The sequence below is a fragment of the Lepisosteus oculatus genome, chromosome 6 (genome assembly GCF_040954835.1).
Source record: "Lepisosteus oculatus isolate fLepOcu1 chromosome 6, fLepOcu1.hap2, whole genome shotgun sequence".
Lineage (NCBI taxonomy): Eukaryota > Metazoa > Chordata > Actinopteri > Semionotiformes > Lepisosteidae > Lepisosteus > Lepisosteus oculatus.
In genome coordinates, this window is record NC_090701.1 from 52,877,964 (window position 1) to 53,138,024 (window position 260,061).

Genomic DNA, 260,061 nt, shown 5'->3' on the forward strand with positions numbered 1-260,061 from the left:
CATGTGTGCAGATGTATGGCGATCCAGAACATTTTTTATTACATGTTGGTTTTGGTCCCTGGTGACACCACGCTCCTGAGAAAGATACAAGCTGCATTTCTCTAAAATACAGAAGGTACTGCACCAAATACACTAATCCATTTCATGGCAGTCCATTCTCTACCGTGAAATTAATGGAGATGATACTGTACTGATGATAATGTCAAAATCTAAACACATTATGGCCATTGCATGAATTGAACAGCTGGTTCAAAATAATCATTTATCGTTTCACATATTAATTAATAGACATTACATGACAGGAAACAAAAATTGAGTTACCAGTGCTTTATAGTATTGTTTATTGATACCCAGTACATTAAAATAACTTTTACTGAATTTATAATGCATGCAAATAAGAGTACATTTCTTCCACAATCTAAGATGAACATCACACTTTGAATTTCTAACTATTAACAGCCAATTTACACAATGGTAAAGGATGGTGGACTCTACAAGAAAAATCAGTATGAACGGAATTTGCTTTTTTATACACAGACAAGGCAAGGCATATTTCATGAGCAAAAGGCATCATTCATGAAGCTGAAATTAATATTAATTGCTACTGTATATATTTGTACATTTCTGGGTTTGGTGTTTTTTTATACTTTATGTCTAACAGCTACTATTAGATATATGTAAGAAGCCAATCTTCCTAATATGATTTTCTAAAAGAAAGAGGAAATGGCTAAAATGGTTTTAAAAGCCCTCCTGATGTTTTAACAACTGCAGACCACAAAATGTGATTCTACTGCATTTTACTATGCACAGCTTTTAGCAGGGGGAACCATTTGCTCTTCTTTTGAAGCTGCTTCCTTTCATTTCCGTGCTGGAACAGGTCGGGACCATCATTTTCATCAGCTTCTGTTGTTATTTCCATTTTCTGAATTATCAGCTTCAAAAGATTGTGCTGCTTTTCCAGGACATTAGAAATGTCCTTCAACCTGAAAAAAGAAAAGTTCAAAGTATACTGTTTGAAATACAGTACATTTCAAAATACATGTACATTAATGGTATCTATACTTTTTAAACACACGTCACTGTAAATGAATGCATGATTTATCAATCACATTACAGATATTGCAGCTATTATGCAATTATTAATTAAGTGATTTGTGTAAAACTTTAGGTTTAGATGTGTAACTGCATTTTAAATATTGCTTGTATTATGGTGTAGGTACTCTTTTTAAAACACATAATAATCATACAACTGTACCAATAATACCATTACAGTATGGTGCGCTGCATCATTTCAAATCCATGTATTCTCTGACAAACGAACGTTTGAACATGATGGTTGCATTTTGAACAGAGCAGTTTTGCTATAATTTCGAAGCTTGAATTACTCCTAAGAAATGAAAAATTGTTCTTCTTATTTTCATTTTTGGAATATTACATTTGTCCCTGTACAGATGTCATATTCCAAAATAAATATGGTAAATAGTGAAGTAACAAACTTTACTATTTAGAAGGGATCCAATGGGCTTAAGACATATTGCATGTAGAAAGTTTGGTGGTTTTGCAAAATTACATTCCTGCTTTTTTCTAACAGCATCCTAGAAAATAAAGCCTTACAATACTGCTCCAAATAGCTCTTTCATTTCATTTCAACAGGCAACAAAAACCAATAGGAGGATTCTCTGGAAAGACATACCCAGAGAGAGACGAACTCAAGCTTCCAAACAAGGTGCTGGCTCAGGCAGTTCAAGTAACAGATGTTTCTGGATAGCTTCCCATATATATATTTTTTGGCCAACAAATTTAATTTCAAAGAGCATCGCCGTACGTTTTTAAAATCTCCCATGCCAAGGCTGACACATAGATAGAAATGCAGACACATACTCGCACCAGGGCCAATTTTCCCAGTAGCCTTAACTTACCTGTAAGTGATTGGACTGTAGGAGCAAACAAATGCAAGCACAGGGAGAATATACAAACTCCACACTGATAACACCCGAGGCCCCAGCACAGTGAGTGCTGAAACTGTAAATTATATGTACTGTATGTATGATAAAATACCTATTATTAAATAATGAATCTAAAGAAGACGATGACTACTATAATAATTAATTGCATTCAATTTATATGGCAATTTTCATTCCAAAGCATCCCAAAGCAGCACCCATCTGGCTGATGGCTGAGACAGAAGTGAAAAAAACATATTGAATTAAAAGAGAAATATAGGGAGGTACGATTATGCAAGTCCTCAGTGGAATTTAGCCAGGACATTGCGGTTAACACCCCTTCTCTTACAAACAGTGAAATGGAACTTGAATGATCAATTTGTCAGCCAGTTTGGACCTTGGTTAAACATCTTATCTGGTGAAAACTGCCCAGTCCATCACTGGGGCTGCTCTCCCATCCATCCAGGACATTTATGACAGACGGTGATTGAGGAAAGCTCTAAGCATCAGCAAAGACCCCACACACCCCAGCTACAGACTGTTTGACCCTCTAACATCTGGAAAATGGTATCAGAGCATTCGGGCCCAGACTACCAGACTCAGAGACAGTTTTTACCCCCGTTTTACCTTCTCTCTTTTTCAAAACTCAAACACACATTGAAATCTACCTCTACCTCACATGTCAAGATGTTCACTCCCCATCATTTTGTATCCTTTATTCATTCTATTGACATATGATTTTGCACAACTGTTGTTGTTTTGCACATTGCCTGTTGTCTCTTTCTTTTCTTACACAATTGCATTGGTGTTTTTTTGTACTTCTTACTGTTTGAGAGCTAAATAGCATTTCGTTATACCATTTACCTGAGTATAAGTATAATGAGTATAACCTGTTTATCTAAAAAGGATGTGTTTCCATCAAAGTCAATGTAAATAGTTGAGACATTTTCTGGCAAAAGGTACTGTTGATCTGGGTATGAATGTAGAGAAAAGCTGTTTGTTTTAACATCCAATACAGTCAATTTTAATAGCTTTCTCCAGTAAGCCTGTGTATATTCCTTACACATCATGAAAATAATCCTGGGATATTACCGAATACAAAATCCTTTTCTTTAATGTGATACAGTCACATTGATTATTTGGTCAGAAAAATATCACTAAAGGAAACTTCAATTATAATTATTATAATGATATTAAAGAAAATCAATTCCACGGAATTACAAATATTTGTTTAAGTAAGCAGGAAATTAAGGAGTGGAGAGTAAAAATGACTGTATAATGAGATCATGAAGGAAGAGTCAAATACTTTATCATAGGTTTACAGCCTCACTGTATTCTGGACAGCAGAGGTCAGTCACGTACAGAATAAGAAACACAAGTACACTCCAAACGAGTCCCCTGTTCCTGTTGCAACTCCGAAAGGAATGACATTTAAATGAAAAATGGGAAAACTGGACAAAATTTAAATTGGATTAAATGAAGTTGAAATTATTATGACAGGTCAGATTCGGTAATCAAATACACATAGTAAAAAAAGCAAATGTGATATTTTATGTAAATCTACAAGATTTTTTGTATCTTTAGGATATGCGCATATGAACATATGCAGGTATACTTCATCCTATTTAATCTCTCATTTTGAGAGACAGTTTATTTTATGAACATATATTATTTATATTTACAATATTATTTATTACTATTTATATTGCCATAACTTATTTTGAACAGTAAAAAACTAATGTACTTAATGAAAAATACAGCTTCAGTCTCTGAAGCCTGACCTGTACATTTTTGTGATGCTGGGAAAGTATTTTGCAAACCCTCCTGGTACAAGACTCTGGTAAGTGTCTTGTGGTAAGTGACTTTAAACCTGTGGCTCTCACCTGTACTTCTGTCTCTGCAGCTCGTTTTCCAGGGGTGTCAGGTGACAAGTGTTGGCACTAAGCCGAGAACGAGACTCAGCCTGGTCACTCCAGTTCAGAAGGGATTGAACCTGTCAAGAAGAGACATTTAGCTTTTCACTTTTTCTTTCCCTGAACATGCAGGAATTGTAACTTTGTATATTGTACAATAAGTGGGGAAGTAAAATTCAGTACAAGTCAATTCTCTTTTTTTTTTTCATTTGAAATGCACTCATCAATGTGAATTCTTTCTAATATAAAAATGGCTTTGTAGTTACCCTTTAATTTATATTTCCCTTGAAGCCTATACAGTCCCTTTCGCTTTGGTTTGAGCTAGAATGGTTGGTTTTTAATCAATTTAATTAATAGCAGGGAGATACGGAGATGCAGTATTGAGCTGGCCTATACACAATTTGAGATTAAATGGGGTAAACATGATGCAATCTTTGACATTCCAATAATAATATTTTGTTTTTACAATGCGGACATCAAAACCTTATAATGTAAAATACACTGCATGCATATTGAGAACATGTGAAACGTATCAATATCTAAGCATTGCTAAATAAAATTATATCTGCAGAAATAGCTTAATTTTAATTAATCAATTTCTAATTAATTTACTTTGGAGAGGCATGAACTGGCTTAGATACCTTGGATGGCAGTAGGCTGGACAGCAGAGGCTGAGAAAGTATTTCACAAACCTTTTCTGCACAGGTTCTGTTTGGATAGACTGTAATGGTCTCCTGATCCACCCGTTTCATAAACCAGTATGGCAACTTCTCTTCCAAACTGGTATGAAGATCAATCTGTAGACATGTACAGTACATTGGGTGTTGTGATCTTTCAACGAAAGTTCAATTCATTTTTGCAGTGACTATCACATTTGTAAAGGAATGCAATCGATTCATGATGCTGAAACAGTCCTGACACAAAGATTTTGAAATGACAGTTATGCTTTTCTACCCCTGATATGGAAAACATTTCAGTGGTATAAGCAGTGGATTATTTAAGAGACTGCTACGCTGTTATTGATATTTCTTGTCATTAACATTGCAGTATGATAATGCAAATATGCTTGCTTTGGAATAATACTTTTAATACAGCTATTACAAACGACGGTGATTGGACACAATGTAATTTTAGGCTGTTAATTTGATTGTGCGTGTACAAAATATTGCTAATTACATACCTGCATTGCAATTCTTTTTAAACTTGCATTCCTCTGTACCTCTGCAATATCTCCAACAGCTAAACCAATCTGTGGCAAATAAAGGCACATTTATGTTTCTGTAGTACAGTCATGAATCAACTGGCATTGTTAATCTAAGGACATTGTTTCAGTGAAAATGGATAACTTACCAATAGGTTCATGAGGAGAATGGGCATGAGCAAAGTAAACCAGATGAAGATCACAAAAGTGATGTGAGGAAAGGGAAGTTTATTTTGCAGGGAGGGTATGAGGAAATTATCCTGATAGCTCAACTCTCCTACCATCATGACAAAGGTCTGCATTAATGAGGCGTCAATAGTTCCAAAATTTCTCTGGGAACAGGGAAAAGTATAAGTTATGCATATTTTCGAATTTTTGCCCTGACCATGAACAACTCTTGTTATAGTTCTAGGCAAACATTATTTTCTCAGATTTCTTAGATGAAAACAATTATCATTTTGTTTTGTTTATTTGATTTAAAATCAGGGCGTAAAAATGACCATTTCCACAATAGTAAGTGGAAAAATACCTAGAAGTTCATACCTGCCCAAGCATGAGGGCATAAAAGGACAAGGCAAAAGCCAGCATCAGGAAGAAGAACAGCAGCACGATACAGATGAGGGTGCGGAGGATCTCCCCAAACATCACCACATAGATCCCAATCCACTCAAACCTGACCAGAGAAACAAACAAGCCATTTTAATTCTCCGACACCAGAACACAGGAAAAAATGTAAACAAGATTCACCCCATCTGGCTTATTTGGTAGGAAGCTAATATCTTATTGATCCAAGGATCTAATCCAGCCATTCTGTGAAGGAAGCCAAGCTGTCAGCTTCAAACACATGAGTGGGTAGCTAGTTCCACACTCCCACAACCCTCTGTGTAAAGAAGCACCTCCTCTTCTCAGTTTGAAATGCACTCCCGCATAATGTTTACTTTTAACCTGTGGCAATGTATAGATTCCTCTAGTTTAGATCTATTGAGCATTTCCATAACCTTTTAATGTTAAGACTTAGTGGTCCGTATTTACTTGGTCCTGTTTTTGTCAACCTTGTTATTATTGTAAAGATCTCCCAGTAAATGAGTAATAAGGATGTCTTGAGCTAACCATAAAATGCTCCTGCCTAACATATCATGGGGATAAAACGTCACAATTCTGGTATTTTCTGTGAGATGGGAATAAAAAGGAATTATTTGTCATGTTCCTTTAATTCCTTTAATGTACTTGTATTGGAGCATACATGCAAATAAGCATTTCATTGCACTTGTGCATACAGTATGACAAATAAACTGAACTGAACTGATGGCTGCCAAAATCCTGCTTGGTCGTTCTGTATGTCAGTACTGACTATGTGATTATCCTGTACCTGCAGAAATGGACATTACCTTTGAAGATAAAGAAGGAAGTTGACCCAGGACAGGAGGACTGCTATTGCCCCACATTGCCAGTGCCAGTTACCCTTAAAATCATTCATTAAGGGAACCACAAATAATATCGAAAACAAAGCTGCTGACCAGTCCAAAAAATTTGAGAAGTCTCTGAAGTACCTCCTACGCTGTGAAAAACAAAAAGAAAGTAATACAATAAAATAGGTTTTGATGTGAAATGATGTAAATTATCTACATTTTGCATGTGACTTTGTCTTTCCTTCTGCTTCAGAGTAAGGTAATAAACCAGACAGTAAATTATAGTATATTGTCAGAAACAACTGGTATTTTGTCAGACACAGTGCAAGATACTGTATGTGTTTTGTCACTGACCCATTTAGTGAGGCTTGTTAAGAAATAAGTAAAATAAAATGTTGGTTGGAATCCTTATCCTTTAAGTCTTAGCCTAACAAGGTGTAAAACAGGCACCAGATATAATATTTGATATGTGACAAAATGTATACCAGACAAATACTTAAAACATGATGTAATTTTTGGATCAACTAGTTTTTCTTATTGTTCAATAAGTAATTAGGAACATAAACATCCATTACCTGTTGGAAAATCTGGACCAGCTCCTTACCAACGGTATATACATTCATAACAAAAACCAGCATCATACAGGTTGTCAGAAAAAAATGTTGCTGTAGTAAAACACAACACAAAGAATTTGTGCATTGGAAATGTACATGATGACAACTTGTACAAATATACAAGAAAACAACTTGAATGGCCTGGGGAAGATCACTTCACTTCTAAAATATTCAAGACTATATAAATCTGGTATTTTCATTAATGATTTTTCTTAAAAAAGAAAGACACTTTTGCAGATAACACCTACTGTATGTCTTAGAAATTACACAAGGATAAATAATGACTTAAGTGCGCTCAGTGCTAGTCATCTATAACATTATGTTACATCAGCAAATAATACTTTTTACATAGTACAGTAGCATTACTTCTGATGCAAAGCCAACATAGTGCATATCCCTACTGTCAAGCAATGTGGTGGCAGCATCATGTTACAGTTCTGCTAATCATCAGGAGAGACTGGGAAGCTTGTCAAGACTGATGGGGACATACAGTAGATGAGATGGAGCAAAGTACTGGTGAATCTTAGAGAAAAACCTGCTTCAGACAAAAAAATCATCCTTCAGCAGGAGAATGATTCAAAGCACAAAGCCAAATTTAGGCTTGGGAGGTTTAAGAATATGTATGTCCTTCAGTGACTAGGTTTAAGTCCTGACTTGAATACGTTTGCGAATCTGTAAAAGGCTTGCAAACTGCAGACTACAAGAGATCCATAAGCAACTTGAGCTAATCTGCCAAGAAGAATGGGAAAATATTGCACCAAGCTGGTGTGCAAAGCTGATAGAAACCTACTGTAGCTACTGTAATTGCTGTCCAAGATGCTTCCACCAAATTTTGATCTTGCAAATCTGAATACTGTACATATGCAATCAATATATTTAATTGTTTGCCATTTCGTTTTTGCTGACTTTTACTCTACCTTACCTTTCTTTCCCATAGAAGTCTTCAGCTTGAGCATTCAGGATTTGGATAAAATATTAGGTTTAAAAATGTGTATGCATCATTTTGTATCGACACAGAATAGGACACCATCGGAAGGGTTAGAATACTTTTGCAAGGCACTGTAAACAGTTCAGAATCTTTCTAATGTTTGAACTTCACAAAGAAGTAAAAGAAGCACAATATGTTAATCTCTTTGCATTTAAAACTACCGTACCTTCAGATAAATATCTCTTAAAAAGCCAAATAGTGTAAAAATAGAAAATGTGACAAATTCACAAACACACAATCACAATTAAACAGTCATATTACTGTACCTTGTTCAGAGGTTTTGATGCTACGGTTATATTTCCGTAAGTCTCATTAATTGATGGTCTCATACTCACAATGAGGTGTGACAAAGGCAGCAAGCCCAATGTATAGATAGCTAGATTAAGACCATGGACTTTGACTCCATAAGCAAGCCTGTGGGGGGAAACAGACAGATTCCAGATTGTGACTCATATTCTAGGTTATCTGCTTCTCTATGCTGTGTGTTTTTCACAATGTGCCACCTGCTTTTACAGCAAACCTGACATAACATCATACAGTAGCACATATTCAAAAACCTGAACTGATACTTTTTAATAAAAAAAGAAGAAAACGTCTCTTTAAAAAGGAAAAGGGAAAGCAGTATATATCGTATCAATACAATGCAACCAAGAAGAGGTTTTGTACAGTACAGATTTATGACCATTGTAAATTATTAGCTCCAGTTAAAAATAGATCTGTATAAAATAATCGTTTCTTTCATCTGACAACACAAAGATTTCTCCAATGAGCAAAATTAGAAAATAATAATAAGATATATATACCGATATAATAGCAAAAGATACAGCATGCTCAAATCTATCATCTTTGTATTATCTTTAACTGTGTAATACAAGACTTGAGGATTTTAAAGATTGATCAGCCTGAGAAGACAAGGATGTGACCTTTAAATGGTAATGATCATGAATTCCATTTAAACCTGGTTGTAACAGCACTGCATTGTAAGTCATTGTGAGTGGTCATGCAAAACAACATTTTCACTCTATTAAATTGCTTTTCCAGATCACATTTCATCTTAATGGTCTGTGTGATGAACTTGCACAAGCCTTGAAAGCTTGAGGTTACGTAGGGCAGCTTATGATGATGATGTTTATTCAATTCTGTGAGCATTATTCTTGTTCATTTTCAGAGAAGGGGAAGAGACTATGTTTATCTCCCTTTTTTAAAGCCCCCTACCATCCATTAATTTTACATAACATGCTGTATGAGGCCCTGCCATGTCTACAGTGAACATGATCCAGGAAAATACTAATATTATAAAAGACACATATACTGTACTCAGTTTCACAATCCATTCAACATTTCTATGTTCCTATTGGAATTCATATACTGTAAGAATTTCTACATTCACATTCTTGAAGACATTAACCTTTTTTGAAAGACTGCAAACAGAACAGTTTAAATATTTAAAAGCTTAATAGTCGTTGTTTTTTGTAGTGAATTCTAAAAAACTGCTAGACTTTTCTGCATTCCAGAAAAGTTAAATATGTCCTTCTCTTTAGACATAACAGACTGAGGAACATGGTTTAAGAGTGATGGCTGTTTAATCCAGGCTGTGTGGTGACTGATAAATCATCTTCTTACATTTAAATGTGGGTCTGAACACTCTTTGTCTGCTTTTATTTAATGTAACGGGTAGCTAATAATGGTAAAGGAAGCAGGCATATACAATACAGAGAAATTAAGTGCAATATTAGAAGTTCTTCTTTGTTTTGATTATAGATTACAATATATATTTCCACCTACAGTACATTAAAAAAGGACATGATTAAGTAAATTGTCTCATTAATTATAGTGTGTCTTAGGAAGGCTGTGCAGCTGGGAAGAGTATGCATGCTACCTGCTAAAATGTAAACATTTACTAAAAATGTGTGTTCAAAGAATCCCCCACATTTAATAACGAGTTCGAGTTTCAGGCAACACACAAATCATGTCCAGCTATCCAGATGTTTTTGGAAAACTGACTGTAATCTCAATGTCCAAAGTATATTATTATAAGGAAATCCCCCAAATCATACAAAGATTTTGTTGAATCTAGGCATCACAGTTTAGAAGATTGAGCAATTCTTCTGTTGCCCAATACACTTTCCATGCGTAAATCTATTTACATATACTTACTGTAATTCTTTACATTTTATTTTCTTGCATTACAGTATTATGTACTGATACACAAACAAAATGCAGCACCCAGTCCTATCAGATTTCCTCAAGTATTTTAAAATTAGACACAATATGTGAACAGATGATATTATTGTGATCAATTTTTCATTAGGACATATGATACAGGTGGCACAGTGACGCAGTGGTCAACATTACTGCCTCACGGTGCTGGGGTCCTGGGTTCAATTCCTAGGGTGTTATCTGCATGGAGTTTGTACAGTACGTTCTCCCTGTGTTTGAGTGGGTTTCCTCCCACAGTCCAAAGTCATATTGGCGGGTTAATGGCTTCTGGGAAAATTGGCCCTGGTGTGAGTGTTAGTGTCTGTGATGTGTGCTCTGTGATGGACTGCCGCCCAGTACAGGGTGAGCAGTTTCCTGCCTTGCACCCGTGACTTGCTGGGATAGCACCAGCTCCCCCATGACCCTGCATTAGATAAAGTGGTTCTGACACACTGTCAAAATGAAAACATTAATTAGTTTCAAGCACGGTCACCCTTAGCATTAACATTGTCCTTGCCAGTGCTGACCCATGGATCTGTGAGTTTGAGTGCTGTGTGATGTTTTATCAGTCTTCCTTTTCAGCAGATGTCTGCTGGGCAAGGCTGGTCGATCTCCTTTGCCTCCTGCTGATGGCATTGGGAGATAAATGAGACCCAACACTGGGTTTCCTGATTTAATGATACTGTAATCCCAGCAAAAGTCATTCTGTTTTATTTCTTCTCAGAATTTGTTATCCAGTCTTATGCAGTTTAAAAATGATCAAGTAAGGGTTTATTCCATGCTGAAAAGAGAAGAAAAGAAACGACGTTTCGGGTGTGGAGCCTTCTTCCAGTGTGTGATACCCGAAATGTTGTTTCTTTTCTTCTCTTTTCAGCATGGAATAAAGTTTTTCTTGCTCCTTTGCAGCCTACACATGCTGTCTCAGATCCTTACTTGAACTGTTTAAAAATGATTACACACATGGATGAGAGAGATGTGAAGGTCTTTGGACTGTGTGTTGACTGTCTGTCTTCCACGATGAGCTCAGTCCTTCACACATTTGGTTTCCTTATTTCTCTGGCAATTTCTTTTGCTGTACAGTATGTTTGAAGCTGTTGATGCATAATAACTCTTTCCCACTCCTCTCAAAAACCTGCTACCTTCAATCATGCAATCTTCATTAGTCGACCGGGGTATAGTTGAAATTTTTGCCATTCTTGTTTTATTTTTTTTTCAAATTGCTAATTATTCAGATTCTTAATCAGCTTATTTTGACAATTCTAACTGAGCTCAAATGCCAAACTGAGCTGCACGCATTTTTTTAAATCACAACACTTACGCTCAGATTGTTATATTAAGCAATAATACTGCTCAAAACACTACCTGCACATTTAATTTAAAATGCACATAACATCACATACATTTCTAATGAGCAACTGATGTAAAACTGAAGTCTGTCATGTTTTTAATTTGCACCCATTTATATTGAATTTAACTGAAATAAACAAAGTCAATAAAGTGTATATTACAGTATGTGAGTAACTGAGTTACCAAAAATGTTTTGACAAATTTATTAAAGCAAGCACTCTGCTCTTACTTTTGACAGCAGTTAAAGAATTAAAAATATAATTGTGAATTCTTGGCACAGCTAAACGTATTTTCTGCTTAATCTGGAAAGTTTAAGGATGGCACATACAGAATGTGTACCTAATCTGTAGGGATTTCAAACACAAATACTGCACCTCTACTAATTAGCAAGAGACGACTAAAAAATATGGTATGATCATGACGTGAGTGAAGGATTGTCTGGAGGAATCAGAATAATTAGGAAAATATGTACAGTAATTTAAAGATACTGAAATGATGACGATGATGTAAGGAAGGGATTGACAGAGGAGTGTCCATGAGACACAGGAGTGTTTTATTTGCTTTTACACGAGCTTTAGCCTCTCGTCCACATCATTGTTTTAAAAGAGTGCTGGCTGGCTCTCAATGGACACATTTACTCTGAGTACATAAAGGTTTTGATACTAACCATTTCATTTCCAAATACTTCTTGCACACTGGGTGGGTCAAGAGTTCTATGCGGTTAAATCGTACCATTGCCTGAAAAAAAAGCCAAGACAAGATTGTTACCATAAACTGTACTCACACCTTCTTCCATACTTACCCCAACACCTCTCAGGGCCTGATGAAAATATGTTGCAGACTGAAACACATTGTGCAGATAGTGTATGTCATTTACCTGCAGACTACTAAGTCTACCAAGTATATCTTGGTACTTTATAATTTATTGAACCTTAATTGGTATTGTTGCTCAAATTATTCTGGGTGCACGGATCACCCTTGAATAAATAATTGCAGTGATTTTGGCTAGTCTATTCTCTCAACGGATTTCTTTTTGTATCCACATGTGTCTTTGGAGAAGTGTTTTTCTTTTACAGTATGTTATTGTTGTAAAATATCCCCTGTAATCTACTTTGCTAGAATATTATCACATTCACATTAAGAGATAAAACATGCCTACATTTTATCTGTATTAACCTAGCACTGCATTACATGAAAATTACTTTTCGAAATGGAAGTTTTCGGTCTGGTACCAGTATATTTTCCAGTACGAATGGTTATACTGTAGCTAAAACGTTCTTCCAGCTACAGTATAACACACTAGCTCTGTGGCACAACTATTATTCTTCACCATACATTTTTTTAAAATTTCACATGGATTAATTAAAAGTATATTGACATTTGGAAAATCACTAAATATTTGCAGTTAAAATCACCTTTTTTATTTTGCCTCACCATTTGAAAAACTCATCTTCTTTTAAAGCAGTCAGTTAAATTCAGAGGGATTTGAGGTTTAAATGAATGTTTCCTAAAGGTATAGAATCGAGTATACTGTACATTTTTCTTCCTGCTGTAACTGATTAAAACAGTATTCATACTGAGTAATGCAATATTAAAAATCTCTTAAACGCTGCCATTCTTGGCTGAGAATATACAGCTACAGTACTTGCAGAATGTGACAGCCCGGCCAGTACTAGATGTTCCCAAACAATATGACGGGAAACTGGTTGTGTGCAACATACCGCACATTTAGCACAATGCGTTAGACCAAACACATATCCATTAAGGCACAGTTTGCCTTTTCAGAACTTGGTCTTCATGGTCCGAATAGCTTACCTATAGCTATATAATAGCTTATCAGATTAGCTGATCATAGCAAAGGTAAAAAACCTTCACAAACCTACTTCCTCTCTGGAGCTGGGCCTGTCCCACTTCCTATAGCTTTCCGTACCTTAGACTGCAGCACCCTCTCCCCACCCCCCTCCTAGATGGAAAGCTTGTCTAATCGCAGGCCGACAGTCCGACAATGCTGTACCCACTGAAGCAGCTAGGGGGGCAGTCATGGTAAAACACCATCAGGGACACAACAGCAGCGTCCGTATTTGTGGTCTGAGCCTACGATCATCTGGTTATGGACCCCTTTTCGGCTTCAGGATTTTAGTCAGTGGCAGAAAAGTGGCCGTAGGAATAGATTCAGGGCAAACGAGGCTCTGGGGGACCTGAGCAGCAAGTGGAACAGTCAGAGGCAATGGTCACTTCCCTAGACCAGATGGCTTATAGTATGTGAGAGCATGTGCTTTAGTCTATCAGGACTTCATGTTCCAACCTATAATACAGGAGAGGTTATAGGATGTGGAACAAAATAAATTAACAGCCAGGAAATTCACAAGCTGACCTGAAAAACGTCTGAAATCCTCAGTGTCTGCTTTAGTGAATTCTATCCGTGTTATTGCAATTATGTTGTTTTTTCATCACAAACAGGATGTTCTCATCTCACACACTACGTGTGGCTGTTTAAAAATACATAGTTGTTTTTGTTTCTTTGGGGATCACAGTATAATCAGCACTTTGTCTGCTTTCTAGACGCAAAGAGAAGGTTACGTAGTCTACATCTGTTAGAGGAGCAGCTGAGGAGGGGGAGGAATTGCAAGAATGAGCGTGGCACATCGGCAATGTGTTGTTCTTCATTTACATAGGAAGATTAGCAATCACACTGCTTACACTCGGATCTGAGTACATCTGACACTGCTGGCACAGCAGTATCTTAATTATGGCAAAAGCATACCAATCACAATTCCCCCTAGCTCGTTAGCAATTTACAGAGGGAATCTCGTTTTTAGAAGAAAAGCATATATCCTGTATAGTGAGAGATTATATCTGTGTGTATTTATCATTATTGTCTTCCGCAGTCTTTACCAATACAGTGGTGAAAGACCATCTCCACGGTGTTATTCAGCTGTTCTTGTCCATCTGTATGTCTAATTTTCTTTCATATGTAATATTTTTCATAAGTTGTGAGAGTACAGTAAAAAATGTAATGATGGCGCAATTTGACAAATATTAGTCAATGTGATGTTCTGTCACTATACTGATAATATTGTTGTGTTCTCTTAAACAATCGGACTTACATTTAGTGCTCCAAGAGGCTTGAAGTAGTATCTTTTATCCGTTTTTGCTAGTTTTGCATAGTGCATAGGGGCTTGCAACCATTGGAAGTTGTATTGAATCTATAGGAAAAAAAACAGATGAGATCGTGTAAACATGAATATAAAACAGACATTTTCCATCACTGATGGGCGGATTGCAAAAAATAACCAAAAGGACTGTTTACCAATTCTTCAGAAAATGATATTTCTTTAAAAATATAAATTAAAAAAAAATTAAACAGCCTGTGTGTTTGGTCTTTGTTCAAGTATTTTGTAAATAAGATTCTACTTAATCTTTTTTATTCTGCTACAGTAATAGAATTAGAATAGGGTCATAACTCCAAAAATGCTTCCAAATGGTTAGTTGTACCTAAATAATTGTTTAAAAACATCTGATATAAATGGCAATGAAGAAAGTTTATAAACTAAAATTGGTGTTTAAAAAATACTTACGCAGTAGTCATAGCTGTTGACATCATCCTCTGATTCATTCACACTCTTGTCTAGAAGAAACTGTTGAAAATAAACAATAGGCTGTTACTGACGATGCTGTCAGACTGCCTCTAGCTGCACAAAATATACTTATGTTTCTAATGTACAGTACTTTGAGAAGTAATTGTAGTTTTGTTAACTACAGTGTCCAGAAAAAAAGTTGTAAACCCTCAAAAGATACAAATGGAAATTTCATAGTTTTTCCACGACAGGCTTTTTGAACCTCTCTGTAAATATCCAAAAGAGTTTATAGCACCCAGATTCATGATTCTCGAAGAAAAACATTGTATCAATTACTGTAAATAATGCGTAATTAATGTACAGGGGACGTGTGAAAGTAAAGTAAAAAAAAGAAAACAACCCCTAACTGAATTAAGCTCATTTAAGGGAGTATTGAAATAATTAGGTAGAAATGGGGGGGCTGGGTTTGGAGGGCTCCACCTTAAATAAAGATCTGCAACATTGTGAGTTTGTTCTTCACCATTCAGGTGTGTGGAAGGTAGTCCTGCCATGATCTAAGGAAATCTCAGAGGAACTCAGAAAAGAGTTGTGTCAAGGGTTGCAAGGGTATCAGGCAATTGGAGAAAGTTCAAGAGCACAGCCACTCTACCAAGGAGTGGTTGTCCAGCCCAAGCTTTGAGAGAACAAATTGGAAAATCATCAAGAAAGTTACAAAGAACCCCCGAGCAACATCCAAGGACCTGGAGGCCGCTCTCGCCTTGGCTAACGTGTCTGGTCATAACTCGACTGTCAGTAAACTACTGAACGAGAATAGCGGTCTTGGAAGAATAAAAAAGAGAAAGGCACTGCCATCCAAAAAATAAAACATTGCTGCCCATCGGAAGTTCACCAAAGAACACAAACATGACCCACAAACTTTCTGGAACAATGTTCTCTGGACAGATGAGTCAAAAAGAGAACTCTTTGGCCTCAGTGAGAAATGTTACTATACAGTATGTTCGGCAAAAACCAAACCAAACTGCATTTGGAAAGCGGAACCTTTGTGATGTGTGATTTGCTTTGCTGACCCAGAAACAGGATGGCTTGTTATCATCAACACAACCATGACTTTTGCATTGTATGAAACGATCTTAGAGGAAATTGTCAGGCCTCTGTCCGTGACTTGAAGATGAACCAAAAGTTGGCCATTCAAGACATTGATCCTAAAGATATCAGAAGTTCTACAGAAGAATGGCTGCAGGAGACGAAATTCTGCATTTTTACAATAGTCTAGTCAGTTCTAGACCTAAACCCCATTGAAATGTTGTGGCAGGACCTGAACTGAGCTGTCCGTGCAAGAAAGCCCTCGAATGTCAAAGAGGTGAAGTTGAAGGGACTAAGTCCTAAAAAACGATCAATGGTCCGGGAAATGTTTAGTTGCAGTCTTTGCTTCTCGAGTGGGCACCATAAGTTACGAATCTAAAAGTTTGCATACTGTACTTTGTCAAACACAGATAGATATTAAATAATTTGAGGACAAATAAGGAGTATTATGTTTTGTGTCATTTGTTTAGTTAGATTTAGAATATTTAAATTTAATAACATTTAGGTACAGTATTAAATTCTTTGGGACATTTTGTTTCGGTACAATACCAAGCAAACAAATGGAGTCTACATAGTATATACAGTACATGATCATTGTAATTCAAGTTTCAGATATCACTTGAGCACATGTCCCAGACTGACAGACATCTGATATTTTAAAAACACTTAAAACAAAGGGGTGTAGTTGACAACGGCAAGACAAGTCATTTGTGATTAATGCAAAGTATGTAAAGAAAGTCTGGAACATGGTAAAGCTCTTATACATAATTTGCCTATGCTAATATTTTGGTGGAAAAATATTTTGATAACCTGTGAGCTTTCACCCCTATTAACAAATGCAATAAATGTTAGAGCAGGTGGGCAATTTCCTTAGCATGTCAAATGAGAAGAGAATTTGTCCCAAACTGCTGAAACACAGTGTATTTGTAGTTACTGACGAGTCTACAGATGAAAAAGATCAGGATGCTTTACACAGTACTTTTTTTTTAACGAGATTCGACAGGGACTATGGAGTACTTCTGAAGTGAAAACTTTTATTAACAAATAGTTTCATAAAAGGGCAATGTGAAATTATGAAATGTTAAAAGACTCCGAGGTGGATTTTAACAGTGTCACTAGACTTGTTTCTGATTAAACCAATTTCATGGTCAAATTATACAATGACATTTCGCAGTCTTATTGTGAAATTCGATGTAAGTTGTAATAATACCCAGTAACTGGCCAACTCTTCTTTAATAGAGCTTGGACGCGTGTTCCTTGTAAACAACCTGTTTGTCACAACCTCTGCAGCCAGAGGGCGCTCCTTCTCTGTCCTGTCTCTCATTTCCGGTTCCCTGCTGTCCTTCCGTTGTCTCTCTCTCTCTGGGGCTATATATTTCCGGGTCTTTCATTCTGGCTTCGCTCAGCATTGACGTTCGGATGTCCTGAGACCCGCCTAGCACCAGGTCGCCCCACGTCCGCTACCTGAGGGCACAGGTTTCTATACGGCATTTCCTGAACAGCTGAGCCCTGGCTAACCCCCATCTCGCCGCTACGCATACGTTTTTTCACTCTCCTGCCATTCCACAGTTCGTCCTTTCCGACATCCGTGACACTATTATTATTAGTTATTCACCGTTTGATTATTCCATTACTTTCTTCTATTATTCTCTACATAGTTTATGCACATAATTTACAGTTTGAAAATGTTACAGCATTAATTTTAGGATTACAGCATTATATGTATTAAGTATATGAATTTTTTGTAGATCAGTGATGGAAAGCATAAATCTAAAATAATTATAACAATGGTTCTATTGATTAATACACACTGTAAAGTACAGTATGTGTTTGTGGTAAAGCATTTTATTAATTTCACATTTAATAAAATACAGTATTTTACCAACAGAAAGTTGCACGATTTAATATTTGTAGTACTGAGATTATTAAAGTAATGGAATGAGATGATTGCTAAAGACTGCTCAACTGGGGGTTAAATAAGGAGTCTATATCTCCATCTTTGGGTTGAAAATAACACAAGCCTCAGTCATTGTAACTACTGAATTTTTGACATTGCTGGACATATGAAAAAATGTAATTTGGTAACCTGAGAGGTAATTTAAGGACATTCATATTTATTCATATTGATCTCTTTTGGTGGACATGCAGCCAATTTCACTAAACACAAACATTTTAGATAAGCAAATCAACATTTTGTAGCAGCAGAGGGAATTATGAGAAAAATATCACAGAGTTGTTTGGTTTACTGCACATTTATTTCAAGAAATGAGCACTGAGGAAAATGCGAAAAAAAACACCAAGGATTCAAGTACAACTTACTTTGAAAGCTTCTGGAAGAAATTCTATCATATCTAACACAGGGCAGGCTTTAGCAGAGCCAAGTTTGAATGTAATGAGAGCCTGGGTACATCTGAAACAGGAGCAATTAAAGTTTATGAGAAATTCATATTACTGCATGGGTGGAGGTAACAAAGTATTAGAAATTCCCACCAAAAGCACCTTGGTCTATAAGTTTAGAGCAATAGTTAACTTAATGTTAAACTTTTATCCGATTGTCTTATTTCGGGCAGTCACAATGGCCAGTGGTCCAGGTGATCAAACCAGTGTTATCAATCTAATCCTTAACTGTAAAGTTCAAACTAAACTAAATCATATGCTGCAAAATCATTAAGTCATCCCCCTTTAAACTTCAATATTTAACAGAAACCACTTAATTCCTAGTGTGATCATTAAGCAAACTGCAAGGTTTTACTATGATATTGTACAATGTATGCATTACATACATACTGTATTACCAAGCAATAGGTTTATTCAATGCTGAAAAGAGAAGAAAGAAAACACAACGTGGAGCCTTAGAAAGACACACCTGAAGAAGGCTCCACAGCCGAAACGTTATGTTTTCTTTCTTCTCTTTCCAGCAGGGAATAAACCTATTACTTGTTCCTTCGCAGCCTACGCATGCTGACGCAGCTCCCCACCTGAACTTCATACGTATACTGTATAAAGTGTACGTACACATGTTAATGATTAAATGATTGTTTTACCAATTACTTTGAAGGTGTTGTAAGGAAAATCTGAAAGCATCTGCACTTCGGTACCTTTCACTCTCAATAACAGCATAGGCCACCTCCTTTCTCCCATGGTAGATGGCTTCGTGCATGAAGGATGCTTCACTCTTGTTCAGGGTGATTTCCGCACCTTTACTCAAGAGCAGCTTTACGGCTCCTGTGTGCCCTTCTCTGGCAGCCAGGTGCAGGGCAGTATTCTTTCACACAAAGACAGAGAAGTGAAATTCTAGTACGTACTGTATACCGCACAATGTCCTTCCATTGTCTCCCAGTCGCACATCGCAAATGACATATCATGTCCTGTTCAGTTTAGCAGCTGTAAAACTACCAGTGTTTGCTTATGGAGACAGGGAGTAAATATTATGGAGCACAATACTGTAGAATAATCAATTAAACATTACCCATGTGTTTCCTGAGGTACGAGGGGTAGATATCTGGCTCTGGGCTGGGGTAATTGACCTTGTCTCCTGACCTGGCTTTAGTGAATTTTGGCACCTGCTGTTGTACATGACACCACAGAAATAGCTGAAAGGCGGGACAACATCTTTAAGAATAGCCACTGGACCTTCAGTAGAATGCAGACCCCCGTTCATGGTAATAACATTGTTGGACTTAAACAACATTGTTGGACTGTAACACTGCTGCAATTCAGGGCACTGTGTGAAATACACCTCGTGTGCGTCTCTTTCACTGTTCTCCAGAAGTGGCCATTTTCGTTACAATTAAACTCATCTCAAACCCTCACTGGGCTGTGCTGTGACTCCTTGCATCCCCACAGAGGGAATTAGAGAACTTGGAGAACTTAGCACGAACATGGGGGAGAATACAGTATGCAAACTGCATATTGACTTATATACTAGTCACCACACAGCCCTATTGCACAATAAAGTGTACACTAGTACAGTAGAACAATATTTCTGAAGTTACTCATCATGTGCTCTTCAATGAAGAACATGATAATAAAATAACCCTAAAATCATAACATTCCTAAATATTTATTTACATGACTCTGTTTTAAAAAAAAGTCTTCAATGCAGATGCATTTTTTGTAATCTGTGAAGGCCATCTGGAGTGCCTTTGTCTCAGGGTCCCAGAAGGGAAGCCTGTGGGTCCACACTCCAGGTGTCACACAGCTGGTGTGCCCTTCAGCGAGATACCCCGTCCTTTCATTTCCCCTGCACATGCCCAGCTGCAAAAATGGATCTCCAGGCTGTCATAGCAAATGTTAATGTGTTCTCAATGGACTGAACTGGTTCAATAAAGGAATAAGAACACTGTACGTGCTCATGATATATATTCATTCAAGACCTATCTCTGACGCTCGGGACATTGAGTGCACAGACCATTACCAAGATTGCCCTGTGGTAATAAAAAGGTTTCTGTCACCTTCATATCTAATTTGCTCCGTACTTCCTCAGCTTCAGAGTATCCTTGACTCTTTCTGGCCCATCAGTGTCGCTGATCATAACACAATTCCATCCAGTTTAACTGTTTCACTGCTTTTGTTCCAAACATCCCACGACGTTTTCAACTGCTAACTGATCTAGTCTTCATATGCAAACACTGGGATTTGTGCTGAATGTGACTAAAACATTCTACTTGATATCTGAGTGATAAATGTATAAGTGCAAATTAGGACTAACGTGAGGAATAATCAGTTGTTTGACATTGATTGGAAATGAACACCAAGTGGGCTTGTTTTATGCAAGTTTGTTATTAGAAAATGTGTCCTGTACATGTGCTGCTTACAGTACTTGGTAGTGACGGGTGAATTCATTTCTTAATATAAAGAGACTGCCATATGTTAACAGTTTTTAAGTCTTAAAAAATTAAAAAAACAATCTTCCATTGTTACCTAACGTTGCTATGCCTGCAAAGGAGAGGAGAGTTTGTAGAAAAATAAGATTTTTAAGTTTTCCTTTGTGCATTACATTGCACAGCATTACCATACTAGTGTAGAGACCGAATACTGGAACAGCCCATGCAATCATACCCCATCTTCATCGACCTTATCCATAAGTTTAATATTTGTTCCCAAAAGTATCTTCATGGTCTGTGTATAACCTTCTGCGGCCGCATGATGTAAGCATGTCCAGCCCTTGTGGTCACTAATGGAACAGGAAACACAGGCAAAGGAAAGCAGAACTCATTAAAACAGTGGGGAGGCATCAGGGGGAGTACTTCACCAGACAGATATTCTGGTAAGGATTTCAAATTTTTTTACATTTAAAGAAACAGAGAGAGCCACTAAACGGCAGGACATTTTGCATGCTATGGATATGAAGTTCTTGTTGTTTTAGTTTGAAATAGGATTTCTAATAATTTGGGCTTCTGCTGTGATTGGGATTAACACAGTCATAACATTATTTTGTCAAATAAACTGCTACTAGTTAGCTAAAAGATGTTTGTTCAATATAGTAAACGATTGTGTATAAAGTGGTAAAAAATCCCGGTCTCTAACAATCAATATGTTTACAATGATCAGTTTCATTCCTATGCTTATTTGTAAAAGATTTTTCTTTTCCAGGCTTGATTATTTTAAAGCAGTGCTTGATGATGTATCCAGACATGTTCTTATTAATTAACAATATGCCCATGTTATCTAAAACTAAATCTCTTCCACCTGTTTTTGCATCATTCCACTGGCTTCCTGTGAATTTCACAATTAATTTTCAAATACCGTACTTCTGATCACATTTAAGGGCTTAAATGTTTTGTCTCCGTATGACATCACTGCAGTGTTACCTCCCTGAACATCAACACAGTGAACTTTCTGAACTCCAGCAGTCTTTCAGTTACTAGTAGGGTCTGAATGCTGAGAGACAGTGGTTTCTGTTCTGATGTTCCACAGAGGGGAAATGCTTTCTTAGCCCTTATTATATATGCAAGTCAGTCAACGCTTTGAAATCCTTAAGGCCTCAAACTTACTTTCACACAATGCCTTTTAAATCATTTATAATTGTTTTGGTATTTTTTACATTATATGTATTAATTCGTATGGTATAAATGTTTTTGCTTTTGTTTTGCTGTACGTAAGCTTGAGATGCTCTGTATTGAAAGGAGCTATACTACTACTACTACTATTAGTAGTATTGAACTGCATTAGAGAATGTTTACCCCTGCGTACCTGAGGAACAAAGCTCCTTTCCGGAGAAGCAGGTCCACTACCTTGGTGTGTCCTCCCACAGAGGCCAGGTGGAGAGGGGTCAACCCTTTCTCATCCCCCTCATTCAGAAGACGGGTGTCTACCATGGTCTCCAGCAGCCTGCGGCATGTGTTGATCCGCCCATATCTTAACAAGCAATGAAAAACATTGGATTTTAAGCGGAGCTGGATGGAACAGAGTAACCATTGTACTGTACATTGTTTCAGGATTCAGACCCAGACCTGCTTTCCAGATTTCAGTCTTATTTTAAGTATGTACAGCATGGTAGTAATCACGGCGGACATCTAAAATGCAATCACAGCCGATCGACAGCAAGGTGGGGAATAACAGTCTACGTTTTGCTCTGATCAGAGCTGGTGTGATTTGACCCAGAATGTGATCTACCAACCCTCAGGCACCAATCCAGCACCACCCACAGAAATATTGGCCAAGCTCACTGCGCCCAAAGAGAAACGTCACACTTAACAGTCTCCCATTACACCAACAAGCCTGTTACATACGTGCATAACAGTCTCAGGATCTTTACCACTCCCCAGAGTTTTTCAACTAATAACACAGTCATTTAAACATTGTCATGTGTAAGAAGAGGCCATATAGTCCAATTGATTCACTCTGACATTGCTTAAGGCTAATTTTAATCTTACCTTGAGACAGCTGCCAATCTGATTCAGTATTAAGTCGGAGACAAAGGTACAGAGTTCCAGTACTGTGATTGTCATTTACAGTACTACTATGACAATACTGCTAGACCCATGTAATTGTTCCTCATTTCATGAGGGCAATCCCACTATAAAAGATGGTAACGTTGTGGGTGTTATTTAATTAACTCTGACAAATACTTACTCGGCTGCAAAATGCAGAGCTGACTTTTTGGCCTTGGATTTAAGATTCAGTGATACTTTCATACCCAACATGTTATTTACTGAATCTGAGACACCCAAGCGACAGGCATAGTGTAGGGGTGTGCATCCTTCGTTATCTTCACTGTTCAGAAGTCCCTTTACATCTTTGTGCTGTAGCAAAGAAGACTGAATAAGACCAAGGAGCAAATCTGGAGAACTCATAGTTAATTGTAAGGGAGAGGAGTAATCTCCAGAAAACACCTTTCAGTTATAAAATACAAATTATATGCCCACACTTCAATCTTACTATTGCTTTAAGAGAGATATTGAAGAAATTATCTGTCCATGTACATGTTTTATTTATTATTATCATTTTAAATTGTTTTTTAAACACTCAATTAACGTTGTTAACATGTTGCAAAGGGTCATCTGTGAATTAGGACCATAAATCGAATGAAATTGTGCTTCTGCAAAGTGTGTGGTTGTAGCACTTTACTTCAATTACTTTATTTCTGGAACTTTCCACAGCCTGTATTTACAGTAAGTTGCTGATATATGGACAATTATATCACAGAAGTCAGGAAGTGTTCTAATCTTCAACTTAGTTTATATATTTGATAAAGCTTTAAGTGACTAGGTAGTGTCTCTAAGAGTCTAGATAAAGTGTAACAACTGGCAGCTTCAAAGTAAAGGGAAAGTTTGCTGTGTTGTAAGGCATCCAGATCCTGTGAACAAAGCAATCATAGAGTTTTCTTTGGGTTACCTTAGTTAACTAAGTTCTGGGTAAATGATTAACTGTTAATCAACAGAACAGGAAGACAGAAAAAGGAAAAAGGAAGGACAGGCCACAAGAGAGAGGGAGACAGGAGGACAGAACTTAAAGTGTGCGCCAGGCGAGAGGTTCTTGTTCGAAATCACGCGAAAAGACCCAACTGGACCTACAGTATTTGAACCTTACTGTGAGACTTTGCTATTCTGTAGTTTTCTAGTGAACCTGAAGTTCCTGAGAGAAGAATCCCTCCATTAACACAGCCTCTCCTTCTGAGTGGGTGCATTTTAGAAGAGGGAGGTACACTAGATTCCTATTTGTTTTGTGGCACTTGGGTTTGCAGAGAGAGATTTAATTGTAGATTGTTTTCTATTTAGTTCAGAAGATATCTTATCTGTTATTCTGGCCTTTGCATGCACTAAGAGTTGAATACTTGGAAAGAGATTGGGATTTTTTGTGGGTGGTGAGGGCGTTAGGCCTCTTGGACACCTTGTTTGTACATACTGTTTATGTTAGTGTTGTGTGTAGTGTTTGTATTGTCACTGTAAATAAAAATTTGTTTAACCATATGTGCCTGATTTAGTACTCTTTTCACCAAAGCCAGAGGATAAAGATTTCACGTGCCTCTAATTATACCAAATCCTTACAAGTTGGGGTTAGGATCATCTATTTTATTTATTGATTTTTCTGCTCGGTCATTTCCTGATTTTCTCTTATTTCATAACCTCACTTTTTTTAACAATGTATTTTCTATTCCTTTCATAGGCTTTTTGATTTTTTTATGAAGTCTTTTGCTCTTTTTTTCCTCTTTAGGAGTGGGTTGCTGTGGAGATGCTAGGGAGAGGGCCAGAGAATAGGAGGGCTGTTTTGTTCTGGTTTTTGATTCCTGTTTGTTTTCTTGTTGGCAAAAAAAAAAAGATTTTAATAAAAGAAGACCTTCTCTTTTGATGTATTAAAAAAATCCATGTATAAAACATATATGTATAAATGCTCCCACTTTGATATGTGATCCTGCTTTGCATCTTGTTAGATAGACTCTGGCTCATCACAGCCTTCAAGGGCTAAAGTGATTACTGCCAATAAATGGATGGACATGTACTTCCTCACATGTTATGCAGATTGGTTTTGCTCAACTTCCCTAAAATGGATTATTGGTAATATTCACCATCTCTCCTTTCAATACAAAAACGAGGCAGCCGAGTTTAAACTGTCTAATCCCTAGAAGGGTTACTAGGGATTACTAGACAACGAAGAAACAGAAAATATAAATGTGCAATACCTGCAGAAATTTTTCAGGGAGGTTTTTCAGTCCCTTTGGCTGCAAAACAGCCAAATGCACAAAATTGCAACCCTGTTTGTCTCTTATCTTCACATTCGCTCCTAAATTAAAACAAAGAGAACATCTTTGACATGTGGAACCATTATCATTGTGGACATAAAAGACAATACACTAAACACATTTGCACTCAACACATATTTTAGTCCTGGAACAATGTGCACGCAGACCGACCAAGGCGAAATTAAATTAATAAGGCATTGCTATGTAAACACAAGCAAAGAAAACACCTTAGATTTGCAGAAAAGGCGTCTTCATTTGTTTGCGGAGTAATACTGTACCTTTATTTAGCAGAAGTTCCACAGTTCTCCAGGCTCCGCAACGCGTAGCCAGAAGTAGTGGAGTGTGGCCCTTGCAATCAATGCTTTCAATTTTTGCACCCTATATATACATGAAAAAAAACACAATCGAAAAGTCTATGTGGGCAGAGAAAATAATTAATATTTTATTAGTAATTAATGTTATTTTGGTTAATAATATACCCCTTCCAGCACTTTGTAGTCTTTAAAATGAAAGTTCATGAAGAAGTCAAACCCTAATCTCATCCACCCAATATTAATTAGTATAAATATCATGTTAATAGCTTATTCGCTAGTGCATTTCTTTTCACATTACGTGTTCTACCCCCTATTCACCCTTGCAGCAGCTCCCTGGCTTCTCCCTCATTAAAGGTGAAGGGGTTCCATCAGCCTCAGCCCTCTGCACAGGCAGTAAAGCTTACTAATCTGAATCAAGCCTCTTCTCCTTCTTAATCAGGTTTTGTCCAAACTACAACTACATGATTTTAAAATCATACAAGCAAAATTGTCAGTTAAGAAAAATTGGTGGTCCAAATTTTAGACACAAACAATGCTTCTAGAACTGCCAATGTTATTCATATACTGTACGTTAAACCTTTTGTGATAAATCTGCAAGAATCAGAGATATGGATCCTTCGAAATGCTTCAGTTAATATGCTGTCAGATTTAACTGCAATACTGTAATTGACTTGCATGTTGCTTAGCTTGTGTGGAAGTTGAATGGACACAAATATTTTCCCCTAATTTGGCGTACATTTTATGGAAACAGAACACAAAACCCTATCGAATAAATGTTTGCACTTGCCATTCTGTTTTAGTAAACAATGGAGTTTGTGTGCACAGTCAGCATCTGGCCTGTTTTCAGATGTATAAATACAGCCCAGCATGAAGGCTGTCATCTCAGTGATATACATTACACAAATTTTACTTTGAATTACTAGTGTGTTTACCTTTAGGAGGAGGTATTCTACCAGGTCGACGTGATCAAATATTGAAGCCCTGCATGCAATAGAAATATAATTATTCTATGAATTAACCAGCAATATTTTATACAAAAAACTATGTAAAAAGGTGAAACTGCAAAATTACAGTACCGCCACATGACAGTTCAAATTATATTAATGATCATTAATATTAAGTCTTAATATTGAGTGTTATTAATTTAATTATGAACCACTCTCTGCTATGCTCTTATAACAGCAATAATAAATTATAATAATACAAGGAATTCATGTGTGTATAAAAGTCCTAGGATTTGGGGGAATGCTAAAGATCTTAAAATCACACTCTTGGGCTAAAATCAATTCAATCAACATCTTGTTTGATCTGGAGGTTTTGGTAAGTGCTTTCAGTCGTAAGTGCACAATTACATTTAATTCCAATTTGCTTTCCTGGTCCATTTTAAGTTCCCCTCTCTGTGTTGTCAGCAAACTAGACTTGAGGTCCACATCCCCACTGCTTCACAATTGAATCCCTTGTGGTGTTCGACACTGTTCAGCTCTGGCCCAGAGTAGTATTTGAATGCCACTCTCAACAAATCCCAGCTTCACGCAATGAAATTTCATGACCACAAACTTGAATGTAGGTGGAACAACACTTGCTTTCAAGCAATGCTTATAATTCTAAAGTACTTCACTGTTCGTCAGCAGGTTAATGTTTCTTTTGGAAGTTTATTGAAGTAAAGAAGAGGGTTCTTATTAGCAGCAGATGTGACAGACAGTGGAACCCAGATACAGTAGGTGGAAAATGTAATAAAGAAAAATAATGTAAATGTACTGGCATCTCAACATCCACAATGAAGAGATGCAAATACCAAATGGCTTTACTGTAAGTTAGGTGTCACAGAATCTCACAAAGTCAGAAAATAAGAAGAACTGAGTTTATCCTATAATCCTGAAGCTTGAACTAAAAAAAAAGCAAACTGACTTTATGTCACGCTCGTAAACCCCTCCTCTTAAGGACGCTCCAGCCCTTCCTTGTTTTTTACTCATCTCCCGCACCTGCCTCCAGTTCCAGCCCCCCATGCTATAAAAGCCAGACGTTCCTGCCAATCTGGGCTCTGCATTGGAACACGGACACCTGGAGGCTCACCTGTTACCGAGTCGCCCTACGTCCGCAGCTCGGGTGGCATTCGCCTCCTAGGTGTCCTGAACCAGCCTCTGAACCAGTGTCTGGTCCCATGACCCCCCTTTTATTCCCCCGTCCCTCCGCCGGATCCTACTCCGGCTTTTAACTCTGTGTGTCTGTCAGGATGGATCACCCGGTCTTGGAGTTTTGCTACACCCATGGATTTGCCTCGGACTCCCTTGGACTGTTTGCCTCGGCCACACCTCCCCTGAACACCAGCACACAATGGACACGCCACCTGTTTTCCTTCCAGCCCCTAGCATGCCTTTTTCCCTGTGTTTTCCTCACTCCTCCCCGGATTGTGTTGTCTGCATAGGGTCCTGAAAGAACGCTTTGTGATGCTTTAGCTATGTTAAGCAATCACAATCCATAAAGTGCACAGGGAAGCTTCACAATCAAAACATTAGACAATAGAAAGGAAGAAAACAATATATGTAAAGTATAAATTAATAAATCAGATGGAATATATATGTTTTAAAGAAAGCTCACTTATGCAAGGGAGTCTGATGAGCTCCATCAATGATGTTTACCACCTCTTCCACACGGTCATGAGACGACAGCATTAGTTTGACAGCTTCAGTGGCACCTTGTGTACAAGCAAAGTGTAGAGCTGTGGATTTGTCACACTGTTGAAAAGGAATGAAAACAAGAATCCAGAGGTTTCATGCACAAGGCAAAGCCAAACAGATGCAACAGACATTCAATTTGAAGTAATTCAGACTAACTGCCCTGCTTCTCTAGAAAAGTAAATTGGAATGTTAATTTAATAAGAGCTTTTAGGACAACTGGCCTATTAGAACTGTAGTCTGTCTTCCATTCTGTGGAAGCAGGGTCTCAGGGCACAGATGTTTTTTTCACTCATCTCAATTTAGCTTTCAGTAAGTTTTCCTTCACATGCTGGTCCTCCTCGATGTGAGAGATGGAGGTGTTACTTCAGGAAAATAACATTTCACTGAGAATACTGTGTATTGGATTGCCCTCAGTTCAGATTAGCAACATTCACATACTTGTATAATTGTTCATGGTTTAAATGTGTACCTTATTAGGGACAAAATGTGATAAAGAAAAGGGCACTACTGGATAGTTTCTCTGAGGCGCGTACTGTTTTTTGTTACCTGTTGCAGGTCTATTTTTGCTCCGTTATCAATGCACAACTTAATCACTTCAATGTTTCCTCCATGAACAGCAAGATGAAGAGGGCTGCTCGAGGATTTATCCAGATAATTAATATGAGTGAAAACAGAGTGGCCCATTTCTTCTCCTTCATGAGGGGAAAAACAAAAACATTTTTTTTTCTTCCAGAAAAAAGCTGACATCTTTGTCACCTACAGAATGCACAGCTTTCAAAAGATCTGGAAGCAATATTGATTCGTACAGCATGTGTTTATAATACACAGTAGAATAATTTCTGCTGTATTGTACATGTCTGATCACACTCTGTGATATTAACACTAAGTGCTTCTCTTCTGTTGCTGCCTTTTTAAGATGTTGTAAGTTAAAACGTTTTAAATGCAAGATTACATGGCGTACTCCTAAGTACTGTATATTGAGAGCGGGTTGGAGGGTTTTTAACAAGTTTTAGTTTCTATCATTTTGGATGATTCAATTAAAGGATGTGGGACAAGTTTATAAACATCACAATGTTTTTTTCTTTCCGATTGAAGTATAGTCTCTGAAAAAAAGGGCTCACAATTAAAACCAAAGGAAGGCTGGATAAATATTTGTTCTAAACCAAAAGCCAGACTTTGCAGCTGTAGGCCCTCTTTGAGTGGAGTTTTGTACAGGAGTAATGTAAACCGAAAAGGAATAGTCCATGTGTTTGTATGATGTCAGACCTACCCTTTTTCAGAATGATTTCCATGGACTTCTTTGCACCTGCAAAAGCAGCTGCATGAACAGCAAAGTGCCCCAACTTGTTCTGTCGACACAGCTTGGCACCGTGCTTCAGCTAGGAAGGACAAAAGAAAATATCATATGTGCAATTAATAAAATTCAGTGGATGTCCTTTTTTTACTTGATCATCTCATTCTTCTGTTTGCCAATCCATTTATGCATACTAAATCTGAAAACAGTCACACGTGACACATCATTTTGTCCTTTTCTCTGATTGAGATTGTCCGTTTATGATCGGCTCTTATGTTGTGCCTGGCTAGCATGCATCTGACATTTCCCTTCAAATAAAATGCCACAACCTACTTATAAAACAGTGATATACAGAGCTCTTGTATATACTACAGACCTGCATAAAAAAGTGGCGGGGGTAGAAATGTACAACAGCACATGATATAGCAGAAAAGCACAAAGGCTATTGTTACCAGACATCTTAAGGCTACACTTGAGACAGGGAGTAAACATTACAGACTTCAAAGTTGTAAGAAGTGGAAAGTGCCAGGCCATAATGAAAATTTAAAGAATGCCATTCCATCTCACAGCATACAAAGAAAGGGTATCAGACATAGGTGAAACCCTGCCATGTGTTTTCACAGACTCTGGAATGCAGCTTTGAAGGTTTTTGAACACGGGTCACAGGCCAAGAGGAAAACAAGGGAGCAGATCAGAATGTATAAAATGTATCAGCTCTGGACAGTGGACTATAGCATCCAGAAACACCATTTGGGACTAATCTCTGAAAATGACTAGAGAGTGTTGGACAGAGACAAGTCTTTGCTCACCCCTAAAATCAAAGGACAGGGAACAAATGGCTTAATGCAATAACATTAACACCAGTAAATCGTTGAAAGTGAACTGATGCTTGGATTTTCTTCGATTAAAAGTCAGGTTTTCCTTCTAAAACATTTCAGATTTTACTTCAAACCTTTGTCAGCTGGGGGAATCTATGCCTGAAATGGGTACAGTCTCATTCGGTGTTTCAAATGGCTTCTTATGATTGGTCTGTTCTTCATATGGCAGGCAGACACCTGCTCTGTTGTTTGATTTTCCAGTTTTGTTGTTGGAAGTGGAAATGGCCAGGCTGCCTGATGATAATCACACAGCAAACACTTCCAAGTGTGAACTGGTGTATTTACAATGCCTTTCAGACTGCAGAAAGTTAGGTTACTGAACCAGGCTTACACTAAGCCACTGAGCCCAGTTACAGATGCATAGTTTTCCAGGTAATGAGGAACAGAAGAGAACATCTGAAATGTCTAAGAACTTCCAAAAGTAAGTCTTGAAAGCAAATATATATATACAGTATACCTGTCTTTGCCTATATGTACTGTAGCAACATTTCAGTCATACATCAAAATGAATGTTTTTGCAATTCCCTTACCAGAATACCAAGTGCTTCATGGTTGTCAATAGAACAGGCTAACATGGATGGTGTGTTTCCCAAGTCGCCTTCCAAGTTGGAATTGGTACTGCTGTGGCACAGCAACAGCTGTTGACATAGAAGACATGCTGTTTTCACCTCAGGTAGTTACAAACACTTCACAATTACCTCATACTGTAGTTTAAAACTGAAAAACTAGTAAAATTACAGTACATTATGTTCAGCTTCTAGCATTTACTCCACTGCCTAAGTGAAGAAACATACTTCACCAAGTATGTTGTAAATCAACATCACCAAATCCATATCTGATCAAATTACTATGTTAGTATATTCTTATTGGTGTCGGGTGCTGTTTCTGGACCTTTCTGGTATCGGTTTTTTTTACTCCATTCATATTTTGTATTTGCCGTGCATCATAGTTCAATAACTACGACACAGAATTCCGCAATGTGTTAGGGAACCGCATTGTTGTTTCATACTATTATGCAAAATCGTCTCAATGCAAAAATACTTCATGTGGCTTTCACAGGTACAGTAGCTATGCATGAAAAGCAGAGGTACATAGGCAAAGCAACATTAAGAAAAGGGGGAACAAGCCCTGTAATTCAGCTTCTGTAAAACTCTGCCATGAGGTAGTTTGTGCTAACAGGTTATACAAAGTAACAGATTTAATTTTCTTACATCAACCAGGTTATTGTGCCAAAGGTTAACAGCCAGATGAAGAGGAGACAGCAAGGAATTGTTTAAGATATTAGGGTCTGCTCCCAACTGTAGCAGCGCGTTACAGCTTTCCATCTGTTTTTTTTCCACAGCCCAGTGCAATGGAGTGTTGCCCAGGTCATCAACAGCATTTAGACCTCGGAAAGAGAAGATCTTATGTCAAAGGTCATGTGAAGTTGAGGTTAAACACTGTAATTAAACTCAAATGGTAAGTGTTGTTATAGCAAGTGTTCAAGCATATTCTTTAAGAAAATAATTTTCAAAAGGCTGATCTCATGAAAAGTGAAGTGAAATGTTACTGGATCTGTTTTTTTGTATGACAACTTTATGCTAATTTCATTTGATTCAATATCAAGTCAAATACCCTGTATAGTTATACTGTTTTACATGTTGCTGTTATGCAATTATTAATCAGTGATGATGTTTGGACCTGTGGACCTGTAGCCATGTGTTATCCTTGAAGACTGGAGAGACAAGACACTTTCTTTCTTTGGGCTGACTCTTTAACATAAATGCAGGAGCTACCATTAGCCTAGACATATCTACATCACGGACAAGATTAACAGGACATATATAGTACAGTATATAGACTCCCATATTTTACATTTCATCAACCATTTATTCCTCATATTCATTCATCCATTTTCTAACTGCTCTATCCAATTCGGGTTCGCAGGAGAGCAGTAGCCTATCCTGGCAAGCAATGGGTGCAAGGCAGGATACATCCTGGATGGGACACAAGTCCACAGTCGGGCAGACAGACACGAACGCAGGCGTACACATATGTGCACCAGGGCCAACTTTTCCAACAAGTAAATTATCCTACCAGTATGTTGATGGACTGTTAGAGGAAACTGGAGCACCTAGAGGAAACCCACAGGAATGGAGACCATGCAGAACATACAAACTCCATGCAGATAGCACCCCAGGAATTGAACCCAGGGCCCCAGCACTGTTAGGCAGCAATACTAAGCACTGTGCCACCATGCCAACTAACTCAGACACATTACTTTTTTAAATATTGAACATAAATTTCAAACACAGTTAAATAGTTACTTTATGTGACAAACAGAATTATTGGTGTTTTTTATTGTATTGTAATTATTTCAAAGGTGTGATTAAAGCATTCTACTAGGGTCTACTTTAAAGTTGTACTGTACTGTTTACTACAATGATACCCTACTTAAGTCACATATATAACATTAGGCTGAAGCTACTGTACTTGCAAGAATAAGCTATTGTGATTCTTTCAACAGACTGAACATACTGGTATTGGCCAATAGTCTCTTTCAGTCTCCTTCAATCCCTGAGTCTTTGTGTTGCTCTTCCATGACACATCTTGCACTTGATAATGGCACCTGTCCTCATGTCCCAGCATGCTCCAGCCCAGGGTACCTGCCAGGTGCACTGCTCCCTGCACACTTTCACATCCTAGTAAACCTTAGGGAAGGGGAAGCCAACTCCCAGCGCTAAGAGCTCTAGAAAGAATTTCAACGCAATGCACGACCTTCAGTATGTAGAGGCAGAGAAGTTGAAGGTTTCGGGGTTACTGAAGCATGCAGAAAGAATTTTTTTTCTTTCTTTCTGCTCTTTCTTATGTACAATACAGTACCTGAAATTAGCGCCACATTTTTGCAGCCCTTAAGTTACAAGATGTTTTGTGTCTTTCAGTGGAGCCACAGGAATTGAAAATCAGCTCACCTTCTGGCCCAGCCATGTTGACAATGAAGTGAATGATCCCATGATGTCCACCAGCAGCAGCAAAATGAAGAGGGGTTGCTCTGGCTTCATTGCTGGTGAGCAGACAATCTGGGTTCTTGTTTATAAGGTCCTCAAGGCCGGACTTACTACCTTCCAAAGCCAACTGATGTAATAGCGAGAGTTAAAAAGCTTTAGAACTAAAACATGCTTGACAATAACCCCCAAGAATATTAGTACACATCTGAATGGAAAAAATATTATTTCTGTTGTTTCTGCCATCTAGAAGTTTCTTCTTTTGGAATACTGTCTACAAAGCTATAATGATGACTATGTAAAATGTGCCAAAAAAACACAATTATAATGCAATTTCTTCACACATTCTAAACAAAATAATTAAACATACAGTAAGGGAAAACCATGTACTGTAGTACTATAAATATACATGTACATAACATAGCAGCAAATCCTTGCAGATTCATAAGGATAGATATGCTCCTTGGCATAAAATCACTAGTGTCTTTTTAGTCAATAGAACTATATTGGCTCCGTTTCATTTAAAAACTACTGATGTCATTCAAGAAATGAAGAATCGGTGCCAAGTAAATCATTGTGGATTCAGGACTCATTCAGGAAAATCATGGGCAGAAATACAGTACATATTTTTATTAAATCAAATACAAATATCAGGAGAAAAGTTCCATTGGAAACTCCAGCAATCACAGTGTTGGAGTTCAGGTATTGTACCATTGTTCCAGTGCTCACTGAACATTGCTACTTAGATGCATTGTTGATTTTTGTCTCCAGATTTACAGAAGGTTTCATTATAAGATTCGGTAGATCCAGTGTGATTACCACATACAGTATGAACGTAAAAAGAAATTATACTGAAAGTTTATTAACTCAGATTCAAAATTAATTTATGCATTTAAATTCTATGAATTGATTTGGAATTTGTCAACAATAAGCCACAAAGCTGAATTCAGAAAGACCCAGTTTAAAACTCCCAAAGGAAAATCACCAATGGCCATTTTTTTACTGGGTTACCAATGTTTCTGTGTGATTCCCTGGTTTATTTTTCCTTGTCCAAGAAAAAAACATAACATGGTTTTAGAGCAACTTCATATTCTTTTGGGGCTTGTTGTAGAGGTAAGACTGGCTATTGAATTGATAAGAAATCAAGAAAAATTCTCATTTTTTAGACTTTGTGGTTACTAATGCTCTTTTCACATTCCATTAAATTGAAATCACGTATTGATCAACTAGGATGTACCACTAGGACCATCATACCAGTGCAGGAGGAGTAAGGACAGCACATACTGTCGTCTGAAATCTTCCCCCCTCTCGACTCTCACAGTGCCTACACCAGTCGCAAGAGTGAAGCAGCTCTCTCCAGCAGTGCATGGAGAGGACAGTGGCTTCTGCTAGACAAAACCCCTTCATGCTGAGCAAAAAACAAACTGAGCACCGAACCAGACACCTTCTGTGTCATCTATGCCAGCAACTTTACCTCTTGGGAGGCACCTTCTTCAAGTCTTTCTTACAGTAAATATACACTGTATTATTTTTAAACTTCACAAAGCAAAACTGTGCCTTTATGCAAACCAACCAATCTATTGGTATAACCTTTTAAATACATGTAAGTTTTGGAAATATAATTATGATTTAATAATAATAACAACCGCCTACAGTATATGTGGCCCCCACCTGGATGATGTGACAGCAGCCATAGTGCACCAGTACCCTCACCCCACTCCAGCTATCATGAGGAGGAGAACAGAGCAATGAAGCTAATTCACAGATGGGAATTATTAGGTGGCCATGATTCCTAAAGGCCAGTAGGACACTGGGGTAACACCCCTACTCTTTTTGAGAAACGCCCTGGGATTTTTAATTACCACAGAGAGTCAGGATTTTGGTTTTACCTCTCATCCAAAGGACAGCACCTTTTTACAGTATAGTGTCCCTGTCACTATACTGGGGCATTAGAACCCATACAGACCACAGGGTGAGCGCCCCCTGCTGGCCCCACTAACACCTCTTCCAGCAGCAACCTGAGCTTTCCCAGGAGTCTCCCATCCAGGTACTGACCAGGCTCACACCTGCTGAGCTTCATTGGGTTGTCAGTTTTGAGTTGCAGGGCGATATTATCACTGGATTTCTTGTTTTTTTCTGCTTCATACTGTACAAAGCAGTTCTGGTATGCTAAAATGTCAAGGATAATTAGCTTGTGATCTTGTTTTTTTTATTTTCTTGTCCTAAAGACATTATACTGTAGAGTATAATTTTTCTCCGTATCGGAAAAAATCCAAGTTTACAACTGGTGGACATACCTGAAACACATCCACAGAGAGCTGGGATGGGTCATCATCGACAACACATTCATACAAACTGTCCTCCTTTTTCATTGCCTTGTGGAAGGTGATTAGCCTGTTTCTTGATCCTCTGTTTTGCAAAATGCCTAAAATAAGAGAAAGATATCCTCATGCTCATTTATTCACAATTGTTTTGATGAAGACAAGTTTGTCTTGCTTTAACACAAAAAGAATCCTCATGCTAATTATATTTTGCCCAAGTCATTTTCTTTAAGCTACACTTAAAAAAAGAATTTGAATTCCTTTTTATATTAGTAACCATCAATGCATAAGATCATAAAGGAAACCTAGATGACTTTATTAACACTAAACACTGAAGAGATTAGTGTTTTTCTTTCACTTATGTTAAATTGATTAGGATTATGTTGAAAATGTGTTTGAGATCTGTTTTGTATCCCATTTTCACAGAACCAAGATTTTCAAAAATAAGTGGAAAACAGGAAGAAAAAACTTTCTGCTGGTTAATAGTTCTTTAGTCATTCCTGCTGTGATCTGATGTATTAATCTGTTCAGATTTCTTGTTTTTAGTGATGTATACTGTAGGTCAAATGAACTGTAGAAAATAATCTAACAAATTGTAGGATATTAGAGGTTAAAATGACCCCCATGAATTGATATAATTTACATTTTGTTCTCCAAATACACCAGAAGAAGTCTCCATAGCTGATCTGTTTTTCTTGTTTCTTTTTACTTTTCAATGTGATATTTATCTTACTTGTTCCTACTTTATGTTTGTTTGTGTGTGTATACTGTATGTGAGGTACAGCCAGCTTAATGAAGATCATTTTTAGATAGTGTATACAAATGAGGTAATCTGTATAAATGAGTCTAATTCTAGAATTATTTTAAGCCTAAGTGCAAATGTCAAGGAACGTGATAGATACTGTATACTGTACAGCACGTGATACATACTTTGATCTAAATCTAGGATTGTAATTAATTAAAGTTGTTCTTTGTAATAACATTTTCTATAATAATAATAATAATAATAATAATAATAATAATAATAATAATAGCTTACACTTATATAGCCCTTTTCTGGACACTACACTCAAAGCGCTTTACAGGTAATGGGGACTCCCCTCCACCACCACCAGTGTGCAGCCCCACCTGGATGATGCGACAGCAGCCATAGTGCGCCAGTACACTCACCACACAACAGCTCTCAGTAGGGAGGAGAGCAGAGTGATGAAGCCAATTCATAGGTTTGATAAAAGGTTTGATGCCTAATGTATAAATACTATTGTCAATATATTTTATATAATAAGAAAATATTTAATATTTTTATAGTTTCTGAAAAAAAACATGTTTCTTTTGCCTAGATCAGCTTGTATATCTCAGAGTTTTCGATTCCACATACTGATGTGCAAGAAATCTAAAACTGTGTGCAAGAGCTTAAAGTAATATGCAAAGAAATTCGGAAAGATCGCAATCGAAGCTGATAAACGATTTGCATAGTCAACAATCGTTATTGTCAAACAGTGCAAGCGTAAGTAGTAATCAGTAGATTAGTCTGGATATAAAAGTAATGGGCAAGACAAAGTGAACAGCGTTGACATTGCAAGAGAAGGAATGTTAACAAGACAGCGATTCAATTCATATTTGCCGGCCACAAAAGCGACGTCAAGATGGAGCAGGGACACATCAGGAGAAAGAAAAAAAAACTTGTCAGCAATTACATTTGATCGCTGACTAGGACCTGGATTTCACTTTATTTTGAGTAAATATGGAAGTTCCTTTTCACGGATTTGAAAAGTAAAAGTCTACTTACAGTATACTGTATATTTCTCAGTGGATTGTGGTACATTTTAATACTAGTAGGTTTCAGCGTTTTACTCGCATTTAAATCATTTGTAGGGATAATGGAATATACAGAATAGTATACAGTATAGTGAAATTGTTGTGCAAGCCCAATGTACTGTACATGTACCTGCCTGTTCAATACAAAACAGTCAACATACTGTATTTAGCAACTAGAAACTTGTTTTCTTCTAAAATGTGTACTGTGTAGTCATGTCTATACTGAGGTCTTGTGGCGGTTTTACAGTCCACTAAATTGGCAGTTGCTATCATTGCGAAGGATAAAGAATAAAGATCGACATTGGGCATCAGGTAAGACCACATTTTGAGCTTGTGATCCACCTTAACGCATCGATTACATTGTTTTTTTTAATGCGAAATACGGTAAACCTTGACTTTAAAGAACTTCAGATTTAACGTACAGAATCTGCTAAAGGAGAATTTTGTCTATAAAATCAGAATCCTAAGTAACAGGTAGATGTACTGTATATACTACCTACCTGTACCTGTAGGTTTATATTAAACGTCAGGAATACCAATGGTGCCGTATAGCCAGGTACAGTATACTGTAGGCGAATCGCTTGGTGAAACGGGAGTTGTTTGCAAAACATTAAATATGGACAGTATATACTTTTGATGAAAAGGTCAAAAGAACCAGCAAGTATGTGTTTAAAGTATGGATTTTCCTCATGTAATAGTGTGTTTTAGGGCTGAAAAAAATCATTTGCGATTTAACGGACGTTAATAACGGACACGTAAATCATTCATGAAAACAGATTGGAGCAAACAAGTTAGTGCTTTATTTATGAGCTAGATAAATAAATTTACTGCACATATACAGAAACATACCGTATTAAGAATTCATTTTATTTACTCAAAAAATCAGTTTAGCAGCTGTCAAAGCAGGCCCATTGGAAGTGGCAACGTGTATGATTAAGAAGCCGGAAAAATAGCCATTAGCTACTACAGTATATGCAGCCGTACGACGGAAAACATAGTAAAGCAACAGCGGCGTAGTGTGAGCGTGTTGCATTCCTTTTCTCTTACCTTTCCACCCAGTCCTTTTTTTGTCTGTTGCTAAGCCTCTGCAGAGCTCTGCCATTATTATTTTAACTGGTTGTAATAAGGGTGTGTACACCCGCAGCTGACATGTGGCGATTATCTCTGCTGTTGGGGTACGCTGGAGTATGGGATGATAATAACGGCACCGTTAATGTGTTTAAACACACTCTTCTATAAAGGATTGAAGCTTGCCGCCTTTTTCATAGGTGGGAAAATAAAATCATGAGATCTGTGGTTAGAGCTTTATTCATTGGTATAAATCATTTTGCCCATCATTAGAAAGCTTAATAAAGGCTTTTGAAGACTGCAGGGCACAAACAGTACATACTGTACACACAGGGACACTTCAAAGACACTGGTTAACTTAGCCAGTGTAACGAATACGCCCCTGCGTATAACAGGGATCTCAGCCGCCTGGGCTGGAGGAAGTCTCCTTTAGCTCAGCCGCCAAGCCAGCCCTGTTGCATGACACCGCAGACCAGGGTTCGCACCCAGGCAGTGAAGGACAAACTGGCAGGGCAGGAGCAGCAAGGGAGGAAACTGTTACACCTGCATGTCTTTAGAAGGTGGGAGGAAATACTGTAGGAACACCTGTCATGAGCACCACAAACGTGCGCACAAGGAGAACATGTAATCTTCACACAGAAGGTGCCCCAGTCCAGAATAAAATCTCAGATGGGTCTACAATAAATAATAGATATCTGGATACTGTATATTTATATTTTCTATATGGTTGCATTATTAAATGAACACTTTTCATTTATTTTCCATTCTGACAGTTTATCAGAGGTACAGAGAGGAATAATATGACAGTTTCAAGCACCACAGCTCACAATATTCCTGAAGCAGCTGGGAAACTAATGTTTGCTTCCCACTAAAGACAACATTACAGGATGCAATTTGATTCAGACAGATGGACAAGAGCATTTACATGAGCATGAGGTGTGATTCCCAAAGCTTCACCTCAGGAGGCTTGTAAAACCAATCATGTACTCCATTTTAATCTCATTTACAATACACATATATTATTATTATACTGTGCAATCGACATCTCATATAGATATTGCAAGGAAAAAACGATCTAGAAGCTCAGCAGTTTATCTTATCTTAGGTTAAAATTTTATTTTTTATAAATATGAGGCCATACAAGGTACTGTACAGTACCTTGCTAAATATTCATTTTGCAATGATCTTCCACTACAGTTTCACAGTACACTTATCAATCTGTACATCATTCGTTTATGGAAATTATTATAAATATAATATTAAAATGTAGCCATCCTTTACCCTGAAGCTGTAAAAGAATCAGTATGTGTGCAGGAAAAATACTGGCTTAATCTTAAATGACTCTTAAAAAATCATTTTGTTCCTACACTCTGTAGAAGTGACAGACTTGTGGAGAAATCAATTTTTTTCTCAAAACACTTTTTTAGAAAATAACACAATGTTTACAATTAAATGGCATCTGCCTTCCCCCCCTTGTTATCAGGCCTTACTGTAATTTATTGGAACAGATGTATCTGCAATTTACTGCAATAAGAAGTTATGAAGATGTGATAAGGTAGGACAACACACATATTGTAAAACTGTCAATTTATTAAATGTTTCTACATAAATCTTTAAAAGTTCATGAATCCATAGGCTTTTAATCTTTCTACATCTCACTATTCCTAAACAGGATATTTACATACTGTAACTGCAAATATTTAATAAAGCCTCAACTTGTGTCCAAATGTAGAATATTGGATACACATTTGTCTAGAAGACAATAAAATGGCTAGGCATAATCATTTTAATCATTTCAATTTCATAATAATAAGAAATATCTGTTAAGACCTTCTTATTTTTGAGTTATCGCCAGGACCCTTCAAGTATGATACTTGACAATTTCTAGTCTACTTTCCATCACATTGCCTCTTGATATTATGTCCCCGATCAAGAGAAACCATATGAATAGAATAACCTGTTGCACTGAAAATAATCTGCTGTCAAGATATTTGAATTTGACAAGTTTACCAATTGTAACAAGGAAGACAACCCTTTGAGGAGCGTCTGTATCCAAGCCTGCTTATCTTCGGCTAATTCCCTGTTTCTTTTCCAGTTTTTAAATATAGTCAAGATGCACTGTATTTTGGGCTGTGTTTTTCATGTATTTTTCACACAAATACAGCATGCCATAAACATATATCAACATACTCCGCTTTCACAAATCACAACACTACAATCACAGTATGGAATTGCTTATTGATAATATGCACAAAGGGTTTCAGCAATAAATAATCCTCTAAATGAATACTCCTCTAAATATAGCATTAAATCTTAGATATAAATATACATCATGTGTAATTAAGACCACCTTATAACGTTTCTATTGATTTTAGTTTCACCAAATACAAAACCAGTTGAGTTGAATTATTTAGGCCATGTATTTTCTGTACATACAGATACAGAGACGTGAAGAATGATAGAAGAGCTACACTTGTTGCACTCCAATGGCAAGCTATCTCTGACTCTGTCTGAATGTCCGACTATTACCGTTTCAGTTTCCATTCCTTATTGTGCATGCTTCTCTATCTGCTGGTTCTTTTTGTCGGTTTTCCCCTTGAGACATGTGGTTCATGTTGTGTACGGGTACAGTCTACATCAGGTTCTGCTTATATCCTTCAAACACTTCTAGGAGCAGATAATCTTAGTATAAGAACATTGCTTGGTGACTATTTCTTCTAATATCAATTAGTGTTGCCTCTTACATTTGCTCAGTACCTTTTGCATTTTATTACATGTGTCCTGGCTATAGTCTACAGCGACATATTCAACCAGAATACAGCACCAGAGATGCGGCCAGTATATGGCAGGCAGCAGTGAGGGTGGGGTGGGGCTGTAGTGATAGTTTACAACTAGAGAGATGGGGGGGGGGCAGATGTCACTTCAGAGCCAGTGCTACCATTAAGAACTGTTGCCTAGTTACCACAAAAAATATGTAGCAAACGGCAACCTTCTGTAAGCAGTTGTAAATTGGTACCTTTCTTGTAAACAGCGTTTGTACAGGATGCACAGTCAACAAAACAAAACTCAGAAAAGCTGGACACTGAAGTCTGCCAAGTGTACACAATAGTTAGCCGTTACTGTTAATCAGAAAATAGATTTGTGACATTTTAGCTCTTCTGGAACTAGGATGAAAAGTACGATTAAATAAGGCAGCATCTCTCAAGTCCAGAAACGGCATCTAAGTTATCAGAATATTTTTCTCCGTAGTTAGTCATCAGTCACGCCAAAGTAAATTAACTCAAGCATGATAATATTGGAACTGTCGAGTACTGTAAACATCCTTATTAGATGTGGACAGTTGACAAAAGTGATGTGATTGAATTTGTTCCATACAGTATATTGTACAAATTACGTGCATTCTACTTGAGAGAAAATCAGAAAATACAAATTAAAAACATGTGCAAGTCCACAATACCCATACATTGTCATATACAGAAAACTATTGTCTTCCTTGTCTGGTTAGAAATATTATGTTTCCATTATAGTGTAACAATTTATTAACCCAAATTGCACAATAATAAAATTAAGTTTGCATTTTTTTAATTTTTTGTAATCAACAGATGTATCACTGCTCAGCATATTGAGGAAAAAAGATTTTGTACACACATCCAGTAATTAGCATGAATTGATGTATATTCAGTTAAAACCATACATTTTACAACATATTACTACAGTAGGTCACAAACATTTGTAGGAGACTTAAATAAAACTATCCCCTTCCTCACAAAGCTTGCTTTAATAAAGGGTTAATTAATGTTGGTTATCATTAATAAAAATAGCTCCTACTTACAGGATTTCAGTGCTGTATGCTTCGTGTTGCAGCTTGAAACTGCCTTCTCATTGAATGTGAGAGTTTATATAGAGGCAGTGGTCAGAAGTATCCAATTACAATGGGCATTGGGCTGAAGCATTAATAATAATGACACATTATTCCTTATAATGAAAGAATGGAGAGGAATGACATTACCTGTGATGTCTAACTAAAGATCATTCCCATCAATATAGCTCTTTAAAGTGTTACATTACTTATTTTAAAGAGTCTTGAGGTTTTTTATTGTCAAAATTAATTATTAACCGGCTTTCCAGTGCTTTGCTGTCTGAAGTAAAATATTTATGGCAGTTGACTGTCAAATGTTTTGCAAATAAGTATATATATATAAAAGTTTATGCAGATGTTTTTTGAGGTTTTTGTGACTGTGACTTTTCTGCAGATCAATTGCTTTCAGCTAAATATTGTGAGATATTGCACTTTTCTGGTAGAAGTTGTAAAATAATGCAACTACAGTATATACTGTACAGTATAAGTTATCAAGGCTGAGATAATTATTCTTTTTTGTGTACAATTGTCTTTATTTTCAAATATAAACTCCTTCCTTGAAAATTCAGAACAAATAAACAATATTTGTGTTGGTTTGTTTCTGAAAATATTCATTTGTAATAAGAATAAGAATACACACATAGTTAATTGAAAACGTACAGGAGAAAGGATTTCAGACTTGCCTTCCCAGTGTTCTTTGATCAAGTGTCTTTCTGGCCCACTGCCTCCAGAAGTTAGAAATCCTGCGGCTCATTTTGTAAAACAGATTCAATTGCCTAAGCCAGGCAAGTATAAACCAGAACATGTTGATTACGTCTTCATTTCATTTGACCTCAAATGGGAGAATATCTCCTAAATGATCATTATTAACGTTTGTTGTTATTTTTGCAGCTATGACAGGAACAACAGTCAGTAAAACATTTTGCTGCATTTTACACACTGTATGTCGTTTTGGGGTCTTTTTAATGTGGCAGCACAACTCTGCTTTTCAGAAGGCTGCTGCCACACAACTGAATCATGAATTAGTTTTTGAAAATAAAGTATCCATGGACGTAAACACTGTACCCACTAGCTATAGAGTAATAGCTATATTTCGGAAAGCTTTTCCATGGCCAGTGGAAGAAATGAAGAGTTATCAGGTTTGAGAGAATGACTCAGCAGCTTGGTACTGTGGCACTACGCAGGGGCGTGCCCAGTGTGGAGGCGGAGCTCTGGAGGAAGGGTGACACCTCGCTTTTGTGGTCCCAGCAGTCCCGGCTCCTAGACGATGAGCCACAGCTGGGCGGGTCCTATAAAGGCACACTGGACACGCCCGGAAGGGGGAGTTTCACACTGACAGAACTGGGAGGGCTTGCACCCGCGTAAGGTGGTCTTTTTCTTTTCCCGCCTGACCCACTGTGCAGTACCACTGGGGCAGGCTGTTCCCTTTTCCACAAGTTTTTATTTTATTTTTGGCCTTTACGCGCCCCGCTCTACCAGACTGGACCCCGCTAACCAGGGTCAGTCCATGATACAGAGTTCAGTAGGTTTTTTTCCCCCCGGGCTAGGCTGGATCCCGCTTTTAGCGGTTTCTCTTTTTCCCCCTCCCTGTTTTGGGCGGTTTCAAGAGGGCCCCCGCCGGCCTTAACGGTTTCAGGTCCCCCTGCTGGCCCGGGCGGTCGTAAGTGGCACTGGTCCTGCCGCTTTCAAAGAGGTGCCCCTTTTTTTTCCCCATCTAGTCCAGACACGGACTTAAAAAAAAGGTGTGGTGCCTTTTTTTCCCCTCTGAACCCTGCAGTCAGGCGGTTTTGAGGGGGTTTTCTTCCCCTCTTGTTCCACCTACTCTCCTCTAGTCGTTGCCGTTTGGATGGGGGGTGGGGGAGTGGCCTTTGGAATTGGCTGGTCTTTAGTCAGCCGATGGCCTCCCTCATGAGGGGAGGGCGCATGTGCCCAGTGTGGGGGCCTCGCCTTTGTAGTCCCAGCTGTCCCGGCTAACAGATGAGCCCCAGCTGGGCGGGTCCTATAAAGGCACGCTGGACACCCCCCGAAGGGACGAGCAGGGACACCCCCGGAAGGCTGTGTCCCATTGAGTTAATCCAATTCTTCGTCTCATAATTGAAGATGTTTTGGTGCAGCCACTTTGAGTTTTGTCATATTCTTGAGGTGTTGTGACTTCAGTATGTCAAATAAAGTACATCCCGTTACACCCATTGGCATTTGTTTTTGTGTGGGTGGGCTTTTACGGTGTCTGTCCAGGCTGTTGAGAATCCAATCAGCAGGGATTGGCTGCATAGGCTGATACAGCGTGATCGTTGTTGAAAGGATGAAACCAATTTAAAGGAGAGTCAGCCGTGCTGAAAACCGACCCCAAGAGACCAGAGCCAACTTGACTCAGATGTTGCTGATTATTGTGCTTTGCTCAGTTTTGAAGTGTTTTCTATTTGCTGTAAGCAGAAAGGTTGTGGTGTGTTGTTTTTAACTATTTGGTCTAAGTGTTAAAACATTGACTCCAATAAGGTGAGACACATTATGTTGGGATTATTTTTTACCTTCTTGTACAGTATGTATAGTAGACAAGATTGGAGGATAAATCTTTGTTAGTCACATATCGCTATTTAAGGAGAATGTACAGTATCCTGAAGATCGCAACACATACTCTACCCAGAGTGTTCAGCAATTCTAGTGACATGTTTAGGTATCAAACATTAGATACCACTTCACGCTAAGATTTACAGGAGTTGTGAAATATTAAGATCTCAAGAAAATTTAATGAGTTGTCTCTGTAGATCAGCAGCCACCTTTATAAGGGTTGTGTTCCACTGTAGGGCAATGAGGGATTTAAACAGTCCGTCATGGGAATAAGAGAAAACAGGATATCACCTTTTATAAGGAACTAAAGAAAGTAAAAAGGAGGAGGATTTTAAAATTCAGTAAAGAGAAGACAGTGTTTTGCAGCCGATAGATTGCCATTGTGTCAAGTTTCTGCTAAACTCTTTTTGCCAGGTTTTGTGATTTTTATATCTATAAATAAAGGGTATACCAGAAGAGAGATTTGTTGTGCTTCCTAAATTGTCCTACTTTTAAAATTTTCCTATACAATTTTGGATAATTCTAATTTTTGGGCTGTCTCACCTCCAGCATGATGAAGGGCTAAAACTTTTCCTTTAGTGGGACTGTCCCCCTACCTTTGGTTGAGATTAGCACCCTCACACAAATGGTGTTAGTAGTGGGATCGTGCACAGCCAGGTGGGCTGTGAAGCCTGCATATCCGTTTTCACTTATTTGGCTTAAGCATGACGTTGGAGCAAACTAAGAAGCAGGAGGTGATGTGATGGGTAAGCTTAAGCTTTGGCCAAGGCCTCCTCTGGAGTGAAAACTGGACACACATGGCTTGACTGCCTAATTAGTGTCCCGTGTGGCCAGGTGTGCGTAGGCTGGGGACTGCATCTAAACTCCTACATGTCAGGAGAGCTAGGAGTAGAATGAACAGCAGGGTGTTTAGATAGCACAGGTGCAGATAGTTTACTCCAGTGCTTTGAACAGCAGCAGCCAGCAGCCCAAAGTCCGGATGAACTCTGACGTATTTAAGAGAAAGAAGAAACTTGCAAGTTTTTGTTTGGTTTGGAGTGGAAATAATTGGTGACTGATTATATTTAGTATATTCTGTATCTACATACTGTAGTCCTGGATATAATTTGAATCTTCCGTAGTCTCTGTACATTTTAAGAGTAAGAGAGATCACTTTATTAGCCATATACAGTTTCTTGCATTAGAAATTTGTCTTTTCACATACCACAGCTTGCTCTCCATGAGACACATAGACAGGTAGAGAAGCTGGGGGTCAGAGCGCAGGGTCAGTCATTTATACAGTGCCCCTGGAGCAGTTGGGGTTAAGGGCCTCGCTCAGGGGCCCAACAGAGTAGGAATCCTCTCCTGGTCTCAGGATTCAAACCAGCAACGTTCCAGCCAGAGGGGCAGATCCTTAGCCACAGTGCCACTGCCCCGCCCATCACACCCCAGTAGTTCTGATTATAGTTGGAAACTGGGCTCCAAAAGGATTAAGCCAAGTGTGACGCACCAGTAGGTCTCAAAGGAGACAAGGGACATATACCTTCCTATTAAAGCGAAAGACTGGCCACTATTTTCTTTATGAAGAGAAAGGAGTGTCAGGGATTGAGGTGCTTCAGATCCTCCAGTGGATTATGGAAGAGCAGAAGAGTTGGTGCGCAGGAGAAGAAGAGGAATGGAAGTTACAGTATGTGCAGTTAGCCTCTGTGAAGGACTGGTTTTTGGGACTGAGCAGGCTTCTCCACAAGGGGACCATCAGTCGTTGATAGGACCCTGGAAAGGTTCTGCAAGCCATTAGTAGTGAGAGAGCACTGAAATGCATGCTCTTAAAATGGTAGGAGACTGTCTACTGTCTCAGGGTTACTGGTTGTGGCTCAGGGGAAGGCAATCGCCACAAAATAAACTCTAAATCAAATAATGGATATGTACAGTGCTCAGCGCACGATAAAAGTAAACCACAGAGGCTGGGATTTAGATTCAGCAATATGTTCTGAGAATTTCATGGCGGTGTTGTCATCTGTACTCTTCATTGGAGTGGATTATTACATTTTATACATAATGTTTTAAGGCATCAGACAATACGATTAAAAACGACAGCTCATTTCTTCTTCAGGCACATACAGAAGAAATTTTCACACAGATTGAATAATTAAAGATGTGCGTTTTTTGGCAAAAAAACAAATGTCCAATAAGTAAAAAAAATGTAATCTTCTGAACTATGTCAACAAACACTTCTTGTTTATGACCACGCTTCCTATAATGCACCAATAGACTGAGAAATGGTGAATCTCACTTTACATATTTAAGAGACAAAACAGTTGTTTGTATCTAATTTATTTATTAAATAAAAATATATTTTATGTAGCATCATTCAAGTTGCATAATCACAAAGCATTATAAAAATAATACAACACTCAAACAGACAAGAGACAAGAATGCACAAACTGAAATATACTGTAGCTAACACCACTATCAATATAACTGGGAGGAATTTAGAGAGAATTATTATGAGATAACCATGCAATGATCTCAGATAGACAATTGAGTTGTTCTTCACATGAAATATCTGTTTATTAGCAAAAATATAAGTTGAATGCAATTACAGTGAGAGTCTGAAGTTTTTCTTCTTATTGAGAAAGGACTGAAGACCCCATTCCAAAGGTTAATCATTCCATGGCCATAATTGAGGTAAAATGGCAGTATTATGTTCCTACTCTCATAATCTTCTGTCAAATGGATTTCCGTAAGCTAATGGTTTCAGACTTGGCTTTCCTTCTTAGACAGGATTTGCAGTGGCCACAAAACTTTTTAGTCGGTAAATATATGGAAAACAGCAATCCATTTTTTTTTACAACAGTATGCACCAAGCACAGCCCTGTGAAAGCCAAGCCCCTGTGCCCATCTTCCCATCATCAGACCCCACAAAAATACAAAAGACCCAAGCAGGAAATATTCACCCTCTTTGATTAAGATTTTTTTTCTTATTGGAAACACTTTTTTTTACAGTCACACCTTCGTTAACGTGTGTTCTGAAGGCACTGCCAGTCCATCACATCTCTGTCTTGTGTTGGGTTTTCTTTATCCTTGTGACAAGGAAAAGCAGGTGCAGCACACGGCTATCAAAAGATGAGTTACTGAATTAAACAAGGATGGAGAGGAAAGCATCCATTTAATCACTGGACATGTTAATGAAATTATGATGCAATGAATTCCTTAATTAAATTCATGACGGGGAAATCATGGCTTGCCAAGCTAGTCCCTAGTGATGTTGGTCACTGGTGTAAATACAGGCTGATGAACACTCGAAAGATTCAGAAATACTGTGTATTGTATACACATGTTCATAGTTTTCAATGACAGACCATTAACTCTGAAAACGAGGGGGGAATCAGATTGAGTATTTTCCCATTTCTTAACCTACAGTTCTAAATATGTGCCAAAAGGGAACTGTATTTCTATTTTATGTAATTATAACAGGTCTTGTAGTCTCTCTTATGTAAAAATATGGTGTATTGGTATCAGTATTTTGCTCACTGAAAAGAGTTTACCTAATTGTTGCTTGCAAAGACCTTGGAAACAAATTTTCTTGCTCAAACATGAGGTGATATTAACAGATATTAAGCAGGTAATTAAGTAATAGGTTTATTCAAAGCTGTAAAAAAGAAGAAAGAAAACACAACGTTTCGGCCGTGGAGCCTTCTTCAGGTCACACCTGAAGAAGGCTCCACGGCCGAAACGTTGTGTTTTCTTTCTTCTTCTTTTTTCACCATGGAATAAACCTATTAGTTGATCCTTTGCAGCCTACGCATGCTGACACAGCTACCCACCAGGTAATTAAGTATACACATGGGAGACAAACATCAGTGACAGAAGAAGATATTTTTAAAACAGACATGAAAATATATATATATATAATTAAGTAGTGATAGGAGAGGTCATAATTAAAAGTATTATACCACTTTCATGTCAGCATTTATAAAAATTAATATTGCTATTTTATCTATACATCTATACAAATCACCAGATAATCTCTTAAACACTGGCTTCTCAGAAACAGCTAACCCTTTGATTTGTGTCACCTCAAAGTAACGTAATAACATGAAAAACGTAATAATATGTAAAGTAACAATAATCAAATGTCATAAAACTATTAGGACTATGTCTTTAATTATTTGCATGTGATCCAGAAACAAATAATTCCTCAAGGTAAATCATTAGATTTAATTACATGTTATACTTGTGTTTTGATTTGGGATGAACTCAAGATTTAGTCACATTGTTATGCAAGGCAGAGATTAAAAAAAATGTTCAGCAGGAAGCTGGAATTAAATTGGACATACTATTAATCAAGAAGGATTACCTTCTTGTTAAAATGGTTAAAATCATTAATGATGAACTAATTAGGATTACTTGGATACAAGCACAAAACACAACTGCAAATAATTGCATGTGATTAATTTTACAAGAGTGGCTCATCTTCTGTATGTTGTCTGTTTCACATTGAATACTCCAGTTTATTTGTGCTATTGTAGAGGGTCATGGAATAAAATGGGACATGCTTTTATATGTTTTAGCTTTTAAATATTTAGAAAAAATGTGTGTTAATGTTCTTTTATTGATTTATGAGATAATATACTTGTTTCTAAAAAAATTGAATGCTTCTGTGGATACATAAAAAGCTATTTTGCAACCCAAAAAGACTTGGCACAGATAACCTTTACAATAAATGATATTACATGGAATTAGTTATTTCCCAGACTTGCCGGTGTTTTATAGGCATCTTAAATTAATTAGAATATTGCAGATTACTGTGTGACAATAGCTTAAAAAGAGTTACAGTTCTTATGTTCTTTTATATTCTGATTGTTATGTTCTTTGATGAATTTCACTATATTTTTCATTATGTAGATCTAATTAAGATGAAGGTGGCTTGTATCACCATGCCTTGAAACATCACAGCCTTGCCTGTTTCAAGGCCGTTCATACATCAGTTTCCCAAGTGCTTTATCCAGGAGAGGTTCGCATGGGAGCCGGAGACTGTCCTGGCAAGCAACAGGCTCAAGGCAGGATAAATTCTTGTCATCGGTCCATCACAGGGCACACACAGACAGAAACCAGGGCCAGTTTTCCCAGAAGCCAGTTAACCTACCAGTATGTCTTTAGCCCGTGGGAGGAAAGCAGAGCACTCAGAGGAAACCCACGTGAACATAGGGAGAACATACAAACGGCAAATAGCACTCCAGGTCCGAAATTGAACCCAGGACCCCTGTGCTGTGAGGCAGCAAAGCCAACCACTGTTCCACCAAGCTTCCCCCTTGCCAGGAAAACCTTTTCCATTAATACTAGCAAATACGGGTTAAGAGTTACTTACAACTACTTAAGAGTTGATCAATAGCTTCTTCCTACCACAAGACATTAGCCAATTTGCTAGTGATGCCCAAGATAAACAATGCATATATATTTTATATACTGTAGGGTCATAATCAACTCTAAATTAATAAGTCATTATTTTTATGTCGAAAGAAGCCTAGAGGCCCCATTCTCACAAGGATAATTTAATAAGACATCATTAAAATGTGTTAAAGGATACCTCTTCTTCAGAGACCTCCTGCCAGCTTTCTTAGAATAGGTTATAGTCTTGGCTCATCCAGGACAGCGCTGCCACTGGTGATACCCATACAGATGGAACTCTGCACCCAGCAATGTGAGGGCCAGCTGAGTGGTGTCTGTTCCACTCGGTGAGGTGAAATCCACAGCACATTCCTATCCCATTATTCAAACCAGAGCTCGAAATGGGATGCTACTCCTCAGAACATGGTAGTCAGAACCGAAAAGCAACACTAGTCCATCTCTATCCTGACATCTGTTAAAAAAATCTTTTTACCTAATGTACAGTAAACACAGCAACACTACTACGTAATACAAGTCAAATGGACGTACAGTAGCTTCTATTTTCAACAGTTTGGATGCCACACGTACAGTATTGGTGAAAGTCAGAATCTGCGTCTATAATTCCAAAAACTTTGGTCCTAATCCCTGGAGAAGCTTAGTCTTAAGTATGAGATCACTTTATTGGCCATATACAGTTTCTTGCACTAGGAATTTGTCTTTTCACATACCCCAGCTTACTCTCCATGAGACACACAGACAGGAAGAGAAGCTGGGGGTCAGAGCACAGGGTCAGCCATTTACTGTATAAAGTACCCCTGGAGCAGTTGGGGTTAAGGGCCTTGCTCAGGGGCCCAACAGAGTAGGATTCCTCTGCGGGCTGCAGGATTTGAACCGGCAACCTTCTAGCCACAGGCACAGATCCTGAGCCACAGTACCACCGCTCTATTTGTGAGTGGTTAGGGAAGAGAAATGAATCATTGTTCAAGTGCTACTGCATTTCCTCCTGGTTTCATGAGCTGAATCGAGATCTGGCCGGGAAAAGTGCTGAAAACCACATCCCTGCAACTCATTTTAACCACAGTCTGCCTGCCACTGACACTCTGCTCAGTGTCGTAATATTTTGACCACTTATCTGCATTGGTAGGACTGAGATAGAATAATCATTGAATTTATGTAGCGCTTTTTATTCTAAAGAATCTCAAAAGGCTTTAAGTTTAGGATGGAATCCATTTCATCCACCCCTGAAGTGCAAAACGCACCTGACATTGTGATGAAGCTATGCATTACGAAATTAAAACAAGAAAGTGAAATTCAAAAATCGATTTTGTGAAACATGAGTAAAAATGCAAATATTTGTGGTGCTCATTGTTTGTTACAACAATAATGATGGAAGTATTAGCCTAGTTGATTGTCCACTTTCAGTCATTGCTGAAATCAGATCCACCAGATCAGTTTCTCCACAATTGAAAAATTTAATTAACAATCACAATATGTTCCCAACATTTAGCCTAGGGCAGTGTGGCTGTTATTGCAAGACTTCTGGTTGGGGATTTTTTAATTTTAAAGTCATTATGGGTAACAATGCATTAACACAATTCAATCTTAATAATGGCTCTGTGGCTAAGAATCTGTGCATGTGGCTGGAAGGTTGCTGGTTCAAATCCTGTGGCCAGCAGTGGAATCCTACTCCGTTGGGCCCCTGAGCAAGGCCCTTAACCCTAACTGCTCCAGGGGCGCTGTACAATGGCTGACCCTGTGCTCTGACCCCAAGCTTCTCTCCCTGTCTGTGTCTCCATGGAGAAAAGCTGGGGTATGCAAAAAGATGAATTCCTAATGCAAGAAATTGTATAGGGCTAATAAAGAAACATTATTATTATTATTAATGAAGCTAATTAAAGTCACACTATCCTTAACTAATTTCAGCACAAAGCAGTGTTACAATGCATCTTTTACAACTATATACACAGTATACAGTGTTTCAAAATGAGATGCTTATTTTCTCTTCCAGTTTAAGTGTTTCATCTTCTGAGCACACTGCTCACACTATGACTACTAGAGCAATATACTGTACAGTATGTATATAAATATTGTTTCCGCATGTACTCTTTAAAATGGAAAGATAGAAATCTAGTAAATATACATTTTAATTCTTTCTTGCTGAATAAAAAGCTTTGTTCTGAATTTTACCCTTAGAATATGACAATGTATATAAATTTGGTATTGACGTCCAATTCTATTAAGGACCATTTAATAAAAGGCAGTTTCCTGTAATTGTGGCGTTTGATGTTTTGAAAATAATTTAATAGACCTCCATCTATAATATAGGGACTGTATAATCTGAATATAATCTAGGAGATACATCTATAATATTAATTTTGAGTTCTAGCTTTATCTAAAGCCCTGAAGACCTTCAGGCTCCATTATTTATTTAAATTAATTTTTGTGTTATGATTTTTTCCAGATGCATATACTTACTGCTCTCTGGAAATAAATAAAAAATATGCAACATTCAACGAAATTGTTAGAAGAGGAATGTAATTTGTTAGGCATTTTTTGCCTCATGATTTGTCTGCTATCATCAATAGCTGGGAAATTGCCATACTGTAGTTTGGGAAGCATGTTTTTGTTTCTTCTACCACAAAACAGAGAATTCCCCTGGGTCACAAGTCTTGATAGTAAGTCAATATGAATGACCCTTACTTTCAGTCCTGATAAATCCTGTCAATGCATGGTTACTTCACTGCTGTATCAATAATCTGCTTAATTATCCTCCTCTGCCTCTTATGCCATGTAGTGTTACTGTTTCCTGTGATTTGGTGCTAATGACTTTTTAACGTAGCCCCTGCTTTGATTATGAAGCAACAATAATATGGTTCTACTGTACGTCCAGCTCTTTATTGAAGATTTATTAAAGATTATTTGAGTCTGTGAAAGTAAATACGAAGTGTTACAGATATTGGTGTCAAGCCTTTTTTCTCACAGTTAGAGCAATTTAAAAAAACGAATTTGATTAAAACCGAAAGCTTGATGGGGTTTGAAAAGACATTATTTCACCTGGAAGACTTCTCTTCCTAATAAAAAAATGTTTATCTTCCTAATAAAAAGAAAACAAACAAGTCTCTCCCCACAGAACTTCCTGGATGTCTAATTTTGATAATATCTGAATAAATATATATATTTCTAACTTTTGTGCACGAAATTACAGTAAAATTGAATATATATTTTATTTTCTTATAAGTTATAAAGCAGTCCAGTTAGCATAGCAAAGTATGGTAATTAAAACACTTCATGAATTAAACAGGAAACACTATTACATTTACCTGCTAGATTAAGAATCTGCTGCTTTTGGAAAAAGAAGCTCCATTTGTTAAATGATGATTTTTCCATTTAGACATCTATCTTTGGAAAACACACATCTTTTTAATAAGCTGCCATCTGTGGTAACAAGGTGGTAGTTATGCTGTTTGATTATGTGATGCAAATTTAGATTTCGCCTTGTACACCTGCTTTCCCTGGTGTTGTTGTATTGGTCTCTAAGCAGTAAGTTTAAGCACTAATTTTAATAACAAATATTTGCTAACCTACTGCGACCAATTGATTTAGCATACAGTAAAAGTGGGTTACACAGTCACTATGACAACATGGTATAATTTTTTTTTAAATTGAAGATGAAGATTAGAAGGCTGAGGAATTGAAGACACTGAACACCCATTTTTATCAGAAAATTAACTCAGGCCATGAAGTGAACAAAGACACTCTATATAGCAGAAAAAAGCTATTGTTTATCTTTTCATATCGATCTACAAATCAAACCTAATCTATAGGACATCCAATAGAAATAACATTTTAATTTACTTTCCACTCACAATTCAATATTGGAAGCCTAATGCTTTCCACCTTATTTTATTGAGGTCATGTCATATTTTATTTTAATGGCAATTTGATTGCTTTCTGTTATTGAATATAACACTGAGTCTTGTTGCTCTTTTAGATACTGTTTGTATTATTAAAATTAACAAGTTTAAGATCGTATAAAATCCACGTTCCTCTCTCTTTGTGATGTTTGTTGAAGTCTTCCACAGAACTCTAAACAATTTTCTCCTCTTTTATTATTGAGACGTAAGAGTCCTTCCTTAGTGCATTTTTTGAAAACATTCTCTTTTTTCTTGCTTTGATATTGATTTTCCATCACCTTTGCTTTTTCTGAAGGCGATGTCTGGGAGTCAGTTAGGTATAAAAACTGTAATTGAACAGATAAGACAGCAGTTGTGAGCTCCGGTACTTGTTCCTGTAATTGGACATCTTCAGGATTCGGGGCACAGGCAAACAGAATCCATCAGGTCCATCAGCGTTTTATGTTTGTTGGTGAAACTGACGTTGGTGATATTGAACCCATGCTCTGTGCAATGGATAAGAAGAAGAACATCACTGGAGTTGAGCTTTCCATCCCCTTTCTTGCCAGGCGGTGCATTCCAGACACTGACATTTCTCTAACGCTGGCATTGCAGTCACCAAGTAGAATAAATTTGGCCTGCTTTGGAATTCCCCCCAAAATTTGGTTGAGCAAGAGTCACAGCATAAAAGGGGATCTTGCAGGCTTATTGGTTTGTGCTTCAGTTACAAAGTGAATTCTGTTTTTCTGTTTCTGTAGAAGGCAGGGCCCTAATACCCACAGTTTTGCAAATATACAGTGTCACGGCTGACCAACACATTCCCACGCACACAGATCTCCGCAAACACCAACACACAACCTAATTATCCAACCACATCCCTTGTCCTGCACCACACCTCCCGGCTACTCACTACTTAAACTACTTAAGGACTCCTCACCCATACTTCAATGCTCAGTATTGGTCTAACCAGTGGAGCTCCCAGTTCTTGTCCTTGAGATCATCCTGATTGCGTTCTGAATCATACAGTACTTCTGAATACTCCCGGCTTCCCGGTCGTGCACTCTGAACCTGACTACGACTCCTAATCTTTCAACTCAGCTATGTAAACCCGCCTCTCTCTCTGAAACCCAGCGCTTGAAACTAGTGAGTTATCGCATAGGGTCCAAAAAAACACAAACAATTCAGCCTCAGTGCTTTGACATACAATATGTACAGAATCATTGTAAACATTTTGTGGTTGTGTTTTTGCAAATAAATACGTTTTCTTTTAAAGCTGACTGCTGGTTTATTAATTTATTACCAACTGTAGTAGAGAACAAACGAAACATCATCCCATCATGCCAATAAATGTTCCATTTCGTTTCCAACAACTGGGAGGGTGTAAACAGTAGGTGTTAAATATTAGAATTTGCATATGCAAAGTTTTAGCCTCCTGTACTCAATTTCTCACAACCCCAAGTTTATTAAAATACATATTCTGAGATGCATAAAAACAGTTTTTAAAGAGTTTTTAATGGAAAGCACTAACTTGTAATAATATGAATTATTACAATATGAGTATCAGTTAGCTTTGGTTAACAGTAAGTTTCACAGTGAACTATTTTCTCACTCTGAAACCATGACCCAGAAGATATCTACAGAGCTGGTTTGATTAGACAATCAAAAGTCACAATATATGTACATTAGGAGCATGAACATATTCATTCAAAGCTTCTTCTATTGTAGCAATTTTAACATATTTGTTATATTCATGCAACTAAAATTAGGTTAGATAAAATCAAGTTTGTGTTATCTGATAATCCACAATTCTTATTGACTGGAATTTTCTAAAATGTTATCACAATCTATGGTAAACAGGAAAAAACAAATACTATAGTACAACACAATTTTATTTTGGCATCCAAAATTACAAGTTCAAGGGATACAGTATTTTGCTTTTTTTCAGTTTTTCACCTAGCAGGCTAAAACTGCATTGATTGCAATTTAAAGACTTTACAGTACATTGTGGCTTCCCTTCCAGAAAGCCAACATTATATTGTTTTCAGAGCCCATTATACACTCAAGTTGGTGTTCTCTAAGTGCCTGATCATTAGTGTGATTGGTAACAATGTAATTCTGAATAGTCCCAGAGAGACTATGTTTGGTCAGTTATTCAGGTAAACACAATTTATTTTTCATTTCCTTATCCAGCTTTCTTTCCTACATTTCAGCTAGCTCTCATAGTTTCATTTGTTATTTTAAATTTGAATGCCTACTTGTCCTGCCTCAGAGTGTCCCCATAATCACTGTGGTTTGCAGAAACTGCACATACTGCAGTTTAGTTACACATTTAACCCCTTTTTAGGGCATACATTTTATAAATACTTTATACATGTAAGGCCTTCATCCTTCACATTAACTTTTATTAACTCATTTCCTCATCACTTACATGGTTCTCTACACATCCATAAAATTGTCCTTTTGCACTACAAAATACAGATCTGTCAGGGTTAAAATAAAATCTTAAAATAAAATGATTAAAACTGTTGTAGTAGTTTACTATACTGTAGGGTTGTTTCTGGAACATTTGTGAAAAAAAAAACAGAAGAATGTAAATTGTACTGTACATGTACTTTAATGTGCTGTAATGTTTAAATTGTTTAAAGAAATCTAAAGTTTCGGATGTTTTAGACCAGGCTCCTTTTTTTAGAGGAACAGAAAGAAATGAAATCAGAATAAGATGACAATACTTTGCATTTCTTTTCACGAAACAGAAGAAAGATAATTGTGTGAGAAATCTTGAAACAAATGGTACCTGTACGTTGTTGGTATTTAAACCATGTGTGCAACATCAAAAATTACTTTCTTTTTGTTTTGTTGTTTTTGTTTCTTTCTGTGTTATGGTGTTTTAAAAGCAGTATATGAATATTAATTAACTCAGGGTGTTTATGAACGCTAACAGCAGATGAGCCATGGGGTCTCCTCTTGTTTGTAACCTGGCAACGGTGTTACAATTATCTACCCTTCTCATCAGACCTCAGAAGCTCAGCAAGCGTTCAGCTGGTAAGTATTTGTTGGAATACCTCTCCTCTATGTGGTAATGATGTAGTAGAAAGTGGCTCTTCCCTCTTAACCCACATTTCCAAAATCATTTCCCCAAAATGTTGATGGCAATTTCTAATTCTTCAGAGGAGGTGTAAAACCGACGTCTTGATTATTTGATTATTCCTCCCGTGTGACATTGGCGTCACTGCTTGCAACGTGGCATCCTGCAGAGAAGCAGGTACCACCAGCTACCACTGGACCTTGCCACCTGAGGTCGTCTGGCAGCCCCGATGCAACACCACCCCTCCCTCACAGCCAAGGAATCCCAGAGCGCTTAACCGCCTTGGAGTGGGGAGCGATGTCTTCCCGAGATAGCCGGCTCCCCTCTGTCTTTCCGCAGAGCCCTGGACCAACATCAGGATCCCTCGCCTGGTGAAATGCCAGGTCCACCCCCCAGCGGACTGACCACAGCAGCAGCACTTACCTCAGTCACGGGGACCGGCTGTGGCCTTTCTTCTAGGCAAGTGCAGTATCTGCATGCTGCTTCTTCCCATGGGTGATGAGACGGGGCATCTGCATTGGAGTGGTGCCGACCGGCCCTGTGCTCCTGTGAAGTCCCTGCAGGATCTCAAGCGAGCCATTTGTCCCTCCGGTTCAGCAACCGGAACTGTGTACCATACAGGTAGGGACAGAAGTGATGGATGGCCCTGACCACAGCCAGCAGCCCTCAGAGTGTCGCCCAGTAATTGTGTTCTTCCCGGCTGAGAGCTTGACTGAAGTAAGCTTCCACCCACTCTCCCTCTGGTCCCTCCTTTGACAACACGGCCCTGATTCCCGTGTTCAGCGTGAAGGGGCGACGAGGGTACCACCTGCAGTAAGAAGTCTGCCCCAGGAAACTGCGCATTTGAAGCCATGGGCCAGTCCCGGACAGGGGCAACCTGGAAAGGGTCCATAACCACGCCGTGCCTCCTCAGTCCCTCTGGGGTCAGAGCCTTCAAAAAGGCTTGAAGGGCCAGCTCTTCCTGTACTGATGCAGGAAAATTCGCACGAATACCAAGTGTTCGATAGCTGCTGACACTGGTCCCAGTTTCTAGCCCGGGAGGCACCATCGGGAAGCCAGCTCCTCCCTGCTAGCTTCAGCCCAAACCACAGCTGCAAATCATCATCAGAATGTCTCTGTCTGAGCCTTGAAATCAAAGGGCCTGGCTTCTCGTACATCCAGGGGTGCTTGGCAGGCACGGCCCTCCAGGGATGTGGCCAAAATGGCAGCCATGTCATGTGGTGACCAGTGGTTGGCCTAGGGCGCAACCTGAAACTGGGCCTCAAATAGCGTCCATGGTGTTTCTGCATTGTAACATCTCAGATGGATAGGAGAGGGGTGGCTGGGATTGCCAGGACCACGTGGGCTTGGGCAAAACCTCCAGCTGCCATGACATCCCTGGAGAAGCGGAACCACCTTTCACGTGGGTCACATGGGAGTTTCTCAGGCTCCCAGGCACTTGTTCCTTCCTCATGTTGTTCATCATGGACCTCATCAAGTCTTTTGGTAGAACCTGCTGCATTTCTCCACATGATCTACATACTCTCACTCGTGATACTAAGGAAACATGAGTGAGAAATATGCATACAGAACAGTGGAAGGGGAAATGTTCTGCAATCAATCAGGAAAGCACAGCCTCACTATCCTTAAAGGAACTACCTTCACCAACCGCTAAAGACTAAAACTTGCCTACTGCCAGTGAAGTCTGGTGTCCCTACTAACAGAGGCCAGAAAGGTCAGGGTGGGACCCTGAGACCACAGCCCAGGATGGGGAAACATGGGACAGCCACACACTTGACAATCACATGACATGTACACACTCCTCTGTCTTCTCCCGAGTCCAAGGGGGAACTGTGTCCCTGATAATTCCCAACTATCCCAGACAAGTGCCCATCTATCCCAGCATGCTCTCCTGGGGCTGACATCACTTGCCTCGTTGCTCGTCTGCTCGGTGGTCCATCACTTCCTGCTGAGGGTGCTACAATACTTAACCGGACTTCATAAATCACAGAAGAGCGGGAGTGATGATGAGATGAGAGCGGATTACGTTCATATCGGCACAGAGGGTGTCTTGACGACTCGTTGCTTTCCCGCTGCAGTTCTGTAGCATGGTCAATAAATGGCTGACGTGTGCTAAATGTACTCATATAGTCATTGGAGGCTTTGCGATATAACAGTGATATTTTGGCGCAAATGAGAAATGTACCTCTCTCAGATAGAAATCTGCATTTGTGTATATGCGACCTTGTTGATGACGTACTGTAGATAGGCACTTTAAAGTCTTAAACTGAATGTTAAAGGTGTGTTTGTGATCTACTTGGTAATTAAATACGTTTTTAAAATACATTTCAAATATATTTTTAATAAAATGATTCACTGTTGAAACCAGCTAATAATACGCACGCATTACGTAAGTTTTTTTCCAATTTAACAGCAGAAAAAGAGTTAAATGTTATACAAAAAAGGTTGCCGCCCTCCTGGTCTAGAGTGGGTGTGCTTGTATTCACTGTTTGTATTTGCGGATTACAAAGTTCAAGAATCAGTTGTTGATGCTGTACATTTGGCTACACATCACTTTACAATCCCTCCTACAGTACTGCATGTGGCAGAATGTTTACCCTCGAAGCACACTAGATCAGACCACACTTGTAGCCCTTGGGTCTATTGCAGATTTATTAACTATGTTACTCCTGCTTTTCCATTTCACGTAAGCACTTTCCAAACACAGCTGTTAAAACCATAATAATTAATGCACTTCAATACATTAAACAGGAAACAGAATGTTGCTTTTATATAATGTGTCAGGAATTAACAACTTCTGTTAACTGTACAGTACAGAGCATTTATTCTGCAGATATTTTCCATTTAGGTTTCTCCCCTTAAAAACACAAAGTGCATGCTGACATTTAATGTGAATGTTTTTTTTTTAACTAAAGCTGGATTTCTAGGTACTGTATATACAGTATGCACATGCACATATTTGTATGCTGATTTTAATAACAAATGTTTCATATCCTGTTGCTTTAATGATGTCGTGTTAATGACACTCACTTAAAGAAAACAAGAGTTGTATACTGTAATTTACCTTAAGTGATGTTAAGTTTGCATAACGCACTATAGGAAGAACTCTTTTTCGAATATTGCGTACAGTTTTGTTCACAGTTCCACAAACAAGATGCTGCTACGCTGTAATCCACCCGATGAAGATTAACAATATGCATCCACATGCTTAAAAGAATGTCTTACATCAACAGACTGAAAAAAACGTTTTTTCTCTCTTACAAGGAAGACCAGAAAGTGAACTGATCCAAACGTATAAAATACACAATAGCATGGGCTAGTGGACTACTTCAGAGTCAGCACTGAAATGTATATCCACAGACACCAGAGGAAACTATGTAGAACTGAATTTTTGGCACATATCGTTACTCCGTGGCTTGTTGCATCTGACATATAAAAATATGTTTAATATCTTGTCACCTCTCCTACAGTATGTGCATGTCATGTTCGTAGCATGTGAAATGGATTAAGATGAAAGAATGGTGTCCGTGGAATCTAGAAAACTACATGCAGGAATGTTTATTTTAATTACTGTATCTAATTGCAGGCTTCATACTGTACCACTCAGAATGTGTGCACTAGAGCCCTTAAACCTCCTTAAGGGAAGCTTTGTATTGTCTTTCATGTCTTCCAGATGCCTGTGTGACATATGGATACCATTGTCAAAATAATCCAAATATTTCCTCTATTTACTGTAAATAAATTATTTGGCCTCAGAAAGGCGAAATATTTAATGTTGTACTTTTTAAAATTTCCAGAAGTACCTTCAAGTTGGCTGATTACTGATTATACAGTATGTTAAGAGTGTAAGATAAATAAAGCAGATGTGCAGTAACACACTAAATACAACAGAAAATACAGTAGGTCACAGCCTTGCGTTATGTTGGTACAATAATACAGTAATCCATAAACACTTAAAAGGAGAAATCAAGGAGTGGGGTAATTATAATGAGCATCTAGAGATCACAATACTACAACAGAGTAAAACACAATGCATTATTCAGTATGTAGTCACGTCCATCTCCTGTATCTGTCTACGCCTGACAGTCAAGTGTTATAGCACACTGTCTTCTGTCTTCGTGCACATCTGGCCTCTGCTCGAGACCAATCCAGCCTCCAGGGGATGAGGGCTGGAGTTCTGTTTGTGGTTGAGGCTCGAGAGATTTGGCAATGGCTCATCAACCCGACCAGAAGCATGAGGAAATTATGCCATAATGCCTTCCATTTCATCCTGCCCCTTGCACAAGCTCTCACAAGAACGGAGGAACCTGCGTGGAACCGAGGCTTGTCTGCTTAAACAGCGGAAATTTAAGCACTTCCTAGCAAATGTAATCTATCAACAACAACAATAATAATTTTTAAATAGCATCTTAAAAAGCTTCTCAAAGCACTTTACAAGTATGCACAGTGATGTTTGTGTTACAGTATGCAGAATTACATAATTACAATACGGATTGGGGAAAACAGTAGAACCTGTTAAAAGCCCCTCTGAAGACATTTTTGTGCCTTCATTTGAAAGTACTGAAAGTGCTCTGATAGCCTTAGGTGCTCTTTATTGTCATTGGACTTGTTTTTGGTGTTAACAGACACTGAATGTGTTATTTCAATTTGTTCTTACCAGGGGGTTGGAGCTTCTGTGCCTCACTCCTCATACTTGGTATATCTAGCATGTCGGCTCTCTACCACTTTGCTTTCAAGGGTGTAGGGACTTGAAATAACATGAACCTTTAAAGTCAGAGTTAAGTCAATTTGTTTCTACACAAATAGTCATGAGTGAGTGATTTTGTGAGATGTTTATTATCTTTACATAGACAAATTGTGACTACTGCATAATTAACTTAACATTAATTATTTCAAAATAATTATTTAAATTATTCAAAGCTCTAGTTAGATTACCAGTTGTTTCTTAGCATTTTCATAGAAAGGAATGATTTGTTTTACTTATGAATGTTTTATTGATTAAAATATGCACTAAACATACAGTTAACATCTCATACATTGATAAACATCTTTAAAATTGCTTTTACTTTTTATATAAATTTTAGTAATCAACAGATTATCATTTCAACAAGTTGCACACTACGATCTTCTTTTAAACTGGTGATAACTTAATTAAGGTATATTCTATTGTTTGGAATACCAGTCACTAAACATTAAATAAGGATGGATTATTCATTTTATAACAGACCTTTATTTTACTTTATAATGTTTGGAAAGTTTTCAGAAGACCAGCAACAACTGCCCGTTTGTAATCCTTTTAAGTTTGAGACAGGTTTCCTTTTTGTGTCTGTGAGATGTTTGCTCCTGTCTTTGTTATTACGGCTCTGCTCTGTGTTCTTGGACATGCAGTATATTTGGATGTACTCTAGGTATATACCTGTACAGTAGTAAGTGTAGTTGAATTGAAAATCCATTGATTACCTCATAGAGTAAAACCTTTGTACCTTGATTTCAGAACCCATTGTACCTTGATTACCTTATAAAGTAACTAAATATCTAATATCTTTGATTCCTTTGCTTTTGAATATTTGCACTGTCATGTAGTTTCCACACAGTATCCAGCAGGTATTCAGTAAACTGTATAGAATATATATACTGTATGTGGTGTTAAAGTAGCCACTGAGTCATCATAGAATAAAACAGAGGGACCTGTTTGACCATTCCTATAGAAATATCATCTACTCCCATGTGTACTGCACTAATGCAAGTCTGTGTTGCACTTATCATCTAAGCATTTAATTCAATGTCTTATTTTTTATGACTAACAGTATGAACTGTGATCTGATATAAACAGGAATACTTCTGCTGTCAATGACAATGCCTCCCAATTACATTAAGCCATTGCCTGTGCAGGTACACAAGTTTCAAGTGCTGAAGTTAAGGAGAGTGAAATCAAAGTTCTGAAGAAGGCTCCACGGCCGAAACGTTTGTGTTTTCTTTCTTCTCTTTTCAGCATGCAATAAACCTATTACTTGTTCCTTTGCTGACGCAGCTCCCCACCTAAAGTTCTGATTATATGTAAAATGTTCTTTTACTGGTGTTTAGAGCAGGTGCTCTTGTATTAGCTTGTTGATTTTACAACAGAGCCCTTAATCTAGCTCTTAACCTACATTCAAATGCAATAGAGTCAAGTTATTTTATTCACAGGGCTATTAACCTGCTTAATTTGGACAATTGATTGCTTTTTCTTTTGCTTTATTTATATATTGATTGATTTTTTTTTCTTCCTCATCACACATGTATGTCTCTTATTTGTTAATGGGTTCATGTTGTGTTAAAATATTGTGTATTGTGTTGTGTTTTCCCTGCAAAGAACATTTCCCATCTGGGACATAAAAGTAATTAATCACCAGTGCTGAATGATGTCTTTAATTGATCTGCTGGCTTGTTTTTGACTTTTTGTCTAGTCGTTCCTGCCTTTGGTCTTTGGGTTTAAAAAATAATGTACCCTCCTTCAGGTGTATAATTTCCAAAGTTTTCCACACACAGAATTTCAAGCACTCTCTCCTCTACTTGCTAATGAAGAGTTTGCTCCCATTTCTGGCTAAACAGCTCTTAACAGGTGCTTAATTTATGAAGACAACATAAATTAAAAGAGTCAGTCTTTTTCACAGCCCAGTACTTCACAATAGCATTCTAATGACATGACATTTAGAAGGATATCACTGGTGCCACTGTTATAGGGTAAGCTGGAACTATATTAATATATCTAATACCTCCAGCCTCAGCGTCTATAATACATAACAATAGTATGGAATGAAATGTACTGTATATACTGTACTGTAGTGCAATTGCGTTTCTACGATGCTTTTAAAGAATATTTTATAACCACAAGGTGGCGACAAACAACCTGCATATAAATGAACTAAAATGCTAAGTCTCTGATTTCTCAGTATTGCACTATTATCGCTAAAGCATTGAAAATTATTAGCATAAAGCATGATATCGCTTTTCCCACTCGGGTTTAACTTATGTGTGGTTTATTACCATTTATGTCTTACATTAAAATTCAAATTCTGAATGTAGGCACATTATAACTACAGTTTATACAACATAATTCCTATTTTAGTTTTTGATTTAGTCTCTAATCGTCCAAAAACAGTAAATACCAGATGTCTTCTGCATGAATACAATTTCCAGAACATCTTAAATGTCTTAGAAATGTGTCTCATTTGCCTAAGGATGCAGAAAGCTCAACTGTACTGAAAATCTGAAAATTCAAATGCTATCATAGTGGTAGTTATAAGGTAACTATACTAACTATATTAGGAATTCTGGAACCCAATGTTTTTTGTTGTGAAAAAATGGACAGAGTTGGGTTGTGTTTAGCAGAAAGGCTGCAGCCAGAAGAGTCTAATCAGCATTATTATGTAATCTCATCAAAAATGATGTGTGAATATACAGCACACTGCAGGGACACTTCCTTTATGCTGGATTTATAAAGTATAGTTTGTACAAGTATGTATTTAGTTGTCTATGTTAATGTCAATTAATGTTAATGCAGTCTGACCTGGGGATCAAATCCAGAGGTCAAGAATTAAAGCAGGTTTGTCACAGAGGACACACACACACACTCACACCAGGGCCAACATTACAGAAGCCAACTAACCTACCAGCAGGTCTTTGGACTGTGGGAGGAAACCAGATCATGCAAAGGAAACCCACGTGATCATGAGGTGAACATACAAACTCCACACAGATAGCACCCAAGGAACTGATACTGAACCCAGGGCCCCAGCTCTGTAAGGTACTGTAGCAAATTATTTTAAAATACTTTGACATTACTAATGATTTTTGGTGGGATGTAACTGTGAACTACAGTATAGATAATTTCTTCCAATATATAAGCATTTCATCAGCATCGCCTTTTACAAAACATAGGCAATCGTTTACAAGATTACCACATTTTGCATATAACAGAAGTGCACTAGAATGGGATTTGAGGTGTCATTCATTTACTGCGTTCATATTGTAGCAGTTGTGTGCTGAGGACTGCCTTTCTGGCATGCAGAGACTCTGGGTTATATGGTACAAGAGGCACAAGAGGACTTTTTTATGGATATAAAGACACCTTTTCTAGTGGAAGGAGTTTCTGTTTTACATTTCCACCAGAAGATACCTGTTATAAAGCGTCTTTCAGGACCCTATGCAGACGACACAATCCGGAAGGGAGTGAACACACACTGGGGGGAGACGAGGAACAGGGCTGGTAGAGGACCCGGGAACAGAGTGAGTGTCTGGCTTTTAAAGGTGGGCTGGAACAGGGAGCAGGTGCACAAAATCAACTAAAAAGTGAACGAGCCGGCGCGCCCTTAAGGGGGAGGGACTACAATCATGACAATACCCCTCATGTCACCTGTTACCCTGCCCTCAAAAAGTCTATAGAAGGTACAGTGTAGCAGCCTTCTTTCAAGCAATCATATATACAGGTATAGGATATAAAAGTAACTTCCATAGCCGTCTACCACTATTCAATCCCTCTTTGTACCATTAAGGTTGTGTTAAATGGAAGAATATAAGAAAGGTTATAAGAACAAGACCACTCCTCAAACTTGTCTGGTCGCAAGTAGCTTATTGATTTTACTACTTATTTAAGTCACACTATGTCTTCAGCCAGGAAAACAGCTCTAGCATTTCTCACCCAAAACAGCCTAAGAACCCACTGAAAGTACGAGTCTCATCACAGCATGCTAAAAGAATAAAGTACAGAGTAAACTGAAAGGAGGACGGGTACAGTGCTCTTCCCAGTGTAACTCCATTCTCTTCTTGCACTGCTCTGCCACTCTTATTTGCAGAAAACACCCTCTTCCACCCTGTGATGAATGTGATTCTCTCCTACATTGCTTGAAGGCCCTTTTTTTACACAGATGCAGCCAGCTTTGTGAGAACTGCACAGAGACTTCATTAAGTGTGACAGTACCACTGAGGGGTAAAATGAAGTCCCAGCTCCTTTTACATCAGCTTCCTAACATTGAAAGTGAACTGAAGGGGAAACATTTCACAAGGTTTCTCCTCAAGTCAGAAGTTCTTTTGTAGTATCGATATTTTAAAAAATATCTTTATGGTTGCTATGCCAGCCAGATAGATTTACTTTTCATATGCCCATTACAGTACATTTCCACTTTACTTTTGCAGGGTAAACTCATGCACCTTATGGTTCTTATTGTATACACTAAATAAATTATTTTTGAGAAACTTGTTTAACACCTTTTTTTTTTAAGGTGCAAGCAATAAAGTTGCTGAAACCTTACCGATACTGTCAAATATCTATCAAATCCAAACCCCAGATGAAAGGTCTTCTGACTTCTGGAAGGGTTGTAAAAGCCTGTGGGAAGCTGTGTTAGAGTGAATTGTCACATGGTTTGTCCACCAATTTTGGATTTTGGATTTTTGGATTTAGTACAAAGGTATTTTGAAAATTGTTCTCTAAAAAATATCTTTTTAGAGGTTCAGAAATGGTGGGCCAGTTTAAGTTGTGTCCACTCTTTACATGACAAGGTACTTTAATTAACTACATTGGAATCGGTGACAAACACTTGAATGACTTCCTCTGGCTGTCACAGCCTGACAAATTCAAGGTCTGACTAATTTTCACATACAGCATCACACTGTACTGTGCCTTGATGCTACAGTGTGCCTGACCCATGAGCATGTACAGAATTCCTGCTACAGTACAGCCAATGTGGAAATGAAGCCGATTAAGGAGTTTCTTACAAATTTCTAGAAGCCTGTTCTTTGAAACCAATCAAATTGGAGATGTGAAACTTGATGCATTTTTCCTTATGTCCACAGTTTAAGACTTGCTCAGTGTAAGTGGATTAGCTGCTATGTTGGATATCAAAAGCCATTCAAATGACAGTTTCCCTGAATGCACTTTGCCATACACTAGACATTGGAACACAATTTAGAGGGTAAATTCTCTATAAAGACATTATTTACATTTGCAGCCATCTGCTTCTTTTTTAGGGCTAAACACAGATATCACAATCCAGGAACAATAAAAGAAACATGTAGTACAGAGACAGATGAGCGATTGTTAAATGATTCCCAAAGTGGTATGAAAATTAAAACTTTAGTTTCCAGAGGTGACTGAAGTGAATTTCAAAATACGGGTATGTGTCACAGCGGAATTGAAGATGTTAACAAAGAGCAGCGCTAATCATACTGGCAGTCAGGATTCCACTGCAGTTTGTGAGAATATTTCTTTGCTTGCCATGATTTTGTAAAATATAAACATGCTGTTTTAGTATATGTGGTATTATCTGAAGTTACTTTTTATTTTTTCTGCTGCTACTGTATCTACAGTATGTGTCTGTACAGCACTGGAGACTGAGCTGAACATTGATCTTTTTTTATACAATACCTCCTTTAAAATGACTGTCAAGTGTGAATCTCAGCCAGAAGGTGGGTCTTGCTGTATGTCATGTCTTTAGCTTGCTCAGTGCTTTGAGCCTTGGTACACGAATAATATAATCTTTTAGTTCAGAGGTCTTCACCCCTGGTCTAAAAGAATGTCAATCCAGCTAGTTTTATTGAGGATGAAGAATTAAGCAATTAGTTCAATTGAAGGAATTCTGGTCCTTGAGGGCTGGAGAATACTCATAGCATAGTCCAAACTGCTATCTACTTTCTTAGCAAATCTCCAGGTCAATTAATCACAATGAAAATGTTCAAGCCTTTAGAATCTGGTGATTTAATTCTGGCGTATTATACCTGCTGGACTAAAGCTCTCCAGAACTGAGAATGGAGACCTCTGCTCTAGCAGAACACGTGTTGCATATCACAAGATACTGTATTTTCATGGGTTAAGATGATGTTGCAAATCTCATGTTTTCTCAATCTTTCTTTCCTTTCACCCTTTTATTTGCCTTTGACTGCATATTGTCCTGTCTAGTCCAAACTGCTCTTAAAAGGTGCTTATGTAAGGCAATATACCCTCTCAATGATGCCATTGTATCAGCTTTTAGTGTAAAAACTTGCAATTCGGTTAACATTATGACTTTTTTTCTGATTCCAGGGGATGAACAGGCTTTTATTTATTTTCTGACAAATAAATAAAAGCCTAGATTTAACATAGCAATGCCTGGTGTTCCTATTTCTATACAGTATAATGCAAATCGCATATTAATGCTATTCTAAAAACTATATTGGAGCTTAGTAAGTTTTACAATTCAATAGATTGTTATGTAATTTAAAATTAGTCATGTGAATATAAACTTTATTCCAGTCTTTTTTTTATTTGTATTGTTTTCTCATATTTTGCAATTGCTGTTCGCCTTACATTAATTAATATATTGGCCTACTTTCCATGAATTCCCTCACCAAATGCTTATTCTGTCTGATGAGCTGAAGGAGTGGATGATTAATTTATCTAATTGTTAAGGGAGAGTCTGTTCAATTTAGGGAAAGTTTTAATTAACACAGCACAATTAGCCAATCTAATTTCGAGTGCTTAAAACAAAACACCAACAAAGACATGAAAAATGAAAAATGAAATGCTTATTCAGTGATGCAATGCAACCAACATTGAAGAACTTCATTGCATTCTATTGCATATTGTTAACAAAACTCCAATACTAGACTCGATGCTCAATTGAAGTATTCATTTACAATATTTCACCGTTAAGACAAACTTTTAAAACTTGTTTGAGTCAAAGTCTCCTAGCAGGAAGGGCTTATCTGACCCTCTTAGGTATAAATAATTTTAGTTTAGGCTTCTAAAAGCCCCATAGGAGAAGAAAGTGTGACCAACTATTAGTACGTCACGAAATAAAAGCTTTACTGCTCTACTGTGTTGTTCAAGACAGACAATCAAACACAGCAGAGCTCTGATACAGGGTAGCTAATTCAATCCCATGTCATGTCACTGTTCATCTGTGACCAGGATTCCTTTGAGCAATGGCAAACTCACTGCCATTGCTCTGCCAGACTGGGGTTCTGAATTAGTCAGGAAGTGTCCTCTCATCTTTCTGGCAAACAGGGTGTCCTGACACTGACTCCCTGCAGATCTGGAGTATCGAAGATGTGAGAGAAGAGCTGGTTCCCTGATTGGCACCGTCTCTCCCATCAAATGCTTGTCAAGTGCCAAACCATTCTGCAGGTGGGCGTGTTGAAGGAGGACATTGACTATTCTCATTTGTGTCTGAGAGGTACAGCACAAGAACGGTTGTTGGCTAACCGGGTCTTAAAACTACTGACCACCACAAATTTGATGGCCACATAATAAAGAATAAGGCTTCACTAATGAGTAAGATGAAAGATATGTGGCAGACTGAGCTCCCCTGCAGTACACATAGTAAGCGACTGTATAAAAGTCTTTTCACAATCAAGTTCCAAGTTAAATAAAGGCATTTGACCTTTGTACTTTCGGTGATATTTGTTATGTTAAGAAACATTTCGAGCATCTTATTTCTAACATACTTACTGTACTGTATAACCAAGGAATGTCTGTCTGATGTGTATATAATAGAAAGTAAGTTTTCTAACCTCAAAAATGTCTGTTTAGTCAAATGATTGTTAGGCTACCTTTTCAGCCGCCATGTGTATCTACATCTGTTGTGCTGGTTAATGGTAATGATTCCAGCAGTGATGTGGAATGTAGATAATCTGAAGTTTAGAAAGGGCCCACTGTAAACAGCCACAGTATGAGTCTCATTTTAGATTATAGCAGAGGCAAAATCAACTTCACTGTTGCTTGTGCTAGCGAATGAAAATGGAATTTTGCATTTTGTTGATTCTGATTGTAAAAAAAATATTTATCATTTTTTTTATGTAATAGCAATTGCATAATGTCATTAAATATCAGAGATGTATTTTATTTTAACCTTGGAAGCCCTGTATGGGACAAATAATTTAATTTTGTAATCACCAGCATTAACCCAATATTCTGAAAATTTTTCCAGGCTTGTTTTCTGAAAAACAGATCCATAAGAAACTGAAACATTGTCTCATCATCATATTCTTATGAGGACTGATGACACTTCTAATTTATATATCATCGTGATCATCACCTGATTCAGCAACAGATGCAGCTCTGGGTTAATCAACATGAAAACGTGAAATGTGACAGTCATGCCATTGATGCCCAGCTCGCATGGACAAGGGAGTCAGTTTGTGAGATGAGCTGGGACAACAGTCACAACATCCAAGGCTCCAAAACCAGTGAAAAAGCACATGCTTGTCCATAAGGGTTTTGAACTTATAACTGGAAAGTTTGAGGGTCCTAATGCCAGAAGAGCTAACCTTGAGCAAGAACTTCTGCACCTTTCCAGTAAAATACACAGCTTTTTTAAAATAAAGGAGTTGGCCAAAAATATATTGAGCTAACAAAATACTGGTATGAATAGTACATGGTTAAAACGCAAATTGTGATTCCGCATTCATTTTCTTTCAAGGCTCTTTAACTGTGCCTGCTTTCTATTGTAGCTCTTCCTCTTCTGTACTCTATCTTTGTCGTTCTGCGACTGAGACAGGTCACCCTCTGCGCCTGGGCTGTTCATTTTAGAGTTTTCCGTGCAGGTATTAAAAATATAAACTATAAATGGGACGTGGGATACATCGAGATTGAAGAGCATACTGATGAAAACAATTTGAGTGTTTATCATTTACATATTCTAGATAATGGGGGGAAGCAATTATAGCAAAAGGTAAACAAAATTTTAGGCTATTTAGGATAAAAGAGATTAATGTAAATCAAGGGATCTAATGTTAAAGTTCAATTACACACCAGTAAAGCTCCATTTAAGAAACTCTGTACAATTGTGGTCACATTATATAATAGATACTGCTGCTCTGGAATCAGTCAATTGCAGGTCTTAAGGTGTTGACAGGGTGAAGGAACTGAACCTTTAACTCAGGGGACCTGATATTTCTGCTCAAAATCCCCAAAGACGCTATCAAAATCAACCCAGCGGATTTCTTCACAATGAACAGCAAAACACAAACCAGAAGACACAAGAGGAACGTCTTCACCGAGAGGGTTTCAGGTGTACGGAACAAGCTCCACATGTTGTTGAAGCCGATACCCTGGCTACTTTCAAGCAGCCTGATGAGATTCTGGGACCAATCAACTACGAACTACTTAATGTCACGACTATAGTCCCCCCTCCTTAAGGGTGCTCCAGCCCTTTCACTAAAGACTTCATTCTCTGCACCTGTTTCCCATTCCCAGCCCACCTTAAAAGCCAGGCGCTGATGCTCATCCGGGCTCTGCATCTGATTTTCATATCGTGCAAGTCCGGGACCTGGAAGCGCCTGGTCCCGTTAAGGTTTTAATCTCGGTTCCCGTTCCTGTTCCCCGTCTGCCAGTTCCGACCCGGCCTTCGTGGTTTTATAATTCTTGCTCTGATGGATCTCCTGGTTTTGGACTTACCCTTGCATTTTGGATATTCCCTAAGGACTAATCTCGGACTGTTCGCCTCGGCCACACCTTCCCCGTGCACCAGCGCACCTTGGACACGCCCCCCTGTCTTCAGCCCCGTTTTCCTGCATGACGTTTCCCTAGTGTTTCCCCCACTCCGTCGGACTGTGTCGTCCGCATAGGGTCCGGAAAGAACTGTTCGTTACACTTAACAGGCTAGGTGAGCTGGAAGGCTTTGTCTTGTCTGTAACCTTTCTGATGATCTCATCTTCTTGTTTACAACAAAATAGAATAATTAACCCTCAAATACTGAAAAATGTCAATTAAGCAATTAAACGCAGATGTTGCATTATTTCCAGTGGTGGCCACACACACCTGTTGATGACAATCAGCATAACAAAATTACCCATGCCATGTCTGTTTGAGAACCTGTCAGTGTATCTGCTGCACAATACAATAATTTATTATCTGTTTTACATGTCTTTTCAAAACTGTGTTAATGTGTATGTTAGAATTTTCTTCAGCACTTGAAATAAATGTTTCAACCCATAACCCTCTGATTCATTGCTAACAGCTGAAAGGGAAACTCCAAAAATGAGCTTTTGTATGACATCAATAATGTATTTATTGAGGTACAGTAGAAATGACCACATAGCCAAACAGAAGAGAGGGGAGAGGTGGCAAATAAGTTAGCAAATATAGGCGTCTTGGTCAGACACCACACAAATAAAATACTTGAGAAAATTGCTTTTCATAAAATGCTGGATAGTACTAACCAATCCACAGAAACACAATTCCAAATATAAACCTCAGTTCCGCAGCTCCTCATAAACTATTTACAAGAGGGTGGATAAGACAAAGTTTAAGCCCATGAGCATCCAAAGGTGATTCATTTTTCTGCAAACACAGCTCAGCCAGACACAGGAATGGGGCCATCTGCCTGATTCACCACACTGCTGCTTAAAATAAAATATCTGTTTTTCTGCTCGCTGTGTACTGTATGTATTAAATTCTGCTGTTCTTCTTGTGTGGTTTTTCAAAGAAATATATGGGGTCACTACACCTTTCTTTAAAAGGTACCACACATTGTGAAATCAAATGAACTTGGAAATAGAGTATAATACCGTACACATGTACGCGTGTAAGAAAAATATAAGAGGAAGACAGGAAATCACCATTATTGTGGAGAAATAATTCTCTGGTCCTTAGTTTTTTTCTTTTTCATTTAAGTCTCCTAGGGCTTTTACAGTAAATTCATCTTCCCAGAGGATTCCATTTTTGGTTTCCACAAAAAGGGCACTGTGCTCGTTTTTTTCCCCTCTACAGCTCTATAATGGTCACTTCCCACAGAGTGCTACGATTATGAAGGAATGTATTAGATTCAGTAAGTGCTTTTATTTTTAAAGGATTTCTATTTGTAACTCAATATAAAAGTTGAATAAGTCGTAACATATCCAGTATGTGGTTACCTAAAAAGCCACCTACTGTATATTTCTATTGGACGTTACTCTTCTCTTAGGGAAACTCAAGGAAGAATGCTGACCTGTGTGGGGGTGTGAGTGTCACACTTCATGGATTCACAAACAGCTGATATGGCAGTGCCTTTTATGTTTAGTTCACAAAGGAATTTTCCTCTATAAAGGTCACACACTTAAAGCCAAATAAAAAAAACTTAATGCAAATAAAGAATTGTCTAGAATGCTGTGTGTCATGATAATTAATTTTCCTAATCTTCTGCATCTTCTGAACAATTTAAAATTGGTAACCTTGCTCATTTGAAGATTATGCACAGAAACACACAAATATGTTTGCATTACTACCTTCACATCTGCTCTTATCAGGTTTCAGAAGCTAAGCAAGTGTGGGCCTGGTCAGTTCTGAGAAGGGAGACCAGTAGGTGACCTTATTTTATTCCTATTGAGGTTTCATTAAGGATGGTCTGTTATTTTAATATGATTTCCCTTGATTTCATGTCTAGACTCTCATTACTACATTAAAGAAGTTTGTTGGCCTCTTTATTGCTTCTGCATGCTGTCTTGTTGAAGAAATTGATGAATCGGAAATACCCTCCTGATAATTAAAACTCACATTTTTTTTCTCTGCATATATTGTCTTTGTCATATTAAATTTCAGTTGAAAGATAAGATTACTTTATTAGCCATATACAATTTCTTGTATTAGGAATTCATCATTTCACATACCCCAGCTTGCTCTCCATGAGACACACAGACAGGGAGAAAAGCTGGGGGACAGAGCGCAGGGTCAGCCATTTTTACGGCGCCCCTGGAGCAGTTGGGGTTAAGGGCCTTGCTCAGGGACCCACAGGAGTAGGATTCCTCTGTCAGCCACAGGATTTGAACCTGCAACCTTCCAGCTATTACTATTTGTGATTAACTATCGGGAAAATCAACATTTTTCAATCAGCTGTGAATTTGTCAGGGGTGCTCACTGCACCGGAGTATAGATCAGGGGTGGGCAATCCTAATCTCTTTAAAACAGCAGCCTCTAGAATGCTGGGAGAAGCTGTTCAATTGGTCTCATTAAGCCAACAATGAGCTGATTGAAGGAGAGAAGGAGAGATTGAAAATGTGCAGACACTGAGGCCCTCCAGCACCATGACTGCACACCATTGGTCTAGACCAGGGGTTCCCAACTGGGGGTTCATGACCCCCTAGGGGTTCGTGACGGTACTGCAGGGGATTCGCAGGATTGTGATGGAAACGTCAATGTCAAATTAAATAGTCCTATTAATAAATAACAATGTCATCATAAGAATAAGAAAAACAACAGTAGTAATATTTATATTTTACCAAGTGAAAAGAAGCAATTAAGAGGGTTGCTGTAGCATTTATCCACATTTATTGAAAAGTTTGATTTAGTTAAAATCTCAAGGGGCTGCTTGAGGCAAATAATTTAGGTTGAAGGGGTTCAGCTGACAAATTAGGAAACCCCTGATCTAGATAATTAATACAGATTAGAAAAAGCAGCAGTCTTAGAACTGACCCTTGCAGTACACCACTAACAACTTCACTCCTGCCTGAGGAAAATCTCCTGATGAGTGCTCCCTGGTATCCATTTTGTAACGTTGGAAGCCACACACTGTTCTACAGATGTGCTGCTCAAACCTCTAGCTGTTTCTAGAAACAAGAAACACGACTATCCTACATCTGTGCAAGTGATTTGTGATTGATACTTTATCGTTCCACATCAGATATCAAAGGTTGCTTCACAGCTCCTCTATTCTTACGAACAGCCTCATTTTAACTGCTTTAACTGGAATTTCCAGCTCCTGGTTTAAAAATATTCTTTTCTTCCCGTACCCTTCTCTGCCCGTTCCAGGTTGTGGTCCTCGTGAGACAGAATGGCACATTGCCCCAAGACACCTTTGGTTCTGCTTGACAACACACAGACCAGAAGAATGTATCAGACTACACATGCTACGCAAAGTCACATACATTTATTCAAAAGGGCATTCCCTACTGACATATAGGAGAGGAAATTGCATTGTCATAACTGACATACTTTATTGCATTCTAGTACATTTTCTGTAGGTTGCAATGATGACTTTCCAAACTTTGAGAAAATAAAGATAAACTGCACTGTACGACACTGTGCACTGTGGCTGGCCTTTCTTAGTGCATATAGCCTTATTCCCAGATTGTGTCCTTTATTTAAAAGGAGAGTTTCATTGCAGTATGTTCAATATACACACCTACGTTCTCCATGGTTTGCTTCAGATAATGTCAACTCAATAGTAATTTGAGGTACTACACCATCACCTTTGACCATTTTACAATTTTATTTTTTGTGTTGGTCAATTAATCATCCTCTCCTCCACCTGCCCTCTCTGAATATTTAATACATCGGCAATATCTGAACTCTCCAACCCTGTGTAACAGTGTATTTTAAACTGCAGAGCAGCATCTTTGTGTAAAAATAAAATCTCTCTTATCTGAGCTGCTCCAGCTGGCAACGTTAAATATCTGTGTGCCTTTGAAATCGTTTTCCACTTAATAAATACAATAAAAAAATCAAGGAATGGCTCCACTAGAGAGACAATGCTGGCGTCATAACAGGTCTGTGTGCCGACAAGGCTAACAAGATTTTTACATTTAGGACATTATTGAAAAACATTTTAGAAGTACAGATGTCAGATGAAATGTAGTGCAAAAGTTTCTTTTACAATATGGGAATAGTGCAAACCTTTTTAGTCATTCGAAATATAGTATACGATTAAAATATAATTGTGCTCTAAACCATTCAGGCATATTTGTTCTGTGCCACCCGATCAGGCATACAGTGCCTCTAAGGATCTAAGGAGCTATTTACTTATTAGGCAAAAAAATGGAGCAGTCAACATCTCGTATTGCATCTGTACTGTATATTCTAGAGAGCACTGCGATGTGAGATTTCCATTACAGACTTTTTGCATGCTAGATCTGCTCACACTGGGTCCAAGATGAATTCAACTCTACTTCATAAATCCCTTGCATAATGTGAGGCTTTGGATGATTAATTTACATAAATTAGTACTAAGTGAAATAGGGTGCAAAAGCTCAAATCAATAAAGACAAATATTGTTCCATTTCCACTGTGCATTACAATGTGGTATTCCCATTCCAATCACTGGAAGACTTGTTATATTAATGGCTACATAGACACAATGTCTGTTTGCCAAGCAAATGAGACTGGCCAAGATGGTTCTGGAAATATACTGTATAGGACAATAAACTGAGAATGGTGATCACCGAACTCTTACGATGGCAATTGCACAGCACACGAAGTTCACATCACTTTTTGACTAGGAGGCAATGTCTTAAAAAATAATTATCAGTGTAGACCGACAAAAGTAGCTCCTTTCTGCACAAAGTCTGTAAAATAAGCAAATCATAGTGTAACATTATGAAATATTATATTATAACATATACATATAAGTGTAAGAGTTACTGTACATGCTGGTGGCTGTGATGGGCCACTTGTAGTACTTTGATGGGGCCATGCTGACACAGATTTATTTCTGTGCACTTTACAGGGTGAGGCAAAACAAACAGAAAATCTCAATAACAATAGAACAGAAATAGGTCAATAAAAATTGTTTTAAAAAAGAAAAAAGAGAAAAGGCAACCCCTAATTAAAAGACTGGCTAAAAAAACAAGCCTTCAGTCTTCTGACAGATTTAAAAACTGAAAGCATGTACTGAAGGTTCGGTACTGTAGCACTCTCAGGCTCACATGGGTATGCACCCTCGCTGCTGCTGCCTCAGGTCAGCCCCGCACCGCTGGGGACTCAAACCCGGGCCTCCGGTGTCACGCAACAGGAACCCAGAGGCCGAGGTCCCTGCTGTTCACAGGGAAGGGCGGTGACATCACTGCGCTGGCAAACCGGCTTGTACAGCCTGTAATGTCACACATACAGTATGTGTTACAGTACTATTAAAACATGTGCCTCAGCAGAGCATTAAAACCCTGCTTGGTACATAGGGAGGAATGAGAGATGCTGAGTATTGTGGGTATTGACCTGCATGGCTTTAAAAAATAAGAGCACAGTAAAAGTTTGAACTGAATGTGCTGGGTTATATGGAGCCAGTGACAATGTGTCAGAAATTAGGTAATATAGTCGCAGAGCCTTACTCAAATATCCTATGTACTGTACATACTACAATATATATACAGTATAATAGTTTTTTAAAAGTACAGTAACTAGATAATAGAGTGGCAGGCTTCAGATAGAGATATTACAGCTTCTATCTCAATACAGCTTTGGTGGGCATGATTTGGGTGGAGCCAAATTGAAACCAGGCATTTGCTTGCGCCTGTGGAGGGTATTCAGTAGACTGAGACCCTAAAGATCTATTGCCTGTGCTGTCCTTAAAGCTTAGACATTAAGAATAATCACTCCATTTTGTATTTAAATTTAAAGATGAGAGACAGGAGGGACTTGCAGAAAGATGATGGGGGGGAAAAACAGATGTGTCGTTGCTAGGCTGAAAACTGACTCAGTTTTTAGAAGCTTTTTGAAGCAGCCTTCTTAAAACAGTCTCCTCCAGGCAACACCTGTGAAGAGGAGAGCTCTCCCTTTTAATTACGTTGGGGGCAACAGGGAAAGAAGGTGAAAACACGACGGTGGTTGAAAGTGAAAGTGTGATCTCTCTAGTCTAAGATTCACAGCACTGTTAAACCGTGTTGGAGGATCCCTGGTAATTGAATGCAACTGTACAGCCACCCAGAACTACTGCAGTACAGCAGGTGGTAGATTTGACAAGCAATCTGAACATTACTATGCATATCAGTTCTTATCTGAATGGATATCTGTAGCTCTGATGGCAGACAAATAGTATTTACTTCTGTAAACGCATCCTGTGCTTTAAAAGCACTATGATGCAATTACTTGAAGTGTTGTCTGACACCACATTTTTGTCTGCAGAGAACTTGATATGAATAGAATTGTAACAATTGTGGACAATGGTATGAAACAATAAAGCACTTCAAAACCCTATGCTACCCAAAGGTGATTTTGTTAGTTTAATTTTTTTTTTCCATTTGCAAATTAATGCTCAGTTAATTATGGTTATTGTTAATAACAATATTGTAAATCAATAGCAAATCAATCAGACATTCTGATGAGACAGGTTCATAGAGAAACAGAACTAGAGGAGCCATTTGGCCTTCCTTTATTTGTACATTCTCAGATGCTTGGAACAGTTTTGCTTCTGCTCACAATAATGCCAAATTGTAAGACTGAAATCAATTTTAAACTATCGGAGAAATAAAAGCTGATAATCATGAAGACATTTTGCTTAGTTAGTGTGCTAAAATTAATCTTCACACATCAACCTATCCAATACATATTATATTCATTTTTTCTGTCCCTCTGTTTTCATGTGGGGAAATCTGAAAAACTGATAATGTCCTTCCAAGCTTAGACACTTCTCAGTGGTTTGCTTTGATGATGAAATATATATTCCAAAATACAGCCTCATACATTCTGTTGTCGAACAGTCTGCAGACATTTCCAGTCTTTTTATTAGTTCCAAAGAATCATACTCCAAGCACGAGGATATATAAATTTCTTCAGATGTTTCTCGTTTTATCTGACTTCCAGATAATTTTCTTAAATTATTAATTTGCTTAAATATACTAAAACCTGCGTCAACCTTGTTATTATCTGCGTTTTAGACACAGTGGAATCAAATGCTGTCATAATGCAAAGACAGATTTGATATACGCAGAAGTTGGACACGGGTAAACCAAATCGTCGGCAGATCTGTGAGTTTGGATTTTTCCTTAAATTCTGGGAAAACAGATTTAAAAAAAAAACAAAAAAAAAATCCAAACTTTGAAACCAAAGTGCCAGGTGAATTTCAATTACTCCTGTATCCCGATAATTATTCATGGGCAATCTGCATCTTTCCGAGAGGTGAATTCAGAGAAAGAGAGTCACCCAGTGAGTCATTAATGAGATTTATGTGGCTTATGAGATTTATGGAAGTGATGAGAGATTAGAGCTGATTGGCATTCACTCTAGTGTGTCTGCCATTCTTGTAATACCTCTCTGTAGAATCTGAGCATAAATTAATCTTAAATTTTATGTGCAAGGAGATATTTGCAATACCGGGTAACTAAAGCATTCCAGCATGACAGATTGTGTATATTTGCGCAATTGTTACTTGAGCCCAAGAAAAAAGACTGCCTAAAATATTCAACATACAAAGGATACTTATGACACTGTGCTGATGAGTTCATTAAGCGAAGCTTATTGGAGGTATTGTTACTCCACAAAAAATACCTCTTGACTCTCATTTGATTCTTTCAGATTAAGTGTTTAAATTCTTTACGCACAAACACAATAACAATACAAAGGCCAGTGCATGGCCTTCGTGAGGAACTCATAATTCAGAGGTTGATCAATTCATAATAACTTTTGTCGGCTAGCTTCAACACCAAAATCTACACCCGTTGCTTTTGCTCTGGAAATGATTAAATAGAATCTTCCGCACTGCTCTCCCGACAGCCTCACCCTCACACTGCACCTGGACTGCTTCAAGGAAGGTTCTCATTTCCTGTGCTACAATGGGGTGGGTATACTGTACAATCTCAACAGGTCCTTAATTAACCCCTGATTCCATTAAGAGAAGGCAGCTGCAGATGTGAGCAACCAGACTAGATAGCAGCCACTTAGCAAACATTCAGAATGATTAAAGGTTGTCTTAAATGATTAACCTTAGAGAAAAGCAGTTCTAGTTCCCATATGCGCAATGCAGGGACATACAGTAGCTGGGGGACCTGGGTTCAATTCCTGCATAGTTTGTGTCTTCTCCTCATGCCCCTATGATCTCTTTGGTCCTGTCATGCTGTTCTGGTTAATTGTTTGGCAGACACACGTGCTTTACATCTGTTTTCAGAAATCAAAATATTTTTTTGTTCAGATCTTTGTTTCCTCACTGTCTTTATGATGTGTATACACCTGACCCCTGGGCCAAATCAGTTTACTGGGTACATCTGAGGTTAGCCAATAGTCTGGGGAGTCTGGCTGATGACCTTTATTTGGCACATGTTCACTGATTCTTAATACAGATAATTAGTACCGTATACAATTAACCTACATCTAGACAATCTGAACAACAAGGTAAGATATTGTAAGTTTTATGTTCAATATAGTCCTTAACTGGCTTTTAAGGTGTACAACAAAGCCAAGCAGACAAAAGTGACCAAGGTTCATAAGGTATTTTTTACATACGTCTAACTCTTGCTACTGTACAGTATGTTACGTACTGTACATAAGGTCTTAAACCCAATGAGTAATGCAGTGTGGAGCAGACTAGTTAAATTGATCAAAATGTACCAATTCAATATGATTGAAGAGGTTCACAGAGTTAAATGTATTTTAGGGAGAGGGAAACAAGAAGGCAAAACACCAAAAACCAAAAACTTCATATACAGATAGGGTCTAGTTCTCTAGATTTTTGGATACTTATTCATGATCATTTTTATTAAAAATGTACTTTTATTTATTGATACTTTTTTTTTACAAATTATCAGTACCATACATGCATATCAATGGCCTTTTACAGCCATTCACCATAGCTCGACCTGCTACAGTTTAATTAAATTTACATTAAACACAATTAACACGGGTTTATTGTTGTTCCATATGATTTCACAGTCATTTTGAGAGTTACCATCTTCAGGGTCTAAAAACATAAAAGTGCATTAGGCATACTGTAATACATCAATTATGCATTTAGAGGCAATTATCCATTTCAAATACAATGTTGGAAGAGAAAATGATTACAAATATGCTCAGAAAAATAAAACAGGCTTATTGTACCTTTGGCTGCAATGAATTTTTAAGAGTCAAAATATATGATCTGCTTTTGAAGGAATAGTCTAAATTAATCAGAAATGTCGGAGATTTTCACAAATACTGTATTGTTTCTCAGTAGTGATAACAATTACAGTAATCTTTCCTTGCAGCTGTATAATATAACTGGATGATACAAAATTTGCAACATGACTTGTAATATTGACTCATGGAGGGTTTTGTTTGTTCTTTGGGTTTTTAAATATACAATTTCTTTCATTTTAAAGCTTGAGAGCAAGTCAGTCCTATCCTACTTTGTTCTCCTTTGTATACTCCTCACACAGCACTTATTGTTTAAATTACTTATGAAGCCCATAACTGACCAGCAAGGATAATGGCCTCAAGTTCCCACTTGTAAGTGTCCCTGCATTTGTGAGTGTTTGTTTCTGTGTTTATGCATTTCTTAAAGGGATACTCTTTGTTTCCAAAGACAACCTTAATTCCTTTTCAGCAAAACTAACCTTGGAAATTCAAGAATATACAGTGTGTAATATGTCAAGAACATTCAATTTTAAAGACAAATCCAGAAACATAGAAATGAAGATGGAACAGGATGTGAAATGATTTAATAATTGTACATCACAGAACACATTTTATGCAAAGACAAACTGATTTTTCACGTAAAAGCCATGATCCACCTTAAAGCATGATTTCTTTACGACAGCCATAGGGTGAAAGGAATATCTGAAACTACAAGATGTACTGTACCTGTAAACCTTTTCTGTTGAACTTTAAGCATTTTCATAACCCGTAGAAATTCATGCAGATTGTGTGTATAATAATTACTAAAAAACACTCATATTTCAACTTGAACTCATATAAATAGTGAGAACCTGCGACAGTTTAAATCAAAGCAAAGGATATGATGTGAATAATGATGAATAATCATTAATGTGAATAATGATGCTTACTTGCATAACAGGTAGGACTAAAGAGTTCAACACACATTTGCGTTATGCCAATACGAAGATGCAAGCTACAGCTAGCTTGCAGACACGTTTTGCAACCTCAGTAGAACTGCAATATCAATTACCCAGAAGTACAAACAGAGCAAGTGTTCTGTGAGATGTACAGTATGTCTCTTGAATTTGGTTTCCAAGATAAAATAAAAACTGTTTAAATGGCAAAGGAACTGTAAAACCTGGAACAATAGTTTATAAATATATACAGTATACTCCAAATAGTAGCTGAAAACAGTGAATCTATAAGCATTAACAAAAGAGAAAGTACAAAAAAACTGTGCAACTCACACAAAACTAAGCACTTTTAATGCCGAAAGGGTTCAGTCAAGCCTGATAAATCCCCTGCCACAAAGGTATGAGGAACACCCAGTCTAATTAATGAACTCTCTCTGTTACAGGCAATGTGTGGTTGACCTCAGGTGGGTGAAACAGACTTTCATCACCTTTCCACACCTTTACTGTCCCTATTTCTCATACCTACAATATATAAAACAGACGGACCAAACAAACATCCATTTCAGCCGCACGCGCCATTACCCCGATTATAACCTCAGTGGAAGGTGTTGCAGTAATGGGACTGGGCTGTAAATATTTCAGCATATTGAGTAATTTGCTGCTCACAAAGGGCCAGCTTGCTATTCAACAGAGGCAAGCAATGCTGTAGCGTCACCACAAATGATAGCAAAGCAGCAAAATAGATAGCCAAAACATAGCAAATGATGAGAGTGATTGAATTACATGGTGCAGCATCTATGTAGTGATGAAAAGGATAGGACTTCAATGAAAAAAGTTTATTTCTACTGGCATAATGCCAATATTTTGGTGGGTAGTAGTGCTTCTTCACAGTTCTGGAGTCATAGGTTTTATTCTGAACTAAGGCACTTTTTGTGTGGAATTTGTTTTGCTTATTCTTTCTGTGTTCTTGAGGGCTTTCTCAAGGTATTAATGCTTTCCCAAGACATTCTGAAGAGGTTAAATGGGATTGGAAATTGTCCTTGGCGGATTGTCTGTGTGTGTGTGTGTGTGTGCCTATAGCTTCACATCCAGGTGGTAGCCCCTTGTGTCCTATGCAGTATTTCCAAAATGGGCTATGGATTGCTACAGCCCTCACACAGGATCAAGGGGCTTTCTGATATTGGTAATGATAAAGATAGAACCTGATTTGTTCTTTGTTCGGAGGTGGACTGTTTGGAGGCCCATATCCGGAACCCAGCTCCTATTACCGGTCATAAAATCAACAGCCAATCCTCTACAAAGCCCTTCCTCGCCTACTGCTGCTAAAGCTGATATTGCTGTCCTGCTCACGTGAGCACCTGCCAGACTCGACTCTACAAGGCCAGCGGACTGACCGACCTGGACGTACTCTCTCCTGCCCCCACCCCCGAACTCAACTTCCCAGTGAAAATCACAACCGAAGGAAATTAACTGAACATTCTGGACACTGTTGGACATTACCATACATGACTGAGCTAAAATACTAGTCTGCTTTTCCCAACATGTATAATACATAATAGACGATTTTCATAGTGGTACATTTTAATGCACCCAGTGCCTGCCAGAGGAGGATAGACTCCCCTTTCAAGCCTTGGTTCCTCTCAAGGTTTCTTCCTACTTTAGTCTGAGGGAGTTTTTCCTTGCCACTGTCACCTTACGCTTGCTCACTGGGGGTTCAGGCCCGGAAATCTGTAAAGCTGCTTTGCGATAATGTCCATTGTAAAAAGTGCTAGACAAATCAAACTGAATTGAATTGAATTGATGCAGAGACAGCCATATTATAATTGGCAGCCACAAAATGTCAGCTCTGTAAATGTGTACTGTGATAACATACAGTATAAACATAGGAAATGCTCATACATAGAGAAATCATGCGCTTTAGATGTTTTTCAATAGTCGATAATACCTTATTGAAGTCGTTGAAATGGAACTGCAGAATTAATTTCTCAGACTGGTTATTAAATCTCGGTAACAAAATAAATTTTATCAGTTCCGAATTAAGCACAAAATTGTGCTGTTTGTTCGTTATTGTAGGTGCAAACCTCTGGTCTCACCACGGGTGAGAGTGAGAGTTCACTCAAATTAGTGAGAGCAATATTTCAAAATATTCCTTTTGTGTACAATGTAATAGGGCACTTCTCCTTGCCAGACGTTCTGAATCACAGAATATGGCGCTGTGCATATCTGAAAATGTTGTCTATTTTGTGATGTACTGTAAATTGGAGGTTTTATACATTACTGTGGACATTTTAATCTTATTGTGGTTTGAAATGCACTCATCAATGCTGACTCTTTCGAACCCTGAAATATAAAATAGCGTTGCAGTTCTCCTTTAATAAAGATGTAATAAAGGTTAAAGAGAAGAAGATTCCATTCTGCCCACCATACTTGTTCACTTGGCTTCTAGTAAGCGATTAAACTAAACATCTCATACAGCCTTTTCTTGAAGGACACCAGGGTATCCTAGGTAAGAATTTCAGACTCCTGCAGCTCTTCATGTAACGTGCCCTGGGATCCCAGTCCTAAACACACTTAACATCAGTTTCCTCTTGTATTCCCTGGTTTGTTCATCTTGAAGAAGGCCATTGCTCATCAAAGTCAGTGTCTTTGAGCGTTCGAAGTAGATGAATAGTGTCCATAGTGTCACTCTGAGAATTTGTCAGGTTTATTTTTTTTCAACCGACTTTGTAAACAAACCCATTTCCCTCCTGTACAAATTCACCAAATACACATTATTAAAATCCTGCAGTAATGTATCTGTATTGAAAAGAAAAATACATTTTGAAATAAGGCAACCCAATATAAATGTGGTTTAAAAATTTGTGAATGTTACTAATCAACTGTATTGCAAATGTGCTTATTCTGATTCAGGATGTTAAAATGTGAACAACATTACATATTTCAGTAGCTTTCTTGACACAATTCATCGTCTCTTAAGCATTTAATGTTCCTTCCGGATAATTAAGATTTCATGTCATTCTATAAGCATTATTACTTAATCAGAATTTGTCTTCTCAGCACAGTTACAACACCACTAACAATATCAGACCAATAATGAATCCTGAATGCTTGGAAAATTTTTTCCAAGCAAGTCAGGCTCCGCAGTCAGGCTCAGCAGAAACTAAATAAATGTATACTGTGAGAATGGGAAATAGTTATTACTGAAGTGATCAGTTTACACCCCTAGTTCTGATATTTTGGGTTTAAGACATGTAATAACTTTTAACATTGTAATGACAACTTTTTTTGCCTTTTATTCGCAGTTTTACATGACGAAGATATCAGTCCTTGTTGGGAAAATGGATCCTGACGTTGATACTGCAGATGTTGATATTAACAACTAAATCACCAGAAAGAAAGTATAGTCCTGACCTCTGCGTATAAACAGGAAAAGCAAAACATAAACTGAAGATACTGTATCCAAACACAGTCTGCTTCTCATCCCGGCTTTTCCCACTCAAACTGCTACACAGTAGTTTGTTTCGATACATTAATGTTTTGGTGAGGATACCTCTGGTTCTGGACTTTTAACAAAAAAGTGAATGTGTTAATGAAGAACAAAAATAAAGACCACTCATAGCAGATTAGCAAATAGCCCCTAAAATAATTTCCGACAGAGCCCTTATTCTGGCTTTGAACTTTGTTATCAAGAAAGCTGTTTTGCCCACACCAGACTCGCCTCAACTGCTCAATCAAAATCACAATCTACTGCGAATGCAACACTGCATTACGCCTCACAGAGGACAGTTAGATCAGAATCAAACCCAAGACTAACGAGCTCAGTGGCAGGGGCACTAACAGTCATGTTATCGTGCTGTCTTTTATTTTTTGCAGTTGACAAAGGCTTAAATTAAGACAATGTCAAAAAGAATGGGCTTACCTAATACACTATACAGTACATTTGCTGAAGAGTACAATGTTTTTCATTTTGTTGTCAAACATGAGGTTTTTCCACATTTGCTTTCTACTCTACACATATATACAGTAGGCACATATACAGTATGTTCCACTGCACATTTACACAGGTAGGCATTAGCTTTCAAATGGCACCTAACGTGACATACGTGACTGAACCCTAATCTACAGTACGAATGCAGACATGTCAGTATTTATATTCAGAGATCCTACAGTACATACTCTAGAATGAGATGTATGGGATGTTAAACCCTGGAAAATCACTACTGAATTATCCTTGCTCTACCACCATCTGTCTGTGTGAAGTGTGCTGCTACTGTAGCACTGAATGTTTCATTGCTGGGGTAATCGCAAAGCATTAAAAAGTGACATTTATGGGAGAGGCCCCACCTCTCAAGGGTTCACAGGCTTCTATCCTTTCAAACCTTTTCATAATCCTTTTTTTTTGCCATAACAGCTTTCCAAAGCTGTCGAGAAGCTTTGTAATCACCCTGTACTTACTGGGTAGAGTGTGAAATTTAAATATATTCCAAGCTTTGGCATTAAGTCCCCACAAGCTATAAATCCTCCTCTGATTCCCATTAATATTTACTGTAATGCAGAATTATGCAATGGATTTCTGTATCGCACTAGACACAAGGCCACTGGCCATGAGCAAGCAACTGCAGCATGCTGATCAGATCGCAACAGATCTTCTGAGATTCCGTCAACTGGCTGCTGCAGGAGACTAAAACAGGCTTCGACTAGGAGATGGGAAGAGATTCAGGGCCAAAAGTGAATGAATCAGTCTAAGCAGGAATACGTTGTGTCCATTGTATATTTGCAGAAATGGGAACCATCTGCAAGGTGGTAGTTAAATCAATCAAACCGGTTTGCTTCAGTCAAAGCACAAAGAAAACCATATGGTTTACTATATATGAAGCAAAACTTCAAAAAATGCACGTTGCTTACTTCATAAACTATGCAGCAATAACAATCATTACAGTATGCATGTATGCACTATGAATGGCATGTACATTAGCCAAAAACTGTATATGCAGCTGCTTCCAAATTTATTCATACCCTTGACGTAAATTATAAAGTGCATTATTCATCCAGTTTAAAAGCTGTCACTAAAATATTGCACTGTTTCCAGTCTTGTCTAAGCACTGTTTGATTAATCCTGGCTTCTTACATGTGTATGATTTCAAATTGCATGTTATAGCACATGGTGTGTCTATACAGAGGACATTTATTAAATTAGATGGTGCATAAATACACCAGTTTCATTAAATATTCAACACTGAGCAGTAAAAACTTGCTCACACGGGCAAATAGTATTTTGAAGAACACATTCCTGTGGCAGGCAACAGTAAACACCAGAGGATATGACATTAGCAGGTACACTGGTACTCTACTGTATATCCTCTTAAGGACTGTAATGTAGTGTATTCACTGTTCTCTCAATTTAATGTGCACCTATTTCATTGCCCCATTGTACAGTTTGCATAACACAGCCAGCTACGTTCTAAGCACCTGACTACCTGCATCTGTCCTATGATTTTTCATGACAAACTTTAAGTGAATTGCTTGCTGTAAGCAATGACATCCTTCGGATCCAAACAGCAAGGTGTGTAGTCTTGAACAGAGAAGATTAAAAGGAGACCTGATACAAGTATTCAAAAAGGCATCGACAATGTCAGCTGTCTTCAGTATGAATAATGAAACACAAATTCCTATAAGAAGTCACCACCTGACACTACGTGGAAATGCATTTTAAACCGAGAACAGGGGATACTGTTTTACACAAAGGGGTATTTGATTCTGGAGCCCAGGGATGTTGTTGAAGCCGATGTCCTTCAAGAAATATCAGTATGAGATCCTTAAATCAGTTAGCTACTACCTACAAACAGGTGGACTGGTCAAGAGGACTCCTTTCGTTTCTTATGTACTTATAACAGCCATTTCAACAGAGAAAAATAAGCTTTAAAAAGCTTATTACCGGATTGTCATAGCATAAAAGACCACATCACACATTTCCTTTATTTTCTTAATTTTTCCAAATTTCTCACATTTTAAGCTTTTTCCACAACTGCACACCCAATGGAAGCTCTACAACCAAAACCTTTTTTTCTTCTTTGTACTTTTCACATGAAAATGAAAATGGATTTAAGCTCTAACTATCCCTTTACATATGTACAGTGTTTAATGCAAATGTTAAAAGTACTTGTCATTTACAGTCTTTTAAGAAATGTCTCAATTGGACTCTTGAATCAATAAAGTATTAATTACTCTCTATTTCAGCATTCTTTTCTAAACCATATTTCTAAACCAGATTAGTTTAACTATTTTTTTAAATTCAATGAATATATGAACACAAATGAAAATGAGTCATTAATGTTTATACAGTATGCCAATAACCCAAAGCACATGCTAGCAAAATTACTCTTGACTTACTGTACACAACAACTCAAATGTCATTTGCTTCGAGGAAAGTCAAAGCAGATATATTTCTTTTTAGTGTATAAGCTTCAAATTTAAAAAACGATACGTAAAACAATATCCTTTTTTAAAATGAGATTAAACTTCCATTATTTCCATTTCAAAAGCTTGAGAAAGCCATTATAATATGTTTTCAGGGCACACTGTCTTTCAAATACGTCAGAACTGCCAGAAAAATGTAATGAGACCTTTTTTGCTGGTTGAAGGAAGTATCTTTAGTTCTGAAAGGTATTTTGACTAATTGAAAATAGAAGGCAAATTTATGGCAGTCTCAAGAGATGAAATAATTTTCTGTCAGTCCTTATAGTTCTGGGAAATGTTGGTGAATATGACACTGTACATAAAGCAGACAGCATATTCCCCAAAGAAGTTAAATTCAAAATGCAAAATTCATCCATCAGGTAGAGAAGGCAGGGCATGATTTTTTTCTCTTTGGATGTGCCCAGGAGAACTCCATTGGAAAGTTGGGCATTCCCTCACCAGCTGTCTGAAGCAGCACCGCAAGCAATAGCCCAGGCCCAGATCCCAGTACTCCTGTTCCAGGTGAGGTTCCTGTGGTCTTGGTGGGAACCATTCTCATCGGGGACTTGGCACAGTTCAGTTTTCACGTGGGGCCAGATTCAGTAAAGCAAGACGCAATCTTAATTTGAAATGAAACATGCACGAAACTCTTGTGTGTGGCTGAGGTGTGTCAGCACCAGTACCTTTCAAGAGTGCCTTCAGACACTGACTGGTGTGCCGAGGGAACTTGGCAAGAATCACATACGAGAAAAAATTAAGAAATTAAATATTGTTGATATATTCGTTCGGCAGCACCGCGGCACAGGGGTTAACACTGCTGCCATGCAGCACTGAAGCAATGGGTTAAAATCCGGCCATGGGCCATGGGGTCAACTTCACGGAGCTCATTCTTACCCACCTTCAAAGCAGAGCACGTCTAAGCCTTACCTAGGTTAATAATGGCCCCACAGAAAGTGTTTGGACATCCTTTGCAAATGTCTTCAACAGTGTTCACGTCCCGCAGTGGCCAGAGACTTAGGTTTCTAAAAGGATCTCCAGGTGCAGTGGCGTTTTTCGTGTTAAAGACAGGACACGTCATTACCAAGCCAGGCAATGTCTCTAACAGCAGGCTTTGCCCAGCCACCTGTGGATGTATCCATTACTTATGTGAAAAATGACTTGTTAACCCATGTGAACAAATGGTAGTGGATTCATGTTTCACTAAGGAGCAGTTAAAACTAGACCAGGAGTGAATTTGGGCTGGAAATAGTTCTTAGCAAATAACAGTAATTGATTGTTTTGGAATGGGGGTATGGATGTTTTGGCATTTTGGTGTGTGTAAGTGTGTGTCAGCAAACCAGAGTAGCAGCAGTTGCAGTAATAGTAATGTATTTTGTTAGCATCTGAATCTGGTTCTATGGATTGTCTTATAAGAAGAAGACTTTCAGTGGCAGAACAGTTTATGCGCAAAGGTCATCGTCCTGAGGTGAGCTTCTTCTACATAAGGAGTCAGAGGCGGTAATAGCACCTTCTACAGTCCAGCCAAGGAAGTGCAATCCACTAGGAAAGAAAGGAAGTCAGCAACCATGGACCCATGAATGTTAAAAACCTGCTCAAGCTACTGTCGCTTCTTGAAAGAAGCCAGTGTATTGTGTATCCATACTCCTCCAGCCTTTTGGATAAAGGAGTGCCTCCTGTTCTCAGTTTTAAATGCACCTCCATATGGTTTCCTCTTGTGCCCTCTGGTGTGTGGTTCCCTCTGTGTTCTGAAAGAATCCACTGGGTTGACTGGGTTGACAATCAGTGCCCTTGAGGATTTTGAATACGTGTGCCAGGTCCCCTCGCAGTTGTCTCTCTTCAGGAATAAAAGGGGCTCTGTACTTTGGGCAGGTCAGTTTAGGGGGGCCAAGTCAAGGTAAATGATGACTGGTTAGCAAGGGGGTTAAACTCTTAATGCCTACAGAGGCCACACAAGAGATGACCTGCCTTCTAACTAAATACGATTCAACCTACAGTTAAATCTCTCTCTCTCTGCACCCTGGATGCCACAAAATAACTGTGACCCTATATCCCTATCCATTAAAAAGCATCCAAAGCAGGAAAGACATTTCTAACTGAGGTAGATTCTATCCAGGAATCTCAAGTTCCCTAAAAACACAGAAGAGCACACTAGCAAGGGTCAAACTCCGGTCAGGTTTGGTTTGGATGATCGTGAAGTAGGGGCACTTGCCTGGCACAAGTTTCAAGTCCCAACTCCTCTGGACTCTTGTCATGCCTCTCCTTCTTATCTGCTTCTTCTTTCTGCCCCCTCCTCTCTCGCTTTGAAGCCAGAATCGTAGAAGTGTTTACTCTGTCACAGACCTAATCTAAATTCCAAGAGATAGTTCTCAGTCACCTCAAGCTGTAACAATATTAAAAACTTCCAAGAGTGTACAAAAGGACATAGAAGTGTGTGTTTATATTGAATGTAACTACATATTGTTCAGTTGAAAATTGTTCAGTAGAGGTGCTGTATGCAGTATTTATTTCCTATTTGTTAAATTGCTTTAGAAAGGCAGTGGGTTCAGGTATTGTGAGTGCAAATCGCTGTGTGAAGCACTGACAGTTGTTAACAGGTGAGGCAGGTATGAATAATGTGACTACTGAATGGGCGACACTGAGCGTTTACCAAGGACATTGGTGTTTGTTGTGGTGACAGGGGAAATCGGCAAGACCAACAGGACAAGAAAGACAACATGAAATGAGTTACTGGACTGGGTTCCCTCCCTTCCCCCTATTTCCTTGTGAATACTGCTGATTTCCTGTCCTTCTAAGCTGTTCTCCCAGGCCTGTCCGGGAAAGTCCCATAAATCATGTCTTCAGAAAGTACATCAGTTTGTGTTTGTTCCATAATTTATTAGGTGCTCATATAGTGTGCTCCACTGTCACAATGAAACATTGAGTCCATTTAAACGTCTATAGGGTATCTTCTTTCTCTTTCCTTGCTTTCCTTCTCTAATAAGTCCATGTCATTCTTGGTACAGTAGATGTCCTTCACTTCAGAGTAAGATTATGTAACCAGACAATGTGAGTCGTAGACAAAAAAAATCCAAAGGTACAATATGCAAGTTCATCTTATCTGCTGCATCTTTACTCCAATTTTTTTCGAATTTTCTCATTTTCCTTGCTTTCCTTGCTCTATTTTTAGAAAGGCATCAGGCGTGGATGAATGCTTATTATAATAATTTGAATCAGTTGTTCCGCCCACTTTACTTTCGTACAGTGGCTCAGTTAAATTATAGCCCTTTTCTCCCATTTGTCTCCTAGAGACAGATAATGAGCTTGTTTTACTGGACTGAGACATCTTTCATCTAAAAAAAAAAACCATGAAGGGTCCTGATCATTTGTCGCATTGAAAAGAAAAACAAACAAACACGGGAAATCCCCTCTTAATGATCATTTGACTAATATACAGTAGGTACGTGTATTTTACTTGGAGATTCACAAGCACAGCAGCTGTAAGTATGCTATACGTACTGTGCTATTCAGATAGAGCAGGTCTGTAGATACTAGACTCTGGAGACTTGAAGCATCAACTCAGATTTTTCAATTTAATATCCGAATTTGAATCAAAACGATTATAGATAAGCCAACTGGCAAACAGAAGGAGAAATGTCGGAGGGTGCCTGTGGGGGCCGCGCAGGAAATATGGCATGCTTGTGCTCCCAGCGTTATTTTAAAATTTAAAAAAGACTGCAGACAGCTGTGAAAACTGGCTGATGTCTTCAGCGGTTTGTTACAGATCATCGCCAATCAACAGAGGCAACACCCTAAAGGCATGATCATAGGAAAATGTGCAGATTTTCATTCCTCAGCTTCTGACAGTGCTGTGACATAGTAGTGAGGGTTCTAGACTCAGAAACGGAGGTTTCTGGTGTGCAATCTGAGTGATGTGTTCCTGTTGTGCTCTTGAACAAGGTGCTTCTGTAACATGACCCGCTGTGCAAACATAAGTCAGTTTGGATGCAGGCATCGGCCCACTACCTAATAAAAAATATTTTGTTTTACTGACTGGGGGCAAAAGTGGAAAATAATGAAAAGAAAGATGGTTTGCAAATATGCCAATCAGTTACATCGTGTCCAGTCATGGACGGAGATGTGAAAGCATTCAGCTGCACACAGATTACCACAAATGGAAAGGCAGGAGGAGCGGAAGGTATCTGAAAGAGGCGTGTCAGTGAGCGCATGTTAATGTGGCACTGGACTGTACCAAGTGCACTCACGCACAGGAGGATCTTCAAGACCCCTCTCCTGACCAATGTCACCATCATCTATCTCTTTTCAGGGGGGCATGAGGCAGAAGGGAAAATGTGAAAATGTGGGAAAAGTTGGGGAGTTTGAAAAAAGTTGTTTCTGTGCTCTGTTGACAACCTGCTACGTTTAAAACCTGGAGCTGGATTACAAAGTCGATTTTGAAGCAGATTTAGTGAGTTATGGCATACTGTTACTTGTACATGATGCAACCATCAGCGTTTCTATGGCAACAGCCCACACAGACACAAGCCTACATGATGCCTCAGTATAGTGTGCTTTTTCATCCTGGAATATTGTCATGTTGTAGTCTTGGCAACTCATTTCATGGGAATTATTTATAATTAGTTCACATTGCAAATTAAGGAAAAAACATTTAGTAAATAGTTGCACAGTAAATATTTTACGATGATTCAGACAGAAAAAGACTATGCTCTAACATTTGGTTAATTTAAAGAGTTAATTATCCTCACCCCAGTTTGTTGCATGATGACTAACCTTGAAAAAGGGGGTTTGGCAAAACCAACCTGGAACAAATGTTTCAATTATTTTAGAAATATCTGGTTTGCTCTTTTAAATATTGTGTTTTTAAAACTTTTTTTCAGACACGGTTTACCTTGTCTATAAATTAATGTAGTGTGACATTTCTAAAACATATTCAGAAAAGCAAATCATTGGTAATTACATTTTAACACATTTCCAGTACTTAAAAATTATCATTTTACTTCTTCCTTCATACAAAATAGAATGAGGATAAAATGCACAAAATTTATCCAGTTTGTCTTTTTTCTTAGCTTGCTTTTTGAAAGAATGCTATAACAGAATAGCATCTGCTGTCAACAACGAAGTACCTACTGTACACTTCAGTGTACTTCAGTGTACAGTCATTGATTCATCTGGTACATTATTTTGAAGAGCCCTCTCATCCTTCACTATGATGAAAAGCACCATATACTGTATGCAGCTGTTGCTAGCATTGATACACAAGTCTGAGATTACTGCCTGAGTTATAAGCTTTTGTTTTTTATAGGATCAGTGACTTTCGCTGCAAGTTTTGGATTATTTTTTAGCTTTTGAAAATCTTGGTATCAGACAGAGGAAGTTTTGGACCTGTGTTTTTTCTTGTAGCTGTGGTAACGGAATGTCAACCATTGACCTAATGTAACTGAATGAGATTGTTTCAAATGAACAAAAAGCATTACTGCCAGATTTTTATACAGCAGTCAAAATGGATTTCTACTTTTCAAGAGTTAATTAATTACTAACTACAGTACCAAGATGAGCCAATCGGCCTCTTCTAGTTTTTGATTGTGCTTATATAAACTAATTTACCCCATAATTTATGCTGAGATACATGTATACAGAGCAAAAAAAACAAATGATGTTCATAGAAAAAAATAACTTTTGATTACATATCAATTATTTACTTCTAATTCTAAAAGAATTGAAATCTTCTACTTTTAATTCTAAAAGAATTGAAATTTGTATACTATATTATAAAACGTTCTCTCATAAATATATTTAAGAACAGATTTTTTCAACTAATCTGAAAGTGTCTGAGGCAATATCTGAGAAACATTCTCATTAATAATAATAATAATAATAATAATAATAATAATAATTATGTTATTATATAGCATATTTAAAAGTGGCTTCTCAAAGCTCTTTACAGAAAGAAAATCACGATACACAGTGTAGAAAGGTAGCAGAATTAAACAATTACAAGTGGGTTTTGAATACAGAAGGAAAGCAAAGGGGCAGAAAACGAACCTAAAGAATGAGGTTCTGAGTCTATGAAAGAGCTCAGGGAAGGTGACTCCCTCTATCTTTGGGGATAGAGTTCCAGAGCTCTGGGACATAACAGGAGAAGGCCCGGTCACCTGGATTAGTACCCCTGTGAGTAAGGCATTACAGTAATTAATCTGAGTGAAAACAAAAGTGCTCACCACCTTTTTAGCAACAGTTAGTGACAACACAGGATGTAGTCTGGCGATATTTCTGGCGAAGAATTATGCTTTTGCATATGTTGAGCATTTAGGTCAAACATCAAGCCTGAACTAAATATTACCTCCACGTTCTTCAATTTAGATTGAAAATCAAGTACGGTACCACCCACAGATAGCATCGCTGCACTGGCTTTACATACTGTAGTTGATGAGTGATGCCCAAAAGCATGACTTCAGTCTTGTCATGGCTCAAATGAAGGAAATTTTGAGTCATTTATTTTTAACGTCAGAGATACAGTACAATTAGAGAGCAGAGACAGCCACTTCGGTCTCAGGTTTAGTACCCATGTACAGTAGCATTAAAATGATAATTTACTGTAGACTTTGTGATCGTAATAATCTGAGCAAGTGGAAACATGTAAATGCTGAAGAGTAGGGGACCCTGGTATCGAGCCCTTAGGAACACCAGACTTAACAAGGACAATTTCAGAACTGAAACCACCAAGAGAGACAAAGTGACGGCGATCAGCAAATTAACACATGAACCCCTTAAGAACTGTATCGAAACTTCAAACACATCTCAAGACGAGAAAGTAAAATATCGAGGTTAACAGTATCAAAAGCAGGTCTGAGGTCAAGAAGAATAAGGATAGAAAGAGAACCAGAATTAGAAGCCATGATTATAAATGACTTAAACCAGGGTTGTTTCTGTGTTGTGATAAACCTTGTTTCTGGACTGTATTCTAAATATTACACCTTGAAAGAACTTCAGATTTTTTTGTCATGGCTTCTGGTTAATACATGACTGTTTTTGATACTCTTACTGTATAATTAACAAACAAAATTCATGACAATGTGTTTTTGCTGTACAGTATGTGGTTTCATAGCTGCAGTTGTATGATAATCCTGCACTGTTTGTTGGCCTCCGCTATGCATGCATTGAGTAATTATTTTACATATCCGATACTGCTCTTTGTGCATTTTAACAAACTATGGTACTTCTACTCCTATTTCCATACCTATTTTAACTTATTAGAACCCAAGTTAATCACACCCACACAAAGAAATGTATGTTCTTGCTTTTGGGAATTTTTGATTGTCGGCTACTTTTCGAAAATAGAGTATTCATATCAATTATACAGGCGGTGTAAAGAAGTACAAATATGCAAAGTGAAATTAAAAACAAAAAGAAAGAGCTGGAGAGAAATTGGCTTGAGGGAATAACATTAGTAGGTGGGATGTCAGTAAGAAAATCCTCATCTAGAGTTAGTAACAAAATTTGTAAAAACTGATCCATAGCCATGACATTCATTGGATTATTTTTTAAATGTATGTTTTTTTTATAAAGGCATCACTTTGTTAGAATAAAGTAGAAAAGTGCCAACTATAAAATGTTCTGTGCTGAGAAAAAAGAACTGAACTTTGTGAACAGAAACTATGAGACTACTTGATTCAAGCATTGTATTCCAAAACCTCAAAAGTAACCCAATGGGCTTCTTCAGAATTAATAGTAAAACTCAAAATAGATGACACAAGTGCAAATTGTGGTGAACTACCCCTACAGATGAAAAGATGAGAAAAGAAGGCATTTATTTACACAATGGGTTGTAGGAGCGTGGAACAAGCTACCCAGCCTTGCTGTTGAAGCAGATGTCCTGGCATTTTTCAAAGAATATTTAGAAGACATCCTTTGATCAATCAGCCACTAAAAATTAAATTAAAAGGATTTTTGAAGCATTCTTCTGGCATATTTTTCTCTCCTGAAGTGTGTCTAATTTACATCCAGGGCAACATGGGATGCAAATCCTGTCATTTAAGTTATCATTGTGCTGTCTTTTAATCTGGATAGGTTTGGCTACCTCCCAGGGCTATCTAGTTAGCTCTTCCTTTTGCTAGTATTACAAGTTGGGTCGAATGCCTGTGTTTTTGGAAAACCTGTGTTAAATAAATAGGTCCAAAGCATATACAAATATTTTTGTACTCGTTTATATCAGATTGGGTGTTACGGCTGTAATTTTTTCTGCCTGAATGATTATCTGAGAGAAATATGGTCACCCCCATTGTCTTTAACTTAGCAAATTACTGACTAGGTAAGTATGTGGAATGGTAAAGTATTCAAGGTAGGTTAAAATATTCAAACATTAATTTGATTAATTACTTTTGTTTTTGACGTTTTTAAGGCAGATAATAAGGCTTATTATTTAAGCCTTGTGCAGCATTCAAAGCCAAATTAAATGACTGACAAGTTATTCCTATGTTTCTGTAACTAACTTTATAAAATATCATAAAATCATTAGGAGGATAACCCATATGTGTTATGCATGTCTAATTCCATGAGCACCCTTTCCCTGCATTTATAACAGCATTCTGATTCTTTTTGTTGCAAATATCTTGCATCTTGGGCATAACATAAATCAGGACACACAAATGTTTACAACTTCAAGGCCTGACTATGGTGACCTTTAGACAAGGCAGCTACGATACAGCTCTTGTCTGTCCTTTTATTATAATGTGACACTTTAACTGCATGGATGGTTGATTTGCTAATTAATGCTTCCCTTCAGCATTTTCCACAGTGACTGTTAGCTTGGAAAGGTCTTACGCCACAGAAGACAAAGACATTACATTTCTGAGGGTTCCAATTGTAGTTTTTAAGGAAATATTTACTCTGTGTCTTACAGTCTATCGCATTTTTATTACAAGTTGTGTGTTTCCCTCTAATGCTGTGTTACATGTGGAACAGTAATATAGAGGAATATAATTAAAAAGCCATTTCAATTAGATGATACTTAATATTTAAATAAATTGAAAAGTTATATGAAGATAATACGATTTTATTTTCCTTAAAGTGTTATAAGGGGACCCACGAGTCACTTATTACAGTACAGATTTCAGTGCAGGATAATAGTATGTTTGGAATGAATGCTGCGGATTTGTCCTTAACTGACTAATTAAACTGAAAGAGAGTATTAGCATTTCTTCAGGAAAGACTGCAGCCTAAATCTACTGTATCTCCCTGAGGTTGGTTCGATTCGGAGACAGTGATGAATTCCATAGAATTTCAAAAATACCCGAGAAAGAGTTACCCAGAACATGTTTTATGTTATCTGTACTATTACTGATGGAAAGAAAATGCTGAACATTTAGCTTATACAACGTATAGCAGTTCTACCTCATATCAACAACGTGATTTTCACTCTGAAATATCAACACTCCTGTACCATCCCTTGTTAAAATCAAAATCCATTCTGATAACATTTCAGAGAAGATTAAAGAATGTATCTGGTGTTCCATGAGTTTCCCAGAAAATGACAGTGATATTTACTACCCAACACTAATATCACTTTCCTGCCTCAGGGATGCAATCTCTTTCCCCCCCTCCTTGCCTGAGACAAGACAGGCCAAGCAGTAAGGTCACTGAGGAGCCAAGCCGCTCCTGAAGTACTGACTCTTGACTGATGGTAGAAACCTGCCACACTAATGGATTGTTCCGCTCAAGGGAGTTGTGTTTGAAAAAATAACCTTCAGCTCTCTTTGAGTTTGAAGAATACCTACAGTATTACAACTCCCCCCAAAAAATTCCAAAACTGGCACAAGGTGCAGAATTTAAACTGTCGCACAGTTAACATTTTAATAATTTAAGAGTCGCACAGGTTCCAAAAGATTTGATAGGATTGATTTTCTGTTGTACTAGGATCAATCCAAGAATAAGTCAATTAACACAGTAGTGCAAATGATAGTGACAGTGGTCAAGAAAAATGACAGCATCTACCAAGGTGTTGTTAGGATGGGGTTAGATCAGCTTGAGCTCTTCTTCATCGCTAAAAAAGAAGGGGGAATGTATTTAGGAGCAAGCAGGACTTACTGTATCTCTAACTCGACTAAGAAACTCTCTAGACCAGGAGACGGCAACCTGTTTTGTAGCGCATGCCATTTTTTCCGCAATTAATTTTGAAAAACGAAACCCGTGCCACATACTATTTGTGTCACTTTCAGCGAAAAAAAAGTTGTTTTAGAACATTTAGAAACCATAATAACAGAGCCCCCCTCAGAAGCTACAACTCCAGGGCTTACTGAACATTAGAAGAGATTGTGCCCTACTGAAAACCTGTCCACTACAGTATGAAAAGATGAATTTGTTTCTGGATGAGCCTTATTGGTAGTATACGTCTTCTTAAACAAATATCGTCATGATCTTCACCATGACAGGGACGGGGTACAACTCAAGCTACACTCCTACATCTTATATTATCTTATATGATTATTAATATTATCATATCTATAACACATAATCTCATATTAGGTAGACCTGGGACAACCTCAGGTGAACAGAATGGCGTTGACCACATTTAGATCAGTTCAACCTACTCAAGAAGCAAACCCACAGGTGCTCACTTGCAGTGCTCTGATGTCAAAGTCAAAGGGATAGCTGTCATAGCTGAGCATCCAGGCACTTCATGTACCCTCAGCCATCTGGAAGCAATCAGGAACACCTGGGCCTCGTGTAGTTTGAGCTCCCTAAGGCAGCTGTGGAATGAGGCTTTGGAATGAATTGCTGGCCTAGAGCATATATTCAGGGGTCCTGGCACACCGTGCTTTCAGCTTTCCCAAAGAGATTCAGGAATCCCTGCCCATATTTGGTTGGACACTTCTGGATAGAGACAGGCTCAAAGTGGTCACCTCTGGACAGCAGAGTATTGGAACACCTGAGACAGGAACAAGATGACTGAAACGTGGACTTTCTGTAATTGATGATAGCACTATGTTGTCTAATTTTAGTATTCTCTTTATAAAGTTTCTGAGATAGCTGTGGCTAGGTTTTCGCTTCTGACATTCATTTTAGGAATGAAATGCTGGCCAGGATCATCTATTCAAAGAGTTCTTGTGTTGCATGCTTTGTTTTCAAGGATGTGAAACAATAGCCCTCCACTTCCTGGAGGTCTCACACTCGTCTCCTTGCTTCTAGATGAAATCCATTGAGTACAAATCTTCCTGGATTTTGGGAGCCCAGAAAGATAGATTCCAGTAGCTATGAGACACTGATACCAGTCTGTTAGGTTGGGATAGTAGGGAGTCCTTCGGTCATGAAGAAAGTCATGCTTAAATGTGCATGCTCAAAGAATGACATGTTCATGTAAATTGGAAAGCAGCTGAAATCCAGCCAAGCAATACTAAAAAGTAGCTGATTGGTTGTTTGGCACTAAGTTACGGTACAATGCAAGGGTTGTGTCCTAATTATTGTTCTGTGGTCTTTCAGTAGATGACTTGCAGTGAAACCAGTCCACTCTTGGTCCTAGAATGCTGTATGACTTAATATAGTGTAAAAAGACACTTGGGTGTCTCTAGTGTCTGGATCTATGACTTTAATACGCTGCAGCACAGTCTGAATAGCTTGTCTGGCCTGAAGGGGTGAATCTATATGAACCTAGGCACCCCGATAGATGACGATTGCATAGGATGCTAGATCCATCTTCTGCATTTGCAAAAGGTTCACGGGACTTTGAGGCCAAGGACAGCCACTTTGAAGCTGGAACAAAATCCACTGAATCATTTGTGCAAACAAGGCTTCTTCTGTTTCCCCCGAGAGACACCGTCTGGCTGAGTTACAAGGTGTCACAACGAGTCCTTTTTAAAGGTCAGGAACAGCACGGAATGAAGCACCAAAAAAAGGTGGCAACTGAACTCTGATATGAGACTATGTAATTCAGAGAAGCAACTTTTGATCAGGTCAAGTTCATTTTTGTCTAATCACAAAATCTACCTCATTGCCAGTGATACTGGCTGCTGAAAGTGACACAACTTGTTGTATAACAAAGTAAGCAGGAGTCTCCAGCTCCTGTGGTCCTTCTGTACTCTCCCCCTTTCCAGTGCACTTCATATATCTCTTATGGAAGCAAGACCTGTAAACATACAGAAGGGTTAAAGGACTCACACAAGGCTCAATTGGACTAATTCATTTATTATCTAAGCTGAAGGTTTAAAAGTCAAGATTTGTTCTCCCTGACAGAAAACAAAACTAGAGGGATGGTGAAACTGCTTGGTTATCATACAGTAACAGCATAAGGGAAGCAATAAGCTATAAGGGAAGCTATCATGGAATTTGATTAAAGTACAATACAGTTCATAGACGTACAGTATGTGTCTTTGATAACAGAACTTTCCATTGAGGCTCAATATTGTACTTTGCAGATCTTGTGGATTAGAAAGCAGGAAGAAGCTTTGAATTACATTTGATACCATCTCTGATTTCCCTCAAATGCGATCCTGTACGGTATATACAGTACAGTACAGTTACTCCTGCTTTTGTAATTTGCTTAGTGTTCAATCTAGACCTAATTTGTATGTTGTAACAGTGACTGCATAAATTATTTCATGCAACGATACTATCAAGCAATCAAGGCTTGAATGGATGACTTTGGCTTAGGTAGTGAAAATAACTTCATTTTCATGAGATGCAAGAAAACATGGAAGCCGGACAGAGCTGTTGTCACCCCTTTTCCCAGTGACCTTTTGTTTGTTCTTACCTCTGTTTGCACTTCAGTGCACTGTAGTGTATACTGAGCAGGTGCCTCTCTCTGCGGCCCCCACTGTGGGAAAACACCCTGCTTGTGTTCCTGGACCTGAATATGAACAAAATTCAATTGTTGCAATTCCTGTATTTTGCTGTTTGCTACCATCAGACCAAAGAATTGTAGTGTAATCTAATGAAACTTGCACTTCAATTTGCAAACTTGGTTTTGGAACCGTTGTGAGAGCAAACATACAGTGCAATGCGATTACAAATGAATGAAAAGGAAAACAAATCATGTGGAGGTTTTGTTTTCCAAACAACCTGGCATAATTTAATCTCTGTGTCTAATACATTATCCATATTTCAAAGGTTTCTTATTTGTATAGCCCACTGAATTTGAATGTGCGTCTTAGTACATTTTAATGGCCTAAAAAATGGCTCATTAATTCAAACACACAAAAACATAGAGATAGGTCTTCATAACACATTCAAAATGTTCTCTGAAGCAACATGAAAATAATTTAGTAGTAGTAATAATAATAATAATGCTAATAATAATTGCTTATATTTAGTGCTTTTTATCCTTAAGGAAAGCAAAGCAAGAAAAATATACTATACAGTATATGACTGTGTGAGACATTGCAGACATTATGTAGCAAGAGCCCCACTACACAGTCAATCACATAGAGAAGTGAGAAATTGCTTCACCAGTTACATTAATGGGGACTTTTGCTACACATGATTGTGCATACCTACAGTGAGGTTTAACCAGACCACCAGCATTAACTCCTTTATACTGTTAGCTTATCACTGATTATTTTGGACATACTGTAGGTAGCCATTAATAATCAGGTGCTTTTTTAAAACAGGATAAAGTAGGGGGTTGATGTACTGTATATAAGATGATATACAGTAACAGACTTTACAGTACATCACATATTTATTACATGATATAGATTGAAATAATTACATACAATGCTGAAATCTGTTCATGTCATTGTTGTCTGACCTTGGCGTCGTCACTACTCTGTCGGAGACTTCATCCCTGTGGGAAAACATGCACCACATGTCCTTACCTGTCAAAGAAAAGACCGGCTCTGTTGTTCCCATGATCTACAGCATCTGGTCTACCCTGTAACCTGAATTGGATATGAGACTATGCACACTCAATCAGGACACTCCCATCAGTTAAAGCAGCTATGCCGTATTCTTTGCACTTATCTGTCCATTGTGAGAAACCTGCTTAATCAATAAATGGCCGGATGAGATCTTTGGATTAACTGCCTCCCAACTGCCAAACTAGATGGGCTGATGGCCTCCTCTGAAAAACGTTTTTATTCAGAGCACAGAATGCAAGGCAGGACAATCTAGGCTCATGATTTCCATTCCTGGTGCTGGAAGGCCAGCGTCCACAAGGTTTCTATACTGTATATAACTCACAATCCCCAATGAGTAGAAATCTCGCAACAGCTGTAATAAAGACCAGTTAAGTGAACAATTGATTCAAATCAAGTCATTAAGAGTCTGCTTACCCAGCATGTAGAACAGACTGGTGGAAACCAGAGCATACAAACTCCATACAGAAGACACCTACTGTGCTTACAATTGCTTACAATGACAAATACATATATTCTGTGATTACTGTAAACGACTATTGATAAAAATACCTTCATTGTATTTTATTATTGAAGATTTATAGAAATAGTCTAATTCATGGATTAGTGCAAGATTTTCTCAGGTCAGTCTAGCATAGTTTAATGAAATACTACTTTGCTGGAGTACAGTTTATGTACAAAACACTTTTACAACATTCCATCTTACAATATTCTGCATGAACTATAGTATCTGATGTTCTATCTGATTTGTGAATATCCATTTATCCATTTTCTAAAGTCTTCATCCAATACAGGGTCGTGATGGAGCAGGAGCCTATCCCAGCAAGCAACAGGTGCAAGGCAGGATACACCTTGGATAGGATGCCAGTCCATCACAGGGCACACACAGAGACCCCCGCAGGCACTCCCACTACAACCAGAAGCCATTCTCAAAAGCCAATTAACATACCAGTATGTTTCTGGACTGACAAGCTCCACACAGATAGCACCCCAGGAATTGAACCCAGGGCTCCAGCGCTGTAAGGTAGCAATACTAACCACTGCACATTGAGGTACAGTAGCAATCAGGCTTCTTCAGCATATAACACCAGACACAATGCAATGCTAGCTTCAGGGAAAGACAAGCTGAAGATTCATTCAAGCACCCCACGACCTGGGCAATGCATACCTGTACCAACAAGAGCTACACAGGTGCACTGTGTGTTTTGAAAATGCTTTTTCTTTAGCTTATTCATATTTTAATTAAGAGAAGATAAGTTCAAAAATATAAAAAATTAGCAAATAATTCTACTCCAAATTAATAATGACAGAATCAGCATTGTGATGGAGAACAACAACAATTTTCATACAATATTAAAAAAATGTATTTAACAACAGACTAAACTTTGCTATACGATAAATATATCGTATATATAAATATTATATATATATATAAGTATACAACATGGACACTCTATAACGCTCAGGAGTACAGTAATTACAGGAGACTTTAACTGTTGCCCTCACGCACTGTTAGGTACACTACAGTATGTGTGAATTTAACATTACAATTGATGAAACAATTCGGAGAATACCCAGTAGTAAAATTGTGTTTCATTAAAAATATAAAAGGCTCTACAACTGTTGCACCTCCCATTTCCTCTGATCTACAGTTGAAGGATGTCAGTTGCAGAGGAAGCGACACGCACTGTAATTCCTTAAAACGAAATAAAAAAGTTAGTTTTATCGACATATTCATCACGTTAGGTGGGTCAGCCCTTCTCTTAGTTTAAATCCTGACGAAAACAAATTCTCTGAATAATTCGCAAATTACCTGAGTTTATTTTGTTTCAATAAACACCCGGCGCGATTGGGTACAGGGATCGGAGGGGAAAAAGCATTTGCCAACAACAGCAACGACGACTAAAACACACGCTAGAAACAAAAGATAACATCTTTAGCACCACAGTCAGTTAGTGATAATAACGACTGTCTATTTATACAACATAGAAACAACGGTAAAAAAAAAAATGTATAGAATAGACTGGGACGGGGCCACCCCATTCACTGCTGATTTTCGCTTCAACGAAAACTAAGGGGGTCTTCTCGCTCGGCTTGATCTGCTGCTGTCCTTGGTGATGTACAGCCCAATCCAATTAGGTTTCACCTCTAGGCTGTGATGTAGCTTGCGAGGCTTCAGCCCAGCCGTTCCCTCTACTGTCGTGTCTCTCTCTGCAGTTCACTCCTTATCCACCTCAGTCTGCTGTTTTTACACGTTCGACATCTGCAGACACCCAGTCCTAACCACATCAACAACAGATGGGGGTTATGCACTGCCCGAGTGTGCTCTCCGCCCGCCGGAGCGCCGCTTCTGAGCAGTAGCGCATTTCAAGACGTCAATGTGTGTGTGTGTGGTTTTTTTTATCTTATTTCTTAAACAAAATGTGGGACACGCGTTCTCCGGGCGACGCTTCTACTAAAAACCTGGGATCGTAGCTGTCAAGAAAAAGGGTATCCCGACACCCGTCCCTCTCTCGTCATCAGAGAAATTGTCTTTATGCAAAAGGTGGTTTATTTCGCAAAGGTAAGGTGCACGTTGTTTTTTTTTTCCCTTTTCCTTACAGAACCACAACATAGACCATGTTATGGGAGATTCACTCAGCGGCTGTTACTCCAAAAAAGATGCAGAAATGTTGCTACGCTCTTGTAATACTGCTCAGGGATTAGCCTTCTTTAACGACTGTATGAAACAACCCACGAGGAACACAAGGGTAAAACTTGTATTTAGTAAATCATAAAATTCGAAATGAACAAAATACAGTATCCTGGCATTTCATGCGTAAATTGACGAACTACTGACATCCCTGAAAAACAGAGCGAAGTATAACTCCGAAAACGGCAATTCGATGAGACAGATACGGTATATCATCACTAAAACTTAATTAAACAATGTACAGTGCCTTCCGTCTATTGTTATTTTTATGTTATTTTAATATACGTGTTACCGCGCACTTGGAGACATAAGGTACTGTAGTGTTAGGCTAGCCTAATGCATAGGTTCCGCAATCACTACAGCTAATCTTCGATGACTAGAACATGCGACAAGAAAGGCTTTGAAAAACTGTTGCACGCACCCATGGTAACAGCACACTTTCCAGCGTTACAGTCAGCACCAAAGATTTCTCTTGAAATAAATAATTTAGCTTGCCCCAAGTTGAAAGCCCCCACCCCCTTTCATATCATACACTGCAAGACTTCTTGGTATCAACTTTGAACAGTGAGAACTGACTCTAAAAAAAGCTTTCTGCCCTTCAAGGGTGCCTTTTTGAAAACAGACGTACGATGCACGAATGTATTCAGATTTCATAGGTATCATAAAACCACTTTTGATTATATTCAGTAAACTTTGTTTCATATTAGTAGTCTTGCTTTAGCTCTACAGTACTGTATATCCGCTATGACTTTGGCTTACATAATTGCATGGACTGTAACCTTGAGAAGATAAAACGTGTACCTAATGATTTATATTGAATGTGGCAGGGAGTTAACGCGTTTATGAATTATAGGTAAATACGCATGGGGACACATTCATTGTTTTTAATTATAACGTGGCTAAACACTTTGCAAAACGTGACCACTTTCAACGCGTAAATATATTACTGATCTGCCAAACCAAGAGCTTCAGTTCAGGTTGAGTTTTTAAATAGCCAGGGTATTACGGAGTCCTGGAAGTGTGGTAAATAACAGGCTAAATACTGCGTGCTGGGATTTACTTCATAGCTACCGCTAAAAATACAGTCTTATTTTAAGCTTTCTTTCTATGGAGTTTGAAGTAAAGATCGATTTTTCATTAAAACACGAAAACAAATAACCACGTCAATATGTGAAAATTCAACTGAAAATTACCCGTTCATGAATCCGACGAAATGGCTTGACTTAACCCGCATTTAAAACGCATGAAGCCGTATGTCACTGAGGCCTTACAGACCGCCAAGCCAAAAATAAACATCTGCATAATTGAAGAACAGGTGTCTTTTTTGCGATATGATGTACCATGTTCTATTAAACAAGGAATTTAGAGATTTGAGAACATCACATCTCCCAAGTTCTTTTTTTCGTTTTCAAGCTAAGATTTCGTGGAAGGGGTTTACTCACTGCGTGGGACCAGACAATGTCATTGGTATGATTTTATCTCAGGAAGCACAAGTCTTTTTAATGTTACAGTCTGTGAATTTTCCATTTCAGCACTGAGTCAAGACATTCACCATTCAGTTGTGTTTTTTTTTGTCACTGTTGTCTGTTTCTTAACGTGTTGTGTTGGTTTTTTATTTTCCTTTTCATGAGTTGTGATGCAACTTTCTCTCTGGAAAAATATCTTCGATGATGTCTTGAAGGCCTAAGCTAATTTTGTGCTTTTGCCTTTTCAGTTTCAACCATGGAGGGACTTGTCTAAAGGAGATCCTACATAACCGGTTCTTTTTTGAATTGTTTTTTTTTTTCTTCTTTTTTCTTTTCTTCTTCCTGGCGAGCGTCACACCTGTACCCTGTTTGTCATGGCTGAGAAGGCTGGGTCGGGGGTGTCTAGGAGCAACACGCGCTCAACAGCCTCTCTGCCGCCTGAGCCCATAGAGATCATCCGGACGAAAGCCCGTTCTAGAAGGGTCCGTATAAACGTCGGAGGGCTCAACCACGAAGTCCTCTGGAGGACCTTGGACAGGCTCCCCCGAACGAGGCTAGGCAAGCTAAGAGACTGCAATACTCACGAGTCCCTGATGGAGATCTGCGACGATTACAACCTGAACGAAAACGAGTACTTCTTCGACCGGCACCCGGGTGCTTTCACCTCCATTTTGAATTTTTACCGCACGGGGAAGCTGCACATGATGGAAGAGATGTGCGCCCTCTCTTTCGGGCAAGAGCTTGACTACTGGGGTATTGATGAGATCTACCTGGAGTCGTGCTGCCAGGCCCGGTATCACCAAAAGAAGGAGCAGATGAATGAGGAGCTCCGGAGGGAGGCGGAGACCATGAGGGAGAGGGAGGGGGAGGAGTTTGACAATACCTGCTGTCCTGACAAGAGGAAGAAGCTCTGGGACCTGCTAGAAAAGCCCAACTCCTCCGTCGCTGCCAAAGTAAGGTGAAAGGTTAACGCACGTGTCATGTTAAGGTTCTGGGTCATCTCTCTCTCTCTCTGTGTTTTTTTTTTCCCAGCTTGGGTGTGTTTTGGGTTTCAGAGATGTATCTGGAGTGCTTCCCCTTTGGAAAGTTCCTAAAACTGCCTCATCTTTCCCTCACTGACAACAACAACAACAACAACAACAACAACAACAACAACAACAACAACAACAACAAAAAATGATAGGGATTTAATTGAACCAGATTAAGCAAACAGTATCAGAACTATTTTCGGCATATCTTTAATGAGAACAAAGAATACTTGGTTTTGTGGCCTCTGTCATTTGGTATTCTGCCTATATGTGCCCAAATCCAAATTATGATCAAGTCTTTCAGTGCAAAGAATCAAATACATTAAAATAAGAAACAGTGTCTTTGTAAGTGTAAAGACTGGGAATCTGCCAGGATGTTCAAGGCCTAATTGCATTATAACTGCCAGCTTTAACTCTCCTCTTGAAGCTGCAAACAGTACCTTCAGTTAAAAAAAAGGCAGATGGATTCTTAATAGTTCATTATTAATTCACTTTTTGACATTAAGTTTCTGGGTCGGGGAAAATGTAACATTTTTTAAATATGTTAGTGAACCCCAGTGATGTTAAAGAAAATGAACACCAGACAAATCAACAGCATACAATAAGTTCTGTTGCAATAAAAAAGAAAAATGAAGTTCGACGAACACAGGTACAGTACAATACACATTTCGTGAGCTGCAGCAAACCCGTTCTTTTTTTTTAAATACACAGAAATAAATGCACAGACCAAGCAGTGGATGGCAGCAGAAATGCTCTGCTGCCATTTCAGTAAAGAACTGAAGATTGGGTTCTGAGGGGGTGCAGTGGAATGTGGTGAGTGCAGTATTTCCTTGGGCAGTAGTTTGCTGTCCAGATGGGTTAGGCAAAACCCACAGGGGCAGTCTCACAACAGGAGGTCTTTGTTCACTTGCACAACCTGTCCCATCTCAGACTCGAGCCAATGCATCTGATTAACTTCTTGGCATATACTGTAAATGTCACTCTCTCAGCCTTACCCACAGTTTTCAGGGAGAAAGTGATTACAGCCTTCCAATCTAGTAGGGTTTCTGCAGTGGGGACCTTGAAGCACTAGTTTGATTTAGAATGCTCTCTTAGATGCCTGGATATTAACCTTTTTCATGTCTGTATGTGTTGCAATGCTGGTTTATTAGCTTGCTGCAGAGTTCAATGTGCAATTCTAGGGTAATGCTTAGGTAAATTGGGATTTCTTGTAGTAGTGCAGTGCAGTTTTGAACAAATAATGACATCTCACAGGTTTCCCAGCTGGTCTGAGTCAGGTGAAGATGATTTCATTTTTTCTTTTTTTATCTCTATTTTCAATGCAGTCGTGAGTGTTTAATTCAGAGACACCAAACTGCAGGTCTTCGGCAAAAGTTCCCACAATAATCACTCACTCCACCTCCCCATCTCCACCATGAAGCTGAGTCATTTTCAGGCTAGCACACTGCCCATCTGCACGCCATGGCTTCAAATCCAAATTTGCAGTAAACGTCAAGGACATCTGTGTGCAAATAAACTGTTTTTGAAAATGTGTAAAATCCCTCATCATGCATTCTGTATAGCTATTGATAGAGTCTTACTTCTATTCAATTTATTATGTAAAGCTCATGGAAACATTTCTTTCCAGTCAGCAGAAGTCATGTTTATTATTTTAAGGGAATTTGAAGGTTTTCATTCGCTTTCTGATTGCTCATTTTCAGGAGTGACTCACAGTTTTTGGTTGCAGTAAGTTGCGTTTTGTAAGTGTCCAGATGACACTGATGAAAATCTCTTTTAAAAAAATACACTGCTGGTTTTGCTGATCTCATAACTTTTTGGGGCTTCTTATATCTTGATTCCTATTAATTATGTATTATATTTCATTCTGCAGTTTCTGAAACTTTGTTGGTCATACTGTATCATTTTACACAGCACAATGATATTCATATAGCAAATTATTATTGCAGGAATGGGACCAAACTGATTAATTTGTATTCATGCATAATGCACAGAAGAACAGAATCATGCATTTCAGCAATTCAGGTGTTAGTCAGTTTGTGTTATAATGTTTAATTTTTAATAATAACCTCAAATTAAAGGTAATTAATATAAACATTAAGGTAATTCAACCAATGTAAATACAAGCATGGAATTATCTATTGGGTATTCCCTGCCTGATTTACTTTAAGTGCTTAAATTAGATCAGGGAAAATAAGATAATTATATCTGGTTCAGAATGTTTTGTTATAAAATATCAAATTTACCTTGCACTTCACATCAAAATGCCATCTGCATTCTATATTGTGAAAGAAAAAAGAGAAAGAACACGTTAAGATACAAAGATCTGGAATAAACAGTTTTAATTGCTACTGTACTTAAAAACTAAAAAAATCACACCTGGATAAATTTAACCAAACGTGTTTTACAGACACAGGGATTGCAGCAATAGATTTCTAGATTCATCAATTAGGAATTATTTTTTAAAATAAATAGCACTCTATAATAGTACAATAATAAGTTGTAATAAATAGTACAGTTAAATAATGTTAATAGTAGTTAAGTACAGTTAAATTGGTATGTACTGTTACCAATTTAAAAATGTATTATTTAATATAATGTAAATACAGTATGTTGAATATATTGGATGTTTAGATTTTTTCAGATTTTTGTAATACCACATTCCTGTATGAAAGGTAAATATACCCTGTGTTTACATATGTAAACAGACATGTGCATTAGCTCAAAAAAGCACCATTTTACTTGACTGAATTTAGGTTTCCAAGATACAGTAAGTGGTGAAAAGTGAAATGGTGTTGAACCATTTGTATAGTTGTGGTACACAAAGTGAATAGCATTAACTCTGTGACTCATAATCAGGTTAAAAGACTCAAGTAGCTAATTAAAGTAAAAAATCCATTTGTTCACAATCACAGGACAGAAATCTATGTTCTATGTTGTGAGAACTGGTCATTGATTTAGCTTATTTTGTTTGTTTCTTTGAAAAAATAGATTGTAAGCCCTCTGGAGAACAGAAAAGCACCTTCTTAAAGATAATCATTTGATGTTATCTCCTTCTTTTGTCATTTCATGGATTTTCTGCTTTTTTTTAATAGAAAAGTTTCATTATGCAAAGTTGCTGTGTACGAAGGACATTAGAAAATGAAGAACTCTCCAGCATGTGTTGGCTGAAGACAAAAATGAACAGTTGTTAAGCTTTATAAAAGACCAGGCTGTTCTTCACCTGCTGTGAAAAACAAAAACATCCCCTTGCCTGAAGTCAGAGGAGCCCATGAGAACTTGGCAAAGCATTTTGGGACACAGTCCAACTTGACCCACCCAGAGACCAATACGTCTGCCCTTTCAAAGATAGTTGTCCTTACCCTTCACAGCTTAGGAGCTCATTTTGTGATGCACGCTGCACCTACAGTAATTTGAAGCCATTTCGCAAATATAATTTTATTGCAAAGCTTAATGCGATGTGTCCCAAGATAAATGGCTTGTGTGATCAAACTGCTGCTCCTGCAGGATTATGATCCAATCAGGACTGACTCACTTAATTGATCTTTAATGACTTAATTGATCCCACTGATGAGCATTCCTGACATTGTCAGGGGCAGGGATTGTGCATGTCAAACAGCCTGCACCTAGTGCACAGTGTGTGTATCCGTTCGTATTGGGCTCAAAGGGGTTACGTTTTGAAGATGATAGCACAATTCCCAATTAAGGGTGAAAAAGCAGTCAAGGAAAATCCCTGCGATTAGCTCTATCTCATTGGATTTCGGTTTGTAGCCAGATTCATAATAGCACAGGAAGTGAAGTTACATCTGATTTCTGTTTAAGACCAGAATTAATAATTACGCAGGAAGTGAGGGTTACATCTGATTTCTGTTTGGGACCAGAATTAATAATTGCACAGGAAGTGAGGGTTACACCTAATTTCAGTTTGTGGCCAAAATAATGACTGTAAGTTGTGAAATTGAGTTTTGTTTTCTTTTGGCATTATCTTTCCATATTTTTAACATGGAGTGAAATGTGCGAGTCAAGTGGGACATTTGTGTCTTGGCCACCACTTCTCTGTAAATAGTCACCCTGTTAATACCGTGGCAGCCTGGGAACATTGTAATCCGCGATCTCAACAGCGATGATTGTCTTGTTTGAGATGATTTTCTGGCTTCAGTAATTCAATTTCGTTTTATAGGTTTGACAGAGGATCAATGTTTTTTTTTCCTTATTCTAAAATGTAAAGCGGATCATTCGGTGGGGGCGGAAAGAAAACAAGGTTAGTTCTGAAGGGGGAATGATTCTTTTTTGGGAAATGTTAAAAGTCTTATCACGTACGCTCTCCTTCTGTGTGTAGATGATCATGCAGGCTCAGAGGAAGAGAAATATAGAAGAGAGATAACATACAACCAGATTGTATTACATAAAAGTATAGGATATTCAGTTTAGCTTTATTTCAAAATCTGAAGCTGATGAATTTGTGTTTCTGAATAGAAAACAAAACTTGCATTTCTGTACTCGTGGATGAGAAAGATTACCATAATAAGAATTTGCATGGAAGTTCTCATAATGGCTTAGATTAATGTAGGTTGTAGGTAGTGGAGGCTACAGAATATTTCACCGCAGGGTGAATACACAGGTGTTTTGTGTTTAAGAAAGGCTGTGTTTGAAAATCTGTTTTTAATATACAGTACAGTATAGCAACACATATGGGTGGCACGGTGGTACAGTGCTGAGCCTTGCTGGAGCCCTGGGTTCAGTTCCTGGGGTGCTATCTGTGTGGAGTTTGTATGTTCTTCCTGTATTCGTGTGGGTTTCCCCTGAGTGTCCATGCTATTGGTTAACTGGCTTCTTAGAAAACAGCATCTGGCTTGTATCTGTGTCTCTGTGTGGCCTGCAATAGACTGATGTCCCGTCCGGGTATATTCGGCTCTGTGAAACTGTATTTGCCCAACAGTTTGGGGTGTAACATTCTATATGTCTAAGATATACTGTAAGGAAGAACGATTACTTTATTATGTGTTCAGGATAAGGGAGAGTTGCCTGTGTGTGTCACTGAGGCTTAAGGCATGTCAAATCAAGTTTTGTCCAGAACAACATTTTATGTGCATTTTTATATACAGTACATACTTTTCTTTATTCATAGCTTTGAAGGAATGTTGCGGCTGGTACTGTTAATCTTCGGCATTTTGATTTTGTTTCCCTTTAAATTATGATGAGTCCCTTCCCCTTCCAAACACAGAATAAGGAATGATACAGAGTGAGTCGAATATACTGTCAGAATTCACTTTATTTCGTTAAACCTTTGACTACTGTAAATAACTTTGAAATGTAAAGTGATTAAAAATTATTCTGTATCGTTTTTGTCAAAATTAATTTTGCTAAGAGTCCATATAAAGGAAGAAGTGTCTTTCCACTGACCAAGAAATAGAAATATCCTTTGAATAGGAACCTTTGAATAGTTATTTTCTGTCACACGGGTCTTATGTACTGTCCTCAGAGATACTCATCTGCAGAGCATTCAATTTTTTCATTTAATTAATCCAGATGTCTGAAGGCAATGCAGGTATACTAAAACATACTATAGCGATAGCGTTTCTCTAAAAAAATAGCAATAGGTCATCTGTAGAACAAAATATTAAAATAATATTTTTTAAAAAACCTTGTTCTCCATTTACAGTATTTGCTTAATAGCAAAGATATGTAACAAAATATTCCTTAAAATAACAGTGTTGTTTAGAACATTTTAGAAAGTAGCTTAGGTCAGGACTAAATTTGTCATTAATATATTGATGATTATTGAACAGAAAAGAAATACCATCATATATTCAGTACTGATTATACTGTTGAAATGATATTCTTTTATGTTTTTTTGAAAATCAGTAGAAGAAAAACCAAGGCAACTCGGTTCAAAAATATAAACATAAAATTGTTGCAAGCAGCTGTGTATCTCTTGCTTTTCTGTTAAGTGGGTTTGCAAAGCTGTTGTAGAATAACACCCTGTTAATACCGTGGCAGAAAAAACACATTTCCTTCTTTAGTGTTTTAGCTTATGGTATATAATACATACATCCCTTACCAATGTTGAACTAGAACATGATAATGACGATGGCAATAAAAATAATAATGAGAGTGAGTCCATCATTTTACAGTAAATTCCAATAAATTGTCTATTCCAGAGAATTAACATCTACTGTATTGTATAAAAAATGTAGAAGATATAATTTCATATTTACTCCTACCACCCAAAAAGCAAGCATGGAACACGAACTTCAAAAGTTAAGTATGCATTTTCTATTATTTAAAAGTTCGTTTTCTTCCTTCATTAGTTTTGTAACATATAGCAGTATAATTTGCCAATATTTGTTCTGGACTCTGTTGCATCAGCATAGACATTTTAAACTACAAACGCATTGTATATTATAAAGATTATTCATAATTTTATTCTACTGTCAATACACAAATCTGACTAGGTCTTTTCATGCTCGCAATAGTTAGAATTAAAAATGATATTTTGAGTGATCAAAAATATTCACATGCTGTATTTTGTGTGAAGTATTTTTTTAATCATGTGTTTGTTTCGTGTAGCTGCAAATAAGTTGTTGGTTTCTTGTAAAATATTTTCCTATCATTAGATGCTTGCTTCCCTGAATGAGTCCCGATTCATGGATTTCCTTCAGATACACCTGTAACAGCGGTCTTGGATTCATCTCAGGTGTTTGTGGATGCTGTCCAGGTTATTGGTTATTCCTTCCACAGTGACCCACAATTGCCAGGGGGAAATTAATTTCGAGACTCCAGGTCATAATGGGGTATTCATATGACCCCGGCTCTCATCTTCTGGGCCATGGGTCGATGCTTGGGTATCGTTTTGGAGATTTTATCTTTCAACTTTGATCATTTTAAGATTCATTTTCCCTAAATATCCTTAAAATAGGCGTGTGGCATGATAGAACATCTGTGGTATAGAGTTTTCTATTATAGGTCTGTCCCTTTTTGAACTAAAATGAGCTTTGTTCTCTGTGTGCGAACTAATTGTGACTCATTTAAACAGGCTTTTTTCCATATAATGGAGTTGTTACATTGTGAGGTGTTGATAATTTTGTATCTTCTGCCAAGTCTTTCAAGGAAAGAGTTATACCTCTGGATTTTGTCTGTTTACATTCTTCTTATTTTGATACCTCTTTTCTATTCTCTTGTGAACTGATGTTCCAGACTCTGTATAATCATCCTTTAGGTCCATGACCTTGAGTAATGATATCTCTGCACTTCTTTAAATACTTGGATTGCCTTTACAGATATCTGATCTGGTCCCTGATCTTTGGGTGGGTTTGTGGTTGTATGTACTTCTCAATTATAGACCTAGTAGAAGTTGATTTTCTCATTTTCAGCTGCTTTTTCATAACATTTACCTTGTTTGGGCGAGTATTAAACTTCTTTTTTTGAGCTATATTTCATACACTTGTCTTGCCTGTTGTAACAATCCTCGAGTTTGGCTTGGAATTCACATAGACGTCTTGTCCTAGCTAGCTTGATACAGATTTCCAGAACCCTTTGTATAAAGAAGCTCCTTCTCCTTAATTTCTGCTTGGGTCCTCTGGTTCCCGTTTCACATTTGATTCTGAAGAATTCTTTTGGGTTGACTTTGTCAGTGCCTTTGACTTTGAGGGTGTACTGTATGTGCCTCTCTTCACTGGACAGATTTCAGAACAATAATATCTGTTTTACTACTCATCACCCTTGATTTAAGTTCTTTGACTTTAAAATACAGTATATCCAAGCCTTATTTGCTGTTTGTATTATTTATCCATATTGTCTAGAATATGAAAATGATTTCAACATAAGTGCCTAAGACTTTTACACAGATAGCTTTTTCAGGCTCATTTTAAATTTGCAGTGCATGTTGTTGCAGATTTCTGTAGTATTCTGCTCAGTGGACTGTGTGATTACATCCCTGCTATAACTACTGCTTGTAGAAATATTGCCTTTAATTGTGCAAATGTTTTTTTTTTGTCCAGTATAGGTTTCATTCTAGTATTAAATGGGATTATATGGAATGTGTTGTATCATACCATTTCTGCAGTTTACTGTGCTGTATATCTATTGCATCATATACTGTATTTCATTTACATCTACAGTAGGTTACACAGGAGGTTAAAGTTGTAATATGATTAGCATCAGATTTGAAGTGATTTATTTATAATTAATAGCCATTAGGCCAGTTCTTTATAAGAAAATGTCCCAAATTAGAATCCATTTATTAATCCAACAGATTAATCCATTTATTAATAGAATCTGTTGATTATCAGTCTGAAAGTGTGTTTTCTTCAAAGCATCCTGTTGCATTGGAGCTGGAGGATACCAAAACATTCCTGTACATCTATGCACAGGCTATACCCAGTAAAAGACTGGGGTTGACCATTGGTCAAGGGTCGTGTGCCTTCTTCCTCTGCTTCAGAGGGCACCTTCGGGTACCTGAACCAGTCAGACAGGGGTTACATCTTGCCTCTAAAATAGACTGAACATCACCGTTCCGGTTGCTTAAAACTAGTGATCAAAGCTGGGCATTGTTGTAGAAATGCCCCTAAGAAAAGAAGATTAATTAATAAATATGCATTATTAAGATACAGTTAAAAGCAGAATAAGGTTTTTTTTTTAATTCTCATTATACTGTAGGTTGTAACATTGAAAGAGTTTCAAGTGTCGTCTCTCTCTCCTGAGATTTGAAAGACAAGGTGGCACTTAGGTTTCTAAGGTTTTGCATACAGGCCGTTGGATTGTTTCTAAACAAGCGAGTGGGGTGGGGATTTCTTTCATGAAAATATGCCTTTGCATTTCAGTTAGCAGAATTTTAGCATTACAGGTTCAGTTATGCTGTTTGCCTGTTGATGTTGCCTCGATGTTGTACTTTTAAGGAAGAGCTAGAGAGATCAGATAGAATCAAATAGGAGTTGCTTTTATGTACTCGCTGGCATCTACAGCTCATGACCATTAGACTGTAACCTAGGTGACAATTTCTTAATAGAACTGTACTCTGACCCTTGTTTGCTTGGGAAATTGATAGTGTCCATTTAGCAGTGACTAAATCGGAGAGCACTGCCAGGAAAAAACCACTTCCACGCTTCAGCGTATAAATAATAAAATCTGTTGATTTTCCAGGACAAAAAATCATTTGTTAAACAATAAAAATATCGGAAAGGCATGGTAGTGCATTTTTTAGACCCTGCTGTCTCAGTTCCTGCTTCTGTGTGGGGTTTGAACATTTTCCCATGTGGGTTTGGGTCTTTACTGGGTATGTGGGTACTCTGGTTTCCTTCGACAGTCCAAAGACATGCATTCCAGGTTCACTAGCATCTACAGATTATTCAGAGCCTTATAAATCAGTAATAAAATCTTGGATTGAATACCGTACAGTATGTGACTTTACAGGCAATCAATGTAGAGATTTAAGTGTGGGAGTGATATGCTGTCAGGGTCTTGTGTAAGTCAGAAGTCCAGCTGCAGAGTTTCAGACGTATTGCAACTTATTGAGGAGAGTGTTGTGGAGCCCACAGAGCAAAGAGCTGCAGAAATCAAGCCTTGATGTCATAAATGCGGGAATCAAACGCTCAGCATCAGACATTGATAGAAATGTTTCACATGGGGCTTGAATGACAGGAGAGGATCAAGTAAGGCTCCCTACTTCCTGACCAAGGCTGACGCCTGAATGGGGAACCCGTCCACCACAGCTGTGGAGCTCTATAGCTTTGCCAGCTGACATTTACTGCCCACCAGTAACATTTCTCCTTTGTTACTGTTAAGTTTCAAAGAATGAGGTGGAGCTCCAGTTCACTGTGACCCTGTAATGGATTGACGGGCTGTTGACCATGGATAGATAATAATGATATGAATATGAACATGTACGTTACTGTGTTTTACGCTGTACATACAGTACAGCTGTATGTGTATGCTATAGTGTTGGTGAGATCAGAGATTACTTTCAACCTGTGTTCATTTGACAGTAATATAAACAGTTATCGTCTTCCTCAGAAGATAAAGCACACATAAGATGCTAAGCCATGCAGGATATAGTGACACAGCTTATTTGAATATATTCAACATAGAGGATACATACTGTACTGAACCTGCATGGCAAGAATCTATTGTTTTATATAAGGGTCAGAACCTTTTCAAGAAATATTATTACGTACTGCATATGCACTGTATGTACAGTGTAGATCTATATACCATAACAATAATTGTCCATTTAAAGCCCTTAATCTGATCTAATCTGAATTAATATTATATTACTGATAATTCTCAACTATTTTCCATGTAATCTAACAGATCACTTTGAATGTGTGTATTCTGCATGAAGGAAATCATTTCTACACCCGACTCAAAGTGTCAAGAATTCCACTCTTCTGTATTTTTCTACAATGACAAATATTTTGTTCCTTACGAATTGCAGTACATAAATCATCAATTACATAATCATCATCATCATTATCATCATCTTTATACCTTTACTGTAATATCCATCTGTTAATTTGATAGTTTATGAAGGAATTAGACTAATTAGAATTAGAATGTCAGGAGACATAGAAGTTGAAAAGATAAAAAAGGAGTTAACAAAGAATCGATGGCTGTAGTTCAGTTAATAAATATATTCTGCTTGAAGCACAGAACAGATTGGAATGGAAATAAAGGTTTGACTGCAAACCCAAAACATTTATTAGAACAATAAAATAAAATATGAGGAGAAAGAAAACATTGTATAAAATGAGTAAAAAGAATAGGATTCAGTTAAAAATCAATGGCAAGCATAAGTAAATATATTGATGGAATGGGGGTAATGTGGGCAAAAATAAATAAGAAAAGTGTTTTTTTTCCAGTATTAGCAAAAGTAAAGAACAAAGTAAACTGTGTCTGAGGTAAAAATAGAAAAATTTTAGATGATGGCAGGAAAAAACGGCTGTATGAACTTAATATCTCACTCGGGTGTTTACCAAGGAAAACACAACAACATGTCCTAAGTAAAGGAAAAGTTCTGCGTTCAATAGTATTAGCACAGAAGGAGTGGAAGTGCTCGATTCTAGAAGCACTTAGATTAACAAAACTCCGGGGACTCGTAATCTAGTAATTCTACTTAAGGAATAAATATATAATATTGACAGGCCATCAACAAAGCACCTCCAGCAGTCACACACCACATGGTTAATGGACATTAACTGTAAAAGTGCACAATCTAATTTCCTTGTGGACTCGAAATGTTCTTCCCCTTGTTTTTCCAAGTGTTCAGGTTTCTTCCCGAAGCCATGCTGGCTAAAGTGATGGGCCTGTCTTTATTGTCTCTTTGTGCTTGTGATCAAACTGTATATGTGTACCTGTATATCCAAGGTCTAGTGCTTCCTTCCTCCTGGGTCAGACTCCAGGGGGAGTCTGAGCAGCTTTCCGATCAAGGTTACGTTCGATACAGTCGGATAAGTTGGAAGATGGCGAGTTTTAAAAAGTAACTTCTAAAAAAATACTTGGATGATGATGCTAACACATTATTGTCATCTCCTAGATACTGTGCATTGGCAAAACAGAAAAAGGAAACCAAAAGTTAGGTTGAATATTTTAATCTGTGCAGACTTCGCTGGTCACGTTGAGTTCCTTCAGCCTGCCTGTACAGGACATTCCCTGAATCCCAAAAAGAACCTGGTTGCTCTTCTCTGGTACTTGAAATGCTCCGTGTTCTGCAGTGTTAATACTAATAATCACAGAACTTTGACTTTCCATTGCAAACTGTCATTATCTCATGCAGCTCAGGCGAATAGAGTCTCCAAAAACCATTACTGCTATTTTTGCTTTTACGATAGTATTGGCGTTAATTATAGTCAAGAGCAATGACTGAAATTCCAGGACTGTGATATACTGTAGATGTCCTGGGACCTGCTATCTTGAGCCCCCATGTCCTGGCTGTCTGATTCCAGGGCCTGGGGTGGATGAAATTGTTCCCAAGCTTAAAGAAATGACATACAGTAGATCAATCAATCAATCAAAGTTTATTTATCAAATGCGCATCAATACAGCATGCAGCAGTAATTGCTGGCAATGAAGTGTCTTTTCTGCGAGCTCACCGGGTGGAAATAAAAATAAAAATCACAAAATTAAAAGTTACAGAATAAAGTTACATAATAAGAGTGCAATAAAATTTGAATTAAAAAAAACTCAATATAAATAGAACTGCTACATATCCAGGGTGTATGCATTACATTATTTCCAAATAGTGCAATATGCAGTGTGCCAAATACAGTGGAAGACTGTACAGGTATGTCCATGTAACCTGACCCTTTAACAAAGACCGTTAGGGTGGTTACAGAAGGTGACTGCAGCTTGACTGTTTAGCAGTCTTATTGCGTTCTGTAATCTGTTAGACTTTGACTGAATGGTTCGGTACCCTTTACCAGACTGTAGGAGAGAAAACAGTTTGTGACTGGGATGACTGGGGTTCATAAGAATAGACATGGACTTCTTAAGACATCTAGCTGAGTAGATATCCTGGATGTTTGGTGGCTCACAGCCGGTAATGAGCTGCACTGACTTCACCACCTTCTGCAGTATTTTGAGATTGATAAGTTAAAGGAACAGAATCCAGAATCCAGAATCCATCTTGAACAAAGAAGACTATGAGGTGACCTGATCCAAGTGTTCAACAAGGATCCCACCCACAGGAAGACGCAATTGGAGATGTATTAAAACTCAAGAACAGGAGGAACTTTTTGAGTCTGTAACAAACTACACATCGGTGTTGTTAAAGCTTCTTTTAAGAAATACCTGGATGAGATTCATAGATCAATTAGTTCCAAGCAGCCAAACGAGCTAGATGGGGTGAATGACCTCCTTTCATTTCTGCACTTTTCCTCATGTACTCGTGCTGAGAAACAGAGATCTGCATGGTGTGAAAATCAGGCAGAGCACTAAAGCTGAATCTGTGTTTTCATGTGAGACCTGAAACATTTATTGCAGTTAAAATATTAATCTGATGGAGCTGTTCATGTACATGTTAAATCCTGGTTAATGCATTGTGAAAATGCATGGTTGATGTAACACGGCAGGGATACCCTGGGAACTAAAGCAATTTTGCTATGATATTCTACTTCATCTTTAATGATTAATATTCAATCTGTCATCTGCTTTGCTTTCATTTGAACTGGGCACTGTAGTTGTTAAGTCCTCTGCTAGGCTTTGTGTAGTTTAAATGTTTTTGTGTTTGATTTCTGTTAACATACTAATTTCCCAAGTACAAGGAAACATGCAGCAGCTCTTTCTCACTATATGAGAAATTGCAAGAAATAAAAGAATTACTGTTGTGAACCGTGTGGTAGTTCGTGAATGAAAACCTACCTCTGCAGATATCATGGCTGAAAACAGTGCAATGTTGAATTTGTGTTACACCTGTGCGGCACAAGAACGGATGTATTAAAGTTCGTCTTTCAGAGTTGTGAAGTAAACTTTTCCCAAGTTGGGTTAGGAATTTGAAAAGCTTTTCATTAACAAGTGATAGAATTAATAGTTACAGTAGTTCAGGGTACAAAGGTTTCAATTTGGTGCGGACTTAGATATTGGAATTGATTTTATTTTTTTCTTCTGCAGTTGTAGCCTCCAATATTTTTTTATGTGAGGTGCAACATTGAAATTGTAGTGATCTCTGCTTCATGGAACAGCTTTCTCTAAAAAAATACCTGATCAAAAGTGAAGTGAGACTTGACCAGTCAGTGCCATTTTCTAATGATGAAGATGTATGATTACAGCAAGTTCCTGTAACAGTAAAACATAATTACTGGAATCAAGGATAAGTAAACAAGGATGTCTAATATTCAGATGGATTGAGGCTAATCGAGAGGGTAAATGTGAAACATTGTCTCTTTGCAGCATTATATCTAACAGTGCGAATGCATTGCTAATGGTTGGTACACCACATCTACTGTAGCAATCAAGTATGGGATAAGTATAATGGAAGAAATGGGAAATGCTTTTATGATGTTGCAGGCCACAATGGACTGAAATAACTTTTTGTGGGCTGAGAGGAGAGGTTGTTTTTTTTTCTGATCAGACTTTAAAAGCAGTTTAATGGTGTTGGTTGAGATAAATGGTTCAGTTGGTTACCGGCAATAGAACAAACTTGCACAGCATGTAACCTTTCTTAATATAATCTTAGAAAAGCAAAAAGGGGGGGTGATTAAAAATAGGTTAGCAAAATGCCAAATAGCACGGAAAAAAAAGTCAGATTCTCTCCCTCACGCTTCCCAGATGTTTGGCAATTCATGAGGATTGTATGAAACAGTACCAGCTCATGCAGTTCCTACTCCCAGCTGAACTGTGCTCTCCGGAGGGCTTCACCGGCCACGTGATAGCGCCCCCTTCTGCCTGTGTGGCTCTGTGTGTTCTTTGGTGTTCAGTACATCCATCTGACATGGATTTCCCAAGAAATCCCATCCCTACGTCAGGCGTGACATGGCCACAGCCTGAGCAGTGTACTCCGGCTGCTGGAGTACAGAGCAGCCTATACTCCGGTTCACTTGGTGCAAGCCTTGGCTACCACATCACAGGCCTCTGGAAAAAATGTGTTTTTCAATGAAATATAATTCTATGGAATTCCAGAATACTGCTGAACATACCATAAAAGTTGTAAAACTGCGATTGTTGTCAGAGCGCAGCAGTGTTTCACCCTGGCTTTGAAACCAGTTACAGCTCCAGACCACTGCTTCACACTGCTGCCTGATTGCACAAACTCATGACATAGTAGAAAGGGAGGATGAATGGACAGAATTGGGGTAAAAACCCTTAGAGTGAAAGGAAACCAGTGAAAAGGCGCTCCAGTGCAGGATGGCAGAAGTCAAACCGCTGCTCCCAGACAGATTCTATCTGAAGACGCCTCTGGAGGGGCAGCCGTTTCTCAGCACCACCAGCACACTTCGGGAGATGACACAACGCGTTACCTCATTTTGAGCTCAGTTTGCCAGATATCTTGCGCTCTCGCCTGTAATTGTCAGTTTTCCATGCTCGTCTACGGAACATCTTTCGGGCTGGTGACTTGATTTTAACGATCAAATACATTTTAAATATTCAATTATAAAGATACGGAGACTGAAATATTATCCCGTTTAGTTATTGAGGAATATCTTTTTTAATATAAAATGTTGCCGAGAGTGTTTTGCAGCACACAGTCTGGTGATAAATGTGTAATAAATAGAGTTCCTATTTATTTATCTATTATTTATCTACGAGGACCATCTTTTAAAAAGCAACCATTGTCTCTTCACTGGATCCCAATTTATAAAAAATATACAATTTGCTTTCTGGTTGTACCCTGGATTTGTTGAAATGTATCAAAAGTTATATATTGTGATTATTGTGAATGAAATAGGTATCTCTGAACTGTTGAAAAGATTGCTGGGGAGACTCAACAGCTGTGCATTCATGTACACATTTATTGATGAGTTAACTGTATTTTAATGATCACTGTCACCTGTAAATTGTGCTTTCAGAGTAGGAATTCCCAGTCATAGTACTGTGGATCTACTGTGCACACCTGCTGGGTTTTCTTCCATCTAAGCACTCAGTTTAATAGTTGGATCCTTAATAGACCTACTGTAATAGGTTTAATTTAAAAGTCTTTAATTGTTTTCACTTGTTAAAGACGTAGGATGTTGCCCTTTAACTGTCATGTTTCATATGTAACTTAAAATCTCCAATCTAAGGGTACAAAAACTTGTAATGGTTCGTACCCAGAAATGTAATAATTCAGTTTAGGAGTCACGCTGAAAAAGAGCTCAGCTGCACTGAAAAAGCAGCAGGTGTGTGCACCCCAGGACCGAGACTGGGAGCCCTCGCTGGAGGGATGAGCAGGCAAACACAGCTGAGACTGACGGGAGGGCAGCTTGCCTGAGTTTGTAATGAGCAGATTTTTAGTGTTCTCACCTGGGAAACAGACTCAGCCAGAGGACACTGCGACATCGCGTGACATTAGCGCCTTCAAAACAGCTGGTCTGACTCCCGGTTGGGTTAATGGAGTCGCCACGATCTGAGGTGGCACGAAAGCCAGAAATGAACGTGGACCTTCAAGCGCAGTGCTGCTCCCCCTGACCTGCTGCCTTAGGCTTTAGCCTGCAGGGCATTGGGGTCTCCAGGTGTTTGTTTCTCCTGAGCTCTCAGTTCCACAGTGGGTCTGAGGATTTCATTAACTTCAGGATTGTGATGTTTCTAACCAGGCTCTCGAGTGTTATTATGGTAACTGTATTTGTAATGAAATAAATATTTTGAGTTATCAAACGGAAAAGTATAAGACACTGCCTGTTTGTGTCCAAGTAAGGAAATGAGAAGGTTTAAAATGGTGGCTAATTGATAGAGCAAAGCCCCGAAGACCCCAGTTTAACCCCCCTGCTCTAGCCAGTACAGTGTGTGGATCTTGGCTGCTCCCTGCGTTTCAGTTCAGTGAGCTTCTGCCCAGAACCCAAGTGGATTTCATCAGTGCATGATCTTTTTTATACTGATTAAATGCGGATTTGAGTTACGGCTTCAGTTTGAGGTGTACGTGAAGTTGGATGGTTATGAAAAAACAGTTGGGTTGAGGGATTTTTAGCCAAAATCACAAAGCATCCCTATTTTCGGGTTAAGTGACAAATTAGTGCCCAAAGGGAAATATGCTATTTAACAGCGTAACAGGATGAACCCAATTATCTGATAAATTATGGAGATACGAACAGGCTAAAAGGGTGATGATAGTTATCTGTCCAAAAATATGATAGTTATTTGGCTAAAATATGCATTGATACGTGGTAGAAACAGTAACAGGAGTAAAAAAGGGCATTGTTGTTCTTCATTACAAAAACCTTCCTTTGGTATGGAAGCACATAATGTAAAAATATGTACAGTATTTGCATAATCTAGCTCCAAATGTAGGTTTTAAACTTAATTGACATATATACAGTACTTTGGCTAATAAGTTGCAAATTTATAACTAATCTTTTATTTTTATTCTTATTATTTTAATCCTCATTAAAAGAAATGCTTAGATTTTTGTTTGATCTGCAGTTACAATGGAAACATCCTGTTCTTAGGAAGTCAGAGAAAGTATGACTTCTAAACCTTGAATTTATTGATAAGGGGCTCTGTGCTGTTTAGGATTTTTCATAAATTAGAGGCTTGGAATATAGGTGCTGTATTTCTCCTAATATTTTTTTCTGTATCTTTAAAGAATAAAACAATTGTAATGCCAATTACAGTACATGAATCCCTGTAATCAGGTGACATGATTTCTAAGATATTTTTAGCTGGAATTTGCATTTGAATGGGACGGTTACGGTTGCTCATTGTGAGGAAACAAAGATTAAAGTGCTTTCGCTCTGACAGGACTTTTGTATAGAGTGGCATATTGTGGCTGGGAAGCCTGTGTAATCATTTCCAAGCCCTGCAAGCGAGCGAACGTTCAAGCTCAATGCAAGGAAATCAAAAGATTATCCCTGACGTTCTGTAAACACATCATGAGATTTCAAGAAATCCCTCCACCAATCATTTTGCATAATCTCCCAGCACAGCTATATGTCGTTTTATTTTTATATTGACATCTCTCGCATGGAATAGAGTTTCTTATTTTTCTCACATCTGTGATCACGTCTGAGCTCCAGCATTGCAACCAAATCTGCAGGCTGGTTTGGTACACATAATTACGATTTCTCTGCACAATTAAACAAGCTCACTGGAGCTTTTACTTTTATGTTTGGTGTGCTCCGTGTGTAGCTGGTTTTGAAGATTTTTTCTTCTTCTCTTGATTTTTTTCCCTGAAGATGCCGAACTAGCTCGTGCACAGCTAATTAACATTTACAGGACTTTTCCCCTCAGTATTTAGTTAATTTGCCATGTGTAGTAAAACAAGGTACTGTACATCTGATTGTGGAGCCTGTATACATTACTACATAAACAGTAGTCTCCAAATTTAGCCATACCCTTGATACTGTGTAAGCCATGTTGGGTTTAGCAAACAAAATCAATATACATTCAATATCCATCCTATCATTTTTCATAACCGCTTAATAAATTGTGTCTTTGGACTAGGGAAAGAAAAACTGAGTCATCCCATAAGAAACCCACATGCTCACAGGGATAAGATGCAATCTCCACACTGCAAGCACCTTACCATGAGCAAAACATTGTAGGATTATCAATATTTCTAATTGCCAAACAAATCTGTTTACAATATTTCCATATTCTTCTGACAACGTTTAAAATGATTCCCAATTCCGTAAGAGAAGGTGTTGCCTATAGCCTTTTCATGGGGTTACACACTCAGGAGGGATTTTGGACCTTTACTGCGCAAGAACTTCTCCAGCTCCTGAATTTTCCTTGGCCTCCGCCTGTGGACTGTAGTGATTGGTTTAATCCTACAGTGGAATATTAGACTGGTGTCTGGGGCTTGTGGTGGCCAATTAGGAACATTCATCTCATGCTGCCTTTTGCCAGTACATTGGGAGCTGCGCTTCTGATTTTTATTTTTTTAGAACGTCTGTTTGTGGACCTGAGCTTCAGGTTTTTGGGAGAAAATATCCTGATGTACTTTAAAACCCATACCTTTTCTAACAAGGATACCAGGGCCAGTCAATTAACAACATGCCCAAAACAGAACAGATATTCTTTTATGAAAAGGGCTGCACGCTGCTGAATGTATTATACCATTTGGACAGGACTGTCCAAATATTGAGTTTGTGTTTCATCCAAATGTCATTCAGCCCCATTGGACTCGGGAATGAGTTATTGACTGTTTTGCAAATTCATGTGTTTTTCTGTTTCCATGGACCTCTGTCATAGACACCAGATTCACGAAGTCAGTGTTGGATGGCAGATGTACAGTGTCCCAGTAATTCCAGAGTTACCGGAAAATTCTCCCAACCACTACCCATTACAGCCAAAGCTGGGATGTCTTATGAGTTTTTTTATAGCAATCGCTATAATCACTACAGTTGTAAAAGTTGATAATTAACTGTACCTCACATCTTCAGGCACATTCCTTACTTATTGTTTTTTAGTCTCCTTTACGGCATTTATTTTCAAAGTATTTGCAGGCTATCATAGCTAATAAAATTATTGATTAATATGAATAAATTTGAACGTGCATTTAGACTTTTGTAATAATGTATGCAACTGAGAGAATCAAAAGGAAAGGTGAAGTTTTATTTCATGTACTCTAGAACATATTTAATAATAATGAATTAATCTCATTATGCATTAGTACTCTGCCTTCAGATTTAATCTTTTTTTGCTAATCACTTCAAACTGCAGTGCAGTTCTCTTAGTTCACACTGCAGTGTCAACCAATTACCCTATTGGCCACAAACAACAGTACTTGAGATATTTTTACTAGTTTTTAAATCAGAGATGAACGTTTGAATTCAAAAGCCCTCTTTGCAACTGATTTACTGTATTTACACCTTTTAATTTAATTTAGGTTCACCTTGACTTATACTGTTCCTCAGATGCTGTCTAGCAAGATGGCAGGCCTACCTGACCCCTGCTTCTTGACCCAGGAATCCTGCTTGCTGCAATACTGTGTACATCCTTGTATTTGAAATATTTAAAAGTATAATACAGAAATAAGACATATTTTTACATACAGTGTGTATATTCTGCAGTTACTCCTTAAAGAGACACTGGGCAAGTTAGGCATAGGTTGATCAGTCCAATCCCCTGACATTATGAAAAATACACCTGTTTACTAATCCTTCATTGTCACAACAGAGGATTGCATCCCACCAACAGATAGTTCATTTAAACCTTTATCTAACCAGAAAAGATAAGTTATCATTCATAATGATGACCTGGACAACACCCTTTTATACTGCAGGACATTGACTGCTATCTGAGTGAATTGCCCTGCTTTACTTTAGTACATCTGTATCCTCAGCATGTAAAATAACCACCATAATACATATTTACTGTACTATGTTTAATTACATCATGTGTCTTAGCTTTTGATCTGCATCAAATCAAGCCTAGACAATGTAGATATGTCTGGAGTGCTGCAGATCTAAAGCTGTCTGCAGTGTATGGTCTCCTGTCATTGAGTCTTATTTGAAATGCTGATTTCGAACAAGATTTGCTATGATGTTCTCAGGCACAGCCTGTCAGAGGAAGAATGCTGTTATCTGGGAGAGGAGGATAAGTAGAAAAAAAGGAAAGCAGCAACAAAACTATGTACAACAGTACCTAAATATTTCTTCCTATTTAAAAAAAAAACCAAACGAATTTTTGTAATTCTTCTTACCAAAAGTGTGTCTGTGTGACATATTTTTCCTCTTTAACAATAAGAATAGATCTTCACTTCCACTCTTATGCAAATGTGAGGATGATGAACCCACGCTGTTCCCCAAAGACCACACAGCTGCCTTTCTTGAGCACCAGTTGGAGGAGTGATACAGATCTCGCTGACACTACAAGGTCGCAGGGACCTGTGTTTGAGCCTGAGCCTGGCATGTCTGTTATGTAGCAAATCAAGAAGGCACTGGCCCCATCAGACGGAGCTCACTGCATAGAACATTGCCTCTGAAGGACCTGCAGTCCTAGCGAATGACTGGCTTATTAATGACGGGCTAGCCAATGTGAACCAGGGATATCTGGAGCTCAGAGTTCTATTTGCACTCTGTATTGGCGACCATATAATATATTTTGACAGGATTTATTTAAGGTAAATTAAAACTATTTGTATTGATCAGTCAGTTTTGTAAAACAAATGCTACTTTTAATTTGTGGAAGAGTCATCGCCATGCTAAGTGTGTACCTGTGTGTTTGTATTTCGGCTAACAAGAAGTGACAGAGATCTACTGTACATATATTTTATCAGGATGATGATTCAAAATTTTTGTGAGGAGAATTTGTTTTTGGTTTCGTAAAGTAAGGTGCTTGTTGATTTTCTTTTTAAAAAAACGTAGCATGGCAGAGGTTATGCAGTGAATCATTTAGTCTGCGTATTAAAAAACAAGAACAACGCTGTAATAAAGCAGGAAAATCTGTGACACGTTATGTCACTTGAGCATTAATCGAAAAAGGTGCCACAGACCTAAATTACAATGATTAAAAAACATGGGTTTGCAGGAGAATCCTTAGAGGCTTTATGCTAAGCTGAACACAGGATTCCAACACCCGCTGAGTGGGGCCTAATCTCCTTTGATGGTTTTACCAAGTCTGAGTCCACAAATAAATTGTAGCCAAGGCACTGCACTGTGTCTGGTCTATGATACTGCATACTCACGTGTCCCGGTAGGCAGATAATCAATTCGTAGGTTTCCCCACACAAGGTTAACCCTGAGCTGTCCTATCAGATAAGTTGCTTTTGCATTTGTTGGAAAAGATACAGCACGAAAGGCCAAGGAGGCTTAATTGAGGAGAATTACAGTGTGACATTGGAGCTACTGTAGCAGGATAGCTTGTCACATAATCCAGCGCAATTAGCTTGCTTTCCACTGCAGCAGTAAGGAGTGAGCGAACAGAGGAGCTGAATTTAGGTGCCCTACAGGGCATGGGAAATCACATTATCAATTTTTTTTTTCTTTTGTTCTGCTTCCCCTTGTTGTTTTTGGCGGATCAGTACAGTATATTCTTTCAGTGAGCTGCTCTTTACAGAAAGGAAAAGCATTACACTTGATGGCTACATTACAGAACGTCTCCACTTCTTCTCAGTGGGGTTTAGAAAAAAGGGGACTGCTGTATATGCAGGTTGTTTGAGAGATGATATCTTTAAACAGTGAGTGGACATAGCAGTGATTTTGCTTTTTCACTGAGGGCAGAATGATTGTGGTCCATTTTTCTTAACATGGTGTAGAATCAAATTGTTTATGCTTGCAGAATGAGACCTGCTTGGGAACTTCTTGTTTAACCTGCCTTCAGTTGTGTGACCTCTTGTATTTTTTAACCTCCTTGCCTAGAACTTTTAATTGTTCACAAATTATCATTCTCATTTTATACAGATGTATTGTGGTTTAATTTCTTCACTATGAAAATGTGACAGTGACATTTGATTATTTATTTGCTCAGCAGATGCCTTTGCCCAGAGTGAACTGAATCTTCAATTTTCCCTTTCGGTGCTGATAATTGTTAGATTATATCATGCTTAAATATGATTAAAAATCATGCTTCAAAATATGAATATTTTTGTGATGATTATCCCTAAAACACTGTGTTTTAAAAGTTACATTTTAGGATTCTCTTAGCAGAATCAAAATGTTTCTTTGGGGGGTTTTGTTTTAGATTGTACTGTATATACGCTTTCCTTTAGAAATCAAAGTCATGCCTAGATGTGGTAAATGGGATTAGCGGTTGGATTGGAAATAAAATGTATGATTTGTATGCAAATTATGTTTTGTATTCCTTGACATGTCCTCTCTAACATCCTATTCAAATATTAGAAGAAAAAAGAGGAGCCCATTCGGCTCTTTGAAATGTTTCAGCATCTTCTTGAAAGAAGTCTGAGTAATAAAAATAATAATAATAATAATAATAATAATGATGATGATGTCATTTATCAAACCGCTTTATACCAGATGGTATCGGGGGAAGCCGGAGCCTACCTGGCAAGCAATCCCAGCTCCGGGCAGGGTTCACCCTGGACAGGGCGCCAGTCCCTCGTTGTAGTACAGTGGTACACTCACCAGCTCTCAGTGGGGAGGAGATCAGAGTGATGAAGCCAGTTCAGAGATGGGGGTTATTAGGAGGCCATGATTGGTAAAGGCCAAGGGGGAATTTGGCCAGGACACCAGGGAAACACCCCTATTCTTTTCGAGAAACGCCCTGGGATTTTTAATGACCACAGAGAGTCAGGACCTCGGTTTTACGTCTCATCCGAAGGACGGCGCCTTTTTACAGTATAGTGTCCCCGTCACTATACTGGGGCATTAGGACCCACACAGACCGCAGGGTGAGCGCCCCCTGCTGGCCCCACTAACACCTCTTCCAGCAGCAGCCTTAGTTTTTCCCAGGAGGTCTCCCCTCCAGGTACTGGCCAGGCTCACACCTGCTAAGCTCCAGTTTGCTGTCAGATGTGCATTGCAGGGTGACTTGGCTGCTGGCATGACGTGGCATGGCAAGTGTTAGCTTCAATAGCATGGTTGAGTAGCTTGTTCCATACTCCCACAACGCTTTGTGTCAAGAAGTGCCCCCCCCCCCCCCTTTTTATTTTAAATGCACTTACCCTTTTCTCTCTGTGCACTTTGCATTTATTTTCTCACTCTTAATTCTGAGGAAGTTCATCTAGCTAACTTTGTCAGTGCCTTTGAGGATTGTGTATACTTGAATAAGGCTTTTTCATAGTCTACTCTGCTGAAAACTAAAAAAAAATGACATTTAGTAGCAGCACTGGCAACAGCCTTTTTTGTACATGGAAAATGTCTGCTTTGAACAATTTTGGAATGCACCAGAGATTTATCACAAACGGAAGGTGATCTCAGAGGGGGGACGCATTTAACATTTGGCACAGACGAAAGAAGAGAAGCTTGTTAAATCAGAAAAATAATAAAATTAACTGAAACTACATTCTATGTCACCCAATACCCTAGTCAGGCAACTAACAGATATCCCAGTACTATTATAAAAAAACAAAACAATTTAGGATTTAGGATTAGCAATTGAGCATTTTTCAGATCTCAGCTTGCAGCAGCGATAGCTGATAGAAAGAGGAAATAGTGTATAGGAAGACTTCCCCAACCTGCCTGCTGTTGAGCCGCTTCAACACATAACAGGGAACACAGCCCCGTACTGGAGTTTCGGTGCTAATTATAAAGGAGCCACCTCTCTGGCCGACCGCACTGCGTTCCTGCAAGAACAAGGGCAAGGCATTTCTGTGAGAGCCCAGAGGGCACTGGCTGGCTGATCCCGCCGTCCCTGGGGGGCACTTAATCAGTTGCCCCCTGCCGCCAGGGGTAATCCAGTCACAGTCCGCTTGTAACATGATGCAGGCTCGTACCCACAATCCCTGAATAAGAAATGTCAGAAACAAGAAGAGGCTATTTACCCCATCTGGCCCAATTTGGTTCATAAAGCTGGTTGGCGTAGGTGGCCACTAGCTTTTCACATTTGGGTAAATAATAAACTTTGTGGGACTGTTTCACTTTACCCCATGTTGTTCTTAAGAAACACATGTACCCCGTTCTTTCAAGCTACAGTACTCTAATAACCTTAAGGCATACAGAGTGATGTCAAAGGGAAAAAAGCCTGAATTTATTGCACTTTTTTGGTACAAACAAAACTGAAACCCAAAGTAAGGTACTTGTAAATGAATATTTGTGAAGTTGTGTGCATGGCTCTTGGTGATGTTGATGTGTTGTTTTCTTCTTAGCAAATGAACTGGCATATCGCTGTGTTTACATAGTTATAATAGGAGGCTTTAGACTTGGTTCATTTTCTTTTTCTTAATTGTTCTCTAGGGTGGCACAGTTGCTAGCCTTGCTGTCTTGTAGCGCTGGGGCCCTGGGTTCAATTCCAGACCTGGGGTGCTCTCTGTGTGGCATTTGTGTGTTCTCCTCATGTTCACTTGGGTTTCTTCCCACAGTCCAGAAACATACTGGCAGGTTAATTGGCTTCTGGGTAAATTCCCTCTACTGTAGCTGTGAGTGTGTGCATGTCCGAGTGATAGACTAGAGTCCTGTCCAGGGTGTATCCCCCGACTCTGAATTGGAAGAAGAAGTTACAAAATGGATAGATGGATGGAGTTCACTGAACTCAATTTAAATGCCTTTAAATCAGACAGTGCTACAAAAGGTACAGTATAAGCACCTTGGAATGGGATTGGAATGTAGCATTTCTGATCCCTAGACCATGTTGAGTCTTGGGTCTGTCTAGACATAAGCTGTAGTGGTTGTAGAGGTACAGTATCTATGTTGAGCCTGAGGTGTCAGCATACTAAACAAAACAGAATATGTTCCTGGCTGAGTTAAAACTTTAGCCTACCCTTCATTCTTAAACTGAAAACAACAGTGCTGGAGGAAAGCTTTGTGTTCAAAAAAGGATTCTGACTTCTGCTCATCTAAAATCTGCTGTAAAGTGCTGTGTTTGTTACGCAATCAGAGAGTGGGTCAAAGTTTTTATTTAATGTAGGTCACTCAGCTACATATAAAAAATGCAAGAGCTTTTAGAATTGAATAGAACAGAATAAGTGTGTCTGCTAATGTGTTGGCCTTGGGATATTTTCACTCTTGTCCAGTAAGAATAAGGATATTATATATTAGGTGGTACACAACAATCTGAATCACATGATACGTTTCTTTGTTTAGAAAAAATTGAATCAGATTATTTAAGCAGGGGGGCTGTTTCGAAATGTTGGTAGTAGAGTCTTGAAATGCAGGGTTTTTTTTATCAGAGCCACCATTGTTTTCCACCAAACCGTGCGTTTTGTGTGCTTTGATTGCTGTACTTCCCTAGGCTGGTTATCCCCTTGGCTGACCACAGATGATACACACTCTTCCTCGTGTTCTGTGGAACACAGAGCTTCCACGGGCTTCTGCCACTTTCTTCCTTATCCTTTGAGCTCTGAGCGCGAGCCAGATTCTGCTGGAGCGCCAGTCCCAGAGGCTTCCTCTGGCACTGCGCTTAAGACGCCTTAGGTAAATGAGCAAGCGAGTTGTGTGCCTCCTTTAATCTGCAATAAATATAGCTGTCTATTTAAAGACCTGTTTCCATTGCAGTACGTCAAAGATAAAGTGATATCGGCGGCAGGTATCACTTCATCATCGAGTTAACTTTATCGAGTTTGGTCGTATCACGTTTATTTGAAGATACTGTAAAATTTCCCTTGTCCTGATAAAAAAAAAACAAATGAAAGGGCGTAACAGTCACTGAACAAGATCGTAGCCATTAAAGACACCTTCTGTCCATTTTTCTGCATGATTATTTAAGCTTATATTGTGAATTGGTCAGGGGAATGAACAGTTACATCCTCCACTGAGCTTTCCTGTCTTTTAACAACAGGCATTTACTGATTTGGCAATATATTTCATGCATTATTTCCCAAAATAAATTTCCTTGCAGAGCTGGTATGAAAGGTTCAGAATGGCCCCTAACCCTTCTCCATAAATGCAGAAATAAGATATTTCTTTTATTTAGATTGGTGTTCATTATGAATTAGACTCAGCTGTTTCTTCAGTAGTAATTGGGGTCACTTGTTATATTATGCCAAAATGACAATAAAAACACCCTGGACTCTGCTTTAAAATTGCTCTTTCCAAATGTCTTTGAATTCTACTGGCACTCTATAATATCCACACATTTTAAACTCTTGAGAATTATTATAAAGAACAGAACATTATTGTTTACATCATCTTCAATTTGTTTTGTTGTTGTTTTCCAAGCTGATCAGCTCTGTCAGAAACCAATAGCTTCTGGAAACATGGGCCTACTGCGGTTTTTATAGCATGGAAAATTACTCAGCAGATGCAACAGAGAATATTGAACATGTGTGATTATACACCAAGCCAGAAGCTCAGTACTGGGTAAATGAAGCAGATTGCTTCTTTAAGGTATAGTGGCAGCTGGAATTGGTCTGCAGGGGGGTGAAGATGAGGTACATTATTCACTCACTCGCACTGCAGCGTTCTGATGACATCATCAAGTGGGAGGATTGGTGAAACCTGCTTCTGATGACCTCATCGAGTGGGAGGTCTGGTAAAAACTGCTTGGGATCCCTCTCTCCAATGGAAGACACCCACCTTCTTCCTTTTATGGAAAGGACATCCTGGTGTTGCATGTCCCAGTGTTCACTACATTGTCTAAATAGATACGTCTATAAATATCAGGCCACACCAAACCTCCAGTGTTTTGTACGGATGGGAATGTGCCAAAGCCCTGTCCAAGTTGGATCGCATGCGTCAGCTGGAACGTCACCTGCTGTGACTGCTCAAAGCCATTTGCAAATGGCTTAAGAGCAAAAAATAGCAGACGGGTCATCAAAGGATTTTAGTGACAATGTGTCACTTAATCAGACTTCGTCAGTCTTCATGAAGCCAGTCAGTATATGCTTCTGCATGGAATCGCAGAACAAAGTTCAAGATTGGGTAGTAGAATAGAAGGTGGCAGATGATGAACCAAAAAAGCTGTGCAGAAGGATGTGCAATATGAAAAATAGGAGCTGGAGAAAAGCAATGCGTTGTGAAAAGCAATTAAATGCAATTGAATGCCAGTATTATTCCATCTGCTCTGTAAAGTTCTTTATGTTAGTAGAGGAAATCCATAATAGCCACTTTCAAATAAAGACATTATTACAGGAAGAAGTGTCTGGAGGGGAGAGCACATACTGTAGCCAAAGGAACTGTGAATTCAGCAGCATCAAGTGAAAGAATTCCACATATTGTGTAAACATGTCATCGCCCAGCATGCAACTCAAATCAGAGTTCCAGAAAACCAGAGCACAATGCATCCTGCTCAATTCTGAAAAATGAAAGATTTAAAAAAAAACATTGAAATGATCCTTAAGAATCTTTAATATACAGTAACATGGTCTGCGGCCTGTCTGTGTGTCTCGGCATCCAACATTTTAAAGCCCCATGGCATTTTTAGAATGAGAAATTCTGTTAACTTCAGTGTTCTGTTAAAATCCTAGTTTGGGTTTATACAGTCTGGCCTTTGTAAGGCTCCCCATTTACTTAATTGGTGAAGCCACTGCTTAGTTCCCTGTCTGATCTCCTGTGCAGTGGGACTGCTGGCACAGGACAGCTGCATTGTGTCACATACTGTAGGTGGGTGTGGCACTTCAGCATGTAAAGGTCTTTGAGATCCTTTGGGGTGAAAAGCACTACATAAATTCAAGGAATTGTACACACAATAATTGTATATACTGAAGAGGTTAGCATGCAGAGCTTCAGCAGCCTTCAGATTGAAAAGGAAATTCAGATTCATGTATTTTACATTTACGCTTTAGATAGGGGATTTGGGAAGCATTAATATACTGCATAATCTGAATGAAAAGTGTTATTTGGTTTTAAATGTGATCACCCTTGATCTATATATTCTAAACTTTTATTGATATTTTGTGAATCAAGAAAAAAACATTCCCCCCCCCAGCCTGAAATTCCCCCTCCATATATACCTTGTATTGTTGTGATTTTCATTTTCTGCTATTGTAATGATTCTTTATTGTGTTCATAAAGAGGCAAATGAGAACAAACATTAAATTATTAATTTGTCACTCTGGTGATTAATTAAATGGATTCAGCTGTTACATGTAATAATGTTCAGTGGAATTTGTAATGCAGCCCAAGCAAAGCTGCTGTGGCTGAAATTGTTGAAGTTTTCAACTGTTCCTTTGTTGTTATAAAACAATGACAGTTTGATCCTTGATTTTGTATTGCCTCACCTCCTTCTGCACACAGTTTAGGGAAGAATGTGGAGGTAACATCCCTACAAAAAATAAAAAATTGGTGTGCAAGAGACTGTGATGTTGAAGTCTGCACATCATACATATTACCTTCATCTTAGCTCTCAAGAGTATTTAATTCCAACAGAAATGTGAAGTAGTTACAGTATGTAAAGCACATAACTACTATGAACTCAGGCAGTAATCAGGAGGTGTTTATGCATGTCACTTTCCAAGCTGACTACTTTGTTTCTAGTGAGAAGAATGCTTTGTCATGATAATCTTTTAAATATCGTATTGTTTTAATTTTTGTGAGCCTCTGAGGTGGCCTTGGGCAATAGTGGTGGGGACACTAATGCGGTATCTTTGATCAAGGTACTTCTCCCCAGCTTTCTTCATTGCTGCGTAATAATATTTGTGTGCATAAAATAGGTAGTTGCAAGTCGAATTGGATAACCGCATCAGCTAGAGGAATTGTTCACAGAGTCCAAACTTTCAGTTATAAAAAACCCATTTGCACCCTGATCTTGGCGAAGGCCATCTGGACAGACGAGATGGATTTCATCTGGATGAAAAGGGCTCCATTTATCTTGGCATAAGGCTCAACAGAGACATCCAGAAAAAATGTAAATTAGAAAGGAAGGGCTAGAAACATCTTGTAAACAAGGTGGGTAAATGGGCCAACAAAACGTTAGGATATGTAGTTAAAAATGTAGAATGGGTGTCATTTTAAAATTGAATAATGCACTAGTTAGGTCTTCTTTAAATTCTTTTGTACACTTTTGGTTACAAAATTGATACTGCTGCTCTGGAAATCTGAACAGAGAAGAGCAACCAGATGCTTTTTGGGGAATGATTTTGAGGAATCTTCTACACTGAATGGAGGAGAATTAAACCTTTTTAGTTTTGAACAGAAGACTATATGTACTGTAAGTATTCAAAATCCCCCAAAATGGCATTTAGGGACCCCACTGAGAGCGTTCTGGCGGACCACGGCTGCTGTCAAATCATCCAGGTGGTGCTGTAACATTGGTGGTGTTGCAGGGGAGTCCATTAGTGTGGACCGACCAGCCTCCCAACATCCGTAACCTCTCTTGACTGAAATGTAATGTACAGGGGGAATAGAACTACACAAAGGACACTTTTCTGAATGAGAAAGATTTGGCAGAACTATACTGTCACGTACACATTTGTATCATTTGCTCGTAGTGTGGATGGATAATGGCTTTTTTAGTACTGAAATCATGTTTACTTATCCACATGGGCAGGTAAACCCTCCCTGTGGTTTATATATGAGCAGGTATAGTCTGGGCACTCTTGTATTATGGTTAATGATTAATGAACACTGCACTCTCAGGAAGCATTTGGCTTTCTTGTTGGTCTTGGGATGATGTGAGCCAAAGACTAGACAAAATGATTTTTTTTTCAGCTTGATATTTTGCAAGCAAGTGCACAAATCAAAACTGAACTGCGGGCGATATTTCAGCCATGGATGTCAAATGTAATTCCCTGGGGGGGTGGGGGCGGGGGCAGACTTTCCTCTGGCTTGTGTTTCACCCAAGCTCTCAGAAACTTAAATGGCTTAATTATTTGATTCACTGGGTCATACATCTCTCTGGGCCGCAGAATGTTTTGCAAGGTAGTAGACCTTGAACAAAGCACATCTTTTGAAATCGCCAAATTCAAAAGACCTGGAAAAGAAATTCACATGTGTCCAATTGAGCAGATAATTTGCTCAATTAAGTTTATTGAGCGCTTGAATTGGAGCCACATCCTGCTGCCCCTGAATACTGGAGGCTGATATTGATGGAAGTTAAGCCACACATTCTGTCTATGAAAGCCGTTGTTTTTCAGTAATATTGTTTTTTAGGAAAGGGGTGGCACAGTGGGGCAGTGGTTCGTATTGCAGCCTCGCTGTGCTGGTGTCCTAGGTTCGATTCCAGACCTGAGGTGCTATCTGTATGGAGTTTGTAAGTCCCCCCTGTGTTCGTGTGGTTTTCCTCCAGCTGTTCTACTCTTCTCCCACAACCCAAAGACATTCTGGGAGGTTATTTGGCTTTGGGGAAATTCGGCTGTGGTGTGAGTGTGGGTGTGTGGGTGTGCCCAGTGATAAACTGGTATTCTGTCCAGGGTGTGCCCTGCCTTGTGCCGTAGCAGGCTCCAGGCTCTCTGCAGCTTTGTGTGGGATTGAGCTGTTGACCAGGAGGAAGAAAGCAAAATCCAAGCAGTTTAAATTTCCCTGGTTCTTAGGCCTGTATACAGAAGCACTGCCATCACAGAATGATCATTCCAAGCTTTAGCATTGTGCCTCAGAGTTCAAACCACCAACTCAGTTTGTTTAACAAGGGAATGAAAAAAGGAAGTACAACTATATAGATTCCTCAATCAATTTGTTGTGAAATTACAATGCATTTATGTTCAGAAATGTAATATTTGTTGTGGTTAAAAAACCAGGAGAAAATTTGATTGATATTCAAATTGTGCTCTCAATGCAATCAAAAATATCTTTTCACACTACAAAACAGCATGACTTTGTAGTTTTGTCAGATTTCAGGTACAGTTCACAGCATGTAATTTGGAAAACTAATCTTTTCCGGTTTTCGAAATTATTTCTATACTGATTTATGAAGAAAAAAACTTTATATGGCAAGTAACCTGATGTTATTTTACAATTGGTTAGTGGCTAGTACTTTCATTTGTTAAGAAATACTGCTGACATTTTGCTAATTTTGCTAGCTGCCAGTACATCATTTTCCAAATCTGATTTAAGTTAAATTTGATTCAGCTGTGTGCTCGCAGCCCACATAGATAAGGAAATTAAGAAACCCTCTCAAAACCATTCCAGGGGATTCCCTGATGTTAAAGCATGACATGTTATTGTTCCTTTGCAAATACACTGAAAGGGAGTCATCTTCAAACAGCCATTCAGCTCCAATTTTTACAATTCAGGAAGAAGAAGAAGTACACACTGAAAACAAAATGCAGAATCAGTATTTTTTTTTCTTAAATCTAGAATTGGCAATTATTTTTGTTCTACCCAACCAATCGGGAACAGCAACTTTGTGTTGTTCACATCTCGGCTCTCAGTTCCAAACCCTGCCGCCGCACACAGGGGAGAGAGAATGAGAACGCGTCAGCAGATTCCTCCAGCCTTCCAGCCTTCTTATCTTAGAACACCTCAAAGGCAACACAAACCCCATACCGGAGGTTCAGCACCGATTGGAGGAGAAGCATCTCATGCCTGCAAATGCTCTGGGGGGGCTGTAGGGGGCACTGCGTGGCCAGGAGCCAGCAGAGTCCTGGCTGACTAATTCCACTCTACCCTCAGTGGTTTTTGGATTCCTGTGTACCGCTGCGACGTGACTGACAGTCTGTGATCGTAGAGTTTAGCCTGCACTCTGGCATCATCTTTAATGGCTGAGCAGCTCAGGATGCCTAGTATTTTATTTCACTTTCTCTGGAGCACAGGCCCCCTAGGCACTGAGTACAGAATGTGTCAAACATAGCAGCTTCAAGAATTTTCAGGGAAAAACAAAAACCTCTCGATTAGCATTTTCTAGGACGATCAGATGTTTTTTCCTGTTGTATCATTCACCAATCCCTACTGTATGTGCAGTAGTTGTAGCCTCACCCTTAATTACACCCACAGATGAGTTGTAGTGTAAAGAAATGACCAACCAAACATTACTGTATATCTCTACAAGACAATTATTTGCAAAATAATTCTTTTTTTCACACTGGTATATTACCTTTTCAACATTCAATATCTCCATTACCCATATAGATTTACAGTTTTCATCCAGGAGCTACTGTACTGGGGAGTAGACACAACAGATATTTGTGCAGCAGTCCTGCTCAGCATCTGCACAAAGGGGAAATAACTAGTCATTGATGCCTGGATTTACTGTACGGAGTCAAAATACATCCAACAGGAACATCACTTGCCTTAAATATTCTATATGGCCTCTGTTGTTTTCTTCTGTGTACCAGCGAAATGGGAGCCTGTCACTTGAGGATGAGCTGTCTGAGACATGCACGTGATATTTTGCAATTGTGGAACTGAAATCAACAATAAATTGATTTGCAGTTAAAAGACAATTTGCCTTGCAGTTGGTCCGTGTTTTCGGCAACTTGCAACTTTATTTAGCACCCACGATATTTTCCCTTTATTTCTTCATTGTGGTGTGACTGCATTATGCAAAACATTGGCTTTTTCTGACAGTTTCCCTTTCAAAATACCCTCCCTGGTGAAATGTAATTATGGATGCACAATATTTGGGACATGTCCTCTTCCCTGGAGAAATGGTAACTCGCTGACTGTACGCTTCTTCGTGTTCTTCTTTCAGGGTCAGAAGACCTAGCAGGAGTCTGATGTAGACTGTCACAAAGCTCTCTTGTCTCCGTTCACGTTCGCAAAGCAACCTGCAGCTTTCTGCCCCAGGGGCAAGTAGCTATTCAGTTGCAAGAAGCAATACGTTCATGGATCAACCAAACATTCCTCATTAAATTGACTGTGTAATGTTTCTTCTTTCTCCTAAGACGTCCTAGTACTGTAGGTTAATTGCTCTCTGGGAAAATTGGCCTTGGTGTGGATGTGTGTGTGCTTGTGTCTGTGCGTTGCCCTGCGATGGACTGGCGTCCTGTCCAGGGTGTACCCTGCCTTGCACCTGTTGCCTGCTGGGATCGGCTCTGGCTCCCCCTGCGACCCTGAATTGGAAGAAACAATATTTGACAAGGGCTTTCAGGAATAAATAACCATACATGATTTGGCACTGATGAACACTAGAGTTTGATTTGCCTCTTTAGAAAAGGCAAGGTCTGGAACTAAACTGTGGTGTTGAATGAGGAAAATCAATCCCTGAAATGCTGTAAAATGCTACAGTGGCAATCGGAAAAACAACATTCAGTTACCCCTTAATATAGTACAAGAGCAGTTTACTAAATGTGGAAAAAGGTAGGTCAGGCTCTCTGTGATTTCTTGTGGTCACCCAATTCGCTATTAAATTAAGTACAAGAACAAATGAGAGGAGGTCATTCGGCCTATCTGGCCCATTTGATAGTGGCGTATTGATCAAGGATCTGATTCATGCACTTCTTGATCAGAGCCAGGGTTCGGCTTCAGTCACATGGCCGGCTAGCTTGTTCTGCACTCCCATCACTCTTTGTGTAAATACTTCTTCTCAGTTCTCTTCTGGGTTTTAAATACACTTAAATTGCGTCCTCTGGTTTGTGTTTGACTGTTCATTTAGAAGAATTCTGTCAATGCCTTTGAGGATTTTGAAAACACATACTGTGTCAAGTCGCCTCGTAGTCTTCTCTGTTCAAGACTAAAAAGGTTCAGTTCTTTCAGCCTGTCTGTGGAAGACTTTCCGAGTACTAGAATGCATCTGGTCGCTCTTGTCTGGATTGATTCCAGAGCAGTAATATCTTTTTATAGCAATTTCTTGTACAAACTAATCCTAGCTCCATCTTTATGCTAACAGGAGAGGGTTAATACAGCTGCTGTGTGTCTACAAACTATTGATGTATCCCCACAGTGTTTCTGATCGTTCATTACACATTCAGACTAAAACAATACATTAAAAATAAATCTGGTATGCATGCAATTTTAAAGTATTATGAAATAGTTCTCATGGTAATTGGTCACAAACTGTATATTGTGCTATAAGTGTACTTAAAACATAAATTAGAGGCAGTATAAGAATGCACTGTGTTACAAGTTATCGGGATGTAAATATATTTGAAAAGATATAGAAATGATAGGTTAGATCTACAGTGTATGATCCTTATTTGGAAAATATCTTTATTTCAGAATTGTTTTATTGCTATATTCATGTGCTATGTATTTCATTATATATTGTCCATTTATGGGGGTGGTGCAGTGATTAGCTTTGCTACCCTGCAGTGCTGGGGCCCTGGGATGCTATCTGACTGGGGTTAGCGTGTTCTCCCCACACTTGTGTGAGTTTAGTCCAGGTACTCCAGTTTCCTCCTGCAGTCCAAAGACATACTGTTAGGTTCAATGGAGCGTATGTCTGCCCTGCAGTCGACTGTCTCCTGCAGGGTGTGTCCTGAAAGCACCCATTAACTGCCAGGATAGGCTCCAGGTGCCTGACCCTGAATTAGAAGAAGTGGTAACTTCCTTTTCCATTTCTATTCCACATACTGCATAAATGGACATCCATTCATTTTCATACAGCTGCTTTACGATTACATTTTAAGTAATATATGTAGATGAAGACAAGATGACAAATGTTTTTACTAGGCAGTTGGTTCAAGCAGGGAAAGGATTCTTCCTAATAGATATTCTGTATACTGTCATTTTCTCTTTACCATTCCTGAGGGTTAAGGCAACATTGAGAGGCCTTGGGATTTTATGATTTTACCTGGGGCTCTTTGTGACTTCCTGCATGGTTTTCCAGGTTGCTCTTGGGTAGACCAGTCCCCATGGTCCTAAATATTGTCCATTTGAAGACTATCTGTATGACAGTGGATGGAGGGAGTCCCATATGTCTGGAAGTAGTTCTGTAACCTTCTCCAGACTGATGAGCATCAGCGACTCTTTCTGAGGTCGTGTGAAATATATTTTGATCATGACAGGTTTCTTATTTAGATTGAGTTAAGCTACACTGAGATATACGTATAAGTAAAAAAAAGGCAAACAAAAATAAACTGGCACTAAAATTATGAATAGCATTGAATTACTGATTGAAGAACTTTAAAAAATCATTGCACCCCAAGAGCAGGTTATTAATTAAAATAAAACTTGGCACATCTTCTGTTCCTTGCCAAGCATAATACAGAGTACTCTTGGCTGGGATAACTTATAGTAAATGGCTGCAGCTGTGCATTGGTTTGGCCCTGGGCCCAGCTGGGGTTCATTCACATAAATTTTCATAGGTATTCCAAGTCAATTTTCAACCTCTTTATTAAAGAGCACTTTATTTGTATTTACAAAATTGATTTTCACCTGTCATCTCTACCCATCTAAAGCATATGTCCAAGTGCGACTCCCTGACTGAGACTGCTGACTTTATTGAAACCTCTTTTATCAGCAAGGCTGCTGACAGGGGTGCCCCTGCATATGACATGTTGCATAATTACCATTTTGTAGACAAATTTCTACTGACAGTTATCAGAAGCTCTAGCAAACTCTAATATTGATTTGATTTTTGCCACACATATGACAGTGGCAACATACAGTATGATAGTTGTGACTGCAAAATGGTTAGGAAACAGCAGTAGAAGAAAGGTTTTAAATCCTGTGAACGTACTGTAGTGTAGTTAGCAATGAAATGAAAAGGGCTATTTTTTCTCAAAAGCCCTACTTGATCGAGGCTCTTGTGTGGTTCTCCTGTAAGCCTGTTCGGAGAGAAAGCTCAGGCTTATATGCTGTAGTCAAAACATTTTTGCTTTGAGTCAGGATTGTTTGTAATTAAATAACCCTGTTGTGGATTCCTCTGAAGGTAACACTCATCTGAATCTGACAAGACAGGGAGGGTTCGAGTCAGCCAGCATCCTGAGCAGCCTGCTGGGTGCCTGTGAACTTATCTAGTACAGGGTTGCGGGAGAGCCGGAGCCTATCCCAGAAAGCAACGGGCTCAGGGCAGGGAGGGGATGCCTGTCTATCACAGCGCTCACGCAGACACAAGCACACTTTCACACTAGGGTCCATTGTCCCAGAAACAACTAACCTGCCAGTTTGTCTTTAGACTGGGGGAGGAAACCAGGAAGAACATGCAAACTCCACACAGATAGCACCCCATGTCCGGAATTGAAACCAGTGCCCCAGACACTAATGGAGGTTTGAGTGGTTGTTAGCGTCAGTATGTGAGTGCTAAAAAAACAAGTATTGGGTAATTCCATAAAAATGGAATAGATAGACAAAAAAAAAACATTTTGTTTGTTGAGTCTGAAGAAATGCCACAACTGGAGGAGGCTCAACAGCTGAAATGTCATGGTTTTTCTTTTTATTTTTCAGTGAAGAATTAACATCTAGGCTTAAAGGCTACACCAGTTTTCCAATTGCTTGATAAAAGATTTGTAAAGATATTTGGAAGCTAGTAGCGGACTGAACCTTGTCACTGAAATTGTCTGCTTTGCAATTCTGTAGGTGCTATCATATCTTTGCAGTGAAATTAATGTGTCCAGTGCACAAGTACCTTTCCTTCTGACAAAGGTTCAAATGAAGGAATTCCTTTAGGCTTAGTTTTAATGGTGATGCTAGCTAGAAGAATTAGCCAGTCATGTATTGATTGTAAATTTAATTTCTCAGTCAGGGCAGACATTATACAGTATTTCAACACAGGCTGCCAATTAAGCTGTTCAGTTAAGAGCTTTCACTGTCACCATTGTACACAGTAGTGGAAGAAAGGTTTGTACTGTAGACACCATCTGCATTATTGGTCAGGAACTGTGGATGAGTTAACTGCTTATGGCAAATCAGTTCCAGATGGTTAAGGGACAGCATAATCTGTTAATGTTCAGAACTAAACTCTAGAAACGTGGTTTGTGAATTATATGCTTTTGTATTGTGATTCCATAAAAAGTGCATTAAGGATAAGGTACAGTACATTTCGCTATTAGCTTTTTTTAAAGTAGAAGTATACGAAAGGGCAGAATAACATCTGGTGCTAGGAACATCGGCTGTATCTCCTTTATCAAAACGCATGTAGTCTGGGAAAATAAAGTAATTGTTTTTTCAATCATCTTATTTTTGTTTCAATGGATAATGCACTAATATATAAAATGCTGAATTACGCAGTAATTCAGAACTCCACACTAACAGGTTCCAAATGTATCTATATCCTTGATTGAAATTAACTTGAAACTGGTTCAAGGAAATAAAATTCAGTATTAGGTGCATAAACAGATGAAATCTTTTTTTCTAGATGGCAAAAACACATCTGCTCAAAATAATATTCAATCCAATTCAATTATTTTTATCAAGGTTGCCCCAAGGCACTTAACAATACAATTGACAATACATTTTGATACAATTGACAATACATTTCGACATACATTTTACATAATAGACCATATACAAAATTCTTCACATCCCAGAGATACTGTTAGTATTTTGTTTATCCTAATTTGGCTTTGATAACATACAGTGAGAAGTCACTTACTGTAGTCTTCTAATAGGTTCACCACTTTCCAGTAGAGATACTCTATTTACTAGATTCAGGAACTCCTCCATTCCTTCAGACAGATGGTGTCCATCTCCTGTAGACACGAGCAGTCCTCCTACTCTGCAGGCACCTTTTGAACTTCTTTATATCAGGCTACAAATGTGCTATTGGTTTGAGGTGTCCACATTGTTGATTTTGTTCAATGTTTATTTTATGCTCCCTTAACCGTTCTGCAGTAGAGTTGGAACTGAGCTTCAGGTCATTATCTTGCTGGAAAGTCCATTTTAAGCCAAGTTTGAGATTCTTGGCAGAAAGAAGCAGGCATTTGTCCAGAATGTCCTCTTGGAGTTCACCATTCCGTAAAAGACCATAAAAGACCGACTTGCCATAATTCACAGTGTGCGTGAGTGTTTTCTACCCTTTTTTTTTACCATGATAATGCTTGTGAAAATGTCCAGAAATCTCATGTTTCATTTCATCAGACCTACAGTAAGACATACAGTAGTTCCGGTCATTATTCAGATGCAGTCTGATGTGGGTGGCTCTCAGAAGAGATGTCTTTCTTCTAACCCAGTTATGAATGCCACTTTCATGCAGCTGAGGTGGAATGGTAGTTTTTGAGTCTTTATATCCTGTAGATGCCAGTTTGTGTAGGAGATCTCCAACAGTGGTCTCTATATTTACAGTTACAGTATCTCTCAAATCATTTTTCCTCACAGCCCGTGGTATTAATACATACTTGTGTACATTTCCTGGATGAGTTGCCTCTGTACCAGTAGCCTTACTTTCCATAATCATGTACTGTACATGCCAGTGGAAAGTAGAAGATACAGCTTATTTTGTACTCAAGTACCGGCTCCCCCAAGTTACAGAAGTCAATAACCATTTGACTGCTTGTTCTGAAAGTCTTCCTTGTGTTTATACCGCAGAGAAATTGAAAGAGAAATTGCCTCTATATAGTTCTGTCAGATTCCACTGCGCTTCTGAAAAACAGAAGGCTATTACGAATTTGATTTTGTTGGATTTTATTTAAAGGAATACTTACAAGTTTGTAAAAACGAGGCCCTTGTGTTTTCGTAAATGTAACTAACCTTATCCCATTGGGTTATGATGTTTTTCTTCCTTTTTCATGAGGGAATGACTAAATCTGGAGGCCACTATGTACTGTAGTGCAGTGTTAAAATTGACCAGTTAGGAGACGTCTTCTTATATGCCAAATAAGTAATTGTTTTCCTGTGTCTTCTTTTAGAGCATGCATGTTTTTTTAATTGTAATCAGGCATTAACAAATGCTGTTACTTGTTACATGCTGTTTCCAGGCTTGAATGAATCAGATTAGTAGGCTGTTAACACGGCTTCCTTTAGGTCCCCCTTAACGTTTCAGTTAAAAAACCCGGGCATGAGATTTCAGGCCATGTCCAACATGTGTGTTGTGTGTTTTCATGTGTGTGATGCTATATCCACTCCCCAGTTGTCACTATGATTTCAATTAGAAGGAAGCCTTGGTTATTAACTTGCTTCTTTCATGCTCCCAGAGATTTTTATGGTAATTTTGTAAGTGTTTCATTACAACGAGTTGGTTAAAATCAATGTCCTTTCACAAATGTGTCAGTGGCTACTTTTAAAACAAGCTGATGTGATTGGTCATTGTCGTATTTTCTGTATCCACCAACAAACAATATTTCCATAGTGCTGTATCGTTGAATATTTTGATAGTACAAGTGGGACTGAGCTTTAGAAAAATGGCTGGCAACTCCATTTTCATCCCGCTTACAGTTGTGTTACATGGTTGCATGGTACAGCTTGATAACGAAGCTTGAGAACGTATATATATATATAGATATTTCACAAATTAAAAACGAATACAAAACTATCGGGAGCCCAGAAATCCAAGAAAGGATTTGCATATTAACTTTGATCGTTCTTTAAGGACAATCTTTCTCTAAACTACAGTACATAATACAGTATATAGTGATTTTGTGTGGATGCCTTATACTGTAGTCAGTATGAAGGCTACAAACCATGTTCTTACTTTAGCAAAGACTCCACAGTGGAAGAGTGAGGAGCTTGAGCATGTCTGCAGCAGAACGTGCACCAGTGAGTTGACCAGCCTCGTCTTAGAGCTCTGGCTCTCCGTATGTGGTTGGGATTTTGTTGCGAAGAGATTTGCACCTTGATCTACTTCCATTTCCATCCTTCCTGTTCTGGAATCGCTAAAGTGTTTCCCTACCAACTCATTTTACAAATCCTGCCAAATCATTATGCTGTTCCTTTGGCTTTTGGTCGTGGAGTGCTGTGAACTTGTCCAAAAATGAATCACCCTGTCTTCACCAGTGTATTACTGTAGAACTGGCTGGGTCCCTGTTTGTGTTTGTTTTCAGTACCACTCTGCGCTGTCTGTGTTGACCTATTTTGTTACTTGATTGGTAGTTTTATATAGTATGTTGATCATTCTTGAAGTGGTTAGCTTTGTAGTTCGCTGCATCTTTTTTGTGTCTTTTTCATACTTCTTGAGAGTTTGTTGAGATATGAGTCAGTTAATTGGATATGATATCTGTATGCGAGAGGTAGTTTTCTTATATTAAATACAGCCCACTTTTGACCTTGTTTTTAAGGGATAATGTTCTGCTTTTATTAGTAAAGAAACATACAGACACCCAAGTGAAAATGACACTTTATTTATTTGCTTTAATTTTAACCCATTATTTTCTACAGTTACCAAAGATGGATGTCTAAAGGGGGAATTATCCATTTTGATTTTTTCCTCACAATTAAGTCAAATTTGTTTTTAATTGGGAAAAATACATAAAGAGAAAACTGTGGTTATTTTGCTGTATTGTGTTCATACTGTATGTAGTCAAAATAAAATGCATTTGCAGTTCCTGACACCTAAACATATTCACATTTGTAGACTTACCCATTGGCAATGTGGTGTTATGAAAACAATCCAACAGTGATGTGCAGTTTTTAAAGATAAATCATTCAATCTGAACAGCAGTAACCTCAGGGATATTTCTTTTGGACCATATGGCTGTAATATAAAAATATCTTCAGTTAATCTAAGCTATTTTCTGTTCTCATTTTTTTAAAATGGCCAGCAGCCTTATCACTCTGCAACTCACAGCTGGCAGCCCACTGGAGCTCAGCAGGTGTAAGCCTGGCCAGTACCTGGATGGGAGACCTCTGGGGAAAGCTAAGGCTGCTGCTGGAAGAGGTGTTAGAGGGGCCAGCAGGGGGCGCTCACCCTATGGTCTATGTGGGTCCTAATGCCCCAGTATAGTGGAGGGGACACTATACTGTAAAAAGGTTCGTCCTTCAGATGAGACGTAAAACCAAGGTCCTGACTCTCTGTGGTCATTACAAATCCCAGGGCGTTACTCAAAAAGAGTAGGGGTGTTATCCCAGTGTCCCAGTCTTGGCCTCCTAATAATCCAAAACTCTGAACTGGTTTCATCACTCTGCTTGTGTGTGGTGAGTGTACTGGCGCACTATGGCTGCCATTGCATTGTCCAGGTGGGGCTGCACACTGGTGGTGGTGGAGGGGAGTCCCCATTACCTGTGAAACATCCTTATCTACGTACATGAACTAGAACAGGCAATCACTTGTTGCTTAGCTAGCTCCTTGCAACATTTGAAGGATGCCAGGGGTGCCCATGTATCCAGTTAGACATACTGTATTTTGATCAAGTTTCGAAGAAGTTGTGAAGGCCACTTTCATGGCTACAAGATATACCACCATATGGACTGGACCTGATGTCATTAGGCAATGGAAGCTTGAGTTAATATCTGCATCAACATGTATAGTCTACAAAGGAACAGGTAAAGGCTTATTCCATGCTGAAAGGAAAAGAAAAGAAGATGGCATTTCGGGTGTGAAGGCTCCATAGTCAAAATGGGGTGGCACTCGAAGAAGGCTTCTCAGCCAAAACGTTGTTTCTTTTCTTTTCCTTTCAGCATGGAATGTCTCTTTACTTATTCCATCACTGAGCGATGGTATTAGTTGAAGATCCTGCCTTTTTGAAAAGTGATCAGACGTGGGTCTGGACACGCTATAGTGAAAGCTATGTTGACCCTGTCCTTCTGGGAGGGGGCAGCAGTGAGATCTGGAGGCCATGTACGTGCAAGCCACAGTCACATGTGCCTCGCGGGTGTTATTGTCCATCTTTACTCATTATCATGGATGACAACATGAGTTCACCTTATAAAACACCCATGAGATTCCATGGAGAAGTAACATCTTAAAAGAATAAAGAGTGGAGCAACCTAAGACCAGGCTGTCCCAGAATGGTGTATCCAGAGTCCTGATTTAATGGTGGCTTTGTCTTGTGATCCATATCTTTAACATTACTATTATTGCATAACGTCTGTCTTTCTGGCAGGTTTACAGTAGATGAGTACATTGCCGTCCTGGATTCAGTCCTGTGCCAAATAGCCTGGTGAAGAGACAAATAACTCTAATTTATTATCAGCAGTAAATATATGTCTGTGGTAGACTCCTGTCTTTACTTTTCTAAGGGATTTTCTTGAGGGAAAACAAAGACATGCTGTTGTAGTGACATATATTTTCCTTATGAGCAGGTTTTAAAAAAACATACTTGGCTCAGGATGAAATAGGTTTCTGAGCAAGGAGGTTCAGGAAATCCTAGGCCCATACTGAGATTATGCAGCTCACTGCTCTTATCCTGTAGTTCAGGAATACAATTATGCTGGTGAGAATCAGATGGGGGATTCGCAGAACACTCTCCTGGCTTCCACTCTCATTTGGAAGGATCTGTAGCTCCTTCTGCTGAACTCCTGAGGCTTCCAGAGAAACTTCCCTGTTGTAGTTTAGAGTTTTATTCATAACATGCATTAACTAAGCCATTTAATTATTTAACTGGTGACAGTGGTTGAGTTTCCATTTAAAATTGGACATAGAAGTAGCGATAATGCAAAGCATTTTTTACCATTTGTTTTACAAAGAAGACCTTAATGTACTTAATGCTGAGAATAAAAAAAAACCTTCATTTTATTTCCCTCTGCTGATCAATTTGATTGAACCACGAAGAATAAATTCACTAGACATGTTTTTGCTTTTCCAAGCATAGCCTTGCTGGAAAATGAAATGGTATTCAAACAGTTATTTAGCATTTCCCCTTGTGTTACTTCATATCCAACCTCCTGTTCCAGACAGTGTGAAGGAACATTTGCATTAGGTTCCTGTCTTGTCTTGTTTTACTAACCCACTTCCTTTTATCAGTCCACACTGCACCTGCGCTACTGATGCAAATATTCCCTGGTTGTAATGTCCTTGCACATTCAAAGTACAGTATGCATAAGCAAGAATGGTCAAAGTAAAAGGAAACAGGAAAGATCTGCAGGCCTAGTATGTCAGCGTTATTCTGTTGCACTGTGTTTGAGCATGTGAGGCTTTTCATTCCATCAGTAGTTTATCTGTACACTGCTGAAAAAGACCAGATCACGTGTATTCATTACAAAGACAGCAATTCATCTTATTTTATTGCCTGTCCCTTCATTCTCAGTGGACTTACATCTTGCATGATCCCTTATTATGAGGTTTAGGTTCAGCATCATGTTTTTGTCTGATGTCAGAGACAGGGCAAGAAACATTGTGACTTTAAAAAGAAAGGTGAGGTCAAGGTAATATTGAGTTTCTTGGGACCTGAAATAGCAGCTAGTATTCCCTTCAAACATTGTTGACATATCCTAAGTACTGTATTGTAAACCCTACACTTAATCTCAACAGGTAACCCTATACACTCCATATGGATTACGCTTTGTAAAGATCAGCTTCCCAAAGTACTCACTGACAGTCATTGGAAAGCATTACCAACATTTCACATTAAAAGTATGAGCATATGATATGACTGCTCCAGTACACAAAGCGAATAAACAAGCATAAAGCTGTCAAGAGATGTTAATATCACTGGATGTGTCCTAATACAAGTTAGCCACTGCACAAGAGTGAGTCGCTATTTTCAAAACTAACTTGTAAAAGCCATAGAAGAATGCACATGTTGATACTTGATTCCCTCTTTTCTGAATGCACAACTTATCTTTGTCTAACAGCAGTTAAAAATGAACACAAAAACTGATTACTTAAGTGCCCCTTTCACAATTTAATTTCTATATTCTGGATATACAGTCACTACAGTCAGACTTAAACTCTTAAACTGCCAGTCCATCTAAAATTAAGGGAGGGCCACATCAAGAGCTCTGGTTTTATTCCAAATATATGTATGATCTTAGAGTGGTATGCAGCTACAGTATGCGTGTGTCTTGACTTTTAAAAAATGCAGAACCTCAGAATACCCCATCTGTGAGCACTGCTGGAACAGGGTTGTGATTATTATCATGGCCTCTGTGGTTGGCCAGGTGCCTGTATGCTTGAAGTGATGCCAGCGAGAGACACCCCACTTCACCAGTCGGCACAGACTCCTCTTGTTAGCTGCTATAGAGCTGCAGAATGTCAAAAGACAAATGGCTTCGCTGGTGGGCGTGTTGTAGGAATATACACATGTGCCTCTGCCTCACCTCATCAGGTATGGGAGTCATTGTCGTCAAAGTCTTACAGCATGAGAGCTGATACAAACAAGAGGAAGTCCATCTGGTAGTTAGAAGTTCATTATTCAGAGGATCTCATCAAGCTGATTCTTGAAAGAAGTCAAGGTATCGACTTCAACAAAATGACTGGGAAGCTTGTTCCATACTCCTGCAGCACTTTGAGTAAAGAAGTGTCTCCTGCTCTCGGTTATTAATGCAATCCTACATTTTTACTCGTATTATCTGGTTAATATTTTTCACTCTTCATTGTGAGAAAATCCCTTGGGTTGACTTGATCAGCATTTTGAGGATTTTCACTTACTTGTATTAGGTCCCCTTGTAATGTCCTCTGTTCATTTGCTCCTTATCAGTATTTCCCCAAGTGTCTACAGTTTGTAATTTGAGAATTCAGATTTTGTACAGCATGACAGTACAGCAACTAATCTGAAGGGCAGAACTAAGTATTTTCACAATGTTATTAATACCTGTGAGTCAAGTTTGCATACATGTAATAAATTATATTTTCAAGCATCACAAAGTAATTTTGACAACTGGGATGACTATAGATGACAGCCTTCCTGAAACGAAATCCTTCTGTAAGAGAGGAATACTATTTTAATAGCTGTTGTGTTACGTGACAGCTCTATAAAAAAAAAAACATTTTCCTATTTGTCTTTGAGAGGCAGACATCATAATTATGAACAGATTCACCATGCAGATTGCTATTTCAGTTGCTATGTCAATTTTCCTGTTAGTGAAGTATTAATGCACTTAATATTTAGGATTCCATCTTAAATAATATTTAAGTCCAGGACTGAACAGCAATGAAAAGTTTTGTTGACAGTTTTTCTGCATTATTGTTATAATATTGTTGTATGAATAACTGAAGCAATTTAAAATCAATTATAAATTGTGTTATATGAGTTATTTTTAAGCTTTCCCTTCCTTTCTGCTTATGTGGTATGGCCTGTATACAGGTGGCAAAACACTGATAATACAGTATATTGTGGCTTTTTAGGGTGCTATCAAGTAGGTCGTACAAAACCTGCCTGTTGGCTATAACATAGTATGTGAATTCCATCCAAGTGATCCTTCAGTTTAATGCTAATTATTGCTTCCTTATATTTAATAACAGACAGACGTGTTGGTCTAAAATTGCTTGGGTCTGTTTCGTCATACGTTTTTATGAATGGACACTACAGTCCCTGGGAACTACCATTTGAGCAACTGTTGAAAGAGCTGAGTCAATGGATTCTGAATAACATCTTGTTTTCTTGAGTACAATTGGTTAGATAACATCAAATCCCTTCTACTACACAAAACACCTCTCTGTTTTCTAAGCTGGTGCTACGCAATCCTGCCTGAGGCATTGTTGTTGTTGACTTCTTCCTTAGTGCATACCCAGTTGAAATACGTGTTTAATACATCAACTTTACTAAATTGTCTGGAAAAAAAGTAAATAATAATGGTTGGTATTAATAAAATAAAATGTAAATGTAAATATTATTTGGAATGCTTAAGCACATGCTGGGTTGTGGTTGGTAGAAGTACTGTAGATGGAGGTATGAGATGTGACTACGAACTGTGTATGTTGTTTCAAAAACAAATCTTTGTACTGTAAGTTTAGGGAGATGGCAAAATGGAGCAAATTCAAAGGAAAAATATGATGACAAACACACATAGTGTCACACCACTTTCAGCCTGACAAAGCATTATGTACAGTATATGGGTGTGCGGGAGAACACTATCTTTTGTTTTACATGTACAGAATATAGTATACACATATACTGTATGTGAGAATGTGCCTTCAAATTAATTATTTTTTTTTGTGCTCATGTAAAAATGAACAGCTATATGCAGTATATTCAGCTTGTATTGTATCTAAAAAAGGTGTTTTGTTTCTTCTCTGGGCAAAAGTATAGCTGTGGCTTATTTTGTCAGAACCATGTTACAGTAGGTGTTTATAAAGGGCAAGAAAGCTCTAAATTGACTGTGGTTGTGTCTCTCCACTGTGGTTGTGTCTCTCCACTGCAGTGGCTTCAGTCACTGACGGCTGTGTCATGGAAATGTCATATACAGATATGAGAAAAGTAACAAACTAATAAATTCAATATTGTTTGTGTATTTTATATTGTTTTTGTGGACTAGTCAAATTGTGGTATTTGCACGTTCAGCATATGCAAACAAACAAATCACAGGCTTCTCTCTTGGGCTGTTTTGTGGGAATCATTTGTGATGTTGTTAGGTTGATCAGGATTAACAGACATAAAAAGCCCAAACAGAGACTGTATGAGAGTGAGTGAGCCGGGAGCGCTGTGTTTCACTGTCACCAGTATCTGCTAGGACCTCGTACTTTAACGCAAACGCCTAGCATAGGTACGTGGCTGAGCCAGTGACTGGAGGATTGTGGGTTTTAATCCCTTGACACAGACACTGCAGTTGTACCTTGACTGTGGCACTTTACTCTGGTTGCTCCAGTTCACCCAGCTGCATGAATGGAAAACAGCATGTTCAGGGGGCAGGCTCCGCAATGGACTGATGGCCCATCTAGGATGGGAGTGTTCTCTATTCCCCTTCATACCATGGAAACCGGGATAAGGTCTAGAAGCTGTTATAGGCTGTTGTGGGTTGAATACTGAACTACCTACCTAAAGCATGTGCAGTAAGTGTGTCACGAAATAGAGAAGATAATGAATACAGTTATCTACTGTAAACATTGATGATATTTGATGTCTCGTGTATGAGGCTGTGCCACAGATATTCACTTTCACATTACCTCCTTAACCCTTGATTAAGTCAATAAGGTTAAGCTCTGCTAAGAAATCAAAATAGTGGTTTCTGTTCAATCATATAGTATGTTACTGTTTTTTTTCACTTCACCACAATGTTGCTTCCTTATTGGTTGAATGAGGAGGCTGCACCCCTAGTGGAAACTCAAGATATAGTGCTGAGGACATTAAAGCATGGAAGAGTGGAAGAGGGCCATTCAGCCTGTCTATGCCCTGGTGATAGCTTATGCTGAGCTGTACCTCCTTAATGTACCAGCACATCATTATTTTCTACAGTATAGTTCTTTAAAAAAACAAGCTGCATAGCAGTGAATTAGCAGTGTTTGTTGATAGGTTTCACAAAAAGAGCAAAATGAATTACTGTAAAAGTGCAGCAGGACAATTTGCCCTTTTAAGGATTGCCTGGAGAACTTACAGTCAGCGGTCAGGATTAAAGGACTCTAATGGAACGCAAATGACATCCCCTTGATTGATTTTGTTCAATTTTTCAGCAGTGTGTAGCTGTGGTTAGGGCTCTGAAAGTCTGATGAAAGGGTTGTGGGTTCTTATCCTGGGTGGTAACAAGGCTGCTGTACTATTTATCCAGACTGCCCCTGCAAACGCAGTGACACACAAAAGGCTACTGAATTGTGTGTCTACATGTCAGTGATAACAATACGTCATGTTTGGTTGCTTTGTATAAAATGTCAGCCTTCTTAACACGTGTATATATTGCAAGGACTCTGACTCTCCTCCAACAAGGCATTAACTATTTTCACAGGCTGTGAAAATCACGTATTATCTGTGGATCTCTCTTTTCTTTCCAAGAAACAAAGACGTGTTTTTTTTTTGTTCCATTCATCAAATGCAGATGTAATTTGGGCAGATGTGTCGCATTGTTCCAGTATTTTCCATGCCACAGGACACTGAGACGCGTGTCTCCTGTGAATTAGGATTGTTCCCCTTGTTTCAGAATGATGCATATTTCCCTAGCCACCCTCCTGATTTCTGCTGCTGTGGGAGTGAGGGAGCTGCTGAGTGATTTGAACCACTCAGTTGACAGATGTCTGCGTTCTGATTGGCAGATATAAAGTAACATTTTCGAAGGAAAACCACTCTCTTTTCAGTGATCCACATTGAAAAAAGGCTGCGAAGATAGAATATTAAAGTATTAAGAACATGTTACTGTACTGTATGTTTGAAAACTGTATATGCATTTCATGGAAGATAAATATGTGCTATATGCACAAATGATGTTTTCATAGGGTTTGGAAGCAGCCATTTTCGAATGATACAATGCTGATTATTATTATATACAGTAGGTAGGAGACTGGAAGGTTGCACTTTTACCTTTGTCTCCAGCTTTCCACAACAATGTACTAGTATGGGAAAGGAACACTGTACTGTAGGAGGAGCCATTCTTTGGCTGAGATATTAAACTGATAACCTGGCTGCTTGGTCATTAAAGGCCTTATGTTACTGTGGTCTGTGGTGTCCTGGCTAAATTCCACTTTTGAAGTGAACAATTTGGCCCCATTTTATTCTCCCCCCTAGGTTAATTAGTGAAGTCATTTTCACTTTCTCTTCTGATCTGCTGTGCAGTGAGGCTGTTGGTTCATAATAGCTGCTGCATGTCACCCGGTCTGGTGCTGTATTTCAGTATTAGATGAAGTCTCCCTACTATGTGCAAACAGCATTGGGATCCTTAGGGCTGAAAAGCACAATATAAATATAGTTGATCCATCACTACTATTGCTATAATATTTTTATTGAGACATGCTGTCTATACTGGGTGATTTGAGGTAAAATTCCTTTATATGCACTGGAAGGTTCTCCACACACCAGAAATAATTCCAGTTCAGTGGCGTAAAGACATATACATACTGTAACTAAGACAGTACATGGAATTCTGCCACAGTCTTGATTTATGCATTTTTGTAAATGAATGTACTGTACATTTTATTTGTCTAACACTTTAATTTTCTTTTCAATATTTCAAATTCCCGTTTTCAATTTTGTTTTAAGTTGTATGTGCTGCAGTGGCCTTTGTGTCTCATCTGATAAACAAATGACTGGTTTTATCAGTTCAGACCCAAAAAACTATGATACCTTTGTTTCATCATGCTCACACCTCACAATTCTTAAGGTTTTTAAGTTATATCTCTTCTCCCCCACAATAAATATGACCACATACTATTTTGTTAACCCACGTTCAAAGATGCAGATGCACTTGAAGGTGATGTGGGCAAGCGGAGAAAATATATATATATATTTTTAACTGAATGTTGTTTTTGGATAATTGGCAATACTGAAAAAAAACAACGGAAGCTTCCATATTCCATGCACACATATTCAACTTTGTAGCCTGTGCATTTAAAAGTATTTAAAATCAAACCATGTTTTTATTTACAAGGGAAAGAGGAAAACCAACTGATTTGTATTGAGCTGTGAGTGTAGGAGCCTCAGCATGTTTAAAGGCGAAAGTGGAGGTTCTTATAGGCTGTTGTTTAGCCTTTTTCAAATTTTGAATGTAGATGTGTGTGTTATCTGGGCGCTGATGCATGAAATATAAGTACAATCTCTTAAATAAGCCTTGGAGAAGGTGTTTTATTCCAAATACACCTTGCAAAAGAATTTGTTCTGAATAAAGCATGAATCACACAAATAAAACCAATTTGTTCACATTTCTTTAATCAGATATTCCCAGCTGGGGGAATTCTATGACTTTGGTTTTAACTTTACAGTGAGTTTTTTTTAACAAGGGCCTGTTTAACAATATCATCACAGGAATTTTGTTGTTGTGAATTGCATTGGAGGAAGACAGACTTATCCACTTCATAACTGCCACTAAGTCAAAATGAGCTTGGCCATTGTTCATTAAAAAGCCCAAAGGTGCTATCTTTAAAGTTCCATCTCTAAATTGTCACTAAATAAAAGAACAGGACATTCTTCTATCAGCTTAGAAATATGGCCCTGTATGGCAATTAACACTGTATGCAGACATTCTTTTTTTCAAATAGCTTCTTCATTCAAGGTATTAACAATTGGAAGTAGGCTGGTACTTCATTTCTAGAAGGCTGTAGAAAATAATGTGCTGCCCCCAGCCCCCTGTTTGGGTGGGAGAAGACAGTAGCCCTGGTGCTAATTTAAAACCCAGGAAGCAGAGGCTGTGAACAGTAGGTACTGTAGATTATCCGTAGTGTAGTCTCACTGATTGCAAAATCTGTGAAACCTAGAACCTGTGAGCTGATGCAGTTGATCACTTTGACAGTCTCTGAGAGAGCCCGGTTATTGATAGACAGGGACTGAAGTCATCCGTTGTACTGTACGTAGTAGCTCAAAGAGTAGTTTGGGCTTTTCTCTTGTGTGTTGGTATAGCTTTCTAGCACTATAAATAAAAGAACAGTGTTTTTTGTACCTTACAGTCGTTGTGTTTCTGTGTTTTCTTGTGTTTTCTTGTTGCAATATCAAGTGCTACAGCACCAAAACCCCTGTGTGATAAGGGTGATTTTTAACTTATGTTGGGAGGACCACAGAACATGACAACATGGCTCAGCCCTTCCATTGAGTATGTCTTTCGACATTGGCACGCACATATATGTATGTAATCTCATTTTCTTTCTTTCAAGTTTTAATTTATTTCTTGCAGAGTCCCAATTGTTTTCTTTACTTAATGTAACGATGATGTAAGGTGATGTATAACATGAGAATATATCTTAGATGCTCTATTATAGGGCAGCTTTGTGACCCAGTGGTTGGTGTTGCTCCCTGTCAGCACGGGGGCCCTGGGTTCAATTCCAGACCTGGGGTCCTGTCTGCATGTTCCTGCCATGTTGGGGTCAGTTTCCTCCAGGTGCTCCAGTTTTCTCTCACAGTCCAAAGACGAACGTCTGAGTTGATTGGCTTCTGGAACAATTGGCCCGGGTGTGAGTGTGTGTCATGTGATGGACTGGTATATCCTGCCTGGTGCAAGCTGTCAGAAAATGGATGGATGTTGAATTATATTAATTCGTTTTAAGCACTAAAACCTTCGTTTAGAGTCACAACTCAGATCAATGTTCTGCTGCTCATGTTCAAAATGAGGAATTTGACAGTGCAATTAAACCCATGCTGATCATTCACATGTGATGATTCCAGTTGTATTTCACATTTATAGCATTAAATAATGATTCACAAGTCATCAAACCTCTGATTTTGTGGTTGGGACACTACTCTCGCTGCAAAGTCTAATGTTAAAAGCTCAACTTGATGGGATCAGAGGCACAGATGTCATAGTGAAACCAGCCCACTGACTCGAATCTTGGAATGAACGTCATTTAATAATGTTAAAAGCATCACCATGAGAAGCAAGGCTCTGTTGTCATTAGTGTTTTCGGGACTTTGCTGCATTAGAAGTCACTGCTCCAATGTTGTGATGTTTAAATCTTCAATCGGAGATCCATTTTAACTTCCTCTCATTTGGCACTGCTTCATTGTAATGCCAACAGCTCGATTTTCATTAGCATAAGAAAGAAACTTCCATTTTCATTAGAACTTTGTTTTGAGGTATAACGGAATCTTGCAGTGAGCCTCTCTGTGCTTGACTCTGGAGCTCCAGAGGCCCTTTCAAATGTATATTAGCAAGGTTTTAACTTTCTTATGCAGGTACCATGCACTGTATACAGCATATGTATACTGGTTCCCTCACTGAAGGAGAAGCCAAGCTGTACCATGAGCTGATTAATCAGACACTGCTGCATTACTTTCAGCACCTCTGTCATTAGTTAGACTGCTGCAATACATACATAATTCATTACATCATTACATGTACTGAACCCTTCTCTTTGATTTCAGTCCGGCTAAAAAGGTTCAAAACGTCAGAACCAAATGTGATTCTAAACCTTGTGTAAAATTCCCCACAGACAGTACACTCCTCGGTAATGTGAGTGAAAAATAGATACACCTCTTGATAGGCATGCACTGTACACCTGATGTATTGGGCTTATGCCCTGAATTTGCTTTGGCCAGATGCAGACATCATTAAAGAAAGAGCTGAAGTGCTGTTTGCCGGATCAGTCGTCCTGCACAAAACTGATCTATTCATCAGAGTGTGCAGAGATAAGTATGGTGGCAAATGATGCTGTGCAAAAAAGGGAATCGTTTTTAAATTAGGTCATTTATGTGCTGTGTGTTTTCTAAATCTGGATTTTTGTTACTGTGAAAAAGGCAAAATACAAAAAGCGTGAAAAAGGCTTATTTTCTTTTTAAAATACAGCTTAGCCTCTGTTGTTTTGTAAAAACTGTAATCTTGTGTTCCGTGTGGGATTTACTCATATTTCAGTTAATGGTGTATTTCTCCCTTAAATCACAGCTCTTATTTCCAGCCAGTAATATCGTGATGGCATTTACAAGCAAATTAGAGCCTGGCATTTTTTTTCTGTAGATCATGGCATCACAAAAGACGTTATTTTATTTTGCGATTTTCCATTGCAAACCTCAAAATTGTTATTATTATTATTATTATTATTATTATTATTATTATTATTATTATTATTATTATTATTATTATTTCATAAAGGATTAGAAAGAGGAGGTGTTACACTAAAAGGTAAAAACTGGAATAAAAATCATGGTAGCATTCCAAATGTATGAATTGTTTGAGATATACTGTATTAATTAATATAGAATATCTCACCAATGAATGGATCATTAATGATTGCCTGTGTAAAGTATCAAAAAGTTCAATACATTGAAACTAAATACGACTCTAAACATCAGGTGTACATCCATCCAGATATGCCCTGAGTTTGGAATTTGCGTTGATTTAATGCAGATGTCATTATAGAGAATTCTGAAGTGCTGTTAGCTGGATCAGCTGATCTGTTCAAGTGTGTGGAGGGGATTCTAGTAACAAATGCTACAGTGCAAGAAAAAGAGGACTTCTTAAATTCTCTCTCCTCGATGTTTTCGCAAAAAAAGCATATAAAGAATTTTATGTTGCAGTTTTCCCCCGCAAGCTTCCATTTTTAATTATTTGCCTAAGGTTTGGAAAACGGAAATATACTGTACAACTAAAAGTTAAACATTGGTACAAATTATGGCAGTTCTTGAGATATATTAATGCATACACATTTCTCAACAATGATCATTATTGACAGATCTGTGTAATGGCTCTAAACTTTCGATTGCTTAAGTCAACAGGTCCAGCACAACTGAGCCCCATTTTGCATAAGTATCTGATCCAACCAGAACCAAATCTTTGAGCATAAATGAAAATTGTGGTTTGCGATATTAAGGCAACATTTGGTTTCATAAATCCCTATGTATTATCAAATACCTGCCTTTGAAAATGTAAAGATGTTTGCAGTAAATTAGTCACCTGTCACGATCGTTTACCCCTTCTCTTAAGGGCGCTCCAGCCCTTCCTTGTTTGTTTCATCTCCCGCAATTGTTCCCTGTTCCAGCCCCTTTTCAGTTCCCCCTTAAAAGCCAGACGCTGACGCCAATCCGGGATCTGCATTGGTTCCCGCATCATGCAAGCCCGGGACCTGGAAGCGCCTGGCTCCGTTAAGGTTTTAGTTTCTGTTCCTGTTCCCGTTCCCCCTGCCGGTCCCGACCTGGTTCTGGATTTTTAATCTTCTCGGATGGATTGCCTGGCCTTGGACTTTTGCCCTGTTTTGGATTTCCTTTTTGACTCATCCCTGGATCGTTTGCCTCGGCCACACATTCCCGTATCCTGCATGCCTTTTTCCCAGTGTTTCCTCACCCTGCCCTGGATTGTGTCGTCTGCATAGGGTCCGGAAAGAACTCTCCCAGACATCACCCATCTTTCTGAGACATGTTTTTGGATTATGTAGACATAATGTCATACTTGTAGCTTGAGAACCTCCTCAGTTTCTCACTCATAGCACTCAGCACCAAGTACGGTCAGAAAAGACCTGTGGGGAAGGTTTGTTGACACTGATTGCAATCACAAAACCATTATTCAGCTGACTGGAGGTAGTCTCTCTCAGAGACCACTCAGCCCTTAGCATCAGCACAATAGGTTAGATCCAAAGTAACAGTCAGCTCAAGAGCTCGAGAACAGTTCTTCCAGAGTCAGTAACACTCCTTGGGAGATCCCCTAAAGACTCTCCAAATTCCACCTGTAATCGCAAAGTCTTTCTACATTCTTTTTAGCTTATAAAATAGTCATTATCCAAAAGGTTACACTGATTAGCACAGGAGTATGTAGTATCATACATAATGATGGTAATTGTTTTGTTTTGTTTTTATTCATGGCTTACTTGAAAAATCATAGACAGTGCCCAATGCACATAAGTCGTAGGAAGAAAAAAATCATATTTACTTGACTTTTTTCATACATTGGCCATACTGGACACCAGATATAGTACATAAACTCTCTTGCTTTCCCTTGTCTAAGATGGCAGGTCTCCCCACCTGATTATCATTAACTTTGGGGTTCCCCCCCTCACTGAAACTGAGACTTTCTCACCCATGGTGTAAGGAGACAACCGTTAAAAATCCTTCGCATTACACAGTGGTTCTTTTTATTTTGGAGCTTTCTGGGTTAATCTTCCTCACAGTGTCTGTAATAGTACAATAGCTTAGATTCATCTCTCACTGTGGGAGACCCAGCAGATACGAGAAGAGCGTGTCTTCTTACAAATTGTTTGGTTGAATGAATAGGCAGGTAACCAGAAAACTATTTGACCTGAAAGTCAAGGAAACCTTGAGAAATAACAATTGAGTATTGCATTTATGCCAGCAAATTGGCCAACAGAACTCAAATTGGCACAAATTCCTTCAGAATCAATATTACCACTATTAAAATCTTTGTGTATAGACATTACAAACTGGAGAAGTTAGAAGGCTGCACTCCAACTCTTTCATGTGGAATATAACAAATTGAGAGAAAATATTTTTTCCCCACCTAGCCATGTGGTACATTAGTATGTAGCTAACAAATCCAATGATCTACAGTAATTAAGCCATTTCTTGAAAGAACTCTACTTCAGTAAAATGGCTCAGTAGCATGTTCCACACTCCCACAACCCTTTGAGCAAAAATGTACAAATATAGCTTAACGTGTTTAATTGAGAGTAAAAATCAAATAACAATGCATGTCCCATAGACTGGGATGTGGGTGTATACTTACATTATTATTGTGACATTTATGGACTTTTGAAGGTTCGCTTTGTTTTTTAATACTGTTACAGTGTCATCAACCACAAATCTTCAGAGTCTTAGAAAGTCAGGACCATTTCTGCCTGGCCGATATACTGATCAGGACATAAATTGAGAAGAGCATGCAGGTATTTTAAAATATTAAATATTGGATTCGTTGTAAAGAGGTGCTATGATTCCATAATTAAACCTGTGAACTCGGAGAACAGTAAGACCCTTGAGAATGCTCTGTGACAGGGGATGAGTGGTAGACAGGAGATCTCCCGTTTCTGTGATTTAAAGCCTGGTGAAAACAGGACAGCTGGAATTCAGGAACCAGTCCTGAAGGTAGGACGTGCCCCTGATGCCAGAAGAGCAGCACTGCATATCTTGATTAGTTTATCAGCATTCCTTTTCCAGATTCTACTGGTATAATGCCAGAACATTTGTAAATGAGCTAAAGCACTTTCAGTGATAGTAGTTTAATTCAAAGTCAATAACATTGCACCCTTCTCCATGTAAACTGTCCTGTAACAGGAAATGCACTTACAGATTTCCTTTACCTACATATAATCTGTAGCCGTTTAACATTTAACATTTAAGCTACTTCCTGCACTGGGTCTTTTGAACTTGCAAGAATGTGTAACCCTTTAAAACCGTTTACAGTAATCGTTCTTTGCCTTTTACAGATTTGAGCTTCAGATGTACAGCTTTGAAAATCTAATTAATTAAACTAATACATATCTGTCTACCTATTCCTTACACCACATGTTTATGGTTGATACTATAATACGTACAGGTAAAGATTTAAGCTATTCACCAGAGGAAGTTGGAGTCTTATTTAAGGTCAGCTTATAAAATGCCATAAAAGATCTCCTATGGTGTAGAACAAGGTTTATTTTTTTGTACAGAAGTATAAACACATCAGAGACTCTCACTCCAGGATATTATGCACTGTAACAAAAGTTCTGCTTTTATTTTCCCATTGAAATTGAGCAGCTTTGGAGATCATCTCTCTTTATCCGAGACAAACACCATTGGTGAATCTCGTGGTTAGGAAAGATGTTTCAGTACTTTCTATTAACAGGAGGAGTTGGTTACCAGGAGTGTGCAAAATTCAAAATTCAGGTTGGGCGATGACTGCACTCAACTGCTAGAAAAAAACCTCACCTTCCTTTTGCCTGGAATTCTCTATGAGGGTCCCTTTGAATGTTTCCTTTTTGTACTTGTGTTTTGGATTTTCCACAATAGTTGAATCACCATTTTTCTCTCTCACCTCGAGTGATCAGTGTGACTTGTGCTTATGATCTTGCGAAACAGGGCCAGTGAGATCTGGACCTGCACACTGATTCGTCACACGCACCACTGTCAACCAGTGTTGTGACTGAGCTCTGTGAATGGGTTCCTCTTTGTTGTGCTGCTTGAAGAGGTTATGCTTCCGTTACTTTGGATATGTTCATGGTTCAGATTTGCAGAACATGTGGTCGGCTTTGGACTACCATCGTTTTTGCAAGTTAAAATGTCTTATGACTCACAGAATTGTGAATGATGACAGTGGTGTTGGAGAACCAAGTGGAGAACAGTTAAAGCTTAATTGAGTGAAGCTGAAAACAAGACTTTTCCCTTCTGTTTGTAGGAAGGACGCTCGGTTTGTTCTGGCATGGTTATCATCATCGTTTAATGTACTACCACTCAGCAAACTGACACACAGTAAAAAACACAATAAGATAAGATTACTTCATTGGCCATATACAATTTCTTGCATGAGGAATTTGTCTTTTCACATACCCCAGCTTGCTCTCCAGGAGACAGGAGAGAGAAGCTTGGGGTCAGAGTGCAGGGTCAGCCATTTATACAGTGCCCCTGGAGAAGCTGGGTTAAAGGGCCTTGCTCAGGGGCCCAACAAAGTAGGATTTCTCTGCCAGCTGCGGGATTTGAACAGGCAACCTTCCAGCCACAGGCACAGATCCTTAACCGCAGAGCCACCAGCTGCTGCGCAGTGCGCCATAGGAAATCAAAGTGGATCAAAAGAGGGACTGAAGATGGGGGAATTTATGGATGTTTTGCGTTGCCTGATCACCATCTAACATCAAGATGTGTAGGAAATGGTAAGATCTGGCGAGCTGGCGCATTAAAGCTACTGTCCGAAAGGGACCCTCTAGTGATAGCCTCCCAGGTGCTCTGAGAGATCCCAGCTGGCTGCGAAATTAACTGTTATTCCAAAGGGAATTTTCTATTGCTGTTGAGTAGGATTTACCGTACGAGAATAAAAACCTGATGGAAACAGAGAAAACGTGGAGAAGTGAATAAGGGGGAGCGTTGTTTCTCTTAATTGAACAGCCACACCTTCGTGTTTTTTTTCTGGGAAAGATATTTTTCCAACTGTAAATGAAAACATTTAAGACAAGAAGGGGTGATGCTTGTAGTAATAAAAATCATATCAGACTTCTCCCAAATAATTTCATACACCTAGCATTTGGCGCAGAAATACTGGAAAGGTTTATGATCGGTGATGGTATGTTTTTTTTCAGAGCTTGGATAGCTGAGTCATTTCTGATAGCTTTCTGGGTTTTTTTTGTTGGTGTTTCAGGAACAAAACAGGAGCAGTAGCAGAAAAGGAAAAAATATACAAAAAAGGGTAAAAAAACATCTTAACACTTTTGATCGTCTACTGTGGAAATCAAATGCTCTATTTCATATTTACAGCCACGAAGGGGACCTTTATTCCTTGAAGCAGTCCAATAATGACTGCCTTTCAACTTGAAGCCTTTATAGATTTGAAGAGAGGGCGTCCCCTGATAAAATTAGCACACAGTACTTCATTTTGTTTCTCTTAAATACCTCTTTTGAAATCCTGCTGTTACATAAAGAGCAAAAAAAAATCATTTAATAAATATTTCAAGGTTCCCTTGTAGAAAGAATGAATTTAATCATTAATTTAAGTCTGCTTGTTATTGCACACTTCGGTTAAATCTATACAGAAGAATTTTTCATCGCTTTTAAAAGTTGAAATGATTCCCAGGGAGAATATTACATTGTGTGAATGTTTTAATAACCTCAATACTACTGTACCTCTGCAAAATTCGCGTTTCTGCATGTTATGCTGTGCCACAAACCATAAATGTTATGGTACGAAACCCACTTGTTCCTCAGCTCTAAGGAAATCAATTTTTATTGTGTAAAATATATATGAAATATGTTCATTATTTAAGAAATTATATCCAGTATATAAATGTATAATAGGAGTTTTGTAATTCAGTCTTTCCATGGCAATAACATTCAAAGTGCTGCAGAGATTCTTATGAATGATTTTCTATGCCCTCTGCTCCACACTGAGTTATTCTTAGCTGTGGTAGCTCCAGGCAACTGTTGCTATGCATGCATATCCATAGATACGCTCTGTTATAATTCAGCCTTACTGGGAAGCACTAGAAGGAGTTACAAAACATTACCTGATGAGTGACTGCTTTTTTTGAACCAGAACACGCGTACAAACTAGCACGTTTTTTTTAATTTTCATTTCTCTGTCCCTTTGTTAACCCTTAGAATTCCCCATTTCCTATATTTGAGCAGCGTCAGCCCATTGTTTTATCATGAATTTAGTGAGCACATCATGTGCATATAAATATAGGAAGGGGTGGTTTCCTCAGATGCAAGGGAAACACTGGGCACGCTGTATGTGCTGTCGGGCTGTTGTGCTCAGCTGGCAGGTGTTCAGGTGAGCTGTCAGTATATGCCATGATCAAACAGTGACTTCTACAGTGATGACAAATAATGTACAGAGTCACATGGAGAGTATCTTGATGTTTGCATGCAGTTTTTTATATCATGTTTTTGGGGGATTGTAAGGGCTACATGTTTGAAAAAGACACAAAAGTAAAATGCATGTTTTTTGCCAGAGGTGCAAAGGCTTTTTTTTTTCAGGTAACACGTTTGAGCAGCTTGAACAACATTGATAAAAATCAGAAGGCATTGAGATAAAGGGTGTGGGGTAGGACAAGGCACCGAGATGAAGACAGCTGAGATAAATAATGCTCATTTTGTTTTCACCTTGGTTTAATATGAAATTGTTTCATTTCAGTCTGCATTAATGTTCTGACTGAGGGTTTGACACATTGAGAAAAATAACAGAAGAAAATCGCAAAAATACAGTATCTACGATTCTTAATCCATTTCTGTTTGTATACAAAAATGGGATGGTGAAAATCAGTTAATCTCATTTTCATTCGAATTTATTTTTTAATTTGATTATTAAGGACTACTTTCCAAACATTTGGTTACAGTATGAAATTAGCTTTTTTTTTACAAAACAGAGATCAATTTAACCCAAAAACTGGATCTACTTCAAAAACGGATTTTACTGTTGCCTTCCATATTCGTTTTGCCTCCAGCCTAACTGACATTATCATATTTATAATAGAAATGTTAAATTAACAGCAAAGTCTACTCTGTAATAAACAGCTTTGAAAATTCCCCTGTATTATGTTCTATTTGTTTCAAATTTAAGTTTGTAGTCCATACCTTTTTTCTACAATAAAAAAAGAATTGTTGGTTTCACAAACAAAAGCGGTAAAACCTACATGCTCAGGATGGTTAAGACTTACCTGGAAGTTTTTTTTCATGCAGGGAAAAGAAACAAAGTGTGCAGCCTGTGTATTCAGGGTGTTTATTACTTGTGTATAGGCCACCACCCCCCCCCCAAAAAAAAGATAAAATCTGTTTCTATCATTTTAATTATCCAGGATGCATTGTCATGATCTTACAGTACTGTCCATGTGTGTATTGTTATCCTAGCGATGAATGAATCCCACACTCGCTGCACATGTTTAATTTAGATGAAACACCAATTCACTGTCATCCCTGTGCTATAATGTGCTTATCCCCCTGCCCTGTATAATGACAGCAGTTTTACAGAATGCCTTCCTGCAGCTTTTAATGAATGATTCCTCACTCATTGGCACTTAACTGGATCATTGCCAGCATTTCCTATTGTAATTGACATGTTGACAGGTGGAGCAGAAGTGTCATGATTAATTTACCACACAGACTAATTACAGCTAACTAAGTCTCAGGTTTTAAAGGCACCTTCCAGCACATTTGGGCAAAAAGAAGATTAAACGTCATTCAGAGTTTGAAACAAAAGACTGATACAATTCCCAATGTTGCTCTTATGTTCCTATATACTTTTGTTGGAGTGTAATGGGTTTAGCCCCTTTCTTTTCCCCATTTGATGGTATCCGTTGTATCCTATCAGTTTTAACAATATGAAAGGGAAGTTTGTTCCATACCCCCACTACCCTTTGTGCAAAGAAGTGCCGCCTCTTCCTGGTTTTAACTGCACTTCCATTTAGTTTCTACTGTCCTCTGTGTTCTCCTTTATCTTCAATTTCAAGATAGTGTAATCCTACAACAGACTTCAAGCTGCTGTTTTTAAGTTATTTTTAATATTAAATGCGACAGTTTGGACACCACCCCGTTTGAAAGAGCTGCATTTCGTTGTGGAAGCTTTCATTGCTTTAATGTGACCTTAATTTGCATTTAGAATTGTATAAGACTAACTGCTAGTTTCAAATACAAATTTGATAGGGCAGAGTCTCCCCTTGATAGTTCATTGTTGTTGTTATTTATGTCTGTCAATGGTAATTTGTGACAGTCAAAAGTGTGATAAAACTCTCATGTGCTGTAACTATTTTCATAACAGATTATTTTTTTCCTTTGACATTTCTGTAGGCCAGTATGTAGATCTTAGTCAATGAGTCTCTCCAACTAAGGTGAAGAACAGAAAGGCAGAAGGCAGAGGATTCCTCACTCCAGTGTGCAAGAAAGACTCTGGAAAGCTCCCTAGCACTTCCTATCTCTTTCTTTATTTCATGGGACATTTCCCAGATCGGGGAATAGATGTGTGACTGGTTATAATCCTCAAGCTATTCAAGTAAGGAGGCTGGAAAGTTGCGTGGTAATCCCTGCATATCTGAAGGAGGTCTGAAGTCAAATTCAGTGGAGTAAGAAGGCTGGGATCACCATTTTTGGAGCTTAGTTTATGCTAGATCACACAGATAAACCAGAGCCTGCAGTGTGAAATGGTATACAGTGTCAGGGGTTTTAAATCCCTCTCAATTCCTCTAGTCTTTGTTTTAGTGTATAAGAAGAGGCCTTTTAAAACTGAAAAGTGCTAGTGAAAGTGCATTTCTGCTTCTGCGTTTTACAAATTAGTTTGACTGTTCTTTAAATTGTGGAGCATATTAACCCCTTTGATCTGAATACAGTATATACAGCATATGATGTTTTTATTTGAGCACACATGTTATCAATTCACTCATTGAAAATTGATGCTCTGCTTGCTTTAGAGAACACATTTAAAAATGTGGGGGATGTCCCTCACATAAGTATTTGTTTGAAACATTCAAGAGAGCAGTACAGTGCTTGTCACTGCTGTTTCTCAATACAGTATATAGATTTCCTATCATGAGTTCTGCGTGGATACCTCATGATTTTAGCTTTCTTCACCTGCCATGTATGGGCCAACTACCTGTACAAGAATCCATATTTGTGTTTGATTAAAATGGTGACAGCAAGACTTTAATGGATGGATGATATATATGGATCGTTTTATAAAACAGACTGTTCAGAAAATCAGCAGTCATTTGGAATCACACGCTAGAGAACTTTGCCGGAATATTGATATACTAAACAATCATTAATAGACATGGAATTCGGTAAATGACATTATTTAGAATATAGGGCACAACTGCATTAACCTTCTGAGCCTCCATTGTTGATAGACTGTAGGTACAGTACTTCACACTGCCCCATCAATTCAAAGGTCATGGTGCTGATGTTATATTGTTAATTATTGAATAGGTTTTGTCTGCGAGCTGCGTCAAATGCAGATACAGGCACGGACACAGGCATTTCCCTGCATTTCGGCTCAGGCTGTCCTTGTCACACTAGCGGCTGACAGAGAAAGCTACACTTGGCAAGACCGCCGCTTGCTCTTTTGTCTCACCTGTCCGTCCTTTTGATAAGGCCTTGATGAAGACTGAGCTCTCTAGGAAACATGAACAAAATATCTGGAGCATAAAGTCAACCCATGTGTCGTGAAAGCTGTTGACCTCAGCCAAAAGGTCCCGGCCCAGCATGTCCGTTCTTGGCCAGCTGTAGAGATTGTTCCACAGGAAGTCATTATGACGAGCAGCTGTTCGGTGAAGCCATACAATAGCTGTACTGAACGGAACTGAGCAAAACAGTTTCTCTCTGTTGTGCCAGATGGCACAGGCTGGTCTTCATGTCAAAGCAGGAAACCAAGCAATGCCAAAAACAGTTTGTGCTTCCATTGCCTTTGAAACCAGTGTGTTCTCATCTAGGTTTACAGTGGTCCTCGAGGAATGCACTGTGGATTAAACATGAAGGACCAGAAGAACTGGTTACACAAATAGGCTTCTCAGAACCTTTAACACAGCTGTGGCTGTGACTTGTAATTGATTTCCAGCATTTTAAATTGTTACCGTGTCCCTTATTCTGCTCTAATGGTGTCACTGCTGTCATTAGGAGAGAAAGGAAATTATTAAGCACACACTATTAACGACAATAACTTCATTAAATTGATTGAAATGGTACAGTGTTTATCAAACACTAAGAGTAGTCTTGGTCACAAAGTAAAATACCTACAGTACATATCCAACAACATAACTGAAAGTTAGTGATGCTAACATTCATACCTACAAACTGCACCACAGAACTGTCCTCTACTTTTGGTCTGCTGGTATTTCCCCTACCTGTACCTGCAAGTTATGCCTGTGGAGGTTTCAGTGACCTGCTTTTCACTTTCTGTTTGACACTCTGTAATAGATATGTCTGTCCTCTCCTTGCTCGGGTCTAAACTCCAGGCACTCCTGCTCTCTTAGGATTCCCCAGACTGCTGGCTTTTATCATCACCAGTGATTTTTCTTTTCTTCAATCCCACAGCACACAATTGCAGATGTGTGCTGCCTTCCGAAGCCAGCACTGTCCGACGATATGCTGCCACTCACCATTTCTTCTGGCTGTGAGTCCCACAGAGCCCACAGCAGAGTTAGAACTTCTGGAGGACTGGTGCAGCTCTTTCTCACCGCTGCACAAGTCCTGACCATCTTCTGACCCTGGGAGAACTTTTACATTGTATGAAAAACTTTTAAAAAATTAGCAGATATCTTTTTTATTTTGCCATCACGCCCTACATTTTCTAGTTTAAGGTACTTTTCAATTTTCATTTGATCTCAATTGGATGACTACCTTTAACTACAGTAATAATAATTCAAATCTGATTAATTATCTTTTTATTGCTTTATTTTCTGTAACCCTATTAGGTTACAGTCACATTAGTATGTACAGCATAAGTCTCTCAAAGGCAGTGGAAATCAATAACATCTCAACAGAATTATGCATTTTAGATCTCTCTCCACATGCACTATTAAAATATAAATTGTCTCTCTGGTGGTCATACTCATTGCCCTAACAGGATTATATACTGTAGAAGTATTGCATATATGCAACTGAGACTCAATACTAGATGTCAGTCAAGCTGAAAATCGTGCTTACTGGATTGGAGTGTATTACTAAGCACAGTAGCTGTGGTGATTCCTGTGTTCTCTTAGAAATATTCACGAACACAGAGTCAGTGTAGATAATGTGGAAACTGCATTGAATTCTTCAGCTGACTAGATGGAGTGTTAGTTTATCCTTGTTCTGCACATTGAAGGGAATAAAGGTATTTTGTACAAGTGGCAATTATTTACATAGAGTATTTTTCATCTGAGTTTGAAGATGCAAGTAGTACTTATATTTTCACAGGTTGCTGAGCCTGTGAGTAACCACGTCTTATATCAATTCCTGGTTCAAAGGTCTTTAAAGGCACTAGCTGAGGAGGTGCTACTTTGTTGGGTTATTGAAAATGATTAGTTTAGTCCCTCCTAACACAAATGAAACGATGGAAATGGTAAAAGGCTCAAATTGATTTATCCCAGATGTGCTGCACAGCAATGTTCACAGGTTCAGTTAGCTAAAAGCCTCATTATAATCACCATGCGGAGAAATCTTTCTGCATATGTGTCATTATTTCTGAATAATTCTCGTCACTTGGTGTCCTTGTGGCATGAGTATTCTCGGTATTCAATCTTTCCAATATATACTGTATACTGTAAGTAATAATATGTGACTTCAAATAGAGACACGGTAATTGATTTCCCTTCCCTCTGGGTTACCTCCTCTTCCCCAGTGTGTCAGCATCCTGCCAATTTGCGCGTGTTATAACACTATAGACTTGCAAATACCCCACCTTCTCTTTATTTGCTTTAAAATAGATCAAACAGGTGAATAATTTGTTTCTGTGTGCGTGTGTGAGTTGTTTTATTTCTGTCTGATGTGGGTAAAGCTGTTGATACAATCAATGTTAAAGACTCCATCGTTTGTTTTGGTACTATGGGGGTTTACAAAATAGCCCAGAGTCGGGTTACTGGGGATTCAACACTGTCAAGCTGTGGTTAAGTCTCCTTACTCAGCAAACACTCCTTCAGGAATGTAGAGGGATTCTTCCAAATAAGTCATCCCCGTGCAACCACTGGAAAATCCAATATCTCCCGTGTCATTGTTCTAAAAATACACTAGATATTGATCAAGGTGATCTTGGGTTTCTCTGCTGAGTGTGCTCTTCTGATAAGGGCAGGAGAAAAACAGTGTTTTCCAGAAATAATTTAACCTTCATCTTCCTTGTCTACTTATCTAATTATAAACCCTCTCAGACACAGAAGCCTGAATTAGGTCTGATAAAGGATATCGGCTGGCCGTGTTGTGAGATGATAGATACATTTATTTTATGTTCATTGGCATAAAGATATTTTCGTGCATTTGCTAACCAGAAGGACACTTGCATTGTAAGCCTTACAAAGGATTGTTATTTTTAGGATGGATAGGATTGATATTTGCAATGGATTCGGTCTGATTAATTTTCAGTTCCCATCTAGGAAGGGATTTTGAATGCAATAAAATTTATAGAGATATTGAATTTGACTTTTTAGAAATTAAATCAATCAGACATTTTAAATTGTTTTGTTTCACATTTATTTACTGTATATATGTATTATCTATGTGTTCACGATAGTGAACTCCAAATTAAAACACTAAGAACTGGTGACAGGAGACACAGCAGCAACAGAGATTGTATGTTTATTTCAGGCAGATGCAGTGTTTTAAAAAAAAGACTACTTTTTTCATCATTCATGTGAGGGCCTTTCATAATACCTACATTGTGCACAGCAGTGGTCTTGCAAAGAGTCAATTTGCAGCTCCAGTAGACAATTTTTAAGGTTCTGATTTTTGGGCAGAATATAGCTGTCCTTTCAGCCTCGTTGTTAGCTACCAATATAAACTCTCAGACAGAAAGGTTTATGTGTTGTCTTGGACAGACTGTCTTTATATTGTATATTAAAAGGACCTTCTGCAGTAGTAAAAAGTCTGGGTTCATGCAGGCCTATTAAGATTAGATGAAACTCAATGTGATATGCTGTTGAAAGATAGAAGTGACTTTAGTGGTTTATGAAATAATAACCATTAAGAGAATGTGTATAGGAGTGACTTAAAGCTTTATTTTGTGTTGCCTTTCGCAAGTTGGAAGAAAGAGGAGAATATTTTAATATCATTTTTACATTCACAATCACTTAACGGAGGTTAGTTAAAAGTTGTTGACTCTCAGAAACACAAAAGATTGTGAAGTTCATTTAAAAAGCAAAATATTTGTTTGCATACCATAATTGGATATGCAATGCTTCCAAACAAGTAAAACTCAACTTATAAAACTCTGGAAATTAAAATAAACAGACTCTCCAGAATCCTTGGATGTTTTGGATTATTTTGCAAATCGCATGCATTCCTTAAGCAGAGCAATAAACAGAATTTACAAAAATGGTCAAAAAGCAATTACATGACAAACAATTGAAATACTTCTGTGAGACCCAGCAACAAGAGGCAGATTTTATTGCCTTTTGTAGGCTTAGCAATTGGTCTGTTGTAGGTTCTGCTCATTTTCCATGGTCCATTTTCAATGTGCTTGCATCCTTTGCAAATATTTATGCTTAAATGTAAAGTGTTTTTGTATTACATTATTTCAATAATTAATGAACAAAGAGCAAAAAATCTGAAGAAGAAAAGGGTTACACACTAAAAGTTTGAGCAAGGATGATACCGTAACAAATTAAAAGTTCGAGGTGACCTCAAGTTGCTATCTTCTGGCCCACCATGACCCCCTGTCTAAGGCAGGTCTTTTCTGTGCTCTGTCAATGCTGTCCATGGTCCTGCTTTGTTTAAGTATATGGCCTGAATTTAATATCCACAGGCCTTTATCATTTTACGAGTATAGCTACTGTTACAATTCTGTTCATCACCCATTTTATGTCATAATCAGTGTTTTGTAGCCCACTAAGCCAAGAGTGATAGAGGCAATTCAGTGTTTATCCACCTCAGTAGTTCATACAATTTAAAGTATAATATTCTTTTTATTTTTGTGCGGTTCAGTAAGTCTTGTGCAGGATTCAGTGACTTGACGTGTCTTGCTACAGTTTAACTGTGAGTGCTGCTCTCAGAAAAAAAATGAATTTGGTGCGCGGTGTTTATCCCTGCTGTCAAAAAACCAAATAATCAATAAGAGTGGTGTAGCATAAAATCTGAAAATTGCAATAACCTGTCACCATACTGAATGTGATTATTGTTGGAGTTTTATAATAGCAAGCATAGTACTCCTGCAGGAAACGTAACAGTAACTGAAAGACCCTGTGTACCAGTAGTGTAGAATAACAATATTCTTTCTATGTTTTGTTGACCTTTATATTGCGTTTGTTATATTTCTCATTCACTAAAGGACATTGTTAGGAAATGTTTGTGGAACCCCACACTTTGAGAAACAAGAATACCTATTTGATCATCAATGTCTAAAATGTCACGTGCACAATCTATAATTACATTTCCAGTATGTTTTATCATTTTGAGAGGCACATGTGCTTTCTTGCAATACAGTGAGTAGTAACAGCAAGCTAAATGAAACATTTTGATTATAGACCAATCGAACAGATCTATAACAAAACAGGGCTTAAACATTGAAACAATAGAAGATGTTCAAGTAGACACCTAAAAAAGGCTCCACAGCCGAAACACTGTGTCTCTTTTCTTTTTAGCATGGAATAAACCTTTACCTGTTCCCTCACCCTTACGGTGCCTTCTCTCTTTATCAAAACTCAAACGCACATTGAAATCTACCTCTACCTCACATGTCAAGCTGTTTTACTCTCCATAATTTTGTATCCGTTATTTCATTCTGTTGACATATGATTTTGCACAACTGTTGTTGCTTTGCACATTACCTGTTACCTGTTGTTGTTTTGTACATTGCCTGTTGTCTCTGTCTTCTTTTCTTGCACAATCGTATTGTTGTTTGCTACTTACAGTCTGAGAGCTAGCTAAATGGCATTTCATTATACCATTTACCTGTGTATGAGTATAATGACAATTAACTTGAACTTGAACTTCTTTGCAACAATAGAAGATGAATAGGAAACATTATTAGTTAATTAGAACACTATTGGATTAGTTTTGTTAAGGTAGTTCCATACAATAGTTCCATAAAACGGACCTTAAATTGCTTATCATTATTAGGGAATTAATAAAGTTGAGCTGATCAACAAAATGAAGGTGTGGGATTAAAATATATGCAAGTGGGGCCATTTCCATTCTATCTGTGAATTGTACAGTCTCCCTGTATTTCATGGGCTGGGTCGTCAACTAGTAACAGGCCAATAGGTCAGTGTGTTCACTTCTATTAGTTTGATTACGCTAAATCAATGAAACAGGCCCCCAAAATGCTTGCAAACATCCATCCATTTTCTAACTGCTTCATGCAATTCAGGGTCATCTCAGCAAGCACCTGGCACACCTGCTGGATGTCGATTGCATTAACAGACACAAATACAGACACAGACATACACACTCTCACCAGGGCCATTTTTCCAGTTAACCAATTAACCTTCCAGTATGTTTTTGGACTGTGGGAGGAAACTGGAGCACCTGAAGGCAGCCCAAGTGAACATGGGGAGAACTTACAAACTCCATACTTACAACTGTACCATTATACTGCCCGTTTGCAAACATACATTTTAAGCATATTTTAGACATTGAAGATTAAAACAAAATGAATGGTGTCTGATGTCTGTAGAAACAAAGGTACTGAATTTTGTTTTCTTGATTTCTATAATGTATGCATGAGTATGCTGAAAGTAAATTATTTAATTGGAGACCAGGTCAGTGAGTCACTGAATGAGCTTGCATGTTACTCAATAAATCCATACTGCTGTAATTATAAGAGACCATTGACTATTGACATTGGGCTGCTCTCTAGTCCCACAGTCTATTCCAGTGGGGTTGCCATCAGTCAAATGTTGACTTTTATGCAGCTTTTAAATCCCTTTAGCTGCATGTGAATGCAATGCCTAAGTTTCAGATCAGATCAGACTTCATTCAAAAATTTTAGTTGATGACTTAAAAATAATATTGGATTTATAAATATATTGTTTTCAGAACACATTTATCCAGATACCATTACAAGCATTCTGAGAAGTGGACTGCAGCTTGGAGGCTTTCCCACAGAGGTTGCTGGTTCAAATCCTGGCTGTGCCACTCATTGAGAGCGCCCAGTGTTGGCACTGTGTTGGGAAGCCAGACTGTCAGAAGTATAACTAAATATCATATTTAACTGTGTCAACAGCAGTCGCCCTTGTCTCTACCATCCTCTTTCCCGCATCATGCTTCCAGCCAGTAGAGAGCTCCTTGAAAGTAATGTCAAGGTCAGGATATAGTGACACCAGGACTTGGAGCTAGGTCTTCCTGAAAAAATGCCAGTATACTTTCATCCACAGTACGGCCAAGCAACCACATCTGTTTCAGGTCAGAACACCCTGTGAAAGGTCAAGATTGGAGTCCCCCTTCAACATGTCATGTGAGAGCACAGAAGATCTTTGTAGAGCACAAACAAGAGGAAGTCCTGAAGTTAAGTGTAAAAAACAAAATCCATAAAGTAGTGTCTACAATGGATCACTTACACTCTCTGAAGAAAGCTGAAGAGAATTATTGGAAGATTAGAAATTTTAGAAGCCGAATTTGTATTGTCCCAAATATTCTTCCGGGGGATGTCTTAATTGACCATATTCAAATCCCTTTTCCAAGGAGTAGCACCTCATCAGAGAGGTGTCCGAAACCTCTCGCAGACAAGCACAGACAGCGGAAGCCAATCCTTTTGTTTTGCCCCTATAATTTAGCAGATTGTGTGGTGTGAAGACACCGTAGCTCCTCAGGGATGTCACAGGCATGCACTGTAGAATTAGTACAATAAGTAAAAATGTTAAGAAGCTGGATAGTTTTTTATTGAAATCACAAGACCTTAGAAATTACCTTTAATTTATGGAAAATAGAAAAGAGGGAATACCGTGTCTTTAGGGAGTTACATAAATCTCTTTTAAATTCCATATTTAAATTAAACATGTAATTAAAGGACCTAAGTGCAAGATACAGAGTCTAAGAAAAAGGCCGGTGTCAAATACAGTAAATCTTAATGTGTGTGTGTGGAGAGACCAGACTTCCTTCAAGTGGGCATCATTTGTTTCAGTATTAGTATCAACCAAACCAACAGTGATCGCTAAACAAATTATTAGAATATTAGAAATACATTTTGAAATCTGGTGTAGTTCAGCTCCTTGCACATCTTTCACACGGCAGAGTGAAGGAATGAGCTCACATCTATTTCCATGAGAATTTCACAATTGTGTCAAGCTGTCTGGCCTGATATCTCAATGTGGGAGGAAGAAGGATCACATAAATAAAATCATGTTTGGGCGAACAGAAAGAGTAATTTTTATTACGCGGAAGAGAACTGAAATTGAATTGGGAAAATGTGTCCAGGTGTTCAAGTCTACCTCTTTAAAATTGCTAAGAAAATTGTTTATTGTGATAGATATTCTACAGTATGTAAAGATGAATGAAGCTCAGCACCAAAGTACTGTTTATGAGGTTACTGAACTACTGGACACTTTCAAAGGAATGCGAGCTTTCTTCATTGTGAAATCCTAAGGCAGTGATGCAGAATCGGACCAATTTATTCCTAAACTTTGACAAGTTAAACTTTATGAAGTTAAATTGCCTCCTGCAAAAAAAACACAAAAATGAATTTCGGTATTTGAAGAAAATCCTTTGTCTCTATTTATGATGTTGGGCAAGCCCACAAGCAAAGCCTAGCTGCTACTAAGCTAAATAAGAGAAATCTAAATCTTGCAATTAATCTGCTTACCACCCTGCAGCTAGATCTTCCAAGGACTGTGCTTTCCTGCAGGTCACAGGCAGCTTGACAAACATTTCCATTCCAACCTGTGGATCACCCAGAAGAGGCTGAAATTATAGGCTTTCCTACAGCATGGCATGAACACAGTCCTGTTCAAGGTTATTGTCTGGACTGTAGGCCTGGTTGCAGTTTATTTCATTTTGTTATTACTGATCTGATTTTTTATAAGGAAATCCTGTGTCACTAAATATATACTGTACGTGGGCCGCATGGATTGCCCACTGGTCTTGCAGAGCTTGTGTTAAGATGCTGCATTTTTTATCCAATGGGAGGATGCCCTTGACTTGTTTTACAGTTCATATCTCTCTGTGTTGTTTTTTATAGAGGCAGTATGAGTCTGACATTTAAAAAAAACAGCTTTATGCCATTTGAGACCAAGTCCTGGAACTAAGGGGGTGTTTCCCTGTTTGGAATGAGATTTTATTAGAACACAGAAATGTGGAAATCTAGCAAAGGAAAATATTGTCCCTTATGCATTGATGCAGTACTGTTTTGTAAGGTGTATTTTTTAACATCGGGAAGGATACACAGGGCTGTCAGATTTCTTCTCCTGTTAAAACTAAACAGCACATCAAAGGCTTTGATCTGAAATGGGGCTTTCTGTGTCTTGATGAATTGACTGAGATTATTTCAGGCGCATAGCACTGACATTAGGAAATAAAGAGATTGAATGGGGGCAGCCCTTCGAAACTTTATTTCCATGTGTGTGGCTCGAAATGTTAGCTTAGTACTTTATTTTGGTATTATTTAAGAAATAAATTGCCTTTTACTGTGTGAATCTCAGGTTAAATACATCTTCACCTTAAAGTTAAGGTTGTACATAGCTGTGCCAGGAGAAGGCAGCTTCAGTAACTCTAATTGTTTTATTGACAATTTCATCACTTGTGTCCATACTATAGTTGTTGAGCTGCATCAATCATTGTATAGTTGTTGACTGACAAACACTTGAATTTAAATATTTTAATATGTATTTGACTGTCCGTTGTTTTTTCTGTAGAAGTGGAGCTCTACACCTGCGAGAATAACAGCATGACATCAAAGGCTACATCTGAGCTATTTCATCATCCAAAACAACTGACATATATGCTGGCTCAAAGATTACAAGATGGTATTAAAAAAAAAAGTTATTTGCACTACAAAAAATAGAAATGCAAGTGAGACAGTGCAAAAAGAGCAATCAGTTCTCTTTCATGTGCAGTAAATCTCATACGGAACTTTCTGTTGGATTTAGAATTGTAACATGGCTCCTCTTGATGAATTTATAATAAGGTATCAGAGCTCACTGTAGGGAAAAGAACAGCAACGCATTCAAGGTTTTTTTTTCACTTTAGTGTTTTGTACAGCAATTGGGAAAATGAAGTGTGGAAAGGATGCTAAATCGTAGTGACATTTTCTGTTCATTTGCATATGTAAATGACTATTAAAGGTATAATAAAAAATCACTTCAGCTCTGTATGGAGAACAAAGGACCCTTTGTGTTATATTGGACCAGAGAAGAAAATAATCTCAATAAATATTTTTTTAATTTGAGCATGTGCACTGCATAGAATTGTTGCTATAACATAAAACATTACATTTTTCTTTAAAGTAGCTTATCTGTCAAATATCAAAACTCGATTTGATATATTTGTAACATTACAAATCTTTTAGACATATAAGAGTGCTATTCTAAGATTAAGGTAAGGTTGCTAATAATATAGCTGAGATCCATGCTAGGCAACTAGTTACGCTGCATTTCTAAATTTCTGGCAGTGAGTGAGGAGTTTCTTTAGGACCCTCTGGTATTTAAAACACTGATACATCACCTCTGAGGCACCATATTCGCTACCTGTCCAATCACAGTGCGGCTGTGTGATGATGTCATTGAATGATGTCACGGAGGCGTGTCTGCACCCTAATGGGAAGGAAAAAGTAGATGACATTTACTTCTCTAAACCACTCTTTCACATTTTGGAGCAACCTCTGTGATTGAATTGTTTGTGCTGCTCTCATTCTAATGTGTGTGTTGTGATTTCTTTAAAAATCAGTGAAGAAAGTTCTTAGTTCAAGAAAAGCTGGAGAAATTCTTTGTAATGGGAAATGTTGATCTTGGAGCTTTTTATCAACATATAGGATCGAATTATCTCAAGCTGAAGGAATTTTCTTTCAAACTTCTGTGAATGTTTGGGACAAGATGCAGTGTGTCGTTGAACTTGTCTTTTCTGTCATGAGCACGAACAAGACAAGACTTGACACTTATCTTACTAATGCACACCTGAATTCAGTACTCAAAGCTGCCACAGTGCAATGGACCAATCGCTCAGAGGTGCCAGGAATCAGGAAGTAGCAATGGCAGTAAATAAGATACTATACTGCTTCAATTCTTAATTGTTAATATACTGTATTCCGTATACTGTATTCTGTATACTGTATACTTCTGAGTTTTTTTTAATATTGCCAGAACGTTTTTTTTAAGATCATTTTTTTCCTGTTTCCCCGTTAAAACCACTGAAACTGCTAATTATGAAACATAGTGGGCTGCACATTGTTACCATCACAGTCACTGCATATAAGTATTATCAGTCTCTTAAACTGATGCTGATCAATAAACCTAAATCCTGTTTAAATCGCATCTCAGCCCTGCAGTTTAACAGTTATTGTCTTGACAGTTCTTTTCAGCAGAACAGAGATGTCCAATATTCACGACTATGATATTTTAAATAAGTGCTGTTAACAATGTTAAAAAACATCCTATATTCAGAGCGTAACCAGGCCTTCCTGTTGTATCAGAATATAATTGAAATTGTGATGTATTATCCTAAGACTGTGAGGTTGTAGACAGTTCATCAACAACAGAGATCAGATATAGATGCTCCATTACAGGCTGGTTTTATTTTATATTCAGTATATGTATGTAGCATGCTTTAAATTGCTTCTAATTTAAGCACTTAATAGGATACATGTCTATAGAGAGTTTGTACGGAATATGTAGGTTCCAAAATTGGTAAACAAAGTTGCTTTTTGGGTTTTAGTCAACAAGTTTAGATCTCACAGCTCAGATCAGGTCAGATCTCTTAAATATCACAGTAGGTTCATGAATGTTAATAGCAGATTCTGCATTTGTCTGGGTTATCTGAATAAGGGCTAGACATTCCTCATAGGTGCAGTTTTCATTCTAAGATTCCTTGGGATTACACTGTAGAAGTACGCTAAAGTGCCTGGCAATTACTGTTAAGTTCAAGCAATAAAAATGGTGTGTGCAGATATATAATAACTCATTTTCAAAAGAAGAATAAATATGATGATCACTGCCGCCCAGCAAGATTAGATTTCTCATTATTACCATGTTGCTGCAGTTTGTAGTCTTGTTAGCAATAACAAATTTGTTCTTGACACTAATTACTGGCTCCCAGGAGGCCATGCTGCAAGACAAAAGAGGCTGCAATCTGCATATCATTGAAACATGACATAATGTGAACTATGGGTAAAAGCAGACAATGGCCATTTAGCTCAGTGGAACTAAAGGGTATGTGCGTGTTGAACTGGGGGAGGGGGAGAACAGCCCCAGTGTTCGTTGCAAGTGAAATAAGATAAGGGGTACAATGACCTTTGGTATGTCTGAGCACAAGATGACAGTGCATGTCCCCAAAATGGCAAAAAAAGGAACAAGCAACAGATACCTGAAAGTATGAAACCCATACAGTTTACAGCAGCATCAGAAGGGTTAGCCTAGTCCAGGGAGGGGAAGCTGTCATGTTATGAAGAACAGGTAAAGTCTAATTCTGTGCTGAGAGGTAAAGAAAAGAACCACATCGTTTCGGCTGTGAAGCCCTCTTCAGGTGTGAGCACGGGCCAGCACATACTTTAATATTTCTGATTCTTATATGCACAGACAGCAAAGGTATCAAGACATGTAGAATAACTGTTGCATAATGACAGGGATAACACTTTCATCAGAACAGATCCCCATGCAATGCAGGGAACAGAATAATAATAATTCCTTACACTGATATAGTGCTTTATGAACACTCCACTCAAAGCGCTTTACAGGTAATGGGGACTCCCCTCCACCACCACCAATATGCAGCCCCACCTGGATGATGCAACAGCAGTTCATAGATGGGGATTATTAGGAGGCCATGATTGGTAAGGGACAATGGGATGTTTGGCCAGGATACCAGAGTAACACCCCTACTCTTTTCGAGAAACGCCCTGGGATTTTTAATGACCTCAGTTTTACATCTCATCCAAAGGACTGTGCCTTTTTAGTGTCCCTGTCACTATACTGGGGCATTAGGACCCACACTGACTGCAGGGTGAGCGCCCCCTACTGGCCCCACTAACACCTCTTCTAACAGCAGCCTTAGTTTTTCACAGGAGTCTCCCATCCAGGTACTGACCAGGCTCACACCTGCTGAGCTTCAGTAGGCTCCCAGTTGTGAGTTGGAGGCTTTTGGCCAAATAGATAGTTAAGGAAACCCATGGATGTTTTTAAGAGCTCTTACAAGTTTTATATTGCAATGGCTGAATTCTTGTGTCTGATGACTCCAGAGCTCCCAGTATTTTCTAACAATAAAAACAGTTGCAGGGGAGCCTGGGCTATCAAGGCAGGGTACACCCTGGATGGGACGCCAGTCCATCACAAGGCAGACACAAGGCAGACATGAACCCGCACACACTCACACCAGGGCCAGTTTTCCCATAACCTACCAGTACAGCTTTGGACAGATGGGGTAAGCTGGAGCAGATAGGACCCCACACTGTGAGGCAGCAATGCTAATCACTGTGTCACTGTGCAGCCCATATTTTGATATATAGAAAATAATTCTGATGAAAACAATCCTTGGGTATTTAGCTTTCACCATCGGTAGCTAATGTTTAAATGTGTACAATTTTAACTATACAGTCTGTTTGTGCCTAAATGTGTGTACTCTCTCCGTGATCCCCCTTCATTCTCAGTGGAAATTTAAGTGATGGTGAGGATTTTTAGAAACAGAATTTATATTGTCCCAGAAATTAGTTGTCTGTGTCTTTGGTTCTAGTTAGTAACCATTACTACAGTGAGTGTTTGTATGATGTCTGTAATAAAGAGGCATATATATTAAAGGAAGCCTATGCAGTGTAAGTCCAAGAAGAACAAGCCTGAAAACTCACATTGCAATTTTGAGTATTTGGTTGAATACGAAGGCTTTGCCATTACAATGTAAAAAGGTGAAAGGGGAAAGACGTTTATTATTATGGAAATGAGGGAATTGTTATTATGAAAAGGGAAAATGGGCAAGCCATGTTTCCTGTAATTTCATTAACCTTTCTGCTGATTCCCCAATCTTAATTGATTGCACAATCGTAGGGCTGATGCCCTGAAGTCAAAATAAAGGAGGTGAAATAAAATGAAAAGTTTAACAAAGCCAGGCCTCTCACATACAGTATCAATCTCTTTGTGGAGTGGAGAATTTAATAGGCAGCTGCTTCCCTTTTAGTATACTGTACATTTGAAAACTTTGGAACACAGTCTGTCCTCATATCCTACAGTAAGTGGGGAAGGTGACGAATAACGGAGCTAAAATAAATCAGTATGTAGTCCGATGAATTTATAGAATTAAGATGCAATGTTGAAGAGAATGAGGAATGTCAGTCCGCGTTTCAGAAGGTGAAAAGTTGTTTACCGTGAGGGCATGAAGAAGTCTAGTGTGACCAAAGGCCAGAAGCCCTTTAATAAAGCCCTTGTGACAGCAGTAAGTCTGCAGCTGGTGTGAAAGCACCTGAACGTACAGCTTGGTGCTCAAAGCGAATCAGTGGGATGGAAAAACGGCTGACACAAGTTCTTCCCATTTCAGTGGTCGGGCTCACTGGCAAAAGAGGGCCTGACTGCAGTAACAAAATTAAATACACTTCAGGCAGGCTGCCCCAGTACTAGCAGGTCTGCATACAGGCACTTCTAGCACAGATACTTCTACAGGACAAAGACTGGATAAGTGAAGAGCTTGGAGAAACTTCATTCACTTTCCTCGAGTGGATGTCAGAACTGAATAATTTAGAGTAAGTCAGTCTAATGGCAGGAATCTATGCATGTACTGTATTGCCGCAAACTGCAAACCCAGTAAGCGGTTGAGTCAGCTGCCATAAGAACTTAATAACACAAGAAAGAGTTCAACCCTCATCCAATAGTTTCTTAAAAGGCTCAAGAGTATCTGCTTTGACAACATGGGCAGGTAGATTCTTCCAGTCTGCCATATACTGTATACGAAATCGTTTATCTTGAATATCATTTGAAGCAGTTATTGAGTTTACCTTTTCCTTGCCTTGCAAAGTTTGCAGTGATGAACCTAATAGGAGGCGAGAATAGAGAGCTACAACAATTAGGATTTAGTCTTTATTAATATATAGTATATATTTAATGTATGTAATGTACATATGTTTAATATTGTCAAATGCTCTGTATATAGTAAAAGGTATTGGAGATTTAGGCCATTTTCAATGTGGAGTGTCAGTATACAGTATTACAAGTATTACAGTATTACAGTAATACAGTATTAGAAATCATATTTATACTTTGACTTCTACCCCCCTAGATGCTGCATTTCTTTATTGAGGGTGCCTAATTAATCCTTGTCTCTTTACATTTTCACATAAATAAGTACTTATTCATCCTTTTCTCCTTCTTCCCTCTCTAAAATGATCTATCAGCTTTCCCATTTATCTTTTCATACTTTGCTTTCGGCTCAGTAGTTTAATGACATGAATACCTGCTAAACCGTAAACTCCTGAGAAACATGGATAAGTCTTGTGAGCACTTCAGCTCCCCTTCCGCCGGTGCTCTAAATCCAGCGATACGAAAGGGCGCTGAAAATCTCACTGCGCCCGAATGACTACTCATGTAACTAGGTTTGTACAGATCCAGAGATAAGGATAGTAACCTAATCCCCTTTCTGGTATTCTCTCTCCCTGTCTTTCTCTCATTCTCTCCCTTACCTACAGTACATCCTTCTTATTCTCCATTCAGTCTTTTCCATCTGCAGTATTTCAGTCTTCCTGTGACTTTCAAGTGACTTCCTGTGGCTTTCAGTACAAAGTCAGAGCATTTCTGCAGCCCAGCCTTAGCTAAAATGCAGAAACGAATGTCAGAAATGTAAGAAAAAACAAAGCTTCGGTCCTCTGTCCCACTGCTACAGTACCTCCTTCTGTAGACAAGGAGGACCTGAGTGTTTCAGGTGTTTAGCCACAATTCCAACTTCCAGCATGCTACTCAGCACAAAAACAGTAGATGATCACAATATCTCCTTACAGGTTTCTCAGCACCCCAACAGCTTCTGAACATCTGATATCAGAGTGAGAGTTTCTGTTTCAAAGCAGAGAACAAATGATATTTTTATGGGCTGCTGAGCTGGTGTGCTTTTATCTCTGGTGAGGCCCCAACAACCATGTTGGAGATAAGCAGGTCTCTTCTTCAGAAGAAACGGCAGTCTTTTCGACCATCAAGTTTCAGCCACTGCCCCTTCGCGCTTTCGTCTTAACATCGCAGTCCAATTCGTGTGTGCTTTACCTAACACCGACAGAATGCCCTTCTGATGAAATGGTAGTAATAATTCGCTTTGCTTGTTTTATCAACACGGAATCCGTTAAAAAGAGGGATCAGAAACATCAGAAATAATAATCAAAATCGCTAAAATGAGCAATTTCAGGATTTCTTTATCTCATTCAACTTTCTATAAGAGGCGCGCCTCATGCAGTTATTTGTACCATTATGCTCTGACAGATACGACTGTTGAGAACGTTTTTCAAAGCTTGAGCCCATAAGAAAAAACAGAATCAGAGATGAAAGGAAATCGTTTTTTACAGTATAAGGATTCCGTTTAAAAAAAAACAAAAAAGACTCGCAAGGTAAACGACATTTCTACGCTTTCAAGTCCTGAGATGCAGCATTTTGTTAGGGAGCACGATCGTTTAAACTCTGACAGCTCAATAACTCTGCATGGATCCAATAATAAAAAAAAATCCTACTTGTACTGTACATCCAGTTTGGATCTGAAAGGTCAGGCGTGCTGCTCTCTTTGCTTTACTGATGCGCTTTATGAGAAGCACGCCATGTACCGAGATCCGCCTGATTATTTTAGTTTCGACCTGTTAGGCTGGGAGGCAGAAACTGATAGCTCCAGTCACTGGCACCTGTCTTTCTAGAACTCGGATATGAGTAGCTGTTTATAGTGTTTACATAGTGTTAGTCCTGTATATAGTGTCACTTACTGTAGACGTGCGCTAAGGAACGGGGCTGTGGGAAAAAAATAGAATATAATAAAGTCGTTGTTACTGTATGTCGTACACAGCGTTTTGGGGTTACTGCGTTACGGCCCTTGGGTGCCCTTGGGTGCCTTGGTGGGATTTTGGCATTCTGGCTGTTCCAAATAAACGCACAATGAAGAGCAGGCGTCTGCGAAACCCGTCCGCCTCAGTCCCTGGTTTTCCGCGGTGTTAACAGTCGTCGCGATATTGACGTCCGTGCTTGCTGCAGCTGTTGGGGTAACTTTATAGTATCACCGCATTGAGGTGGTGAGGGTTATCTGTGCTGACCAATACTTACAATATTTGAGGTGAAGCCGGGAGTCATTTCTGATTTTGTTTTGTTTTTTAATTAATTAACATTTTGTTTCTGCTTTTAAAATCAGATCACAGTTATCAGATAGTGGCACACCTATTTGTGGGGACACACATACAGTACTCTGTAAGATTTCTTACTGAACAAATTGAAATCGGACACTGCAGTCAAAAATCAATATATATGTGTGTCGCTGTAAATGTATCATCGGCTCCGGCAGTACTAATTTATTAAGGGTAATAAATATTGGTTTTACGCATTTTTTATTTGACAGTGATTTATCATGCACTTGTTGTCTTAGTGAATGATTTGGTAATTAAAGATTTCTAGGGAATTAACTAGTTTTTAACACTGTGTGTGAATACGAATTTCTGCAACTCTAGGTTTAGCAAATTCTTTCTCTTTTATCTTGAATTATTTGGTTTCTGAGTGAACTGTTATCTAACCACCCACCTACATGTGGTTTCTGCTCTTCGGGTTCTCTGGCCTGCGTTCAGGAAGACTGAGCTCTCAGTTCTGTGGATCCATGACTCTGGAACATCACATCTCGCATGTCAGTCAGCACCTAGGATCCTTTAGTAGAACTCTGTCTTGTAACTTACCGTATTAATGTGTTTGTGTTGGTTTTGTCTTATCATCTTATCCCCTGAGATGTGTCCGGAAAGGCACTGCAGAAAATAAAGATAAACAATAAAGATTATTACCATCATCATCATCATCATCGTGACCATGACAGAAGGAAGCGGGTTGTTTCTTTCTGACAGCCCTTGGTCCAAAATCTGGGATTTTCAAGAGAAAGCAGTCAGTTTCAGAAAAAAAAAATGTGCCGATTTTAATTGCAGCATCGATAACCAGAAAGGTTTTCAGTGTGGCAATCCAGAGGGAGTATCAGCACCTGAAGAGGCCACAGCAAACCTCAGCGACTCAGGTAGCAAAAAGAGTTGATGCGACACAAAGACGGGGTGTGAAGCAATGTTATTAGGGCCAGAACTCCCTCTCCAGCCCCCATTAGTGAAGCGAATGCATTTCATTATGTTGTTGATGAAGAAAGGTTTCAGGATGATTGACTGATACAGCAGCAGTCTTTATGACGTTTCCTCTCTGGGCTCAGTGCTGTATTTCTCTGCCCTCCCAGAGGGATTTCGTTGTCTCATTTTTGTTGTCCGTTGGTGAGTTCTGTTGTTGAGTTTGCTGATGCTAGTTTTAGTCCAAAGGGTTAAGGGTAGTGGTGCCCACCATGAAAATATGGAAAAAAACATGAAGGAATGAACAGTTGCTTTGGATGTGCATCCTGTGAAACCTGGATTGCATCACTCTGAGTCATTCTCCTGTTTTAAAGGGCTTTGCGGGAGAGGACAGCAAGCAATTATAAAACAATATGAAGACGCAAAATTATTTTTGCTGCTGCTGTTGTTATTTTTGAAACGTACAGACCATTTAACAGAACATTTTGTGAAAAAAAATGTTATTTTTGTTAATGCTTCTGCGTTGCGTTTCTCAGTAGACTCCAGCAATGTTCGGTTTGTAAAGGCTTAAGTCTTGAACTATCTAGATGTACCACTATTTGTGAGCAAAGGATCTCATCAAATACAAATAAACAAGATATTACAGATACTGTATTCACTTGGCATTTCGACCTCACTCCTCACTTACAAGGTACAGACTATGTGTCTGTTTGACCGTGATTTGTGGCTCACTCTTGAATCCTTTCAGAAAAGCACATTTGAGTTGCACACAGGAGATAAGGACTTCTCCCAATCACCATAGGTAGATTACGGGACAGAGTTAAAGTTTCAGATTAATAGAAACATTCCCAACTTTTCCGGACCAGATTTAAGGCAACGTTCTACTCCTTGGTGAAGAAATGTGCTACGGACATTCCAGCTCATTTTAAACAAAACCAGAAAAAAAAGATCTGGTTCACAAATAGTTCAGGTTGTCTGATAACGAGATTACTAGCTGAGAGGTATTGTGTTTCGTTTTGTACGTTTCATCTACCTGCTTTGCTATTTACTATTTACTTTACTATTCCGACAGATCGTTCTGTTCCAGTGTGTCATCGGTCTGTTTGATGTTGGTAGCAGCGGTAGTGTCTTTCAGATGATACACTGTTAGCTGTGTCTACACACTGGCTTCTAGACAGATCCAGTTTAGTCCAAGTGTGAGAATGTGAAAGGTTCTGGAATGGAATGCAACTGGACGCCAGGGTTAATGTTACTGTTGTTTATTTGAACAACTGCGGAGGGTCTTTTCAAGTCAACAGGGAAGACGGTGCCAATCTTACATCTCGGCTGACGTTTGGGAGAATGTGTTACGCAACATTTCTGAAAAGGAATTCCCACGGCATTAGGTGAGCTTATCTGCAAAGCTGCAGCAAAAGGTTCCTGTGTAAGACCCTCTTTTTTGGTGTGCAGTAGGATGTGCCTTCAAAACAGAGGGATTATTAGACCAGCTGCAGCCTACAACCTGCTCAAAGTGCACGTGGACATAGTGATAGATGTCCCTTGTTCCAAAATACCAGGGACAATCCCTTATGGCATGCAATGGACAAAGCCAGGGCTATTTTCTGAATTGGTCACATCATAGAGGAACCTGGCTATCTGAAAATCCTAGTGGGTGAGATTGCCTTGTCAAGATGATTTGTAGTATCTGATGGCATTTCGTATTTACTTGGATGGCGTCTAGGGGTTTATAGACTTTCTCATCAGACGATGATGCACGTTGTACTAAAACAGCATCTTTCATATCGTTTGGGTTACTTCTTTTGATTAGAGTAATCTCTAATAATGCTCAAACACATTAGTGTGGGATTTTCAAAAGCTGTTCTCCATGTTCCTGCGTCATAGTTAACGAGAAACCATTGATTCAGGGGTTTTTTAAAGGACATTGTGGGCTATGTTGGGAGCAATTCCAACTGAAACTGCAGCTGATAAATAAACTGAAAAGGCCTTAAAAGGTCATTCCTACAACAGGAGAGCCTTAATACAGCTTGTTAAAAATACAGACCACAGGGCCTGAATTTGAAAGCTGGGTGATTAGATGAATAGTGAATTAATATCTGTCTAGAATGTTTTAATGTTTATTTTTCCAAACAGAGTGTTCCTTAGAAAACAATCTAATGAAATCAACAGTAGAATGACTGAGTTCTTACCTAATATAGAAGTTCCTATTCATATAATCTGTAGTAATAGAAAAGGAAAGATGACAAGCAGCATTTTCTAAAGCTAGTTAGTCTACCTTTACTAGAAAAATCAGAAATATTAAAAGTTGCATATTTTTAATTTGTTTCAAAATGAAGACAAAAAATATACTATTATGTAGTGTGATTGTGTGTTGGGGGATAGTGGTGCTGAATGGATTATGATCTAACAAGTTGAATTTAACAATAATAATTCAGAATTGCTTACACTTACATAGCGCTTTCTGGACACTCCACTCAAAGCGCTTTACAGGTAATGGGGACTCCCCTCCACCACCACCAATGTGCAGCCCCACCTGGATGATGCGACGGCAGCCATAGTGCGCCAATATGCTCCCCACACACCAGCTCTCAGTGGGGAGGAGAAAAGTGTGTTGAAGCCAATTCATAGATGGGGGTTATTAGGAGGCCATGACTGGTAAGGGCCAATGGGAAATTTGTCCAGGACACTGGGGTAACACCCTTTCTCTTTTCAAGGAACATCCTGGGATTTTTAATGACCACATAGTCAGGACCTTGGTTTTACATCTCTTCCGAAGGACGGATCCTTTTTACAGTACAGTGTCCCCATCACTATACTGGGGCATTAGGACCCACACAGACTGCAGGGTGAGCGACCCCTGCTGGCCCCACTAACACCTCTTCTAACAGCAGCCTTAGTTTTTCCCAGGAGTCTCCCATCCAGGTACTGACCAGGCTCACACCTGCTGAGCTTCAGTAGGCTCCCAGTTGTGAGTTGGAGGCTTTCTATTTCTATTCTGATCTATAGAAACTAACAGATTTTGGGGAATGATGGTGAAGTACTGGTTAGAACTTCTGCCTCTCATCTCTTTCAGTGGGGTTCAGTTCTGGCTCCAGGTGCCTTATAATCGAAGTTTGCGCATGTTCTTCATGTTGTTTTTCTTCAATGGCTCTGGCTTTTTCCCACAGCCTAAAAACATACAGTCCAGGCTAAGTGGTGTCTCTAAATTGCTCCCTGTGTGTGTGTGTGTGTGTGTGCCCTGTGGGTAGTGCTCTATCCAGGGTATAGTCTAGCCTACTACCTTGTGCTTGCACTGTTAGCCTCACTGTGACCCTCTATGGACAAAATGGTTACTGACGGTGATGGATGGGCGGCTTTTAAAAAAAAACAAAACAGCAAAGCTTTCCTTTCCTAACTCTGAAAGTGCCACTGCCTGGAGAAACTGCACAGCCACAGTCTGTGGTGTTCCAGTGAAAGAATGAGAGTCGTGTGAAACAGGTCTTTTAAGTTTTTTTCTTCATAAACACCAGGGCATTTCATTCAATTATTATAAAAAAAGAATATTTCCCATATTGTATTGTATAGTACTGTAAAGTATTTACACAAGTGTAAGAGTTCTTTTTTGTGCTGTTTGAATGCTACAGTTATGTTTTATTATAAAATAGACATTTATTTGGAATACAGTTTGGAAGATCAAAAGCTATGGATTTGGTTAGTGAATCCAAGAAAATCTATAGACTATATCTGAAAAAATCTTGGTTGCTTCTACCATGAAAGATTTCTTGAACCTTTAACCTGTGCCCAGAAGAAGCTGATTTTAGAGGAATCCAGTCTGAAAACTGAAGATCCCAGTTGCTGCCATTTCAGAAGTGCAGAAGAAGAGGTTCCCTTATCAATTTGCACACACAGCATCAGAGATTTATTGTGCATGTCACAGACCAAAGCCCAAGGTGAAAGATTTAAAGCAATTATTTATGCTTGCTGCATGTTTTTACAAAGGCAAAACTACTGGAAAAGAAATGTTGTTTGGTCAGAATGTGAGCCTTGAGTTGAGTCTGAAACTGGACAGAGAAGCCCACCTAACCCTCAAGGAAAATGAGCCCCGAAAGGAGATCTTTTCTCTGGCTCCACGTCCGTCCTGGAGAATTAACGAAATCCTCGATCAGTCTTGGGAATCGGATCGGAGGCTTCAGAAGTTCTGGCACTGGCGGGTGCTGACCGCGAGCAGCTCACATGGCATCAAGCAGCGTGCTGAAGGATTGGTGTCTTGGCTCGGGTACGAGGCAGTACTAAAAGGGAGAAAGCTTCCCTCGAGCGGAAGAGCATGTTTCTCTGCCATTACCCATACAGTAGCTGCTGCCGCACACACAGGGGCAAATAGAACAGCAGCAATTGCAAAAGCAAGCTCAGTACTGCTTCTCTCACGAGCCTGAGCATTGGCAGGTGGAATGAAAAAAGCTTGACAGAGGGTGGAATCCTGCACACTGACTGTGCCTTGAATGAGTAACAGAGATAGGGAGATTGAGAGAGCGTTGATACTGTATGTTCTGTCTGAGGACACTTCAGGATAATTGTAATAGGATTGGGTTTCTATCTATAGCAAGGATATAAGGAGGCTATAAGTGGTTACTCATACTTTCCTCACAGGAAGAAAGCAAATAATCTGATACTTCTTCACAGAGCATTTTAGTATTAAATACCCCATGGAAACTTGGGGGTTTAACGCCGTAAGTAAGCTACTGTTAGTTCTGTGAGTATAGCCTGATAATTTGGTATTGGGGTTTAATGATAGAAAAGGAAATGCAATACTTCCATTTGATGGAGGCCCTGCGTTAGTGTATTGGACTCCTTTCATGGCCATTCGTGTCTTTTAATATACAGAATTACAGTGCCTAAATCCACGCCGTTAATTCACTATTGACAGTTCATGACACTGTCTCCTCTCCTACATAGAAGTATCTCTCCATTTTTCTACAGTACAAGTAACAAACATCTCTTACTCACCGAAAGGAGTATTTGTTTTGTTTGTTTTGCAGGTCTTCCAGTCATTTTAATGAATTTAATGACACCGAGAAATTTCAAGTTTCATTTTCGGCATCAATCATAAATAAGTTACGCCATATTTTAAAATTATTATTAATTTATCTGATGCTTTTATTCAAAGAGATTTACAATTGCATCCATTAATACTGCAGGCTATTCTCCTGGAGTAATCTGAGTGATGTACCTTGGTCAAGGGTGCAAGAGCTTAACCCCGCCCAAGATTTAAGCCCCCAACCTCCCAGTTCAGAGTGCTGACGCCTTACTGGTGCTTCCCCATACTGCTGCTGAATAGGCATGTTAAATCACAGCAATCTAAACTGTGTGAAGAAATCAAACTAAGCCAGTGTTATGTACTTGTGCACTGTTACAGGTTAGGTGCTGGGTGCTGTTGGAGTCACATTGCTACAGTATCACTTCATGTAATAAAAAGCAAACAAGATTTACAGGTCTAGGCAGTGGCATGTTGATGGAGTAGCTACATGTGTCAATACATGTGTGTATCACATAGTGATGGGTGGGTCTGGTTACTAATGTTCCCTTGGTTGGCTCATGTTTACGACTTGAGAAGGTTAAAACCACAAAGAGTAAAAGATAATATAGCTACTTCAACAAAACAGCCCCTGTGTTCAAACTGTAAGCTGTAAACCGAGGAATTAAGCTGGTCTGCTACTGGTTTATAATTAATGTCAAATTGGGTTATTGATCAAAGTGAGACACTGAGTTCTGTTCCTGGATTCAGAGGCGATATAATTAACTTTGAACGCTTTTTTTTAGTTCTTTATTTAAAAGTGGCTCAGCAGGTGCCAGGAACACATACGTGGGCGCGTTGAACTCCCGCGACCACTGCTCCTTCAGACACGAAACCCAGAGTGAGGCTAGGGGACACCACCACACTGCATGGTCTTGATGTCTCTGTGGCCTCCCTGCTTCGGCTGTAGCAGCGCTGACAAAGAGCCTCAAGGCAGGGCAAATAGACAGCAATAAGCTGCATCTGAGATTGCACTGCTTCCATTTTGCGAAAAACAAAACCTAGGTCAGACAAGTCTCGTCACGCATGTTCACAAAATGTTTTTTTTTTCCCCATCTAGATGCTCGAGTTTCCCAACTTCACACACACTCAGCGGTCGGAAAACGGGATGCTCATTAATCTGTAGCCATGGAAACCGTGTACACCATCATGTTCCATTTGCTGTTCCTCGTGTGGAGATGTGGCAGTTCCAAGGCTCTCACCCAGCTTCCCAGCTCTCAGAGTTGGCAAACTGACACGATACCATGAATTTTAATTGCAGTGGAGCGATTCAAGATGGGTCTGATATCATATTAGAGCTCTAACACATGCAGGAAGAGGTGTTTATTTTCCCAAGTCTTAAATCCCCCTTAAAGAACTCAAAGCTTCCATTGTAATGTAGATATTTTTCATTATCAGGCATATTCAGTGCCAAACGTAGACTGCTATTAAAAAAAGGATTCTCCCTTGTCAGCATTAGTCTATAGTTATTATGCAAATATTTACCATGTGTATTTTTCTGAATATGTTTCATGACACATTATTCCAGAGCTCCAATTTTGGGAAGCAATATTTTGTTTATTCTGTACATGGTAAAAGCATCCCTTGTGTAAAATTTAAATTACCTACAGCTGCGTGATGAAAGAGATAAAAACTATACTGGATGGCCAAAAACATAAAATTCTCCGGCTGAAAATTGTAATAGCTGTCAATATATAATTAGTAAAAAACTAAATCATGACTAAAATTATAAAAAAATAATATTTCAAAATCTTACTAAATATATTTCTTCATGGACTATAGTCTGAGGTGTATGTGAGCTCATAGTGAAATGTGAAATGTGTTTTTTTATATCCTGATATTTCTACTACGGTATGAACTATGATTCCAACACATGGGACAATTATACCTCGTCTTCACAAGGACAGGGCCAAAGATTAACAAGAGAGATTTGTCCTTCAGCTATAGTGTTGCTGTAGTTCTGATTGTGGGAGAGAGTTGCTAAGATGGGTTATTGATAATTATGTGGAATTGTATTGCAAGGCCTTTGTGAATTTCCTGGGGTGAAACAGCAGAGGTCATTAGCAGATCCCTGCAGTTGAGTGTCACTGCGCAGCCCAAGGGTAAGTTTTAGCCATCATGGGGAGAGAGAGCACCCTCTGGTGGATAAGGAGCTGCTGTGCACATCCAAGGAGAAACGTCTGCATTAGGACTGCTAAAACATCAGTATATGTTATGAATCTATTTGCACTTTTATATCCTTTAAGAAAAGATAGAAAACAGACATTTTATTACAAAAAAATAACAGAATACTTCAAATGATTCCATTCTAAATTAATCTTTGGCCTGAGGCGTTTGTTGTTGTTGCTATTGTAAGACTTTTCATCGGATGTTTGCTTGAGGTCCTATACTGAGTTCATCTTACTGTAGCCTGAAGACATTATGCTCTGGTTTGTCACTGGAGCCCTGCATGTTCTAATGGGACCAGCCCCAAAGGCAGCTCTCCATCTTTTTGCCAAAAGTCCCTGATGTGTTGGGAAAGCAGCACCTTAGTCCTTTCTGTTAGCCATAGCGCATGCAAGCTTCTAACAGGTGGTCATTCAGCCCTGTTCCCTCAGCAGCACAGCCACAGTCCATGAGAGGAAGCCATGCTGGCGTGTTGACCTCACCACATCTACAGAGCTGCACCTGCAGGCCAGACCTGTATTTCCGCCCAAGACTTAAACTCAAACAATCAGGCTGTGGACTGTTAGTAGTAATTGCTCTAATTTCACAATTAAGTTTTTTTTCAGATGAAACAATCTCTTCCGAAATGTACACGAAAAGGCAGCCTGTATTTACTTACAGAATGAGTTCCCACCATTTTTTTCTTGTTATCTCTGAAGTCTTAGAACACTAGGAGTTGTCTTGGCAAAGATATCAGTCTTCCATAGAGGAAGTGCTACTCTAAATGCAACATTATGGGCAGCTCATGAACGCCTTGGACCTTCCCAGTTAAGCATTTCACAGCACAGGAGGGCAGGAGGAATTACAGGGGAATTGAATCCAATGAGGTTAATCTTGCCCTCCTATACACTCTAAATTCATCGCCGAAATTCTAATGACTGTGGTTAAAAACAAATCAATCTAAAGCTAAGAGCATCATTTCTCTGCCAACGTAATCACCTTACAATTCAGGGCTAGTTATATTCCCCAGCAGTTAGCATTTTCATTTACCTCCAACGAAATATCATTAAATTCACAAATTCACTGGAGTCCTCACTTTCTGGATGAAAGGTGGCATCACTTTGGCAGATACATCATCAAAACAACATCATGTTTGATTGGGGCTGTTGGATTACAAGTCTGACATCTGCTTGGAGGGTCAGAGCATGTAAAGGCACTTTCATAGCTACAAGTAGCACACTTTAAAGTTTCAGTGATCATTGTTTTTTTTAATAAAAGTTTGTTTTCTTTCTCACTTTAGCCTGGGGTTAGAGATAAAAAAAAACGTATTGCTTTCAGACAGAGTAAACAGTGGATGCCTCTTTGAATATGTTCTATAATGCTGCAACAGAAGTAGTTATTAAAAAAAACATGGAATGTTATTGCTGTAGGTGCATTTGATCCAATGACAGTGTCTTATTGGCTAAAACAAGTAGTACCATGCAGTGTAGTGGTTTTTGTTTTATTTCTTGAGTATTCCAGGATTGTGTTCAGAAAGAGAGACGAGGTGCAATTGTATAGCCAAGCAAATAGTGCAATCTCTGCTGAGTGGATAAAATAAAAATACATTCTATTGCCTGCACTTTTTAAAGTCTGACTGATCATACGGCTTGAATCACAGATAATTAAACATTTATTCAACAGTATTATGATTGTTACATTTCTGTTTTGTTACATTTCTGTTTTTTTATGTTTAAATCATGTGTTCATTTGTAATTGTTAGATCTTTTTGCATTTGTTTTAGATTTAGCTTAAGTAAATATATTTATATTAATGAATACTATTTAATTGTAAATGTATTAATACAATATTAACAAGATTTGGATACAGTATCCATGAGAATGTTATTCAAATCACCAAATAGCTTGTTTTTATGTTTTCACAGTTATTAACTTATAACTATTAACTTAACTATTAACAATTTTGTAGTAGTCTAGGTATTGTCTCACACTATACTTGAGAAAAAGCATTTTTGCAGTTATCACTTAGCACCATATGACAGCACTTGTAAAATAAGAAGACTCAGACAGTGCTATGGATAGCTGCATCTCAGTGTGTAAATGTATTCAGAAGATTTTTCAAAGATTTTTTAAGTTCGCAGAAGATTTCTTGTTAGATCTCTTGAAATATTTTTTTATTATTTTTTTTTATTCTAATGCAGTATGTGTAAGGCATCGCAATGACATGGTCTGTCACAATTTTCGACATGCAAGATAAAAACATAAGCCTCCAGTACATTTGGACAAAAAGCAAGAATTCGTGGTGTGGTTACAAGATGAATGTCAGAAGCATGTAAGAGGGACAGGCAGGTCAAATGAAGCAGAGAAATGGTTAGTTTTTGTACGAAAAGGCATAACATTAAAACAATATGTGTCATCAGTGGATTAGGTACTTCTTCTCTTTTCAGCATGGAACAAACTTTTACTGATTTGTACATTTAGACACTTCTCAAGATGATTGTTTCCTCTACAAATTTGATTGATTCAGTAAAAAAGAGTGAAATCTTGAAAAATCTTGTTTAATGATGATATGTTTTCAGGGTTTTTTGAGGATTTCATCCATCTTAAAAGAAGCCAGGGTTCCTTCCAGGCAACCTGTTTCACACTCCCACAATCCCTTTGTGTAAAATAGTGTCTCCTGTTCTTTGGTGTACAGTTAATGTACTTTCTGTGGGTTCCACTTATAACCTCTATTTTATGTTTTACAGACACGGAAGAAGTTCTTTGTTTTGACTTTGACAGTGCTTTTGAGAATTTCGCATACTTTTGATCAGGTCCCCTCGTAGTCAGTCTTCTCTGTTTCCCCTGCCTGTGATATTACCGGGCTGTTAGTTTGAGCTCCTCCAGCGAAAAACGATTCTTAAGCAGAGCTTTCATTCCGAATGTGGTAGTTTCCACACTGCCGTAAGCTAACAAGAATGCAACCACATTGTGCCAAATAGTGCTTCACAGAGGAAGAGATGGCAAAGTGAATTTTGCAGGGCAGGCAAACACTTCCAGAGCTTTCGGAAACAAAGAGGCTGAAGTACGATTGGAAGGGACTGATACAGACTCCATCGCTAGTGAAAAGCTGGAGGACTTTCACCATTTCTTACATTCTGATCACTCATTTGCAGTTCCCTTCCATAGTGCTTCCTAAAACTCTTGAGAATCAATCAGATAAAAATTATTAATAAAATGATCGTTTTAAAAGAGTTCCTGTCTTCAGCTGGCTATCAGTTAGTTTATATGAAAATCTAAATCAAGAAGATGTTTTTAGACAGGACCATACTGATACTTTTTGACTGTTATAGTTAATATATTTCATATACTGTAGTACATTTTATTTACCCAACTTGAAATTCCAGTAACAGAACCCTTGAATTTATTATTCTGCACAAGTATGAAATTTCTAATTTGGTCTCAGTACCGTGTGAAGGCTCTTTTTCAGGTCTAAAAATAAATTCACATCAATATTCCTGATCAGAGGGAGCTATTTCATTTTCATCAAGGTTACAATTGCACTTTGAAATGAACTGCTCTTGAATTACATTGAAGTGTGCACATATTTTGTTTTTTTGTGTTTTTTTTGTGACTCATCCAGAAGTTCAGGTCTTTCGCTAAATAGGTGTAAAAATATCTGGACGGCCTATTTTTGAAGCTGGGCCCTTTATTTTCAAGGTTGTCTTTGTTGTGTTCTTTCATTTATTTATGGTGCAGATTGCTCAGGCACAAAGCCTTTTAGACAGTTCTTTGGGTTACATTCTGATACATGTGGATCTTGATGTGCTGTATAAAGACAGGGGGGTTGTTTTTTGTAAGTGTTTATTTGTGATCTTTGTCAAAATCAAAATCAAATCAAAGTTTATTTATCAAACGCACAACAATACAGCGTGCACCAGTAGTTGCTGGCAATGAAATGTCTTTTCTGCGAGCTCACAAAAATCACAAGAATCACAAAAATCACAAAATTAAGGTTATGAAAATAAGGTTACATAATAATAGATAATAATGTAATAGAAATTGAATAAAACTCAATATGAGTAGAGCTGCTATGTGTCCATGGTGTATGCAATGTATTATGTCCAAGTAGTGCAGTATGAAGAATACAATGAAACCTGTGTGTCCATGTAGCCATTATGGGTGATTTGCTAAAGGAGCTGCAGGTTGGCTATTTAGCAGTCTCATTGCCTGGAGGTAGAAGCTGTTCCGTAGTCTGTTGGACTTCGACCGAATGCTTCGGTACCGTTTACCAGACGGTAGGAGAGAAAACAGTTTGTGACTGGGATGACTGGGGTCCTTGAGAATGGACCTGGCCTTCTTAAGACATCTAGCTGAGTAGATATTTGGTAGGTGTTTGGTAGCTCACAGCCGGTAGTGAGCCGCGCTGACTTCACCACCCTCCTCAGTACTTTGCAATCCCGGGCAGAGGAGTTCCCATACCAGGCAGTGATGCAGCCAGTCAGGATACTCTCAGTAGTGCACCTGTAGAAGTTGGCCTGGATTTGTGATGGCATGCCAAACCTCTTTAGCCTGCGGAGAAAGAATAGGAGCTGCCGTGCTGTTTTGACCACGGTGTTGGTGTGGTGGGTCCAGGTTAAGTCCTCTGAGATGTTAACTCCCAGGAACTTAAAACTGCTGACCCTCTCCACTGCAGTCCCGTTGATATAGATTGGTGTGTTTCCTATACTCCACAATCATCTCCTTCATCTTACTGATGTTCAGAGAGAGGTTGTTCTCCTGGCACCATGCTGCCAGGGTTTTGTTGCCAGGGTCGTTTTGTTGCTTTGACAATCTGTTGACACCAAAATAGCTCCATTTTCAATTTATAACACAGAACGTTCCTGAAAAAGCTCCTGAAAAAATGACAAATGTTATCATGTGATAGTTTACAGTGTATAGATGTAAGTATTTGTCAAATAGTGTTAGTTTTTATGTACCATTGCTTGAAAAGAACTACCTTTTGTTCTGAGATGAGTGCACTGTAAAATGGATTGAGAGGGTAAGTACTGTACTCTATATTCATTTGTTTTTCTGACCAGAAATAACCTCCTGCATAGTGCACAATACACTATTTTGTTTGAAACAGGTAAATGTTAATTCCATGCTGAAAGGAAAGAAAAAGAAACAGAATGTCTTCCCTCACACCTCAATAAGGCCCCATGGCCAAAATGCTGTGCTTCTTTTCTTTTCCTTTCAGCATGGAATAAACATTTACTTGTTCCTTTGCAGACAACGCATGCTGATGCAGCTCCCTACTTGAACTATTACATTTGTATGTTGGTAAATATTTCACCCCTCCCCCTGAGCACCAATCTGAAGCATCTTCGGCGACAGAAGCAGATTTGCGTTTTTTGATGTCGAGTGTCTTCCACAGCACAAGACGATTTCTGACTGTCAGTGATGGAGGAGCTACATTCTTTTTAGCTAGTCACTACGCAGAAAGATCTATTAAACAAGAACTTGCTACCTGCAGAACAGGGTTTCAAGAGTCGGGCCTCATATTCCAGAACACTTGAATTTGTTTCCCACATTTTCAGTTAATAGTGATGAATGCGGCGAGTGGTGTTGTATTGTGCAACCTGCTAGCTCTTAGCGACCAGCATCTTTTGTGAAAAAAGAACATTGCCTTCTGCTGCTTTCACCTTTTATAGCTTCGCAGACTTACTGCTATTGCTGGCAATTCACAAAGGATCTCCTGATGCACATGAAATATTTTATTGGGGCGTGTGTACTCCTGCAGAACATGTGAATTAACTAAGAACCACAGCTGCATAGGAGCTAACATATTTCAGTAAAAGTAATAATATTACCACACATACTGTACTGTAGGCTCTGTGGAGACATTAAAGTGATTTACGTTTGGCAGAAGAATAAACTGCATTTTGAATTATAATACAGTCTAAAAGGGGCCCTGGCAGTGTACACTACCAGGCAGTTATGATCTGATGTCAAATTCTGTCAGTGTTGCATTATAGGCAAAGGAAGAAGGCAAACTGTAAGTGCTGCAGAGCATTATCAAGAGGGCCACCTCAACATTATTCCTGCTGGTTACACGTTCCTCGCTCACAGTGTAATTATGCAGGATGCCCGGGGCAGTTCTGCAGCTGCTAGACTCACTGTGGGTGGATGTCGAAAATTAAAGCAGCCTCTGTGATTTACGAGTGGTATTGTTTATTGCATAAAGGGGAGAGCACACAGATTAAGCAGGGGCTTCTTGAAATTGAAACTGGTGTTTTACAACAGAGCTCTTACTGTTGCGCCAGGGGTGGTTTAAGTGCACAGCACAGCCCAGGCTAAGAATACGAGTGGGTACCAGGAGTGGAGGATGGTGTGTAACATTAATGACAAATGTGTAAAGATAGCAGAGGAGAGTACTGCTACTGTTAGCTGTAGGTTTCATCCTTAAATGTCATTCCAATAGTACAGAGTTGGTATAGGGCTTCACTGACCTAATGTCTAAGCTTAAAGCTTAATGTCACTGCGCTTATTGTTGTGCACTCAATAAATCCTTTAGTACACTCTGGTCCAATTAAATTAGTCATCTCTATTAGTGTAAATGATATACTGTGCATAATAACCGATTTAATATTTTTGACAGGACTGATGAACACTGGATTCTTTTCACCACATTTTTATTTACGTTGTATTTTAGTGAGATTGTCAGATTGTCAAAAAATCCTGCATTTGTTCTCAATGTCATATACATGTTCATGTAATAACAGCATTAAAAGAAACTTCAGAGTTATCAAGGGGGAAATGATCATATTTGTGCAGCAGATGCAGTGACATTTTTTGGGGACGGACATGGCACAGGTAAATTAGCCTGTTGAGGACTGCTGCCGTGGTAGAATTCTGGCCATCACAGAGGACAGTCACCACCCAGGGCATGAGCTCTTCACCCCACTGCCCTCAGGCAACAGATACAAGAGCACACGGACACTGGCCACCAGATTCCTCAATAGCTTCTACCCACAAGCAGTCCGATTGGCAAACGCATTTGGCCATGTCCCTCGGACCACACCTACACCATCTACCTCATTATAATTTCTTATTTATTGCACATCTCCAGTCATTGTTTACGTGTCTGCTTTGTTGACATTTGAACTGTTTACTTGTTTACTTGTACATTGTCTACTGTTGGTTGTATATTGTCTTGAAGCACTGTTTGCACTTTGTGTTTTTATTATTTTTTTTAACAATCGAGAGACTTTCTGTAAGGAAGAATTCCATTGTACCAGTACATGTATCGGTTACACATGGGCAATAAAGTTCAAGTTCAAGTTCAACCATTAAAATTCGGCACCAGCAGGATTGGCAAGTAGGGAATCCACCCCATAACATTGACATTCACATCTTACCAGAAAAGCTATTGTTACATGAGTACAGTAGCATTAAAACATGCACTGTCCTGCTCAAATGTTGTTGGTTCAGGATGAGCCCACAGAAAGGGCAGTAAATGGGCTTGGTCAGTTTAACACTATGCATCAATCACTACAAGTGGAGTTCTGCAGTGACTAGACTTTAGAGCAGCACGCTTGGACCTCCTCACTGATCTTGGGCAGGTCTTTTTGATATTGTCCTGTCGTTGACAGACTGTGCTTGACTATTGACCTCTTGCCAGATTGGTAACTGAGAGCTGTGAGCACCCCAGATGGTGAGGCACATTGCCATGACTACAAGGCCTTGTTCTCTTGCTAAGTGGGGAATATTGGGGAATAAGGAGATTTCATGCTTATGCAACATTTACAATCACTTGTGTGTACTCACAATCAGTCACGAGTGACCGATACATAAGCAAAATGGGTTTTTTGGTGGCAAGGAGTGGAAGTTCGGCAACAACAGTTCTGTCTCTGGCCATGGCAGATATTTAACACTTTTGATTACGTGCACGGTGTTGAAGAGCCAGTTGAAGGAAAAAAAGAAGTGAGGAGTTTTGTGTTGCTTGTATTGTTCCAAAAACCCGGTCCACCTCTTGTTCTACTGAGGAATAAGAAGTGTTAAAAAGTAAAGTAAAAAAAAGTATGTAAAAAAGTAAAATAAAATAAAGACTTACTGTAGGACTTGATTCTAAAAACTCTGAGCAGATGTAAACCTAAGCAGCAGAAAGTCAATGAGTCATAGGTTGAAGCCTAAGTTCAACAGACCTGCAATATTAAAAGGGGCCAAAGCAGCCCGTTTTTAACAGTGTTAATACCTGTTTTAACACTGGAATGTAAGTACTATGTGTACGTTACTGAACACACCTGTTGGATGATTTTCATAGAGGAAATCTTTGATGGATGCCAGCATTTACATGATCCCCCATCTCTGGAAGAAATATAAGGATGAAATATGAAGACTATGACTCACTATTCTGCAATAGGTATAGTTAATAAAGCTATTAGTCCTCTCCATTGTAAATGGCACACCTTGGTCTATCCATAATAATAGATTACACAAAAACAGCATGACAAAAAATGCAGAATGATTATTGATTTAATAAGGTATTGTCACACTAAATATTAACATTACCATATCATTTTTTAATAATTTCTTTCCTAATGTTCATGTGCCCGTTCTGTAAATTTTAATACTTGGAGTATAAAATGAAAAATATCAAGAGCAAACAATTATTTGAGGCACACAACAGTAAATAGATGTTTAATTAAAGCTAATGGGGAGCTGTTCTTTAAACATTCTTCAAATTAGCTCCCGTGAGTTTCATTACAGTAAACTAACGCATCCACCCAGTAAAGCTGAATATCTTAAATACCTCATGAAAACTTTGCAATCCACTTTGTGAGCTCATTATGCATTAGCCTGTTTGATTTACATTACTTACATATTGGTTAGTATTTGGTGCTGCCAACATACAGGCTTCGCCCAATGAGCTGTGGTTCAATTAATTATGATAAAACGATGCTGTCGGAATTATTTTACCACATAGACCTGTATCTACTGAACTGTATGAATTAAGGGTTGTTGAATTAAGGGTTCTTCCAGCACTCACTTCATAGTATGACTGCTTAATTAGAAAACCTCTTTATTTTTCAAAGAAATTAATACATTCATACGAAATAGTAGTCATGCAATGCAGTGCTGACTGACTGTCCTGCTACACCTGAGGACAGATAAAGAGTGCAGATATATTCATTAAGGAATGGAAAAAATACTGAAAAATAAATGCATAATTAAATCACTTGTAATACTGTATGTACATAGAGATCTGTGCACACTCCGTATGTATCCATACCCTTCATAGTGCTAATTCAAAGTCATTATTATCACAAAAATGTACCTTCAGTACAGTATTGGTTGGATAAATAAATGAAATATCTTGGATATCAAAAAACATAGCTATAAAAAAAATCACATTTTCTAATATATGATGTTCAATATTATTCACACACCCCAAAATTGCAATTTATTGTTGATCGTCTTTTTCTTTGCTAAAGAGTACCATATCTCAGTAGGCATTTCTGACCACCTCTTCCTCCCAGCTGTTTGCGAGCACCTTTAGATCCTGCGGCTTGTGCTTGTGAGCGGCCGTGTTCGGTTCATACTACTGGGAGACCTCCTGGGAAAGCCGAGGCTGCTGCAGGAAGGGGTGTAAGTGGAGCCAGTAGGGGGCGCTCACCCTGCAGTCCTGGGTGTTTCTCGAAAAGAGTAGGGGTGTTACCCTGGCGTCCTGGCCAAAGTTCCCACTGGCCTTTACCAATCATGGCCTCCTAATACTCCCCATCTATGAAAGCTCTTTCAGAACTTTCAGTCAGACGGTTTCTAAAATCTGTGTTTCATTCACCCACATCATTTGGCCTTACTTGACTTGGGAATCAGTTGCTGGGCGTGTCTTTTCCTGTTCTGTTGCCATATAACTCTGTCACAGACACCAAACAAAACTGAACTGGAGCTCTTGCAGACTCTGTCCTGATGATGCCAGACATTTCTGATAATTACCAGCTGTTGCTCCTTTTGCTGGTGGTTTACCAATCATCCCATTAGCCTAGATAGACTTCTCTGTGGTAACAAAGAACATGGAAATTGGGACATTTTCTGGGTTTTCTTAGACTCCTAACTAGAGTTATGGAGATAAACACTAGTTTTGATTTTCTCCCCGGTGGTGTGGTTTGTTTCAGTAGTCGACCTGAATATCCACTGGCCGTGAAGGTGACTTCCAGTAAATTCTATATATAATCTGAGGGTTTGTTAAGCAATTACTGTATATAATTGAAAAACAGCAGAGGATTCATTGTATTTGTTTTCAATATAAAGGCCCTGAATCAATGTACTTTAAATATTTTTTCAGTTAGGCTACTGATCATTCAGAACTCATTTTCCAGTACTTGTACACTTGAACACTTGAATTTCCTTTTCTAGTTTTAGTTATTGCAAGTTAAGGGTACAAATACATTTAAAGATACAGTATATATCTCTAACAACACCATTTTTTACAGTAGTCAATAGATGTATACTTGTACATAATATATACTTTTTTACAAAATGTTTCTCAGATTGAGGCATGTTTAAAAATGTAGAAGTGTTAAAAAAATGTTGTTGTTTGTTTTTTTGTGCTGTTTGACATCTAAAATAAATGGTGAAAGATGATTGATTAAGATGTCTTATGTTAATGTGGGTTTTTGGCAGTTAGACACTCCAGTCCAATCCTACATGAAACACTGTCATGAATTCTCATTTACCATATCTGATGCATATTGGAAATTAATATTTAATGGTTTGGAGCTATCAGAACTCTTCAGTTGAGTGAGTTGAGAGGAGGAACTTAGATCTATAATTGGAATTTACTGTTAACCTAAAGGATGCTGAGGGTTTGTGTGACAGCTTGATACATTTAACCCTCTTTTTCACAGAAGAGGAGAAAAGTAAATAAAAAAAACAAAAAAGGAATATTGTCCTTTTTAATTCCTTGGAATGCTGATTCTGAAGATAGTGTTTGAAATTTGGTGTGATTACATCAAAGTTAAGACCACAAATTTCTTTATAGTACCAGTCATTATTTAAATGGATAGCACTAGTATTTAGTATGTTGACTAAACATGCTTTTTAAAGTAAATAATACATTCATGGGCCATTAAACATTATTTTAATACTGTTTAATTCTTTTTATGGACTAAGAACTAGTTCCTGTATTTCAATTAAAAGCTTTGAGAAGGCTCAGACAACAAAAGTGTGTCATAAACTCATAATTTAAAATTGCAAAAATCAAGTTGGTAGTTTGTTGTGATTTGCAAGGACAAACTGGTTCAATTGCACCATAAGCTGTGGTAGTTCTGTTATTCATAATGTCTCTGGGGTCACTGGAATGTGAATAAAGCAACTCCGTAACTAGAACAGCACAGAAGAAACATTGGTTTGAAAATTAAGGGAGGGAAAAGACAATATATGTTTTATATGTACATCATGAAACTGTCACTCTTTAAGTGTTTTTAATATTGTTGTTGATATTTTAATATACCTGGGAAGGACATTTTTTTCAAATTGATGGTTGCTATTGAATATTTATTTTTAGATAAAGATCTGTGAAGCATTACTAAGCCCCATGTGCTGTCACAATTCTGTGTGTGAGAGCTAAAAAACAATCTTAATAAGATGGTTTGTAATAACTTCCATGAGCTCTGATCTGATGGCAGCATAACAGCAGAAGTCCTTCAGCTGATCAGCTGCTGTTTGATAACACATGCAGTGAACGACTCGGGCCCAGAAGTGTTCAATCGGTATGGGCCGAGCAATGCTTTTGGTGCCCGAAAACAATCAATAGTACCTGTCGCTGTTGGAAAGTCCTCAGTTCAGAATAAGTCATGTTTCTCAGGATGCTGCCTTCGAGTGTCAGAGAGGTAGCTGCTGCGATTATACACTGCTTCCTATTTCCATGGGCTTCCTGCTGCTAACCCAGTTTTACAGCTTTCCAGAAGGACAGATCAGGGGACTTTCCCCAGGGCGTAGAGCACAGCTGCTCAGCTCCTGACCTGAGATCGGAGCCCTCCTCTGCGCTTCTCCTCAGCCTGGTGGCAAAGCAAGAAACACCCTTTAAAGCTGTACTAGGATTCCAGTGGGTGGAACAATGCAGCTGTGAAGCCCATACAATTAGCAGTAATCAGATTGATTTCAGGAAGAAAGGGCTCAATTACTGCTCAAAATTGTTTCCTGTTTAATTTCTCTGGTATAAGTTCCCCCTTACTTTGGTGGCTATGCTCCCTATGTAAAGATTATATACTGTACGGAACATCATTTTCACATAATTTATTTTCCTGCTTGGGGCGCTTTTTATTTTTAGACTGCTACTTTATCATTCTCAATAACTAAGTAGTAAACAATTTAATGGGTGACTACAGATTGGACTTTTTTTTGGTACAAATAGCAAAGCGCAGGCGCAACATTGTAAATGCCTGTCACAGCCAATAAATTACTTGTATTATGAAAAATACATCTTAACAATATATATCTATAATACGTGACAGTTTGCAGTTTCCAGAATGTTTTTGCCTGTAAAGGACACTCTGTTTTTTCTGCTGTATGAATTGAATAAGCATTTTATCTGGGTACTTCTCCACTCTGTGGGGGCTGGCTTTTAGCCTCATTTTGTCACCAAAGTTAAGTAAGGTTTTCTGACATTTTTAAATCGGCACAAGGGAGCGTGACCCTTCATCAAACCCATGATTAACAGAGGATCTGCTATCTTGAACAGACAAGACAAGGTGACCTGATCTTCAAAGACTTCCAAGTCAACCCAACAGCCTTCTTCAGTATCAGCAGAGTAGACTCGAACCCGAGGGCACAAGTGGTTGCTATGCAGAAGTGCATTTAAAAGTGAGAACAGGTGGTACTTCTTTTCCTGTGATTGAAACCGTATAACCTTTCTTATAGAATGATCCAGTGTATGGCGTTAACCCCTGTGAAAAGTCAGTGGTCACTGCTGTAAAGTGCAACAATAATCCAATTTGTCCCTGCTCTCAAGAAGCCTTATCTTGTGTGCCCTATTCTGAGTGGTGCTAAATTCAGCTTTAATGGCATTGATTTGTGTAGCTAATAGAGAATCCAGTCCCTGACACTGGCCATGTCTGAGATAAGGATTCTCAGGACACTCCTGAAAACTGACAGAGAATGCAATTGTGAATGCAATATGCAGAAGTACTGTACATGTTGAGAGAAAAGGAACCATGCGACATCAGTCAGTAATTGTCTTGTAGTAAAACAGGCAAGTTGTTAAATCTGCATATGTTGTGTGGTGAAGTAGCCTTAATAGGCTGCTGAGAATTGGAAAGGCTGAGCAGTAGATGTCAGCCTAAAAGCATTTGCTTTGACAGCTCTCGACTGTTTTGACCTCTTAATGAGTTCTGTTGCTTTTAGGTGTGCTGTCACTCAGTGAGATTTGCGTGATTGTGCTAGCAAGAGTGGCATGGAATTGTGGGCCTCTTTCTTTCAGCCCCCGAGACAGATTCGCAGCTGTGCTGACAGCACCCCAGAGCATCAGGCTGTTGCTTTAGCTGACAACTTCCTCCTCTGACTGGCAGTGCTCTACATGCAGATAGGGAGCGGTGAAAGTCAATAGCTGTAATTGATCTCATTGTCGCCCCTGAGTTAATTAAAGAAGGTTAATACAAGCGATTCCTAAATGATTTAGGAGAATACAATGAAGGTGATAAGTGTGCAATGGAAAAAGTTAACAAGACGTTTCTCAGAGCACAAGCGTGTATGGCTATACGCACAAAGGTGGGTGGATTTTCAGAAAAAAAATAAAACATTCATTTTCTTTCCTCAGATGAGATTCTGCTTTGGAAAGCAAATAAGGGGGTCCTGAAATTTGCTTCTAGAGCTCACAAACAACTCAGTTTGTCCCATATTCGGGGCTGTTGAAAACTGGACTTCAGAGACTGAAGGTGTGAACATTTCTCAGGATGAAAAACGCTGTCCTTGAACTCTTTCGGTTGATGACCACAAAGCTCTGTGTAAACGAATTGTGGAAGGTTGTGTTGTGATGTGGTGGGACTAACAATACTTAAGATGAAAATTTCGGGTGGAACTAGAATCTTCAAGTCACCAATCGCAAAACTGAAATTTTTCGTTTCATTTTATTTTCTGCTGTTTATGAAAACAGAAACCTATCATGCATTCAGTTTTGAATGTAAATTGGACTTTGGAACATGAGGGTGGGATCACAAGCTTCAATATTGTAGTACTTTGCCAGTGTAGGTCCTAATTGGAATTGATTTTTAAATGTCTTATCTGAGCTTTTAGCTTGACGAGCCTTTGAAATTGTAACCACAGCCAATGTCCCAACAGCTCTGTTACTGCAAACAGTATCGGGCGTGTATTGTATAAATCGCAGATCTAATGACTAATCCAGATATCATTTAAGCAAGGTTTTATCTGCAGAGGGATGGGCTATCCCGAGGAGCCTGGTGCAAGCAGCTTGCTTCTCCCTGTGGTTTCAAGGTCAGAGCACAGCTCCCAGTCCTTTAAGGATGTACAGCAGATACAAGGGTGACTGAAGCTCATTGCTCTCACCTCATAAATCGCAATTGACGTCTCATTTGGAGAGTGCTGGTGCTGTCACAGTGAGTTTTGTTAATGGGTATAAATATTGCCTTGAGTGTTTTTTAACAGAATAATTACATGGCAGCCTCTGTCAAGGAGCAAGATCTCATGTAACTGTATAGCTTTTCAGAGCAAGACGTCTTTTACACTACCAAGCAAGCGTGAAAGACGAACATGTTTCCTTTGCCTTTCGAGCAAGCTGATTATAGCAGCAACAGCTGACGATTTATTTCTTGGATTTTACTTAATGTTATAGACATTGCTATGCCTCAGTATTAAGCGTACTTATACTGTAGGTTACACTTGCATACGGCATCCATGCATCATTCTATATTTGATCAAGCTTAATTTTTGGATCGAAACTGGAAAATAGGCAATTGGAATAGTGCTTCATTTACATTGAAGAAACAAGCTGACCAAGTACTGGAAGGATACTAAGCCAAGTATGTTTCAAATCCTTCTTTCATGCATTCATCAGAATCCTGCTTATTTCTCGTACAGGTATATCCCAGTCATGTGACAGGACACCGGTTCAACACGGGACAGAGGGATTCACTCAGGGGCAATCTAGAGACACCCATTTAAAGAGCCAGCATGACTTTGGAAGGGGGGAGGGAACTTGACCTTCTGGAGAAAATCCCCCATCGTTAACAGGGGGATAACGTTCAGACTCCACAGAGAAGGCACCCCAGACTGAATTATACCCAGGATCCAAGAGATGTGAGGAAGCAGGCACTGACCACCATGCACCTCTGCCAGAAGGATTCTTAAACTATGAAACTGCACTTTCTTTATCCACAAGTAAACTTACCACTTTCTTAAACTATGAAACTACACTTTCTTTATCCACAAGTAAACTTACCACTTTCTTAAACTATGAAACTACACATTCTTTATCCACAAGTAAACTTACCACTTTCTTAAACTATGAAACTACACTTTCTTTATCCACAAGTAAACTTACCACTTTCACTCAATCTCTTAAACTGCTAAGTTTCATTGTCTTGGGCAATCTTCGGAAGTGTCACAACTACTTCTGAAACAAAAATCGAGTGCATGAGTGATTAAACTAGAAACTTAAAATGTGGCATCAACAATGAAGTCAAACTTTTAAACCTAATGGACTTGTTATGTCTAGGGGGAATATTCAGATGGAATGAAAACCATATTAATGCACACAACATATACTGAAGATGTCGAAGATGTGAAGATTTTAAAGCTTTCATAAGACAATAGTACATGTTGGGGTTTTTTTTGTTCATGCTCTTGGTCTCAAAGCTAGTCCAGACATCAGACATTTCTGTTTCTTACATCATCCCTGCAAATCTCTTTTGATTAATACAGATTCCAATGTATCGTAGCCAAGAAATATTAAAGTACCAGCTTCTGTTAGTCATTATTCACAGGGATTAGTGTGCATTACGAGGCATAGTTACAGAGGTGAAATGAAGGCCACATGGCAGATGTTATATCCATGTGACAAGAAATTATTGTGTTATAATAGGTATCTTTTGATGGGCAGAGGAGAACGAATACTTTAAATTTGTGGAGATGGCATCATCACTTCAGCAAGGGAAACCAATAAAAGTAACAATAAAATGTTGTCTCTTGACATCATTACACAATTTACCATATTTCTTGACATTCTTTCACAGCCCGTGTCAGAATAGTTCTTTAATTGCAATTCGCTTTATTCTCATAATTGATTGGTACTTAATTCCTGGAAAACTGATGGAAAAAACTATTTCTCTTTGAAAGGTCAGGGCCTTGTACAGAAATGTATGGAAGATATAAACCAATGGTGCTGGCTATTAAAAACTGGAGGCACATAGTGCTGCCCATTGTATTAACTGTACGTGCTCACACATTTGGTGTAGGTGTAGATATACTTGTATGTGGTTTCTCAGTTTAATTAAAAATGTCATGCTTATGTTTTATTCAAGAGTGTTGAATGCTGATTTTATCATAAAAGTGGCAAGTTACAAAGTAAAACCCTGCAGTTCTTGCTTCCAGTCTTTTGCTTTCTTATTAACAGGTCAAGCTTTGAGAACATAGTGTTCTCTTTTTAAAAAAATTAAATAGTAAACTCTTTTAAAGACCCGCTGTTTCGCTTTCCTTCCTATCTGCTGCACTGTGGTTTTCCAGGTTAACCTAAAAAAATATTCTGTACTGCAGAAGGAAGCTGTGCAAAGATGTATCACAGAGACCGGGTGTTGAAACACACAGCTGTCCTGTTCTGTGTACTGTACAAGGAGTCTGTAAAAATAATCTAGCTGTCAGTTTAACAGCTGATCGTCTTTAAAAATCCCAGGGGGTATAGGTTTGACCAGTAATTGAAAGATAATTTTGCCTTTTCAGAGCAGAATATTTATTATGAGCGTAAAATTTAAGGTCAATTTATGTCATAATAACCTTCTTTCGTTCATCCAGATGCGTCACTTGTGAACACTTGTCTCATTTGCAGTGACATTCTGGACAGCACCTATTGACAGATGTTCTGTTCTCAAGGGTACGACAGCAGTGCTTGAACTGGGATTTGAACACACAGCCTTCCATTATCAAATCCAGAGACCCTAACCATTATAAAGTCAGAGGGGAATCAAGTCTGAATCCTCTCTTGAGAAGTTTAGTCTGCTTCCCAGCCATTGCAAGGATGTACCTGGTATTGAAGATTTCATACTATTGTACTCGTAGCAAATGTTTTTAAAAAACAAAACAAAACATTAACTATAGATTAACTATAGTTGCTCCTTAACCTTTTAGAAATTCAAGTTCAACTAAAAACAGAGTGGGAATCAATTTGCTTTTTGATGATGCTATACAAAATATTCCTTTAAAATTAGTAAGTAAGCTTGGTGGCCTCCCCTCACTTAGTAGCTGTCACTGTTAAGAATACGTATGCCTTTACATTCCTGTTCACTTAATGATGTGTCTGTACGGTATATTATTTAAGATACTCTTTTTGACACAAGAAATATGTTGCATATTATGTATAAATATGGAGATCACATGTGCCAAAATCTATAAGCACTTTAACAAAGTGTCTATCTCCGTTTCAGAGTCCGATCCCAAAACACTGCCTCCTAAAAATGGGATTTTGTTTTATGCATCTGATTAAAATCTACTGAGATTTAACTTGAAATCTTAGCTCTATTGAAGACATGTCTGCATGGCTTTGCACCTGATTAACGTTGTGAAATATGGGTCCCTCAGCCCTTCCTATTCAATCTTCTTATTGTTCTATTGTAGCAGATCATTAGCAGAGAAGGTTTAGTTACTGTGCCTCTAAACTAGATCCAAGTGGCTAGTTCTTTGACTGTTTTAAGGAGATAGCTAAGCATATTCAGCCTGTGTCCGTTTTGGATAGGGTTATGTGTCCTTAGATTTTTGTTTCCTTGTGTTGTTTATATTAGCCAGTTTGTTCTGTATTTTAACTTTCTTGACGCTATTTTTTTATCTTGTCAAGTGCTCTAAAATGCGCTGTGTGCATTCCGCCATATAGTGTAACAAGACGTTTTCACAGGCCTCGGAGCAATGTTTGTCAAAGTGGTTTTCAACAACATCACTGATTGGTATCATTTCCTTTCTTTACAGGTTTTGGCTATAATATCCATCCTGTTCATCGTCCTCTCAACCATTGCACTGTCCCTAAACACTCTGCCTGAACTGCAAGAGATAGATGAGTTCGGGCAAGCCAACGACAATCCCCAGCTTGCGCACGTTGAGGCTGTGTGCATCGCGTGGTTCACAATGGAATACCTCCTGCGCTTCCTTTCTTCGCCGAATAAGTGGAAATTCTTCAAAGGGCCCTTGAACGTCATTGACTTGTTGGCAATCTTGCCCTATTACGTCACAATCTTCCTGACGGAGTCGAACAAGAGCGTTCTCCAGTTCCAGAACGTGAGGCGGGTTGTCCAGATATTCCGGATCATGAGGATATTGAGGATTCTGAAACTGGCACGGCATTCCACGGGACTGCAGTCTCTAGGGTTCACCCTCAGGCGGAGCTACAACGAGCTGGGGCTGCTCATATTATTCCTGGCAATGGGGATAATGATATTCTCGAGCTTGGTGTTTTTTGCTGAGAAAGACGAAGATGCCACTAAGTTTACTAGCATACCTGCCTCCTTCTGGTGGGCTACGATCACTATGACAACAGTGGGCTACGGAGACATTTACCCACAAACACTTTTGGGAAAGATCGTTGGGGGGCTTTGCTGCATCGCAGGGGTGTTAGTCATAGCCCTGCCTATTCCCATCATTGTGAACAACTTCTCTGAGTTCTACAAAGAACAAAAGAGACAGGAGAAAGCCATCAAAAGAAGAGAGGCTCTGGAGAGGGCAAAGAGGAATGGAAGTATTGTTTCCATGAACCTGAAGGATGCTTTTGCTCGAAGCATGGAGCTAATGGATATAGTAGTGGACAAGGGGGAAGACAAGCGGTCACAAGACAACCACCTGTCACCAAGCAAGTGGACGCTGTCCAAGCGTACTTTGTCTGAGACCAGCTCCAACAAGTCCTATGAGACAAAGTACCAAGAGGTTGTCCACCTCGGTTCGCAGGAACGTTTAAATAACCCTAATGGTAGCCCGCAGCGCCTCAACGCTCAGAAGCTGGAAGAAATGTATAATCAGATGACTAAAGCCCATTCAAATCCCAGCGTTAACACAGCAGGAGAGGAACAGCGTGAGCAAGCGCCGAAGCAGGAAACAGAAGTAGAAATGAAAGTGGCTCCATCGCCATCAGACCCACTGCTGAAGGAACGCGCTGTGACTGACATCAGGAGCATTTCGAGCATCGACAGCTTCGCAAGCTGTGCAACAGACTTCACAGAAGCTGAAAAATCTCCTGTTCCTCCGAGCATAACAGGAATTTTACAGATGAGGCACCCAAACGTGCACCTTCCCCAAGAGGAGGGGCAGCCTTCCCTTCCGGAGGGCAAGACCGATGAGAAAGGCAGGGAGAGAACCATCATCAAGGACGGACTCTACGAATTCATACCTTACAATCCAGACAGTGAGATTTTGTCGCCCAAGCAAGACCATCCAGAGTTCCACAGAGTAGTTGACAGTATCAGGAGCTCCTTACGAAGCAATAACCCCGCAAAGACGAAAGCTCTCAAGGTGAATTTTATTGAAAATCCAGGCAGTGCTCCACAGACACCCCCCAGCACTGCTAGACCACTGCCCGTGACTGTGTCGGACATGATGGTGTCATCTCCTCAGCACATCAGCACCATTCTCCTGGAGGAGAACTCTCCACAGGGAGAGAGACCCTCTCTGAGCTCCGGCCTAGCGGTGCTTCAGCAGGCCCCTTGTAAAGACTCCCCTCCGTCTGCGAAGCAAGGCCACTTAGGCTTCCAGCCCAAAGGGCAGAAGAGCTGCGTCGATGCAAACAGCGACGAAGAAGCTCAGTGCTTAGAGTGCCGAGAGCAAGAAGATGAACTGATCCCCTCCAAAGAAAACCACAAGCAGAAGAATCACGTTGAAGACGTGGCTCTTGTAGGCCCTTCTTCACCGAAAACGCCCACACACAACTGCACCCAAGGTGCAATCCATGCTGTTGGGGAAGGAAAGAATGACAATAACCAAAGTGGACTCAAAGTGGAAAATCACATGTTTACGCCAGAGATTCATATAAGGCCTGGGGATGGTGGTTTCTCGCCCACATGTGAAACCAGCATGTGACTGTGGAGCGCAGTGATGTAAACCACTGACTCACTAGGAGGTGAAGCCTGTTAATAAAAAGGCACGGCACACCAGTGGGGTGAAAGAGATGTTGTTGCATGGCATGATGAGTCATTTTAACTAAATCACTGTTTGTCTCAAGAAAAAAAACAAAACAGACTGCTTTCCTTTGCAGAAAAGTGACTTGAAAACAGTGGGTACAAACAGGCGGCTCAGTTCAGAGCACATATATTGCAGTATGAAGACATTTTTAATCTAAATGTAAATTTTAACCTCGTATTAAACCTTTTTTTTTTGTTAGCTACTGTAAGAAATGCACAAAGAGGGAGAAATCTTTAAAAAAACGCATGCATTTAAAAATGTAATTCAAAGGTGCTTCGTTTGCAGAATGCATTTCACTGTACATACAATCGGAGAGATGGCAAGAGCACACAACATGATAAAAAGAAGTGATCTCTGAATTGGGGGGTGTGTTTGAAAACATAAAATGCAGGAGACTACAGACAGTATGTTGCAAGGTAGCCACCTATAAAAACACAAGTAACATATCATGACTTTCTGTGGAAAATGTGTTCCATAAAGATTTTATTTTAAGAAATGAATATGTGCTATAACATGATCATATATTTGGTTAGTTTATAAATAGATGTTTTATCATAACATTTAGACTTAATGACCAGAAATTGAGGTTTTCAATCATCCTCCTACCCCATACACTTTACAGAACTACAGTATATAGTTGCCAAAATTACTGTCAGTGGGTTAAACAAACATCACGAGGAATAATGACATCCAAGAATCAGGTGCTTTGTGAATGTTTGAGTATTCCACCGGCTTGGTTAAGAGGTAACCTACTGGCCACAGGCTGAGGGGGCAGAGGTGCAGAAGGGATGGAGGCAGGATGAATGAAAAAACGTGGGAACAGGTGTGTGCGAGAGTGAAAGTCGGTATTGATTGCAATTTGAAACCGCTGATATGAATTCCGGGATCATAACCATTCTCCCAACGCAACAGGGAAATGTTGCTTATACAATGCATAGGCATCATGCGGCAGATGTACTGTAAATAAAGAGCTGGTAGCTGACTAATAAATTAAGATCTTATTTTCAGAACTCATGGTTAGTTCAACATGTCTGGTCATTAAGTCTTACGCAGTCTGTGTATTGCATCCTCACAAAAGTAGTGATATTCTTTTCGCCGTCAGAGGACCAAAAAATCACATTCTCATGCTTTTACTTACAAACATTTCATCTGCAAACAGCGGTTTATGCACATTAATCGCAGTCATGTGAACAGCACAAAGTGTCAAGTTGTTTTTGTTACTTCCATATAACTAAAACACATCCCAGTGAGCTCGGACAACTCCTTTCAACTGCTTGTTGTGTAAAATCCATTGTTGTCCAATCCAACTACATTTTTAAACAAACCTGCAATGTCTTTTTGTATTCATGTTTGTGTATTTTTGACAGCATCATTTTGTGCACTAAACTAATCTTCAAACTAAAACCCAAAGTTTCACTCTGTAGCTTTCCTCACACACTGAATACACCTGATTTATGTTGCCTTTTTTCAGTAAGCACCGAAGAACGTATCTTGCTTTGGCAAGTCTCTTCACTGAATGTTAAAAGAACCTCCTGACACATCAATCCCAACAACATGCGTGTGGAAAACACTGAATATTCTCAGTCTTCTCCTGGTGACACAAACCTGGAAAGAGCAATATACTGAAAACTATGCAGGCAAATAATTGTGATGTTTTAACGCTGATGTTCTGTTTTGAATTAATGAAGTGTATTGTCAGAAACAAAAACACACATCTTCATCATGATTTCAATAAATATCTGTTTACACATTCAACACATGGAACCCATGCTACAGGAAGTTCAAACTTTCAACCCATCCCCACTATGAAAAAGTGTAGTTTTCATCATCATATTACTTTTTAAAGGAATAGACATGCAGTATGTTGCTGCAAAAGGACAAACAGGTTTGACCAAGAATGGTGGTGGTGTTACCCTCATGTGTGGCTTCTCTGCAGACGATGCCCAGTTGTTTCTGCTTGTACTCGTTAAGTAAAGATCAGTATTCTGAAGGCCTACAGAGGCCGATTAGCTAAAAAATAAAATGAATGTTTGTTTCTCCAGCCCATACATAAATTTTCATTAAGAATAAATAGATCATTGTCTATATATACATGTACATGTATATAAATATATGTATTAATGTGTGTAAAAATGCCACATAGACCATTATTAATAAATAACAGATTTATGTTTTGGTGAAATGCTAATATTAAGAATGATACTATTTTTTCTAAATACAAAAATCAAGAATGGTCACAATTTCCTGCCAAATGGTGGTTGAAATTATGCGTGCCTTTTCATAAATAGTTATTTATGAGAAGGCTAAAAGACATTTGGCTTTGTTCATATAGCATTGTACAGGAGATTCTACTTTTTTATAGGCAGAAGTCAGGTCTTTAAAGAATAGACATACATGTATACATATTATTGAATTCTCAGGTTTTGTATAAATCACTGAAGTTCAAATGACATTTTAACTAGCATGATTTTTAATTTGCAGGTAATGATAAGTGAGTTCTTACATTTTTTATGATGTCTTCAGTAGTTTATTAATGGCAGGGCAATCAGGGGTCTGGTGATACAGCTAAACCTCACCTTCCTGTCCCCTGCTCCTTAATAAAATTATTTTTATTTCCCTGATACTGTGCTGGACTGATAGGGTACTCTCTGCTGTAAGAGGGCCAATGATTCAGGCTCCTAGGTTATTTTGGATAACTTTGGCAAAGATAGAGCTGAGAAAGTGCAATCATCAATGAATGTAGTTTTCTGATTTCCAGACTGAACAAGGATTTGTGCTTCTTTCCTTGGCTTTCTGTGAACTGGGCATGTTCCCTCAGAAAAAATGTCCCTATAAAATGTGCAGTTCAGAAGTGTAGTGTGTGCTTACACACCATTTTGACACGTTTCAACCAGCTGTTCTCAGTCCTCGTCCTGGGAGGCCACTGGATCTGCTGGGTTTTGTTCCAGCTGGTCCTTAATCTCCCGGTGCTCAATGATGCATGTAATTGATCCTCATGTTTACATTTCTGTAGCACTCTGTTCTAGGCTTTAAAAGTAAAATATTATTTCCCAACACCCTCAGTGCACAGTGTACTGTATGCAGTCTGTCCTCAAATGTCTAATTCATTATTTGTTCCCTTATTTGTAAATGAAAAGCCCTTAATAGGCAATTGTTTAATAATGGACAGACATGGGTGGGAATGAAAATGTACTGTATCGGAAATTCCCACAATGCCAGTTTCTTCCTTCATTCTGCTGGAGTCCAATGGCCTTAGTTTCCAGCCCACACAAGGTCTGAGTCTCGGGAACTGGCAGATGTTTGCCATCAATTCCAGACTCCATCCAGCCTCTTAAGAGCTGAAAGAAAATTTTAAAAACACACCGGAAACAAAAAAATGAAAGCATTTTCCGTGTGATTAAGAATTTTGTTGACGCTAAAACCAGAAAGGCACAGCAGTTCTTGAGGACCAGGGCCGAGAGCCACAGTCTTAGTGGCTGTGGTGCCAAGCTCACCTGATCTTCACTGTCAGATCGTGAGATTGCTTCTTGTGGACATTCCACTGTGCCACTGCAGACTCCTCTGCATCCCCGATGGTACTGGCTGAGTACCTGGGGACTGAGCAGAGACATCGACTTCACCGCTGTTCTTGTGCTTCGTGTTGAGTACCAGTGTTCTTTGAAGAAGGCGTCCGCATCAACAAATGGCTCTGTCAAGACACCGCCACCTTCATCAGTACATCTATAAGGTCTGTCTTTGTTTGGCACCTGTCAAACTGCTTTGAACACATGGGGATTTTTAAAATGATACTGTCAGTTGTTTTTTTTACTTTCGAATGGATTTCTTTTGGATTAACCTTCCAAAATCCTCCATTTACAGGCTATATTGTGTGAGGATTTTTTTTCTTTGATTTTGTTTTTGTTTCTTAAGGTGTTTCTCTTCAAGGAAATTCAGTGAAATCTTTCGTTTTAAATTGTGAGGAAAAACATGGAAACATACTGGATCATGAACTTGCCATGTTCTCTCACAAAGAACTTAAGAACATAAGGATGATTTCTGTAGGAATGCTGGAATTAACCGCATAATGGAACAGCAGAGGAATTGTCAAAAAAGCTATTGCATGACATGATCGTTTCACCTTAATTTATTTCTTGCAAGAACTTTTTGTTTGCTTTTTTGATTTTTTTCTTTGCCCTTTCAGCTTTGAAAGGTTAATGTTTCTGCCATGTTTTTGTCATCTATCCATAGTGATCCACTTTCCAAACACATAATTGTTCCATCTCCATTTCTCCAGCCTAGTTTTGGTTATTAAGGGTTCTATCATGTAATTTGAGCTGCAGACTCTCTGTACATTTCAGCATCTCTGTATGCATGTAATAGTCTGTACAATTTGTGACCACAGAATACTTTATTTTACGTCAAGATGTCTGTAATGATTAACACCATTGTTCCCCATTAGGCCTATTAGCATATGCAGGATAACAAATAAATATGTATATAACTCATTTCTGTCTCATGTCTGCTCTGCACCATGGTCATTATCCCATCATCTTGCAGCAAGCCATGTTTTTAACACTGTGTCCAAAGAGAGTTGCTGGCAGTGTCATGGAGAATTAGTGACATGATTTATGTATCATTTCATCACAGTACAGTGTTAAAGCATTTGATTTTGAACTTTGCTGTGTTCTGAATCCACATTGGCACATGATTGTTAATCCCAAGGCTGGGATTAACGTGTGATAGGACATCCTGTGAACACAAAGGACAGAAAACAGAGAGCTGGGTGACAATCTTCAGGAGCTTTGTTCAATTAAAATCAGGCTAGGAGAATACAATAAATGTGAATGTATAATCAGCTCATTTGAGTAGCTTTGAATACTAATGCAATGTTAGGGAAAATGTACACTCCAGCTGGGATATAAAATCCCAGCACAAGAGAAAAACAGCCCAAGAAAATATATTCATGTTCTGCTGCCATTAGCTTTATAGTATCTGTTCAGAATTGACTGATGCGTTTACATGTTCGTCCATCGGAATGACACAGAATAATATATTGGTCTGCAAAGATAACTGAGCCATCTTTAATGACGTACAGTAATTAGTAGAAATCTCAAGACCAGCCCTCTGTACTAGGATCATTGCTCTTCCCAATACATATCAATGATATATATTCTGGTAAAGTTAGCAGGAGTCAAATTAGCTAATAATCAAACTGGAAGGATTCACGCACAATGTAGAAGCTGCAAAAGAAATTCAAAATGACTTCGATAAAATTCAGGTCTTTTCAAAATGACAGCTTACATTTAAAGTGAATTTGTACCAGGTGTTTCAAGCAGTTAACAAAACCCAAAACTATAAATGTACTGCATATAGCTGATAGTGGATGACTCTAGCCTTGAAGTGGCTACTACTGAAAAGGTCTAAGATGTTTATGTAAGAGCAGAGAGAATTTAGAGATACTGTGTATTTTACAATATAGAATTCAAGGAATTTTCTATAATGTACTAGTCAGACCTTTCTTGGAGTATTATGCTCTATTTTGATCACCAAAATACAAATTCTGGTGCTCCAATTAACCAATAAACAGCTGGTTAATTAATCTGAGAATCCCATCTATCCTTTTTTTGAGAGAAGCCAGTTTCAACAATATCACTAGGTAGTTTGTTCCTGACTCCTATAAACCTTTTATGTGCAGCATAACACTGCCCCCTGTTCTGAGATTTTAATGCACTATATACACTATATTTGTGGGGTTTGAATTGTATGTCACTGAAGGAGTAAAGATAAGATCAACTACAGTACCTACTGTAAATTCTTTGGTTCTTAAAATGACCTGCTTAAAACACCAAATCCTTTTTATAGAGAAGGCTATGAGGAGGCCTGATGAAGACAATCCTCGGGCCCTCTTCTGAAGAAACAGTGAAACAGGAACAGAAGACACAGGTGGAACCTACGGGGAAGTGCACTGGGAGCACTTGTACACAGAGCATGAAGTATCCCAGCCACGTTGCTGGGCTTCGTTCTAGAAACAGCTGGGTGAGGCTACCAAAATACGAGTCAGAGGAGCCCCTCTTGTTTGTGAATGTTCCCATGTTCTTATGTGTGCTGCATAAGATAGTGTTCTGTGTGATGCAAGTAGTATCTCCATAAAACTATGTAAAAGCTCTTATACCAATAGCCCAGGGTGCTTGAAAAGTTATGTGGACTTTTCAAAGACATGTTTTATGGACAATTGTGAACCCGGGAGGGTCAGTTAAATCGGGTTCATACCTATTGGAAAAACAAACTGCAGAGCTGGGAGCACATGTTGTACCTAAGGACAAACACTGCACAACCAAGGGTATTAAAAGCGCTTCATTTATCACTATGTAATGCATTTCAGCCATCATGGATGCCTGATGTAGTCGCACATTGAATTATTATTATTATTATTGTTGTTGTTGTTGTTGTTATTATTGTTATTATTGATACTTGTGCATTTACTTATTTTGCACCCATGACACATTGCACACATACTTGTGGGGTGTACACATACACATACAAGTATGTGTCAACATACTTGTTGACACCTGAAGAAGGCTCCACGGCCGAAACGTTGTGTTCTCTTTCTTCTTTTTTTCAGCATGGAATAAACCTATTACTTGCTCCGTTGCAGCCTACGCATGCTGACGCAGCTACCCACCTGAACTACGTTGCACACATTGTCTCAATCTATTGTCCAAAATCTATTTTGGACAGCAGCTAGACTAGTGATACATGCAGAATTACATGAGAAAGTATTGGATGTTAAAATACTGCGAAGGTGATTATTTTAGTAATGTGTTTGCGTGGGTTTGCTCTGGGTGCTCTGGTTTCCTCCCACTATCCAGCAGTTGTAGTAGTCGGCTAACTGTCTTCTCGGAAAAACCGGCCCTGTTGTGAGTGTGGGCATGTTTGTGTCTTTGCGTGCAATGGGCTGGCGTCCCATCCAGGGTGTATCCTGGGATCGGCTCCAGCTGCCCCCCGCAACACTGAATCGGATGAAGTTGGGAGAAGACGGATGGACGTACTTCACACGTATCCGAACTTTTGGTTCATTCGACTTTTTTATTGTTTGCTCTCATTGTGTCGAAGCTAGTTCAGGTGGGGAGCTGCGTCAAAATGCATAGGCTGCAAAGGAACAAGTAATAGGTTTATTCCATGCTGTAAAAAGAAGAAAGAAAACACAACGTTTCGGCCATGGAGCCTTCTTCAGGAGCACCTGAAGAAGGCTCCACGGCCGAAACGTTGTGTTATCTTTCTTCTTTTTTTCAGCATGGAAAAACCTACTACTAGTGTCGAAGATGCCAATTAAAGTTGTGAACAAAGCAGCAGTTCAAGTGGGGTTTCGCTCAGGAATCCATTCGCTTCTCTGTCTTTTTGAGTGGGGGATGATCCGTACACGGACAGGCGAGAATGAATCTCATCCACTCAGAAAGTGGACATGTAACATCCACGTGAGCAGGATATATGCCATTCAGCTTATTAATTGTTGAACAATTGAATACAGTGTTGCATTACTCTTATATTCTGTATCACATCATAGCACTGTCATCTCAATTGTTTTTCTGTAATATACTGTATGTAGGGAAGCACTAGGTATAAATATTAGGAACTGCATTGACTTTCACACTTAGGAATTTGTTGATTCATCGCGTTACCTCATTTCATGCAAAAAACCTGTCAAAGGAAAATGAGAATCAACAAAGAGCAAGTAGGGATGTAAATGGTGTCAAGGTCATACTTCAGACACACACTTTGCAAATCAAAGCTCAATTTCTTTATTTCTTTGTTTCCTGAAGCGAAGTGCCTTGATGACTATGAAGCCGGAAAACCAATTTGCAAGCTCTTTCAGTTTGCGCCAACATTGCCTCCGTTTTGTTATTAAGTATTGCTCATCACTGGCAGTGCAGTGTGTGTGTGTGTGTGAAACACTCCCAGCAGGAAGGAATTCCCTGTTGCATTCCCTCCTCAGAAGATCATATTGGAAGCTGTTCTCTCTGACAAATATAAATCAGAAAATGTGAAGGCAGGAGACGTCACACGTCTGATCTCCCTGTTTGATCAATGCGAGTCACGAGTGACTAACCACCAATCTTCAACATTTTTCAGCCAAATAAATCACCAGGGAAGGATGAACAAATTTAAGCTTATGTAAGGAGGCAATTGATCTACTCGCTGTATCACATTTAGAAACAGAGCAGGAACGAACAGCCTAGTATGGGTTTATTCCAATGATTCTTAACATCCGAATTGGTCTCACACCACTGGCTTCTGTAAAGTGAGCACCCATTTATTTTCTAAAATTGGACTGTTATTTGTGTGTGTGATTTAGTTTGAGATTAGGCTTGCTCTGGAGCAATCACGGTTCATGCCTCCAATATTTTGTATTAAAAGGCACACAGTGATCATTTTTAATACAGGCATGCTCAAGACATTTTTGGGAATGAGTCTGAGACCAACAGAACATACAATACTTGATTTCACAATCTCATTACGATTCCACCTTCCAAGTGCATTTATAGAAGCTTCAATTTCACTTTATATGTAATAAATTAGTTATCTCAATTCAGGCATTTGTGAAATTGATTATCAATCAATACTTCTTATTCCCACTGAAAAGCAAACTGCATAGAATTGATGTTCAGGATGCCAGATAGAAAGCCCTTATTCCCTTTAAAAGAATGTTTAACGCTGTCTCATTGTGTGCACAAAAATAGACACCCAGAAAAATAGTTTGGGTATTAAAAGTATAGATTTCCTTCTGTAATGTCCTGGGAAATGTGAATTCAATACACTACAATTAAATCTAAAGTGAGCCTTTTATTTTTTATCTAGAAAATATATGTAGAACACTGTTTTGTGGCAGGATTAATTCTCAATGTAATGACATCATTAAAGGTAAAAAAACACTGCCCATCATGTTTTACTTTATTCAGATTGCAAAAGATAGTCTGTTGGAATATATAAACTCACTTAAGGCAACAGATAAACCATGAGACGTTTTGCAGCTTAACGGTGTGCGCAAGCCCAGAAATGTGTTTTGCTTTCTAAAAAAAATGGATAAAAATAAAAATGAAATTATTTTTTCATAAACAATGCATTGGATTGTGTCTTAAGGAATCCTTGCAGATTTCCTTTGATCTCACACTCTTTTTAAAAGGAATTCCGCATAGGTTAACAAAGAACAGAAGTCCTTTACTGAGCTCTGCACATGTTGTTGATGGGAATTAGCATCTGAGTCCGTGGGCTGTCCTCCCACTCCTGCTGCAGTCCTACCTCTCTGATTGATTCAGGGTGATGAGCAGATACTGTGATGTCATTACTGAAGTCTGTGTACAAACGCACTCACTAGAAATGTAAAATATTCACTCGAATAGTGCTCCTCTGTATTCACAGGTCCATGACGTGCTTTTTAATTTTTCTTATGGGCAGTCAAGCAATTTGTATTTGCGATCATAAGATAAATATGAATGATACTATAAGCACAATTTAATACAGTATATATATTAGATTAATACCTGCATATATTTAATAGTGTAAGGACAAAAAAACATAGTACTGAACTCATTGATTTCAAGTGACAATCATCATTGGGACAGTGTAAATGGGAGAGACTGGCATTCTAGTATTTGGTATATGGTGACCCACTGAACTGACAAAGCTCTTCATGTGATCATTTCAGACACTTTTGCTGCATTATTGCCCATTCTTGTCATGTTCTGACTTACTCAAAGTGACTAAGTTGGACTTAAATCTGGAGGTTGACTTAGTATAAGTATTGACTTGGGCTAAGATTTTTCTCCTGATGAGCTTCTTTAGGTTGTATTGGCTGTGTGATTTGGGACACTCATTACATATGGAAGCATTTCTTCTACATAAGAAAACAAAATGTTTCTGTAACCTATAGAATTAATTCTTTTGCTGCCATCAATTGGCAAGAGAGACAGTTCCTCCACCATAAGTGGAGATGAGTTGATGTCCACAGGACTCTCACAGTTCCAGGTTTTCCGGGTTAGTCTTTGTAACCCCACAAATTCTAATCTGGGTTTTCTGTTTTTGCTGTTGATGGAAGATATACATGGTGTGATGTTGTCTTATAGAGATTTAAATAGCTGAATCAAGTCACCTCTTTCTACTGTTAAGATCTGAACCCGTGCAAGCATAGTCTTTTCCTTTTCTTTGCCACTGTCATTTTCTCAATCAGGCAACCAATAATTCAACGATCAGCTCCAGGAGCAACTATTTAAGGCTTTCTCTCTGCTCACCTCACTGCTCCAACTTCGAGTGAGCTGCAGGGTCAGGTTCTGGGGACTGCACCTTAAGTTTGTTTTATTCCTTTAGCCCTGAATGAGCAGGGCTTTGTTTCCTTGCGGCATTTCTTTTTTGCTTGTGGGACTTCTGCCTTCGGGGAGACAGTCCTTCTCAGCTGGGAGAAAGAGCCTCAGAGCGGGCGGGCAAAAGGTTTACTTTTTTCACTGCTGTTAATGTGCTCCTAACTCACCCTGCCCATTGCTTTAAACCGTTTTTTTTCATTAGCAGCTTATTTCCATCGCCCTCATAACCTGACCAGGTTCTGTCATTTGCCTCCTTAATCCTCACTCCGTCTGAGGTTCCCCACACAGACGCGAGACCCTGCGCCTGGAGCTCGTCTAACTCTCTGCCAGAGCCCTGGTTCTCGGAGACCGCAGCATGACAACAGCAATCTGCAATGAAACCGCTCCAGGCTGGAATGATTACTACCACCAGTAGCTCACACACATGACGGCTTCGAGATGCATCCTAATCGATGGAATCGATGCCCCTCTGGAAACATTGTGTGCACATTCCTATGAAATTATCCCATAGGTGATTCCATGGGTGGGATTGACAGATTACTGCACAGAATACTACCAGTTTACTAGACGTATTACTTCTGGTTTCTGTGTCTCTATAAATCTCTCTAGAAGTTAAGGCTGTGGGAGAGGGACAAAATGATGCAGTTAATTCTTAATTGAATCGAGACAACACTTTCCCCAAGTGGGATAAGCTGTGTATGGCTAAGGAAAATGTGCAACACCTGCTGAATCTCAGTCTCCAAGAACAACTTTGGGAATCTCTGCACATTCCTGTTAAAAGCCACACTTCACATACAGTATCTTTACTATCACTTTTATTATTTTTTGCTATATTACTATTGATATGTGGACACTGAATACATGTTTTTTTGGTCTAAATGTATAAATTTAACCGCATAGCATGCCATCCAATCACTTCCCTTTAGATAAGATCTAAATTATTAGTCATATACAATTTTTTGTATTAGGAATTTGTCTTTTCGCATATCCCAGCTTGCTCTCCGTGAGACACACAGACAGGGAGAGAAGCTGGGGGTCAGAGCGCAGGGTCAGCCACTTATACAGCACTTTTGGAGCAGTTGGAGTTAAGGGCCTTGCTCAGGGGCCCAACAGAGTAGGATTCCTCTGTCAGCCACGGGATTTGAACCAGCAACAGGTGCAGATCCTCAGCCACAGAGCCACCTTTACTGCACTACCTCAAGACCTGCTAGGTCATATATCTTTCTTGCTTGTTGCCACATCTTGAGCTGTTTTTAATCACTTCCTAGACACATTTACCATTTTTCATGATTCATCTCCTGTAGATCCTCACACAAAAAAAAATCTTCTCACTTCCTTGAACTCCCTCATATCCTCTGTGAGGTGTATGCATCTTCATTCACACAGTCAGATAGGAATAAATATATATATATAAATCTACTCTGAATTGGCATGAAAGTTTGAGAAGAAAATGAATTTGGAAATATGAAATGTAGCTTTATTATATTCAGGCTTCTCTGTAATTTTACATTCTGAAGCTGTACGCTCAGTTTCAGAGGGTACAAAAACAGAGACAGACACAAGCTCAAAAACATACCTGCATACCTGACCAAGCCAACATATCCTGTTTTAATTACTGTGCAGTTTGACAGTCGAACTTTAATAGAGGCCAAACGTCAGGGAAAAGGACATTTTTGATATTGTTCATACAGCTTCCTGTTTGTGTCCTATTACAATCATGGCACTATCTGAACTCTTTAAGAAGTGATATGATTTGTTTGTGATCTTTAAGAAAGTTTTACCCAGTAGCAATGACAGTTTCTGTATTTATAAATACATATATATAGTTATAAGCCAGTTTCTGTTGACCACAAGGACAGGTCACATACAACATACAACATTCTAAGGCAGATTTAGGTTGCAACAAATGCAAAAATATGCTTTTTAAACACACATCAAATTTGATTGGCTCATGGGGAGAAGGCTGATGTATTTTTATGTATAAACTTATTTGTAACAATGTTGATTATTATTTTTTGTTGTTGTTGTTGTTGTTGTATTTAGCTGAAGCTGTTGTCCAAAGCCACTTATGCTTGTGCCAGCGTATCGTTCTATTATATATGTATAATATTTATGTAACGTCTACATACAAAGCAACGATATTTTATTAAGACAAAAATCAGTCATTAAAAGTACTCTACATTATTTTAAATTCACTGAAGTTGTTCATTATTAAATACAACAGCACATGTTGAGTTGTGATTACACGCCGCAACGCTAGATGGCGCTGTGGAATGGAGACAGGGGCTCTTAAACGTCAGCGCTGTCCCCAAATGTAACGGGCGCGCGATTTTCAAGTTTGAAAACAAGAAGGCAAGATGGAGGAGCGGGAGTGCCGCTCGGAAGTGTCTGCGGAGTTTTCAGAAGTTGAACATGTCGCTAAAAGTTGGATGCTGGACTTTGTAATTGGTTCTTTGTGTCATCATTTCAGACACGACAAGTACAAGGAATTCAACCAGTCGCTGAGTGTTTTAGAAGGTATGTGTTAGTGTTAATAGCTCCGTTGATGTTGCTGTTAAAATTTGTTATGGTGCCAGGAACGGCTATTTATCTGAAGGCAGGAAGCCTTCCTACGCTTTTTTGCAGATCAGATACGATGACAGCTGTAAAGTAGTTTCTGAGAAAAACTGCTCTGCAGTTATGCGTTTAAGCATTAAGCGGAGCTGCCAGTGCAGATAACAGTACCCGGTGATCACAGTACATCTTTTTCTCCAGTGTGAGAATGTTGCAACGTTATTGGTCTTATTTTCAGTTTTAAGATTTTCTGCAAATACGTTTCAGAAAATATCAAAGTTTTATCAAAGCAACTTTCATAAATGACTTTCCGGCTGTTCAAATGGACTGGAAGGTGAAATGTGTCAATAAATTTTTAGGCTCAAATTGTTAGGCGCTACATTTTGAGCTACCCTACTCTCTGGTGTCTTAATTCGCCATGTTTACACTCTAGAGTCTAGACCATTGGAGTGCTTATACCTAACATACAGTACTGGATTCACATCTGCATCTGCTCTGCCTTTTGTTGGAAGAAAACGTAAAACTCTGATCTTATCTTTTAAAGAAGTCTGTCCAAATGTGCGATAGTCAGCCTGTTATAGCAGTTCAAGCAATCAGAATGACCCTGGTGTGTTTTAATGTAGCATAATGCTTTTTAAAGGTGGACTCGAAGAAATGGTGATATTACCACAGCAACATGATTCATGCAATTTAAATTCTCAACTATGCTCGATTGCTCTAAGATGTACCAGCTGTACTTTTTATCCCTAATTTGAGTGTTACCCTTGTGTATTTCTAGCTTTAATTCCGGGATTTGGTCAGTTCAAGTCTTATCAGAAGAAGATGATTAACATCTGTTTTGTCCTGTCCAGGATTGTGAATGGGAAAAAAACAAGTAGGTACCGAACTTCTCCACCTGGGGGGTGGGTGGAAATGGGTAGCACAAAAGCACACGGGGAACTGGATTAAAACAAACACGCATCTCATCTGCCTGCTGCCAGACCACAGCCAGAACAGTTCTGGATGGTAACTTTGCTCAGCTTTCTTCTGTCCTGTGGAAAGAGTAGTTTGAATCTGGCCACATTAAGTAAAGTTAAGGTTGCTCGCTTCACGCTATTTGTAGAAAGTGCTGGGTTTCTCATTTTTGATTAGTGGGCTGTTTGAATTCTAGTTAGATGTCGGTGCAAAAAGTTTTAAAAAATTAAATGACAAGGTTCTGCATTACACTATGCAGTAATAGACAAAAACAATTCAAACCAAGGCCTAAATAGGAATATAAATAAACCAGAGAATGGGAAAATGTAATGATATAACCTTTTCCTAATCTTTGCTTTTTCCCAGTAAAAGCTACAGTATCCCAGGAACCCAGGATGCAGAGTAGGAGTACAACGTTTCACAGGACACCAGTCCAATGCAGGCCTTACTCACACACATTGATGTTTGGATAGACTGGCTAGCCTAGCCAGCATGTCTTTGGTAGTTGGAAGGAAACTGTGCTTACCATGAAGTCATGTTGACGTGTCAAGTAGCACCTTAATTAAACAAATGGAATGATCAAGAATGCAAACTGTTTTTAGTATGATTAAGTGTCAGCACTATGTAAATCATTCCCAAGTATTTCAGATTCATTCCTGGTTCGTGGACATGAAAAGGCGCGAGGGATTAAAGTTGTCTTAAAACTGATTTTGATGTTTTTTTTAATAAACCACAGGTCTCCAGTACGAAGAAGATGCACGAATTACACCTTTAATGTCTGCTTCCCACATTTGGAATGTAATAGAACAAGAGATTGAGCAAAAGACACTATATGAAGATATCAAAAGGTTACTGTTTGTTCAGGTGAGTATTCCTTTTAAGTTTTTACTTCAATAGCAACTGATTGATCGGAACTAGTGTCATTAAAATATTGATTTCATATTTGGTCTTTTTAACATGAATCGCAAGGGGAATTCATTTGTCTTTGTACTAGCTTTCTAAAGAATGTAGCTAATATTTATCACTCAATTGTTCTGTATAACATTATGGAGGTTGTATATATCTTCACCACTTATAATATGTTTGTTCTCTATTTACTTTGCACATAGCCTATATTATTTCCAGGGCTGCTGTCTGCATCTGCACAAAATGAACAATGAGCTGTATCCTACATAATTGAGCATCGTCTGTCAAAGAACAAAAAGCAAAGAAAGTTGCAGGAATCCTAATATTAGCTAATCTTACAGTACGAATGCATTACCATTATTACAGGAAATGGATTAATGACTAATTTGTGGTTTCTTTCTTAGTCTGTAGCAGTTTGTTTGCAAAGTGGACAACATCAAAAGGCATCATGGGTTCTTGAGAGGCTGACAGAAACCACTGAAGTGCCGCAGGTAGGGGGTTTGTGTAGGGTACTTTCTGGATAGTACTTGGTAATATTGGAAATTGCATTTAAATTATAGAATAGGTTCAAGCCCTATGCTGTTAATAGTATTTATTTGTTGAGTAGCCGAAACCTAAGGATTCAAGGGACTGTAAGTGGGGAAAAAAGGATGAATCCAATTTAAGAAATGCTTTAGCAATAGTTGATTTTTTTACTTTACTGTAGAACAAGAATTCTTCTTTACTGTGAAATCATTCTAATGTATTCTGGAGATCCCGTTGTGTGTGTGAAAGTTCTCTTAAATTAGAAATTGTACAAACTACATTTACTTGGATATCATCAGCTCCCACGCTCCCACTTACAGACACTTACTTGGCGTTGAGCATAGCCAGTGCAGATAAATATTACACAGAAACAGGCTGCCCTCTTTTGTACTTGAACTCCTACACTTTTTATGTAAAAAATCTTTCTCAACACTTGTAGAAAATAAAAACAAGACTAAGCTGCTTAGCAGTGCAGTTTTACAGTTCTAAGCTAAGTCTTACAATGACAAAAAAGAAATCTGTAGTAAAATGTTTGAAGACAATTTTGGTGTTTTTGCCACACACTTACACATGTACATATTTTTTCAGATGTTATTATGACATTTCAGTACTATGAAGCATGAGAATTGTTATTTCAAATAACCAAAGCCAACTTTGAAATTATGAAGAAGTGATACAAAGAAAGGTTTCAAAACCTCTGCCTGATGCAGAGTGTTTGTTCCATATTGAGTGCTTGCATCACATTCCACTAGTCAGTCTGGGTGACACCCAGCACAGAGCCTGCGGTCTGGCAGGAGAGAAGTGTGTGATACAGTTCACCGCGTCTTGCTTAGTGTGTTGTTTGCTATTGTGTGCACTCTTACATCTTGTGTAAGAAATGTGTGGTTTAGACTTCATCATGGACCCTAAAGGTGTTAAGAAAATGAAAACTGTAAGTGTGTGTGTTATATCACAAAAAGAAAATGAAGTGGTTACTGTACTTGGGTATGATTAATGATGCCTAACTAGGTAAGCTATTATTATTAACAGTATAAATGTTTTTCTTTTGTCATTTTTTAGTGAAGAAAGTAAAAGTAGGGGGGACATTTTTGGGTTCCGGAACAGATTGTAATTTTTCCCCATAAGAAATAATGGAAGTAGGTTTTTCTTTTCACTAATTTTCGCTATTCTAAAGGGTTTCTGAGAGCACTTTACATTCTTAAAAGAGGTATGGGTGTATTTGCTTTTATCTACGAACAGTATTGTCACATTTAAATCTTAACCTATGCATAAGCTTCTTCTCAGTTATTGGTCCCTCAGCCTCAACTGTGCAATGGTGAACATGCATTGTAATAAAGGTTAGAGTAACAAATACCACGTTATCAAATACATTGATCTAATCTAATAATTTAAGGACCTGACCTAATAATTTGAGGTCATGTTAAATGTTTGTCTCCTTCAAGATACATTATAATTACCCAATAGTTGGTTCTTCTTTTCATCCCTTTAATGGGAGCAATGTCTTTAGGTTTCCAGCGGATCATCTTACTGTAGTTGGTGCTTATAATTTCACAGTGCCTTATACGTTATTGATAATGCCTTTAAAACTGAAACCAGCAGATATTTTTGAACTACCCAGTCGTATTGTTGAAGCTGATATCCTGATTTCTATCAAGACGGGCCTAGGGGAGGTTCTTGGATCAATTTTTATTAGCACCCATATCACAGCAGGTGGGTCGAATAGCCTCCTCGATTTTAATCTTTCTGTTATTTAATACCCACATCAAGTGTTCAGTCTGCTACTGCAGTTTACTGTTGATGCCAAGCTGGCCTTGCTGAACCTGTCCTAGCAGTACTTGAACTGGTGAATACCACAGACACCCAGGCACAGTGTGCCTGATCCTCATCCGCAAACAAGACTACTTCATTATTATTTAGATGTATAAGTCTGTTTAATAAATAAATAGACCTGAAGGGATGTTAAATCATCTTTCAATGAGTTTATAAATTAAGGGAAACAGACATTTTTAAAAAATAATTCAGTTTGTCTGATTGACGTGAATATTTAACACTCATAAATGAAGAGGCATGAAGTCTCAAGGGTCCTGATGAATATACTGTACTAAGATGGTTTCAGACTCAAGATCTATATGATTTTTTATACATTTGTTTCCTTCTACAGAACCTAAGAATGAAACTTTCCATGATTGTGAACAAGAAGGATGCATATCATCAATTTCTCTTGAACTTCAGTTTTGACGTTTTGTTGGAGAAAATCAAGATATTACTTGATTCCTTTCAAAAAGACTATCTGTCTGATTTCCTACTAAAGGTATGTTACACCACTTTTGTTCCCTGAGGAGTTCAAATTGGTACAGATTAAATGCAAAATATTCCCATATTTTCTAATTCAGTCGTGTTTAAATAACCATCATATCAAAATTGTTTGCATAACCAGGCAATTTGTGATGATGGTGTAGAACTAATGAAAGACAAGTAATTAACATGAGACACAAGTAAAGAATGAAAGACGAGTAATCAAATTTCAGGGCAACAGTGGCAAAAAGAGAAATGTACCTCATTCAGATATTTTTTACATCCACTTTGGCAGGCTACCTCAACACAAACGCTGGTATCAACACAAACGCTGGTATCAGTATCGGCTTCAGTGGGCTAATGTGCCCTTTTCTGGTTAATCAAGAATTTGTGTCAGGGAATCAGTGGCATAAACAAGACATAAATTATTAGTTTTCATTAAGTAGAAAGTGGAAATATTTTTTTAGATACTTTTTGTAAGAATTAGAATTTAGGAGTCCTGTATGAAGTGAGCATTAAAATGCAGTTCTTGCAGCTGCTGTAGTATTCTGCATTGTTTATGGAATGTTTGGACAAGCTCTGTAGATTTGAATGTGTGCTTCATCTGAAGGCAGCATCAAAGGTTGTAGAGGCCAGCAAGGAAAAAGGAGTGGAAGAGGAAACGACTGAAATTCAGGAGTCTGGAACAGCAGCCCCAAATGAGGCACAATTGCAAAGGTATAGCTTACTCTAAAGAGATATGCAGCAGGTTCTTATTGAGGTTACCTTTAATGTTTATGCTGCTTCATTATACCACACAGATTGATGTACTTGAATGTGGAATAAAGTGATTATTGTTGGCAAAATAAACTTTAGGTCATCAGAAAATGCACTTGGTGAAATATGAACTTTTTTCAAACGGTCTTTGATGGCTCTCCCAACTTTCACGCTAACCTGCCATTTGTTCCTCAAATGTGATTTACTACTTCTTGGAGAGACACTTAACATTTCATTTCATAACAAATAGTTACTCTTAGTGAAGATGGAAGGCACTTAAATGTGCTGTCTGGATCGAGATTTTGAGTAAAATTGTAAAAAGTATAATAAGCCAGTTTTTTTAAAGATTATGTTTAAATTCACATATACTCTTAATATTGAATCTAATTTTTTATTATAACCTTGCTATAATAAGGCGCGAAGTGGTATAAACCTCTTTTTACTGCATTTGAGATGCATAATCCCTTAAATGGAAGATTTTAAATATATATTGCATTGTTTAAATGCAGGTGAAATATGTTAATTTGTTCTTCAGTGATGGACCTTTTCAACAAGAAGGGGTTGACGCTGGGCCAAAAATCACAGATGTAAACTAGTAAGGGAGAAATATTTTTGAAAACTGTTTTAATGCATGTAATGTTTGTAGATCAAGAGCCATCTAGAAATCCATCATCATGGCCACTTGAATCCCTTTATGAGCATGTCTTACTTCCACTAGCAGTAAGGCCAGTAGGCCAAATTAATAGCTGCTTGGAAGCTGGCTGTGCAAAGTTGTCGAAAATGTTGGAAAAATGTTCAAATTATTACATAAGTCTAGATCTCTTATGTAATATTTTTCATTTTGATAGCTTTTCTTCTTATGTAGAATATTTGTTAATTTTCTTAGCAGTAATGGAAATGTGTTCAGCTTGACACCCTCTGCTTCTCTGTTGGCAAAAAAGACATTCAGGTATGTATTCCTTTGATTTCTGTCCTGTTATTTTGATGGCCTTTTGATGAATAAAACATTCTCTGGAAACCAAGTGTTAGTTTCTTTTAAAACACTCAAACACTCAATCAATTTGTGACACTGCAGGAGTGTATTTTAAGAAATAAGCAGGATCATCTGGAAAATAAGAATTGTGCCCCCCCAGAGCTTTTAAGCAAAATCATTTTTGTAAGCATTAAATTCCCTCTTCCATCATCTTCAAATAGTTTTATAGACCATAAGCTTTGATCTGTCGGAGGCTAATGCTTTAGACATTGAAATATTCAAATATGGATGATGATGTTTGTGAAGATAACCTCAGGCATTTTGTAATAAACATAACAGGTTCATCAAATCAAGCTAAAGTTTGTATCTTTTTAATATCAGCATGTTTTCTTAAAGACTGATCTTAAAAGTGGGTGCCTAGTCACCGCTAACACTACATTAGAATTGCCTGTTTCACTCTGGTCCAGACTCAATCACGCCTCTGACTCACTTAGCAGTCACAAACCCTTTATTAGATGTCTAGTCCAGTAGGTGATGCACCCCCATTCTCCAGCACGGGCTTTATCGTTTTTGACTTGTAGGTGAGTCTAAATTTGGTTTTAATTGAAGGTCTGGATTCTCATTGACTAGTAGTGCCTTTCTTTTTGTTTGTTTTTCTTATAAGAAAGGTTGCAAACAAGAAGATGCCATTTGGTCAATCTTGGTGTTTTGGGTGCTTGTCAGTATGTTCCTTTTGGAATTCCATCAATCATATCAACAGTAGTTGGACCTGTAGACTTATTTTGATAGGTGTACAGTACATCCTTTGTCCCCATTGCCTGCATTTTGGCTTAACTTACACTACATTTACACACTGTTATTTAAACACTGGATTTAATTGAATGCAGTTTCATGATTGGTTTCTTAAATGCCGTTTGTCATTTATTTTAGTAAGTTCAAACCACATGAAGTGACGTTTTTAAATTGTGAAACTGTGATATAATAAATGTAATTAAAATAATGTCAGATTTTTTTCCTTCCACATGGACTAAAGGCTAAAGAATGCTTTCATATGTACCCATGATAATGCACATTGTCAGGTAGCTTGTGGGGATCAACATAATGTTTAAGCGTCTTTATTTTTCTATAGAATCTTTTTTCTAGATGACCTAATGGGCTGTACAATTTATAGACCTCAGGCTTATTTCATACAATCATTCCACATTTTTTTAAAGTGGAGTAATTGATGTTTTACTATATTAGCTTTAGGGTTTTGTAGGTCAAAATGCCATCAAGACACATTGTAGAGCCCATTTACAGAACTGGCGTGGCACAAAAAAATAGCATATAAAATGATTTGAGATGAAAGTGCTATTTTATGGTGATAGAGAGGGGTAACCTTGGAAATTAAACTCTTGAATGTCAGATTTGTAATTTTTGTAGAATAGTAATTTTCAGGTAAAGCAAATGTCATCGAATAGCTTAACATATACATAAAAGCAAACCTTGAGATCTCCCACGAAGTTGGTATTAAGCCAGTGGAAAGAGCAGACATTAACTCGTGGGTGTCTATATAAATTCAAGGAAATACTGTAACCGTTTTCATCAGATTCTTTGTGACTGCAATAATTTACGTTTTAGTACAGTGTTGTCTCCAAGATACTGTAGATTTCAAGTGTGAACTATTTTCTTTTACTTTATCGTCCCAAATGGGACGTTTGCTTTGTAGGCATGTGAAAGACATAACACATACACAATTAATTTAACACAATATGCACCCATTAACAAATAAGACACATAGTATATGATGAGAAACAATAAGTTTATGTAAATATAATATACAGTCAATTGTCCAAAATGAGCAGGTTTATTGCTAGGGGAATAAAAGCTGACCTACTTCTATTGCTGTTGAACCTAGGCAGTCCAAATCAGTGGCTAAATGGAGGGAGGTTAAAGGGGTGGTCACGACAGACAATAATTACACTGACCTTCTGCACTGTTTGCTTAACATACAGTGCCTATAGAAAGTCTACACCCCCCTTGGTCTTATCTCTGGGGGGGTTGAATACTTATGCATTCAATTATTTTCTGTTTTTTAGTTTTAATTAATTGAGTAAAATGTCTGGATTTTTTTTTTAATGTGACATTATAGAGTATTTTGTGTTGGTGAATGGCAACAATTCTCAGTTAAATACATCATGGTTCCATGCTGTAACACAATAAAATGTGAAAAGGTCTAAGGGGGGTGTAGACTTGGTATAGGCGCTGTAGTTGTCGTGCACTGCTAATTTTGCTGTCTGCCTTCACAATCCTGCTCAGTCTGTTTTATTACGTCCGTTGAGATTACCAAATCAGGCTAACACAGAAAATGTGAGGACAGATTTCAATGAAGGTTCTGTAGAGTGAAATTCATTGTTGTAGTATGCGTGTTAAAAGAACAGAGTTTATCACTATTGGCTCTTCTTGCATATGGCATTCGAGTTTTCCTCAAAAGTAAGTTTATAATCAACAGCTGTGCCACGATATTTGTAAAAATAAAGATTTTTAAAAGATAAAGATATTTAGCTTTAGCATGTTTGAAGTTGCATGTGTCATCATGTATGGCTGACATACTCATCTTAACCCTTATTAGTCTTTTAGATTTTAATTTCCTGATTTATTCCAGCTTTCATAGAGTCCAACATGAAGCAACATTTTGCATCTTGAAGTCAGCAGCAACTGCAGCAGCAAGCAAAGCAATTTCAGAACTGTACATGTAGAACTATTTAGTCTTTTTGAGCCACTAGGTGGCAGGTTTTTCCACTAGGTGGCAGGTAAAAGGCGTTGCTGTACAGTTGATGAGAATATTAAGTGGTTTTAATTTAGCAGTTTTTGAAAATTAAATGCCAGTCTGAATGTTTCAAATGAATGTTTAAAAATTAAACATTCATTGATAGTAGAAGTGTAGCACTGTTACCTTCAATTTCAAGGTGAACTATTTTATTTTATCAGATGTTAAATGCAGTACATTTGTATTTAGAATGTGTGAAAATCCATTTTAATCATACCAGGTTATATTTTGTAACTTTCCAATAACAGTGGGATATATTACTAAACAGATTTTTTAAAAACAACTTGTATGTGCTTTCTTTTGCCATCTTCCTATAATTAGTTCTCTAGTAAGACACTCTTAATGAAATACTTTAAATACAAGTTTTGAAGACATAATTTTAAAGATTTTGTATCTTTCTGAATGACAAACCTCTACACACACCTTAAACAAAGTCAGTTTACACCTTCCATGCTATTACTTGTGATCTGAATCAATGAAACAGCATGGTTTCCTTTAGTGTTTTCTTGGTCTTCATGTTCCCAAGCCTGCACTTTTCTGTAGAACATATAATTTCTGCAACACTGCTTACTCAAGTCTTTTCTCAGCAGGTAGCTTTATAGTCTCTGCCGCAACTCTGTCTGAAGAAGTCCTCCCCATAATTTGAACAAATGACGTTGAGCACAGGAGTTGAAATTGCAATTTCACTGAAAGCAAAGTTTCAAATTGCTTAAGTGAATCACTTTAAAATTGAAAAGGTCTTAGAAAAAGGCCAGTGGACCGTGTAAACACGCTATTAACAATTACTTTGATCAAATGTCACCTCTGCTTTGGTTAGGTCTGTATGTTGTACAATAGCTTTGATGGCAGTTATTTTGATTTTTTTACAGGCCCAGAAGGAAACTCTTTTCTGTGCAAAACATCGAACATTGGAAGCCGAAAAGTTCCAGAAAATCTTTTCTCGTCTGTCGGAGAAATTACAGCATCAGAGGCTAGTATTGTCATGTTTACATTTAACTGAAGATGCTGAAGGCCTTCTGTGAAGTGCAGTAGTTCACAGCCCTGGTTCTCTTTTCTCTACTAGGTTTGTGGCAGCCAAAGTCTTAATCCCAGAAAGATAGATTTTGATTTTATATCATAGGTGTTTTTTTTAGTTTTCTTTCAAATATTAAAGAGCGATATGGTGTTTGTCTTTAAAGGGGAACTGCAACACTATTTTTATATTTTGGAGTAAATAGAACTGGCATTAATGAGTGTATTTCGAAACCACAGTCACAAATATTTTAATCCAATAGAAATATCGCTCTCGACTTCGAGACGTGTCTGTTGCACAACCTGTACTTATTTGCTCAAGTATCACATTACATTGGTCATTACAGTGAACAGTGAGCAGGAAGGGCCACCTCATGTCACAGTTCTCCTGCACTCTCGCCCATGGCGAGACCAGTGGTTTGCAATAAAATGGAAACCATACAGTACTTTCACAAAGGCCACGATTTTGTGCTTAATTTGGAATTTGTAAATTTTGCCATACCATCAATTTATTTTATCTGAGCAATTGGGACTGTAGTTCCCCATTAATATAAACTATATTCCAATTCTTGATTTTCAAGACTGCCCTCATTAAGGTGCCATTTTAAAAGTAAATACCTGGATGTTAGGAAAAGGAAAACACTATCATTGTGTGCCTGATAGTGTTATTACTGCCTTTGTCTGTTCATCGTGAATTTATAATCTGTTAAGAGGATTTCAGTGCAACGTAATGGAGCAAATTCTTAATTAAAATGTCAAGGGGAAACTACATAAAGTCTTTATTCCATTGTTCTTGATAGTATACTTTATAATATACTTTAACTGGGTAGTTTTGGATATCAAAAGCTTTGTGTTACACACACCCTGCTTTCTTTAAACGCAGTTTACTCTGCGGTACACTGCCCCCTGCCTGGGGCAGCCAGGAGGTGCGGGGCGTGTGTCAAGATCTCTGGGGCCTAGGCTCACAGGCTCTCAGACCCCGAGTCTCTGTCCTGAATCATCTTCTCCAAGACCATTACAAGGTCCCTCACATCACGGAGCCTTTCGCTCGTGGATTCCAGGGCTCGACGAGCTTCACCCACATGCTCATCCCGTTCGAGGAGTAGTGGGAGGCCCTCGACCCGGTTCAAAAAGGGCGCTGCCTCTAAAAGATATAACTCAGGACAGCATTACATCATAAGGTCTCTTTTTTTCACGGAAGACAGTGGAATTAACTGATTTTTCCAGTGTGTTTTTGAAGGATCCCAAAACACTTATTAAATCAGTGAACAATACATCTTCCTTGCAAATCTGTATTGAATTATACAGACTAATTTTATTGTTTTATTTTTTGTCTTGTCACAGGAACACGGTTATCCTTTGATTTTACAAAAAGGAAAACCTCAGAATTAAAAAAGAAAAGAGTAAAGAGGGTAAGTTTTTGTCATTCTTTGTTTTTTACATTTTGTCCCATTTTTTGCCTCAAACGTTTTAATTCAGATGTTACATGATATTTTTAAGTCATCAGTAAGTTGGTAGAATATAGGGGTGCCCTAGTACTCTCTTTATAACTGTGGTGATTCTTTAGCAACACCACCAAGTTGTTTATACTGTATGGAATGAATATTAACTTAGAGAAAAGTTTTTTCTAGTCAAATCTATTGTGACTTGGAAAAAGTTCAATGGGATTGATTCCGCATGTCAAGAAAAAGTACCGTCTGTTTAATGTTAAAAGCTAATAGCACAAGAATTTCCAGCTTAATTTAAAGGGAACATGCCAATGGTAGTAATGCTATGGATTCGAGGTATTGAAGTAAAGTAATTAGCCTGCAAAGTTTCTATGGAATGACTTACTTGGGTCCTCCATAAAACAAACATTAACATATCATTCAGTGTGGATTTGGCCTTAGAATAGAAATGGTCTTAGAGCCAGAGAGAATTTCTCATTTTTTAGCGATACTGTTATTGCAATGAAATGTAATGCAGTGCAGAAGGAATGTTACAGTAGGTTACAAATAAGAGGAGGTCTTTTGGCAAATCTAGCCTGTTTGGTAGTTAGTAGTTAATTGAACCAAGAATTTAATCCAGCCATTTCTTGAAAGATGCCAGAGTATCACCTTCAACAACGTGGCTGGGCAACTATTTTCCTTATTCCCTCAACCCTTTGTGTAGGGAAGCACCTCCTGTTATCATTTTCTGAATGCATTCCTTGTGTGATCTGGTTCTCGTTTCACTGTGGTTGACTTTAAATTGTGAATATATTTCATTTTTTTTCTTCCCTAAAGCACTGGACCTTTGAGGAAAACCAGGCGCTAAAAGCAGGGGTGAGACGTTATGGAGAAGGAAATTGGGCTAAAATACTGAAGCATTTCGAGTTTAATAATCGTACTGGTGTCATGTTAAAGGACAGGTGGAGAACCATGAAGAAATTGTATCTGGTCTCTGAAAACAATTCTTCTGAAGACTGACAGAGCTGTGAAAGCATTGTACAGAGCTTGCATAAAAAGCATTGTAATATATTACCTAGTATAAGGATTAAGATCCTCTTGTAAATAGTCGTTTAAATTGATTAAATAAATTTTTGACAATGTAAGTGTTGTTAGTGCTCTGTTTTGTGTGATTCCTGCCTTTCCTTTATAATAGGCTGCACTGTTCTTTTTTGCATGAGATCTGCAGACCAGACCAATCCTCACAGCCTTCACTGGGGAATGGATTTCCTTAAATGTTTTTGCAGTGATAGCTTGTGGATAACTCCTGCATGCAAAGGGGAGTTCATGTCTGGTAACTGGCCAGTCCGTGGGAGAGTCATGATCCTGAAGCGCTTTTTGCCTCACTGCAAAAACGTAACCATCTTTCAAAACATACTGTGCACTTTGTCCAACCTGGCGAGTAATATATATACTGACTGGTAATTGATACAGTGTATTTATGAGATAGGCAGACATACTCTGACACAAGATTCAGAGGATCCACTACAGCAGGGGGAACTTGTGGAGAAGCAACTGCGTTAGCCGCAATATGAATGGTGAGAAATGAGTATCAGTCCCCATTCAGTTATTTATCACACAAAAACTTCTATGTCCATGTGGACAAGGGTTCTGAAGCTCTCTTTTAAAATATATATGTATAACTAAATTGTTCTGTTTCTCATGTTATAGTGAGCCAGCAAGATACTACCTTATTTTTGTATAAGTTGTACACATCTTCATCCATAAGTTTAAAGTTGCTGTTTGTCATTATATTGCAGGAAACTATACTGACTTTTGTAACAGGAGAACACAAAGTCTGTTCCTGAAACCGTTCTCTGGTACCAAGTATTCAGGTGCTAAAAAGTAATAAATACACAATGAAAATTTGGAAACAAAGAAACAATTTTGGCCTACAACAGGACGGGCAAAACTCTGACTGATGTTCTCCTGTTTCCCCCCTCTCTCTCTCTTGCCATCTCCCTTTCAACAAAGGTGCATTTTGTGGATAAACACTGGAATGCTCTCATACAGAGGGTCACCCTAGTGATGCCCATCCTGGATGTCAAAGAGTTATGAATATGGAGATGTACATCATCAAAGTACCAGTAACCCCCCAGGATCAGATGAGCCCTGTAATGTCTGCTGGTTTAATGGGAAAGAACAGGCTCCTTGAGCTTTTGACAGAGTAGCAGCCCTATTTGATGGCAGAACTGCAAGCTCTGTAAAACCATCTCCATTCTCAGAGGTCTTTTGTTAACCCCCTTTCACAGAGCCATAGTCCAGGGATGACGACATCTGTTTAACAACCTCTTATGTCAGTTTCAGCCATGTATTTTTAATGATCAAAAAGCACAATAACTGAAATAATGCCCAAGTTTTACTTCTTGATTGTCCTGGATGTTCCTAAAAAAATATTTTTTAGACATACTGTATACTTTTTTTTTTACGACAGTTAAAGACTTTCATAGGCTGAACCTTGTGTTTTTTTACAGAAGTCTATTTTTGTACGGGGGGATGAACTCAGTCTACATGAATGTCAGACATCGATTGTTTACAATTTTTATGACTTTATGGAGTTAAATGTACTTATCTGGTGGCTGTACAGACCATGAATATAGATAAACTGACATTCTGTAGTACCTGCCACCTTGTAGCCTGAGCCCTTCAGATTTAAGCAAGGCTGGCCATGATCAGTGCTGGGGATTGGAAACAAGGAAGGTGGTGGTGGTGGACCAGCAGGTGCTGCTCTTTACTCTGCACCAGAAATTCCAGCAAGTTCCTGCTCTGCTCCTTTCAAAATTCATGCAGTACTGATACAGGCAGAATCAAATAATCCTTTTTTTAAAAACTCACCCAGTGAGGTTGCCAAATTTGATAAAGATTTGATTAGGAAGAAGTGATTTTAACAAGTAATGGTTCAAAATAAAAGATATCTGAACCTGCCCGGGAGGCCTGGAATGCTGAATAACCTAAAAACCTCATTCATCAGTCCAAACTCTTTCCATTAGCTCATTATGGCCAACATTGTTTCTTTACCTGGAGTCAGATTTTGGAAGTAGCTGCTGAAGCAGACCAATAAGGCTTGTGTGCTGTTGTATTTATGTTTGTGTATTTCACATGTGCCAGGTTTCTGTTCAGCATTTTCAAAACTACAATGTACAGTACACTTGAAGTTCAGTTCTTATACTGAGGTTAAATTAGTGAGAGGTGTATTTATGGCTTTTGTTGTTTTATTGAAGAAACAGTTTACATGTAAAATATGCATACAACGCTCAACTTTTTTCTTCCATTTTTTCTTTTAGTTTACAATTACACTTTTTAGGACTATTTACATTGTTCCAGCAGAGAAGGGAATTTAAATACAGAAATATACAGTATTTACTCTCTCAGTTCTAAATTATTTTTTAGTTATTACAGAAAAACAACAACAAAAAGGGTCTAGAAATCTTAGTTCATTTTACTTCAGAAAGTGAAATCAGGTTTTACTGGGGACATTTTTTTCCAGGTTACCCAGTATTTGCTGAATTTTTCTGCCTTAAGTTAAGAGAAAATGTTAGCCATTCCATTGTGTAAATCTCATTCACATGATCATTCTGTTCAGATGCTGGAGGTCTTTAATAAGCCATTTTTTGTGATTGCTTTTACTAGCAGCTAGAAGAATTATTAGTATATATTTGTGCTTAGGTTCTGTTTGATAAAAAACAAAACGTCTCAGATACACAGCTGAGAATTCAAAAGGTATAACTAGGTTTATTATCTTATTAGGGTCTATGTGTATGAATTGCCAATAACACTGTTTGTGGGCAGGTCCAGAATATATGTAAAAGAGTCTACCTGCTCTCCACATAACCTCCAGCATTGTGAAGTTGTTCTCTTTTGTTTTTACTTGTACAGGTCTGGACAAAATAATGGAAACCCCAAGCAATATATGAATTTGTATTAACTAATAAGGAGCTGGGCCATCCTTTGCCTTCAGAACAGCTTCAGTCTTTCTTGGAATACTGTTGTAAGCACTTAAAGGCAGCCCTACTCATGATGTACAGTTTTTGTTGAGACTGGCTCACAGAAATGTAGATTCAATTCCTGTGGTAATTTTTGAAGCCGATGCTTTGTGATTTGTAGGAACTATCCATCTATCCCTGTTGGTGAGATTGGACTTGCAACCACTGTTCTTCTTTCCTGAGGCTGTTTACCCTTGTTTGGTGTAAAAATACACCACACACTGATCCCCTTGACACATTCAATAATGTTGCAGTTTCTGGCACACCTGCCATTAATTTGTTATCAAATCCAAATTCTCTCAGGTGTTTGATATAAATATTCCCAACTGATCCCATCCATAGCTTTTCCTGCTTCTAAACTATTCAGAAAGGCCTCTATCTTTTCATTATAAATGGGCTTCACAATATTTAAACTGCATCTAACAATGTATTGTGTTGGACTGTTCTAAATAAAAAAGGCTTAATCTACTTTTCTACATTTATAAATAAGGTAAAATTTTCTCCACTATTTTTGGTATTGATTGAAGCATTCAAATGGAAATTGCGTTAAAAGACCCACATCTACTCTGCTATTCCCTTCCTCTGGTTTAATTTAGGAGGAGGCAGACCTCCTCCTTTCTCTATCCTGTAACAAGAGGGCAAACGACGAGGAGCTAATTGTTCTCTGTATATCATGTGGAAAGCATCAGCCCCTGGCGATTTGTGATGTTTAAGATTAGAGATAGTATTATACATTTCCTCACTGTTTAATACTGCAGTTAATATAGTGTTTATAGCTTTGTTTTTGGCATTCAGAACAAGAAAGTTTAAAGTCTCTAGTAGTCGCTGTTTAATTTGAATTCTAGTTTGTTCTTATTCTACATGTTTTTGTAGTATTCAACAAAGGTTGTTTGTATTTCCTTTAGCTTGTAATGCAGTTGCCGTGTACCCAAATCAATAATTTTATGGATTGTGGATTTGACTTGTTGTTTTTTACGTCATCTTCTTGCTAATATTTTCATTGATTCGTAGTCATTTTGTTTTAGAAACCTTAATTTTGTTTCTAGACAGGTTGCAGGTTATGTATTTCTGGTCTAGTTTTCATTAATTTCTTGGATATCTTCTGAGTAGGCGTTTTCTTCTTATCTTGTTGTATATATTTTAAGTCGGATTATAGTTCTTCAATCTGGCCTGTCTTACTTTTTTCTTATTTGAGCAAATAGAGATAAGTTTCCCCTCTAAGTACTGCTTTGGCTGTATTCCATATTATTGCTGTTATATTGTCCTCAAGAACAGTTCAAAACCCTGTTTAATGTCCTCTTTGATATTATTCAAACACCACAGTTCATCTTCCATAAATGGTTCTGTTTCCACAAGTTTAAATCTAGTATTAATCTAACTGGTGCATGGTGAGATAGGACAGGTGTTCCAATTACACCTTCCTTTACTCTGGTTCTGTCTGTTCTGTTGGTAAGAAAGTAATCTAATCTGCTATGAAAGTAATGAGGGCACAGAAATGTGTACAGCCCCCTCCTGTAGGATGAAGGTCTCTCCACACATCTAATATACCCCAGGTCCTCAGTAGATCTACTTACATATTTTTATGGCTGCCTTTGTGATCTGTTCAGATAAACACAAAGCTGTGTACCACTGGGCATGAGCAGTGCTCCACCTTCTGAATCTTCCTCCATGTTCCTCTGCACCTGGGATTACCCACTGCCTGCCACTGAAGGATTCGGTTTCTGCAACAAGAAGATGGAAACTCCCATTAGAACTTCCTCAGACCCCTGTAAGGGATATGTCCTTTCCCCTGTGGGAAACGGCCTGCCCTGTTTTAGTAAGAGTACTTTTCCAGCTGACTGGTTGGAGAATTGCACTCCCTAGTGGACGTGGAAACAGAAGCATCATTATGGGCTGTTACAAGAGCTCTGACAGGGCCTCCAACATAAGTATGGAGAATCGGGATAATCTGGTTTGTTTTACAAAAGACTAGGACCCGAAGGAAATCGACTCCTAGTGGTGTATTCGAGTTTATTTAGAGTTCTCAACATTTAAAACCACTTTATCCCCATTGGGAGAGATGTTGGCGTTGCTTGCACACTAGTTCCATTATTTTATGCATGTTTACAGCTTGTAAATTCATACTGTACTGTACATTAGGGGACTGACCCTTTTTGTATTACAAATGCGGATGTTTGTAAATCTCCCCTCAAACTTGTTTTTGCTGCCCTTCAATTTCATTCTCTTAATTTCCCATTTATACACAATTCTATTATTATTCTCTTTCTTTCTATTTACTGTATTTTTATGTGTATTTGTGCTACACTGTATAAGTATAACATTGATTATCAAAAATTATTGGTAGTAAAAGAGTTCAGTTAGAAAGGCTGGCTATTTCCGTTGATCTCTACTGTCATTTTATATGCTGGGTGTTTTGTGATTTGTTTCTCCCACAATCACGTCAACACTAATATGATGAACTCCAACTTAAAGTGCAGAAGCTTGTAAATTGTTCCGGGTTTAATTATATTACATTCTAAACAGTTAAAAACAAGTGTTTTGTTAACACAATTTATAACATTTTAATTGTGTTAACATCATCTCTTCTCTATATTTGACAATAAAAGCGTGTGAAAAAGTCCTGTAGAAAAGACAGATGAAATATTCGGGTTATCAATGAGCATCCTTCTGCGACAGGAAAGCGGTACTGAAAAACAAATTAACTTTGAAAGCTAATACAGGTGGAAGAGAGAAGGTTTGTGGAAGTTATTCATTTCCCACTTTCCCAGTTGCATACAGGAAAGCCGAGCAAGTACGTGAGTGTTGAGTCAAGACGATAACCTTTTCGCCTAATGCGTAGTTTTCCAGACCTACTGGACCTGCCGAGGCATTCCTGGAACCTTTGCCGTGTTGTTGGTGCCAAAAGACCTGCATTATTTACCCCTCGATGCCCGTGCCGTCCCCCTGACAGCTGTGGCCGGCGTCGCTCATCGCTGGCGGCTGGCACAGGACGCAGACCGTGTAGCCCTCCCTCAGATACTGCATCCACCGGGCGTGGGCGCGGCTCTCCAGGGCGCAGTGGTGCGAGAGCGACCCCATCTGGAATTCCATGCAGTACCTGACGGACAGACACCAAGCGCTTCAGACGCGCCGCCGCCTCCGGGCTCCGGTAGCGCGTCCCCGTGAAATTCAGTCTGACCACGACAACATTCCAGCTGCCGTAATGCGCATCAGATATGATCGTTTTTAGAGCCCATGTACACTGTGAGAATTGCAGCGTCACCTGTATGGATGCCTCACCTGCAGATGTGCTTGAAAACTGCCTCGGCGGTTCCACCACTGTAAGCTGTTGTACTGTTAGGCTGAAAATGTTCAGAGTTGTCAAAGATCTTTCTATATATTTAGTCAACCAACCCCCAGATCAGATACTGAGGTTTAAAGCCATGTTTGTATTGATGGCAGTTCCGGTAGGTACTATCCTTTGCAGCAGTCTGTGCCACCGATAAAAAAAGGGATCCCTCATTGTGACAAAGCATATTTCAGTCCGGAAACAGCTATGGAATTTATTTATGTGTACGTTTTAGCACTCCTCCTAATTTTAGTTAGGTATGGTTATAATCAGCTAAAAATGAATTCAGACATTTACGTCCTACATTAGGTGGTATAGTGAATATTAACACCAAAAATGGTTCAGACACTACAATTAATTTAATCTTCATTTACAACCTCATGGCTTCCTTAATGTATCTTTAAATACGCTTCTAAAATTAATGAGAACAGCATTCTCTACTTATACTTTTAAACAAAAATACTAATGGCAGAAACGAGAGGTGAATTTTATTATGAAATTATTTCCAGTACGACAACAAAAACAGGTTGAGAAACATGCTCCACTCCCTCAACTTTTTCAGACTCCTAAATCATAAAAATGTACAAAAAAATAAGCATATATAGACTCATTAATACTTCTCTAAAGTACATAAAGTACATACCCTTAAAGTGATTAAAATTGCTCCTTCAGATATTTTATTTGTGAAAACATCTCAGGTTCTTGATTTAAACAGAAATGGTTAAGGCTTCTGCAGAAAGTCGCTAAAAACTGTTATAATTTGCTTTTCATAATTATGTCGGTGAGGATGCCTCTGTGCTATTGGTACCTCGTACAGTGAAATACATACCCAGGGTCCTCCAACTCTGCAGATAGGTCCCGTTTTCGTCTTCCTTTGCTGTACGCCAATGACGTTATGAAGGCAGCACCTACAGCAAAGACATTCCAAAAATGCATTGCGATTTCTGCTTGCCAGTGACAGATTGGAGACTGAATTGATCTGAATAATTTTTAGCATGGTGATTGCGACAAACAGCAGCAAGAAGAGTCATAATTTTATCGTGTCCCCAGCTCAGAGAAATGTCAGTAGGTGCCATCATCTGGGACCACAACAAAAACTTGCTTGGAGGATTGAGATCTGCATTCATGCTGAAGAAACGTGTTTATGTGGAATATACTTCTCCAGCATGCAACACCACAAAAGCTTCTGTCATTACAATACGATTCCAAATGACCTGTGATATAATAAGCAAATTAATTCCTTTAGTTTGCCAAAGCTGTACAATGCTCTGTTGCACTCCAGGAAATATAATATCTTCTTGTTTAGAAAATGACTTTTAAGAGTCTTGTTTTTTAAGCACTGGACATGAACAGAGCAAATTCAATGATGAGTTAACTGTCGACGACCTGCTCCAGCCTCAGGGAAGAGCGAGCTGGAGTGAAGGAGCTGCCCTTACCCTGGGCCTGTGCGCAGGTCTGGCCCCTGGAGCTCAGGTACTCGAGACACCCAGCCCTCTCCTCCAGCGGGGGGCAGGCCTGGCCGCCGTTCCTGGGCTCCTGCTCCACCCGCCGTCTGCGGACCCGGTACGCCGGCCGGCACTGCTGGACACAGCCGCTCCAGGGGCTCCACTCGCCGACCACACAGGGCCGGGCTGCAAGGGAAAGCGCCGGGTCGTCAAAGGACGCTCGTCGTTTCTTTACGATAACAAAACGGTTCTTATTGTCCTACTCCTCAACGGGCCACCTTTCGTTGGTCTGATTCCGGTCTCCTGTCTGTTCCCCAGGCCCGTCTACACTCTGTGGCTGTCAAGGCCTCCTCCTGCTCTGCCCCAGAGCTCTGGAGAACAGAGTCACCTTACCTGAGCTCTTCCAAATCCAGACTCAGAAGCTCTTTCTTTACAAGGGCTTATATTTAGCTGGTCCTCTGTCTGCCCCTCCGCTTTCCTACTGTACTGCTGTCTGCTCTCGTTGGGCATCTTTGTTTCTTACTGTATAGGTGCTATAGAAAATAAAGTGCATTATTATTATTGTTGTTGTTGATATGAATAATAATATAGGCACTGAATTGTTGCTTCTTGCTTTACAGTGGTGGGGTGTTTTACATAAATGTTAAATCTATCTATGTACAGTAATAATGTGCCTTCCATCTCAAAGGGCTTTCATAATGAGGGGACGCTACTTCATCTATCACTGAAGCACGGCAGAATCAAGCACCAGCTGCCCCACAACACAGCCCATTCGGTAGAGAAGTGAGTAATTCTTTCTTCATCTGAATTAAAGAGGAATTTAGGAAGCAGATTCGGGCCACGGGGGTTAACACCCACTACTCTCTTGCAACGAACCATGGGATCATATCATCTTCAACAGCACATTGTTCCTGGTCATCAAGTGGGATATTAGCTTGGAAATGATCTTTCAGAGGAAAAAATCTTATTTGCCAAAGGTGCACAGGGCGCTGCAGTTTTGGCAGAAATACCCGACAGTGAAGCTTAATGACGTCACTTGGCAATCATCAAAACCAAGTTGCCCTTGCAAGACAAATTGTAACCTGTGACCCTGAGCTAACATAGCCCTTATTCCCCTCTTCAAAATGGACTACTTATTTTCTTATATTTAAAAATATATATTTTTATGACACCAGTCAACAGTATACATCAGCCTTTCCTCCTTCAAAACTGGACTGCCAGCATAACTACTTTAATGTGTTGAGAGCATTTTGCAGCCGAGGTGTGTTCAGGGTCTCAAACCCAATCTTACGCAACAGCCTTAAACTGTTTGGGTAACTCTGAAACCCAGTGGTATCAAATGACTTTCCAGTTTCAGTTTTCTGGTTCAACAAAACCTGAATTACCATCTCTCACCACCAGAGAGGGGTAAGTCTCAAGTTACAAACTGCATATTATTTGTATGGCCAGGAGACTCTGAAGAATACAATAATAATACTGTAATCATCTGACTCTTTTTGCCTCATGTGTGCTCTTCTTAACAGATATTGAATGATTTTAATTAAAATGAATATGTGCATCGCTGATTTGTTATTATTAGCTAAACAGTAAGTAGACTTTCCAGGGCATACAGCACATTTATACAATGTTGACATGTCATCATTTTAAGAACATTGCAAAATAATGTCGCTGGTTTACCATTGTTGTTTTTCAAATATTGTGTACGTTTTATGAATACTATGAACAACAGTCTTATTTTTAGATCGGGATATCAGGTCATCATCCACAGATGAGAGGTCACTCAACTCATTTGTGTCTGTTCCCAGAAACAACCCCAAGGTGTAAAATCTATTCAATCCACTCAGACACCAGCCCCACGGAAAGTGACAAAATTTGAAATGCCAGTTCATCCTAACCTTATTTTAATTATTTATGTCTGACATTGTAACACTCTCTTCTAACACATGACATAACACATAGTACCTCTATTACTCTGGCAAGCACAATACATCTGTAACTGTCTAATATTCAACAAAGAGGGTCTTTCTGAGTTATTCGTTAAATTGCTACAGTACCAGTTCCAGAAGAAAGAGGTGTTTACTGAAAGTCCAGTGGGAAAGATTTTGCTTTTGCGTTATATGCTGAAGAAGGTCATCTTCATTTTTAATAAAAGGTAGAATCCAGTTCACTGCATTAACAACAAATGCCGCTTTTAAGATGCTCATTTTACCATGGATTTAATTTTCAATAAAATGTAATAAATTTATAATATTCCAGCCATTTTCAAACTTTATCCAATTCAGGACTGCTGGGGAGCCAGAGCCTATCCCAGCAAGCATTGGGCACAAGGCAGGAAACAGCCAACACAGGAAACCACTCCATTGCAGGGCACACACAGACTCACACTAGGGCCAGTTTTCCCAGAAGCCAATAAACCTACCAGCATGTCTTGGTACCATGGGAGGAAACCCACGTGAACATGAAGAGACCATGCAAACTCCACACGGACAGCACCCCAGGAACTGAACCCAGGGACCCAGCATTGCAAGGCAGCAATGTAACCACTGCACCACCATGTAACCCTGTTGTAATATTATTAATATAATTATTGATATTATACCAAATAGCAGAAAATACCACAATACTATTTAATTCCTTACATTTATAAACTATTTAGATTTCCTACACCTTGGGAGGTTTGAAAGGTTAGCCACATGACTGGGTAACTACAACCTGACTGCTTATGGTTTGCTGAGTTTTCACTGTTTGAAGCTGGAATAAAACATGTGAATCACATTAGCTAGCATTTCTTTCAATTACCGTGTGCAAGCCAGTGGAATTGAATCACTTATAAGGTGGAGGGTGCACTCCAGTCCAAGTTTTTAACAGATAATGCTGTGATTGTTTCAATAGAGAAATGGCTCATGTCTCAAGTGAGAAATACGGGGATGTTTTTTTTGTCTGGTCTTTGCCTGTTGGTTTGTTCCCTCCAAGCCTCAACTTTTTGCTTATGTAAGCTTTATTTGAACACTGAGCTTGTTGTATACTCTCGTGTCATCCAGAATAGTATGATATTTGTTCTTTCTTTCCACAAAAGTAATATAGGAGCAATTTTGCCACCGCACATTTGTTACACGAAAACTGTAGGGAGTATTTATGTATTATGTATTTATGTACAGGATAATTCAATTTAGCATTTGAAAAAAAAATCATTTCAAATGTAGAAAATAAAACAAATGCATTATCTTTACAGGCAATCCCCAAAACTTTAAAATAACAGTGAACATAATAAGAAGTGTTCATTATATAGAATGAAAAAGTGGGTTTATTGTGTCTTTTTATACACAACTCTGTACCCCTGAATACAATCAAAACACATGTTTTGCTTAAATACCTATGTAGCCCTTTTCTGAAGATTGGAAGAAATTCTGCTGTATGATAAAGCACGCAAAACTGTGGTAACTTCTTCTTGAACTACAGGATAGTAGTGCACAACCTGGGATTGTGTTGTATAATGCTGTATTCGATTTGAATGTTAGCAAGAAAGTGCAATTTTTATTCGATTCTTTATCTTCTTTCTGCCAAAAATCGAATGTTTTTAAATGTTGTATGTACATGCACCGATTACAAAGTTCCAGACTATGAATTTAAGATTAAGTTTCCAACCCTTCCAGAAATGTGTTCACGTCTCGTACCCTAACAGATCACTGCCATTAGAAAAGCAAGCACACAAGTTCCGATTGAGTGTAGCACAAAATCAAATCAACATCGCCATCAAGAATTCCACACGCGCGACTGGTTCTTGTTTTGCAGTTGAGTAAACGCGCAGTGAAGCTTCTCGGACTTCGAAACCGGTTTGAAAACATTTTTCTCACACAGGTCAGTTTGTCTACGTTGTGATGAATGCAAATTAGCTCTTGTTTCAGTATGGGTTTCTAGATATCCACTCGCTGAGCCTTTCCTAATCCCTGGTGACCCCAGCCTTCTCCTCGGCTGAGGGAAGCTCGTACCTGGACACTCCGCGGTGTAGTCGAAACAGCAGTCTCTGGTCAGCTGGCAGCCCTCGTCACAAAAGCAGGTTCCGTACGTCCTGTCCACCCTCCAGTCTGAGGTCCTGCACGTCAGGTCTTTGTCCTGGCAGCACTTCTGAGAGCATCCTCCTTCAGCCATGTGGAGTCTCCCCAGAAGAGCAGTCAGCAGCAGAAGACCAACACCTTTAGCTAGCGATCTCCTCATCACGAGTTGAGCCGAGAACAGACCACGGCACGACCCCCTGTGTGTGGTTCACCGGTATCGAAAGCCTGCTGTGGGTCAACCGAATCCTTCGACTTGAACTCAAGTTTGAATGCAACCCGCCCTCGTTTTGTTTATTCAGTTTTCAGCTGAATGCGCAGCACCCATCCTGTCAACTGTGAGGAGGCGGACTTGCAACGCAGGCCGACGCTATTCTTGAGTCGAATGCTTGCGACACGGAATACTTCTGCGACACAGGTCCTCTGTGTGCCCATGAAACAGGCTTACAGAGTGTTCCTCTCAAATAACAGACCCATTCTGCGCGAGTAAAAGCGCAGAACAGTAGCTTGGCTGTAGAGCTAACATTTTTCTGAAAGCAGTCACCCACAGCGTCTCTCTCTTTTTTTTTTAAACACTGGAGAATGCGCTGAGTAAGAATGAAAGTTGTTGGGTTTTTTTTTTTTCGCGTGTCTTTCGGCTGTTCTGTCCTGGCGCAGCTCGGGAGTCGGATCGGATCAGACTGCTGTGCCCGGCTTCCTTTATACCAGCCTCTCGCAGAGCTGAGAGGAATGTGAGCATTTGGTTTGGCTCCAGATGAAAGCGCCCAGGGTACGTAGATCAGCCCTTCAGTTGTCTTCTCGTTTCAATGGTTAATGATCCCTAAAAACATGTATTACTGAGTTAAACAGTCACCTCCCCTCTTTCTACACAGGTAAACTTTATCCTGTGTGTGTATTCAACCATGGAATGAGTCAGCCCTGAAATGAGGCTTGTAGCTTCAGATACTTTGCTTCTGCATTATTTACGCTTCCTATTACTTAATAATCCAGGTGGAACTGACTTTGCGTATTTTCGCTTTTTGGGGGGCATGAAAAACCAACAAAACATTATAAAACATGATATTTTATGTGCGCCAAGCAGAGATAGACCTTGTTGGTCAGAAGAAAAATGGTAATGCAATGCTCATTATATTGTAGAATTAGGAAATCTACAGAAAATCTCTACAGTTTACGTCATGCACATGAGCCCATCATACTAATGTGCATGACTAGGGAGAACCAGACAGATTTCAATTAGGTCACCTGTATCACCATATCCATATCAATACAGATGTCAAGGAAGAGCCTGCTGGGTTTGTAAGCAGTAAAGAAACATCAAGGAATTTTAACAAGCTAGTATGCACTTAATCTCTAGTACCAATCGGGATGAGGAAAGGCATCTTTAATTAGGATAAGAAATGAAGCAAACAAGAACATTTCAAGTCTTTAGCTTACATGAACATTCAGAAACAGCAAACAAATATTATAAGAGATTTTGAAGTACTGTATAATATGAATCATATATATTTCGTTTTTCAACAATTGCCTTTTTCATTCATGGTCCAATCTGAGAATACAATTCATCTAATTCACCATTACTTTATTGACCTGCACAAAGCTTCGATATTCTCTACTGAAGCACTTTTCTCACCACTTCATCCTCTTCAGGGTTATGGGGAAGCCAGAGCCTATCCCGACAAGCAACAGGCGCAACGCCAGGTACACTCTGTGTCACGACCACCAGCCAGCAGAGATCAACACGTAAGAGAGCTAATCAGCACCAGCAGCGGATTACTATTGACAAGTGCCGCCGCGCGAGTTAACACACCTGCAATTGCTCTACCGTGCGGCACGCCGGGTTATTTATACCATTCTTACCTGATTCCCGTTGCTCGGTATTGAGTTCAGTACTTGTTGCTCTGCCTAGCGTTTCTTACTCCCTTTTGCCTTCCTGGAATTCTGCCTTCACCTTTTGCCTTCGGACTTCGGATCTCGTCTCGCCCCTTGGATTGTTTGCTATCTTTGCCTGTTTCGGATTTGACCCTTCAGACCTCTTTTCGACCAGGTTTCTGTCGCACATTTTGGATTGTTCGCCACTAGTGCCTTTACTGGATCTCGACCTACCTTCGCCTTCGGACTACGACTCAGCTCCTGGTTTTGCTCAGTACGCTTACTACGACTCCTGCATCTGCATCGGATCCTTTTCACCTCTACAGAGCAGCGTTGCACTCTGGGTGGGACCGCTTGCCCAGCACAGGCTCAGAGACACAAACACAGAAACATACACGCTCACACCCAGGACCAAGCTTCCCGGTAGTCCATTAACGTACCGGCACGTCTTTGAACTGTGGGCCTGAGGTCAGTGAAGGGGGAGCTGTGAGCAGGCTGTTGCCCCATAACACTAACATGATGCCCAAGACATGACTACACTACGCATGAGAAAAACACACTAGGACATTCTGCAAAACCGAAAGCAAAGACCAAATTAATATCCTTGCATATCAGTATTGATATCTGGTTGCAAAGCTTGTGATTACATTTTGTGAGGTTTTGCCTCTAAAGGCGGGCATGTGCTTTAAGCCAGTGTCTCAAGACCAGGGCTTTTGTTCTTAGAAGTCTTGTGTCACTTGAGCAACCAGCAGCTTTATCACCCTGCAGCTCTCAACTGGCAGCCCACTGAAGCTTAGCAGGTGTGAGCCTGGTCAGTACCTGGATGGGAGACCTTTTGGGAAGCTATGGTTGCTGCTGGAAGTGTGTTAGTGGGATAAGTGGGGGGGTCTGTGTGGGTCCTAATGCCCCAGTATAGTGGAGGGGACACTATACTGTAGTGGATTCTATCTTTTGGATGAGCCATTAAACTGAGGTCCTGACTCTCAGTGGTCATTAAAGATCCTTGGGCTTTTCTCGATAAGAGTAGGGAGTTATCCCGGTGTCGGGGCAAAATTTTCCCCCTTTACCATGGCCTCCAAACTGTCCCCATGTGTGATGGGCTTGCACTGGCCCTGCGATGGACTGGCGTCCTGTCCAGGGTGTACCCTGCCTTGCGCTTGTTGCTTGCCAGGTAGGCTCCGGCTTCCCCTGACACCGTAGGGTATAAAGCAGTTTGACAAATGACATCACATGACATGACATGTATCACTTGAGAGACCTGAAGAACTGAGATAAAGTATATTAAAATATACCCAAATAACAGTTTAAAACTTTATCGACCATTCCAAATAAAGACTGTGACTAGATGATGTCTTGGTCATCTAGATTGCTGTTTTGCTTCTTTTGTTCAGCTTCTGTATAGTCAAAAGTATGAGCACACTAAAATGGTGCTTTCTTTACTCGCCAGCAGCTCTGGCTCTCTTGCTGTGATTAAATCATTCAGATTCACTGGCACACAGAATACTTGAAGAATGTGTAGCACGAGGTGCATGCCTCAAGACCTTGCTAGAAATGACACCACACACATTGAAATGTATCCTGCTGAAGCAAGGCAGAGCGGTGTGGTGAGAGACACTAAGGCAAAAATCATAAAACATTTAAAAATTTCTCTTCATTTAAGGCAAGGGGTTTTCAAGCAGTGTTTCCCCTGCTGGTCCTCTTCAGGGACCGTCTAGTCTGTTCTGGGTAGTCAGGAACAAAGGGGAACTTTCTAAACCCTGAGTCTTGTAGATGACAAAAAACAGCATCTGAGTGCATTTTCAGTAAATGTGCTTTCCTTCATGTTGCTCTTTTAATATTTTATACTTAATACTAGCATTATCAGTAATAATGTAAGGCTTAAATTGGATTTCCCCCTTAAAAATAGATTGGTGAGAATTATGTATTGAAAGGTGGTCCCTCAAAGAGAAAAAGGTTAATAAGGAGATTCAATAAACATTCAATAAATTCACCTCAATAAATCACCTTTATTCAATCTTATCAAAGATTGAAAAGCCATCTTTTGGTACCATAAACGTCCATCCATTTTCTAGCCAATTCTGGCAATTAGAGTCGCAGGGGAGGCAAAGGGCAGAAGGCAGGATAGACCCAGGACAAGAGGCCTATCCATCGCAGGGCAGATAGACAAACTCGCACATACCAGGGCCAGATTTCCAGACGCCAATTAACCTACCCGTCTGTCTTTTGGGCTGGAACATGTTCAAATTCAAGTGGGGAACAGCGTCAGCGTGTGTGAAAATCGAAAATTCTGCCGCGGGCTTTCAAACGAGAGGCGGATTCGGGCCTGACGTGAAAACCCTCTGAGGCGGCGTGAACGACCAAGCGCACAGCAGGTTTTATGAGCTTCGACTCACCGGAACAATAGGAGACGACAGTACAAATCCTCCGTCGCGTTCCCAGCCCCAGTGTGAAGAAACGTAGCGGTGAGCTGCGTGGGCTGAATGACAAGGGGTGTCCGGGCTGGAGAAGATGCCCTGTGTTTGCATGCCAAGGTCCGAGAAGCTGGCTGTCTTGGAGACCGAGCTATACAGCAGCTGCTACTCCCTTGTAACCTTCCCTGTCACACACGTCAATCTTTCCCCTTCCTTCTGCACATCCTCTCTTTGTACATGTCGCTGAAGGACATTCCTGGCACTCTGGTGACCTCTTTCCTATGATACCATAATGAGGACCTGCTAGTGTGGGCTGGCGACTGAAGAGAAATGGTCAGAGGCAGGATTGTTGTGATTACCGCTACATTTTAATTTTGGTTTTCCAGATATTTGTGTGGGTGGGTGCTGTTGACAAGGTGAACAAATAAATGCGTTGGTGGCTAGTGTGTTGTTTCATCTTCGTTATTATTATTATTATTTGGGCATTAGCTGCCGGCTGATAAAAAACTGCTCTTACTGTAAAGGCTACACCTCGATTGTAGTTGTTACTTTTTATAATATAGCTATAATTCAGTAATGCAGTCGTTCTTGAAGGATAAATATGCATTTGACTGAAGAATGCGCAGTCAACAAACAATTTTTTATGCAGTTCTGGTTCATTGCATTCACAGTTCATTATTTTATTATTAATGAGAACATTAAAACAGCTACAGATGTCCTGCTGAGCATTCGATCAACTAGCTCTTTTGCTATATAGTTTACTTCATACATAATTCATGCTTTCAGCCTATCTACAGTAAACTGTCTGTAATAAATGTTCTTTTTTCTAGCCATGTCTGAGCTGGAAAAGGTTCCCAGTGTCAGAGACTGCTGTTGATTAAGTTAGTGATTAGCAGGGCTGTCAGACATGCTGCCAGACTGCACCTGCCTCTCTGTGCTGAATGTGTGTTCTCAAGCCCTACATCAGGCCAAAGGAATCACATCTAATTGTACTCTTAATACAGATAGTCACTTCTGGATTTCCCTGTAGCTTTTACAAGCTGTTTTAGTGCGTTTATCGTTTATCCCTGTTTTCATTCTTTGTGTTAAGCAGATTATGATTGTTACTAAGAGATATCAAAGCCATTTGCTGTCTGTTTCTCAGTGTTTTCCACTTGCTTAGCACTGTGATGGTGAACTACGGCATCCCAACTCTGCTCTGACTAGAATCCCTGTCTCTACGCTGTTTGCCTTATCGCAGGCAGCTGTCACAGAGGGGGGCAAGGCCTCCATCCTCTACTGACACTGGAAACATTTGTCTGTGTTGCTCCGGACTATGTAAAAAATCAAGCCCATTGAAATGGCTTCATGAACAGCCTGTTGCCAAAGAAATGCAGCTTCTTGCTGTGTAAAAGAGTTTTCATTGGATTTAATTTAATTATTTATTAAGCCATCCCAGACTTTTTAAAAAAATCAATTGAGTTTAATAGCTAAAAATACCCTAACAAATTGCAAGGATTATAAATTAATAACAAGATTTCACTGAAACACCTAACAATGAGAAGCATGCTTGTTTCTGAATATGAGTCAGAGGTTAAAATATGTGTTTACATAAATAATCAAACAGAAAACAATAGAATTGTTTGATGGATTTACTGTATTACCAGGTTATTGCATATTAAACCTTGTGGTAACTTGAACTCTTTCACGGATAAATGAAGCATGGAGATTCCAGATAACATTTTGCTGTTGCTAGGACAAAAAACACACAATGTTCTTTACAACTTTGAGGCTGAGAGATACCTCCTGGAAAAATGAATTCATACGAATTGGCATCCACTCAACAAACATTGCAGCTCTTAAATGGCAGCTGTGGATGTGATGAAACCCTGGTTTGCTTATAGCACGCAAGCACAGGAAAGACTTCCCTTTGATCAGATGACAAATGCCTGCTCATTTCTGACAACCCCTCAAAACAAATTCTGATGTAGGCTGTCAAGAAGAGCTGCTCCCTTCAGGACAGACATACCCGTTCCACTATTCTGTGCCATTTTGACTTGCTTAGGGTGGAGAACAGAGTCATAAAGCCAATTCATATATGGGGATTATCAGGAGGCCATGATTAGTGAAGGCCAGGGAGAACTTTGGCTGGGACATTGGGATAACACCCCTACTCTTTTCGAGAAATGCCCTGGGATTTTTAATGACCACAGAGAGTCAGGAACTCAGTTTTACATCTCTTCCAAAGGACTGCTCCTTTTTTACAGTATAGGGTTCCCATCTTCATACTGGGCATTAAGACCCACACAGACTGCAGGGTGAGCGCCCCCTACTGCCCCACTAATACCTCTTCCAGCAGCAGCCTTAGCTTTCCCAGGAGTCTCCCATCCAGGTTCTGGTCAGACTCACACCTGCTGAGCTCCAGTGGGTTGGCAGCTGTGAGTTGCAGGATGATATAGCTGCTGGCTAAAACTGAGGTCTTGACCACTGGGCCATTAAATAACTATTGAGTAGCAGTGTTAACCTTTGTGTCCTGGGGTTACACAACCTGACGTATTGCAATACTTGTGTGATGATTGAATTTACTGAAGCAATTAGAATCTGGATCTGAAACTTGCAAGAGTGATTTTATGACTACTAGGAATCAATCGATCAAAACAAAAGGCAATATTTGCACATATATTTTAGAGTATACAATATATAATTTATAAATACAACAAATCATGCATTAAAAACAACAAGAGTATATATCAGAATCATTCTGCCTTTATAAAATGTGTTTGTGATGATAACTTAATATCTGGGTTCATCACAGTGTCCTGTCTCCTTCTGCTGGCTCAGTGTTAGGGAAAAAGACAGAGAACATTGCTTAGCTTTTTACTGAAGGAAATCCTCATTAGTGTTGTTCTGAGTTTGGCTTTCCAACAATTTGTGAACAAGGTTCCAAAGGAGATAAATGGAATTGGGGAGAAACTGTTAATTCCTTCTGGAGTGTAGGTCTGTTACTGAATATACTTTGATATGCAGGCGTGTCAACAAAAAGTCCAACTGTGGATGTTTTGTTGATCAGGCAAAATTACAATTGACATGAGAGTCACAAGGTTTTTTCTTGTTGCAGAGAAAGTCGTGGGCAGAATTCTGATGACACAGGGACTCTCTCTCAGCCTGACACCTTGAACTAAAGTCCATTTCATGACTTGACAACCAATCCACTTGGTGCTTAGTTGACAACTCATCAGGTGCAGTTTCCTTCTCCATCCCACAGG

The 260,061-nt window shown here is 38.7% G+C and overlaps 4 protein-coding genes and 3 long non-coding RNA genes across 10 annotated transcripts; 4 read left to right on the plus strand and 3 right to left on the minus strand.

Annotated features, from left to right (window-relative positions):
* Positions 1 to 332: 332 nt before the first annotated feature.
* trpa1b (transient receptor potential cation channel, subfamily A, member 1b) lies at positions 333 to 38,996 on the minus strand. The gene is made up of 28 exons (XM_015353411.2): positions 38,794 to 38,996; positions 35,905 to 36,032; positions 33,575 to 33,737; positions 31,835 to 32,010; positions 31,154 to 31,261; positions 29,722 to 29,830; positions 28,998 to 29,143; positions 28,372 to 28,508; positions 26,706 to 26,754; positions 25,738 to 25,837; positions 25,400 to 25,500; positions 23,353 to 23,522; positions 22,471 to 22,635; positions 21,337 to 21,451; positions 19,374 to 19,540; positions 18,595 to 18,685; positions 15,193 to 15,252; positions 14,722 to 14,820; positions 12,282 to 12,352; positions 8,335 to 8,482; positions 7,042 to 7,131; positions 6,446 to 6,615; positions 5,601 to 5,730; positions 5,207 to 5,389; positions 5,037 to 5,105; positions 4,549 to 4,653; positions 3,827 to 3,936; positions 333 to 983 (listed from the first exon to the last, which is right to left on the minus strand). The coding sequence occupies exons 1-28, from the start codon at positions 38,846 to 38,848 to the stop codon at positions 788 to 790; spliced, it is 3,411 nt and encodes a 1,136-aa protein (XP_015208897.2). The 5' UTR covers positions 38,849 to 38,996; the 3' UTR covers positions 333 to 787.
* On the plus strand, positions 24,196 to 35,911 carry LOC138239452 (uncharacterized). Its single transcript, XR_011189941.1, has 4 exons — positions 24,196 to 24,294; positions 31,966 to 32,081; positions 33,545 to 33,669; positions 34,929 to 35,911. It is a non-coding gene; the product is annotated as an uncharacterized lncRNA (long non-coding RNA).
* Positions 38,997 to 98,949: 59,953 nt separating the features above from the next.
* LOC107078143 (uncharacterized) lies at positions 98,950 to 103,043 on the minus strand. The gene is made up of 3 exons (XR_001479136.2): positions 102,421 to 103,043; positions 101,460 to 101,555; positions 98,950 to 100,835 (listed from the first exon to the last, which is right to left on the minus strand). It is a non-coding gene; the product is annotated as an uncharacterized lncRNA (long non-coding RNA).
* A 1,675-nt stretch (positions 103,044 to 104,718) lies between these two features.
* On the plus strand, positions 104,719 to 219,630 carry kcnb2b (potassium voltage-gated channel subfamily B member 2b). The gene is made up of 3 exons (XM_006633985.3): positions 104,719 to 105,124; positions 106,968 to 107,672; positions 212,951 to 219,630. The coding sequence occupies exons 2-3, from the start codon at positions 107,094 to 107,096 to the stop codon at positions 215,042 to 215,044; spliced, it is 2,673 nt and encodes an 890-aa protein (XP_006634048.1). The 5' UTR covers positions 104,719 to 105,124; positions 106,968 to 107,093; the 3' UTR covers positions 215,045 to 219,630.
* Positions 219,631 to 227,812: 8,182 nt separating this feature from the next.
* On the plus strand, positions 227,813 to 240,834 carry terf1 (telomeric repeat binding factor (NIMA-interacting) 1). Of its 4 annotated transcripts, none has more exons than XM_015353397.2 (11): positions 227,813 to 227,997; positions 228,812 to 228,907; positions 229,724 to 229,851; positions 230,298 to 230,384; positions 232,580 to 232,729; positions 233,324 to 233,430; positions 234,005 to 234,064; positions 234,356 to 234,418; positions 238,121 to 238,221; positions 239,607 to 239,674; positions 240,527 to 240,834. In XM_015353397.2, exons 1-11 carry the CDS (start codon positions 227,838 to 227,840, stop codon positions 240,707 to 240,709), a joined length of 1,203 nt encoding a protein of 400 aa, XP_015208883.2. In that variant the 5' UTR covers positions 227,813 to 227,837; the 3' UTR covers positions 240,710 to 240,834. The 4 variants fall into 4 exon arrangements, with proteins under 4 accessions (XP_015208883.2, XP_015208884.2, XP_015208885.2 ...); XM_015353398.2 differs by having other exon boundaries at positions 234,359 to 234,418; XM_015353399.2 differs by lacking the exon at positions 234,005 to 234,064.
* A 2,313-nt stretch (positions 240,835 to 243,147) lies between these two features.
* LOC102687841 (somatomedin-B and thrombospondin type-1 domain-containing protein) lies at positions 243,148 to 252,699 on the minus strand. The gene is made up of 5 exons (XM_006633983.3): positions 252,474 to 252,699; positions 248,476 to 248,670; positions 247,869 to 247,947; positions 246,632 to 246,808; positions 243,148 to 245,432 (listed from the first exon to the last, which is right to left on the minus strand). The coding sequence occupies exons 1-5, from the start codon at positions 252,697 to 252,699 to the stop codon at positions 245,315 to 245,317; spliced, it is 795 nt and encodes a 264-aa protein (XP_006634046.2). The 3' UTR covers positions 243,148 to 245,314.
* A 520-nt stretch (positions 252,700 to 253,219) lies between these two features.
* Positions 253,220 to 257,259, plus strand: LOC138239453 (uncharacterized). The gene is made up of 2 exons (XR_011189942.1): positions 253,220 to 253,305; positions 254,184 to 257,259. It is a non-coding gene; the product is annotated as an uncharacterized lncRNA (long non-coding RNA).
* The last annotated feature ends 2,802 nt before the right edge of the window (positions 257,260 to 260,061 follow it).

Excerpts from the sequence above, each read along its gene's own strand:
- trpa1b (XM_015353411.2), bottom strand. The coding sequence starts at position 38,848 with ATGGCAGAGCTCTGCAGAGGCTTAGCAACAGACAAAAAAAGGACTGGG. Across the intron at positions 32,011-33,574 it reads CAACATGGCTGGGCCAGAAG|GTCTAAATGCTGTTGATGAC; the intron begins GTGAGCTGATTT and ends TCTCTTTCCGAG. Across the intron at positions 18,686-19,373 it reads GCTGTTATTGAGAGTGAAAG|ATGTACCCAGGCTCTCATTA; the intron begins GTACCGAAGTGC and ends CTCCTGTTTCAG.
- kcnb2b (XM_006633985.3), top strand. The coding sequence starts at position 107,094 with ATGGCTGAGAAGGCTGGGTCGGGGGTGTCTAGGAGCAACACGCGCTCA. Across the intron at positions 107,673-212,950 it reads ACTCCTCCGTCGCTGCCAAA|GTTTTGGCTATAATATCCAT; the intron begins GTAAGGTGAAAG and ends CTTTCTTTACAG.
- terf1 (XM_015353397.2), top strand. The coding sequence starts at position 227,838 with ATGGAGGAGCGGGAGTGCCGCTCGGAAGTGTCTGCGGAGTTTTCAGAA. Across the intron at positions 230,385-232,579 it reads AAACCACTGAAGTGCCGCAG|AACCTAAGAATGAAACTTTC; the intron begins GTAGGGGGTTTG and ends TTCCTTCTACAG. Across the intron at positions 238,222-239,606 it reads GAGAAATTACAGCATCAGAG|GAACACGGTTATCCTTTGAT; the intron begins GCTAGTATTGTC and ends GTCTTGTCACAG.
- LOC102687841 (XM_006633983.3), bottom strand. The coding sequence starts at position 252,699 with ATGAGGAGATCGCTAGCTAAAGGTGTTGGTCTTCTGCTGCTGACTGCT. Across the intron at positions 247,948-248,475 it reads GACCTGCGCACAGGCCCAGG|GTGCTGCCTTCATAACGTCA; the intron begins GTAAGGGCAGCT and ends TCTTTGCTGTAG. Across the intron at positions 246,809-247,868 it reads GCAGAGTTGGAGGACCCTGG|GTACTGCATGGAATTCCAGA; the intron begins GTATGTATTTCA and ends TCTGTCCGTCAG.